The following is a 263285-nucleotide window of genomic DNA, read 5'->3' on the forward strand; positions in this document are numbered from 1 at the left end:
ACAAGGGTGGCTCCAAGGCTCAAGCCTCCAACAAATCCTGCTGGTCAGAGGTGGCTCCCGCAGGCTCCATACCCCGGAAACGACTCCTGGTGAAGCTCTGTTGGAGACAGTCCTGGCCCGCCTGCGTCAATAATTCTCCTGTGAGATGTTTCGAATGGTAATATCAGGGCCGGCGAGGCACCGGCAGCCCTCGCAGCAAGCAGGCTCTGCTAGGAGTGACAGACCGCAACGTCCAGTCGTCCTGCTTGCTGCCCAAAGCCCCTTTGGTCAAATTCGGCCAGTCGACCATCTCGATGCGGCGTTGGATGGCATAATGATTGCCTGATGAGCAGTGCATTGCTCGCAGAGAAAGGTTTTCCCAGGCGCTAACGGACGTGATTTGCTTGCATTCGAATCCCTGCGCGTGGTGCTGACCGCTGCGTGCGCGGTCTGCGATGCACCGAGGGCATAGGCGATCGCAGATGCACTGCATCGTGCGATCACGCTTTGCGAGGGCAATCGACGATAATAAGCACCTCGGACTCAAGCGCAACGCGAGCGCCCCACCCGCCGCCCACTTTCAATCCGTCGCGCGCTGAGTTGACCGACCGACGGACCTACAAGGCACGCTCCGGAGGCGGGTTGGACCCCCGTTGTCCTGCACTGCTCCGTCTCTTTGTTGTTGCGGCGCTTGATCCCCTGTCTGGCTGGACCCCTTGACGGGGCGGTGGCTGGGGCTGTACGGATACGCACGGAGTTGAGTCAACCCTTTGTCATTTTGGGCCGAAGCTGTGAGCTGTTTGGCAGATTTCCAGCGCCCCGTCCGGACCCTTCGAACGTCGACGGCACCCACAGCGACGTCATCCCCCAGGGCAGCAGCACGACAAAGTTGAGGATCACTGAGTATTTTCTACTACGTACGGGTACGGAGTACTAGATAAGTTAAAAGCCCTGGCGCTGAATCGTGATGGAAGCATCTAGGGAGCTCAACGTTGACCAGCGGTGTGATGTGCGTTCGCTCATCACCAGGGGACGGACGGCCCAAGTTTTCTTGATCTCAAGCCGTTCGAGACAGAACGATGGGAAAGCAACCATGACTGGGTCGGTAGAGGGTGGAAAAGACCTTTTCGTGTGTCGTGCCATGACTATCTTATGGCATTGTGATCAATTGATTGTCCATCCGCTAGAACCGCATTCCTCCCTCGAGAACCTGTGTAGATCTCGATGGATGACATGGCTGTCTCAGCCATACACCCTCGTCCTTCCACACGTCCGGACAGAACGCTTGAAATTTACCTGTCGATCTCGTCGACTTTCTACGTAGCCGAATGAGAGCCTGTGGTAACTGATCATCCCACTCTCCGCTTGTCGGCACGCACGGTTGACATTGGCTCGAATTCCATATCGTATCATGGAATTTGCTAGAGGCGGTGCAGATCGCTCCTCTATGCGTCAGCTGAAGGTTGCTGATTGCTGTGTAAACACCCATCGGTTCACATGTCCGTAGTACGTACACGTGATTGAAGACGCACTTAAACGACACTTGCAAGTGGAAAGACAAGTAATGAAAATAAAGAAAAATAGCAACCGGGTATTTGAGCCAGGATAGCATATTCGCAGCTATTGTGAACGAGGTTCATGGTGGATGAGATACATTGTAGGGTAGGCTGTTGTCGCAGGTAGCTCTGGTCATGTCTGTGTAATTGAAACCACCCAACCTGGTCAACAACGTCTCATGGCGGTATGCTCACTGAATACAATAACAGTGATTCAGATAGTAAAGTAAGGCCATTTATAAGCATCTATGCTGTAATGCGCAGTACGTTGTAGTTGTATGCCTGCACTGCCGAATCAACGCCCCTGCGCCCTGAGAGATGAATACAACACCATCCTTTGTCGCCAAACCACGGTATTAGTCCCTCGTCCATACATCTATTTCCTGGAAGGAGGCGGCCCCATCTTCGTCGCGCCAGTATCGACCTTTTTGGCCTGTGGCAGATCCGGCACCTTGAACCCCCCCGACGAAGACGACGACGAAGAACCACCACCGCCCGCCTGGGTGAACGTCCCGCCCTTGAACCACTTGTCCTCCTCTGCTTTCCGCTTCCGGCTCATCTCCGCCTGCTTCTTGGGATCGACCAGCTCGAGGCCCTGCACGGGTGTAAACGCCAGGGACGACGCCGTGCCCGCCGAACCGACGGTGCTGCCCACGCCCGACGACCGCAGACCCGAGCCGCCAAGGGCGATGCCACCGTTGTTGTGCTGGCCAAAGCCGCCAATGGACGACGCGGCGCCATTGAGGGAGCTCGCACCACCCCAGCCCTTGTGCTTCTGCCCCAGTTTGGCGCGTGTCCTCTGGTCGATCTGGAGCCCGCGGATGCGCCCGTCGTTCTGCTGCCCAATCATGCCCATACCCACCGTGCCATCACCCGTGCCGAAGCCAGCCTCCTTCTCTTCCTTGCCAAAAGCCATGCGGTTCTGCGCCGTCCTGAGGTCGGTCATGGCCACGGCCTCCTTTGCCTTGCGCGCGCGACGACCGCCTCGCTTGCGGGCGGGCTTGTCGTCGGGCACGGGCAGCGCGCGGCCGCCCTTGTTCTCCGCCGGCTCGGTAAGTTTCTCGAGTCGCTTGAGGGAGGCAGCCTTGAGCTCTTCGCCCGTCGCGCCGTCGGGACTGGAGTGGATGCGGTCGACGCGCGCCGCCAGGACCAGCTTTGCGGCGACGATGCGCATGGCTTGCTTCTTGAGGTCGCTGGGGATACCGCGGATCATATCCGAGTGGTAGAGGAAGCCTTGCGATCGCACACCAATGTTCGTGGCGAGACCAGCCTGGCGCTTCTTCGAACCCCACGAGGGGATGTTGCAGGCTGGCGTTTTGGATAGCCCGGTCAGGCCACCGGCCTGATTGAGCATCTGAGCGGCGGTGAGGGAACCGATCAGGGCCGTGAGGTTGGGCGCAAATACGGTCATGCGCGACTGGACATATTCCGTCAGAATATTTTTGGCCCTGTGAAGCGCAATGACCAGCTCGCAGCCCTGGCGCACGCGCGCGAGCTCCTCGGGCGACATCTCCTGGCCCTTGGACGTGGTGGCTTCCACTGTGACGACCATGACGGTGGGCCCGTCGAGGACGGACTTGAGCGTCACGCCCAGTGGATTGTCGGTGGAGGACTGCAGCTTCTTGATGGTCTCCGAGTCCATGGGTCCGTTGCCCAGGATCATGACCACCTTGGCGTACTCCAACGGGGTCGTCACCAGCCGCTCGAGCTCGGGGAAGCGTGTCGAGTAGTGGTCGCGGTTGAACTTGTGCACCAGAGCCACCTCGCCGTCAATATGCGTCGACAAGCTATTCGACTGTGTCAGGAGGTGATACTCTGGGTGGTCTTCGATGTTGCCCAGGTTCGTGGTCTGCGTCGCCGCTTGCGCTCGGTAGTGCTCGATTTTCTAAAATAGTGTAAAGGGCGTCTCGTCAGGGCTCTATTCCTCATAGGGTCTGATGTAAACGAATCGTCCACAAGGGATGTTCTGGGGGCGGGGGGGAGAGGCAGTCGGGGGCAGGCAATGCAATGGAGGAGAGACCAACCTGTAGAACCGGTTCCAGGGTCTGCATCAGACTCGCGACGCTCCGCACGTCCTTGACGCCGCCGAGCTCCATCTTCTCAATCTTGGCCATCTTGACCTCGTCGTCGTCCGCATCGTTCATCTCCTTGTCTTCGTCGTCCGCGCCGTTGGGGCGCGCGTGGGCGCCATCGACGTCCATGGCATCTTCGCGGTCGCCGTTTGTCTGGGGCGCGTCATCGTTCTTGAGACCACTGTAGGGCTCGTCCTCGGCCTCGTCGCCCGAGCTGGCAAAGTCGTTGAGCAGGTCCTCTGCGACCGTCGACATGATGGTACGTAGTGTGTGATGCGCAGTTGGGAAAGGTGACAGGAAAGATTGATGGCGGGATGCACCAGGCGTGGAAGGTGAGGCAAGGTCAGGTACTTTTCGGCTGGGGTGCCTTATCGATAAGGCCAGCGGACGACGAGGCTCCGGCCGGATCGCGTCGCCCAAAAATCATCCATCACCAGAGCCACCACCACAACCACCACCGACAAATACCCATCCCCCCACGCGCATCATACCGGTGCACGCACCCATCATGGAGCTCTCAAGAGGCCCTCCGCGGGTCAAGAACAAGGCCGCAGCGCCTGTCCAGATTTCCGCCGAGCAGCTTCTCCGCGAGGCTGTCGACCGCCAGGACACTGGCCTCCAGGCCCCGACAACACGCTTCGCCGATCTCGAGGAGCTGCACGAATTCCAGGGCCGCAAGCGCAAGGAGTTTGAGGACTATGTTCGACGAAATGCACTCAATCTCAACAACTGGATGCGCTACGCTGCGTGGGAGCTGGAGCAGAAGGAGTACGCCCGTGCCCGATCCGTCTTTGAGCGAGCGCTGGACTCGCATCCCAACTCGGTGCAGCTATGGATCCGGTACATTGAGGCGGAGATGAAGAGCAGGAACATTAACCACGCGCGGAACCTCCTGGACCGTGCCGTGGCCCGATTGCCGCGCGTCGACAAGCTGTGGTACAAGTACGTCTACATGGAGGAGATGCTGGGCAACATCCCGGGCACGCGCCAGGTCTTCGATCGCTGGATGCAGTGGCGACCCGACGAGGCGGCGTGGAGCGCCTATATCAAGCTGGAGAAGCGCTACGGCGAGTTTGACCGGGCGCGCGACATCTTCCGGACGTTCACCCTGGTGCATCCAGAGCCGAGGAACTGGATCAAGTGGGCCAAGTTTGAGGAGGAGAACGGCACGAGCGACCAGGTGCGCGACGTGTTTGGCGATGCCGTCGAGGCGCTGGGCGACGACTTTGTGGACGAGCGCCTGTTCATTGCGTACGCGCGTTTCGAGGCCAAGCTCAAGGAGTACGAGCGGGCGCGCGCCATCTACAAGCACGCCCTGGACCGCCTCCCCCGGTCCCGCTCCATGGCCCTGCACAAGGCGTACACGACGTTTGAGAAGCAGTTTGGCGACAGGGACGGCGTGGAGGACGTTGTCCTGTCCAAGAGGCGGCGATACTACGAGGAGCTGGTCAAGGAGAACCCCAAGAACTACGACTCGTGGTTCGACTATGCGGGCCTGGAGGAGTCGTCCCGGGACGCCGATCGCGTGCGGGACGTCTACGAGCGCGCCATTGCGCAGGTGCCCCCGACACAGGAGAAGCGCCACTGGCGGCGGTACATCTACATCTGGATCTTCTACGCGCTCTGGGAGGAGACGGAGGGGGCCGACGTGGAGCGGGCGCGGCAGATCTACCAGACCTGCCTCGGCCTCATCCCGCACAACAAGTTCACTTTTGCCAAGATCTGGCTGCTGGCGGCCCAGTTCGAGATCCGCCAGGGCGAGCTCACGGCGGCGCGGAAGCTGCTGGGGCGGGCCCTGGGCCAGTGCCCCAAGGACAAGCTGTTCCACGGGTACATTGACCTCGAGCGTCGGCTGTTTGAGTTTGTGCGCTGCCGCACGCTGTACGAGAAGCACGTCGAGTTCAACCCGGCCAACGCGACGACGTGGATCCGCTTCGCCGAGCTGGAGCGCGGCCTCGACGACCTCGAGCGCGCGCGGGCCATCTTTGAGCTCGCGACCAGCCAGCCATCGCTCGACATGCCCGAGCTCTTGTGGAAGGCCTACATTGACTTTGAGGAGGAGGAAGGCGAGTACGAGCGCGCGCGCGACCTGTATGAGCGCCTGCTCGACAAGACAGACCACGTCAAGGTCTGGATCAGCTATGCCCACTTTGAGATCAACATTCCCGAGGACGACGAGGCAGACGAAGAAGAAGAAGAAGAGGAGGAAGCACCCGTCAGCGAGGAGGCCAAGGCGCGCGCGCGCAAGGTCTTTACGCGCGCGCACAACCGCCTGCGCGATGCCGACCTCAAGGAGGAGCGTGTCACGCTGCTCAACGCCTGGCTGGCGTTTGAGCGTACGCACGGCACGGAGGAGGACGTGGAGGGCGTGCAGAAGCAGATGCCGCGCAAGGTCAAGAAGAGGCGGCGGGGCGAGGACGGGGACAGCTGGGAGGAGTACTTTGACTACGTCTTCCCGGCGGACGACCAGCAGGCCAAGGGCATGGCGAGCATCATGGCCATGGCGCAGAAGTGGAAGCAGAGCGGGGGGGAGGTGTCGTGAGGGGTGGGCTGGGCTTATCGTTAGTCTAGAGAGGATGAAGCGTGTATGTTCAACAGCTCAGCATATCCTGCGTTTATCGTCTTGCCTCCCCAGTTCTAACATGGTGTGATGATGTCTGTGATGGCGCAGTGGAGGAGGGAGTGAGTGAGTGAGCCGACAACGCGGACGGATCGCGCCGCCCACGACTGGGAACCGCGAGACCGCGATCAGGGGTCCAATACTATGAGTCCAATCGCAAGAAGCTAAGCTACTTGATTTGCTCCTAAATAACCAGCCAACACATCCATCCACACCCGGGACAAGTTGAGAACCTGGAAGCCCAGAGGAGCATGTGGCATGACATCATCCCGGCCGACTCCCTCCCACTGGACGCACACCGCATTCCACGATAAGGTACGGAGTACCTAACACAGTATCGCTAGATCTCAACATAAGAAGCCAGTCAGTCCAAGTACCAGGCCGTCATATCATCAATTCGTATCGTTACGTGTCGTGACTCTTGTCTACTTTGCCGTTGACCACAACATGGCCAAGACGCAACAGCTCCCCCCCCCTTCCCCCCGTTTATATCCCACGAGAACAAATCCAAACATGAACCACACCCCGGCACCGCCAAGCGGACGGACGAGGCACCGTCCTGCCCCTCCCTACGTTCGGAGTACATCGAATCGAGATCCCTCCTCCTCTTGATGCAGCACCCTCGGGATCGGAGAACGTCTAGCGCACCCCAAGCCACTGATGCTTGCCCGCCGCCCCCTTTCCTTGTTTCACGATGCCCATTCCTTTTTGTCGTGCCGCATATGCTGCACGATCCCGTGTCGTCGTGACACGTCCCTCCAATCGACCATAGCCCTAGGGCAGACAGGGGTTGGTTTGCTTAGTAGCGGCGATCTGTGAACAATGTAGATTCTCATTAGTTATCAGTACAGTAGCAGAGAGGGATAAGAAGAAAGGGCAAGCAGAAGAAGAAGAGGTCAATGGATGGATGCATCGCAGTCGTCGCCACAGCCAGTCACCGTCTATCTTGTTTTTTCCTTTTCTGCGCCAGATCCACGCAGTACTTAGTGCACCAGCGCAAATGACCCCCTTTTCCTCGTCCAGGGGACTCCTCCTCATGTCGTGTAATGTCGTTGCTCATCAAAGTCGTCAGGCGTCATGCGTCGGAACTAGGCGAGAACCCGTCTCACCTTGCACGGCCGCTCATGGAGGGCGCGGGCAAGGTGTTGGAACGATACGGATTCCCGTCGTAGTACCACGGCTCGTCGTCGTAGTAGTCATCGTCCGACTCATAGCCGTCGTCGTAGTGGCTTCGTCGGTCGGAGGTCGCCCAGCTGTCCGCCCGTCCGCGAGGGTAGCCGCCAACGCTCTGGTGCCTCTGGCGCCTCTGGAGGCGCTTCTCGTGCCGGCGCGCCTTCTCCTCCTGGAAATGCTTGCACTCGTGCGACATCTCCTTGGCCTGTTTGAGCTCGTCGACGGCGCCCTTGACGCCCATGGCGGCGATGCCGATGGATGCCGCATCCTGCATCATCGCCTTGGTCTTGAGTTTGCGCGCCTCGGCCGGACTCAGACGCCCCTCCCGCACGGCCTTTTGCCGCACGGCTCTCTTCTCCATGCTCTGGTACACCTCATGTGCTGCGTGGACCGTGGCGACGGCTGCGAGACCCGTTTTGAGGATTTGCTTACCTTTCATTTTCTTCGCCTGCTTCTCATCGTCCGACGAGTCTCCTAGGTCCGACTCGGACGTGTAGTCGGACCGGCCCCCTCCCCGTCTGTCCCGGCGTCCGCTGCGGTATGAACGCTCATCGTCGTAGTAGTCGCGCGCTTCACCCCCGCGGCGCGAGCGAGGGGCATCGTCGTACATGTCATCCGAGTAGCGTCGCGCGCGACGCGAGGACACCCGGTCATCAAAGTCGTCCTGCGTGCGACGGCGGTCGTCATCGGCGGCAGCGCCGGCCGCTGCGCTGCCAATGCCCAGCTTGGCCAGGCTGTTGCGAGCCTTGTCCACCACGCTGCGGCTGCGGCTCCGGTTGCGACGGCGGTCAGGCGAGCCATCTCGCGAGTAGTAGTCGTCGTCGTCGTCGCCTCCTCGGCGGCTGCGTGACCGCGACCGCGACTGGTGAGCGTCGTACGCCTTCTTGGCACCGATAGCACCGAGACCGGCGGTGGCGAGGGCGGCCAAGCCAGCGCCGCCACCGCCATCGTGAGAGCGGGAGCGGGAGCGGGCCCGCGAACGTGAGCGGCTGCGTCCTGTGGCCTTGTCTTCCTCAATTTCATCCTTGGAGCCGTTGACGAGGCGGTTGCCGACCAGGCCACCAATGACGGACTGTACCATGCCGAGCTTGCCATGGTCCGCATCCTGCGCCGCGTCGACGGTGGCTGCGCCGGCCGCAGCCGTCATGACGCGCTTGGCCTTCTCGCCCTTCCAGCTGCCAGGCTCCCTGGAGACGCGGAAGGCCTCGGTGGCGCCGGCCAACAGAGACGCCATGGCTGCCTTTTGCATCTTGTTGGCGCCGTCGCCGCGAGAGCGCGAGCGGGACCTCGAGCCCCGACGGCTGCGTGTGTCGGACCGGTCGTCCTTATCGCCGCCCCCCGTCAGAGACTTGACGGCGGCGCCGAGGCCGGTGGCCGCCAGGGCGCTCTCCAGGAAGTTCTTGTTGCCCTTCTTGTCGTCGTCGTCGTCCGAGTAGTATTCGCTCACATGGCCGTCGCGGCCACGGTGCAGGATGTAGGTCGCTTTCTGGTCCTTCTTGGCCTGCTGCTTGTTGTAGAACTCGGCGCCCTGGTAGGCGGCAAAGGCACCGACACCAGCGAGGGCCGCGGACGAGAGCATGTTGCGCTGGACGTCGCTCCTCTCCTCCTTAGCCTCGTGTCGGTCGTAGAGTTCCTTTCCACCGGCCAGCAGGGCAGCACCGGCGACGGCCGCCATGATCTTCTCCTCCTTGGACATGGCCTTGTGCTTGGACTTGCGCTCGCGGCCCCCCTCCTCGTAGTAGGAGGGCGTGCGGCTGCCCATGCCCCGGCGCGAGCGACGGTCGTAGTCGCGGTCTCGGCGGTAGTCATCGTAGTAGTCATCGTCGTAGTACGGCTCGGCCGAGCGGGCTCGCCGAATGTCGCGGCTGCCGGAGGGTGGCGGGAACTCCCTGCGGATCTCCTCGACGGAGAGGTCACTGTCCTCACGGCGAGGCTCGCGTGGGACAAGCTCGCGGTGCGATGTGCGCCATTCGCGGGTCTCGAGATAGCGAGGGTCACGCTCTTCGCGGCGCTCCTCGCGAACGTACCGGCGGGGATAGTCCCGCTCGTACTCGTAAGCTGACATCCGATGTGGCGTTCTAGTTCGTGGTGTCCAGATATGTTCTTTGTAGATGTGTACGGTATATACGTACGTACGTAGGTGCTTGCTTGGTTGAAAGGAGACGGTCGGTGTAGAAACGCAACGACGATCAAGTAAGTCTGATTGCGGGCTATGCAAGAGAGAGAAATGATGCAAGCAACCCTTTGGAATATGTCGAGCAGGATGACTGCACTGGACTGGAAAGAGGGCAGCGCCAGGCCCAGGCCCCAGCTATGGTAGTCTCGGTAGACTAGACCAGGGTAGATGCAGGTCAGGAGGAGGGCTTATTGGCGGGCTGACCCACGCAACGCAAGCAAAGTACATGTACAGGTAAGCAAGGCAATGATGCTGGAAGAAGGAGAGCAGAAAGAAGCACGTCTATGGGTGCCCAACAGAGGCCTGGCTTCCTCCATCAGGGCACTGTCCCCTCTCGCGACAGTAAACCGGGCCGAATGATGCTGGAGTCTTTGCGTGCGAACGGAGAGGCAGAAACTCCGAGGCCAGAATGATGACTTTGACGGGCGAAGCGGGGCAGCAACGACGTAATGCGAGCCACTTGGACCGATGCGAGACTGGCCATGGACCAACGACGAGGGCGAGTGACCTCTCCAGCCTCCTTCCCTGCACCTGTACCAGTACGTGCGTTTGTAGGCGCCCTTTGCTGAGACAGAAGAGTCTCGATGCTCTCTCTGTCGTGAGGTGCCCGGCATTCCCCTGCTGGCCTGCATCCACACGCCTCTCAGCATGTCAATATTGGGCACACTGTCCGTCGGGACCAAGTTCGAACGAGTCTTGTTGGGCCGTGATCACGGCCATTGGGCATGGCGCATTGGGCGCGAAGCCGGCGCGGTCGCAGCCTCGCAGGGACTGCGGCGGTATAATTCAGCCTGGACCGTGTATTACGTGCCGTTGTGCCACAGACTGACTGGCTGCAGTAGTTCTTGACATGGCATTCATCAATCGGCAGCGCGAATGTGAAGAACTTGCATCACTACCTCTGCCCAGCCAGTTCCCAGGCGTCTTAAACGGCTGCGCCACAGCTGACCCCGCCCAGCCACACTTTATGACATCACATACCAGGTGCCTGGGGCCACCTCACCTGTGAGATTGCAAGCCAGAAGCTGCCAGTGCCAAGCTTTCCGAGAGCTGCCTTTCTGGGCTGCAACTTACGTGGCGAGCATTTGACTCTGACGACTCCGTCAAGTCTGATGATCATCACCACGGACGGGGCAGATACTTGAACAGGCTGCCGCTCAAAGGATCCTCCCTCTCCTCTCCTCTCCTTCCCACATTGACATGACAGGAAGCCCAGCATAGTACATGTACGTCCCTGACTGGCACAGCCAAGTGGTCCGACTGTGCGCACGGCGTGAAAGACCCTCAACCCAGGCCCAGGCGTCCAGGCCACTGCAGCCGGTAAATACTCTCCAGCCCGCACTGCGATGTGCCGTTTCAGAGTCTTCGCTGCCGTAAAGTATACCTTGCAGCCTTCCTTTCTCAGCGAATCCCCACGGTAACCAATGCACATCCCCTCCACGCAATTCGTTCGTGAGGGCGATCGCTGGGGCGCTAGCACCGCCCGTCCAAGTCCCGGCCAGCCAACAACAGGACACACGTCCTACGCTCGGCTTCCGACGTTGCAACAACAGACAGGTCCTCGTATATATGAATAGCAGTGCTTGTCCACATAGCGTGTGCTCCCTGCTTCCCATGTTCATCTCACACGACTAACGTTTTGTGCTCTCGCTACCTTATCTGCTATTGTATCCCCATCCACCCACTTCCGTGTCGAGGACGTACACTACCCCAGATCTTGGACCCTGAATTCACGTATACAACCACCACACGCATTCAACGTCACTCATCATGCGTTCCGCTCTCTTCGCTACTGCCTCCTTGGCTCTGACAGCCTCGGCTTCCAAGATCAAGTAGGTATCCCTCGAAATGGGTACCCATCCACCTTCAACCTCTTCAAGCTGACAGTCGTTCCATCTCCCAGGCGCCAGGGCGAGTTCACCCTCCCCGTCGAGCCAAAGACATGGACCTCGGACGGCGTCGTCCACACCGGCCTCCCCCTCGGCACCTTCACAGAGACCAACACCAACACAGATGTTTACGTCCCTTCCATGCCACTCGAGACACCCACCACCATGTCAGAGGACACTCCGTAAGTCCCACACATCTATCCATCCATCCCAATCCACCAGTCCCCAATGCGCTGACATGACCAATCCAACAAGGATCGTAACCGTCACCACCCCTGCAGAGACAGTCACCTTCACGACGCCCATTGGCAGCAGCAGCGGCACCACCGTCACCGAGACGGACGCCGCTACGGAGACCGAGTCGCCCACCGAGACTGACGAGGACGGCAACCCTGTCGAGACGGACGGCGGTGATGACGAGGACCAACCCGGCGCAGCAGCCCTCGCCAGGCCCTTTGCCGGTGCTCTTGGCGCCATTGCTGCTGTCGGCATCGCCATGGCCCTGTGAGGCACTCAGCAACGTAGTAATAGGCACCAACATGGGCCAACCACTGGAATAAAATAGGAACAAGGAGGGGCACCTGGAGGAGTTCACTCATTTCCCGCTGTGTTAATTAGCATCCAAATCATATAGCTTTGAGTTACAATTGGCTTCTCATGTACGAGTTGACACAATTCACACATATCCACTCGTCGTCGTGCACATGTCTTGTTACACTATGTAATAGTCTTTATTTCTTTTATGTACCGCAAAACCAAATGGTAAATCAAAACGCGGAATCCCCTTGTGCCTGAACTGACTGGACCCCCTGTGCCTCGGTATTCGTACAATGTCTCTCGCTGAGTATGATAGACGGGGAGAGAAAAGAAAGGGGGGAGGATGCCGGCCAGAGAGAGAGAAGGAAGGGAAATCATTGTCCATCATCTATGTGCAATTGCAATGCATAGTAACCAAGCCTGAGAAAGAGAAAGAGGAACAGCCTTTCCGATCCTCTGGAAGAAATTCAACAAGCAGGAAATGCCACTTTTTTTGGGGGGTTTGTTGGAGTAGAAGCCCTGGTTGATGCATCCGAGACAGAAAGGTCCCTCCTCGCACAAGAGTTGATGCTTTCCAACAATAATCCGCCCTTTTTGTTTTTGCTGGTCTGAAAATTTTGAACTCCGGTGATGGAATAGGCCATCATGGATGTCTGCGGAAAAGAAATGGAAAGTCTAGCATGGCGGCCGTAAGCACGCACTCGGCCAATGCTGGGATGTTGACAGAAGCATCGGTGAAGCAACCAAGCAGCATTGATCAAGAGGTCAAGAACAGACGCATAATAGGCTGTAACGGCAGACAAATTCTCAAGCCAAGCGCCGTGCATGCTCTTCTCAATCGCCCGTTTTCTTCCCCTGTTCCATACGCTGTAAGCCTCGTCCACATGGAGACCATCTGTTCCCTCTCGGGAACAGACAGCTCCATGCGTCAGCTGACAGCGTCCAGTTCTGCGCTCTGACAACCAAGTCACCGTGGCAGCTCGGTCTGTGTCAAAGTTCCGGGCCCATCCTGGTCGTGCAGTGTCCATTGTGTGAGCACACGCGCTCTCAAAAGTGGCCCATATATCGTCATTTTTCCCGAATCGCTGAAATTAAAAGCAATACCAGTTGTCCAGCATGTACACGAAGCTCGTGCAGACGGACACGGCCCGCCAAACCCGTCGCGGCGCTGGTATCATGTCGTTCGTTCGTGTGGTGTGGTCTGGTCGCCATGATCACAAGTCCAAGACCGTACTTTCCGCCCATATGTCACAAAATGCCGCTGCAAGAACGAATTGAAAGTAGATGTACGGCCAAAGTTGCTTCGTGAGAGTCTGCAAAGTCACCCTCAATGTATCACACCGCAAGGCGAGACAACGCTCATGAGAGCCCGGCGGCTTGGGCGTTGTCATCGTGGGCAACACCATTGACGGCGGCAGCCGACACGTGCCCGTTCGGCAGTCCGGCAGCTTGAGCGGGTGCAAAGTCGGGGACCTCGGCAGAGAGCTGCGTGGCAGCCCCGTTTCCGTTGGGCATGCCGTTCGCCATGTTGTAGCTCTGCGCATCGGCGAAATGCTGGTGGTACTCTTGCTGCGAGCCCATGCCGTAAGGTGACTGCATCCCGTTGAACTGACCCTGCTGGGGGTACTGGTAGGCACGGCTCTTGTAGGTGACCTTGGCTGGGCCATCCGTGCGGGCCAGCTCGTCGCGCTCTTGCGTCGGAAGGACCCAGGTCTGCCACCCGTCGCGACGGCGAAGACGTTCAGTACCATCCGGCTCGATGATGTAGTCAATGACTTCTGACGTCTCGCAGACAGCGCGCACAATCGAGATGTCCGAGGCAATCTCCCGCATGCGCTTGAATGCAGTGATGAAGAGGAGCGGGACGTAGCCTTGCCCGTCCATATGCCTGCGCAAGAAAACATCCTTGCACAGGTTTTCAATTGAGAAATAGTACTCGATCTGCTTCATCAGCACGCCGGCGAGCATGGGGTCCACGTATGGCGTCTGCGGGTAGGCCACGGCGGACATGGGCATCTGGTAGTCATAAGGAGCGTAGTGCGTCTGCACAGGAGGAAGACGAGTACCACCGTTGGGAAGCGACATGCGGTGATAGTTGCTACCACCACGCGCGCCACGGCCGCCGCGCGACGCGGATGGCATGTACATCTGACCCTGGCCGTGTCCATTGCGAAGAGGAGGGCTATAAGGGCCGGATGTCCGACCAGCCACGTTCCCGTTGGAGAACGACGCACCCGCAGCGTTCGACGTGCTCTGGTGCTGTGAGTGTCCGTTCACGTTGTGGTGACCACCCCGACCACGGTATCCACCACGGCCGCGCTCACTGCGCGGTTCGCGAGCGGCAGGCTGTTGCTCCTACATCAAATTAGTATTGCAAACGAGAAATTGAGATATTGGACACTTACTGTTTGCTGGCTTGATGCGATGTCCTTAACACGGTCTCCGGCGGTGTTGTGGGCAGGCTTGCGCTGCTCGCCGCGAGCCGGAGCACCTTCAGCGGGGGCACGCTTGCTGGCGGGTGGCTGGGAGGAGTTGCGACCACCAGCGCTAGATGCCTCCCTGGTGCGATCTCTTGTCTCGGTGGACTTGGTCGGTGTAGTAGCGGTGGCCTTCTCACCAGCCTGAGCCGCAGTGGAGGACCTGCTGCTACCAGTGCCCTTGGCGCCGCCACGAGGCTTGGAGCCGCGCATCTGCGGGAGCTGCGTCTCAAACGCAACTGTTGGCACGTAATCGTACTTGACCCACTCGTTCTTCTGGCGAGGCTTTGGTGCGCTCTCGTCCTTGACTTCCTTGTCGGCAGCCTTTTCAGCTGCCTTCTTCGGCTCCTCAGAGGTGGCAGTCTCGGGCGTTGGCCAAGAGACGGCATCAGCTACCGACGGAGGGACACCGGCCTTAGGGTCACGAATCTCACGGATAGGAACCCGGTTGCCACGGCTGCCGTTGCGCTCCGACTTCTCAGCAGGGCGCGGCGCAGGCTTGACTCCGTTGGCATCGGAGAAAGTGGTCTTGGTATTGCTGCTGTTGTTTGCAGCGGGTTTGGGGTCGGCATTCTGGTCAATGGGCGCAGAGCTTGCCGTGGCTGGCGTCTCCGACTTTGGTTTGACCTGCGCAGCTTTCCTTTGCTGCCAGATGTTGACTGTGGGGATGGGTGCCTCGGAGAGTTCGACCTTGGGTGCCTCGGGCTCGTCTTTGCTCTGCTCTGAGCTGGGAGTCGCATCGCCGGCCTGCTTCTCTGATGGCTTGCCTTTCCTGCCTTTGCGCTGCCTCCTCGAATCCTGCTCATCGACTGAGCGGGTAGCCGCGCTAGACGATCGCGCACTCTTCTCTGCCTGTCTCCAAGGCTGATCTAACCGGCTGACCTCTCCATCGCGCTTTGCCTCTGGGCGCTTCTCGGGGGCGGACTCGGTCGTCTGGGTCTCGCTAACGGCGGAAACGCTCTCATTATCATGCCTCTCGGCGCTGGTTGTGGAGGTATCGGTAGACGGCGCTGAGTGTGCCGTTTGGCTGGAGGGCTCTTCCAAGGTGGAGGGTTTCTCCTCGACCGGAGCACTGGGAGCGTCGTTTGTTCCGTTCATTTCTGAGGTAGCCGACTGATTCGCGGCTTGGGTTTGCGCTGGTGTGCCCTGGCCTTTCGCGGCTTGAGCATATGAAAACGAGGATGCAGAAGCCATCTCGGAAGTGGATGAGCCAAAGCTCATTTCAAAAGGGGTATCGAAAGGTGTTGTGGTAGAAATTTTTGGTCGTGTGTGCGAATAAGAACCAATCGTCCGAACTCAAAACCAGACCGAAGACGGATCCGAAATATTCCGCGAAGAGCTCGAGTGCCCTGAAGACCCGGGTTCGAGCTCGAGGAGGAGAAGGTTCGAGTCTGCGTGTGCGGAATCGAGTTGAGTTGTTTAGATGCGCAAGGCGTGAACAAATTTCGCGATGTCGGTCTCGCTGTACGGCTTGGGAAACCTAGACTCTCGATAGACGGGCCAACTGAGTAAGTACGTAGTATGGTCCAGCTGGTGAATCACGAGTCGGGCAAAGGGATGCGAGCTCGTGGGCGAAGGGAATCGACAGACGCGGTGGTGTTGACGGCTGACTGTGGTATGTAGGTCGACCCGGATGGCACTGCCGGGTACGAATAAGGCAAGTGCCTGCGGTACGCGAGGAGGATCGACTCTGCTGAGGCAAGCGCTCACAAACAGAGGCAGGAGCAAAATGGCACAAGCAGACCGGATGTCGCTATTGTTAACAGTGGGCGCACTGGCAGCTGTGGCCGTGAGGCAAACAGCTTGGTTGGTGGTTGGTTTGGGGGGAGGGGACTGGAGACCTCGGTGAAGTTGATGCAGCAGGTTGCGTGCGTGGTCGCTTGTCCTCGCCAAGTATTCACTTGTAGGAGGGGGTCGCGAAAGGAGGCGTGGTGAGCCGGATTGCGCAACTGGGGTTATGACAAAGCTGTCAAAGGGCCAGTCGGTGATGCGTACTCGAGAAAAGTGACCTGAGCAAGGAGTCAGGCAGAAGGAAAGAGAGGGTTGATGTCGGGTAGGGTTCAGTGGGAAAAAATCCAAAGGGACCCGACTGACGAAAATGAATCCCGGAGGTTATTTAATTTTGCGCTCTCGGGCAGGGCAGAGTGCGGGCAGAGTGCGGTTGTGTGTGGGTAGCAGTACGTAGTAGTATCCGTAGTTGCGGCGGTTTGGGTGTGGATAATAATTGAGCGAGTCTTCAGCGTCCTTTTTATCTTCTCAGGTCCAGTCCTGCTGGCCAACTCACTTTTTTATTTGACTTTGGTGCACATTTATGTTTGTGTGTCGAGGGTCTTCATCACCGCTGGAACAGACCGCGGAATCGCACATTGATCTTTGGCCACGCATCACAAAAGTTGGAGGTGTAATTAATTCGCAGTGACCGGAAGCGGCCTAATCAATGTCTAATGGGGGATGGATGACCATACATGATACAGGCAGGCCGCGGGCAGCCTCGGGCAGCCTGAGGCACAGCGCTACGTACTAATAAGGTAGGCTAGAGTGCAACTACAGTGGGCATCTGCCGCCTGGCTGGCCATTCCCCTCTTGTCGAACGCAAAAATTCCTCAAATGAATCCACTCGCTTGTAAGACGCCGACAATTCTTTGCAGGCCTTGGCGGCGTTTGCGTGCGTACGAGCAGTCAAGTTGGGTGACAAGTCCCGACCTGGAGTGATTGCATTTCAGTGGCCTACGGCCGAGTACAGTGGATGGTCGTTGCCATAGTATAGCAATAGGGGACTGAACCTGTGACGGACTATGTCAACTAAGCTTAATTCGCGACTAATAATGTTATCTTGAAATCGAAAAAGCTCGTATTTACTTGTGAGTAGTTTGATGTCTGATTACTCACGTTAATACCTACCAAACATATTTGGTATTGTTAGTGCTCCGTAGTGCTGTGCTTAAGAAAAGTGTTGCTCACAAACCACAGCTCATCGTCATGTGATCTTGACGGCCTCTACGGAATACCGCTCAGTTACTTCGGACTCCCGGCATATGGATCACCGAAGCACCCTTTGGGTGATACTCGGAATTCCCCAATCCGTCGTCCCTGTGACGGGGATGTAATTCAGCATTCACAAATGGAGTAAGTAGTCGCTTACACATGCGAATGTTTCTCTCTCTGGGAATCATGCTTCCAGACGATGGTATAGGGCTACCCCAATGGTCTCAAGTACCGAAAAGGAAAGTTATACACTTAATGCTAGCTCGCGCAGTTTGTTTCCGCCCACTCGCGCTGCTGCGGTCCCATGAGCACCATCGTCACGACTTTCAGGCATCCTTGGACGTAGATAGAAGAAGATGACGCGTTGAGTTCCCCAAAAACCCCCTTAAGACCGACTGCGGATAATGTCGCGCAATAGGCCAAGTTCAGGGTCGTATTACAGCCCACCACGGGACACACAGAGCAACCCCGTCTGTCATTTTCACGCAGTCTTTGTAGTACACACGCTTATTGTACAAGAACATCTCAGAAATCAACATGCAAGGCTGCGCCTGATGTATCAACCCATCCATGACGCAGCCTGGCGGGCGCCATAGGTAGTGGCGAAGCGCAGGCCAGTCGAGCCCATGGGAAAGTAGCTGACTAAGTACCACACCAGGCACGCAAGCTGTACAATGGCCGCGAAAAGCGTCAGGATCGTGCTTTGAAGCTAGAGTTCGTTAGCCCACTGTAGTCATTGACATTCTGACGGCGCAACGATACCTTGATAGCAAAGACCAACGTCAGGCAGATGGAGCCAAAGTATCCAGCGGTGAAGGGTAGCCTGGGCGTCGACAGAAGATGATAAACATAGTTCATAGGGCCCATAACAGCAGCAAATGATGCCAAGAACATGACAGAGCCGACGGACCACCTACGCAACATTAGCTCCGGACAGGGAGGGCTTTCAGCAACGACGACTGGGGGATGAAGGCAGAAACTGGGAAGCTGGTGTCACGGCACTTGGTTGGGGGGCAGTGTGTGTGTCATGCGTGGCGATCACATGGGTATCATGGGAAAGTCAAAGGCGCTAAGGAAATCCCATGGTAGCTGATAGCACTTACAGAATGACGAACTTGCGCGGTCTCAGCGACAGAACCGGAAACAAGGTAAAACATATGACGAAACATGCTACGGCGGCGAGGTTGCATGCCGCAAAGACCATCAAACGGTCCCATCTGCTCACTGTGAGGATACCCAGTCAGCAAGCTTCGTATCGTGCATTGGCGCATCGAAGGGTATCACATGCAGCATCGGAAGCGTGGCTCTAGACGCAATGCACACACTCCCGACGCAGGGGCCTAACTGCGCTTGAATGCAAAGAGTAGACTCACGGACAAACCAGCCTTCTTCCTCCTCTCGTCTCGAAGCCGCTGGGAGGGGTGCCCCTTGATTTTCGGCGGTCGGCAAGCGAACATAGCCGGACCCTTGGAAGGGATTCATGTTCCTGATGGAAGACAGAAGCCCTGTCTGTGGTGCTGTGGTCACCGGTTCATCGCGGCGACTCCATCCTAGGGAGTTAAACGAGTCCCGGAGCGACTGTTGCGCCATGGCGACAGTTGCAATTGTGTTATTTCGGAAAGTTTAGCGACAACGTTGAGTGGTAGATCGGCGCAGTTTGGCTCGGGTCGGAGAGGAAGCTCCACTACTGAAGATGTGGTCAGTCGCAAGCACAGAAGGAAAGAAGGGACGCCTCTGGGGAAGGGTGGGGGAACCAGGGTCAAATCAGTGAGCAGCCAACTTCACAATAAGCCTCGTGTCCACGCAATAGGTAACAGTCAGGGAGATAGATGCCTACCAATGTGCAGCGAGGCAGCAGCTCGAAGTTTCGCCACCAACAGTCCAACCTGGGGCTAACACGGGCGCGAGCAGGGAAGCTAGGAAAGAGGGTACGGGACGAGACCGCGCGTACCGCAAAGAAAGGCGGGCTGAGGCCGCAGAAATGGCGGTGATGGTCGCCTCCGCGATGACTCGTGAGGTAATGCGAAGCACGGATGGTCGCGACGATGCGACCAACCTAAACCCAGGTGGAGCTTGCCGAGCGTTTGGGGGGACGACGGAGGTGTCTCGCGCAGAGGGTCTGGTCTTGGGACACGCTGAGGAGGAGGCGGAGGTGTGGTGTGGTGTGGAAGGCTGAAGGTCGAGTTGACGGTAGCTCCAACAAGTCAAGACAAGTGAGGTTGGCGAGAGTGATCCCCAGGCGGGTGCGTATCGATTAGATGCGTGCATTTTATTGGCCAGCAGCCTGGCAGGTGGCACCTTGCACCGCTGAAGACTCAAGAGTGGGCTGGCAGGAGGTTGCTCACTTGCTGCTGAACTGACTGGACGGGCCGGACGCCCCTGCGGCCCCACTGGCCTTTGAATGCATACCAGTCTATCCAAAGCGGATGCCCATTCCTGATCTCTCATCATGTCGACAATGAACGCGTACGCAAGACCAGTCGACTCTAGGTTTTCAGCTCACGTCCGGCGCACGTTGCGGCTACTGCTGTCTCAAGTCTCGACTGTGCCAACCGGGTGGCGATCGTGACGATCACCGTGAGTGCGGCATCGCGGGGTCGACGGGAATCATGCATGAACCTGCGCATTCGTCGACGCCAGAGCTGCTGCAACGCAACACTCTCTAGGCGCTGACGATTAGGACCAGTGCTTGCGTGCATCATCATGCGAGGCTAGCCTTCTGATACGACAGGGGTGGCGAGGCGTCCAAGAGGAAGCGGTGCAAGGCGCATACTGGGTGGGTGCGGATGCTTTAGCCCGAGCTTCATGTAGTCGCTGGAGCAGAGAGAGACAAGGCTTGCAACCCAACCTCCGTAGGACTGAGCCATGGACGCGCATTCGAAGCCACTGTCATTCATGTTCACGCGCCCAATCCAGTCGCTGAGCCTGCGCGGCCTCATGAGCAAGGCTGATGAGACGTGCAGCCTTGACGCGTGACCGGTATTTACGATGGAAGAAGATGGGAAAGTGGACGATTGCCTGTGAGTAGCCCGGTCTTTGTGCAGGATAAAGCAGCGTCGAAGGCCTTGGGTGTCTTAGTTGCCGAGTCACGTTGAAGCTGAAGGACGCCCCCCCTCCAAGTGTAAGTGATGGTGGAGGTGAGAGCGTGATAAGGTGGGCAGGGCGATGCGACCATAGCCTTGCAGGATTGTCTATATGGCAAGTCAGAAGACGAAGAAGGGTGGCGTCCATGGTGTATCGAGAGTAGAGGACAGATGAGGCCGGAAGTGCATATTAATAGCCATCCCAGGTCACGTATAGATCTATATATGAAGAGCATGCTCCCGTACAGTCCGTCTTCACAACGTTTCGTTGATTTCATTGTTCCGCAATCTGTGAGATAATTTTGCGACGCTAGAACACTCAACCGAACAACAAGTTTCAGTCGCAACCAACATTGTCAAGCGCTTCCACGTCGAAGAGCTGCACACCCACTCTCATCTGACGGAGACGGCGACACTCTCACCGCCTATCCGCCTCTTGATCATCCCAGTATCGTTGTGAGACTGCTGGATTCCGTTTCCGAACAATACAAGGTCATCAGCTATTATCAAAGGTTGAAGCTACTGCTTCTGAAACCATTTAGGCCGCGTCAAACGGACGTACACATTGTGCGCCGCTTACATAAGGTACTGCTTCGCCTCATCTTGCCTCGTCGCTGCCTTCGGATCACTACCTACCTATTGAAGCCGGGCACCAGTGGACACGTTAGTCTGCCTGGTTCATACCCAGCTTTCGCTCTCCTCTTTTCATCATCAACATCTTCATTTTCCATGATACCGGTGCGACATTGCAGATTTCTCTCATCAAAGAAGACGCAGCGTCAGCAGCGACCCCACAGAGCGTACTTCAACTACACCTACATTGCGCCCGCGACGATCTGCGACGCCTCTGTTCGGATACGACACAGAGACCCTCCAACCAACACCAAACTAAGCTGAGACCACGCTCAAGACCTGTGTCCAATACCGGCTTCCACTATTGAGACTTGCATGAGGGTTGTCATATCGACTTGCAATCCGTCCTAGGAGTTCCTTGGCTACACGGCTGCTCCTGGCATACCGGTGCAACCTGCTTCTGTCATTCTGTCGGTCGGCGAGGTTCGACCTGTCGCATTTGGCAGCGTTTGTATCCTCCGGATTCCAAGCTACGAGGCGAGGCAGCCAGACGTTGACGCCATCATTGAAGGTGAGTCGTTCCATTCACTCGTGTTGCCATTCCCTCCCCTCTGTGCCCTGCTGTCTGCCCACTGGGCGCTGGCCACTTTGGGCATCGTGCATCTGGTGCTGTACGCCGAGGACTGTCCAAGAAGTCGGCGAGCTCCAATAATGCCTGGCTTGCTACTCGGCCCCCCTCCCTCTTGATTGTCGTCAAGGACGGCTGAAAGCTATCACCCAGAGTCCTGCAAAATCCAGTCTTCCCCGCCCAGTCCCTTTACGCACCTCCAGTCGCGTATGCGGACTGAGCCGCGCTAGCCCGCAAAGCGCCAAGTCTGATCCATTGGCACCGACTTCACTGAAGCTGTCTCACTGCAGGCCAGATCATTATCTTTGGACAAGGTGCTAATGAACGATCCGCAGTTCCCCCGTCCGTTCATCTTGCTGGCCTATTAATTACCACATTCCACAACCGAGCGCCTCCCCGCTAGAGTCGCAACAACCGCCTACGACTCGTGCATCACCTCACCGCTACCTGATTCTTCCAAGAACTCGCGCCTTGGGAGTGTGGCCCTAGCCGACACCCGGCCTCCGCTAGCAGCGAAAGAGCTTAGTACCAGCACGACAGCTGCCCCCCTAGAGAAAGCACACCAGGCCAGTCACAGCCAGCCGAGTGGTCCATTTCCCTTCACCCACCGACATACATCTCGAAGCTGGAACCCCTCCACTCCGAGGTCGCATCTATCATTCTTCCCTATTATCGTATCAAGCTACCAGCAGCTTGACAAGTTCGCATCGCGCGCGCGACAGACTACTTCAAGTATCTCCATCGTGCATGGCCTCGTTGTAAGGTCTACAATAAGTATTGTATCAGCACGCGCAGCAGGTCAGTTTGCCACCTTTGCGCCAAACCTCAGAGCCCTTATCCTGGCCGCCGTCCAACTCCTTTCACCAAGCAACGTATGACGCACTTGTGCTACAGCATGCGGCTATTTTTTCCTACTGAAACAATGCCAAAGCCAACTTCAAGCGAACGCGACTGCATAGACCCCGCCGCTGACCAGTTGTCTAGTGATATCTCCCGAGCTATTGTGCGAAACGCTATCTGCAACTTGCCGTAGCGCCCGACGAACGGTGCGTTTATCCAGTGGTCATCGCCCACTTGCTACACGACTCCATTGCCCACCTCCGTCTACATTAAGGCTTTTGACGTTTCACGATGGCGCAGCACGGGTTCTCGCATTTTGGTACTGCCCCAAATGGGGGCGCCATCGACCCCAACAACCTGTCCATGGGAGGTTCATACAACCCAAACTTCAGCAATGACAACTTTAGCTCGCACGCCAACAACAATGGTGGCAACGGCAGCTCAAGCGCGTTTCTTGCCGATGAGGATCTTCTTGACGGATTAGGCGGCGACCAGGGAGCCGTGCAAAATAATGGCCAGGACTTTTCGGGCATGAACATGGGCTTCTCCCAGGACGCGTATCAAGCCCACCAGCGTAACTCGGGCTTGCGCCTGGACTCAAACCCGCTCAACGGCTTCTCTAGTACGCCCGATGGCGACCCGATGCCTAGCCCATATACCGCAGGCTACACTGGCAACTTCCGACACATGCAGGGGATGCACTCTCCCATGTTCGCTAATGACGTGGACGGCAACGACCAGAACTACATGAACGCCCGCACGAGGGCACGCATGTCCCAGCAGATGCAGCGCAAGCCGTCCAATACCGCCCGAAGCCCCATGACACCCAAGACAAACGCTATGCACAGCTTGTCTCTAGGGTCGAACGACTCGCCCAACTTTGGACCGCAATCGATCCGTACGCACGAGAAGTCTCCTTCAGGCCAGTGGCTGAACACACCCACCGGCAGCTATCCGGCGTCGTACAATTCAGGGTTTGCCTCACCCCTGCAAGGCACCATGGTGCCTCCCATCGAAGAGGTCATGGGCAAAGCTGGCACATCTATGCCAGCCAAGTTGGGAAACACAAACGGGTCAGGCTCCACCGCCGTCTCGTCCCAAGAGGCGAAGCGCAAACGACGGCGCGAGTCTCACAACCTCGTCGAACGACGTCGCCGTGACAACATCAACGAGCGCATCCAAGACCTCAGCAAATTGGTCCCCATGCACCGCTTGGAGGATGAGAAGATCCGGAAGCTGATTCAAAATGGTACGCCGCTCTCTCCCACGCTCACCGGCATGTCCAACCCTTCCTCGGCCACCTCGGGCCTCGCTGGGCCCGGTGCTCGCCGCGCAACCGGAAGCAACGCTGGGAATATTACGACAGGCCTGCCCATCGAGGACAAGGATAAGGGGCCTAACAAAGGCGACATTCTGAATGGAGCCGTGAGCTGGACTCGCGATCTCATGTGGATGCTGCACCTCAAGCTTCAACAGCAGGAGGAGCTCATGCAGACGTTGAACGAGCTAGGCCACCCTTACCCATTCGAGGTGACGGATGACGAGCGGCGCATGCAATCTGAGCTGATAGAGGCCATGTCCAAGAATGATGCTGGCAACTTCTCCTACACACGCACAGCTGGGTCGGGTCTACGAGTGCCAAGCATCACAGACTACCGCGGCAACGCGGCGAATGCAGATGTACCCCCTACCAGTCTTGATACGGTGGGCGTCACCCCTCCGCACCACAGCAGCTCTGCCATCATCGACGATGACACCAACCAATTCTGGCATGATCCGGACGACAACGGAACCGGACACGCCCCCATTGACTTCAAAGATGACGACGACTACGGCATGGATCTCAACTAGGACTCGACATCGCACGCATCGTCAGGTTTCCACAGTCATGGCTACAATTTCAGCCTATCGGCACCCTCTTAATGCCGCCCCAAGTAGGCTGTCGCCTCTGCATGGTGATTACAATTTTTCTACTTCGTACTACAGGTTATGGCGTTACCGGAACACAACTTGCTCGGCTCATTGGTGGGGCGACTCTGCATCTCACACGGAATCATACACATGGCCACATATATACAGCGCTTTTGACTTTTGGTTTTTGTCTTGCATGTTGTACTGGGGTCTTGCTGCCTTTATCATTTTTCATTTCCCTTGTTTTCCCAGCCCCCTCTGCGATACCTCGAGGCTCTTCAGGGGAGAGACCTCACTTTTCTTGACTTGTTTGCGTGTTTGGCTGTTTGTTTGGCTGTTTGTTTGGCTTCATTGAGATGGGGAGACTATTTGGGATACGTCGCAAGTTTGGTCTTCGGGAGCAAGGCATCAACGTCCCTGCTTGCCCGGTGGCGGTGAATGTACCGTGATACGGGGTATGCTTTCTGTTGTCTTGTTTTTCTCTTTTCAAACAACGAACGTCATGGCTCGCCGGTTCTGCTGGCATCAGACTCAGTTCTACGTTGCAAATGGGCTCTTTCGTATCACATGATTTCACTTGGTACTGGGCGCTCTCGCGCTCTGTTGACGCATGAATCTTATTCCACTCTTACTTTCACCAGTGCCTTGTGCATAACACATACTCAGTCATGTTCGTCAAAAGATTCCACACCTCCTTTCGCTTCATGTCCTCCTGTAGTGCCACTCTCTCCAAAGCGCAGCGGCCGTCAAAGTACTTGCAGAAGAGTTGCCACGCCTGCTTGCCCCGATCGTCGGTGAACCTCTTTCCAATGGCAGACAAGTACCGAGCCTCCTTGCCCGTTGCCTTCTTCGCATCTAGAATGATGTGCGGCGTCAAGCCTTTGAGATGAGGTGCGTCGTTCAGCGATGGATGAGGCGTGGGCTGAGGCGGCGTCTTGCGGGCATGGGTAATGGCTCGCTCCGTAGCACGGTGGTGCGCCTTGGTGGCGATGCGCTCGAGACGAGCTCGCTCGGCGACGTGTTCAGTTGATGACGGATTTGCGGGTGGCGATGAAGGCGGCGGCGGCGGCGGCGGCTGCTGCTGCTGTGCAGTATCAATCGTGGATGTCGGGGACAAGGGATGCTCGTATTCCTCCACAATGGTCGGGGGCTTCGCCTGCTCCAGCGACGAAGTGGACGCAGCCGCCAGATCCTCGGCCTCCATTTCGTACTCGACCTCGTAGATGATTTCCGGCCATACGACGACGTAGGCATATGTGCAGAGCTGTGTCACCCACCCACGCCGCATGAGCCAGGCAAGCATGTGCAGGTACGAGGGGCGATGCGCCTTGCTGGGGCAAAAGTGCTTGTACGGGCGTGGACTCTGGCTCAGCTCGCCGAGGAAGTTGGGCAACGGGGGCGCCACGGGGAACAGGCGCTGCCACTCGACGCTGTCCTGCGGGAGACGTCGTGGGTCGCAGTTGGGGGACACAATGTACACGTCTCTAGCGTGTAAGGGTGGGATGGTAATGGCGCGACGCCAGTAGATAAAGTGCTGGGCGAACCGGCGGACTTGGCTGAGGGAGAGGATGTTGCTCTGGGCGACCTGGTGAAAGGACATTGTCGGCTTGGACAGCCGGACGAATTCGACCATGGAGGCGGTGGACGGATCAGCGTCCGATTGGAGCTCCGCGATGATCTTCTTCTCATCGTCCATCAGGAGGAGAGCAAAATTGCGGTCGAGGAAGCCGGGCTCTTCCAGAGTGTCTTGGCTAAGGAAAGCGTTGGCGGTCGTGAGCCAAAGGCCGCTCTGGTCACGACCCGAGTCTTGAGGAATGTCGGCCACGTAGAAGGGCACGGGGATCTGGAAAGACGGGGTCAGGATGCCGAGGGGTGTATCGAGGTGCAGAGCCGCAATCTTGTTCTGGGAGACGGCCGTGTAGATTTCTTGCATGGAGGCTGCGAGCGACGAGATCTGCAGGATCTCCTTCCAGAGGCTGCTCATCTTCCTTTCTATTGAGAATTTGTCAGTCTACGCACTCGGCTAGGGTGGTACATTTTCGTACGTTCTTCACGCGCTTTGTCCTTTGCCGCCAGGATTCGCTTCGATTCCTTCCAGATAAAATCGCTCTGCTGCTGGCTGTACTTGTACGCCTTGTTGGCCTTCTTCACCACGTTGACGTAGAGCGAGTCCACTAGCTCCTTCACCTCGTGTATCTTTGGTCTCAGGATGAAGACCAGGTTGAACATGGTCATGGAGCTTCGCTTTTCGTCTTCGTCGCCATCCTTCTTCGATTCCTTATCTTTCGTGTTGTCAGACAGCTTGCCAGACGACATGTCGGCTTCGTTAGAGACCCCATGATCGTCCGTTACAGTGGATGCCTTGTCCCCATCATTGCCTTTGCCGGACTTCTTCTGCTTCTTCCACTTGCCATTCTCAGGCACGTGGATCGGATAAGAGACACAGTAGAGGGGGTCCAGAGATAGCTGGAACAAAGTCTTGTGGTAAGGCCTCGCAGGTGTCAACATGCCAGCCAGGTCCCGTGCCGGAAACCCAGCTACGTGCTCCCAGGGCACAATCTGCGCGCCCGAGTCGGTCACAATGTGCTCATCACGGTCCCACTGGCGGGGCAGCTGCTCGTTCGCGACCGAAGTGTTGTGGTTTGCGGGTTGCACCAACCGCTCGAGCAGTATGTCCTCGAGATCGGCTCCGGCGCCCGTGTCGGTAGCATTGTGCTGGACCTGCGCCGGGTAGTGGAAGACAAAGGCCGGCCCGTCGCGGGAGCGGTTGATGACGAGCGCGACAGCGAGAAAGTTGTCGCTATTGACGGAGGACATGACCACTGCGTTGCGGCATGACGCTCCAGGCTTGCGACGCGCCGAGCTCCAATGAGCGACCGAGCTGGCTCAGACTGGTTGAGGGGTGCTTCTCCAGTCGCCCTGTCGATTGTGCACGGCGACGTCGAACCGTGGGGGTTGCTGTGAGGTCATAGTTGCGCGCCCTGAGGGCCAACTACGGGAGGTTAGGTTAGGATCGGCTCGCAAGAGGAGGTGTGGCTCAGTTCGTGGGTAATTTGCCGGCTGTGGCTGGTGCACGCACCCGGAGGGCTGCATGCAGCTGCTGGCTCAGCTTGGCACGGGGGTTGCCACTTGCCAATGGGCGACGCGGCGAACTGGACGGGCGGCAGATGGACTGGGACCCCTCATCCTAACGTAGCCAGCTGATGTTCCAGCCAGTTTATTCGGGAACCTGTCGGGCGGGAACTGGCGTCTCTTGGACAAAGGTCAAGCTGCTCCAACCAGGAAAATGTCGGGTAGCAGGAGAACCTGACTGGACCTCGCAGTAGGGTCATGGGTTTAGGAGTAAAGTCTCCCAGGAGAACTAGCCTGGATAGCTGTCCCGCAGAGTCGAGCCAGCTGACTGGACTCAGGTCGCGTGCTCTCCACGCTGCACTCCAGTCGTCCTCCGTAGGAAGCTGTGTAATTGATTCACAAATTGCAATCGTTAGGCAGGACGGCAACCGAACGCCGACGTAACTCTATCAAGACACGCCATAGGTCGACTGACGTCTCTTACCCAGTATTCGTGGCTTCGCTTGTCTTTTATGGACACAGATGCAACTACCCTCTTGGGCACTGCGCTGTTCACAATAATTTGTTGAATTAATTACAGCAGCCATTGCCTCCTCACCAGGCTTGGCGTGGCTCAGGGTGGGTTGGGCGGGATAAACGACCGATAAGCCAAAGCGACAATAAAAGCACTTCACCTCATCAGGGACTTTTGCTATAGCGGAGCATGCCTTTTCTTGTTCTACAGCATGAGCCCCGCGGACGTATTTTCACATGGCAAAACCGCCTGTCGCCCGCCAGTCATGGTCCATTCAGGCGGCTGGCCCACTTCGCTCCAAGACCCTCACTCAAGTTAAGGGGACTGGAGTCAAGCCACACTCAACCCAGTCCAGTCTGTTCTCACCAGCCAACCGCACCTGCTCGCTCAGTCTGTAGCTAGCGACCGACTTTGCTCAAAAACCTCGCCTCCTTCGTCGGCCCCATACGCACTGACTTGACTTACGTAGCCTCAGACCTCATCGTTGCAACCACTAGACCTAGAAGCAGGTCGTACCCTCCATTCCTGATAGAGCCTCCTTGTTCTCCATTCAGCATCACCTTGGTCCCTGACCAGACTCACGCTACCGAGTAGCCTTTATCGATACGCTACGACAATTGGTTTTCGCGAAGCGGCACAGCGTTCATTCCTTCATTCCAGAGACACTGGCGTGCTACGGCAGACCCCTGAATTGAATGACTCGTTGCCCCTGAGTAGCCGTCGAAATTACCCTCTTGTCTCATCGCATCTCATCACAACCAACATCACCAAACCAAGCTTGTCGGCCGTTGATTGCACAAGCCATGTCGCCGTCCGCGACTTGCGAGGGGCTCGGCCGTGTCCGCTACCTGCCCCTGAGATTCGACGGCGCCAACTCACAGGCTTCTGCGCTGAAGCTCATCACAACGCTCATGCCGGAATGGTCAAGTACTGACTCCAACATTGAGTTCATTCGCTTCACCGACGGCATCACAAACACACTACTCAAGGCAGTGAACCGACGTCCAGGGCTCACAAAGGCCCAGGTGGACGAGGAAGCAGTGTTACTGCGCGCCTATGGGAGCGGGACGGACATCTTGATTGACCGTGAACGCGAGGTCTCCAACCATGAGCTGCTCATGAGGCATGGGCTGGCGCCCGAGTTGCTGGCGCGCTTCGAGAACGGAATGTTGTATCGGTTCATCCCTGGCACGCCCGCCCAGATGCAGGATCTCAAGGAACCAGCCATTCTCAAAGCCATCGCACGAAGACTGGCCGAGTGGCACGCGACGGTGCCTTGCATTTTCGGCCAACCCCCGGTCCACGGGAAACAGAACGGGATGCGGAACGGTTTCCAGAATGGGTACGGCGATAACGAAGTCGAGAGGACCATCCGGAACGCCGCGCCAGGAAAGCCTTTCCCAAACCTATGGACCACCATGCAGAAGTGGATCTTTGCCTTGCCGACAGGGACAGAGGAAGAACGTTCGCGGCAGGCGCTGCTACAGCGCGAGGTGGAAGAGTTGATCGAGAAGCTCAGCCAACGTCCAGGACTGGGCCATAACGGGGTACGGATAATACGCTCTCATCACACTCATGCACACGTGATGACGCCGATCTACGTTTGCTGAGAAGGCATTGAGACGATCAGAACATGCGCTAACGTGTTGAAACAGCTTGTCTTTGCCCATTGCGACCTCCTATGTGCCAACGTCATCATGCACCGTGAGGAGGACCAAAGTGCCACGGTGAGTTTCATCGACTACGAGTATGCCACGCCATCGCCTGCCGCCTTTGACGTGGCCAACCACTTCGCTGAGTGGGCAGGATACGACTGTGACTACGCTGCTGTCCCCACAGTCTCCCAGCGCCGAGAGTTCATCCACGAGTACATCGGCACCTACATCCAGCTCCTACCCGAGGAGGAACGATGCCAGCTCGACGCCGCGGAGGAGGAGCGCAAGTTGATGGATGAAGTCGACGCCTTCCGTGGCGTACCGGGCTTCTACTGGGGCATCTGGTCGTCGATCCAGGCGACGATTTCGGACATTGACTTTGACTACGCCACGTACTCGGAGCTCCGTTTAGGCGAATACTGGGCTTGCAAGGCTGAGCAAGATGGCAGCCGCGCGGGGCAGGGGCTGCAGATGCCGTTGAGAGAGGAAACGTGGTCGCGAGATGAGCCGTCGCGCAACGGCACGGCGGGCGCATAAGCCTGCAGAGATCCCGGATGCGGTGTCTCACAATGTGTTGAGAGAGACAGGGAGATGGCCCAGGTACGTGGTCAGCGGATGGAAGCTGTGATTAATAGGTTGGATCGAAAACCTGCGACGAACGGCGAAAAGCACCAAACGTCCTGCGTTCAGATGCAGGATGCATGGTCACATGCAAAGGCGCAATGTATACGGAGTAATACGCATAGCATCATGGGGAAGACGGACAGCAGATCTACAATCCGGCACCGAGCACGAGGCAGCACAGGATCACCTATTATTACCCCCGCACCCTGCATCCATACACCATCCACACACCGTCCACACAACAAGCCATCTTTCCCCAGCGGCATAGGCTGGCACAGGTGTGGGGTGGGGTGAAGGTGGTTGTGGCGTTGTTTCTTTCATGTAGCGTTATCGATGGGTTATGTCTGGCTTGGCCGCAGCCGGGGTTGGGTCTCTCGCGTGTCGTCGAGGCACCAAGCTGCCAGACTCAACCAGCAGACTGGGGAATCCTTCTGTGGCACCTTTCATCAAGGGCCACACGGTCGTTCAGGGAAAGTGCAATACATTAAACGGGCTAGCATTCATAGAACGGGAAATGCCACCGTCAGAGGCCAATGACGGGATATCAAGACTCGTGTGTAACCCTTTTCTCTTTCTGGTGGCCTAGTTGCCGCGCACGTGAGGCCGTGGTCTTGTTGAGGACAGGTTCCGCAAGTGGCCACTGAGACCAGATGAGGCCCCAGGGTTTGAGTCAGTGAGTCAAGCTTGCGCAACGTGATGACCACGCCCCATCAGTCGGTTGGGTTTATACGTAGGCTTCAACATGGATGTTGCTTCTACTTGGCCGGTACAGACACATATATAAAGACACAAGCACTGCATGTATAACAGCGGTCTGCGCGCGTGTGAGCGCGGATCAAAACGACATATGGCGGTACAGTCAGACATCAATATTACACGCCAACGCGCGCGCTCATCTTGGACCAACCGCGGATAGAGCACGGTCAAGCCGCGGAGCGGAAACGGTTCCGTACAGAAACTCTATCTTCGTGATGGCCCCTGACTCATTGGCAAGACCAAGTAAGCACCTTGTAGACTAGACTGTGTGGCATTCTACATAACACCTGGTTCACCAAAAGGATCGGGCAAAGACCCGTGCTTCGATCTGCAGAGTGGAGAGAGTGCTTGGCTTGTGCCCGTTTGTATCCCTTATCCGCACCAGCAATGTTCGCTTCGGAGGCACACTTGTGATGACAGGCCAGACCCTTGAAGTGGCAACAGCAGAACAGGTGATGATGTTATCACAGCAATGGCGAGGTGCAAAAGTCGGATCTCTCCTCTTTGTGGATGGATTCTCGAGCGGGGAAGTTTTGGGGCCAGTGGTTAAGAGCATGAGCATTGCGATGTCGTTGCTCGATCATCAGTTGGCGAGCTGAAGCCCTGCGGTGGGAAACGGAGGTGCATTCATTGGGCCTTGGGAGTCGACCCGTTCGGGCTGTACGGACAAGCATTCTTCGGGACCGCGACATGGAGCCTGAAACCGCCAGAGTTCGAGATTTTCGACAGGCGCTCAAGAAGTCTAGGACTCGCTGACGTTTTGGAAACGGCGGCGCTGTCTGTTCGGGATGTATTTCAAATACTTGCGGCGAGATCTGGAGCAGGGGCCTACCCGGGATGCCGCCACCACCCGCACGTACGTGTAGACTAACAGCTCGCTATCCAAATAGCAGCTGGCGAGCTGCAGTTGTCGTCAGTTTTCATGCTCTACGCCACTATGAGGGGAAAGCATCACTGAATGTGGTAGGTTGGAATGGTTGGTGTCTTTATGGTGGCACAGCACGGGACTGGAAACTCTTGTCGCCTCCTGGTCGGCAGCCATTGCTCAGGACTCCGGGATCCCAGGTCCAGTAAATTGTCCGTCATGTTGGTCGGCGTCGGATCGGTCGTCGGCGCACACAGGACCGGTCTTTGACAGGGATGTAGCAGGACTTGGATCCTAAGGAGCTGCGACCCCGGGTTGGTCCAGGACTCCAGCTGCGGGATGATGAGGAGTAGGGACACTGCACCCTGCCTGTTGATCTTTCGAACAGCGGAAAGGTGGATAATAGTGCATGCTGAGTATACTATGTATCCATATACTTGCGCCGGGGAACGGGAGACGGACGCCGGTGCGGATTCAAAGGCAACAATATCAATGATCGTAGACGGTACCCCGTAATAGCCTTGGTGCCAAGCATTGAGCCCGCGGGAGGCTTGTATGTATGCTAGCAGCGCAAGGCCGCGCAGCAGGGTCTAGGACCCTGAAATCGGCTCGGATCCGTACCGTGATCGGTGCCGGACAATGGGTGATATTTGAAAGGATCGCAAACGGAAGCGAAGAATCGGCGTTGACAGCTTGAAGTCTTTGCACGTCCCTGTTGTCTTGCGGTGCGTTCCCATCGAACCAATCGCGGTTGTATTAGTTGGTGGGAGAAGGAACGTCCGGAGCAAAGGGCTAGAGCCTAGGTGGGTATGGCAGGAGCTGAGGACGTACTGCGAACGTACTGTACCCCCGTCCTCACCTCCAAGGTCTGGTAGCTGGAACGTCCCGAATGCAACTACAAAATGTCACTTTCACTTTGTGCGACGATAGCACAATCGAGCATGTCAGTCAGCCAATCGACCACTTAGCTAAAGATGATCACGCAACTGGTTGGCTGCCTGTACAAGTCAAGCATCGTCGCCCTCGGTTGAGCTCACACTGAGTTTACCCAGGTAGCTCGACTGGCCGACTGGCTTGGGCTAGGACAGCAAATGCTGTGTGCCTTTTTGACGCCGAGGAACGCTTGCCCGTAGTTACACGATCGGGAAGATACGCTAACAACAAATACCCTTGGGGTCCCCTTCAGATCCATCCTCGCGCAGGCTCTCGCGTCAACGTCGTCGTCGTACTGTACTGCACCGAGCTAGGTCCCACCCTTACGCGGCTTAGCTACTACGTAGACATGATGGCCCGCCTACCAACGGTTCGGCTGTCGACAGGCACGAATCCCGCTCCACAGCGTCGCGCAGCACTGACATGCTACCTTTTAGGGTTGCACCCGTGTCGACCGTCCAGACGCGCAGCTGTCTACGCGCCGAAGCAAAAAGGTCGGTCGATCTGTGGCAGGGCATGCCAATCTCGCCCTGCCCTGTCCCGCCCAGCTGGCCTTGGCCCTCCCTCTCAAAGCATCGCTAGCGACCATCCCCGCGAGCCTGGGCTCTCAGCCAAGAGGTACGTGGTCGTTACATGCTCCTTCTGATTCGCGTATCTAATCTTTCCCGCTGCAGGCTGAAGCCCTCACCCCGCTGACCCACCTTTATTGAACACCACTGGACCCTGAATTGGACCCTCACACACTACACTGCCCATCAGTCAGGCAAGGGCCGCAAGGCTAGGTAGGTACTGTCGGGTCGCGAAGCCACAGCAGCTGCTCATGCAGACTCCATGAGTCCTCGTAGAGCGTGGCGCCCGCAGACACAAGCAAAGAAAAGAGACATGTCGCCGCGCCCTCTCCCGGTCGTTTGGATAGACGGGTGAGGGGGAGGCGACTTCGACTCGCAACATTGCTGGGATCTTTACAACCATCCCCAGCGCGACAAGCACTTTGCAGGCCCTGTTGAGCAAGGTCCCGTGGAAACCGCACCCACCCTAGAACAAGCAAAAGAGAGACGCCTTTTCCACAAGGGCATCGGGCATCGGACACCATTCCCTTTTCATCAGGCATGCTGTTTCTGGCCCCCGGCTGGTAAGCTCAGATGCCAATGCTACCGCCGATGGGAAGGCGAACAAAGCGACATGCACCACTCTACTGAACTGGCGAGTTATTTCATGATCATCGTCCTTTGGTCAGTCCAAGCAACAATCAAATCTGATATACCATTGCTTTCCCCCGGCCTAGGCTGTGCTCCCACCCACGGTGCTTTGCCTTTTTCTGGACTCAGTTCGCTCATGTCCCGACTCCTGCACATACACTCGCACCGTCCCTCGCAGTATCCGAAGTTTGGAAATTTCATATCTATCATAGTCTTGTCCACAAGACTCCATTTACACGCTCTCCTCGTTTTGATTCTCCTCCGTTACCGTTCCCTCGCCGGGACGGCCTGATGGATAGTGACCCGCGACTGATATCGGTATCAGTGTCGTGCTTTTCCAGAGCTTCGCCCGGCAGTGGCTGCAGTGGCAATCGTCGTTGCTGTCTGGCGATGCTTGGGCTGATTCGTGTTGTTGGTCGAAGAAATTCTCACCTATGCCACCGGCAAGCTCAGTCAAGCGCCAACAATACGACCAACGGAGCGCGCGAAACACAAAGAGGTCGTCGCAAGCGCGAGAAGAAGAGGAGGAGAGGCCGTCTTAAATGCCACCCTTCCCGGCGGGAGAGGTTCCTCGAGTGCAGGAGGATCCTGCTGCCCCCGCAAGCGCTAAGGGACCGTCCAGCGCTGGAGGAAGCGTGAGCATGCCCTCGTTGAATCCCACGTCCGGATCCCCCGCAGCCACGGCACCGCCTGAATCCTCCTCGTCGACATCAGTGACGGCATACACAGTCTCAGTTACACAGCCAGCTGAGACGTCAGCCGCATATGCTGCAGCGACGGCGACCTCACCGCCGGCGGCTCAGGTGCCAGCCTCAATTTCGGTGCCAGCCTCAACAACTCCTCTGCCTCCAGCACGCGTCTATTCACCCCCCGCACCAGGCCGACGACATGCTCACCAGGCAACGCTCAGCAATGCGACCTCAACGTCGCTTTCTGTTTCAACCGCAACATTTAACACGACCGAGGACCGGCAACAGCTGAGTGAACCCGCAGACATCGACGCGGCAGTTCGACAACTGCTCAACCAGCAGGCGGACATCCAGTCTCACCTCAACGCTCTCCTCATAACTCAGAATGGCTTCGATCCCACCCACGAGCTTCAGATGCTTATGCATAAGTCTCGAGTATTAGAGAATGTTGCCCATCATCACGGTGAGTGCCTATCCGCTTGACCTGGGATTTCGGCGCGCACGCGTGAGAGTATTGGGACAGTGCCAAACAGCACACGCGCCCGCTCTCACACCGGATACTCTCTGCGTTAGATCAGAAAATGCTAATCGTTATCCAGGCTTGAACTCTCAAGTTCCCATTCTCTCCGAGGCTGAGGGAGCGCGAGCACTGCAATACCGTTGCGAGTGTCTCGAGGCCGCATGCAGCCAGGACGGTAGGCTTGAGCTCTTGCTTTCATCCCCACAGACGCTGACCCTTGCGTCTAGCTGATATTGATATCTTGGAGGCACTCCAGTCGTCTTCGTCGCACGGACCCCGGGGATTCGACAGCTGGTTGAGGAAGCATGTTGAGCTTCACGACCCCTTCATCCGCCAGGGCACCACTCGGTCCTGTCATGACAATCCCGAGCCATCTACGATTGCTCCGCCCACCCACCAAGGTTCAGGGTCATTCTCTGTATTCAGGTGTTGGAACGAGCGCTGTGTCCACTATGTTTATGGATTCACCGACCAGACTGAGCGCGACGCACATATGCGCGCCCACTCAGGGGGGTACTTTACTAAGCGCGATTCAGGCCTGTCGCTCATCAACACGCCTCCCCTCGTGCCAAAGCAGCCAGGCATAATACCACCGAATTCTGCCGACAGTACCGGCGTCTTCTCACCAACCAAGCTGCAGCGACCGGGCGTGCAGGGACCAGTGGCACAACCTGTGCTCAGCGTGCAAACACAGCCTGCCAGCAGACGGGGCTCTGCGATTGGCTTCAACCTTCCGAGCAGCCTCCCTCCCACCAGAGCTGCATCAGTTGAGCTGGATCTTGACCCTTTGCTCCCACCTCTCAAGAGGAGCAGAGTCGGGCACTCACGGCTTCAGTCTATTGGCGAGCTCCAACTACTACGCGAACATGACCCTTGTCTTCGGTGCAAAGTGTCGCATAGAGCTTGTGATGCTGGTCGTCCTTGTAATTACTGTTCGGAGCATCCGCCATCGAGGTCTGAGGAGCACTGGAAAGCTCTGGGCTGTTATGGAGGCTCGATCGCCTCTCTGGTGGACGTGTTCATGCCTGCTCCCGTCTCGCCCAGACAGACTAGGACACCGGTAACATCACCACTGGCCCAACGACGCACCGCCAATGACTATCTTCAGAGAATGTACGCATTTTCAGATAACACCATGGATGTTGTCAAGGAAGTTCTCGACTTCAAGGACAACTTTTGGTGGTCCGGGCAACTGGACCAACGACCAAGCTCCATCCTCCATGCGAGCGACTCGAGCCGCGATACGTCTTATTCTGCACCGCCAATCCTCGTCGCACTGGCGTCCAGTTACAATTGCCAAGACACGACGTATGATTTGCTGGAACTGCTCAACATCACGGGCTTCCTGTCCGCCACCAGAACGGCCGAGGAGGCGACCTACCCCGTACTGTACAGGGCTAAGCTCCTGCTCAGGGAGGTGGTCTTTCTCGACATTGTGCAGAATAAGCCAGCAATCGAAATCGATCTGAACCATCAGCGCATGCACCCGCCTGAAGAGATCGACTCGGACGAGCAACTCCGGTTAGTTCAGGACTGCCTTGCCCGTTACCTTCAGGTATTCGAAGCAACACTGTCGGTGAAGAGCAGCCTTCGCGTCAGAGAGTGGCTCGCATTCTTCCACTCGCTGTGCATTTTCAGCGTGGTGCGGACTATCCTAGCGGACATGGCCATGCTTTCGGCGCCGCCGCTCCGTCGGTCCACGGGAACGACCACTGAGCATGGTATCCGCACTATGCACAGTGCTTACAAAGCTGTCGTGGATTATTTTGCCGCTTCTGGTCCTGCTCCTATGGACAGACTGGCCAATAATGCGAGTGAGGAGGACATGTCCATTCTTGACGCAACCAACCAGGTGACGAGGAGGGAGATGTGGCGAGCTAGGGGCATGCAGTCCAGCTTCGACTTCTTGATGAGTCTCGGTGGCACTGACCGTGACAATACCAGTTTCCTCGGTTTTATCAGGCCTCGCCACAGCCGGGTTGAGCTGCACTCGGATCAGCTCCGTTCGGCTGTAGAACCCGGCGGCGAAACGCCACGGGTCGGAAGCTTGTTTAAGCCAGGCGTCTCGTGGAATTCGCCAGTTGAAGCCAAGACCGAGCAGTCACCTCATGACCCTGGAGATGCACTCAAGTCGCCTCGCTCTCAGGTGCATGGGAGGAATCGTCGGCATACACTCGCCGAACCCCCCCTGTTTCCGCAACGAGCGCAGCACCTAATCAACACGCCCATGGCACCCTCGCGATTCAAGGCATATCAAAGAATGCCAGTACGACGTGTATTTTGCACAAAATGCAACGAGCATCCGGAAGGATTCAGAGGGGAGCACGAGTTGCGGCGGCACACTGATGCTAAACACGCCAAGCTCGTCAAGCGATATGTATGCAAGGAACCGGCAAGCCAGGTTCCCAACGCCCCCCAGCCTGTGATTGCCCTGTCAAAGTGCAAGGCCTGCTTGATGCGGAAGCAGTACGGAGCCTATTACAATGCGGCGGCCCATTTACGGCGTGCTCACTTTAACCCTCACAAGGGAGGTAAGGCAAGTGGCGACTGGCCTTCGATGACTGTCCTTCGCGAATGGATGCACGAGGTGCATCATCGCTCTGACCATCCGCAAGACGATGAGTCGTCCAGTGGTGGTGATGATGAGGACACAAAAGCCCCTACGCCGGCAAGTGACTTCTACGGCCCCGGCGGGACATCAATGTTGGATACCACACGCACGGGGTTTGGCCAGTCGTCGTCGTCGTTGTCGGCCTATCAGCTAGTCTCGCCTGCTACGGACGGTCCGTGGAGTGCCATTCAGGCCAGTCCGTCGACATGGTCGGCCGCTGGTGATCATCGTAACCGCTGCCCTTTCCCCGACTGCGGCCGCATCTTCAAAGATCTCGCAGCCCATCTCCTGACACACCAGGAAGAACGGCCGGAGAAGTGCCCTATCGAGTCGTGCGAGTATCACACAAAGGGCTTCGCGCGTAAGTACGACAAGAACCGCCACGCCCTGACGCACTACAAGGGCACCATGGCGTGTCCCTTTTGCGCGGGCGTGGGCACCGCGTACGAGAAGACGTTCAATCGAGCCGATGTGTTTAAGCGGCACCTGACGTCGGCACACAATGTAGAGCAGACACCGCCCAACACGCGCAACTTTTTCTTTGGGGAGTCGGGGGTCGTCACGGCCACGGCCCCGTCCGCACCTGTGGACGTTGCGGTTGGCGGCGCCCTGTGCTCCATCTGCCAGACGCGGTTCGCCAGCGCGCAGGACTTTTATGAGCATCTCGACGACTGTGTGCTGAGTGCCATTGTCCCCCAGTCGCAGCAGAAGATACCGACGCCTCACCAACCGCCGTACCAGCCTCCACAACCTGAACCATATTCCACGCGCCGCATGAACGAGCTACCGACACCGACGAGCAGTAACCGGCGGGCACCACCAGAGGAGGTAGATTGGCGGACTTGATTCCTTCTAAGCTTTCGCATCATCACATCAGGCACACGTGGCGGTATACGCTGCGTTACTAGTAGATACCACACTTTGTTTGGACGGACCACGGCTGGGGGCCGTAGCCCCTTTTTCTGGTCTTGACTTTTGTTTACTTTGGCTCCCCTTTTTCTCCGCTGGGGATCACCCTTGATACCACTGGGAGGAATGGCGTTGTGCGATTCACGGACCTAGTTTATGCCTTTGCGTGTACACACACCTCCATGCGGAGCTCTCTGCTCGGCATTTTCTTTTGCCTGTCGAGATCATCACACTGCCTAGACCCTCACGGGCTGCAGAAAGGCGCAATGAATATATATCATAAACATGATGGGTATCTTCTCTCTCTTTTTTTTCTTTCTTCTCGTTGCTCTATCTATGCGTTAAACTATACAAAAATCTCTACCGCAACCTTATTGACTGCTGGTCCCGCCAGACGAAGCCTTTTCATTCAGGACACCTTGGGAACCCGGACGAGGGCCCTTGGGACTAGAGCGCACAAAGTAGTCGTGGATCTCGGGGGAGAACTCGCCGTCGTCGGGCATGCCGCTGGTCGTGTGGTCTCCGTTGCCGTGCTCCTTGGGGCCCATGGCCTCGCGGACGTCCTCCCACTCCTTGCGCATGTCGTCAATTTTGGCCCGCCAGTCCTTCTCGGCGTGATAGTTCTTGCCCTGGCCGCGGAGGCGCTCCCAGAGGGACAAGTGCTGGGGGTGGACGGCGACGCCGTGGTACTCGTGGCTCTTGCCCCTGACAATGTAGCTCCAGCGGCGCTCCTGCTCCTTGAGGTCGAGGCCGGTGGTGTCGGGGAGGAAGAGGAGGGTGAGGAGCATGCCGGCGAGGCCGAACCAGGGGACGACGTAGAACTTGGTCTGATTGTCAATGTAGTTGTAGAGGACGCTGGCGAGCAGGGCGCCGGCCTTGCCGAAGCAGGCGCTGAAGCCGTGGGCGGTGGCGCGGACGGGCGTGGGGAAGACCTCGCCGGCGACGAGGAAGGTGACCGAGTTGGGGCCGAACTGGTTGAAGAAGGAGCTGAGAAAGTACATGGCCTGGAAGGCGTGGATGCCGGCCGGGGAGGTGTAGTACTCAAAGTTGAAGGCGGGGATGACGAACATGAGGAAGCACATGAAGAAGCCGACCTGCTGCATCATCTTGCGGCCGTAGAACTTGTTGTCGATGAGGAGGGCGGCGAGGTAGTAGCCAGCCAGGGAGACGGTGATGTTGACGAGGTTCCAGGTCCAGGTGGTCATGAGGGAGTCTGGATTGCTGGAGATGACCTTGATGAACTGGCCCTGGAAGAGCTTGTTGCCGTAGAAGAAGACGTCGTTGCAGAACCAGGTGCCGGCGGTGGCGAGCAGGCGGCCGCCAAAGTGCCTGAAGCAGTACTTGAGGGAGTTGACGTCGTAGCCGGTGACCTTGCGGCGCGACTTGGCCTCGGCGAGCTTCTTGCTGGCGTTGGGCATCTTCCAGGTACGGTAGTAGACGAGCCAGAGGGTGCCGACGGCGGGGAAGGCAAAGGACAGGCGGAAGGCGTACTGGGCCGCCGACTGGGAGTAGGGCGGGCCGCCGTCGCCGGAGTTGAAGATGACGAGGAGGACGAGGAGGACGACCTGGTTGACGAACTGGCCCCAGCCCTGCATGAGGAAGGCGGTGGTGACGCGGCGACCGCGGTGCAGGCGATCCTCGCGCGTGGACAGCTTGCCCGAGGCGACGGCATTCTCGAGGGACGAGGTGGCGGTGATGGGGTACTCGCCGCCGACACCCAGACCGTAGAAGAAGAGGGACCAGGCGTAGCAGATGACCCAGCCCTGGAGCGTCAGGCCCCAGCTGGCGGTGAGCATGAGGAGACCGATGAACATGATGAGAGCGTCCTGGATCAGGCCCCAGCGACGACCGACCCAGTCGCCGATGACGCCGACGGCGGCCTGGCCGACCATGATGCCGATGATCTCGAGGTAGGTGACACTGGCGACCCAGTTCTTGGAGCAGACCTCGTTGCTCTCCCAGCAGGCCGGCCACACCTTGGCAAACAGCGGCTCGAGGTTGCCAATGGAGAAGAGAACGTACCCCTCGAGACCCAGACCGGCACCGGGCAGGATGGCGTTGCGGAGGTACCAGGCAGCAGGGGACAGCGGGTCCTTCTTCACCATGCCGCCGATGGTGGAGAGCTCCTCGTGCGCGGCAGCGGCATCGACCTTGGCGACGAAGCGGGCGCGGCGTGCGAGGGGCATGTCGGCCCAGTAGGTGCCGTCAGCGTCGTAGCTGTCATCCGGGCGGGTGACATGGCTGAAGATGCGGCGCTCGTGGGCATTGGTGCCTGCGAGGACGTCGTGCGCGTCGTCCTGCTGGCTGTGCTGCTGGTCGGAAGAGCTGTCGTCGCTCTCCCCGTCAGCGACAGGTCCGTGGGGAACGGGTATTTCGCCCAGGATCACGGAGTGATGATGGTGGTGGTTGTGCGCGCCTGCATGAGTGTGGTCCCCCGCCATGGTGTATATGCTGCTATGTGTGCGACTGTATGTGTGTGTGTCAGAGTGCCTGTCGCAAGCAGCCTTGTGCCCCTGAGAAGGAGAAAGCCCTTGAAAACTGTCAAGTTCTTTCTTTCGTGCTTGAAAGGGGTTTTTCTGAAAGTGGGCGGATGGGTGGGCGAGCCGAGGTCGACAAGAAGCCTCCTGTCTGGCTAGCGAGCAGACTTGTTGGTGTTGTGGAAGGCGCACGTTGATATTGTCTTCTGTTGGAGAGGCAAGAAGACTGGACCCTTTCACTTCACGACAGGAAGGAGGGCAGGAGACGGAGGTGCTATTGGGCTCAGGCAATCCAGACAAGGACAACATTCCAGACCCAGCAGACAAGCATGTCGACTACCTATATACTATACACACATGTGGAGGACTCGTCGTCGTCTTCGTCGACGCCGAGTCGAGTCGTCGCATACCTAGCTAGCAATGGGGAAGAAAAAGCCAAACTCGCGATGCCTCGCAACGGCCAGTCACAATGCTGCATTCAACACCGTGCTCGTTCTTGTGGACGACAGGCGCGGACGGGGTCGATGGGGGGAGGGCTCTGCGAAGGTTTTACTATGGACCTCGCAGAGGGCCGCGCGGGAGGCCAACAAACAGCCTAGGCTACCTAGGTACGTTAGCAGGTGGCGCCTCACGGAACGGAACAGACGGCAGGCGGATCTGCCCACGTACCTACTCTGTACGTTCGGTATGCACTGGCACACATAGCAGACTGCGCGTGCCGGAACGTCGGATCGACTAGTCTCGTTTCGTCATCCTCGTTCCTCAGGAAGCGGCAAGACACTTGAGGAGACAACAGCACAAACTGGTAGAATATAAAATACGTGCCTAAAAAGAAGCATCTCTTCATTCACTCGGAAACGAGGGCGGGCTAGATCCGAGATGGTGGCCATGGGAGGACAATGCTCGTCGTTGGACAGAACCAAGCCCGGCTCTCTCGAATAGGAAACTGATCGCGTGAGCTGACCGAGTCGTCCCGCTCGCCAAGACCAGCCCCGGCACTTTTTGCCGAGAACTCTGCATCGAATTATGGGGATCAGTTGACAGTTCTTCTTGTACGTGTACTAGGATATGCACACAATGCGAATGCAAGTAAAACGGTATGCGTCTACGGAGTAACCAGTACCACACGCATACCTATGTACCTACGTACCTACGCACAGCCTCCTCACATTGTTGCCGATCTGAAGCAATGCGCTCTCACGATGGCATAGTCGGGTCGCCGGCCAGATCATCACAAGTGCATTTGGTTTTTCTTTTGGTTTTTTTTTTCAATTTCCATCTGGTGCCTAAACCCTCCCTCGCCCGAGCCGACTGATCAAGGCGAGCCACGGATGTCGTGCGCCCCAATCGAAAGCCTAGTTACCAGATTGCAGTACCTCTACGTGACTGTGTGAGCACAACTTCATTCACTACCGGACTAAGTAGCCGTATTCCCGGGTCACCCAGACACGTGCCGTCACCCGCGTAATCCGATACGATGACCGTCAGTGAAAGTGAAGAGAAGTCGTAATGTAAATGTCTGTATGCTGTCACAGCTATAGCTTCGCGTCTACGCGCTTATGATACAATGTCCGACCAGTGACGACGGCGGTGCTCTCCTTCGTAGGCCTCCCATCCTGCCCATGGACGCGCCAGTCCGCAATGGCAGAGGCATCCATCTTTTCGTCTGTCCCCTGGACCCTGGAAAAATAAAAAAAAGTAAAAAAAAAATAGCTTCCACTTGAGAACGCATTTTCCTCATGGAAAAGGTCCGCCCACTTTGCTGCTATGTGCTGTTGCTGAAACCCTAGAAACGCCGCGCTGTCATGTCGTGATAAATAAACAAATGAGAGTGGTATGAGTGAATAAAAGGGGGGGGAACTGCATACAGCTGGCGTGGCGGCAGTGATATTGCTCACTTGGTAGCCGCACGCGGCGTCGCGTCGTCCTCCGCGGACGCTTCTGCAGTGCTACTGGAGCGGTTTGGACCCTGCGGTCGTGGTGTCGCGTCCATGCTGTCCGCAGGCGGCCCGCTCCCCTCGAGGTCAGATTCAGACGCCGCCACCTTGCTCTGCTGTGGTGGAGGCGTCTTCTGCTCTGGCAATGGTCCTGCTCCAGGTGCGTCTGTCGATTCCAGATTCATGCTCTCCATCTCGTGGCACGGGGTCGTCATGACCTGGGTCACCGCCTCCGGCGTGCTCTCGGATTCAATGGCGCTGTCGTGGCTGTTGGCGCGCATCATCTCGACACCCAGCTTGGAGCTCGGTAGCGATGACTTGCCACCCATCTGAGGCCCGTTGCTCCGTCGAGGTTGTCGATCCCGCACCTGCACCTGTCCCAGCTCCTCGTCCTCGTCGTCCGCAGATTCCATGCTCTCGGCGACACCCCTATCCGACTCGTCCTTCTTGGGCTCCAGCTTGTCGGCCGGTCGAGTCGCTCGCTCCAGCTGAGGGGGCGCGGAGCGCTGGAGTGTGAGCTGCGGGATTCTTTGGACGCCCTCGGAGACGGCGCCCTGCTCGGTGATGCCCAGCCCACCATCGTCCCAATCTCCGGTGCCCTTCCGGCTTGGGGCCTGCAGAGGATCGTCGGTCGTCGCTGATTCGGAATCGCAGACCGTACTCGCGCTGAATGAGTCCTCGCGGCTGGTGACCACGGACGACAGCACAGATGATCCTTGGCGATGAAGCGTGGAAGAGCTTGAGCCAGACACATCATCCGTTCGTGTTGTGGTAGCCCTCCGCAGTCCTGAAGAAGCTGGCTGTTGCTGTTGCTGTTGCTGTTGCTGTTGCTGTTGCTGCTGCTGCGATGGTGGCGGTGGCATCGTGCCAGAGGACGGGGCTTGGCCAGGAGAGTCCGGTCGCCAGTGACACAGACCACGTAGTACCTCGGTCAGCTTGGACGAGCTGATGGGCTTCTCGATGAGCGAGTCAAAGTAGTGTGGCGCCTGGAGCTCCTTGAGGTACGCCGTGATGGCGACAATCGGTGTGTGCGAGTTGGCGTTCTTGGTCTCGCGGATCATGCGCGCCACGTCCGTCCCGTTGATCTGGGGCAGCTTGAACTCGAGGAAGATGACATCGAACTGGATCTCGCTCATCGAGTACCGCACAGCCTCGGACCCGTTAGGCACGGAGATGGTGCGGCAGCGCATCTTCTCCAGCAGCTTCTCCATGACCATGCGCGCCACGGGATGGTCTTCGCAGATGAGCACATTTAGAGGTCGGAAGCTGGGGCCCCCGTCAAACGCAATCTGCGAAAGCCGGCGTGAGCTTTGACGACGGCGCTGCACTCGTAGCAAGGCATTGTGCTTCTCGCCCTCGTTGTCAGACGACGAGGGTGACATGTCAAAGACTTGGCTGCGGCGGCTGCGATGGCGGTGCAGGGCATCCGCTGCCACGGGGCTCCCTTCTTGAGAGCCCACAGTCAGCGACCTCGACCGGCTGGTTGATGGCGTATGAGTGGTCTTGCTGGGCGTCGCCACCAGCTTCTGCGGCGGCAACGAAAGGGGCGGAGGCGGCGCAGCAGAGCCCTTGCCCTTGATCGGGGAGGAAGCAAGCGACGTCGCCGCCTTTTGCAGGCTCGGCGGCACCTTGGGGATCTCAATGTTTGTAGGAGGCTGTAGGTTCGAGGTGGACTGGTGCGAGAGGCTCGAGGAATTGCTCGAGGCTTTCCGGCGCCCCTCGGTGCCCTGTCCCGCGACGAAGCTGACCAGCAGCGGCGAGGACGGCTGAGACACGCGACTCGGCGAGGCGTTGGAGTGCCCGTAGCCAGATGGCGACTGCGGTCGGTTGGCTGCTTTGGCATTGGAAATGGTCCGCTGCACTGGGTTGGCTACCACGGGGCTGCCCTCGACCGACGGCGCCGGCGATTCGCCTCTGGTACCACTGTTATTCGTGGCGGAGGCGGCTGCTTTGCTTTGCGAGGCGACAGCCTCGGCCCGCAGCTTCTCGATCAGATCCTTGTTTGCCTTGCCCAGCGCGGACAGGTTCTTAAAGGCAAACGACCCAAAGTCATCCGTCTGCAACGGCTCGCTGAGCCGCCTCGACTTGGAGTTCCGGACGTGCGGTGGGATGTGCAGCGGCATCAGCTTGCGGTGGATCTGGTTCACCTGGGATCGCACTCGCGAGAGGGCATCGTGTGGTCGGTCGGCATAGTCAGAGCCACCCCCGCCGCCGCCGGCGCTGGACGACTGAGGCGACATGTGCTCCTCCAATTCCTCTGTGAATGCCTGCAGACTCGCGCCGCGAGGGTCAAAGTATTCCGTGTCCTCGGGGTTCTCAGGTTGGGGCACGAACTGCGGCTCGTCCTCGAGAAGTGTATCCCAGCTCAAGGTGCTGAACCAGGGGTGGGCTCGGATCTCCTCTCCACCAGAGGCAAACTTGTCGTCTTTGTTGGCACCGAGACGTTCCTGTGGGTCCATGCACAGGAGCTTGTTGATGAGATCCTTTGCCTCCTCAGAGACGGGCTCGTCGGGGTCCTCGGGTGGCCACATGATCTTCCGGGCAAGGATGTTTTCGAATACATGTTCCGCCTCGCCCGCGTGGAAGGGCGGTATGCCATATAGGAACTCAAAGAGGATGCAGCCGACAGACCACCAATCGCTCGTCTCGTCTTGCTTGTCGCCCTTGATGGTCTCGGGCGCCAAGTAGTCAGGCGTGCCGACGAAGCGACGGTTCGTGTCCTCGGGGTCGAAAAGTGCCATGGCCGGAGGCATCATGCTTGGTTGCTGCGGCGGTGATTTTGCATGAGCTTCTGCACCGACCTTGGACGCGGCCATGTTCAGCGAAGCCATCTCGGGAGAAGCTGAAATGATTCCTTCCTCATCGTGCGGCGGTTTCATGCTAGACATTGGCATCCCTGCCTCGTGGTCGTTCAGCGAGAAGGCAGAAAGCATGTGCGTGAGCGTCTCACTCCCACCGCTATCACTCCGATGGCTGCTCGAGACACGACGCGGCTCGTGTTGCGTATTGCCCAGGCTGAAATACGACGGCTGGCCGAGCCCGCTGACTTCAGGGGTCATGTGAGGGGTGCCCCCCGGTGACCCGCCGCTGTGGCCGTGCAGATCCAACGACGTCGATCTGGACGAGGCCATGGAGGTCGACCGCGCAAAGGGGCCTTGCTTGAGGAGGTCAGGGGTGGCCTCGGTCGTGCTGTTGAGCGCACGTTTCTGACGACCAACGAGACCCATCCGAGACAGGCCAAAGTCTGTCAGCTTCAGGTGGCCCTTTTGATCAATGAGCAGGTTGTCAGGCTTGAGGTCTCGGTGGATGATCCCCCGGCTGTGAAGATGCTCCACGCCCAAAATGACCTCGCCTAGGTACTTGCGAACCCAGTCTTCGGGAAGTCCGCCCAGGATTTTGATCAGTGCGGCGCAATCGCCGCCATTGAGATACTCCATGACCAGATAGAGATAGTCCTTGCTTGAGAAGGTCCAGTATAGCTTGGCCACAAACTCACTCTGGCCTTGCCACATCATGATGGCACGCTCGGCCTTGACATTGCCCACCTGGTTCTTGGCCACCATGTCTGCCTTCTTTAGCACCTTGATGGCAAAGTACTCGCCCGTTGATTTCTTCTTTGACAGGTAGACGCTGCCAAAAGCACCCTTGCTGATGGGTTTGATAATCTCAAAGTCCTTGATCGAGGGCTGTGTGGAGCGTCCCTGAGGTGGCGCATGGTTGGCGTGGAGCCTCGGCGAAGGCGGAGGCTTCATGACAAAGTCGGAGATGGCAGCTGACGACTGGCGTCGGTGATGTCGCACAGGATGGATCACGGGCGAGCTGAACTCGCTGCTCCCCAGCATCGGCGAGCCCTCGGGCGAAACGACGATGTCTCCAGGGATGGGCATGCCTCGAGGCTTGATCCGCAGTGGTGATGGTGGCGGGGCCGGCCGAGAGGGTGAAGGCTGGCGACCTGGCGATGATGTGCCCGGCAGGACCAGGCTGCGACGATGGTGTTGACGCGAGCTCGCCGCTCGCCGCAGATCGCCAAACTCAGATATGGGGGACTCTGTCCGGGTGGCTGCGCGCGACGCAAGTGAGGACGATCGTAAGCTGCCTTCGCTCTCGACGGTCTCCGACTCGGAGTGTACATGTTGCTGCTGCAGCTCACGAGGTATGTCGCGAGGCTGGGCGTTGCCACCCGGAGCGCCCAAATGCGAGCGAGGGGTAAGACATTCTCGTGGGCTGCTCGATCGTGTCGAGGGAACAACGGACGGGGGACGCGAGCGCCGTGGTTGTCTGCTACGATCCGCCTGGCGAAGCGCCGTAGCCAGGGCCGAGGGACTATGATGAGGCTTGCCCAACGGGGACCCCTTGTCCCGTCCACGCGGCTCGTCGCCGCTATCTGTGACGCTCGCTGGGCGATCTTCTGATGGTACGCCCTGCTCGGAATTTTCTTGAGGGGAGACTTCTTCTGCCACATTGCCCAGTGGATACTCGTTTGGCTGTCTCTCCTCGCCCTCGTCCTCACTTGTGTCGCTGAATTGGCCAGCCGCAATGCGAGCAGCCCTGCGCATGGCTTCGTCAATGCAGTCTTGCACCAGCACGGCCAGTTCAACCCGAATCCGCTCGGCATACTCAATGATCTTGCGATGACGGAAGACGGCGTCGACCTTGGCTCTTGCGACCTTCTCCGTGTCGGCGCAGAGGGCGGCGAGGCCTTGCTCCTGCTCAACGGTGTTCGTGCTCGGTGACTGCCACTGCAATACTTGAGAGATGCGTGACTCCGATTGGGGCGACTGAGTCCGTAGCTCTCCGTCTTGCTGTGTGGCCGACTCCTTCAGGGACGGTGTGCTCACTTCAAGGGCAGTGTCGCACAGATCCATGAGAAGCTCGACAATGCGTGCCTGTGGTCGGCGAACGGCAAAGGACCGAGTTCTATTGTGTCCAAAGCCGCCCGACCGGTCCCTCGACCGAGCCATCGATGTGCCGGGCGACGACTGTGTTGAAGGAGGCGGACCAATCGGCATCCCTTTGTATTCCGCTAAAGGTAGGGGGTTCGGCTGCTGCTGCTGTTGTTGTTCGTCCGAGGTCGGCCGACTTTGTCGAGACTCGAGAGCGTCGAGGACCTTGACAATAGCGTGGCGGTGCTCTTGAAGATTCTCTTGCGACATCTGCACATCCATCTCTGCTCGGTGTTCCTGCAGACACAGATCTGTGTGCTTCTCAAACCACCAGGGCTGGATTTGGCGTTCGCAAATGCGGCAGAGTACAGTCGGTGGAGGTTTGACGCGGCTGTCGACGTTCTCGCCACCGCATTCAGCGAGCTGGTTGAGAAAGCTAGCAAGGACTTCGCCGCCAGAGCCCAGTGAGTCGACAATGACATCGGGCAAGTCGATCAGGATTTCGGTTGGGGGTGTCCACGGACGGATCATCCACATGGTCTAGCTCGAGTTAGAAGTTTTGCTCGCAGTCTCAACCAGGCACACCTACATGACTTTCTCCTCCCGAGGCACCATCATACACCATGATTCCTTGTGCCTCAAGCTCGATGGTCTCAGGCGAGGCTTCAGCGCCGTCGGAAGGTGCCTCGGCCGATCTGAGCTTGGAGAGAGGGCCTAACTCCATCGTGAAACGTATACGATGGCTCCTGGAGTCATCCCTCTCCATGCCTTCCACCACGTCGGAGAATACATTTTTGTTGTCGCTCACCACCAGTTCCGACAACTGCTTGCCGTCCAGCGTCTCGAGCTTGGTGCCGACGACATCCGCCCATGACGGGCTCGCCCACCGTACCGTCCCGTCGAGGTTGAGATCGACAATGGCATTGAGGGTCTGCTCGGCAGCCTCTCGGAGTTCTTCGCGTTCGTCACGGATATCCTGGCTGATGGATCGCTCCATGGGATACGCCTGCTGGCCGCGAAGGTGGGCGACAGCTGGCGGGGCCAGCGTGGGAGCAGGCGACTCCATTGCAGGCTTGCGCCAGCGTACGCTGTGGTCGCCGCTTCTCCCTTTCCCTTGGTGGCTCGTAGGCTGAGCGGTTCGATTCGTATATTGAGGCGATCGGAGCGATTGGGGATGATCTGGCTTGAATGCCAGGACTACAGGCTCCCGGGACCACGATACATGACGGAGGGCGGACCAAAGGTGAGACAATCGGTGAAAGTCGCCTGTGATGGAACCGTTTCGAGTATCTCGGATCAAGTCGTGGTCGACCAACGTAGTCTAGGCGCCAGATGGAAGAGAAAGATGGGCTGGAACAAAAGGTGGATCGGAGACTTGGGAGTTGGGAGCGGGCGGAGTAAATTGCGATGCTCTCTGGCACGCAGCTATGCTGGCACTTGACAAAGAAATGGAGCGACGAGGCCAACAGAAAGAACTGCTCAGTCGTGTCAAGTGGCAATTGTCGAGGATGTCGTAATTGGAAGAGCAGTTGGTGGTGCGTTCGTGAATTGCAGAGAGAAACAAAATCCGGCACGTTGATGAGCGAGCAGGGACAGGTCAGTCACGTTGGACATTCACGATGTCGTGCGGAGTATCTTGCGCACTGTGCTCCTGCGGACCACCAGCACGCACCGCACAGTGCAGATGGAGACGGGACCCAAGTTTCAGAGGTGCGCTGGGGGAAGGGTCGGCGGACGGGACATTGCGACGGATAAGCGGGGAACGGACTGTGTGGCCCAATCACCTCACACCAACTGCGTTGAGGAGACATCTTACTCATGCGCACTGTGCTAGCTCTCTTCTGACCTCGAGAGCGCACGAGTTGAATGACGGTAGAGTCACATCTCCGCCGTTATCATCAGCAAACGAGCACAGCTCGATGAACAGGAGCGAGCTAGATCGTCAGCACACATACACCCAAGCCTCTTCTCGCTTTACTGCCAAGGTTACAATGTGCCTCTGGCTTCGATGGGGAGCAAGCATGCACGCACCCATACGCTGATCCATCCACCCACCAAGACGACTGACCGCCTTCGAAGCTTACATCGATTGATAATGTTCTGGGCCGTGGTCGCTTCGTGATCGCAGTAATGACTGTCCTTTGTCAGCGGCACGTTGATCAGCATAAACATGCTGCATAAGCAGGGCAGCGCGCCGCCATACAACAACATGGCGCCTGCGTGCAGAGGGGAGTCGGAGTGATGCTGAGGGGCAGCAGCTCAGTTCCCTCCCACCCCCCTCCTTGCGCGGCCATGTTATTAGGGCCCGTCACAAAGTTTGTGTTCGATCACGCTCAATGTGGTGAATGCGCTGGCAATTATCAATTGAAGCGTGGACTTGCTGTGAGCCAATCAGCGGACGTGGGGGAGAGACATGCAGGACACGCCGCATGTTGGAGAAGGGTGGCCTCTTTTCCTTGGCTCCATCTATGTTTGCTTCCAAGTATATTGCCTAGTTTGCCTCAGAGTCCTCCGTCAAGTCTGAGTGGCACGAGTGTCTGGCATCAGAAAATGTCAGGAAAATGGACTGGTCAAGCTACGTAGAAGTTTTGTGCTTCGTGTTTCCCGCGTCAAACTTGGGTAATGGATGGGAGCTTTTCATCCGGCTAACCTACAGTACGCCACGGTAATTGTTACTGGTCTGCGTCAACGCCCGCGGCAGGTACTCCGTACTCCGTAGGCAATGTTCTCATTTCCTAGAGGCTTGCTCGTGTCCAGAGATGTCTTCTTCGTCCTACATTCTTGACCTTGTACTCCGTATCTGTGGTCGTTACAAGCTCCATTCCTCGCTTGTTTCCGCGATCCGTCTTTAAGCGATGGATTCGGGGATCGCTTCTTGAGTCCACTAATATGGCACGTCTGACCAATCAAGACGATGAAGCCCTGGTTTGCTTATCAATCCAGATGTTCGTGGTTGATTCACAGTGAAGGTTCGCGATATATATTCCGAAAAGAATCACCTACTCGTATTGCATTGGCCATCTCGAAATAAAAAAGGGCATGAACATAGCAAGGAAACCTCCATTGGCAGGAAATAAACAAGCTTCCATCCATCTTCGCAGCTCTCCTCCTTACCCCGTACCCCTCTCAACCACAACATTTTACCACTCAGCACATCAACACCAGCCATGACTTCAAGACAGGGCAATGTGGGAGCCAAGGGTGCTTCTTACTTCACGCCAGATCAGTCGCCTCCCTCAGGGACTCCTCTCGACGCCAGCACGGCGCCTACCCTCTTCACCCCTCTCACCACCCGCGGGGTGACCACCCACAACCGCTTCGTGGTGTCCCCCATGTGCACGTACTCGGCCGACAATGGACATTTGTCGGACTGGCACCTCGTCCACCTCGGGCAGTACGCCCTCGGTGGCGCTGGGACCATCATGGTGGAGGCTACGGCTGTCGAGCCCAGGGGCCGCATCTCTCCTGAGGATTCGGGTCTCTGGCAGGACTCGCAGGTTGCGCCCCTGAAAAGGATCGTGGATTTTATCCACAGCCAGGGCAGTGTCGCTGCTATTCAGCTCGCCCACGCTGGTCGCAAAGCGAGCACTGTTGCCCCTTGGCTGGGCGGAACCACTGATAAGCCTCTCGCTGACGAGACCATTGGCGGTTGGCCCGACGATGTGGTCGGACCTAGCCCCATTCCTTACGCCGACAACCACGCCCCTCCCAAGGAGCTGTCCGTCGACGACATCGAGGGCCTGGTGTCAAAGTTCGCCGAGTCGGCCAGAAGGGCTGTGGAGGCTGGCTTTGACCTGATCGAGATCCATGGCGCGCACGGCTACCTGCACACCAACTTCCTCTCGCCTCTGTCCAACGTCCGCACCGATCAGTACGGCGGCTCCTTTGAGAACCGCACCCGCTTCCTCACCGAGACGATCCAGGCTGTCCGCGCGGTCATCCCAGAGACCATGCCTCTGTGGCTGCGCATCTCGGCAACAGAGTGGATGGAGCACAGCGGTCAGCCTTCCTGGGACCTCGAGTCTTCCATCCGTCTCGCCAAGCTTCTCCCCGGGCTGGGCGTCGACGTGCTCGACGTGTCCTCGGCCGGGAACACACCACACGCGCGTGTGCCCATGCACAATGAGTACCAGGTCGACTTGGCAGGGTCTATCCGTCGCGCTGTCCGCGGCGACGGCCTCGACCTTCAGATTGCGGCCGTCGGCAAGATCACCGAGGCGGAGATGGCACGCTCCATAGTCCAGGAGGGCAAGCCCGTTGCGCAGAACGGGAACGGCACGGTGGAAGTAGAGGGTGACCACGGTGTCGCGCAGGCCGAGTTCGTCTTGGCTGCCAGGCAGTTCTTGAGGGACCCTAGGTGGGTTCTGAATGTCGCCTACGAGCTCGGCGTGAGGGTCAAGTGGCCTCAGCAGTGCGAGCGAGCCGCGAGGAGGCCCAAGGTAGAGAAGCTCTAGAAAAAAAAAATAGATGGATGCGCGATAGAGATCAAATGATAGATGCACGGAGACTCACATTTTAACTTTGTCAACTGCGTGGTCAGGTCGCCGAATTTGCTGACGGGCTCCTTTGCTTACCCTAGAGGCATCGTTCTTTTGGTAGCCACAGATGGCGCACGTATCAATGTTGGCATCGCGAGCCTCAGCCACAATTCAAACCCCAGTCGCCAAAAGTTTCACCCGTAGCATGAATTCATCACAAGACTCACATTCACTTCACAATGTCGACCGTAAGTAACCATTCGTCTCAAAGCGAAGGCTGTCTAGTCCAGCCCGAATTTATGTACTTATATTACCCTGAAAATCTGAGAACTGACCCGGTCAGGTTGACCCCAACATGTTCCGCGTCCCCGCTGCCCGCGCCCTCACCGTTCTCGATAGATCACTGTTCCGCACGACGCTACCCACGGCAGCTGCTCTGGTCAGCGACAGCCGACAGCTCTCTAGATTGAGGAAAGACTTGGAGAAGACCCGAGAGATTCTGAATGTGGACAAGGTGAAGCCCGTGGTAGGCCACCCTGACCCGGAGAAGGCAAAAGGTGGCTTGAAGGCACTACTTCTCCAGCCGGATGTGAAACCAGCAGGTCAGTTATACAGACTCCTTTCTACAATATGAATGATTGCTAACGGCTATAGCCCCCGAGAGCTGGAGTGTTGTGCTGAAGCAGGCCAAGGAGGCGGGAGAGGTTGATCTCATCCCCTACTCCGTCGAGCTAGACTACTACCACTTCCAGTACCGTACGCACAGTCCCCAGGAACAGCTCCCTCCAGCCTCGATCGCTCACTGACATTCGTAGTGGACATTCTCCGATCCATCATACCCGAAGAGCTCCACGACGAGATCCCAACAGGCTTCAACAGTGTCGGCCACGTTGCTCACCTCAACCTGCGCGAGCAGTACTTGCCCTACAAGCACATCATCGGCCAGGTCATCCTCGACAAGAACCCCCATCTCAAGACAGTCATCAACAAGCTGTCCAACGTGGGTACCGAGTCCGAGTTCCGCACCTTTCCGTACGAGGTCCTGGCCGGACGGGACGACCTAAACGTCGAGGTGAAGGAATCCGGCTGCATCTTCCAGTTCGACTACGGCACCGTCTACTGGAACTCCAAGCTGAGCACCGAGCACGAGCGGATCGTGGATCTCTTCCAGCAAGGGGACGTTGTGGTCGATGTCATGGCAGGCATCGGCCCGTTTGCCGTGCCCGCGGGCAAGAAGAATGTCTTTGTCTGGGCCAACGACAAGAACCCCGAGAGCTTCAAGTATCTCGAAAAGGCCATTGAAAAGAACCGCGTCGGCTCCTTTGTCCGGCCCTACAACGAAGATGGTCACGAATTTATCCAGCAGTCCGCCGATCTAGTCCTCGCCGCCTCCCGCCACGGCGAGTTCGGCACCATCCCAGGGCCCAAGCCGTCTCGCAGGTCCAACGCGCCACCGCCGGCGGCGCCTATCAAGATCCCCATTGCACCCGTGATATCACACTTTGTCATGAACCTCCCCGCCTCGGCGCTCGAGTTCCTGCACAATTTCCGCGGTCTCTACCATGGACAGGAGAGTCTCTTTGCGCCCCACACGCCGTCGCAGCTCCCCATGATCCACGCGCACTGCTTCGCGCCAAAGCCCAACGACGACGCGGCCGTGCAGACAGCGTTGGACAGAGTGGAGAAGGAACTGGGCGTGAGGCTGGTGCAGGGCAATGGCGAGGTGGAAGGCCAGGCGACCGTGTACGATGTACGAGATGTTGCCCCCCAGAAGCTCATGTTCTGCGTAAGCTTCCGCCTGCCCAAAGACGTGGCCTTTGCGCCGAGGACATAGACACTGGTTGGGTTACACAAAGGTCAGGTGCCGCAATGGACGGCGGTCACTGCGCAACACTGCGGCCTGCTGCCCGTCGCCTTATCCGCAGCTGTGGGCAGCGATTACACCCGGTTTCCTACAAGGAAACCACGCATTGTGATGTGTCAGAGCACCCGTCCGTGCGACCGGTCAAGAGGCAATGCAACGAAGGAGTACCACCTGCACCTCCTGGCCAAAGCAGTACAGGGGCATGCAGCCCAACTGTGGGAGAGGTCGCGCCACGGCCCAGCCTGCATCCCAAGTTTTGGGAAGGATCAATATCACCCATAGAGCATCGTTACCTGTCACCTATGACTTTGTGCATCTATGTGGTGCATGGTAGGCAGGGAACGCGGTCGATGTCGTGCAGGTGTCGCGCCCTGGGGCCCATGGTCCATGGACTGGAGGCACGTTTCGAGAGCGCGTGTCGACAGCGGGCGAATGGAGCTGATGGTGTGGTCAGCAAGAGAAGAGGGGCAGAAGCTGATGCCATGAGAGATCTCCTCGAGGTCTTTTGTATCTTCCCCCACTGCCTCGATGGCCATCTCGGCAATTGGAGCTTTCAATTGTCTCAGGTGCGCGGGGCAGAGCCTCATGTCTCATCGCCAATGGCGACTTGTGCTTGAAGAAACCTCATTATTGGCTTCTGGGCTTTCGGTAAAACCCCGTAGACCCAAGAATAGCCACACGCCAGGGGCATGGCAGATCACTCATAATTAACCTCTTGCCCAGATCGTTCGAGATGACCCCCACCTCTACCGGACAGTCTCGTCGATCGGATTGCGATCACGGCATCGCCAGACTCTGTTAGGATACGAACAATTGAGCAATGAATGTGCTGCTGCTGCCAATCGCTGATTTCATGCACTGCAATAAAGAGGGTCCTTTGGAAGTTGCCTGCCCCTGCTCTACACTCCCCTCCACCTTGGCCCAGGTATGCCGCCGGCACTACATCGGGCGTGGCCGTGCGACAATGGGCGCTACGACCTTGATTTCCCCGTGATCCGTCCAATAGCTGGAGGGGTGGAGGGTGCGATCGAGGTCAGGGCCAGGCGTGCTCTGGTGAAAACTCTGAAACGCTGTCACTGTGAATAATTGACATGGTCATTCATCTAAGGGCCGAAGCATGGGCCTTGCGGCAAGGTATATGATACATACTGTTGATGTTTGCGCGATAAACTCTGTACAGATTCATCATACCTGGTCACCAACCGAGCACACGCCACTGGCAAGTCCACATAGTATGTGACTTGGCGTGCTTTGCAGGAAAGCCCGGCGCACGCCGCATGCACACGCATGTAAAGACTCCGACTATGGAGATTGCCAAGTTGTGCAGATGCACGCGAGGCAAGGCAAGGCTGGGTACGGCGGGCACGGCTGGTCCGCTCGAAGTCTAAGATGGAAGCACGGGCGGATGGAATGGTCCATGTTCCAGTCAGTAATGGACGCGTCCAATGCCATACGTGGCGCCGCGACGCGATCAATGGTCAATCTTCACCACGAAGTTCTCGAGGCGCCTACGCATACGGCCGGAGGTTTGTGTTGGTTTGCACATGCACCTTCGCAGGACCCGACGCAGAGACAGTAGCATTGCAGTACCATCACAGAGGCGTGTGCAGAGATGCACGACATTTCGATAAATTGGCGTCTCGCGTGCTGGGCCAGTCGAATGATCAATCCTGGTTTTCAAGATGCTGAACGACTGAATAAATAAAAATAAGAGGATTGCTGTCTCCACTGTTGATAGTGCAAGACGCGCGAACAGCAGATTGTTTTCGATCCCTGGCCGCGCTGCGCGGTATGATGCGGGTGTGATGGAGATGGTCGTTATTCGCTGTCTTTTCTTAGATTCTACGTGTGCAAAAAGTGCCATGCGTCCAGTCGTCGTCGATTGCCCGCGCAGCAGATAAGAGCGCCGGACGTCGGCAAGATAAGATTGAGACGGTTGGTTGACGCGAGCAGCTATCTCGATAGCTGCTTTTCTCATTGCTGTTGTCATTGTGGCATTGAGTAGTACGTTGCAGCAGGAAGACATCAGAAGTGCACAGTGCCGGCACGCCCGTAGCGCGAAAGGCAACAGGGTGCTCGACGTGAATTGCTTGTCAATGATGACCTGGGCTAGGTAAAAAGTCAACAATACTGATTTTCGCGGCGTGTTGAAATCAAACCCTGGATGCGAGACGCCGCACGCCAGGACGCAGAAATCAAGCTTTGTTGCCTCCGAGCGGCTGCCAGCCTAAGCTAGTAGGCCAGACTAGGGGACCCTGCAATGGTGTTCTTGAGTTTTCCACATGCATGCGATCTTACGCAAACGTGTGCACGGCGGCGCCCAATGAATGGGTTGCTGCAAGCCATGCCTCTTCCAGGCTCGGTGTGGCTTCGATGGCAATGTTCGGGGGACGCGGGCATGATCGATGAGACTCGTCTTCACGAACGAATGGGTGATGTGTAGAATTGAAATGTAGGATAGAGTTGCGCATATCATGAAAGGGCGTTGGTGACGTGGAACACAAAACAGACTAAACACCACAAAGAGGCACCCTATGCACACGCAACGACAAGGCTCAAACATTCTGGAGTCCACCCGTCAGAGCATTCAAATAATTTTTCTTAACAGTAAGTAGCCCGAGAGGCGTTGTTGATTTCACGGTGCTGTCAAAGTCTCCGTCAGCGGTTGGTGTAGGGTAGGTGGTCTGGTATCAGAAGAACTCGTGCTGGTCGGACGTTTCCGGCGAGGGTCTATGATCATCACAAAGTCCAGTCATTCAAGGGCTCCATGATCCATCCACCAGCTTGCGAATTGCTCGTCATGTACGTCACGCAGAGAACTGTGCTTATACCATGCAGATATTGGCCTCGTTACATCTCATCAACGTGGCTCACCTAGTTGGTCACTCTCGCGGTCAGCCCAAATCAAGCTCATTACTTGGACGATTAAGTAGATGGCGGATTCGCAGCACGCACAACAACAGTGATCAACAACAAGGGGTTCGGCGCAGTGATAACACCAGATCCACGAAGTCTCCACGCACTCAAGAATGGGATCGGCGCCCGGTTGGCAAGTACGGATAGACCCTGGATTTTCAACGAGGTTCCTCCTTCCACCGCGGGGCGATCTGGTTGGCCAAAAAGGTTTGCCCAACCTGACCGAGTGCAGGACAGAGATGGGCCCATCGACATACGTAAGTAGTTGGTGTGACGGTATGGCTTGCAACGGCTCGCCCCAGTGGGAGAATGCAGCTGCGATTTCTTCATGTACCTACAGATATTTACTTGTACGCAGGCGAGGTTGATGTATTCCTGCGCCCAATTATCACCGTTGGTCCTTGCTCCTCCGAACTTCTCCGCGTTCCTCCCCCACTCTATATGTACTACGTCTGCTCATGGGCACGGGGCATATTGTGCTCTTGCTGCTTGCCGTGGAACCGGGGAAGATGAAGCGGCCGGTTCACAAGAGACGGCGGATGCTTCATTGATGTCTGGCGCGGTGCTAGACACAGGTACTGCCGTCTGTGTTCAGCGGAAGGCGCGGCGACTGGCATGATGGCTACGTAGTAGAGGCAACCCAACCCACCCACGGCCACCGGGGCAACAAGCGCTCCCGCCAGGACTCTAGTTGGAGGGCTTGCAACCGTACTGTAGCTCCGTAGTAGGTCATTCCTCGGAACTGTACGGAGCACGCAATTACAGCGCCGTGTGTAATGTGGGAGGAGGAGGAGCGAGTTGGCGCTATCAAATACCGGACCGGAAGATTTGCTCGTCTCGCTGTTTGCGCCGCGTGCGGAGTAATCATTCCAGTCCTGCTTGGATTTCTATATCTGTAATTCGTTTTCGCAAGCCGAGATAAAGAGCCTCATCAATGCATCGATGCCGGACAGGATAATTAATACGGGTTCCCAGAGTCGAGAATTGTCGGTGGCCCAGTTTTCGCGTCGCAGTCGGGTGGAGAGACGAGGCCTTCATTGCTCGCTTGCTGAGTGAGGCACGCCCAAAGCAAGCAAGCAAGAATGAAAGCAACAAGCCAGCAGGTCGGGGAACCGGGGGTTCACCCGTCCAGCCAGTCACAGAACGCGGCGCAACCTCCACGCGCCAAGCTTTCTATGGGACATAACTCAACCGAGCGGCCACGATGTGTCCATGGCTGGCTGCGGATTTGGCGTGTCCAGACCAGTTATCTGCTGGCTTTCATGTAGTAGTCCTCTGCCATCTATTCGCTGCAACCTCACCCTCCAGTCTGCACAAGTACATGTGAGCTAGTCTGGGAGATAAGAGGCGGGCAGCTCTTGCCTTCGAGTGTGCCTTCCACTGCCACCCACACTACAGGTTGCTCTAGCCTCTAGGCTCTAGCCCCAGTCCAGTCGCTGGTGGGCGGGGGCGATTTCGCCCAGGCTACCTGGCCACCGAGAACATGTACATGTAATAAGCCAGTCGTGGCCCCGCCTGGATCCAATGATGCTCACTGTAGGTGGACGCGGCTCAGGCGCCGTGCACCGCCTGCTCGGATGACCTACAGTGCTTGCAGGTGCTGCAGCGGGCACTGGACACTTCTGCCTGGAACTAGCCGAACCCTGGATGTATCCCGGTACATGCACCTTCCTCACCTTACCTTTTCGAAGCTCACGCCTCCCTTGCTGCGCTCAGTTCACCTCACCCTCATCCTGCCCATCAATACTCCTTCCTTTCCTTCCGTCCCTCCTCACCTTTTGGTGCTTGCCCATTCATTCATCTATCTGTTCTTCCTTTCTTTCCAACTGGCAAGCATACCGGGTATCCTCTCCATTGCCCCCTTCTCATTAATTCCTCCTCAATTGATGTCTGTTCCTCACCGTGGTCTCTTCTTGTCACGTCACTTGCACCTGGATCATATCGAATCGAATCATCAACAGGGCGAGCATACGAACCCCCACGGACGGCCTCGAGTCGCCGCCTCAAGGTTTCAGTCCTCATCAGGAGCACGCAAGGCCCTTCATAGCATCATTCGCCCCCGCGAGCCCTGCTGGTCTGGTCTCAGCTGGAATCTCGCACCATTCAATTGGAACAGCGATAATAATTTCCTCCATTCCGGTCGATCTCGAGGGCGGTTTCACCTGCCTTGCGGAGAAGAGCCAAGGCGCAGCTTATCGAATCCCTATAAACCTCCCCTTGTCCCTCGTGGTCCCCCATTTTAGTCTCGACCGGCTCCACCCTCAGGGTCAGGCGAAGAAAGAAAAAGTCACTGCCCTGTTATTAGCCCCCTCTCTCTTAAAACACCACGCTTTCCCATGATCCTTTAACTATCATCGGCAATCTTCCTTTTCCAGCCGGTGCTTCGGCGTCGACGAGCGTCACGCGCGCACCTCCGACACCATGGCGGTCGTCCTCAGCACAGGGGATGAAGGCAGCCACTACTTCGCCCCTAGCTCATCGGGTCTGCGACGTTCCCACTCCCAGTCGCAGTTCGGTCCCGCGCACTCCAAATACCACCACCAGTCTTCCACGTCCGGCTCGAATGACGACGACTGCGGCCCTTACGGCACGCTTCACAAGTCTTACTCACACTCCGCATTGTCCTCGGAGACATCGTCACCTCGCATCGCAAACACAGAATCAACCGACCACTCTTTCGCGTCCACGCCGGCCAGCAATTTCTCTCTCCTTTCGGAATTCGACGACGACGACGACGACGAAGAGGCCCTCACGTACGAGGATGCCCCCCAGCACATATTCGGGTCGGATTACAAGAGCAACCATTTCCAATTACCGGGGAATCCCGGCGACAACCTGGAGCCCCCGCCAAGTCCCAAGACCGGCAACTCTTACACACCTTCGCCCGACTATGGCAGCGCCACTGATACGCCGCAACCAGACACAGCAGAGATACCAGAGCACGCGGAAGACGACACGGCTATATCGGTGCGCCCTTCGCGGCAGGTAGACTACCTATCGCACGAGTGGCGACGCGAAGAGGATATCTGGTCATCGTGGAGATACATTATTCATCGACGGGGCGAGGTGCCGAACAGCGCGCGTCTGGAGAATGCCTCTTGGAGGACATGGATGCAGTCGAAGAACAATCTGAAGACAACCTCGCCCGAGGTCCTCAATTGGTGGGTTATCTCGAGTTGCTCTACACATCGAGTGCTAACCTCCACAGGTACAAAGATCAAGATGTCACATGGCTCTACGGCCCTCTGCAGCAGGGCCCCAACTCGCGCGAGTCCAAGGAGGCTCTTAGCACCGGACTGTCAAAGTCGGGATCACTTGTCAACTTGAACAAGAAGCCAATCCTGAAGAAGAGGAGCATGTCAGAGGTCATGCTGCAAAGATCGATATCAGCAGCATCCCTGCTCAAGCAGGCGACTGCTGCCGTACAAGCGCAGGAAAGTAGGGGTATACTGCGACCGAGCATGGGCAGAGCGAACACCGACTACACCACATACACCTTTTCGTCACGTCGATTCAGTAATGGCTACACCACAAGCAGTGTCGCGGACTCTACGACGGATTCTTCAGGAGTCACCTCGCCAGGCACGGAGCGCAAACACATTCACTTCAACGAGTCCGTGGAGCAGTGCATTGCGGTGGACATTAAAGGCGATGACGAGGATGATGTCGGTGCCGAGAACGCCATGGACGAAGACAGCGACTCGGACGACGGCTTCATGATGATGCGCACGCGCGCTCGGAAGAGGAGTACCGCTTTGATGAACAGGAAGCGGAAACAGAAGCCGCAAGCGGTCCAGGAGGCGAGCAAAACTATTGCTATGCTACCTTCCACAACTCTGAAATATCGAGCCGACACCCCCGAGCCGCAAGAGACTGCCATGAAGCACAGCACCGGCCGTCGCAGTCCGTCCATGTCACCGTCATCTTCTCAGGAGACACTGCGGCCTTCAGCTAAGAGCCGGTTCTTCATTGGCGACGATGACACGGATGAGGTGGCGGATGGCTTCTGTGATCCCAACACCAGTTGGCGCTCCCCGGGGGAGTTGGACGGCACCGACAGTCCTCCAGGATCGCCAGACAGAGACTCTGCGCGCATGAGGCGCACAGCCTCAGGCATGCTTATGCCTTATGAAGAGGGTGACCTCGCCACGGGGGACGGTCTCTTTGGTCGAGTTATCGAGACGGTCAACACGGCCCGCGACATTGCCCACGTCATTTGGAATGTTGGTTGGAGGAAATAAGCAAATCGTCCCAAGATGATCTGCTGTGTTGTCTAACATGACAGCAGGCTCGTCAGTTGACTTAATATTGCGAATGACGACAATGGCGTGGGCGCTTGTGTCACTTGCCATGTCGAGCAAGTGACTGACTCAGGTCGCCATCAGCTCTCATTGATCCACAAGGATCCAAGGTTCTGCATGGCTATTGCGCGCAGCCTCGGCGAATTCAGGCTCAAATAATACGGACTATCGGGGGGTTTGCAAAGGACAAGGGTTTCCAGCATGGCGTTTTCTGATTTCATTCTGGTGATATCCTCAATTTTTCTTTTATCCTTTACTGGCACGGTATACGGAACACACGGACGGTAACATGGGCAATACGCGCGGCTTTGGTTTGGACGGTCGTCACCACCGCATTCTTCAGGCGGGTGGGGGGGGGGGGGGGGGGGCGCATCTGGCGTTATACAGAATCAGCAGGCACAAGCATCGTCGAGAGGGCAAAAGCAATATTCATCATGACTATCCTTCTGGTCTCTTTTTGCCACTGCATGTCGTTGATGATGCTGTCTGTTCAGCACTGGGCGTGTGAGATCATAGGTCGTCCATGTGCCCTGTCATTGTTGGGGATGTGGAGATCCTGTGCAATGACGGTATCCTCTGCAAGAACGACTGGAGTCACTAGATTTTCTGCATCTGACGATACCCAGAAAATTTGTTGGGACGTCGCGGAGATCCCCTGGGAGCCCGTAGGGGTCCTGGCCTCGTGACGTGTGCCGCGCGGGGTCCCCACACAGCAGCACTGTCTGGATAAGGAGGAAGTACACGAGACATTGCGGGGACGGAAGAGAGAGAGAGAGCCCATGCCGAGGTCGTCGTGGCTTGATTGGGCCTGAGCGGGACGGCTGGCGCAGGGCGGCCAAGTCAGCGACGATGGCTCGTTGGACAGTCGGTGAAGCGAAAGGGAACCAATGAGCAGAGTAGCACTGGGAGAGGGGGAAGGTGGCAGCGTGTCTTTAGGTCGTCATTACATTCGTCTGTCTGTTGGTACAAGTTCGTACAACCACTATATACTGAAACAAAAGGAGTGGGCGCCACGGAACGAAATGCCCCAGTCTAGGAAGCGACTGGTTCGCCGACCAGCGTGGGCTTCGCCCTCTCCCGGGGGATGTAGTCTAGCGCGGTCACCTCCACCGTGCCCTGGTAGGGATCCACGTTGAGCAGCTCGACGTCGAACTGATCACCGACGTGCACCTTCATCAACAGTGCCTTGTTGTTCATGTCCTGCACCCGCATGGTGGCCCTTAGCTTGAACAGGTCCAGGGTACCAATCACGCCTGACTTCCACCGGGACGTGACTGTGAAGCGTAGTTTACCGGGTGCCGTGCCGTCGAAGCGATGCGCCCGGGCCAATGCCATGAGAATCCAGTCCTTCTCGCCCCGCGACACGACGCGGGCCATCTTCTCACGCATGTGCAGGAGGGCGAGGGTGTTCTTGAGATCCGCCTCGGGGAAGGGCAGAATGGCGTTCAGGTCGTCCTGCGCGGGGTCGAGGGGTCTCTGGAGCCTGTGCTCCTTTGCCAGCGCCGCGTGAATCTGCCAGTGTGCGATCAGGTCGGAGAAGCGCCGGAGGGGCGAGGTGGTCTTTGTGTACATGTCGATGCCCATCATGAAGTGCGGCCCTGGGTCGGTGGACAGCTGCACACCCCCCGTCATGACGAGGACTCTGGCGATTTTGTCAAAGTCGGGCGCAATGCCCTTCTCCACGTCCGGGTACACCTGCTCGCTGACAAACTTGCGCACCTCGTCGTACCGTGCCGAGCTAACGTCCCTGCGGTACGGCACGGGAAGCTTGCGCTCGTGGGCCCATCGTGCGGCGACCTCGCCCGCCAGGACCATGAGATTGCCGACGACGGAGCAGTTGTGATCGTCTGCGGTATGCGCCCGGATATAAGGATCGCCAGGCCGTTGGATCAGACCCGAGGGCAGTTTCGAATTGGTCTTGACTGGAGGGAAGACGACGTCGACAGAGGTACCCGGCGGGAAATAAGGCGTTGCCCCCTTCTCGACCCTCTTCCGTTTCAGAGCCTCCGCAAGGCGATAGAGCGTCAACAGGCTTTCCTTGTCGGGCTGCGCGAGGTCGGCCGCCTTGGACATCTTTCGGCTGGAGGCGAGTGCGCCCGATGGGAGTGTGTCTGTGGCAGGCTTCTTCCCAACGACCAGCTCTTGCTTCTGCATAGGCGGAGGACGAGGCTCCAGGCAGAACGCAGCGACATCCTCCGGATCGAGGTATGTGACATCCGACAAGACAGTCGGCTCGATCTTGTGCGCCAGAACGTCACCGGCCATGTTCACCTTGGCACTGAAGGTCAGAGCTGGACTGCCCGTTGACAAGGAGTACTTTTGAACCAGGTCCTGGATTGCCTTGTCCGGCCCGCCACCGTCTTGCCCAGAGAGCATGGCTTGGAAGTGGCCGTGGAGGTAGATGTTTTCAGGTATGAGCTCCATGTACTTGGAAAGCGGCGAGTCTGGCCGTATGACAGACGCCGGGTCGGCGGCGTGGATGCTGATCCAAAACTCGTCGCTCTTGTCGGTCGGCTTAAGGGACACACCGTCATCGATGAGGATTGCTTCAGGACTGTCAATGCAGAACACGCGCTGCTGATCCCGCCCGTGGCGGTACTCGGCCGCAATGTCCTCGCGTAGAGACTCCTTGACTTTGGGCTCATCATTGCGGGATATGCCTCCACCCACCACAATGTCCGTGCCCGGAAAGCGTACGCGGTAGCGCGAGGGCACCTCCCATAGCGGTATGATGCCCAATTCCTGCAGGAATGTCCACGCTGTCGACTGGTCGAGGTACCTGTCCGGGTAGAGGCCAGTGGCCCTCAAGATGGTCGACCCGTAGGTGGAATACCTTGAGCCGGGCTCGAACAGGTCATAACTCGCCCACCATTGCAAGAATTGTATGATTTGCTGATGTCCTCTGTCGCTTGTCCATTCCAGGTCACCGACGATGGACTCCTTTTCACTCGGGACAATGTACCCATTGACCGAAGCCCGTCGCTCTCTGTATTTGAGGATCAGGCGCCGGCACCTGTTGATGAAGTGATTGAGCGCGCCGCACTTACTCAGCACACCTTCCTGGGACTCGAGTGGAAATTTGTCCGTCACTACCCAGTAGTGACGAACAATGGTCGACACGGTGGCGAGCACATCGGCCATGGTCGTCGGGAAGACCTCAAACAGATGGTCCCGCCGATGACAGTCGCTGGAAGGGCTCAGGGGGCGGAAGATGATTTCGTCGCTGAACAGGGTCGTGTGAACGGCGAACAATGCTGTCGCAGGAAATTTGCCATCCTTCTTCAAAGAAGCAGGGAGCAGCATGTCGGCAATCTCAAAGAGACTGAGGTACTTGGTGTGCGTCTCTGCTGCCACGAGCTGCCTGATGCGGTCCAGCTTGTCGAGATTCTGGAGGCGCACCGTGTTGGCTTCTGTCATGAAGTTGTGCATCTTCTCAATGAGAGCCATTCCAACCGCTCGCGGGGGTCCGCGGTCGTTGATGCGGGCTTCGTCAAATTCCTCCGTCGAGTTGACCCTTGGTAGGGAGTCCAGAATAGGCTGGATCTCGGCCTGGCTGGCGAAATTGGACACGGTGAAGAGGGAAGTGAAGCCGGTGCTCATAATCCAACGCCCCTGCTGGCCGTAGAAGTGATGCCGTGAAGCTATGAAGCCAAGGTAGACCGCGAATACGGGCGTCCTGGAGCTGGAGCTTCTCATCTCTACCAGGTCACCCGGCTTCTTGGACTCGAGCCCGACCTCAAAGTCATCCCTGTTGAAGACCCGTCCATCGCTCAAGTTGGCCATGCCCGCCTGCTCGGGGTTGATCACCTCGTTATTGATGGATTGACTTGTTTGAGTTCGGACGATGGAGTTGATGGACCTGTGCGTCAACGCTTGGTCGCCGAGGTCATGGGAGTCCTCCACAACCCTCTTGTCCGGCCGATTCGCATTGATCCAGAGGCGAAGGTAGTCTCGCATAGGAGGGCGCGCGCCATCTTTCCCCAGCAACGAGTCGGGTACGGCCGTCAGAGGGGAAACGTTGGAGCCTTCGGCGAGGTCTGGTACGGGGAGAGGATCGTTTGGCGGTGGGTTTCGGGCTTCGGTACTGTACTGCGCAGTATTCTTCACGTGCGCATACGATCTCGCTGAAGATGCACCGCCGGGGGTTGTAGAGGTGACCAAGGTGGCGGAGGCATGGTGAGGTCGTCTGCTAGCAAGTCTGCGTGATGAGCATTGGCGGCAGACTGTAGCCTGAACTGAGGACCGTAGCATGGCCTCGACCAGCCGACGGAGCAAACGACTGTCTGGAAGTAGCAGACCTGCGTTGCTGGCGTGGTCTGTCTCAGTCGTCGTCGATGGGGTGGGTTGTGTTGATGCAGTGGTGGTGATTCAACTTGCGACCGGAAATTTTCTGGGCTGTACGCACGGGGAGAGCGCAGCGCGTCAACGACCCTCATCAGCGGGACGGCGGTGGCACTTTCCGCGTATATTAGTAGTTGCCGATGAGCGCGCAGTCACATGACCATTGATAGTTCCTGCATTCCTCAGCACAGGGTAAATAAGGCAGGAAGGAACAGATGAATGTCTGATTCAGCTGGCTGAGCATTGGATGCTGTTCCTTTTCTTTCCTTCTCTTCTTCCACACTCCAGTCGACATTGTGTATACAACGCTGCGCCATCTTCTGCACCATCACGGACCGGGTTTCTCTCATTGTTGACAACGTGCAACACCACCGCATTACAGGTGCATGAATCCATGGATAGGTTCAGTTGCACATCGGATCACTCAGTGTGTACGACACAAATCACAATGGACCTCCAAATCCCCAGCGAACCCGACCTCTGGTCGGACCCGACTGGACGCTGGGATTGGGTTGCCTGCTTACCCTGCAACAGCAGCAGAGAACAAGCTCCGACCACTCGCCAGCAGCGAAGGGAGAGAGACCTGGGCAACTGATCAGCCAATACTACGGATACTTATCATCAGAAATGTCTACGGCGCCTGGGGTTCACCAACGCACAAGCTTTTGGGCGTACCAGTCGGTCGTGATCTCCCGCAAGACACATGGCCGAGTTGCACATCTTAACCGTGCTTGGTCGAGCCAGCAGGCCCCACCATACAGTGGTTGGTGAAGAGAAACGGCAGTGGTATCACAAGGATTAACGACTGGACGCACAGCGACACCTGCACGCTGCATCGGGGACACTGAACTTGAACAGTCGACTGGGCCTGCGATGTCCTTGTTCATCACGGCGGGTTGCGCACCTTGTGACCTTCTCGAATATCACCCCGTAGTATCCGTACGTGCCGTCTTACGATCTTGCCGTCGTACGCAGCCTTCCACTTCATGCCGGCAGAGGTGCCTGCAACTTAAAGTTAGCCTCTGGGCGGCGACAGCGCTTGGGCTGGCCCCACGACGACGGAGATTATGCGACAGCAGGCTGATTTCACGACACGAGGAGGCCCAATGTCCATGCGATGATGCGAGCCTTGCGAGGAGCGGCATGCTTGCTTGCCGACATACTATTTACGGAGCGATGCCGGGTTGAACTTGAAATGCCCCAGCTTCCGTGTTTGGAGATGAAGAAAGCAGGTGAAAGCTCCATTGCCTGCTGCGACTCAAACCTGCGAGGCCAATAACCGTGGACCGTGGACCGTTGACTATGGAGGGGGGCGAGCGTTCCTGAATCGGGGCTGCTAGTCTCCAGACGCAGGAACAAATTGGCGGCCCCACACGTGGAACCTCCAAACAAGGGAACGATCAGCACTTGCCTCGACCTTACAAGTCCCAATCAAACGACAGAGTCAGTCAGGTTCACAACTGAATCAACGGCACATGACCAAGGGCGGCAGAACAACCCTCAATCGCCGTCAAGCGCCCTTGCTCCTTGCTCCTGATAGTCTGATGGCGGGATCGGTATGCTTCCGTGGGAGCAAGGACTGGCTGGCAGGCTGGGTCATTTCGGTCTACTATGCTCATGTCGCCTACGACAGCACAGGCGCAGAGACCATGGCGCTTGCGAACGCTCATTCGCCACGTCCCCTGAAGCATCCTGGCATCGTGATTGCAAGGCTTGCCCCCCTTCAAGGTGGCATTTGAGCCTTGAAGCCAATGGAAATTGCACTGCGACGGAGGATGCTCCACATAGCCCCTATTCGCGGACAGCGGTGACCACGGTCAACAACGGCCCTAGCTAGCTGGTCAGCCTGGGCTTGCCTTGGACGCCGGTACCTCGGGGTTGGCGCATTGGCAGTGGCTGTCCATGTACAGGCCGGCCTCTTGGCTTCATCTCACGACGATTCTTCGACCCCAGCCAGGGGTGACCTGGGCTGCCTTGCCTGCATTGGGCTAATTAGGTCGTGCAGCGCGACAATAATAACATCCCCGGCCGCGCCCATCTGCCCATCCGATTCCCTCTCCTCTCCTCCCTCTTACGATCCGTTCACGTCGATTTCGTAAAGAAAGCCTTCGCTCACGCTCGCTTTCGTCCTTTCGTTCTTCACACTCTCATTCCAACATACCGCTTCACTCTTTTAGCGGGCATTCGTTTACCAGAAAACAACAAGAAAATCCGACAGAATGAAGGGAGGTATTGCTGCCGCCGCTTTCGCGGCCATGGTCAGCAGCGCCACCGCGCTCAACCACCGCCACGCCCACGCCGGTCTTCACAAGAAGAACGTGGCCGAGACCTGCGGTTGCACCACCATCTACACCTACATCACCGGGGAGCCCACGCTTGTGCCCAACCACCCTCCCAAGACCACCGAGTCGTCCAGCTCGTCTGCCGTCGTCACACCCAGCTCGTCGTCCGTCGAGGTCCCCTTTACGACACCGGAGACTCTTCTTCCTCTGCCGACCACCTCGGAGGAGGTCAAGCACCCCGTGCCTACCCCCGAGGTCACCACCTGCCCTACGCCCGGCACCTACACCATTCCCGCCACCACCGTGACCGTTGACGAGACCACCACCGTCTGCGTCCCCACCAGCGTTCACGTCGTCCCCGGAACCCACACCGTCGGCGGCGTGACCACCGTTGTCGTCGAGGCCACCACTGTGACCTGCCCCGTGGCCACCGTCACCACCCAGCCTGACGGCGCTGTTACCAGCACCATTGTTCAGACTGAGTACGTCTGCCCCTCGGCTGGTACCTACACCATCAACCCCATCACCACCACCGTGACCGAGGAGTGCGATGTCGAGTTCCCCGTCCCCACGAGCTACAACCCTGGCACATACACTGCTCCTGAGCAGGTCATCACCGTCACCGAGACCGACTTCGTCTACGTCTGCCCTTACACCAGCTCTGGTCTGCCTGAGCCCACCAAGGTCCCCGAGGCCCCCAAGGCGGAGGTGACCAAGGCTGAGTCTCCCAAGGAGACCAAGGTCGAGACCCCCAAGGAGACCAAGGTTGAGGAACCCAAGGAGGAGGAGGAGACTGAGGTTAAGGAGCCCAAGAAGGAGACCCCCAGCAAGGGTCACTTTGATGGTAGCTTCGGTGGCAGCGGCGACCACTACGGTATCACCTACACCCCTTTCGAGGAGACCACTGGCGAGTGCAAGTCTGCTAGCCGCGTGGACAGTGATATTCAGGAGATCAAGAACGACGGTTTCCAGGTCGTCCGTGTCTACTCCACTGATTGCGACACTCTGCCTTCCGTCGGCGCTGCCTGCAAGAAGCACGGCCTCCAGATGCTCATCGGCCTCTTCGTCAAGGAGACTGGCTGCTCCCCCGACACCCCTGAGATCAAGGAGCAGATTGACGCCATCTCCGAGTGGGCCCAGTGGGATCTCGTCAAGCTCTTCATTGTTGGCAACGAGTCCATTATGAACGGCTTCTGCACTCCGGGTGAGCTCGCTACCCTCATCAAGACCGTCAAGTCCAAGTGCCCCGACTACACTGGCCCCTACACTATTGCCGAGACCCTTGACCAGTGGCTCGACCCCAGCGTCGCCGGAGCCATCTGCGACGAGGTTGACTTCACTGGCGCCAACATCCACCCCTTCTTCAACGAGGCCAACTTGGCCAAGCTCGCCGGCAAGTTCGTCAAGGGCCAGCTCGCCATCCTTGACAAGATCTGCAAGGGCAAGCAAGCCGTCAACCTGGAGTGCGGCTGGCCCAACAACGGCAGCCGCTGCAAGGGCCAGGCCTGCCCCGGCACGTCCCAGCAGGCCGATGCTCTCCAGTCCATCCGTGAGGAGTGCGGTGACCGCACCGTCTTCTTCTCCTTCGGCAACGATGCCTGGAAGGAGCCTGGCGAGTACGGCTGCGAGCAGTTCTGGGGTTCCAAGGACTACTTTGCCTCCCTGTAAGAGTGCACTTTTGGTTTCGACTCTTGCAGCTTTTGCCCCATGCCTCGTCTCGGTCTCCTAACGCACTGGGAGTGGCAATCAATGCTGGCATTCCGGTCCCAAAAGCCTCCCGGTCACCCATCCGCTCATGCAGGTATGAGTATATTCAGAACCACGATCATCGCCGCCTCTCTTCCGGTGCTGCTGATTCCGTCGGTCTTGCGCATCATTGGGGATAGAGTGCGGCGGCGAGGTACAATCGCAAGGGCTTGAGGGTCCATTCTTACTCTTTTCTGGGTACATTTTTTTCTGCATATCTCCAAAGCATGGTCCGCGTGATTTGGGTGGACTCGGAGGGCAGTCGTATTTCCTGGGATGCCGTGAAGCATGATTCGCACAACTGCTGTAATTTATTAGTGTTTATTATGGAACGACGTATTTACATGGATAAGTTCGTACGTATGCTTGCTGCTTGTCCATTGTTCGCTCCGTGACTTGAGCAGCTCTTGATTCACCGCTTGGACGACGTAGTTTGACCTCATATCCAATGTCCACGAGCCTTAGTCAGAATCTCACGTGTTGCCTGGCCGATGGCTATCACAGCATTCCTTGGCGTCGTGGAACAGAGCTAGATCAGGAAGACCGAGGCGCGCTGATTTGTCGGAGCACTCTGCGATCAAGCTGCCCAGCAGCGGGCTGATACTCCAAATCAGTCTAGTACGTAATGCTTGTCACCGTCATCAAGACTGAAAATTGTGTTGAACCTCGGACAGGATCCACGTAAGACATGTCATCTGAGGAAATCTCGCATTTTCCTGGGCAAGGGACGCTTGACTAACATTGGATCGCCCACACGTTGGCTGCTCCACGTAAGGGCGAGCCGAGCCCGTGTTCGCAATGTAAGAACAGCCCATGAGCTCACCGTATGACTCGTATTTCACGCGAAAGCCCACCAAACCCATACATTCGTGGCGCTGTTATGGGCCTTTCTTGTTCTGGCTAGCCAGGAACCCTCGTGCCGCATGTTGTCAACTCCCTATTCCAAAAAATGCCCAATGCCATGTCTCTGGTACGTATCGTCCCATGCATGTCCCGCTCTCTCGTAAACGTCATAATCATGGCAGCTGGTGCCTCCAGTCGTAGTCAAAACATCGCTATCAAAACAGTGGTATCGCATCCGTGAAGTCTCTCCGTGTACCGCATCGTTCCAATTGCAGAATGCCCCCCGTTTCGGAATCTGCCACAAGAACATTTAGCTCCTGGCCGCCTTCTGCAAAGTCAACGCCCCCTAGCTCACCAAAGACACTAAAGGTCTGCCGGGTGTCGGCGTGGTGCGTTTCCCTGCCAAAGGCGTGTGTGCTGTAGACATGTACAAGGTCGGCCTCTTCAGCTGCGGCGAGGACGGACTCGCCGCTTCCGAGAGGCGAGAACTTCAGACCCCTGGCCCCGGCGAGATCGGTCCGAAGATGCTGCAGCGGCGTGCTTGTGCCATTACCGTCCTTCCACTTGCGCGGATCCCAGATCTTGACTGTCTTGTCTTGGAAGCCTGTGGCCAGATAGCGGCCGTCGTCGGACCAGTCACACGCGAAGCCGAAGTCGTTGTGGCCCTTCAGCAAGACCTCCGTGTCTCCGGTCTCCGCGTTGGCAATGATGACATTTTTGGAGTCGCCCACCACGACGCGAAGACGACAGTCGGGAGATACAGCGGAACAGTTCAGGGCGAAACCGTAGCCAGATTCGGACACGAACTGTTGGGTCTCCAGGTCCAGCACTCTGAAGCCGTTGTCGTTGCTGCATATGGAAGCGACTGCGTTGGACGTACTGCGCTGTTTGTGTACCTGCAAGTGATTCGTGATACCAGACGCCGCTTCCGTAATAGTGCCCTTTGTAAAATTGTTGACGTCTGTACTGTGCAGAGACGAGATGATGTACTCTCCGGTAAAACTTCCAGCAACAAGAACATCCTGATTCGCCCCAAGAGTGGTGACGGCGCGGCCGAACACAGGAAAATCAGTCCATTGCAGGGAACGTCCGTGATTCCCCGTGACGGGGTCAACTTTGGAAATGCCCAAGAGGCTGGTGTAGTATATTTGTGAACGAAAAGGGCTGGCCAGCGAGCTGCGCAACTGAAAATGCGCAAGGCTGGTATCGTGTCGTATGTGCATCTCTCGAAACCGGAAATAGCTCCCCGAAGCGAGGCCACACGTGCCATGAAAGAATGTATCCTCACCCCTTAGCAGTGTTGGGCTAGGCCGTGGCCGTACAGAAGCACCCGAGGGATAGTCATCCGAACCAGGCCAGCTCGTATAGTTCTGAAACGTCCTCGCTCTTCTTGTCCGGGCAAGCTGGCGGGTCACACCCAGTGCGCGCCAGTTGATTCCTTGGAAATCGCAGCAGTCCCCTTTTAGATGAACGCGTCTGACTTTGTTCAGCTGTTTTGAAGTTTCGAGAAGCAAGTGGAAACGATCTGGCCGCGTAGCTTGGGGGGCGGGAACCCCTGGATTGGCCCATCGGTCCAAGAACTCTGCCAATCCCATGTTGACCGATCCTAGCATAGTCGGGACGTGCGGACTCAGCACCGTCGGCAATTGCTCCTGGCCAATAGGCTCCTCGGCTTCGGCGTGAAAGACGGCCGCATTGTGTGTCGCTGAAGCTGGGGAAACATAATTTCCGGCGCTGGTTGATGGATTAAAGGCGACTGGGAACATTTCAGTTAGCGTTGCATCAGTAACGACCGAACTTGGGGATGTCTGCGTCGTGCCTGCAGCGACCATGTTGGAAAATGGCGAAGACCAATGCGTGAACGAGTGCCCCTGCGTCCCGTTCGCTGCAAAACGCATAGTAGCCTGGGAGACAGTTTCCCCTTCTTCTTCATCGTCATCATCATTATCATCACCTTCTTCTCCACTCTCGCTCACCAGTCCGCCTGCCATTTGCGAATGATCATCCGAGCTTCCAGCGGAGTCAAAAGATTGATAGGCAAACGACAGGTCTGGGACATATGGGCCATCAGCGCTGTGTAGATAGTCAAGCCAGAGTGTACTACCAACGGGGTTTGAGTCCGTCATGGGTGTGTCGTCCGATGGATCGGCGCCATTCATAGTTTGGATCTCGACTTCCTCTGCTGTATCAAGCTGGCCATGGAGGTTCATTTGCGAATCGGCTTGATGCTGATCAAAGTGGTGGACGGTCCTCGGTTGGACTTCCTCAAGTTCGCTCTCCTCGTTGCCATAGTCATAGTCGTGCCTATTTTGCTCGAGCGGTGCATCTTCATGCTCGCTTCCTAAATTCGACACATGTCCACAGTAGCTAGAAGGCATGAGGCTCCCATTTTGCCCGTCGATTTCGAAGTTGTAAGGAGTATGCCCGCCAACGGACCGATATGATTTTGTGCGAGGTTTCTTGTGCGGCATGATCCACAGCCCAGCTATCTCGGCACGCTGGTCATGCCGCAAAAAGCTCCTGAATCGAGTTTCCGTGCATCAAAGCATGAAGCGGTGAGATAGTGCGGCGTTCTGTCTGTCATGTGCTCGAATCGCTGGTGTCAGCGCTCGCTGACCAGCTTCGGCGCCCAACGTTCTGCAGACTGCGAGCCGAGGTGCGACGACGTAGCAGATGTCGTGTCTTCTTGGGCTGTGACTGAGGGGCGCGGATCTAGAGCTCGTCGTGTCTTGGGCCTGCCAGCGGGTGAACTTGCCGAAGCGAAGTGGACTTGTGGTCAACTGATCAGCTGTCGGACGTAGGTGGTAATTGGTGAAGGTCGAACGCGACCCGAACGTCGTGGCCGGTGCTTGGCGATCAAGATACACGTATAGCATCAGCGCACGATCTCTAGATGTCGCCTTTGCAGGCGAGGTGAAGTGAAGGAGATATAGGGGCGGTGACTGAAGAACGTAGAGATATTGAAGCGGAAAGAGAGTGTGTTAGACCCCGTTGGAGGAGCTGGTGCCGCGGGATTGTAATAAGTGGAGCTCTGACCCTTCGTTGACTCGTTAAGAGCTCAAAAGCCTCAAAAGCCTCGAGGCTCAAGAAGCACTATTACAGCAGTGGCTGGCTGATGGTTGGCGGAAGGGGCGGCAAGGTCCGTTCAGTCCAACGTTCCTTCTTCTGGGAGACCGAGTTTGTACTCGATTGGGAAAGAGCCTGGATCGGCGCGGGGGTCCAACGCATTGTGCCAGCCTCAACATCTGCCTGCGGTACATACAGCACAAGGTACCGTACTCACTCGACAAAGTCGCTAGTGTTAGACTAGTGTGTCTGGCTAGGCAATAACCCTGTTAGGAGTGGTGCCAATATTGAGCAAGAACTGCAGCCTGTGAACAGTATCAAACCTAAGGGCCGCATAGGGCTGTTCAGAGATTCGTACCTTCGCATACATGGAGGCGGATAACCACAGTACTATACCATAGGTGGCCAGATTTTATTTACCAGCGCTAGCGACTTTGTCGAGTGAGTACGGTATCTGCGAAACTGACAATTCTCGCGTGCTGCGCAGACGCTGGCCTCGGTCACGTATTGGAGCCTATGACCAAGGGTCAGTCGTCTGAGTAGGCCCTAACAGTCAATAACACCGCAAAGACAACCGGGAGATTTCAGATTGGAAGACAAACAACGGTCAATCACACCCGCCAGCACAGTGCGCGTTACGGTCTCCCTTGCCCCAGCTATTTAGGTTCAATTCGTTGGCCTTCATGAATCTTCCGAGGACCTTTGCATTCTTCTGCGAACCCCCACGGCAGAACATCGTCAATTATTACTTACTAAGCTAGTCTAGTCTAGTAGCACTAACCTGAGTCACTAATCATTGATAGTACGAGACAGACAACTGGACACGACAACCCTTCCTTTCTGCTGTCTTGGCTCTTTAGGCTGTCAGCCATCCTTCTGTCGACACGAATCGACATCCGTGAACCGTGCCACACATTTGGTCACGCCTGCAGGAGTGCATGATGCATCCTCCTCGCGTCGCCCATATTGGCTCATTACCATTATGTCCGACCTGACCATCACTGAGACACGCGGCAGCGGAGACGAATTCGCGCCAATCACAAAAGTAATTTGCAGGATGGATGTCTTCGAGGACAGGCAGTTCACCGCTCACGCAGTGATGCATGGCCAAGACTGCTTGAGAGCACAGCAAGAGGCCGTAATCGACCATGAGATTGGCCGCGAGCGCGTGTTCGCCACAGTCAAGTGGTGCCTGGACAACCTCTATGCCCGAGATAAATTCGGAACGGCAATCCACTGTCCCGCTTCGCATTTTGACCGACGGCCACGTACATTGATGGGCCTGCCTTTGAGGGTGGTGAAGAAGTAATCAACCGATCACACCCACACTTGTGCCCTCCTCCCGCGCACGCTGGCCCGTTCCGTGCTGAGCTGCATGTTCGAGTCACAGAACCGAGCTCCTCTATTTCTTCAATTGTTTTTCTTCAGAGTACGTCCATACGTACATTCGTGCCCGGAACGCGGAGACCGAAATGCCAGGCAGCGTGGGGAGACGCGGTTGGTCCATCCTCCTCCACCGCCCCAAACAGGCAGTGGCCACTGAACAGCAAGGCAAGAAGAGGAAGTTGTCAGCATCTTCGATTCACGGGAAAAGGTTCACGAGTTACTCATTTGTCTCTGTAGGAGTGTCGGCCTATGCGATCTCCAGCATTTATATGTAGCCACGTGCTTCTAATCAGATGTGGTCGCTTTTGAGACGACTGCAGACTACTGCGCGCGTCCATTCTGCTACAACACGCACCACACACTCATGAGAATACCAGTTGCAAATCTTCACCGTAGCGCCTACAATCAAATGTTGCTCTTCTCACTTCTCAAATTCCCAGAGCTGGACGTTTCTAAGTGGCATGGCTCACATGCTTGTTCTTCGTCTCTACATTCAACGCCTCCCAGCATATCTCTACCTTTCTTTTCTCGCAAGTTAGTCCTTAAAATTTGTTCCCCAGACGCCTCTCTTCCTTGAGCTTGAGCATGCCATCAAGAGCATCTTGAATGGCAATCATCTCGCCCAGCTTCTGGGTGGCTTGGTCGTCACGGTTGCGAATGTTGACTGTGCGGGCGTTCTCCTCTTCTGCGCCGACAACTATTTCATTCCACGTTAGCAGCGCTTCCTTCCGACTAGGCGTGGTCACTTACCAAAGATGTAATTGTACTGTTCCAGCTGTGCTGTACGGATCTTCTTCTGCAGCGTGTTGGCGCTTGTGTCGGCGTCGATGAAGATGCCCTTGTCACTGAAGATCTTCTGGACCTCCAGCGCATAGTCGTTCATCTTTGGCATCACGGGGACGACCATGACCTGGCGGGGGCTCAGCCAGAAGGGCCACTTGCCGGCAAAGTGCTCTGTCAGGATGCCAATCATGCGCTCAAACGAACCCAGGACCGCACGGTGAATCATCACCGGACGACCGTATCCCGCGGGCAATTCCGGGTCCTTGACTGCGCTTTCGGACAGCACCTCATCCTTGGAAGCAAGGTAACGAAGCTTGAACCGGTTGGGGAGGTTGAAGTCAAGCTGGATGGTACCGCACTGGAACTCGCGCTTCAACGCATCGTACACTGTAATGTCAATCTTGGGGCCATAGAAAGCACCATCACCAGGGTTCTCCTCCCACTTGCTGCCAATCTTCTCCACGAATGAGTCCAGAGCCTGTCGCAGCTTGTCCTCGGCCATGTTCCAGACTCCAATGTCGCCAATGTACTTTTCTGGGCGAGTGGAGAGCTTCAGCTTGAACTCGAAGCCAAAGAGACCATAGACTGCGTACAGAAAGTCGAAAGCGCCCCCGATCTCTTGGCGAATCTGCTCCACTGTGCAGAAAATGTGAGCGTCGTCCTGCTGGAAACGACGCACACGGGTCAGACCCGACAGAGCTCCAGAGAACTCGTTTCGGTGCAAGACACCAAAGTCGGCCATGCGCCACGGCAGGTCCTTGTATGTGATGTCGGAGTGTGCAAAGATCCTACAGTGGCCAGGGCAGTTCATAGGCTTCAAGCCGTAGGTCTCCTTCTCGACTTCGAAAGTGAACATGTTCTCGGCATAGTGGCCCCAGTGGCCCGAGGTCTTCCAGAGATCCGACTTGTACATGTTGGGCGACATGACCTCTTGGAAGCCCCGTTTCGCGTATTGCTCTTGCATGAGCTTGAGCAGAGTGTTGTAGATACGGGTGCCGTGGGGTAGCCAGAATGTAGAGCCCGGCGACATTTCATCGAAGAAGAAGAGCTTCTGATCTTGGCCGATCTTGCGGTGATTGCGCTTCGCAGCCTCGGCGAGGAACGTCTTGTACTCCTCGAGCGCCTTCTTGTCAGGAAACGAGATACCAGAGATACGCTGCACAGATTCGTTGTCGCTATTTCCGAGCCAGTACGCAGCCGAGTTCTTGAGGACGGAGAACGCCTTGATGTTGCCAGTGGTGGGCACATGGGGACCACGGCACAGATCGATCAGGGGACCACAGCGATATACAGTGCTCTTGGTGCCGTCGGGAACACGCTGGTTGATGAAGTACTCCTTGTATTTGCTGTACTTGAACATCTCGAGGAGCTCGTCTTTGGTCATCTCGAGACGCTCGAAGGGCTGCTTATCTTTGACGATGGAGTTGGCAATGGTCTCCAGTGCCTTCTTGTCCTCGTCGGCAACAACTTTGCTGCAAAAACGTCAGCGTGAGTTCAAATACACGTCAACAAGACAGCCGTACTCTCCCATGTTCGCCATATCGTAGTAGAAGCCAGGGGGCTCAGTGGTTGGAGGGCCATTGCAGAGGTAGCACCCGAAGCGCCTCTCGCAGGCCTCACCGAGAACGTGAGCCGACGAGTGCCAGAAAACCTTCTTCGCTACGCCTGTCAGTACTATCTCCCCGGATGTCTGACGGAAAGAGCCAACTCACCCTCAGGGTGCTCAAAGTCGAGCAGCTCCAGCTTGCAGCTCTTCTCCAATGGCCTGGTCAGGTCCCAGAGTTCGCCGTCGACAGTAGAGATGACAGTGCGTTCGAACAACGATTTGGAGAGGTTCCTGGCAATACTTCCCGGGGTCGTCTCCCAAGCAGTGCCCTTTTCCTCCTTGCCATTGGGCAGTGCGATGGTGATCTCCTCGCGCGGCTTGGCTGCAATCTCGGCGTCGGCTCGCTCCTTGATACGGTTGAAGACGTCGAGGCGGTGTTGGATGTATTCGGGCAGTTCAAAAAGCTTTCAGCGTGTTAATTCAGAGCGTCCTCTTCTCGGGGTTGCGTAGGGAGGGCGAGTTGCCAACCTCGACTCCAGGCTTGCCCTTGGCCTTGGGCGCCTTCTCCTTCTTGGGCTTGTCCTGTCGGACTGGAAGGTCCTGCGCAGGTGCGCCCTCTGCCGGCTTGGGAGGATCGACTTGTTCGGACGCCATGATGAAATAGAGCGCTGTGAAAGACTAACAGATCTTGCGATCGAAAAGTTCGAAAACAGTCACACTTCAGGCTGGCCTGCCTGATGGAGGGGATGGAGGGGCACACGCCAAGTGGGGTCAACAGGACTCGAGTCTCGGGACACTTGTCTGTCGTGCAACTCACACTGCCTGGTGATGCAGTACGCTTTATTTCTACCCAGCGATTGGACTATGATATAGACATCTCCAGTTTAGGTTGCTCAAAAGCATCGGTCTCCCTAAAGATTCTGGCCTCATGCGAAACGATTGCGCCTTGCCAGCGGAAACAATGCAAGCCAAATATTCATAATGTCCTCCGCCTCGGACCGCATGCAAAACGCCAATATAAAAGGGTATCATTAACATCGAGAACGCCTGCGCCTTTCCCTTTCACAGACCATATCGTGTGACACATTCTTCCCGGTGCGTCTCCAGGCAGTCGAGCGCACAAACGCGGGTGCCGCATTTCATACACCTCACCCGACCCCAATACCCACAAACCTCACAAAATACTCGTATGGGTGGTTTCCCCGCATCGTTGCCGTTCCAGGTACCCCTGGCTTCAAGGTACGTCAAAGGCGGATGTGATAACAGAGCTCGGATTTCTTCGTCCGACGGAACGGATGGCACTCGTGACATGAGCAGCGGATCGTCGTCGCCAGGGTGAGGAGGTGGGAAAGGCGTAAGAAGAGGTTTGAGGATCGGCGAATGTGGCTTTGTAACTGTGGGTGCGTCGGTCATGGACGTGTCCATGTCGATTTGATTCTTCAGGGTCGAGCCTCGCTTGCTGCTTGCCGCTGTGGCGGCTGCCGTGGCCTCAGCCTGCTGCATGGCATGGAAATCGTCAAGGTGATTCGCAAATGTTTTTTGCGACTGCAGGATCTTCCTCGTCGCGCTAGTCTTGCCCTGTGCTGCATCGTGTCAGTCGTCCTGTCCTGGAAAACCCAGCTTCCCAGAGCACGTACATCGTTTCCCCGGTAGAGGAATTGTGTTATCTCTATTCCCATCGTTCATCAAGGCATCGACTTCTTTACGCAGCCTCGCTTCCTGCCGGGCTGTCAAGTCCCCCAGACTCGGGCCTGGAGCAGTGTTCCTCGCTCGTTTTCGGTTCGTCGGCGCAAGGGTCGGCGTCGGTCGATGCCCCGTGTCAGGCACGTAAGCCCAACCCGGGGCGTTGGTGGTCTTTGCGCTCGCGACCTCAAAGACACCAAAGTTGTTCATGCTGCTTGATGAGACGGACTGATCAGGTAATGCAGAGTCGAAGAACGCGGATGCTTACAAAAGGTGCCTGCTCGGACAAAGCTGTGGTGGAGATGACGTCGGAAACGCGACCAATCAGACTGTCTCCATCGTCATTTCACCCACGATCTCCCGACCTGCCGCAGACAGCTCGCGCTCAACTGGTGGTCGTCTTCCCACTTCATCCGGCACGTCATCCCTCTCCCTTGTACTAACATCAAGTCAAATCAGCCCACAGAAAAGATGATTGGAGCCTCGAGAACACTGCTGCGCGGCGGCGCGCGTACGTTCCACACGTCGGCGAGGAGGATGGCGGATGCTGCGCCATTGCCTGCGAGGCGACCCATGGGTGCTTTTCGCGGAGGGTAACTTGTCCCAGTGGACTGACGAGTTGGAATACCATTGCTAACAGACAAGTCTCTTCGGATTCCTCTTCGGAACTGTCCTCTCTGGCAGCGCTGTCTATTCCTACCTCGTGGGAGAGTATAAGGCCTCGAACGACCTGTTGACCGAGGACATCTACGTACGTGCACCACCGAGGCTGATGGAGACACCCATGATCCATTGTTGATGGGCATTTCTCTCGAACCTCGTTGCACTCAAGCGCATCGCTGACCTTTCCGCAGACCCTGCAAGCCTCCGTCACTCGCCTCACGAACTACGTCCAGAACCTCGAGACCCGCCTACAAGAGAAAAAGAAATAGCTGGCACTTGCGAGGGATGGCTTGAAGGAAAGCATTCAGTGACAATGGAGCAAAGTTTTGAGCAAAATCGCGAAACATACATGTATCACTAGCCGTGGGATGGACATGTTCAGGGTCAGGTGCAGTCAGATAATCTGCCAGTGATTCAGGCCATCTGTTCTTGGAGCTGCCCTTGCGGCATCAGGGTGAGGATCAGTGTCAACAAAACGTTCAGCGCATCAGACACATAGGCATATGGCATCGTGATCGTAAAGGATATCATTGTCAACTGTAAAATCCCCTTTATGGGGACATCCATGAACCAGCGCCCGTAAGTCATCAAAAGCCATGATTTAGTCCTCCGCTGCTGTATTTGTTTCAGCGCGCACAACGTACATACATTCGCAAAGGTCGCTCTACAGCTCATCCTTGGCATCCTCCTTCTCCTCGGCATTCTCCGAGGCGGCGGGAGCAGCAGCTTCGGCCGCGGGTGAGATGCCAGCCTTGTGCTTGCCGTTCTCCTCAACGAACTTGATGAGGTCTTCGACGGTACGGGAGCCCTTGTATGTGACAGGAGAGCCCTTGCCACCAGCGGGGAAGAGCTTGATTGTGGGGAAGCCAGAGATCTCATCAGGGACGTCGTTGGCGGTAGCGTCCACCTTTGCGATCACGACCTTGTCCTTGAACTCAGAGGCAGCGTACTGGGCAGCGAGATCGTCGTACTTGGGGGCGAGAGCCTTGCAGTGACCGCACCACGGAGCGTAGAACTCGACGAGAACGTCCTTGTTATCGTCGAGGACAATCTGTTCGTAGTTCTTGGCGACAACGACGGTGACACCCTCCTGGGTCTCGGGGATGGGCTCAGACTTGATGCTGGGCTCCAGCTTGCCAGAGGTGTATTCCTCGGTGAACTTCTTGATGGCATCAAAGGTGATCTCAGCCTCCTGGTCAAAGGGGAACTTGAGGTTCTTCTCGGTGTCCTGAATGGCGAAGGCGGGGAACTTGTCAGTCTTGAGGTTCAAGTTGCCGGCGTGGGCGCCGAACGACTTGGCGTCAATAGTGGCGAAGTTGATCTTGCCCTTGTAAGTCTCGGCAATGGGACGGAGAGCCTTTCCAAGAGACTCGCGCTCCTCGGGCGTTTCGGCGAAGATATAGGCCAGGGGGATACCAGCCGACATGTAGTCAGCGTAGGTCTCGGGGCCAACCTCACCAACGAGGGGAGTGGCCGAAGTCTTCGCGAAGGTCTTGATGGCCTCCTCCTCGAACTTCTCGGTGAAGGTGTTCTTGCCCTCGTCGAAGGCCTTGTAGAGAACAATGGCGGGTGCCTTGACACCCTCGGCCTCGGCGAGCGAAGCGTCAGCGACACCGCCAAAGAGGTAGGTCTCACGGAGAGACTCGGCCACCTTGGTGAAGGTCTCGTTGGAGGCCTTGTCGTCGGCGGCGACATAGGCCACAAGGACGACCTTGTCGGCAGTCTTGAAGTCCTCGAGAGTCTCCTTGGTCAAGGTAGAGACAGCAGGCAGGGACTGCTTCACCATGTAGGAGGTGATGGCGGGAGCTTTGCGCTGGCCCGTGTAGGGGGCGATGTTGTCAGGGCCGCGGAAGACCTTGAGGGTAGGGTAGCCCTCGACACCATAAGACTTGCAGAGGTCGGCCTCTTCGGTGCAGTCGACCTTGGCGAGCCTGATGTCCTTCTCCTTCAGCGACGTGGCAGCCTCCTCGTACTCGGGGGCGAGGGCCTTGCAGTGACCGCACCACGGGGCGAAGACTGAGATTATGTGAGCTGATGGAGATCCAGGCATGCAAGAGAAAACTTACACTCGGCAAGCACAAGGTCATTGGACTTGACAAAGTCGTCAAAGGTGTCCTTTGTGAGCTGGGCAACATCCGAGTCCTCGGCGCTGGCGAAGCCGGCGGCGGCAGCGGCCAGGAAGGCCCAGGCAAGACGCTTGTGCTGCATGATAGGCGATTGTCCAAGAACGAAAAACTTTACTAAAGACGACGATTGTGAAGTTGATGGACAGGAGATGATGGACAAGAGGGAAGGACGGAAGAGGAAGAATGATACTGGGTAGTGTTGGTTTTGTAATACGGCCAGCTGTCTTTGCCTTCGCCGGAGCTCAGGATGAATTAGTGGGGGTGGATGTCCTGGAGTGAACAAGTGTCCCCTTGGCCTTTGCCTCCTCCCTGCGTCCGCCAATAACGAGCGGCGCCGCCCACCGCTCCCGCCCAGCATACAGGAGAGGAGACGCCCCTCCATCCAACTTGATCCAGCCGCGTAAGGGACACGGAGACAGTACATGACTTGCCCGTTCCTGACGCTCCGATTCCGAACGTCTCGAAATAATGCGACTAGACCCAATGCTTGTCCTCGGGCACTTCCAGACATACGACTTCCTGTGCCCAGAGCCTTGCTTGCGCAGGTAATTCCCCAGCGACCGCACGGCAAGACTCCCGGGCCTTCCACGATCGACCATATCGATAATGGAGTGCCCAGGCGTTTCGGGGTCCATCGACCAGGGGTCTCCAGTGCTCCACTGTCCACTAACTCACCTTCTGTTTCGGCAGCTTCTCTTGGCAATGGCATGCTTGCCCAAACAATCCCATCCTCCAGGCTCCGAATCCCAAATCAGCAAGACGTCTCTGGTTAAAGTCGCCAGACTAGGTGGAGTGGCTATGAAGCTTGGAGTGAAGGCCACATGTCCTCAACCGTGTGTTGTAACATTCGTCTGTGCCTGTCTCACGCGCGTGTGCTCCCAGGAGTCAATGTTGTATTCCGTGGTGCACGGACGCCAGGCCGTTCCATTCCATCCATATTACTACTTTTTTGCTGATTGTAGACGCCACTGGTTGTGTACGTTACGTGAAATGCAAGGCTGAGGAACTGTGATAGTGTTGGTGGATCGTACCTAGGTGATGTCACGACTCAAAGCTGCAAAGCCTGCAAGGCTCCAGGTACGCCCGCAGCTCGCAGATGGGACATGAGACTTGTCCAGCTACAACACTGGCGCAGACAGGATGGATTCATAGCAGGCCCAAAGACATGCCTGAGAAGAGGACATTGGATGCCTTCTTTGGCACCACGCCAAAGAAGCCTCGGACAGACACCAATGGTCCAGAACCTCTTTCTAGTGATGGGCTCAAGTCTATGCACCCAGCCTATCCCCATCCAATTACTGATCTCTCGTTATCTGTGAGCAAGGAAATAGCTAGCTTACCAGCACGACCTGGCAAGGTCATCAATGACCAGCCTGATCTTGACTTGCTCTACTTTGAGCCGTACATCCCATCTTACCTCGCCAAAGATCTCTTCAAGTTCCTGAGACAGGAGCTTCCTTTTTATCGTGTCGAATACGATATCAACAGGAGCGGAAATTCAACGCACATCAAAACGCCCAGGTTTGTTCACAAAGGCGAGCGCAGAGGGGGGCATGCTGACCAACAACAGATGGACGACTGTTTTTGGCCTGGATGACACATCTATTTTCAACGAAATAGGAGTGCCCATAGACTCCAGTAGTGGTGTCAAGGTGTCGGATAAAAAGTACGATGCAATTCCACCAAGGCCTATACCAAAATGTCTCGAGGATCTCCGTCTATCCACTGAAGCAGCGACAGGCTGCAAGTTCAACTTTTGCTTGGTCAACTACTACGCCTCCGGGGCCGACAGCATCTCCTATCACAGCGATGACGAAAGATTCCTGGGACTGGATCCGGCCATCGCCTCTTTTTCCCTCGGCGCAAGGCGCGACTTCATGTTGAAGCATAAACCATATCCCCCTGGCGAGGAGGACAAAGCCGGAAAACCACTCAAACTGCCCCTCGCCAGCGGGGACATGATCCTCATGCGCGGAACAACACAGTCGAAGTGGCTGCATTCGATTCCCAAGCGAACAGGGAAGAATGCCGAGGATGGCGGGAGGATCAACATCACGTTTCGGAGAGCCATGGTGAAGGGTGGCACGGAAAATTATTACAACTACAATGTAGGCTCGGGGCCGGTATACAGGTGGGACAACACGAAGAGAGAGATGACGCTATGGAAGGGTTGATATTCTGGGTATCTCCAACTTGAAGGAAAGCGAAGAACAGGGCGCAGAAGCAGAAGCAGGGCCAATCCATCCATGTCCTGGCAACGGTCCATACTCATTTTCCGCGACGCATTTGCGCACTGGCATAGTTGCGCAGCGCCTTGAGGAACACTTGGTAGCCAAAGGTCTCGTTGTCCTTGAGGCAGAAGATCTCCGTCAGACGAATTTGCCAGGGGGGGTAGCTCGAGAGCTGTACGGTGGGGCCGAACAGAATGAGCAGGTCAGGCTCCGCCATGATACCCTCTGACAGCTCATTGTCGATGAGCTCCATGGAGATGTCCTTGGGCGACAGTTTCCCTTTTTGTGACATCTCGGCGAGCGTGCGCGTCAGATCGACGACGGATTCCCTGCCGTCCTGCTCCGAGATGAGGTGCAGCTTCAGGTGACCCAGGCTGTTGTCCAGAGAAGGCGACGAGTACGAGTCTCGGTGAGGCGACGTCACCGACAGCGACGGGTGGTCACCGCCGTAGTAGAATGCAAGTTTCTGGGTGACAGCCTCGTACACCCTGGGCATGTGCTTCTTCAGCAGACCTGTCTTCTCGTACACCGACAGCTGAGGAATCTCGGCACAGGCGCACCATGTCGCCAGCTCGGCCGTCTCGTCAACCAGGCGGTCCAAGTCCACCGCCGCCCGCCTGTTGTCCGACTTCAAGATGGCGCTCAAGTGCTTCGGCAGCTTGTTGAGCCGGGAGACATCCTTCTGGATGTATTGGGGCGTGGCGTGGTGGTAGTAGAGCACCGAGGAGAGCTGATAGCTCACGACATTGATGACCTGGCGGATGCGGATGTAGAGAGAAAACAGGCCGTGCATGCAAGCGAAGATGAGGACGTGGATCTGGTGCATCGTGAACTTGCGAATGCCCAGCCGCGACCTTCTCTCGGGCTTCGCGCTGAGCGTGGAGGTCGGTTGTCGATTCTCGGCCGGTGCTGGCAGGCTGTTCTGGGGAGCTGTTAGATGGGGTTGTTCGTTGCTGGGGGCGCAACCATACCTTTATGATATGGCGTTTTTGGCGATCTGTCAATTGGCCATGTTGGACTTTCTCATCAGCCCTATAGGCCTTGGTATCCGTGTAGTTCAAAGGCATTGAGTCGGTGTTGCGGCCGGTTCTGGCTTGTTTCGGGTAAGCGAGGGTCGATTGTTTATGCTGGCGGGATGAGTTGTTCGAGAAGAAGTTGTGGAAGAACGAGTGGACAATTATACGAACAGCTCCCCGAGTGAAAGGTCACCGGATTGAGCTGACGCTTTTGCTTCGAAAGAGTGACGACGCTTCCGTCTCCACAAGAAAGAGTTGGGCTGCACAGATCGACGCGTCGTGGCGCAGCGAGGCGCAGGAGGTCTCCGGGCCTGGAATGCCCAGCTCGCGCCCCTCGCAGCCACAGTGACGGTACAGTCTCCAACTACAGCTCGAGCACGGCCAACCCGACATTACGACGTTCTAAACGGTGCAGCCAGACGACGCTCGCGCCCATGTAGCGACGCGTATGTGACTGACAAGCCGACCATCGCCACCATGGAGCGCTCCAGCTCTGGCGCAAAGACGCTCTTCCCCAAGGGTCCCGACTTCACCCTCGACAACTTCTCGAATCAGGACTTCGTCGTCCGTGACTTTGTCGACAGTCTTGCCGACAGCGCGATTCCCGAGAGTCGCCGATCGGTCCCTGCGGCCAGTGCGGCGTTTGATCCAAAACCCCTGATCCGGACATTTGAGAATGCGCAGGCGCAGCTGGCTTCGCTGGGGGAGGAGCTGCAGACGAAGGAGACGGAGCTCTTGACCCAAGTTCGTCGCGCGGAGATTCAGCATGACCAGACGCTCGATACGCTGGGGAAGAAGCTGGACCAGAGCATGAGCTCGTTCGAAGCGTTGGATATCACGTTGCAGTCCGGAAGCGCCGACATGAACGAGCCGAACGGTCGATCCGACGGTGGGGGCAATGTCGCGGTGCAGATTGGCGAGAAGCTGGAGGATCTGGACAAGAAGAGACAGAGGGCCCTCGACGCCATATTCCTGATCCAGTGCTGGAACGAGGTCAGCGAGACGGGAAACCTGAACCTCCTGACAGATGTGCAGAGGCTGGGAGGCTCGGAGAACAAGATTCGCTGCGCCGTGATTGCTCGACAGCTGATGCGGATCAGCCAGCGCCTGGAACCCAGTTCGTGGCATCAAGGTGGACGGCAGCAGACGGGCGGGGCGGGCCAAGGCGCGAACGGTCACGGACAAGGCAACGGGAAAACACACAACACGCGCGAAGCGCTGGAGAAGTTCTGCGAGACGCTTGAGCAGGATTTGCTGCAGCAATTCAACGGCAGCTACAAGAGACAGAATTTTGAGGACATGATGGAGTGCGCGCGGGTGCTGCATGACTTCAACAATGGCGCCAGCGTCATCGCCACGTTTGTCAACCAGCACCAGTTCTTCATCGACCGGGATCAGTTGACAAACGACGAGGTCATGACGGACGGTGAGACGTGGGATCAGCTGGCGGATCCCGACGCAGAGCCCCCCGGGGTCGAGCCCTCGTTGCAGTCTCTGGTCGACGAAGTCAAGATTGTCATGCAGGAGGAGTCTTTTATCATCAAGCGAGCGTTCCCGTATTACGAAATTGTCCTCACCAAGTTCATTCAGCGCGTCTTTCAGCAGTCGGTGCAGCAGCGATTGGAGATGGTTCTCGACAAGGCCGACACCATATCCTCATTAGCCTTCCTTCGATCACTGCACGCGTCTCGCGCCTATATCAGTTCGTTGGTGGAAGATCTCAAGACCCACGGTCTCACCGAGCATCCGGAGCCATGCTCGGCGCAGATCTCCCAGACACTCGACCAGCAGATGGAGGAGCTGTTTGTGCCCTACCTCGTGGGCAACTCCTACATTGAGCGGGAGAAGAAGAGTCTGGAAGAGATGTACAGCTCCCTCCTGTTCAAGTTCACAATCTATCACTCCCGCAAAAAGAGGGGGCCGGCCGGCTTCATGGCGTCGTTGGCACAACAGGGGTCACAGCTCATGTCCTCTGCCAAGGACGCGTACATTGAGAAACTAGACTCGTCAGAACTGACGCCTACGCAAAAGGCCATCATGTTGCGCGTCGCTGGTATCAAGGATAAGGAGAACAAGAACGAGATTGAGGTGTCTGAAGAGGACGGAACACTGAGCATTGCGAATGCGAAGCGCATGCTCAAGTGGCTTGCAGAGAGTGTGCAGCGCACACTCGAGCTAGGCACGCCGACAGAAACACCCAAAGACGTCAACATCCTGCTCCAGCTCCTCCTGGCCAGCATGGGAGAGGTGTACATCCAGACGGCGCTCGACGCGGCGCACTACGCCGCCACGATGCTGGAGAATTCCAAGACGGAGCCCGACCTGTCCCATCTCCCCGCGCTGCGTCCCGCCATCACGATCACCGCCATCATGGACCGGTTCATCACGACGGTGCTGATCCGTCTCGCCGAGCCGAGCGCCACGGTGCGGCGGAATATGGAGGCGCAGAAGAAGATGGCCATTGACGCGATTGAGAAGAAGACCAACATGGTCATCCGGGTCTCGGTCGACGTCATTGCCAACTGGGTCGCCAAGTCTCTCGGCACACAAAAGAAGCAGGATTTCCGACCGCGAGACGGCGAGCTGGAGTCGCTGCAGACCCAGACGTGCCAGGGGATATGCACTTTCCTCTCCCTTGCGCACCGCCAGGCGTCCGCAGCCATTGACGGGCCAAACGCCGAAAAGTTCTTTTCCGAAATCGCACTCGCCGTGCTGAAGCTCCTGCTCGAGCATTTTAAGAAGTTCCAGGTCAACGCCACGGGTGGTCTCATGGTCACCCAGGACATTGCCAAGTACGCCGCCACGATGCGCGACTGGCCGCTGCTCAAGGACGTGGCCGCGGCCGTGGAGCTGCTCACGGAGATAGGCTCGCTGTTCATCGTCGGGCCGGAAGCGTTGAGGGAGAAGGCGAGGACGCTGGCGGGTGCGGCTGGCACGGGCGTCGCGGCCAGGGGTAAGCTGACCAAGGCCGATTTTCGGGCCTTTGTGCAACGGCGAGATGACTCGGGCACGGTTGGGATCCAGGGTGTCCTGGCGGGTTTGTAGAATATTGCCGTGCCGTACGGTCGGTCATGAAAGAAATGAATGCATGTATGTTTCACAGGTCGCGGTGAATGCCCTTTTGGCCCGTCTTCTCCTCTATTTTGGCGTCGAGAAAGTCGACGAGGTCAAACATGTTTGTGAGACGATTGAGCTGTGCGCGCTCCTTGCGATCGAGGAGAGCCGTCTTGTCCTTGCCCATGCCGGGCGAGACCATTTCGTGGACGTGATGAAGCGTAAGCTTGAAAGGGATCGGGGCCCTGGCGACTCTGTTCATGAAATACTCGACCGCCTCCCAGGGGCAGGTCGCGTGTCCGCCGAAGAGAGCTGGGTTGGACAGGAGACCGCGGGCCGACATAAAGCCTGCGATGTTGGTGTTGCTGGGCTTTGGGCCGCCAGTCTTGTCTCGGGGCAGGATGTCATTCAGCGTCAACGTGTCGTGCGTGGCGGGCGTGGATGCCTGGAATGGCAGTGCGCGGGCGTCGAAGACATCGCCCGAGAGGAGGACTGGCAAGATGGGGCTGTACTTCTCCGCCAGGATAGCCAGGGCGTCCTCTCGGATGGGCGTCGTGGAAGGGGTGCTTCGCGTGCGCGGATGGATCGTGATCCAATCCACGTTCCTGTTGTTGGGGTCCCCGATGACAGCATCGACCCAGTCCATGGTTCTCCTAGTTACTCGCGATCAGCCCTGTGAGTTTGCCCACGACGCTGCGTGCACACGCACCTAAGGTCGTCGTGAATGCGGATCTTGACGCTGACGCTCCTTCCCGTGGCGCTCTCCTTGTCCTTGTCTATGCCAACATGCCAGCCACCGTCTGCCAGCGTGCTTCGCGTCTCGAGCACCATGTCCCTGACGAGCTCCCGCTGGTTCATCAAGGCAGCACCCAGCGTCTCAGCGCACGCCCAGCTCTGGGGGCATCCACAGTTGAGGTCGACGCCATTAACCCAGGGGATGGCCAGGAGACTGGCCCTCGCGAGCTCGCGCGGGTTGTTGGCGCCGAACTGCAGGATGGTGGGCGGCTGCGGACCGGCCGTGTTGATGGTCAAGTCGCCATCGCGCGCAAAGGAGGATCTGTTGAACTCCTTTGCGAGAATCATGGGTGTCCAGGACAAGTCGGTGCCGTAATGGTGCACCGTCTGGCGGAAGGCGAGTTTGGAGTAGCGCACCATGGGTGCACATGCTGTGAGGAAGCGATCTTGGGATCTGGCAATGTCGAAGAGCTTCAATGGGCTAGAAGCATGTGAGTACGTAGTACGTATAACCTTTAAGGTTTGTCCAGTACAGTGGTCCTTACTGGGTTGACTTGCTGTCGCCAACGGCCGGCACCATGCTACTGTCCATTGTGATTGAGAAAGAGCGGCCGTGCCGTAGCGTTCCGTAGGTGTGTATAGTACAAAGACAGTGAGTGTGGGTTTGAGTCGAGGTCTGTTTGATATGAGTGTCAAAATTTCAAGGCGACGATGGATGGATGGATGGGCGGGGCACAGAGCATGCAGGGGCAACCAGAGGGTTCACAACTACCCTACAGACTATGTACCCCTTGACCCTTCCTTGACCGAAGCAACGCCCTCGACATTGATCCATCAACTTGAACTCTCTGTATCAACCTCAGCCCTTGACTATCTTCGATCAAAGTTGCACGCTATTTCTCAAATCTCCCTACGATTATCGGGAGAGAAGCTCGGAAGAAATTCGACAATTCTTTCACCAGCAGCCAACCTCATGTCGCAGAAACGCGTACTTCACAATTCACACTCAGAATTACTCATGATTGCCGAGATCAACGTGCTTTGAATGCTGCAGTAAATTCCGAGAATGCACATGGCAGGACACACTCGCAACATCTTCGTCAAAGGCCCCTCGGGACGCGGCCAGCCGCTAGCTGTCAAAGCACCCTACCGGGATGCAAAGGGCGCTCAAGCCCAAGCCCCCTTGATCAGGTCTGCAGCCTTCTCGCCGATACCGTACGCGGGCATCTGCGTATGACCACCGTGCAAGATGGGCATGATACTGCAGTCCGCGACGCGCAAGCCCTTGACGCCCCGCACAGCGAGCTTCTCGTCGACAACACTCATGGGGTCAGACGTCTTTCCCATGGCGCAAGTCCCCGAGGCGTGGTAGCCTGCGTGTGACGTTAGAGCGGGAGCCCTCGAGAAATGCGGCGGGAGGTTTGACTTACAGGTGGTCGCATGCTTCTTGACATAGGGCTTCCAGTCCTCCCTGGTCGAGTACGTGTGGTGCGTCAGGTCAGCCGGCCACGATCCCTTGACAATGTCCTTGGTCCCCTTGCCCTCCATGACGATCTCGTTGCCGAGCCGGCACGCCTCGGCTAGGATCTCGAGATCTAGACCCAGCGGGTCGGTCAGATACCCCGTGTCCACGACGGGGGGTGTCTTGGGGTCCTTGCCCGGCAGGCTCACCGATCCGCGCGAGCGCGGGCCAAAGAGCTCGGCAATCATGCTGAACGCGTGCTTGTTGTCCACGGGGAAGTCGGCGTACTGCTTCGGACCGCCGTAGCATTCGGTGGTGAAGAACTCAATGTTGGGCTGCTTGGGGGTCAGGCCCATGGGATCCCGGCCCTCCTCGCGGGGTGCCGAATTCCAAATCTCCGAGTCGGCGAGGCGGTCGTCGAGACGGGCGTAGGCGAAGACGCCAAAGGGAAAAGTGGAGAGGAAGCCCTTTTTCTCGTCCTTCCAGAGCTGGTAGCTCTTGGCGAGGGCGTCGCCGTGGTACGCGAGATGGTCGGTCGTGAGGCCTGTCTTTTCGGTCTCATAGAACATGAAGACGATCTGATTCTGGGTTACTAACCGGTGCGATGATCGCAAGTGGGGGAACTTCGGAGTTGTCAGCTTTGGTGACTTACGAGATGGTCCATGAGATTCTTTCCCACGCCAGGCACGTCAACGAGGGTGGTGATGCCGTGCTTCTCAAGCTCATTCTTGGCACCGATGCCAGATCGGTTCAGGATGTTAGGACTGCAGTAGGCGCCGCCGCTGATGATGACTTCTTTATCAGCCTTGACTTCGACGACCGTGCCGTCGGCGAGAACCGCCCTCACGCCGGTGGCGCGCAGGCTGCCATTGTCGTCCTCGATGATGGCCTTGTCGACGTGGGCATCCGTGATAATCTCAATGTTGTTTCGGGCGTTCTTCTTGGTGACAAAGTCGGCACCCGTTGTGCGGATACCATCTGTGTGAGTCCGGGGCGCATGTCCGCAGCCATGGGGGTTATTGCCGTGGGAGAACATGTCGTGATCGAGGGGCAGGCCCTTTGACACCATGGACTCGATGAGGAGGTCGGAGATGGGGGCGAGATCGAAGGGCTCGACGCCGAGGTGGCCATCGTAGCCGTGGCTGTCCTTGGCTGCTTCAAACCATGGCTTGGACTTGAAGGACTCGGCCTGGAAAGGTCAGCAATGCCCTTGTTCACCTAGGATCTTGCCCGTAACGGTCCTCGACTGGAGTCGCTCACCTTCTTCATGTAGTTGAAGAATTCCTCGCCGCTCCAGCCAGGCATGCCCCAGTCGTCATAGTCCTGCTTGGAGCCTCGAATGGCGAGGGTTCCATTGCAACCGGACGAACCTCCGAGGAACTTGCCCCTGCTCAGCTTCACCTGGCGCCCGTCAATGCCAGAGCCTTTCTCAGCGACAATGTTCCAATCAGTCTCCTTGTCGAAGTTCTGGGACCATCTGAGATGTCCAATGTAAATCACTGCTCTTTTCCATAGGGGACTCGTGGACTCGACTCACCCTCCGACCATGTGGGTGTTCTCTAAATCTCTATTGTGAGGACCAGCCTCGATTAGGAGAATGCTTGCATTTTTATCTTCAGCAAGTCTGCCAGCAACGACGCAGCCCGCAGTACCACCACTAAGACGGCTGTGTTAGCCCAGCGCCAAGATCAGCGGTCTTTTCTTGGCGTAGCCAAACGTACCCGCATATGATGAAGTCGTACGACGAGCGCAGAGTAGGAGAATAGGAGCCCATTGCGCAAGGTTTGATATGTATTTACCGGAAAGGAGTGTCAAGCAAAGAGGCACCTTCTATCAAGCAGGCGAGTCACGATCTCGAGTCGGCGAGTCAAGGTGGGAAAACCCCGCGCGAGGATGGCAATCATTGATATACATACGCTGAGAATTTAATCTGAAGCAACGTCCTTGCATTGGCTGTGGAACCAGTGGACCGCTTGAATGTGAACCCACGAGGCCGACATGGAGGTGCGTCTGGTATACGCACAACCATGGGGCTTGAAGCACCACGAACACTGCATACGGTCTCCCCGCCTGCCCCTGAGAGTGCCGACGCAGAAAGACGTGAAACTGGCTGGAAGCTGTTGGCTACCGACAGTTGCTCGATTCACATTGGTTCATGTTCGAGAAAGATAATGCAGGCGTGCATATGAGTTGCATGAGCCCCCCGGGGCCCAAACATCTTTGATGCAAGTACGGATACGTACAGCACTGACCATGGGGCAGACAGGTCTCTGAAATCAAACTGAAGCGCCACTTGGACATGGACCCTGTCCAGTAGAACAGTTGCCTGCCCGAGTTAGAGCAATGGCCAGTCAGTCTCGCGTGCTGGACCACCCAAGGCGTCTAACGGCGACCGTTGCTCATGATACGCCGGCAGACATCGCCCCTGGTAGTGAAATATGTATCAACTGAGACGATATTAAACACACGTACAGTAATAGCCCGGCAAGTCAAAATATAGTACGTAAGCTGTACGGCTTTGGAAGGTCACATGTATTGGACCACTGCCACCTGCAAGCAGTCCACCGCGCCACTGGCACCTCGTCGTCTCGTGCTCGCTATGCGAGTTGCAATGTCAGTTTCACAGCGGTTTTCGACTGTGTCATATTCATGTTCATGTTCATACCAACTTGCAACTGGCACATGTACATTTGATAGCTGGCCTAACTCGGTACGGCCCTCCAACTCCGTGAATGCGTGAGGGGAACACCACGCCAACGGAGCATTTTGCGCGCCCGTTGTTGAAACTGATACGTAATAATTGGAGCACGACACGGTCGGCGCGAGTCACCCAAATGACCGTGCAAAGCATGGCTGCATTAATGCAAGCTTTAGCTATTTACGTGGTGACAGTGACAAGCCTGACAGGCCTCAATGAATGGAGACTGGCCAGGGGCTTTGTCGAATGATGGCGGGTCCCCCGACCCCCCCCCCCCATCATAACGGCCGCACCGACATGGATATGTCACGCTCATTCTCCAGCCGTCATGTTGATCGCTGCCCAGTCGAGCTTAATCCGCACTAAGCAGCGGGAGGATGGGGATACCGGAACCGCGGGGGGTGATCATGGACAGGCATCCTGACTCGAAACCGACTGCCGTTTGACTACGTCCACAGGTGTCAAAATTAGCGTTATGCCCGATGGCGCAATAGGCCAGCCATATTCATTCTACGCTGTACATTAGCTTCAAGGAGGCTTTTGGGTCCGGTCGGTAACGATTCCCTGGTTGGCTCGCTGGACTCGGCCGAAGCCCCTTTCTTGAATGCTTAAATCTTTACGTACATCTATACCTAATGTATTACAAAGTTCATATTCCCCGTCACTCCCAACTCCACCGCGCGGCTCAGTTAAACCATCTGCATTCAATCTGTGCCGTTGGTTGTTGCTCATGCCGAGACCCTGCCAACTAACATCTCGACACGCGGATAAGTTCCAGTCTGCTTCGACTCATACGAACATTGAAGTTTGTTCAAATCGGCCACCATGGGGGCCACACCTTTCCAGACGGAAGCATGGACTGAGTATGGCATCGGCACCTTGATCCTCTTCCTCAGATACTTTGCGAGATGGAAAGCAGTGGGATTCAAGGGCTGGCAGGGTGATGATTACTTTGCGCTCCTAGTCCTTATCTTCTGGACGGTACGTCCGATACCCCTTCTTCCGTCCATTTGGTAGGCAAGGAACACTCACTAGGATTTGTGCCTTGTAGCTTGAACTATGCATGCTGGAACTCATTGGTAAGTGCAAAGAAGACGATTAAATCCCCTGGAAGGCTGAATTTTGACGTTGGTACTAATAAAACAGGCCAATATGGCACCAACATTGGCATCTACGATGAGATCAGTGCCACGTTGACCGACGAAGAGATCGCTCGCTTTGAGTTTGGCTCCAAATGCCTGCTCATGGGCTGGAATTTTTATGTGTCCCTCATCTGGGCGCTCAAGGGCTGCGTACTCTGCTTCTACAACCGTATCACGTACGTGCACCAGATTCTCTAGGAACTTGATCTATTCTCCGTTGATATGGGAGACAAGAACTGACTTTCCGTTAGCCTAGGCTTGAGACAGCAGAAATTCGTCAAGTGGACGGGCATCGCTTGCGTAGTTGGGTTCGCCGGCGTCTTGGGCGCCATTTGGGGCCACTGTGTTCCTGTCCATAGGAACTGGCAGGTCGTGCCGTATCCTGGTGGTAAGTCCGACGCGACTACAGTTCATGTTGGGAGACACATCTGACCAACACCAGATGCTTGCACAACCGGTTTCGCGAACTATATTACACTCGTCGTCATCAACGTGGTGTAAGTAGCTGCCACCTTTTGGCTGCTCGGCACCAGACCTCGCTAACCCCAGTGCCTCTTGTTCGCAGAACCGACGTTGCTATCCTCGTCATCCCCGTCCCGCTGCTGTGGAAAGTCCAGCTGCCGATCGGGCGCAAGCTTGCTATTGGTGTCTTGCTGTGCTCTGGCATCTTCATCATCATTGCGACTCTGCTCCGATGCATCCTGTCACTCCAAAGCATCAAGGGGATCAACGTGAGCACCATCTGGGCTATCAGAGAGACGGTATGGCACAACCAACACAATGAGCAAACCAGAACAGCAGACGCTAACAAGCTTCGCAGTTTGTGGGCATTGTTGCCACAAACGCCGCGGCCATCAAGCCTCTCTTCTCAGGGAGCAGATGGCTCTCCTCGAGCAAGGGCAACAGCGCGACCCCGTACTCCAAAGACACCAACAGCCATCCGCTCGCCACCATCGGCGGAAGCTCGAACGTGACCTCTCGACCCAACCGCCGTCGCTCGATGGATTACACGAATATCGGTAATTCGAGCGAGGAGAACATTTTCAAGCCTGACTTGAGTCATATCAGGGGCGAGACAAAGGTGTCCAGCGGGCCTCGGACGGGCAAGTCGACGCCCGGACACCCCATCACCGTCACGACCGAGGTGGATGTGGACTACAGCAAGCAAGTATAAGATAATAAATTAAAAAAATTTTTACCGAGAACCGTAGATATCAGGGCAAGGGAAGGGAAGATACCAGGACAACTGCCGGGAAGCAGTCGGCAAATGTAGGATTTGCAGACAACGCAGAGATGATCAAGAAGACAGCCCGTCATCCGACGTTATACCCCCTGTGGTGCGTGCCACAACTTTATCAGGCATGAACTACTACGTAGCCAGAATCATTATGTGAATTAGCAACCCTGTCGACGTACCTGAACAAATTGGCCCGGAAATTTGGCCGTCTCAGAGACATCAGGGGGATGGAATTCACACAGCGGTAAACAGCGCCAGAGGATCGATCGTCCTTCAGCAATCAAAAGGCAGGGATTCTGGGCCTGACTGGGGCACCGACCCCTGAGAGTGCAGACGAGGAAACGACTCCGGGCTTTGGCACCCCTGTCATTTGATGCCCGAGGTTCGATCACATGCATACAGTCGCCCTCAAGGGGCAGACCGCAGGACAAACGCCGTCAAGGGCATCATACAAAACAGCCGTTGTGCCAACTTGGTTTTTTAAGTGCGATTCTGCTTCAGATTTGTAAAGAAGGGCCAGCAAGACTGAGTGGTTGCCGCCACAGACGCTGAGGGTTACTCACAGCCGCGGCCCAGATGACATGGGTAGATGCAAGCCTGGTGGAACCACGCAACAAAATCCAATCGAGAGGGTGTCATTTATCGACAGTGTACACACGGAGTCTGTCCGATGTCTCGTGGCACGCATAACTTCGCCAGCTGGCTGACATGGGACTCAATCGTAAGTACGTCCGTAGTGCGCAAGGCTTTGCAGACCCCGAGATTGCTCTGAAATTAATTCCATCAATCCATTGGATGAGCTTTCGCCTTTCTAGAATTTTCTTGCACTCGAACCGGCGGGATATGTCCGTTCTGCCAAAGTATGTTTTGAGGTAGCAAGACTGAAAGTCAAAATCAGGGCGAGGGAAGAACTAGATACTAGCCCCCCGTGCAAACGCTCCCGAATGACTTTCTGACATCTATAACTTTGCCTGGGTTCGGAAAAACTCGACCCTATTCGTACTTGAGCAAGTGGTTAGCGTGATCTATCATTATGGGCAGCAAAACGAGCCTCACCATGTCCCAACGTTCTCCAGCCCGACTTCAACGACATCCCCGTCCATCAGCCAAATAGGTTTTGGCTTCTGGCCCATGCCTACGCCGGATGGTCTGCAGACAAATCAGCATGTTGCAGACGGCCAGAAAGGCTGGACGGCGCTCACGTTCCAGTGAAGATCAAATCTCCCGGCATCAGCGTCACACCCTGACTCAAGAGGGCAATAGCCTTTCCGACGTCGAAAATCATGTCAGCTGTAGACTCATCCTGCCTCATTTCCCCGTTGACCTTTGTCCAAATCCTGAGCTTCTGTGGGTCGGGGATCACACTTGGGCTCACGATGCCTGGACCATAGGGGGCCCAGCCATCGAAGCCTTTGCCATGCGACCATTGCCCGCCCCCAAGTTTGATCTGCCAGTCGCGGTGCGACACGTCGTTGCCAACGGCGTAGCCGAGGACATAGTTCAAAGCGTCCGATTCGGAAATGTCGCGGCCTCTCTTACCAATGACAACCACCAGCTCACACTCGTAGTCCAGCCCCTCATACTGCTGTGCCATGGCGCTCACGGGGATAGGGTCGCTGGGACCTGCGGAGGACGTGCGAGGCTTGTAGAAGAGAACTGGGTACTTTGGCTCCGGCATGTTGGATTCCTTCGCGTGCAACGAGTAGTTCAGACCCAGGCAGCGCAGAGTGCCCGTCTCTGAAAGAGCAAGGGGTGAGAGCAGCAGGCGGATATCAGTGACTTCATCAGTAACACGGTGTGTGCGGAAAATATCGCCCTGGATTATGCGAGCTTGGCGAGCCTTGGAGATATCAGTTGTGCCGGCTGGGAGGATGGCATCGCCATAGTACGTCTGGCCATCGCGGGCGACGAAACGGACGAGGCGCTGCGAGAACTGTCAGTCCAGGACTTCAGGCACAGTGGTTGAGTGACTTGTGGACAGACTGAAAATGAGGACATGATGTTCCTCGAAATTTTTCTAACTAAATATCGCTGATGGAAGCTTGCTCGCTGTAGTTGATTCTTTATCGCATGTGCACGAGAGCGACTAAATGTATGACGGCGGACGTCATAAAGCTGATGCGTTGTCGGAGCACGATCCGCTATACGGATACCGTCGGCAGTCAATGACCCGGAAAGAAACGCGCTGTTGATTGGTCAATTGAAGTCCTCGTCGCTGGCCGGGTCGGCGCCTCTGTTCATAATAAATTGCCAGCGACAGCATGCTCGACTTGAATCCACTATCCGCGATTCCTAAGCTGATTGACGCATTCGAATCTCAACCACACAAGACGGAAATACCGCCAACACAGTGACACCCTCTCGCTATGCGTCTCTCTGGCCTGCAGAAGGAGGTTCTGGCCCTCTACCGCCACTGCTTGCGTGAGAGTCGCAGAAAGCCAGAGGTATGTGACGGATCCAACCCATTGTGAGGGTGCTGACGAGTTCCAGGCGACGCGTGCTCACTTTGAGAAGTTCGCCCGAGCTGAGTTTGCGAGAAATCTGCACCTCGACAAGCGCGACTTTGGGGCAATCGAGTATCTGCTGCGCAAGGGCAAGCGACAGCTGGACGCGTACTCGTCGCCCGGTATCAAAGATGTTCGCTGAGGTCGCATGGAATCAGGTGCCAGCAGCTCGGGCTCAGGCCGTGAACGACATGGAATCGGGCATGGAGGCAGTCCGTTTCGCTTCGTTCGCTGTACTTGCTCTGGGGGCTCGCTCTTGCCGTTGCGGTCTTTAGAGCCGCACAACGTCATAGACTCCATGTCGATCTGGACTTGGAGTCACAATGCTTTGGAAGGAACAACTAATGTGGACAACACGCCTACCTGTTCAGATGGGCTTGCCTGTTCACGATGCATCTCACGCTGGGCTTCGACTGATGATAGTTCCGGTCTGGACCCTTCTTGGTTCCATTGGTGTTTGAACAACAGTACTGCCTCAAAGCCTTCCAAGATGACTTCTCTGCCAACCATTCCCGAAGCAACGTCTTCCGGTGCGTTGCATCGCGCTCTACTACCAATCACTGGCTCCGCACGCAAAGTTGTTTTCACGAAGAGTCCTCCGCGCTCGCGAATCATCGTCCTTAGGCGGCACTCAGCTGCTCGGGGGCACCATCGAAGTTTGGCCACAGCTGACAGCCCCGACCGTTCAGTGACCAAGGCGCGCCGATCGTACGAGGGCGAAAATGGAGATGATAAATCCAAAGGGACGAACCTTTCCACCTCCAATCAAGGCACACCTTCGCCAGCTAAATCACAAACCTGTTCGCTCAGCTCGTCGCCGCGATCTACTGGGGCAACAAACAGCACCTCTAGCCTATTGTCTATTTTTAGGGCGTTTCCAACGCCCCCAGATCAGAGCCAAGGCTGGCCATTGCCAAACGGAAAGAAGCTGCCTTCTCCTGAGCGTGAGGCGCGGCCAGAGCAAAGGCAGAGACGAGCAGAGCCGGTCCATCGCCTATGTGCTGCTGGCCTGGACGGCAATTGCAGCGAAAGAGCGGCGTCTGTTCCTCGCAGTGTTGGCTCAGTAGCTCATGGCAGGAGGCATGCCCTGGCAGCATCCCAAGATCACTTGTCGCGGGGAGACGATAAGCAAGGCGTAAACCTGCCATCCGCGACCACCGGAGTCGACGCTGTCCGTTCAAAGGACACTGAACGTTGGCAGCCAGTGGTGCCTTTGCGTAAGCACAGCCTCATCCGTGATGGCAAAGGAGGAAAGTCTCAACGTTTACCTGCCTCCGCGGACCGGCAAGCTCAGAGCAATTTGATGCCGTCGTCGGGTCCCGTCAAAAAAGGCGGTCGTATTGAACAAACCACTCAAGTGGACTACCACATATTACGCCAACACAATCCTGCCGAACTCCAGCGAGATCGTCAGCATGTGAAGAGCAGACGTATGGACAAGGCAGCTGAGCTTCGAGCAGGTCGAAGTGGACGACAGATGGAGGCGCCAATAGGAAAACAAGCTGCCGACCTTCCACGCGGTCCAGTTCCCTCGGCTGCGAATGAATCTGATATGCGCCGGTTCGCTGATTGGGAGCACCACGGAAAAGTCAACCCCAGAAACCAGCTTGGCAGGCCACACCAGAGAGCAATGCCCATGGGCAAGGTCAGCCTCGCGGCGCAGGAGATTGCTCGCCATGATTTAGGCCCCTATCCCACTGGCATAGCAAGACCAACCCAGCGAAAGACAACCGCATCGCCGCCACGTCCGCGTGTATACGGACGCCGCCCGCTCTCTCAACATCAACGGCGACCAACTGTCGAGATGAACACCAGAGGCATCTGCGATCGGGATGTCTTACGAGGAATGCACGTCGCCGTAGCAGCTACTTGCGATGAGAGGCTTGCTGGCCTGGTTTTTGAACAAACAGGGGTTCACGTTCGTCAGTTCTTGTCGGCATTGGCTCATTTCGATCCACTCGGGCTCAAAAAGAACACGCGGGTACTGGACAGGAAGAGACAAAGCAAAGATTACAGTCGTCGACTCTGAAGCAGCAAGTGGCTTAGTACTTGGGTCACGGCACGTGTTGCAGAAAGGAGCGAGTACATGTACCATCAAGCACTGGTGCGTTATAATGGACGCGGTCAATGATTGCTCTCTCACTGAGCAATACTGTTATAGATGCGATATAATTCTCAAAAGAGCCACAGCCAGGCCTACATTCCGTTGTCAAGTGCATTCGTGAGGCGCTGATCGCAATTTGTGTCTGACACCTGTCGTTGCTTAACGGTAATTGGTGGCATATGTTATTGGGAACTACTCCGTACCGTGGTTCGGCGTTATGCTCATTTGATGCTTTTGCGTGGTCAGATTTAGCGCTTGCTTGCCGGTCGTCCAGGAATGGGTGACAAAATCACATGTGGACTTGATGCACAAGACTGTCGTCAAAACCTGCCACATACTCTTTTGTCCAGCCCCGCCTTGGCCCGTTCATTCGCAACGCCAGGAACCGATCACAGAAGTTCACCTAATCACCCGCCTTCATATCACATTTCTGACCATTCTTGATCTGAAAGAACATGTCTGTCGATGCAATTTCTGTACTAAGAGATAACTTCACAAGCGACGAGAGTCGAAGGGACCACATCCTGCGATGCTGGTTCCATCAAAGCTGCGACAGCTGCCTCGACGTGCCCGACTGTAGCTGGTGTCCCTTTGTATGTCCTAAGTTTCCAACTGCGACTCGCAATCAACTCACGAATGAGTAGACATGGTCGTGCGTGCCCAATTCACACCACATCCCGTTCCTTGCCCCAGCGCATGAGGAGCAGATTTGTCCCGCAGCGTCCGAGCAGTGGGAGCTCAGAACACAACCACTGGGATGCAGCGTGTCGAGCTTCACGACCGTGACGGCCATCGCGTCCATGGGCGGGACACTGTTGTTTACGGTCCTTTTGATGCTCACAATTGTCGCAACCATGCGCGTGCGCAACTGCGCTGTGTCTACATGGCGAAGACAAAAATTACGACGGGATGATGAAAGACAGCCTCTACTAGTCAATCGCGAATGACAAGAGGCGGGGCAAAGACAGTCACAGCCAGCATCAAGGAGCGAGCGGGAGGATAGGGTAAAAACGAGGCACTGATCAGCCTCTTCTCACCCAGAACTCACAGGCGGGATAATGGCCACCTCATCGCCCTCCTGGAGCACCGTCTCTCCCTCTTCCCCGTGGGACGGAACATCTACATACTCCATATTGACCGTCACGAGGCTCGACTCGAGGACCTGGCCCCTGATCCGGGGGTACAGCTCTTCCAGCTTGGAGAAGAGCTGTGACAGCGGGAGAGGCGCCGGGAGAGGCTCGGCGTCCTTGCCCGTTAGGGTTGACGCCAACGCGAAGTAGAGGATCTGGAAGTGACCCGGCGGTGGTTTCGATGGCATTCTGTTCTGTGATCTTTTCGTCGCGTTAGCAACGTGTTCCATGGGGGTGTTGGCGGCAATCAAAAAGTGAACGTGTTTTGGCTTGGGTCAGAGATCTTGGTGATAAATTGAAACATCAATGGTGTTCAGGTAATACATGCTATTTGAAGCATCATTCCAATTGAGCTAAAGGGAGTGCGCAATGTGTGACTTACGTTTTGATGTGTTTCGTTGAGCTGAGAGCTCGTGAGTGTAGAAAGAAGAAAGAAAAGTCTATTGTGGGAGTGGAACATTTATTTCAAGCTGGGAGCTCGAGTCACGTGGGCCCCTCACTGAGCACCCAGGTCCGGCCGCCGGTTCAACAACGCCAGGGATCACGATAACCTTGGGAAGGGTGCAGTGAATATGCGCTCGAATTGTGAATCACAGTCGCAAATTGTCGCATGGGTATCTAAAATCCAGTCTATTTCAGCTTGTCCATCCTGTCCTCCAGCCCCTTGACCCAACCCTCCATCACCTTCATATTCCCCTGAACGGTCTCGTCACCTCCCTTCATCGCCTCTTCCATCTTCTCCAATCCGACCCTCCACTGCTTCAGCTCCGCGGCCATTTCTGCCTGGTCCTTCTCCAGCCTCTCCAGTGTCTCGCTGGCCGATGCGGCATCCGCGTGGATAGCTCGGAGGGAGCGCAGGCGGTCCAGCAGAGGCGGCAGCATCGGCGAGAGGCTCTCGATTGTTGGAAGGATTCCATAGAGAGCATTGATTTTGGCGTCGGACTCGGCGGGTCTGCCACCCTCGCCCGACGATTTGTCCTTGTCCCTCGCGTCGTTAAGTGCCTTTTGTTTCTTAGCCAGCTCCTCGACTTCGCCGGTGATGGCGCGAAGGCTGGGTCCGGACGCTTGCGACAGAGTCGCAATCTGCTTTTCCATAACATCAAGGGAGGGGAGGATCGCCCGCGGGAGACCATCCGACCCGACCTCTGGCATGATTGTGCTTGCGATTCCCAGGCCCTTTTCCAAAGTCAGAAGGCGACGGTCAAAGTCGGCTGTTTTAGCGAGCGCATGGCTCTCCTCATAGGTAGGCGCATAAGTGAGTGTGTATGTGGCTTTGGATCCCATGGCGCTCTCGTCGGCTGGGCCAGCAGGAGCTGGGGTCGCTTTTGGAAGTGGTCCAGGCTGAGCTGCAGACCTGGACAACTCTTGAAGAACCTCGCTCATGGACTCGAGTCGCATGGTTGGCCTTCCATCATCTCCCGTCATGGTAGACTCCCTTTCCCCTTCCTCGGCTCCTGCTGCTGTTGCTCTTTTGGCGAGCTCCTCTTTCGCTTCCTCCACCTCCCTCTTTAAACGGGCTATTTTTCTGTCCAAGCCCTCCTCGTCGTCACCCTCATCTGACAGGTCTCCGTATTCCACCGTCCCATTCGCCCGTACCTTTTGCCGGCGGCTCGAGACTTTGTATGACTTGCGCTTTCCATCCACGCGATCAGAGAAGTCGACGCTGTCCATGTTCACATTGGTGGTTTGGAAGCGCGAGAGGGCATCGTTCATTCGGAGTCGGGAACGAGATATGGGGTCTTCGGGGTCCTCTAGATCGTAGAATTCGTCATCCGAGTGATTGCCGCCTTTGGCATTTGTCTGAAGTGGCTGTCAGCAGCCGTCGAGGCGGTCAAATGCAATGTACGTACGGGGACTGTTGAGGTGTCGTCTGTCAGCTCGGGCACTGCTGTCTCGTATATATCTTGCCCATCATCCTGCAAGGTCAGCAGCTGTGAATACGCAAGTACGATTCTCGCGTACCATATCTGGAAGGCCGGCATATTTGCGTTCGCGCGCCATGGCTGCCCAATTGCTCTGAGAAGATGCTGAGAAATTTTTGACAGTCGGAATGAAACAGGAATGGCTAGCCGCCCAGCGGCACGTTATATATCAGTGCAAGGACGAAATGTCAAACAAAGAGGTAATGTTGGTTGAGTGTCGAGCGTCGAATGCGCAAGGGGTTTGACGCATGGACCCACTCGAGCTCCTGCCAGTCTGGTGGCACCTACCGGCGTGGGTTGCAAATGCTGCAAATGACTGGAACAAGTGCACCGTAGTTCAATGCCAGTAGCTAGGCCGCCAGTGCCCACATCGCTAGCGTCAACGTCCAGCAGAGACGCGGTCGCTCCGTTTGACGCGTGAACGTGCAGTGATCCCGACGCTGCCTACTGAAACTTCGATTGAGCGAGGAGAGCATGAACCCACTGCAGCTCCAATCTCATACCTAAAGTCTTTCGTCATTCGTTACAACTCAGCGCTGCCGACACACGGCATGATTTCCTTCTCGGACTAGTTGAGATCTATTATGAATCCATGAGTGATCACAAGTCATCCAGGCTTCCCTTCCGACACCTCACTCTGGCCAGGTGTCGAATTTCCAGTCATTAATCCGCCTGCCTCATGAGGACATCAGCTCACAAGATATGCCATCTCGCATAGTTGGCCTTTCGAAAGAGCAGAAACCCAACAGGCTTCTGCGGAAAATCAAAAGAAACCCAACAGCCGAGGACGGTGCCGAGGACCTTATGAAGGACCCTGTGGAAGACCGCGTGAGAAGTTTCCGTCGTCAGCAGCAAGCCTCGCGAAATCAAGCACCATCCTCGTCAAAATCTGAGGCAAAAGTGCTCGATGAAGGCGATTCCGATGGGGAGACTGAAGCCATCCGCTCGAGGAAGAAAAATGCCCAAAAACCTCGTCTCACACTGCTTGATCTTTTGGACGATGAAGACACTGATTCGGACCGGGGTCACATTCACAAGACGGACTTTACCAAGCCTGGTCAGAAGTCCAATGGCAAGGAACAGAGGCAGTTCAGGATAGAACCCCCTGGCCAAGATCACACCGGCGCCAAAGGAGGCAAAGACAAAGGGATTCAGAAACGTTCAAAACAAGCATCTCCGGCACCTGAGCCACGATCAAAGCGTGCAAGGCGAGACTCCCTCACAAATGACGCAAAACACCACGAGGTGTTTGGAGAAGAGGTCATGAACAAGGTCAAGGGCAGGGCGAGCGGTCAGAACACAGTAATAAAAAATACATATGGGACAGGGAAGGCGAAAGCCCCGCCCTCGAGCCAGGAGAGGAAACCGAATGCCCTGGAACAGAAATTTGGGCGGACAGGGACTCCAAAGCTCAGCAGTTCGCAACAGAGTGTGTCGCTATCGCAGGCTTCGCAAGGTAAGCTCTTGGCCTAATGGCACCAGGCTGTCTGACAAAATCCAGGCTCGGCCCGTAAAGAAAGCCCTCCTCTGGAAACCCCGAAAGGATTCCAGTCGTACGGCTTGGATCTCTCCGACTCGGAAAGTGACGCTACGCCCACAGCAAAGGGCAAGTCAAAGACACACAGAGCTCTGAGTATAGGTGGTAACTTTGATTCGTCGCCTGTACGGGGCGAGGGATTTAAAAAGGTTAATGACATTATTCCCTCGTCTCCCACCGGAGCACCCCGAGTCAGCATGTACAGCGACTTGGACGATACGCCGAAAGCAAATGGGAGATTTTCATTACCAGAACTCACGGCATCCCCCACCGGGACCAACACAGCGAGAGATAATAGCCCGATACCGATATGTCTCAGCACGAAATCGACACCAAACCCTTCGCAACAGGAGGCACGTTCAGAGAGCTCCCTGCCAGAACGACCTGCGGCCAAGCCGACGATTTGCCCGTGGTGCCAGGAGCCCGTGGACGCCCAGATGCTGGTATCCTTCTCCAAGGGGAAAGGAAAGCGACTCAACGTCAATCAGCAAACCCGCTTCTGCCACAAGCACAAGAGAAAAACAGCCCTGGAGCAGTGGTCGGCCAAGGAGTATCCCGAGATTGACTGGGACGAACTGCCAGACCGCGTCGCATCTTACAATGAGTCTCTGCACGAAGTCATTCTGGGCGATGAGCCGTCACACTACCGGCGGGTATGGGCTGAGAAGATTACAAAGGGCGCCGATCGCGTCATGAAGAAGGAGGAGAACATGAACCCGGGCTACTACGGTCCCAGAGGGTTCAATCTCTTCAGCGACCAGTTAGTCCCAATGTTTCAAAGCGTACTGAGGGAGAGGGCCCTTGTGGACAAGGTCATCTCAGGGCGAGGTGCTGTTGCGTTCATCCAGTCTGTGCTGTTGCCAGAACTGGCCGTTCGGCTGATTAGCGACGACATGCTCGTCACACTGGAGGAGGCACGAGTGATCATGGAGGACAGCAAGCAGCTAGGGGAGCTGGTGCACGAGGAGTTGTGAAAAGGACATTGGGGACACATTGGCATAGATAGCATAGCGACTGGACGAAAGCGTACATAGTTTTGCTACAGGGATGGGGGCTTCGACGAAACCCTCTTGTCTATTAGCAAATCAGTCGATAACAATCATTATCATCATCATTCTCTCTATCCCTACACCTGCACCTGCACCTACACCTACACCAGCACGGCAACGGCCGAGCACGGCGCCAAAGTGAAGTCGCCGCCCTTGACATCTTCCAGGCTGAGTCCTGATGTGCTGATGACCAGGTCCTTGACCCCTTGTCCCGCGCTCCAGTTGACCTCGCCATCTGTAAAGTTGGACACGACGAGTGCGGTCTGTCCATCAGCAGCAATTCGCTTGTAGGCAAAGACCTTTTCGTTGGGCTGGTCCACGAGGTCAAAGTCGCCGTAGACGAAGATGTCCTTGTGGGCCTTCCTCTTCTCGAGGACCTGGCGCCAGCAGTGGTACACGGACGTGGGGTCTTCCACTTGTGCGGCCGCGTTGACGGTCCTGTAGTTGTCGTGCAACCGCATCCACGGCTTGGACGAGGACGTGAAACCGGCCTGCGGCGAGTCGTCCCACTGCATGGGTGTGCGGGCGTTGTCACGGGACTTCATCTGGTAGTTGCGCAGGTACTCTTTCTTGGTGTCCTCGTCAATCTTGTCCTTGTAGAGGCTGTTTGGCATCTGTTAGCGAAAAAGAAAGGAAAAATTGCCCGCGATGCGGTGTGTATACGTACTTCCAGTGACTGAGGCAGTCGACATCTTGGTACTCCTCCATCGGCCAGTCCTTGGGCACGTTGACCATGCCAATCTCCTGTCCTTGGTAGACGAACGGTGTGCCGGCCTGGAAGCCCATAAAGGCGGCAATCATCTTGGCACTGGAGGCCCTCAGCTCGGGCGTGTCAGTGGCGAATCGGCTGACCGCGCGGGGCTGGTCGTGGTTCTCCAGGTACAGGGCGTTCCAGCCGTCATTGTCGTACATGAAGCGCTGCCACTTGGTCACCGTCTCCTTGAGCTTGGTGAGGGGCCACTTCTGGTAGGAGTACTTGCCCTCCTTGCCGTGGTCAATGTCCATGAGCTCAAAGTGGAAGATCATGCTGAGCTCGCCGCGGTCGGCGCGGACGGCCTTGATGAGCTCCGCCTCGTCGTGCACGCAGGGCATCTCGCCCACGCTGAAGGCGTCGTACTCGCGAAGAATCTTGCCAATGCCCTGCAGCCACTCGTGCAGCCGGGGCCCGCAGGCGTAGAACTCGGAGCCCCTGTGCACGGGCTTCTTGGAGTCAGGGAAAGACTGGTCCTTGGAGATGAAGTTGATGACGTCGATCCGGAACCCGTCGCAGCCCTTGTCGAGCCAGAAGCGCATAATCTCGTGGACCTTGGCCCGGACCGCGGGGTTCTCCCAGTTCAGGTCCGGCTGCTCCTTGCAGAAGAGGTGTAGGTAGTACTCCTGCGTGGCCTCATCCCACTCCCACGCGCTGCCCTGAAAGTGGGCGTCCCAGTTGGTGGGAGGCATGCGATTGCCCTGGTCGTCGTAGCGGGCGGGCCTCCAGATGTACCAGTCACGGTAGGGGTTGTCCTTGGACTTGCGCGACTCCTTGAACCACTCATGCTGGTCCGAGGTGTGGTTGACGACCAGGTCGAGAACGAGCTTCATCCCACGCTCATGCAGGGCGTCCTTGAGCGTCACAACGTCCTCGACGGTACCATAGGGTGGGTCAATGACCTCGTAGTTGCTAATGTCGTACCCCATGTCGATCTGGGGGCTCTCAAAGATGGGGGACAGCCATACTATGTCGACCCCGAGCTTGTGGAGGTAGTCGACCTTGGAGATGATGCCCTTGAGATCACCGGTGCCGGAGCCATTCGAGTCTTTGAAGGAGGCTGGGTAGATCTGGTAGACCGAGCTCTCCTTCCACCACGTCCTCAGCTGCTGATGCCCTGTGCTGCCCATTGTACGTGTGCGTTGAGTTGCGTTGTTGTCTGGTCCTTGTTTTTCCAAACAGTGCGATGAATGTCTTGACAGGATGAAAGTCGAGAGGAGCACCGGGCCTCTTCAAATACTCACAAGTGAACCTCTGTATCCGAGAAATTCTCCGTGCGCCAGCGTGGCTCGACAGCCACGAAGCAATCACGGCAACTTTATAGGACCATGGCTGCCCCACGATGACAGAGAGAACCCCGCAGGCCGTGTCATGGCAGGACTCAGAAGTGATACGCAGCATTTCCAAAAGTGGTAATGTACCGATGAATGATGCGGCTGCGTACTAGGTAGACCTGCGCTACTTTGTTCGTCTCCAATGTTCTTGGGGGTATGATGGATACTGTTTGGCTGGAGGAGGGGAGGGAGCTCATCTCGGACCGACGGATCAATGAACTCTGAATCTGGTGGATGAAAATCCAATGGAGAAATCTTTGGGGCTCAATCAGGATATGCGCAGTCCATATTGCTTCAGCTTCCCGGAAACCAGTGACATTTTCAGCATACTTGTATCTACGGATGGCATACATACTATAAGTCGATGGAACCTTGAAGGGCGGAGACTCCGCCAGCGCGGCGTGAATGCAACCAACCTACCCTGCGGCTTGGAGGTCGTGGTTGACGTGATGGCGCATTTGCTACCAGCATCCAACGACGGGGAAGGAATATCGAGGCATGTTATCATTTCATCAGCCTCGTGCTTTCAGTGCCAGAGTGAATCGGTAGGCTTTGGCCATAAATTACAATGCAGTGTGTTGAATAATCCATATTGTATGTTGATGTTATTTCTGACGTGTCAGGTGGCTTGCACTGATACACGAGAACAAACATTTGCAGGAAAAGCATCTTCTGGAATTTTCGCGAGCACGATACGTCATTTATCCTGTCGTTTCTGGTCGGGCAATCCTAGCAAACTCAAAGCGAAGCCATCATGTCCATGAGACAGGGGCGAGGTAGTCTTGTGTTTCCGTCATGCATACGGATATCGGCTCCCTCCTGCGAGACAAGGCTAGATAATGATAGTCACCAAAATAAAAAGCAATCTCCCCTAACGGCCGATCCGGGTACGGAGTACGAACCTTATCATAATGACAGGGAAGCGGCTGATGGGCTTTAGCGCCAACTGGGGGCGGCATGGGTGCTCAAGCCTCAAAGGCTCAAAGCTCAATTCAATCAGTCGCGCGGCACGTACTATGCGTCTTCATTTATTATCCCTGGGCGGACCAGGCAAGATGAATAATAACACAAAATGCCTGCAACCAACAACAAGGCAACAACGCCTTGGACTGCAAGCCACTTGACTGCAGCCGCCGCTGTTGAGCGCCAATCGCCGTGACACGTCCGCCCACACCCAAGCCTCGTAGCGCGAGCTGCGAGCCTACGAGCACACCTGGTCCATCCATCCATCCATCCGTGCTGCATTCGTTGCTGAGCGCTGGTTCTCCCGGGCTGCCTCGTCTCGGCCGAGCCGAAAGTCTCTGATGATGGAGGCCCTAGGAGACTTGGGTGCCATTAATGAATAGCTAAAGTATGCAGTCCCCAGGTCGCCCGCTCGCTGGGCTAACCGCGGGAGCTTGGTTAGACCCTGGTAGTAGCTAGTAGAGTCCAGTCTCCGTCATGTCCACTTCTCCATAGCAGCACTAACTTGAATTAATAGCAGCAGGAGCTGCCCGCGAAGCTCGGATCCTGGTCACGCCACCCCCAACCCCAGGCACTCTGTGCTCTGAGTCTGAGCTCTCTACCTTTGTCTTTGATGGCGCTTGTGGTGACAACAGGATCTGTTTCGATCACGATTGGACCTCGAGCCTCACAGATGGATGTGGTCTGAAACCCTTTTTCCTCACTAAACAGTCTTCCACCGCCCTGCCTGCCTGTCGCGCACGCGCAGCCGCTGCACCAGCTCATCCCACCGATTCAGACGCGACCGCCCCTCCATGCTTCTAGCAGTTCGAGATCTGTCCTGGCACAACACCACCGAGGAAACCTCGTCTCGTTCCGTTCCGTCTCGCCTCGCCTCGCCTCCGCCTAGCCCATGGGTGTCTTTTCTCAACGACGGTGACGATGAGCGAGAGCGACTCCCAGCATCAGCGCAGCCGCTCTCCGACAACCAACATCGCAGCCAACGCTGCCACAAGGATCCGGAGAAGTGCTGACGACACACGAACGACACGGACACCGACAGCCAGGTCGACGGCCGCAACAACGCGCAAGGGCAATGTCCCCCAGCCGCTCGACGTCAATAGCGGCGGCCCTTCACTAATGGACAGGTGAGAATGCCCATTGTCCAAAAGCAGCTGCTCTGAGCTGCAAGCCCCTCGGGTTCTCGACGTTGCGCGGCGGCTAACGGCGCACGTTTCTTTTTCCATCTAGGGCACATTCGCATGGAGAACCGCTATCGCCTACGACCACAATCCATACCACATTCCCTCCCTCCTCAGGAGCGGCAGACAACTCGACTCACTCCACTGTGACGACTTCACGAACATCTGGCGACATCTCTGGCTCCCTACGCGATCCGTCAAGATCTGAGCCGACACGCGCACCCAGGATCCAGTACAATCCCCCTACAGGCGGCATCGTCCCCGAGGTCGCGCCCTGGATGTCGAACAGTGGACCTGGCAACATCAATGGCAATGGCTTCTCGACGCCGGGTCAGACCGGACAATCGAGCTTCTACCACGATTCGAGCGATGGGCAGTCCGTTGCCTCGCAAATCTCGCCAGGACAACCATCATCGCCGTCGCACCGCAGACCGTCCGGCAGCCACAGTGAGCTACCCGATGCCCACTACAGCTATGACAGGCGTCCATCAGCGGCAAGCATCGCGACGGCGAGCAGTACGGGCTCAAAGACGAGCTTGAATAGGGGTGGCATGCGCAAGCTGCAAGGTTTCTTCGGTGAAGAGTTCCCAGGACGCGACAGCTTCGACGGGAAGAGCATGCATAAGGACCAGCAAGCTCGCTCCTTCAGCGGTAGCAAGCAATCATATCGGGGCAGGAAAGCGTCGAATGCAACATCAACGAGCCAGACGCGGGACGTATCGCCATCGTCATCGAGACCAAGGACGCCTGTTCCTGCGCCAGAGGTGGTTCCATTCTTGTACCAGGATAATTCGGTATGTATCCCCTCCCCTCCCCCCCACGTCTTCCTTATTTCCCTATCCCCTACGTACGCACCGTTCCCCTCCGGCGGCTGTGCTCTTGTTGGGGAAGACATGCGTGCGCAATCGACCGCGCTTGTGACGCGACTCAGACCACCCACCCACCGCTCAAGATTGGGAAAAAAAGAGCTGGCCGGCACAAGTCGCATTTTGCCCCGACGAAACCCAGGACTGATGACGGACTGCTGCTGCGCCCCACAAGCCCAGGCGGCGGCGGGCGGCCTTCGGCCTTCCCCATCAAGCCAGACTCCAATCCACCCGCCCGGTTGAGTTGGCCGGCGCTCACCAGATCCACCCTTCCTCTCCTCCTGCTGCACGCAAGTCGCTGCGAGCGACATCTCTTCCGAGTCCTTTCCTACCCAGGCGTATAATCCGCCGAGTTGCTGACCGCCTTCCCCTACGCGCAGGACATTGCTCGTTACGGTGAAGCGCCCGTACGAAACAGCCTCACAGGTCTCGATCGCGACCGCTACCTGAACGAGGGGCAGTCCCAGTCCCAATCCCATTCCCAATCTCAGATTCCGCCCAAGACATCTTCGTCATCCCGATCGGGCCACTCCATTGCGCACCTGCCCGGCCACAGGCACCGTCACAACCGAAGCAACGATGACCCACGAGCCCTACGACCGACGATGAGCAGAGAAGAAACCAGCATAAGCGCTAAAGCCCCGGGGGCCACCACAATGGCGCGCGACAAGGCTCGCCCGCACGCCACCTTTCCTACCCGGTCGAGGGGCCAGAGCCCGACTTCCAGTACAAGCAGCGTTGCGCCGAGCGGAGGCTCTCCAGGCACCCATGGTAAGATGGGCCTGCTGGGTCGCTTGCGACAGCACCACCATAATCGGAAGGATCAGAAGGAGGGCAATGGCGAAGAGCGACACCATCGCAATCCCGCCGCCACAGCTGCATCCAAGCTCAGGAGCCTGCCGCAGTCGACCAAGTCGCTCCAAACAAAATCGAGCACGACAGACGTGGGCCGCCGCAGGGAGCTGTCGCCATCCGCCTTACCGCCATTGGGCCCTACCATGACCGAGGAGTCACCCTTTTCTCTGGGCGCACCGGCTATAGATGGCCATGCTCCGTCGCGCGCTGGGCCTTCTCGCGGTGCCACCTTTAACAACAAATTCCACTTTCCCAAAATGACAAAGTCATCACAACGCGCACACGAAGACCTCGACGAGTCGATAGGGCCGACCGACCAGGGGCAACGTCATCCTGACCCTGGCGCCCTGTATCATCTTGACACGAATCTCAATGATATGGAAGGCATCTTGACGAGACCACCGAGGCTGGAACCGGTCGACGTGACGTTTCCCAACGATGACCGTAGAGAGTCGATTGCCTCCCCGCCACCGAAAGGGCGCTGGGATGCGCCTGATAGCTGGGCTGTGCGGCGTAATACGGACGACCAGTCGAACCACACCACAGAGATGGAAGAGTTGCAGAGCCCCCCACGACCAGAGGAGAAACGCGCGCCCTACTGCATACGCATATTCCGATCAGATGGCACCTTTTCTACCCACTCGATGCCTCTGGACTCCTCTGTGTCAGAGGTGATCTCACAGGTCATCAAAAAGACCTACGTCGTGGATGGTATCGAGAACTACCACGTCATCCTGAAACGCGGCGGGCTCATCAGAGTGTTGGGCAACAATGAGTTGCCGCTGCTCATCCAGAAGCGTCTTCTTCAGCAGGCTGGCTACGAGGACAAGGACCGCATCGAAGACGTTGGGCGTGAAGACAACAGCTATCTCTGTCGTTTCGAGTTTCTTTCGTCCAAGGAGGGGGACTTTCACTCACAAGCGACCGACAATGTTGCTGGAAACACGAAGCAGAAGCTCAGCTACGTGAACCTGACAAAACGCAACCTCGTGACGATTCCCATCTCGCTGTACCTGCGCGCCTCCGAGATCGTGTCGCTTAACCTCTCATATAACCTCTCACTCGACGTGCCCAGAGATTTTATACAGTCCTGCAAGCACCTACGTGAGATCTCTTTCACCAACAATGAGGCACGAAGGCTGCCCCTCAGCCTGGGCAGAGCGTCGAAACTCACAATGCTCGATGTCTCTAACAACCGACTAGATCAGCTTGAGCATGCAGAGCTGGAGTCATTGACCGCTCTCATCAAGTTGAATTTGGCAAACAACCGTCTAAAGGCCTTGCCACCCTACATTGGCGCTTACAAGATGCTGCGACATGTGACTGTATCATCGAACTATCTCGACAGATTTCCAGCCTTCCTGTGCGACTTGCCCAGCCTCAGAGATCTGGACCTGAGCTTCAATAACATCGACACCTTGCCAGAAGATATTGGCGAACTTGGGAACCTGGAGAAGTTTCTCATCACGAACAATCGTCTTAAAGCTGTGCCCGACTCGTTCGCAGACCTGGTGAACTTGCGAGAGCTCGACATTAAGTACAACGCCATTACCTCCATCAACACTATCTCGGAGCTCCCTAAGCTGGAGATCCTCTATGCCGACCACAACTCCATCTCCGCCTTCAGCGGCAGTTTCTACACTCTCCGCCATTTGAAGCTCAACTCCAACCCTCTGAACAAATTTGAGCTCGAACAGTCTATGCCCACGCTCAAGACGCTGAACCTATCCACAGGGCAGCTGGCAAGCATCGATTCTGCCTTTGCTCATGTACCGAATCTAGAAAATCTTATACTGGACAAGAACTACTTCGTGTCGCTGCCCGTGCAGATTGGCACACTGTCGCGATTAGAGCACTTTAGCATCGCCAATAACTCGGTTGGAGAGCTGCCTCCGCAGATCGGTTGCCTGACGGAGTTGCGGCGCTTGGATGTGCGAGGGAATAATATATCGAAGCTGCCAATGGAGATCTGGTGGGCCAAGAAACTCGAATATCTCAATGCGTCATCCAACGTCCTGGAGCAGTTTCCCAAAGCTGCGTCGAGACCGCCACGTGTGCCCGGGGAAGAGCATAGCGGGCCGCCACCTACAGTCCGGAACGGGCCCTCTCTCCCTCTGGGATCTCTATCTACGACACCCAGCTCAGAAGAACTGTCGGATGACAGGAGGCCAAGTCAGGCCTCGAGCACCCTGCTAAGTATTGGGCCCTCGCCAGCATCTGACCGTAAGAGCTCGGTGGTGTCGGTTTATGGGAAGGGAGGACGACAGACTTCGGTTGTCTCAAGGTCTGGCACGTCGTCGAACACTGCCACGGCTCCCTTGACAGGTCGAAAGGACTCGACTCTCTCGTCGCGAATGTCCAACACCTTTGCTGGCTCCCTGCGCAATCTGTCCTTGGCCGACAACCGTCTCGACGACGACGTTTTCGACCAGATTGCGTACCTAGCGGAGCTTCGTATCCTCAACTTATCCTACAATGACGAGATCACGGACATGCCCCAGCGAGCCATCAAGAGCTGGCCCCAACTAGTGGAGCTGTATCTTTCAGGAAACGGTCTTACAAGCCTGCCCGCTGACGACCTGGAAGAGACGAGCTTGTTGCAGACATTATTCATCAACGGCAACAAGTTCACGAATTTGCCAGCGGACATCTCTCGAGCTTCCAAACTGGCCGTACTGGACTGCGGCAGCAACCAGCTCAAGTACAACATCTCCAACGTGCCGTATGACTGGAACTGGAACCTGAACCCCCAACTGCGATATCTGAACTTGTCGGGCAACAAAAAGCTTGAGATCAAGCAGACAATCCCACCCACGGGCTCGACAGCTGTAGCTACGCCTGGCATGTTCGATGTTGGTTCGTTGACAGACTTTAGCAAGCTCACTAATCTGAGGATCCTTGGCCTGATGGATGTCACACTTACCCAGCCCAGTATTCCCGACCAAAGCGAGGACCGCCGAGTGCGCACATCAGGTTCGCTGGCCGGACATCTCAAGTATGGCATGGCGGACACACTTGGCAGGAATGAGCATCTGTCTGCCGTTGATCTCGTTGTGCCACGCTTCAATTCCTCAGAGACCGAGATGCTACTGGGGCTGTTCGATGGAGCGCCGTTGTCCATGGGAGGGTCCAAGATTGCCAAGTACCTGCACGAAAACTTCGGGCATATATTTGCACAGGAGCTCAAGAGTCTCAAGACGGAGGGCGCCGAGACTCCCGAAGACGCACTCCGGCGCGCTTTCCTCGCCGTGAACAAAGACCTGGCCACGATAGGTGTGCAGCGCACCGACGATCGACCTCGAACGACGCAACGACTACACCCTCACAGCCAACCTCTTGTGATCAGTAAAGAGGACTTGTCGTCTGGTGGTGTGGCGACAGTCGTCTATCTCAAAGGCACTGAACTCTATGTTGCCAATGTTGGAGATGCACAGGCGATGGTCGTCAAGTCCAACAACAGTCATGTCATGCTCACGAAGAAACACGATCCGGCCGAGCCAACCGAACGCTCCCGGATACGAGAGGCCGGCGGCTGGGTATCCAGGAACGGTCGGCTGAACGACAAGCTGGAGGTGTCGCGCGCTTTTGGATACAGCGACATGATCCCCGTCGTCCAGGCGTGCCCTTGGGTCAGTCAAATGTCGATTAGGGAGACGGATGAGATCATCATCATGGCGACCAAGGAGCTTTGGGAATACCTCTCGCCCGAGCTGATTACAGACATTGCTCGCGCCGAGCGGCAAGATCTCATGCGGGCGGCGCAAAAGCTGCGTGACCTGGCAATGGCGTATGGCGCGACCGGCAAGATCATGGTCATGATCATCAGCGTCACTGATCTCAAGAGGCGCGTGGAACGATCGAGGACAGGCAACCGCGGCCCGAGCATGTCGCTCTACCCTTCGGGTGTGCCAGACGAGTTCATTCACCGTCCCTTGAAGAAGAGCAAGACTGGCGTGCTGGATTCGTCGCTGAACCGACTCGAGGCGGAGATCCCCGCCCCTACTGGGACCATCTCCATCGTCTTCACCGATATCAAGAACTCGACCATGCTGTGGGAGATGTACCCCAATGCGATGCGCTCGGCCATCAAGCTGCACCACGAGGTTATGCGACGACAGCTGCGACAGATTGGAGGATACGAAGTCAAGACTGAAGGCGATGCGTTTATGGTATCGTTTCCCACTGCCACGTCCGCCCTACTCTGGTGTTTCGCTGTGCAGCTGAGTCTGCTTGAAGTCAATTGGCCATCGGAGGTTCTCACTGCCGCTTCTGCAGAGGTCATTCACGACAACAACGGAAGCGTCATCTTCAAAGGCCTCTCGGTTCGCATGGGTATCCACCACGGCGACTGCGTCAGCGAGACAGACCCAGTCACGCGACGTATGGATTACTTCGGGCCCATGGTCAACAAGGCGGCCCGTGTGTCAGCAGTAGCCGATGGCGGCCAAATCACAGTGTCCTCCGATTTCATCTCTGAGATTCAGAGGTGTCTCGAAAACTACCAGGACACCGACCGCCAGGGCTCATCGGGGTCGGAAGGGTACGAAGAGGAGTATGCCAATTCCATTCGCAAGGATCTGCGATCTCTTACGTCTCGAGGCTTTGAGGTCAAGGAGATGGGCGAGAAGAAGCTGAAGGGCCTCGAGAACCCCGAGGTCATCTACTCTCTCTACCCCCACGAACTTGCTGGCCGAATCGAGTACCACCAACAGATTGAGCGCCGGGACGACAATCCGGACGCTGTCAAGCCACAAACCGTCCGGACCGGCCAGGGCGCCGATCTCAAGCCTGAGGTCGTCTGGGATCTCTGGAGGGTTAGCTTGCGCCTCGAGATGCTGTGCAGCACACTCGAGGAGGTTCGCGGCTCCGGATTGCAGCCGCCCGAGACGGAGCTGATAGATCGGTTGAAGGCGCGTAGTGGCGAGATTTCAGAGCGTTTCCTGATGAACTTCATGGAACACCAAGTCAGTAGGATAGAGGTGAGTGTCTCTGCTTCGCATACCCGTCATGGCCGTCACTGACCGCAATTACAGGCTTGCGTTACAACAATAGCAGTACGATATCTGGCCCGCTGCGACGGACCATTGCACGAGCTTAATCAGCTTCGCGCACCCATGTCCGCTGTGCTGGACTTCTTTGTCCAGCAAAAGAAGGAGCTGGAGCGGTATCGCGCATTGTACGGCGACCTGCCGCCGGACCACGCAATAACAAATGACGACGGCAATGTTGACGATGACGACGACACGGAGGGCAGCTCCACGGCGCAGGAATGAGGTGGTGCGGCCTACATCCATCACCCACCACGAGCACACAGAACATACGACACGTGATCACTTAATTACTTACTTACTACACCTGCCTGCCGCCACCACCACCACTGTACACATACACACACTCGAGGATGGTTCGGGGGCACGATTGACCTGCATTTTGACATTTTTTTCACCACGATGCAAGCGCGCGCGCAAGTGATACCCTGTTTTGGATCACAGATACGTGGAAAAGGGTCACGTTTCGATTCCCTACTTCACATTGCTTCTGTCTGGCGTTAGGAGGGGTGCAGCTATTGGGATCAAGACAGGGAATGAGATGGGGAAAGGAAAGGAAGGGAATGGATGGAAGACCTCGTCCTAGGCCCTTGTTTGCTTGTGGAACATGATTTGGTAGTTGTGCATCGACATTGTCGCAGCAAAAAAACAATAAAAGTGTTGAATTTATCATGCCCTGACTTTTTGCATTTCTCTCCATCTCTTTCCTGACTAGACATTGTCGCGTCTTCGCATAATGTTGATCTTGGGTGTCATCCGCGGACCGACCCACCAGCCACCGGTCAGAGCTCTTGTCCTGTCCCTCACCTCTGCGATCGTCCGCCCCGAGCCGAGTACGTCAGAAGGTTGCTGCTTGATCTCCTGCCCAGGCTTGAGAATCTCAATGCCGTCGTAGCCACTGATGACACCTAGGATCTCCCAATCACCCATGGGCATCGCACTCCTCTCCTCGAGGGCGTAGTCCAGTCTCTCCCAGAAGCGGGGATAGCCCAGCGTGGCATCCCTCTCGGTCTTGTCGACGACGAGCAGCGCCCTCTCGTCAGGGCTCGCGGAGTCTGGATTCGCCAGTGCGAGGGGGAGACCATGGGGGTTTTGGTGGAAGAGCGTTAGGCCGGTCATGCAGGTGAGCACGTCGGCGTGGGCGTACATGGGTCCGTCGAGTGTGGATGAGGGAGGGAGGAGAGAGTGGAGGTGCGTGATGGCCTCGCCACCGGGGTAGTTGAGGGCCGAAAGGGCGAGCATGGCCGAGGACATGGCGAGTGACAAGGGGAGGGAAGCGTAGAGGGCGTACGTGACGAGTCTGTTGGCTGTGGTGCGGGATGCGCGGGTGGCGATGTAGTCTGCGCCCAGGGCGGCGACAGCCGTCAGGGGCGGCACGGCGTAGAGGATGAAGCGCGTCTCCTTGTGCGGCTGGAGAGAGTAGACGACGACAAAGGCCATGCTCGGCACGAACAAGGACAGGGCCTGTCGGCGGGTACCGGTATTATACAGCGCGAAGATGATGAGGAGGGGTATCAGGGGATTGATGAAGAGGCGTGGCAGGGCGGACGTGAAGTACCAGTGCCAGCTGGACACACCCCAGTCTGAGGAGGATCCCTTGACAGCGTTGAAGTAGAAGCCTGCCAGCTCGGGCCACAGAGGCCATTGTTGCCAGAAGTACGAGTCGATGGGCACGGAAATGGCCAGGGCGAAGAGGAAGGAGAGGGTAAAGGTGGGGATGACGTCTCGCAAGGTGAGTTGCGACGTGAGGAGGAGGTGGAGGGTGATGGTGACGAGGAGGATGGCTGTCTCGGCGCGAAATATGGTTGCCGACAGCGTGAGGAAGAATATGGCTTGTTTTCTGCGTCGCAGAAACACTGCCGGGCTCGACCTTGGAAGGATGAGTGCGAATGCCAAGGTCGCTGCGCAACTGTGTTAGTTAGGTTTTTTTTTTAAAAAAAAAAAGGGGACAAGGAACATGAACATACTGAGACCGAATGAGTACATGTTCGGTAGGGTCCTCGTGAGATAGTACAGGACGTGAAACTGCGTCACCTGGAGTAGAATCCACCAACGAGCCGCGCCTTGCCCAAACGCCGAGGCCAGACTCTGCCTCAACACGAGCAGGCAGCCAATGTTGAAGGCCCCCAGGGTGCCCCTCACGATGGTCTGCGCATGCTGGAAGCCACTCAGCCAGATCAGAGGCTGGCTCAGGCCCGAGAGGACGACAGCGCCGATAAAAGAGCGCGGCACGGCGCCTGGGAAGGTGAAGTGATCGTACACACTGGCGAGGCGGGCGGCGACATCATGTGTGGGCGTGCCGTAGACGAGTATGTCGTGGGCGGCCTGTAGGTTGAAAGACTCTTCGACTTTTGTGTGGGGCGCAAAAAGGAGGTGCAGGAGAGGTGTGATGATGAGGACGGCGGACAGTTGAAGATCTGCGAGTTGCATGTGAGCTTTCTGGCCGATGATGTTGAAGGTGAGTGAGTGGGTGAGCGTGCCCGTACCTATCGCCTCCATGACGACTGAGTGAGTGGCCTACCGCCGTATGCGAGGTCCCATTGATTGACTGGAACGGGTAGACAAGAAAATTACAACGAGCTTTAGTGCTAGAGACAAGCGACAACTCCGGTTGATAGCGCTTCGGCAATTCACATTCAATCCTTGTGGAAGCAGTGGAGTCGCAATATGGGAGCTCAGCTCCGAGCTTCCAGTCATTCAAAATCCAGGGTCGTCAGCTCCGCGAGCCAAGCGACTGCCCCTGCCCAGCCTGACGACGTACCCCACAAACGATTGGAGCCTGGACGGATCGGCACAACCTTCCCCCGCATCACAGCCGCCGCCCAGACATCCATCCCACTTTCAAGCCCAGATCAACCTCTCACTCCACATGGCAGCTAAGCTGTCCTCACGTTTCCAGATCGCATCAGCGTCGCCTCACAATCGCCCGACATGTTGTACCTCGGCACCCTTTTCTATAGTACGTCCTGCCGGCAGCTGCAATTGCGACCTGGAGATACTAACAAGCCACCAGTTGCCGTCCTCCTCATCAACGCCGTCGCAATCTTGTCCGAGGACCGCTTCCTCGCCCGCCGTACGTCCCTCTCCAACTTCCAACTACCCAGCGCCTTCCCCCCCGCCCCCGAACGACGCCCCTGCCATCAGAGCTCACACTGACGGAACGATCCAGTCAACCTATCTCCATCATCATACGACCCTGCGTTCGGCACCGGTACCGATGCAAGCGTAAAGGCAAAGGTGATCAACCTCATCGGCAGCGTACGGACACTTATGCGCGGTAAGAATTGGCCATCCTGCCATACCGGGTGACCTGTGGACTGACATGGCCAACCACAGCTCCACTGATAATCGCGAATACCTTCATCATACTATATGAGCTGGCCCTGGGGTGATTGCGCGGATTGATGAACTACGGAATGAGACACAAAGCGGGAAGCATGGAGTATGGCGTTATGACACGGGCGCTCACACATCCGTCTGGCGTTGCGACAAGTAGAGTAGCGGCTCGAACACGTTTGGTACCAAATTAGCCACACTGGCCTTCGCTGTTATACATCCTTCAAGAAAGACAGAGTCTAATTATGAAATGCCGGCAGACACGACTTCCATCACAACGCCTCACCGCAAACCGTCCACTCCCGCTTTTCCCCTGATTATCGTTCGTCTCCTCTCAGTAATATGCCCGCTTCTCGCCGTGGTATGCGTGCGTCCGTGCTGCCCGCAAATGCACGGCGCACTGTCAGACTGCTCATAGACCAGAGTACATCGGTCAAAAAAGATGTGGTAAGAATGTGAAAACGCTCCCAGAATGCTGATCTCATGAGCATGTGCATCATTGTAATTATTCAAGCACACGCGCGGAAAGCCGTCGTCATCTCGCTCTCCAGGCGATGCCCAACCCCCTCAGGAGAGCAGATTGCTACTCTTCTTTCTCCCCAACGCACTGCTTAGCCTGCTTCTTTGCTCAGGCGGCGGCGATGAGTCGCCGTTCGCTGTGTCGCTCGTTCCAGGTCGCTCGTGCTTGTCCCCGCGCGAGAACATGCGCTTGGCCATGGATTTGCTGCCTCGCTTATGCCGGTCCAGGAATCCGAACGGACTCGATTCGCCGTTTTCTCGTTTCCGCGCCGACTCCTCGTCTGCTGCCGATCTCTTGCTTGCGGCAATGACCTTTTCATATTCGGCCTGCTCGTTTTGTCGCGCCTGAATCGTCGCCATACGCTCATCGTATTGTCGCTTTTGGTTTGCCTTCTCTTGTTCCTTTTGGCCCTTCTCGGCCTGCTTCATCGCTGCCTTGGCAGCCTTCTCAGCTGCCTCGCGCTCCTTCTTCTCCCGTTTCGCGTCCTCCTTGGATTGCTTCTCCGACCTGGCAGGCTCAGGCTTCTCATGGATGGTGGGGATGACAGCGGACGGCTTTGGGGCGGTAGCCGCGCCATTCGTTTCGATAGCAGGTGACTGGGGCGTTGCAGCTGATGAGATCTCGGGCGTGGTGCTTGCCCGTGTAAGCTCAATGGCCGGCTCAGGGTCGTGAATTGGTCGGATCGGCTGTGTTGTCTGTCTGCGCAGTCCATTCGCCTCGGCCTTCTCCTTCTCCTTTCTCTCGCTTTCCTCAAGGCCTAGGTTTGCAGCCTGGGTGGCCAGCAGTACTTCTTCCAAGCCTTCCTTCTCCTGTTCTTCACGCACTTTGTCGAACGTGGTTTCCTGGTAAAAGAGCACATAGGCTGTCGCCATGCCAGGCTTGTCACCAAAGAAGTTGCGCACAAAGTGCTTGTCTACGGGTTCCACCATCTCATCATCAAACAAGAGCCAGCCGCGGTCCTTGGTCTTGATGATGGAGACGTAATGACCGTGGTAGGCATTGCCGCCAATGTGGACAATGACGGCATACAGTTCGTAAAGCCTGTCGGGGTCCTCAGCCTCCTCAGTCGTGTTGAAGAGGCGGAGGTGGTATGGATAGACTACTCGGTGGAACAGCTTCTGCAGCCGGCTGTAGTCCTCTGTGTATTTGAAGCGCTTCAAGTGCAAAGTGAGTACCTTTGGAAGACGCTTGACCTTCATGCGTTTTTCAGCCTCCTCGAGACCACCACAAGTGTCGCAGTGAAACTTGTTACGCTCACAGAGAACCTCGTCGTCTGAAAATTTGCGCAAGCATGAAGTGACTGACGAATGCTCCTCGAGATCAATGGACAGATCCAGAAATGTCTCGTCACGCTGGGAGCCAGTCCCGCAACACAGACACTGCGTCTCTGAGGTAAGCAGACCCTCGAAGATGTTGTGTACCCAGCCAGTGCCGGGAGATTGCATGCCATTCATCAACCCAGATCCTAACGCATTTTGGACGGAGTCTTTCAGGCTGCTGTCTCCAGGAGCCGCCTCCAATTGCATCTTGCGGGCATTCTCTTCGACATTTGTGATGATGTCGTTCAGGACGAGACCGTAAAATTCGTGCGCATCTTGGTGCATGGAGTTTCGGAACATCTCGTTGTCGCGCTTGAAGATCTCAAGGAAACGCTGGGGGCTGATGACACCGGTCCTTCCTGTGCTGTCCATGAGGGCCAGGAAGATGTCCTTGAGACCTGTGAATGTGTTCTCGTCCATACCATAAGCCTCCTTCCGTTCCTCCGCCAGCTCAAGGATCGGGCCTTTTAGCATGGCCTGCTTTTTCTTGTATTCCGGGGTATCGGGCTTGTCCTCCGGGCGAATTGTCTGCCCCGTGGCTAGAGCACCAGCGTTGATAGCAGCCCTCTGCTTTAGAGTCTGTGATGTACTAAGATTCTTCTTGTTCCCATTCTGCTGGTTGGCGGGTGGCGCCGCAACGGCAGGCGGTCGTATCGTGACATTGACCCGTGGTCTGGTGCCATCGGCAGTGTCTGAAGGCGAGAGAGATGGGTAGTTGACAACATGGTCCCGGAAGACTTCATTGAAGAATAGCGCCTGTACGACGGAGTTGCAATAGCTACGTGATGTCATCAGTATACTCGAGACTCGTTTAAGGGTTTCGCGCGATTTCGTACCAGGTATTACCAAACTGTTGCTAGCGTCAGTCACTGTCATACACTCGGCAATTAAGTTCGCAGCATGTGGTGACTTACGTTCTCGAAGCCATAGAACCTATCACTACCATCCGTCCGGAGAGGTCCAGCGTTCTGCAGCATCTTCTCTAGGGGAGTCACCTCAGGTGAGGGCTCCTCCTTCTTCTTCGCGACCGCATCTTTGGTAGCGGTTGGACTCGGCACCTGTTGCGAAGAAATGATTTGTTAGCAATGTTGGACTTGGCGTGAGAGGCGGACGGGGAGAATGCGACTCTCGGTCGCAATTCCCCGAACGACCCAAGGACGACCTCATGCGCCCGCAGCACAAGGGAAAATCCATACCGAGCTGCTCTTGATTTTGCTGAAGAAGCCTGCCATGCTTTGAGGCCGTGCTGCGGCGGGCGTGCAATCGATCGGGGAGAAGCGCGCGCGACTTTAGTCTTGGGGCATGCGGTTTGGGATGGAGATAATGTCGAGACGCGCAGACAAGGTCCCACAGCGATTTGCCGCGCAAGACTGTCCGCGGTGAAGTGCAGACCTTTCCAAACCGGCCAATGCAAAAGGTGTCGATACAATGAGCGATCGCTCGCCTGTCTCTAGATATGTCCGGGGAGAATGGCGTCGTCAACGGGTTGCGAAGTCTGGGGGCTGGCGGTTGGTAAGCTTGCTCGAGCCGGGGTCGGGGCGGCTAATCACGTAGAGCACGTACGGTACGATAAGTCGCCACGAACTTCCCCGCAAAGTGGAAGAGGCGAGTTCAAGTACGTAGAATATGAATATGTAAAGAGAAAGCAAAGCGTCTGGGCAAGGACATGGAGAGAAGATGAGGCAAAACAGAGAGGAAAGCGGCGAAAGGACAAGAGGCTGGACCGGGACTTGCTGCAGCCAAAGGCGGAGGTGGAAGGGATTGGGGTGAGTGAGGTGATTGACGGGATGGATCCGTCACGGGCAGAGAGCCCAGAGCCAGCGTCAGAATCAGAGGCAGGAGAAGGCCATCAACCAACCACCAGAAGGTTTGGCAGGGGTCGGACCAGGCCTTTTGGGTGGCGGCTACAGGGCCTAGCTCGCTGTGAGCCTCCAGTCCTCAGGTCCAGTCGGCAAGGGACCGCTCCTGCCTCATATTCCAGAACGGAAGATGCAGGTGCGGTGCGTTCTACGTGCTGTGTGCGTGTGGAGACTACTGGAGCGGACAGGCTGACTACTACAGTACGAACTACGAAGAGGCTGCAATACAAACGCCAAGACAGACCACCCCGGAGCCGGACAACATGGACTGTGGAGCCCAATCGTTTGGGATCTGGGTTCTGTATGGCGTGGCTTGCGACTGATGCAAGCATTTGGGGCCGAACTTCCTGGGGGCTTGAGCCGCCTGTCGGAAAGTTCACCACCAGTCCTGGCTTCGTAAAAAAAAGATACCTGGTAAGGTACGACACTTCCAAGTCGTGTTATCCTTCGCCACTTGCAAGGCGAATCGACCGTCTAGGAGGGAAGCAGCGGCTGCATGACTTTGTTTAATGCGCTTGTTCTGTTGTTCAGGTAAGGTCGGCAAATGATGAGTGCTTCAACCCACGGCGCCAAGATCTGTAGAGCGGGGCGTCAAAACCACGCCTACAGTGCGGCGTCGAAACAGGCGGAGCCAACATTTAACTCAGTGACATAGCCAGTCTCCCAGGGCGTTATTACGAGTTCAATGGTTCCGATCAGTTGCACGACTTTATTATGCCGTTATCACTCACTCGACATTGAAAGAAGCCAAATGCAGAGTAACGCAAGGACGCTCCTTTCAGCGTGGGCGGACTCGTACATGTATATTGCAAGGGCCTCCAGTCCCTACTCCGCACTCGTCGGAATACATCCCGACGAACCAGTGCTGGATAACTCTTGAACACGCAAACAAGTACCCAAGTACTCCGTACACAGCACCAGGCGCGGTCCCATCGAACAAGCGTGCTTGAATCGCCGTCGCCGCATAAGTCAGCCGCTAGCCAAAGCGAAATGCAGTGCCTACGCGCTGCTTCCGCGCTATGCCAGCCAGATGTTATCTTCTTCAGTGTGAGCCTGATCGGCTTTGGGTGCCGAAACTCGAGCACTGTGGCTTGTCCTGCAGGTAGAGCATGCACATACACGAACAATAATGGGATGTGGGGGAATTCTGGATTGTTAAGCGTTGTAAGTACGTAGGCTTCACCAACAGCACCACTGTTCGTGAACACGCTGCTATGAGCGCCATAGCAGTGGCTATCTTAGACAGCCCCTCTCAACAAGGCTAAAATAGCCAAAAGGCCGTTTTGGCTTCAACTGGCCGTATCTGCGATTACAAATGTCTCTGCATCGAAGGCGAGAGGTTCGGTTCCCCGCGATGCCAGTGCGTACTACTGTGGGGTTCGTTCTAAATTATGCAACCCGTACCAATCAGGCACATCCTAACCCACGATTCTGGGATCATGCTCTGCGTGACTGCGTCTAGTCGGGCCTTTGTGGCCCTCCTCGATAGACGGATCCTGCCAACGAGACTTTGCGAGTTCATCCACCTGGGCTGCCATGTCACGCACAGCATCTGATCTTACCCAGAAGTTATGGATGTGTGCGTAAAGCAGACCAAGCATGGCTGTGAGCAACGTCATAAGTCTCACAATTCCCCGCAGTGGCTGCAAAGCCCTCTTCCGCTGTGGGCGACTGTTGACGACTTTCGCAGGGCTCGCCAAGCACAGCCCAACAAGTGGATGCTTCAAGTTGAGCCGTGATTACTGTCCGCGGGGAGATACCGGCACTGTGGAAGTTGGGCGTCCCAAGTGCCTCAGATCCACGGGTTATTAGTCCATACGTCAACTTGATACAGATACTGTATGTACATCTGAGCACGTGCGGAATTCTGGTGCGAACGAAGGCGATATGCCAACTTTAGGCGACCATCTTCCCAGTCTCTAAGATAGCGCCGGGTAAGTTGAACCCCTCGAAATCAGGGCTGCACAAGTGTCAGATCAGGCCCCACCCATTTAACATTGCGAGTCATAGAATTCCCTGATGTCAACCGAGCCAACGCTGCCGCATCATCATCCGCCTTAACCCGTGATAGCACACATTATTTATACTGAATCGCAATGGCATCGATAGCAACACAATCTGGCAGCGACGCTGCGGTCACCAGCAGATTCCCCAACTCCAAGTGGTCATTACGGTACCGCGGGGTATGTTTCATGGCCTTCTCATCTACGGCAACCAAGACCACTCGGGCAACTCGAGGCTGACATATCACCAGGCCACTGTAGAAGATCTCGACCCGCCGGCCGCTCTATCGCTCAATCCCTCCGATGCCATCTCTCTGGCCCTTTTGTCCGCATTCGAGCGCGACTACACCCACCTCACAATCGTCGATTCGGAAACGCGCGCTTTACTGGGCTACATCTCGATCCCTCACCTCCAGTCCCTCCTCGACTCTGGCAAGGTGAAGCCCGAAGACCCCCTGAGCGCTGCCATGACCCGATTCCAGCGCAAAGGGCGCAAGTATAGCGTCATCACAATGGACACGGCTCTGGAAGAGTTGGAGGCCTTTTTCAGGGGCAACAAGACCGAGGGCTGGAGTGAGGAATTCGCGGTGGTCACGGATGAGGCAAGACGATTCGTTCTAGGCGTGGCTACTGTGGGCGACTTGGAGCGTTTCGTGGAGAGACGGCCGGCATGACATACCCAGACTGTAGACACTGGTTCTTGCTCAAGTTGTTTGGCGAACATGTAGACTACAAAACGGCTACCGCAGAACTATACCATATGTGTATATCTGTTTGCAATCGTATGTAAATATGCGTGAATGTACGTGTCTAATCCAGGTAATCATAGACCAACCGCACGGCAGCCCTGTCCGAGCCCTTGAGCACGACGATGTTGCGGCAGTATCGTCTCTTGCCGTCTACCACCTGAAAGCCCCAGATCTGCTCGGCCGTCCAGCCGTTGGTCTTGCTCTCGACATAGCTCTGGAGGTACTGGCCGTCACCGCCCTCCTCCCAGCCCTTCTTCAGGTGCTCGTCGGTGACCTCGTCGGCGGTGACCCACCTGGTCTTACCCTGCACCTCGCCAAAGAGCCAGTCCTTGTGTTCACGGAAGGTGTTGTCGAGGCATCGCTTCTCGTGCGTCGAGCTGAGGCCGGAGGCGGATTGCTCAATGTCAATGTGGGTGACAATATCGGTGGATGTCGCGGGCGGGTTGGGCGGTGCCTCGTACTGGTTGACGTCGAGGCTGATGGAAGCGACGCCAATGGCCTTGCGGATGAAAAAGCCAATGCCCTGGAGGACGAGGACGGGCTCAATCGAGTCGGAGAGTTCCTTGTTCTACGCGAGGTGAGTTGGAGTTTTGCCATGCTGTTCCTTGTCCACGCACCAGCTGGTACTTGCCCGTGAGGTTCTTGAGGGTCTTCTCAGGAGGGGCAGCCATGGTGACGGTTGCAAGTATGAATTGGATTTCGGTCGTCTGGCACAAATTATCGATTTGGGGTGTTGCAAAAGATCTAGCCAGGGACTCGTGGTTTTCAAGTACTCCAAAGATCCAGTTGCTTGGAGGTTGGAGAAAGCAAGGCACCTTTAAATCAACAAGCTTCCCACAAGCGCCGCCACTTTACGTGTCAATGCGGGCGCCTCAATGCGACGTGCGCATTCTCATTCAAGGGAAGGCACCTACCGCCGAGGCACGACCTCCTTCCCCCTCAGGTGCCAGTGACCAGCACATATGACGTTCCCTGCCCCGCACCACGAGGCGAACTAGCGTTATAGCTGGCTGTGCTAGAACGTCAACCATGCTTTCTTGGATCGATATAGCTTGACATTGCGCAATACGGTCTGATTGACATGAAGGCAAACATTGTCGCCTGTTGGAGCAAAACGATGCGCTTTGGCAGGTGAAGCCGCGGTATGCCTGTCTCGCGCGTCGGCTTGCTTGGCTATGCATGTGAGACCGATTGGACCTCCACCAGCAGGCGGGAGGAGGGGTTTAGGGGTTGTATTTCCCCAAAGGGCTGGAAGCTCCATGCCCTGTTCTAGTGTTGGTCTCCGGGTTCCACCACCAATTCAGGCTCTGGCGTCGCGAGCCTATTTCCCATTTCAACCGTTCAGCCAGGGGGGGGCCGACTACAGTTTACAGCCAGATCATGGACTCCTGACCGGCCGACAGGGGGTTTCTCCATGTAGCCAGATTGATGTCAGTTGCCTCGGCATTGACAAAGCACGAACAACCTAAGTACAAGGCTACAAGACGATCGCGAGCCGACCAGAGGCCACCCGCGCTCTAAGAGATGTTTTTGAGAGATATTCGCGGTTACGTATTAGGGGCAACGTGACAGTTTCGAACATGTTCGATCCCAATATCCGATGAATTTGATCAGCCTACGCACATGGTCTAACGTCAGTCACTTCCAGGTCCTCTATGGAAATGGGACATGAACTCGAGCGCTTTCAAGAAGAGGTTCTCACGAGCCACAAAAAAGCATGATACACACAAACACTAAGCAACAAGAAATAAGTAAAAGACAAGAGTTTATTATCGATTCAATCTGGGTAAGTCAAGCCTGGATTCGCTCTCCCTGAAACCACTTACCAAAAATGCACCCAACCACCAATCGCGCAACCCTTCCCGTCCGTCAAGTTCGATTGATACGCAATCACGAACACATTAATCCGTGCGTCCTCTAGGGCTGCCAGAGTCTACGCGGATAGCGTTCCTTCGGCGAATACCTTGCGCGGCTAGAGTCTCCCTTCGATCAAGAGATGGTCTGCCAGGTGGACGGTTGCTGGTGGAAGCAGGCACCGTCTGCTGTCGACGGACAGCGCCGCCAGGAACTCGCTCCACCTCATTGCGAGAGTTTGACACACCTGGACGGCCAACTGTGGTTCGCGCCTGAGGAGACGTTCTACAATGGGCACGCTGAGGAATGGTCAGCTTACGCGCAAACAAATGCTGAACGACTGGCTCACTGGGGAAGTATGAGGCGACAAACTCTTCATCGGTCCGGTTGGTCATGCCAGCCTCCTCCAACATGTCCAGCTCTTCCCTCGTTGCATAGATGATATGTACTTTGTGGGGCTCGCGCTGGATGTAGGGATTTGGGTACTGGTACAACCGCTTGTCCGGACCTATGTGCCAGTCACCGGCCAGCACACGATCATGGCCCTGACGCTGGGCATGCATCCTGCGCCGAGCATCGATTTGCGATTTGACAGACTCCCAACGGTCTCCCTTCTTCAGGCGCTTGACCGCCTCTGCAGCAATATCCATTTCATGAGAATCCAGTGGAGTCTCGACTTGGACTGGCTCCTCTTCAGCGGACTTGGTACGCTGGAGCCAGGTTTTAACTTTTCCTGTGAGAGACGGCATGACTGTTGCTGTAGGTTGTCTGGGGATAAATATCGGTGAGTCTAGAGTTCGCAACTGATCTTTGCTTGGCTTTCAAGGAGAGATCAATTGCGCTGTACTTAGAGCGAATTGTGATGTTGAGGGAGAGAGAAATTTTCCCTGATGCGAGAAGATGCTTGTTATTTTATGCGCACGCCAAAAGCTACATGTTTTGGTTTCGCATCACTCAAGTCCGTGTTGGCGGAGTTCTCGAAGGTTTGGCTGTGTTCTTTGTTGATTTCAGGGGAACAATGAGTGCAGCCGGCGGATGATAGTCGTGTCCAGGGAATCAAGTGTTTGGATCGATGAACAGACTGCGTCGCTCACACCAATAATGAAACGTACAGATTCGACGAAACATGAACTGTACATTGACTTCAGAACTCCCGAAACACGTTGGCAGATGCTCGAGAAGCAAGGCGAGAGGTGTTCTGTTCGAAGAACCACCCTGAAGTCCGAATGAGTTGTCGAACTATAGTCCTTGTTCCGCATTGGATAGCGCATTCTTCGCTAAAACTCGATACTAGTACGGCGACCAAGCTGACTGGTTTCAGGAACAGTGGCTTGCCTCGACGGACAGTTCCCTCTGTGCTCGTGCCATGGGCCTTCACTGGTTATATAACATACCCCTCAGCTCTCGGATCTCTGGATTCATTTCCTCTCTCTTTTTCATTGCATAAACTCATAACCTCACAAATCGACACAGACTTCGAAGCTCTTGCAGTGCAACTTACTGCTTTTGCTTTAGAGTTGCCTACGCGGGACAGCACTGCACCACACGAAACCGGCCCATACAACTGCCAACATGTGTCGCACTCGTTACATTTACGAGTGTGGGCACGGACGGGAAGAGAAGAACGATTCTTGTGGACTTGACACCATATGGCGCAAGACCCTTCTTTCACAAAAGCGCCACAAGATCACAAAGGTCCGAAAGGACCGCCTTTGCCGGGCCTGTCGGTCCAACACGGATGATAAAACAGCAAATAAGGCTAGCAAGACGGCAAAGAAACATCGCGAAGACCATCACAAGCGGCGTGACACCGGAGAAGAAAGGAACCGGGAGGGTAAGAAGAAGAACCCCAATATTCGCCCCCCCGTCGAGGAGCGCCATCGGACGCCTCCCGTCACACCCGTGCCTGTTGACGATGGCTATCGCAGCAGGCACATTTCAGGCCAGTCTGGACGCTCGCAAAAGTCTCGTCGCCGCATGAAAGAGGATGCCTCGGAGCGACAGTATGAACATACCCACGACGAAGACCCGTGGGACATCCCTCGTCCCTCAGCCCCTGGCCCCTACACCGAGCGCGTGGAGGAGTGGGTGTACAGCACTGAGGTCCCCTCTACTGTTGGCTTCGTCGGTTCTACCGCAGCCAACGTTCTGGATGAATCGACTGGCAAGATATATGGCGAGGAAAAGGAGCAGGAGCCCTTTCTCCCGGGCCGCGCATACTGGCCCAAACCTCAACGACAATCCAGCCCTCTGTGTCCCACTGAGGGGCCCGTCAACGTTTGTCCCCGCCCTGCAAGCTCTGTCTACTCTGCGCACCCCGGCTTCCGAAGGAGTGCCGAAGACAGTCTCATCAATGACCCAGGCAGATACGACGATGGCCAAAGTGCCATGGGCACGATCTGGGAGACAGAGTATGGCGTTGACACCGATGGCGAGGCACCTCCCATGCCCTCCATGCCACCTGAGCTTGTTGACCCTTGCGACTCGAGCAACCCGAGCCAGAATGATCCTTTCTACTTTGACTTGAAATCACTCGTGGGATCGGAGACTGCTGATCGCGTCCTAGACGACGAGATGGAGGATGATCAATGGCCCACGGCCGACAACCCATGGCCTGAGCCGCTTGTCATTCCTGCTGACCGCCGTTCCATGACCACCAGCACCGAGATCGGATACTTGCGCGACCTCCGCATCGAGCACAACCGCAAGATGAAGAACTACATTCCGCCAGAGGAACGCGCCCGCATGGAGCGCGAGAACTCTCGCAAAATGGAGCAGATCAAGGAGGAGTGGCGTGCAAACGCAAGGCGGGTTTCGAACGAGACAGAGATCACAGCCCCAACCGATGGTAAATCATCATCTCGCTCCATGACAGACGGAACTGCGCCGACCTCATATAACACAACGCCTGTGAAGAGGAATAGAGCTACAGCCACGCAGGCAAACCCAAACTACCCTCGTAAGTTCAACTTGGCAGGCGCTCTGAATGACCCTCACTACCACGGGCGCATGAATCCTGGTATTAACCCCACGCCTTCGAGCTGTGGCTCCCAGGTCTACTTGCATCCCCGAAGCCCGCCCGCCGTCCCTCAAGCACCCATTCCAGAGGCGCAGAAGCAGAAGCAGGAATGCAGAACGACAGTGGAGACAACTTGGTCGCAGATTCTCCCGCGCGATCCCAAGTATGATCTTGGGGCAGCGCGAGGGCCGCTCCCCATGGTGCGTCCGAAGGATATTCGACGATATGAGCGCGAGGAGACGGCGAAGAAGAAGGCCGTGAAGGCCGAGGCCAAGAAGAAGGGCAAAAATGACAAGAAGCCCGCCGTCTTTGGCCAGGGCTTCCTCACTGCTCTCGGCATGAGCCGCCATGAGCCCTCCCTCGAGTCCTTTGCTTGCGCAGAAGCCACTCGACATGACTCACTGCACAGCCAGAGCACCCAGCGCTCTCACAAGTCTGGCCGGTCCAGCAAGAAATCGCACAAGTCCTCTCACGGCAACAAGAGGCGCTGAACAGCGCTCACACAGACATGGTAAGTGGAGCCCCGATTCGACACGCACTGACTTTTGCTAACAAGTTTCCTTTTGTTTTTTGCTTTACAATTTTGCTTGACTTTTCTCGATGGAACGAATATAGAAACAGAAACAACATAAATCAGCCATATCGCTAGCGCGTAATCACACATGCTTGCCCCCAACCTCGAGCTCATCTTACATGTGACGTCCTATCTTCCAACACGACTTGCTCTCCGACGATAGGTGGCATGCGATGCCAAGCTATTCTCTTCCAATTGTCCTTTAAAATTTGATGCGGAAGCCAATGGCCCTCGTGAACGGCACCGCATGGCACGATGGTGTGGTACGCGGTGATTTGCAGCTTCCCACACATCACCAATCTGGGAGGCCCCAGTGATGCTTGCTCACTGGGCCTTGCCGTTCTTCTGCTCCGTCCTGAACTTGACAAGCTCGGCCTGGACTTGCTTCTGCACTCGGGCCTGCAGCTCAGGCCTATATCCGAAGAAGAATAGGATCTCCAGCCACACGAACATGGGCGCCAGGAACAGCGCTTGGATGAGATTGTCCACCAACGCAGGTGCTCGCTTCTCGAACGCGCCGTGGCCCACAAACTGTGCGACCCAGCAGAAGACGTGCACCGCAATGGCCGCCTTGAGCGTCACGTCGGGGCACTGCGCGCGCCAGTAATTTGAAGCGGCAGCGGCAGAAAGGCATATGGCCGCGAGTGTGAAGCCGGCCACGGGCTCCAGCAGAAGATAGAGCGCTGCATAAGCTGTGGCACCAATGGTCCCGAGGTTGAGTGGGAGGTTCGGGACGGTGAGCCAAGAGGGTGTTGGGATAATGGTTCCTGAATATGATGCCTTGGGGACTATCAGAAGTGAGGCCATAGTAGAGGAGTGTGGTGGTATCGTACCAAGGTGAAGCCTGAGAAGAGAATCATAGGCACGCAGAAGATGTGGATGGCCACATTGACCTTGTTGTGGTGATAGGAGCCGTACTGCGTCATTAGTCAACGCACGCTGGGGGGATGCCGTGGTCCCTTGAGCTTACAAAGACTAGTTGACGCTCGAGGTCGAGCGACATGATGAGAGATGAGAGATGGGTGTGCGTAGTATGAGTTCGAGCTTAGCGAGGCCTAACCTAGCCTAAGTAGCTATCCCACGCCCACCCAGACTGAACAGCTTTTATGAAGGCAGCTTGACACGTGTCGTACGCGTGACCATTCAAAAAGTAGAGGCGATGGACCAAGCTGTCGCAAACCCGTAGCTGTGCCTGATGCCGATGTGCAGAATGACCGCTGGCTGCGAGAACAGTGAAGCAACTGACAATGAAAGCAAGTGAAGAGGGACGGGGAGGAAATGGAGCTGCCACTCCGGGTTCGACGGGGAGGTGTCTATCTCATGAGGCGCAGCCAATCAGGGACCTCGGGATCGGGGGTTTCAACTTTTCCAATGGGATTGGGCTCGGCAAGCTTGCGGTCGACGTGGGGCCCAACAGTTTGACTTTGGGCAGACAGAGGAAGCTAAGCAGCCTGGAGACCGGGTTGTCATCATGTGCGATTTGGGATTGAGTGCGTCTAACAGAACGCAGTATTGACTTTGCATCAAGGTGATCTCTTTGTCAAGCCTTCGCAACACTATCAGTCGTGCCATAACACACGTCACGCGACACTATAAACCCAATGGAAAAGGCAGGAAGCTATCAGCATGCTACTTCAACTGATTTGGAAGACCATCATTGTACGGATGCAGAAGGCCAGGTATCACGAGGAGGTAATCTTGCATCTCGCACGGCACGCCGCTCATACCTTCATTCTATTAACCAGTACTTTCATTCGATATTGGCGGATCATCAAGCGTCGGAACTAGCCGTGCATGCGTGAGTTTGTTCTCGTTGGACAGTGGTAAAAGGTACGTACCATACATTTCACACTTGACCCAGGCCTGCGCACGGACCCCCACACTCACAACGAGGTGCTCCGTGGATTTCTGCCCACCGCGCGCGCGCTCGCGCCAACCATTTTCAACTTGTTCACCGGTGCTTCGACCACGCAGGCCACCCGTCCCCTTGTTCACTGGTCTGTCTAGCTCATTGTCGCCTTTGTATTCTTTCGCAGAGTTCAAGGCTGAAGGAGCTCTTGGCCGACAGCTTCTTCTGTTGGGGGGAGAGCTGAGGCGCCGCGTCCCCGAGAGAGAACGTCCACTCCAGCGCAATCACCATCACTCTCGCCGTGCGACCATTGTTGCAAACCACTGACCGAAAGACCGGCTCTCGACAACCTGCGCGCCCGGTTTACGCTCTTGACGACCTTTGCGCGGCCGGCTGCGCCATCCTCATCAAGCGAACCCCTCCGAACGTTACGCTGAGCTTCACCGACAGCCACCGCCCATCATGTTCTTCCTACGCAACATGGAGCGGCGCGTGACCCTCCACCCATCCTTCTTCTGCAAGGACGCCCACGATCTTGTTATTGACAATCTCCTCCGCGATGTGGAGGGATCTTGCTCTGGTAACTACTACATCATCTCCATTATGGACACGTTCGACATCTCAGAAGGGCGCATCCTCCCCGGAACTGGCATGGCCGAGTTCACTGTCGGGTATCGCGCTGTGGTCTGGCGGCCATTCAAGGGCGAGACGGTCGACGGCATTGTCGTCTCGGTGAACCCCCAGGGCTTCTTTGCCCAGGTTGGCCCTTTGAAGCTGTTTGTCTCGAGTCACTTGATCCCCGACGACATCAGGTGGGACCCGAACGCCACGCCGGCGCAGTTCACCAACAACGAGGATATCAACATCACCCCTGGGTCGTCGGTACGGGTCAAAATTCTGGGCACGCGAAGCGAGGTGGGCGAGATGTGGGCTATTGGCAGCATCAAGGAGGACTACCTGGGGTATGAGGCCCCGGTGGCTGAACGTATTGTGACCAAGCTAACTCGATTTCTAGTGCTCTGCAAGACGCGAGCGAAACGTTTGGAGGAGCCGCGTTGGATGAGGACTGAGCGGTATGCTGAGGCTGATTTGCGGCTCCCTAAAAGAGAATTGTGGCGCGCCCCATGCTGGAAGAATGCTAAGGTACGGAGCCGCGAGACCTTGGGGGCTGAGCGCTGGCCTAGATGTTGGGTCGGGACGAGACTACAGCTGCGGTTTCATTGCCTGTTCTGCTGCTCTCTACTGAATGACCCACGGGGTGGGTGGCATCGGAATTCTGACCGTCACATAGACTGCTAGACTTTGCACGCAAGCTGATGCACGAGAATTGGATAATACACCATCTCAAGTGCAAGATTCTGCATTGCGGCTGCTGGTCATCGCGCTGTGCATACCCATAGCCTGTCCCAATCTGCGAGGTTACGGTCAAATGCATGGATATACCAGCTTGACGAATGGTAGTGTACCAATGCGCACACACTGGTGTCCAACGAGATCCTCCAATACCTTATGACAATTGGGCAAATGCAAGCAGCGTCGGATTGTCCAATACGCGCCTGAGACCAGCTGCAGCCTACCATACCTTAGGGACCGTGGCGTTTCCCTCTGGCGTACCGCAAGCGCCCTAATGCTTCGGATGCTTCGTTGACCTGACATTAATAGCCTCGCGCCGTACGTTGTTCCGTCCAAATATCTTCATGAATCTCGCCTCATTGCTGCGCTTGACTTCCTACAATAACCGGCCCGGCATTGGCGCGACCCCCGATCTCGCTGCGCCCTCCCCCGCAACTAACCTTATTACCCACATACGCTCCGTCGAGTCCACTGACACGGCCACTTGCTCACTCGAGCTTCATAAGGGGAATGATACGTTCTCCCATGCGCTCGCCTTTGCTTTCCTCCTTATTCAAGTCCATCGCGCATACTTATACCTTTCCCAGACCCTTGTCCTCCTCTGCCGTCAATATGCAGGCTGCTAGTAGGATCCGGACAGCCCTGAATGAGGGCCGTCCCTCGTTCGGCATGTGGCAAATGATTCCTGGTGCGAACGTGTCACGGCTACTGGCAAGAACAGGCGTGGACTGGGTGTGCGTGGACTGCGAACATGGAAACATTGATGGTCTGTTTAGGCCTCTCCCCAAATGCCCTTTCCGGCGCGGTGAACTCAATGGCTGACGTGAACAGACGGGGCCATGCATGACGCTGTCCCTGCCATTGCTGCCACGGGCGCTTCGCCCATTGTACGCATCCCTGATATGCAGGGCTGGATGGTGAAGCGCGCCCTTGATTGCGGCGCACATGGCGTACGTAGTTGCAAGCCCACCCTGCCGCACATTGTGCTCACAAGTTCCCAGGTTATTGTGCCCATGCTGCGATCCGCAGAGCAGGCCCGTCAGCTCGTCAAAGACGCCAAATTCCCACCCTTGGGTGTCCGGGGCTTCGGATCTCCCCTGTCCATGGAGCGGTTCAGCCCGGCGCCCACGTTCACCGAGTACCTCCAGCAAGCCAATTCCACCCTTGTGACGATTGTCCAGATTGAGACGCAAGAGGCCATCGACTCTATCGAAGAGATTGCCGCCGTCGATGGCATCGACGTTCTCTTCATCGGACCCTTTGACCTTGGCAACAGCATTGGCCATCCCATCCTGGACGGGGTCGTGAAGCAGGAGCTCAAGGACGCCATGGCCAAGATCCTCAAGGCCAGCCATGACAATGGGAAAAAGTGTGGCGTATTCTCCGTGACCGGGGAACAGGCCAAGGCGTTTGCGGAGCAGGGTTTTGACATGATCGCTGCGGCGACCGACTACACTGTGCTGGACTTCAGTTTGAGGAGCCAATTGAGCGTCGCGCAGTCGGCCGCTCCGCCGCAGCCAGGGAAAAGCTACTAATAGATCAAATTTTCTGTTCGGCTACGTCCATCTTGGCCTCCACCTCGGCGGGCGTGAAGCGATGCATGAGCTTGATGGCCTTGGAGGCTGTAGATACGTCTTCAGGGGGTGCCTCTGATCTGCTGATGTGAATCTGTGCATGCCCATGTTAGAAACGATCATCCACGTGCTCCCAGTGTTCGAGTTTCGCTCACCACAGGCACGTCAAAATCATAAAGATCCCTCCATTTTGACCCTTGCGCATCGACGTTCTCTTCCGCATATGCAAAGGGGCGTCTGTCCCACACCTGCGAGAGGTTTGCCTTTCCTTGATCGCAGAGACCGCAGCCGGGACGCGTGAACAGCGTTACGCGGGTTGCAAACGGTTGGAAAAGACGGCGCGTGGCGAACATGGTTGCTGAAATGTAGACAGAGTGTTCGTCCACTGCTTCCTGATTCCCAAAGAGACAGGAACACCGATCTGGACGCGTTTTCAAAACGGTAAGCGGTGAGCTCGGACTGGCTGGGCGCCCCATCCTTTTCTGTCGTCATGCCCTTTCTTGCCCGTTCGAGCATTTGGAGATTCTAGAAGATCCCACCCCACTATCACAGTCTCTTGAATTGATTCTGCGAAGCAAAACAATCTTCTGGGTATCTTTTTTTTACATTCTGTGTGATCACTAGGACCAATTTAAATCGCGCAATGGCAGCAAAGTGTGTTCATCAGGGCTGCGGCAAGCTCTTTACCGACCCCAGCGAGCCATGTGTCTATCACCCTGGCCCTCCAGAGTTCCACGAGGGGCAGAAGGGTATGCTATCAAGGTCATAATGCCACAGAGTGGAAACTAACACCGAACAGGCTGGAAGTGTTGCAAGACTCGCGTCCTTACCTTTGACGAATTCCTCGCGATTCCACCCTGCACAACCGGCACGCATTCGGCCACAGATAAGCCCCCTCAGCTCGAGGAATCGAAGCCCACGGCCGAAGAGAGCGAGGCCCTTGACCGCAAGATTGCCGCCGCGAACGCGTCCAAGGAGAAAGAGCCCGGTCGAGCTCCAATCGCTCAGCCCACGCAAGACACGGCCGCCCCGCCACCGCCGCCAGAAGAGTCCGAGAGCGACGACCCATCGTTGGAGATCCCAGATGGGAAAGAGTGTAGGCGAAAAGCCTGCCATGCCAAGTACAAGAAGGGCGGCGCGCGCGAGGGCGAGAAATGCGTGCACCACCCTGGCATACCAATCTTTCACGAGGGCAGCAAGGGCTACTCGTGCTGCAAGCGACGAGTTCTCGAGTTTGATCAGTTCCTCAAGATCGAGGGCTGCACCACCAAGAACAAGCATCTTTTCGTTGGCAGTGGCAAGAAGGACAAGGGTGACGCTTCTGGGGAGGAGATATTGACAACCGTCAGGTACGTTGGCTCCGTCTGGCCCTCAAACGCTGCTAGAGACGTTATGCTCACGAAGGACATAGGCACGATTACTACCAGACCGCCTCGACGGTTATTGCTTCGATCTTCTTAAAGAAAGTTGTCAAGGATACAGCAAAGATTGACTTCAAGGAACGCTCGATAGATCTCGACCTCGTCACAAGCGACAGCCCACCGAAGCGATTGAAGCAGGAATTCCCGCTCTTTGGGCCGATTGATACCGAGAAATCAACGGCCAAGGTCATGGGCACAAAGGTCGAGCTGACATTGCACAAGGCCGACGGTGCGCCATGGCCTGTGTTGAGAAGCGATGAGGCGTTAACAGGCGAGATCCTGCAAATCGGCAAGGCGGGCCGTGCTTGATACAGCCTTGCCATGTTCACGAAAGTTACGACGTAATTAGACAGAGATGCTGACGACATGGAGTTGGGTGGGTGTAGCATGTAGAGGGACGCAAAATGCAGCGAGGTGTGTGTTCCAGGGATCCAGCATGACGAACTGTGTGATAAGCTTAATTTCAGCGTGTTATTAGTACAGAACTCGTGCTTGTCGAATCAGCTTGACCTTGTTCTTGGATGACACTGCGTACCTCTTATCAGCCTGCTAGGCTACGGTAAAGCAGCAGCGGGGGTCAGCCCCAAGAGTCAGGACGGGAGCAAGATTGCTAGCCAGTGCTCACGACCTACTTGGTACTATTTTTTCTAAGGGGCAGCTATCAAGTACTGACTAACATTACTGAGCGGTGCCGGAGACCTGCCGCTTTACCACAGACGAAAGCGTATCAGCTGCAGCTGCGATAGACAACGTCGTCGATCGTACAAATATCCACATGGGGAACGACAGTTTGGCATTGGCAAATACGGCTACGTAAACGCGCCTCGTCCTCACTGGCTGCGCGCGACACGGAGTGACGTGCGCTACCCACGCCCAGACATGGCGCTAAGATAAGCCTGCCTAGCGGCTGTTAGTCTTATCAATGAGATAAAGTCGCGGGATGATGCGATATAAGTCTAATTACATCGCCCATCATACGTTTGCGTTGTATACCGTCCATACCAAATCTCCATCTCCCTAGTCTACAGAAAGAACGCGGCGATCATGACTGCAGAAGTTTCGCACGGCCGCGGTGGCGCCGGCAACATCAACTACGACGACACCAAGTACGTCGATGGCTCCATTGTTCGTGCCGGACAGGAAGGAAGCCACGGCGATGGCGCGTACAGCGCTGGACGTGGTGGTGAGTGTCTACTCCTGCGCGCTGCGAAGTCTCTCTCGAAACAAGTGATCATACCATCAGTCAAGAGCCTTGGCTAACGGATCAGGTGCCGGCAACATTGGCGACGTTGGTACCCCGACAACTGGACACCGCACCGACACCGACCTTGTCCCGGAACAGGCTCAGCTCCCCCCCTCCAAAATCGGCGACCACCACACTGGCCGTGGAGGCGCAGGAAACGAGGAACGCGTTGGCACGCCTCCTGTCGAGGAGAAGAAGGACTCGCCCGTGGGCCTGGCCGACAAGTTGAAGCAGAAGCTCTTTAAGAAGAAATGAGTCCAGGGAAGGTTGCTCGTGGTTGAGGTGGGGGTTCCGTTCTGCTCATAAATCATGATATCCTCAGAGTTTCTACTGTATTTCATCTAATTACAGAATATACCGCATGAGAAACCTTTGTCACTTGGGTACATTCCCCTCAGTTGGCGATCTATCGCATCATGTGAAAGAGCGACATAAAGCAATCTAGATTACACGGCGCTCTTAATCAGTGTCGACGGCGCGATAACGGTTTCGCTCAAACACCGAGGCTTGCCCCTGCTGCTATTAATCTACCGCATCCGAACCTTCGAAAATGCCACTATGCAGTGCTTGTGGTCTGCCGATTGACCCCCCCCCCCCCTTCTGTTGATCACAGCATTGTCCATCATCCAATGTTGGGCTGAGTCCTGACCCACCCCCATACTGCCCCTCCCGCCGCCGTTATGGAGTATGGAGATCCCCATCCAGATTCTGTGCGTATCCGTAGGTAGGCTCGCCTACCGTACATACACAGTTGAAGCGTAGTACACATGCAGTTTTGTGCCATTGTGCCGTGACGAACACGTGGACAGCTACGCTTCACTAGCCCCCAGGCTCAAAGCACCCTGACGTTAACACTGGTGTGAGCATGCATGCAGCCTCCACTTGCGTGGCAACATGCGGATAATACTGCAGCTATTGCATCGTGACATGCCCGCTGAACAACGAATGGCAGCGGCTCTCCTGGCGTGTGAGAAACTTCGAGATGGCCTACCTGCAGGTGCGCCATTGGACTGCCGGGAGGAGCCGCAAAGCACACGAGGATATATAGTCTGGAGGTGCCGCCATGTCTTCGTGTTCCATCGCCGTGATGGTTCAGGATTTCTACCACTTCTCTGCGTTGGTGCCTTTCCGCTTGGCAAGCGGTAATCATACGCTCTCGTTAACCCGCAAGTTCACACGGCTCGCTCTAGCCCACGAACGCGCTAGCTTCACCGTTACGAGGTGGATTGCGTGTCTTGCCCGACGCTGAGACACTCTGGCTGTCCCATCAGTTGACACAGTGGTCCTGAAGGAAAGGGGATGCGGTCGGTGCATGTATCGAGTCAATTGATGCTCCGTTCATCACATTACACATGACCATTTTGGAGCTTGCGAGTGACTTGGAGCTGTCCACTCATTCACTCCACAGGCGCCACAGTTTAGCCAATCAGAGCTGCACCACCAGGCTCGGCCACCGCCAGCACTGTGTGCCTACTCCGTCAGAGCCATGAACCTCGCGCCACCTCGCCCTGCGCTCAGCGGGAACAGGCACTGGTCTGGCCTCTCTATCCTCTCGAAACGGTCATTTCACTCCTTTGCGACATCGTCGTTTCACGCAGACGACGAGAGATCATCCTCTGACGAAGACGACGACGACGACGACATGGAGTCGCGCAGCAGCGACGACGGCAGGGCGCCCAGAGCGTTCTACGCTGGCTACGATGGACGGCCGACAAGTCGCAAAGAGTTGATGGGATGGTATATGTATGCTTTTGCAGCGGAAACATATGTCATTTGCGGGATTGGTAGGTTGACATTCTGAGCAGCCATGGAGTCGTGAGACCTGACGATTACAGGCGCCTTCATCCCCATCCTCCTCGAGAGCCTCGCCCGAGAGAATGGCGTCTTACTGGATCACCCCGACCAACCGTGCGGCACCTCCGACAGCAAGAACAAGGATACTGACGGGCAATGCGTCGTGTACGTACTGGGCATCCCCATCAACACGGCCAGCTTCGCCATGTACACCTTCTCTGTCAGTGTGCTTGTCCAAGCGCTCCTCGTCGTCAGCATCAGCTGCGCGGCTGACCATGGCAACTACCGCAAGAAGCTGCTGCTTGCGTTTGCCTGGCTCGGGAGCTCGGCAGTCATGGCGTACATATTCATCACCAAGGAGACATACATACTCGGCGCCCTGTTGACGATTATATCGAATACGTCCTTTGGCGCTTCGTTTGTTCTGCTCAACAGCTTCTTGCCATTGTTGGTGAGGAATCATCCAGACGTCATCGAAGCCAACAAGTCCATCACGCTAGCCCCTGCGACAGGCGACTTGGAGTCGAGGCCACTGAACGATTCAACAGGCGACGACCTGAGTTCGGAATCGCCCTTGCTTGATGACGGGGAGATGCTTCGCCCATCCGAGTCAAAATTGAGTGGGAAAGCATCACCAAAGGAGATCCTGTCGAAGGAGCTGGAGCTCTCGACGGAAATGTCCTCCAAAGGCATTGGTGTAGGCTACAGTGCAGCCCTGTTTCTGTTATGCGTCTCGATCGCCATACTCCTCTTCTTGAATAACACGACCTGGGCGCAGCGGGTTGTCCTGTTCATCGTTGGTCTCTGGTGGGCTATTTTTACCATCCCGGCCGCCCTGTGGCTTCGGCCCCGTCCAGGCCCCCCGTTGACCGCGGGCAGCAAGGGGCGTCTGGCTGGTTTCTCCTATCTTGTCTACGCGTGGAAGAGTCTCTTCCGTACGGCTTTGCTCGCGAGACAGCTGAAGGACATCTTGTTCTTCTTGGCGGGTTGGTTCTTACTATCCGATGCGATTGCGACGACCTCGGGCACGGCCATCCTCTTCGCCAAGACGACCTTGCACATGAAACCTTGGGCTTTGGGCATGATTAACGTCATCACCACCTGCTGCGGCATCTTTGGTGCCCTGGGGTGGTCGTGGGTATCACGACTGCTCCGCCTGCAGCCCCATCAGACGATCCTCGTCTGCATCGCCTTGTTTGAGCTGATCCCAATCTATGGTCTCATCGGGTATCTTCCATTCGTTCAATCTTGGGGTGTTTTTGGACTCCAGCAGCCCTGGGAGATGTACCCCCTGGCAGCTGTGTATGGGCTGGTACTGGGTGGCCTGGGTGCGTACTGTCGTTCGCTCTACGGCGAACTCATCCCTCCTGGTTCGGAGGCTGCCTTCTACGCTCTCTACGCCATTACCGACAAAGGCTCGAGTATATTTGGACCGTCGATTGTCGGTGTCATCATCGACAAGACTGGGGGAATACGCCCCGCGTTCTGGTTCCTTGCCGCGTTAGTCGGACTACCAGCACCATTGATCTACATGATTGATGTTGAGAGGGGCAAAAAGGAGGGCGCCAAGCTGGCGAAGCAGATCGTTGGCGCTGATATTGAGGAGCGTGAGGATGCCAACGCGCACGAAGAGGAGGCTCATACCCTGTTGGCGAACCAAGAGATGGAGTAGTCTGGTGGCAGACAGTTTTGGAAGAGCGCTTCTCGATATCCTATCACTTTTAGCGAGGCGTTCCGGTTTAGTATAATACGTAATAGAGACCTTTGCGGTCCTCTTTCACTTCACTAATCATACCTCATTGCGTGTTGAGATGGTGTCCAAAATTGTCCTGGATCGGATCGGATTCGGAGGTGGCATGATGGACCTCCGGTGGGGGCGCTGCGGCCGCGAACTTCAAGTGGGGTCCTGCTGACCCCGCTGTATCCCCCCGTAGACTGAGGCAAGCTCCGCCATCAACAACCATCGCCAACTCTTGTTGCCCATTGACTTGTTCATTGACCTCCATAATGGCTGCCGTCGACCCCTTTGACTCGGCACTGTAAGCTTCTTCAGATCTAACCTCGATTCGCCACCCATCTGACTTTCTCACAGCGACCTGCTCCGACGTTTGACGCCGAAACACGTTGCGACCCATATCAACTCGATCATCTCCATCGCTCCCGATCTGACAGAAGACCTTCTGGCCTCCGTCGACCAGCCTCTGACTATCAAAAGATGTCGTGACTCGGGGAGGGAGTATCTCCTTTGCGACTACAACCGCGACGGCGACTCATACCGCTCGCCCTGGAGCAACAAGTTCGACCCACCCCTCGACGTGGGCGGTCTGGGCGGCGTGAACGAGGGTGCGGGCGAGGGCGCTGTCCCGAGTGAGCGCGTGCGCAAAATGGAGATCAAGGCCAACGAGGCCTTCGACATTTACCGCGAGCTGTACTATGAGGGTGGCGTCAGCAGCGTCTACTTCTGGAACTTGGATGATGGCTTCGCCGGTGTTGTGCTCCTCAAGAAGTGTAGGTCATGGCTTTTTTTTTCTCAGCGAGTATCTGCACACACAGCTAACGCAACCAGCGTCGACGCCAGGAGGCAACAGCGAAGGTGTCTGGGATTCCATCCACGTCTTCGAGGCCATTGAACGTGGCCGCACGACACACTACAAGCTCACATCGACTGTGATCCTCAATCTCTCCAGCTCCGCCGACCTCGGCGAACTCGACCTGAGCGGCAACATGACCAGGCAGCTGGAGCAGGATCTCCCTGTGGATAATGACGACAGCCACATTGCCAACGTCGGCCGGCTGGTGGAGGACATGGAGCTGAAGATGAGGAACCTGCTGCAGGAGGTGTACTTTGGCAAGGCGAGGGATGTTGTGGGCGACTTGCGCAGCATTGGGAGTCTGTCCGAGGGTACTAGGGCCAGGGATCAGCAGCGCGAGGTTATTGGGGGCCTTGGGCGGTAGGTGGTAAGCCAGTGTGATCTAGAGCGCATCCTCGGCGGAATGTCATTTTTTGTTTTTTCATATTGTGCGACCAGAACCGTGCCACAGAGATGCCAGGGGTCTCTTAGGCGGGAGATGATTCCTCGAGGGAGCATTCTAGACTGGAGCGCCGCTGGGTTTGCAATACCCTAGACTGGTAAAAGAGGTGTGCTTTTCGATGCCCAGATTCATATGGATACGCCCAATACAGGTAAGCAAAGACCGCAATATAACTATAGCACCTACGATTTGGTAGTCTCCTACCGACTGACAGAAGCTGGACCAGGAATACAGGGTACTTCCCCGGGCCACGTATTCCACCATGCGCAACCCAAGACAACGGCAGCTCGCTTTGTCCAACACGCAGACACCACCGAATGTAACGCGTCGAGTGATAGCGAAAAGCAAACCACACTCGGTTAATAACAATGACATACAGTACCTGCACTTCCGACACAGACTGGGCAAATTATTGGTTGTCAGACATGCATCTCGTGTTGATGCAAATAAGGCTGAGGGCGAAAGCTTGGGACACGGCACGAATGGTGGTGTCGGTTAACTAACATGCATGCAGCCACGTCAGGGGTTATAAAAATAAAGATTAGTGACTGTTGACAGTACGTACGTAGCCCCCGACCAGGGAAAGAATTATTGAAAAGGAACGTCTTCTTGTGGGGGAACCACTTCGAGTGACATCTGCAGGCCGGGTTGGGAGCATCTCGAATTTCAAGAACTCAGACAAGCTGCGGTGCTTTTTTTGCGTTCTTGGCTCTCTCAACCTCAGCCAGCCGCGGCGGCAGGTCTCATGCAGGTTTCCCAAGATGAACGCGCTATTATCGCATCGCTGCACCGTCTCTGATGGGAACCTGAGAAGTCTGCGAGCAGCCTTGTCTGGCCCTGGCGTCCTGAGTGTGGAGCCTCAAGCGACTATAGGCTGGCGAGTTAAATTGGACAAGTGGGAGGTGGGAAAAAGGCTTGCGGGATGCTCTTCTATTACTATGTGCAATCCAGCCTCCTGGAGGGGCATCCATGACTCGTCTTTAGATGCTGCAGGTTCGGGTGCCTGATGAATCGCACGACGGAAGCCTCTTTTCTTTGGCATCAAAGCAAGTCCGGCGCACGAAGCCTGCGCAGGTACACGTCCAGGCAGGAAGCACCTTCTTACGCATTGGCCAAGAGTACCTCAGGCGGCGACCTCAACGATATTATATCTACTGTGGCAGTTCGGTCAATGTCAAGCTGTACTACTACTCCGTATGTGGCCTGTAATTGCCATCTTGATAACAGCACGAGACCCCTGAATGATGAGGATCACGGGACCTGCAAAGAAAAAAAATGCAAGGGACAGGGGTGGTCAGCCATGGACGGTGGACCCCTCCGTCACTCCGTATGACGCTATGGGAGCTTGAGTTTCGGCATGCCCCAGCTGCGGCAAACGCACAGATGAACGCCAGGACCTGAGAGAATTATCGTTGAGCAGCTTGGCGATATCGGGCCCCGTCCTGCGATCCCTGAGCGCAGGAGAAAGGGGCTAAAGTGCAGGCCCACCGTCCCCATCTCGGGGCGGTTCGTTCCACACTGAAATGTGCGCGTGGTGTACCCGCCCTTTTCTTGTTCGTCTCCAGGAGGGTGTCAAGTCGCAACCCATTCGGACATTCAACATGCAGCTGTGCAAGGTCACACAAGCCACTGCCTGACTCGTATGGGCTCCTTTGCTCACCACGGTGCAGCAGTCTGGAGGAAATCTGACAGACCCTGTGCACCGTCGACGCCACGCAGGTTGATAAACGGGTGAATGTGTAATGTGACGGTTCCAGTCGAGGAGCGAGCGGGACGAACGAACCCGACTTGGCCTGGCCCGGCCCCTGGCAGAGCGCTACGGACGGTACGGTGCGTGTGCATTCGGCAATGCGATTCAATGGCGTCCCGGCCGGAGCCTCAGCTTTGCGCTGAGGATGCAATGCGCCTGCACTGCACGATGCAAAAGACGCAGCGAAATCTTATTCGTGCAGGAAATTATATGTACGTACCATTGTACGTCTGATTTCCTCGGACAGCAGGGGATCATGCTGGTCTTTGCGAATTTGATTTGGCTCGGCGCATCTTGCATAAGGGTCGCTGCAGCGGTGAGTTGCACATTGCTGAGGGAGATGAGGAAATAGGGATGAACAATCAAGCGGCGACGCACGCGCTACTCGGAATTATGTTGCTTACAAGTTGTTGCGTGCGGCGAGCCAGCGATTTTGACATCAAGAAAGGTCTATGATTATTCAGTCTTGTACGTGAGGATTTCGATTGCCGTCTTTCTTTGCTGTTGGTCTGCTGGTGTTACTCCTGCTGCATCAGCGACGGTCTGGTCTGAAGGGGGCAGCCGCTACTCCAAAAGTGAGATAGCTGAGGAGGGTTTACAGCGCAACGATGGAGCAGAGCAGAGCCAAGACCATCAGTTGCCGGTTGGTAATCGACAGACTATACTCGAGACATAGATCGAGAGCGACCTCATATGCCATTAATCAAAAGCACAGGTGAAAGAAATATATTACCTTCGTAGTCGGGTTCTGTCTTTCCTGGATTACATCCTGCCATGGGTCACTGGTGGGCAGCTTTCCTTCCTTCCCGAGCCCTCATGCACGCATGCACCTACCCGCCCTTCGCCAGACCCCTCCCTCTCAGCAACTCCACCCCTCCACGCCCCCGTCATTTCACACTGCCCGCTGCTTCCTCACTTGCTTCCTTTTCGCTTCTCCCTCAACTCTTAGGCCAGCAACCCCCTTCTCGCCTTCCGCAGCACCAGCGGCAACAACAACGACGACACCGAAACCATCAGCAGCTTTCTCGTCCTCCTCCTTTGCTTTCGATCATCGCCGCGCACAGCGACTCCACGGACCCTCGACCACACCGTGCTGCGACCTTCACGACCGGTCTCTTTCCATTCCAGCTATTAGCGCCCGCTCCTCTCTTTTGCCCTGGGCTTGCCTTTGCAACACGACAGCCACAAAGACCATGGCTGCGGACAAGCCCTCGGTCCTCATTATTGGGGGCCTGGGTTACATCGGCCGCTTCCTCGCGCTGCACATTCACCAGAACGACCTGGCATCAGAAGTTCGTCTGGTTGACAAGGTGCTTCCTCAGCTCGCATGGCTCGCGCCGGAATTCGCCGACGCTTGCTCGCAAGACAAATTCATTCAGGCCGACGCTAGCAGAACAGGTAGGACTTGCGTCCGAGCTCCCGATTTACGAGGGATGCTGACCCCTCGCAGAGGGCCTTGCCAGGATATTTGACCGTGCCGATGGCAAGCAGTGGGACTACGTCTTCAACTGCGGTGGCGAGACGAGATACTCACAAGAGGACGAGGTCTATAAGCTGCGATCACTCAACCTGTCCCTGACTGTTGGCAAGGAGGCTGCCAGGCGTGGCATAAAGGCTTTCGTCGAGCTTAGCACAGGCATGGTCTACAAGTCGGACTCATCGCCGAGCAAGGAGGGAGACAAGCTCAAGCCCTGGAGCAAGATCGCTGTCTTCAAGCTGCAAGCCGAGGAAGAGCTGGCCAAGATTGAGGGGTAAGTGTCGATGCCCTTTCCCCCCAGGCGTGCACGCCGCTGACCTTGCAGCCTTAACCTCATTATCGCTCGTCTGCCCCACGTCTATGGCCCGTATGCTTCCCAATGGGTCGCGACGGCTCTCTGCATGGCGCGGGTGTACCAGCACATTGAGGAGGAGATGAAGTGGCTTTGGACCAAGGATCTGCGTACTAACACTGCACACATCACCGACGTTACGCGCGCACTTTGGGACATGGCCTCATGGTACGACCGGGGCAAGGATGGTTGGGACGAGGCCAGCATGGGAAAGGTGCCCACCTTCAACGTCGTCGACGAAGGCACGACGACACAAGGCACCCTGGCAGACATTATTGCCGATATCTTCAAAATCGAGACTGGGTTCCAGGGGCAGCTGGTCAGCACATTCGCGCGCCTCAATCTCGATAGCGTTGTCGACGACGTCAACGACGAGACGCTTGGTCCCTGGGCGGAGCTGTTGGCTGAGGCTGGCATCACCCGCCCAGGGCCTTTGACGCCTTTCATGGAGAAGGAGCTTCTCAAGGATACCGATCTGAGCATGAACGGCGACCGACTGGCGTCAATAGTTGGCTTCAAGTACCAGAAGCCCGCCATGACCAAAGAGCTGATTGAGGAAGTCATTGACAGCTACAAAAAGATGAAGTGGTGGCCATGAGCCACAGTTGACCAGAAGGCATGAGAATTATGAACATGATTAGACAGGCCGCGTCGCTTCTCAGAGAAGCTACGATATACCCTGGGGAGACACTTGGCTGCTAGAGCAGCCCTGATCGACCATGACGCTATCTTATGGAAACCCGGCGCCTCCGTCAACCATATCTATGAGCCTGGGGACTTGATACGGTTGTGGTACACCGTGGACGATAATATATACTACGTACATCAATACACAACGTGACATACACTGAAGGCCCTTTCGCCTGATACTGTTGCGAATGCCTTCCGCGGAACGCTGGACCGGGCTCCTTGCGTTCAAAGAAGAACGGCATTCTCTGGATTCTTTGGCCTGCTGCTGGGCGGCCCATTTGAATCCGCACCTTTTCTGTTCACCATTTTCCCGCCATCCGAGCTGCGGCGGATCTTAGCGGCGGATCCACGCCTGCGCTCTGTCCCGTGTTTTCTTTACCCCTTTTATGGTGAAAAGTAGCTGCCCTATTTTCTAACTCGACCGTAGTACGCAAGAGTACCTTATCGAGCAATCCACGACGTCAACTATCCGAGCTGCCTTTGGGGTCTGTTATATCACGAGAGACTCAGCAAACGTTCCCTCCTGCGCGCAGAAAGTATACTCCATGGCCAGGGTGCTTGCAGACTGTCCGCCAACGACATGCACCCAAGAGACGGTCTCTATCCTCTGCCACGAGGTAATATGTGCCATGCTCCGTACCATGTCGCCCTCTTCAATCTCAATCACCCGCTCCACCACCCTGGCAGCGGAGATACTGTCCCAAAGCGCTTCCCGTATGGGCCGACGTCGCAGAATGCTCACGGCCTTGCGCCGAACCATGGGATGCCGGCATTTGACCCCGATCATGTAAAGCACTGGGACAATGCCAACCTCGGGCGTAAACGTCGGCTGTGACGAAGCCGAACACTGTTCATGCGCCGCCGCTACGTCGTCCGCCAGGGCCAGGCACTGCTGGAACTGGGGCAGAAACTCGTCATAGGCCAGTTCCCTGCCAGATCCGGCACTGCTGAGGAGGATACATGCCATGATGTGGTGCAGACGCAGTAGTGACATGAGCGGGTCCGAGCCGGCATCGGTCTCATGAAAACCATTTTGTTGTTGCATATTTCCGAAAAGGCCTAGCCATACATTCAACTGCTCGAAAATGATTTCCTTGCAGGACGACGGCGGCTTTGATACCTGACCCGTTGCGGACATTTCCTGCTCCGCGTTGCGCAGACTCATGACGCGGGCGACAAGAACCTGCAGGTGGTCGGCGGCTTGCTCAAGAGACAGAAAGGCACCATCGCAAGGTGAGAGCTGGGATATGTGTTGCTCTTGTACATCCACTGGAGTCCAGTCGACCAGGAACATGACGGCCTGCATGTCGAGACGGCGGATCTGTTTCGTGACCTGGCAGATCAGCGTGTTCGTATTCGCCTTGTCGATGTTGCGTGAGAGCTCCACACCGGCACGAAGGTGTTTGATTGCTTGGACGTAGCTGCACGCTAGATGGTCAAAGCAAGTGAAGAGATAGCAAACCACAAGGGTTACGGCTGTTGTTTGGGTGCTGTCGCCGCCTTCTCCGTGCAGGAGGATTTGTATAGCGCGATTGTAGTGGAACAAGGCGGCCTCATCGGGCAGCCAGCTTTGAAAAAATGGTGATGTCCGCCCGCGGTCGCGGTCGCGGTCGATGTGGCGCCGGTGGAGCATGGACAGGGCCATGGCGGCATGCCTCACTGATGGCACTGTTTGGGAGAAGAACAGGAGAGTCTTCTGCCATGAGTCGCAGGGTTGGTACTTGCTTAGGTGTTTGATCGCAGCATGCTCAAAGAAACACATCGCCCCAGCCTGGGCTGTATCAGTCACGGGCAATATCATCAAGGGTCCGAGATCTTTTGATATAAGCTCGCGGCCTTTTTTGTGCCTCTGTCGTGACTGAAAGTCGCCGCTCTCGGTGCTGCCGGTGTGGACAGCGAGCATTGTCTCGTCATAGCCGTCACAGGTGCGGCCTGTGGAATGGCATTTCAGGCATGATGGCCGCGCGAGATCGCATTTTACTCGTCTTATTCTGGGGAGGGTTGGCGAGGTCAGTCCAGCCTGGGTTTCCAAATACAGGTGAGCGGGATAAGGTCAAGACTCACTTGCAGGTTTTACAGCCTTTTCTTGACTTTGGCGCAAATTTGCGAGGCTTTTTCCTCCAAGCTTGGTTGGCCATTTTGGTGTTCTTGCTCGTCATGCTGTACATGTCGTTGATGCTGGCCGGGACAAGAGAGGCGGGTACGCGTCGTTGTGGGCAGAGGGCAAACGGCCCCGGGCCACGAATTCACGACAACACTGGTACGGCGCTTGTCGTGTCAAAAGCTAAATGGGCCACGATAGGAGCTCAAATGGTGCCCATACTGGTTCGTCGGTATCTTTGTTTGGAAGCCATCTTCCCACTTTCTTCTGCGTCTTCTACCTTGGTGGCGGAAGAGCAGGAAAGTGGATGGATGAAGCATTGAAGACACAGCTTGAGACGCTTGTACGCCGGATATCGTTGTGGATCCTGATACAATCTGATGGGATCATCATCAAGTTTGGTTGGCTGCTTCGTACAGGTGGGGCGCCAAGCAAGAGGATTAATACCTCCTTGAGTAATTAATGGCACTAAGTAGGCGGATCCCTTCAATATGGACCGATGTACTCCATGTCATCGCCGTCGATACACGTCTATACGTAGAAAATGATGGCCACAGCCTCAACTTCATTTGAAATACAGCAGACCGGATGCTGTACCCTGTGCATTGGATGGAACCTTTGGAGATATATACTGGCATCAATTGGCTGATTCGTACAAGTGGAGTGCCAGGCTATGCGGATGGATGGATGGAAGGAATGCGGCTGCCCGTAGACGCAATGATTCAGATACTGAAACTGACAAACTGCATGTAGACCTCTTCGGTATTCGGCTTGCATAAAAAGGTTCATGGGATCGCGACTGTGTCGGCTGCAACTATGACATCCGCCCCTTTCTTGAATCAATACAGGAGAAAACCCAGCGAGAAATCTTTCAGTCAAACATCACAATGAGCCGACTTCTGCGAACTCTCATCATTTCCACGATCTTGGGTGCCAGTGCCCACTGTCACGAGAGCCCCGGAATGGCATATGGGTTTGACACTGTGAGTTTTGGACCTTGCCCAACTGTACATACCCTCGCAAGCTTTATGACCACTAATCCAACCATCCAGATCGAACCATCCCCCAACCTCACATGGACACCATGCTTCGATGACTTTACATGCTCGAGACTGGAGGTCCCCTTGGATTATTCCAACACAAGTCTTGGCACGACGTCCATCGCCTTCATCAAACTGACTGGCAAGAATGCAACCATTGAGTCCCCAAGTATCGTGCTCATCCCCGGTAAGTACGATGTTCTTTCACAAGACCGACCAACCACGTCAAGTGACACTGGATTCCACAAAGCCAAGCTGACAGTTCTTCAGGCGGTCCCGGTGGCTCAGGTGTTGATCTCATTCTCGAAAATTGGTTTCTCGCGGCGCAAGCCTTTGGAGATCAGTACAACATCGTCTCCTTTGACCCGCGCGGCGTGAACAACAGCGGGCTGAGTTTTGATTGCTTCTCAGGCAATAAGGAAGCGAGATCAGTCTTTCTTCGGCTACATAGTACCGGCGCTACCAACGTCTCCTCCGCGTCACTTGAGGAACAGTATTACTCAAGCTCCATCTACGGAGAGTGGTGCAACAATGCTGTCGAGAACGAGTCACCGCATGGCTACTTTGTGACTACAGCAGCATCCGCCCGTGATTTGCTCACGTTCACAGAAGCCGAGGCTGAGCTGGCTGGTCGGTCACCATCAGAGGCCGAGTTATGGAGCTATGGCATCAGTTACGGTACTGTGGTAGGCGCCACCTTTGCTTCCATGTTTCCCGACCGAGTCGGAAGGATGGTACTGGATGGTGTTTTGGACGCGGAGCATTATTACAACAACGACTGGAGGGACAGTGTCGATCAGATGGACGAGGCCATGGGGAAGTTCACGAGTTTGTGTCATTCTGCAGGCCCTGAAAAGTGTTCCTTCTGGGGCCCAACGCCAGCCAACATCACAGCCAGAATGGACGCCCTCATCCTCCAACTTCAGAATCACCCAGTTCCAATCAGCGGAGTGCAAAGCCAAGAATTGCCGGCACTGGTCACCTACTCAGACCTGAAGGCTCTTTTCCTCGAGACGATCTATAACCCACCGGCTCTGTTCCCAGTCATGGCCGACATCCTGCACAAGCTGGAGCGTGGGGACGCGTCTCCTCTCGTCGGCTTGTTTGACGGGTTGAATTCGATATTCGACGCCCGGCTCGCCATCATGTGCGCCGACTCATATCCAAACAACAAGCTCACTACTATTGAGGCCTTCCAGAGCTTTGTGGAGTTCACGAGCTCCGAGAGCAAGTACATTGGCGACATTTGGCCCATTTTCCAGGCCAACATCCTGTGTAGATCGTTTCGGCCACATCTACCAGATAGCATGATGGTACAAGGTATGCAGAGCCTCCTCACTCTGTTTCAGCCATCTGTATTCTCCATACCTGAATTTGGGAAGGAGGCTAACCAGGTTCTGTCTTTTCTGCAGAATCAATAAGTGGACTCGGCAACAGGTCTTCGTCCTTCCCCATCATGTTTGCGAGCAACACCATCGACCCCCTGTCGCCTCTGAAATCGTACGTTGCCCCCAAGCCGTTCGGGATTCGATGAGTTGCTCAGACCCACTCACCTCCTCGTAGGGCACGAGAAATGTCTTCTCGATTTGCGGGATCAGTACTCCTATTGCAGGAAGCCGTTGGTGTAAGTTCTCATTGGATCTCAGTCACACAACCGTACTCGCTACAGAACAGACTAACGTCATTGCAGCATACCGTCATCAATCTTCTAGGGTCAGACTGTTACTTTGGACACGTCCAGGCATACTTTCAAGGCACAGTGCCACCGTCGAACATCACGTGCGAGCAGCAGCACATGCCATTTGCGTAGGCGGCTCCATGTCGGGGCTGCTGAACAAGGCACAGCATTCATTGGTCATCGACTCGGCGGATGGCATGCACATGTGATCAAGAGGGACAGAATGATATGTCGGCAAGTTCTGCAGCGGAGGCTCGACTGAAATAGCAACCGATTCGCACTAGCGTATGAGGAGCCACCGACCTGCTACAGGGCCAGAAATGATTCAGAGAGCAGAAATGGCCATCAAGTCGACTGAAGTTGTAACTTGATTAGCATTAGCCCTCTGACAGGGGGCAGCTCTAATGCATCCGATGTGCAGAATGCTTATCTCGGCGTGACTGTGCTGTGCTAATAAGCAACTAATGGGAACCACATCACGTTGCTCAATGTCAGGGATGGCTCGTATAAGTGACTACCGCCATAGTGATGTCCGGCAAAGCATTGAAAGAAGAGTATACAAAGGTGCTCATCCGCGCAACATCTAGAAAACCAGAAAGCCATCAACTCATATTTTCCTATACTTCCACCTTCTTCAACTCCCTTGCACGTCGTCATGGAGAGAGCCCTCCCTCTTCAAGACCGCCTCGCCCTCCGAAAAGAGTTGCTGGACTCCAAAGACAAGTTTATTCTCGACCTTCCCAAGGTCGAGCTCCATGTGCACATCGAGGGCACCTTAACTCCCGAGCTGAGATGGAAGTTTGCCCAACGAAATGGTCAGGCTCTGAAACTCGATCGCACTGGCACCGTGTACCACAGCCTGGAGCAGCTCAAGGCGTCGCACAACATCATCCAGTCTCGACCCGGCCATGGCATCGACAATGCCGAAGAAAGCTTCACCTTCTTCGAGGCCTACTATGGTGGCTTTGACGTACTGGTCACCCAACAGGACTTTAACGAGCTAGCCATGCACTACTTTGAGCGCGTCGCCGCCATGAATGTTCGGTATTGCGGGCCCTTCTTCGACCCTCAGGGCCACACACGTCGAGGTGTTACTTGGGACACCATGATGGGAGGATTCCGCGCAACCCAAGAAGCGGCAGAGAGGAACCTAGGCGTACGTGACGGCCTCTTCTGGCTGTCTCAATTCACAGCAGCACTGCTAAGCACATGCTGACACAAAGAGCAGATCAAGTCGAGCTGGATCATGTGCTTCCTGCGCGACCTGACGCCAGAGTCAGCCATGGAACACTACCAAGCCATGCTGCCGTATCGAGACATGGTCATCGGCATCGGGCTCGACTCTGATGAGAACGACCGCGCTCCCAGTCTCTTCGCAGATGTATTTGCTCTGGCTCGAGAGACCGGCTTCCGCATCACGGCTCACTGCGATGTGGGCAACAAGGACACGCACAACCACATCCACCAAGTCGTTTCAGCACTAGGTGTTTCCGAAGCGCACTGCATAGACCACGGTCTGAATGCCGCACAGAGCCCTGACCTTTTGCGCCTCATCAAGGAGAAAGGAATTTCCATGACGATTATCCCATGGGGCTATCTTCGCCATGAGCCTGTCGACGAGATCTTCCCTAGAATCCGCGCCTTATACGATGCGGGTATCTGTTTCTCCATTGCGAGCGACGATCCAACCTACATGGAGGACACGTGGATCCTGCACGACATGCTGCTGGTCAAGAAGATGTGCGCCTTGAGCACTGCAGATATGGCTACGCTCGCTAGAAATGCTGCTGAGATGTGCTGGGCACCAGAGACCGTGCGGACCGAGATCCTGCGTGAGATTGAGAGTGTGGTGGCTAGGTACGAGAATTAGAATGTCAGCCTTGCAGCGCATTAAAAGGGGGCTGTTGACAAAAGGGGGAAGCCATGACCAAGTTGTGGGATGCAGCTGTCAGTTGATTCGATGTAGCTGTTATCAGGAGATGCTGAGGATGAATCCCACAAGAATGTACTCTAGATCGTAGCGTTTTGCAAAAAGAGGCGGCACATGGCTACATGTACCCAGCGTCTCCCAGTCAAGATTGTCCATCCCACGCCGGGCGAACACGACTTCCCAACACTCTGGGTACCGTTCTACAAACTCCCAATCCAAAAGAACTACAATGTCGCCGGCAGGCACCAGTATATTGCGCGAAGCAAGGTCTTCATGCGTGAAAACAATGGGACACTCGGTGCCCAATTGTGTCGTTATCAGGTGCCAGTACACTGACTGCACTTGCAAACGCTTGGGCGGCCGTACGAGCCAATCATGGAATTCAGCAAGGTTGCCGAATGGAAACTGCCGAGCGCTTCGGGATGCTTGGAACTATGACGCCCTGCCCGTTAAGACGGCCTAGGTGGATGCCACCTAGGGCACGCATCTGTGTTTTGTAGCCGCTGAGCTCGGCCAAGATGTCGGACCGCTGGCCCGATGTAAGCACCGACCACGCCTGCTGTAGTGCCTGACCCTTGACGTGTTTCATCGCGATACAATGACAATCGCTGCTAATGACCTCGGGAACCGAAAACGTTGTGTGGGAACATGGCGTGTGAGCGCACATTAAATGAGGAAACGGAGAGAATCAATTGGGTATTCATAGAGAGGAGTTGTTAAGGCAGTGTCCCACGCTGCTGGCGTGGACGATCGCGCCAATACGGGGCTGGAGGTATTTGAGGTCATAGAAGATAGTCCCGGCAACTCGTCTCGAAGATGACATGGATAGCAAATGATTTTAGGCCCCTGTGCAATCGATTTGATAGCTGTTTTGGGGATTGCAACACAATGAATGCGTTGTGAGACTCTAATGATGCTTGAAAGTCGGTTTCTTTCTTGCAGTCAATCTCTTCAAAATGCTCTTGCTGCTTTGTCCGGGCTTGCAGTCGCGCGGCCATGCAACCCAAAGTGCTAGCCTGATACAACTCTGCAGTAGGTACCAGAATTCCCATGTTCTCTTTAGTGATACATTGCAGCTGTACAAGTAGGAGGGAACTTCCTCCGACCATAGAGAAGTCGAATTCGGGCGACAGATTCCCAAACAAATTTCCCCGGAGAACTTCAGTCCACAGCAGACTTGACTGTCCGACTTCTAATGGCATTTTCCCGTTGAGTCGTTTCCTGCTCTGATTCTCGAGCACCGGGAACTTTATGGATATTAAAAACTTGCGATGAACTTTGCCGCTTGGCATGCGTGGAAGGCACTCTCTGGGGACTACGAGGGCCGGCCGCATGTAAGCAGGTGAAGATGGATTCTGAGCCATCTCCTGCATTGAATCGGATGTTGTGCTTTTAGATGCACCCTCGCGCAATACGATATGATCAACGAGCATGCGTGCCTCATCTTCTCCATGGACAGTGACAACGGCTTCCGCCACTACATCACCAGCTGTGTGTGCCTAGGTGCTGGCGACATCTTCCAGATCAACACGCACTCCACGCAATTTGATCATGTTGTCACTGACCGTCCGGGCCATGAAAATAAGCGACCCGTCGGGTCTCAACCGTTCTCGATCCCCGGTCTTGAACATCGTGGACTATCCTCGTCTGCCGTCTTCTACCCTGACAAAAGGATCACGAATGAACTTGGCTGTTGTGACTTCCGCCAAGTTCACATAACCCATGGCAACGCCTACGTATACCTCTCCAGGACACCCAAGGGGCACAGGTTGCGAAGAGACTTCGTAGACAATGTACACGGAATAATTTGGCAAGACTGGACCTTCCCAACCGACCCATACTCGCCGTCTCTCCTATTCTAATGCTCGGATATCTTGTCAAACGTCACAGCCATCGACATCTCTGTGAGACCATAGTCATGGGGCAAGCCCAGGTCCGGGTTGCTCAGCTGTGAAAATGATTGAACAAGCTGCTGCGCAGCGACCTCGCCACCCCCTACAGGCGTGCTTCCAAGCGCGACAACTCCGTAGACTGGTCTGCCCGTATCGTAGCAGGGAGTTGTATTCAGAAGGCGTGGCATTCGTAAATGTCACGTCATGCTCCAACATGAGTTGAGAAAGCGCAATAGGGTCGCTTCGACTTTTCTTAGGCACAGTCAAATGTAGACCTCCATTGGCGAGGGCACAGAATACCTGCGCCAATGACATGTCGAACCCAAATGAGCTCTACGATAGCACAACTTCGCGCTACAGCGAGAGAAGCGATGTTTTGAGAGCGAGATGATTGAGATGTATAGCATTGTTGAGCTAAATACACTTGGGCTTGCTAGTTGATGCATTGGTGTATAGGAGAATTGCCGGGCTGTGGCGTGGAAAAGTTTTCCTCTATGTTGGTGTTGGACGTTTTGATACTTGATGAAACTAAGAATAGATTTACAAAGGGGACATGCGTTGGAATCTTTGAAGCTTTCTCGACAGCGTCTTGATGAAACAGGATCAGTGTGAGGGTGCAGTCCTCTAGGCTGGCGGCGTGTCGTTCGTTTGGAATGTTTGTGTCAAGTGGTATATACAGAAGACTAAAACGCAGCATGACTAGTATAGCAACGGCCGAGTCAGAGGAGGGCTGGCATAGTCCTGCAATAGCGGAGTTGATGCTCAGACATTCTTTTTGTATGGACGAGGCTACCAAGCAGATTGTGTCCTCCAACTCGCCATAAGTCATGCTTCCTTTGGAATCAATAATGGCTGTGTCACCTCCGTGCTCTTTGATCATGATGTCAACTCTGTTGGACAGCGTGTCAGGCTAGTCCCACACCTGGCGTGGCACCTTGCTAGCTGAGATCCCCGGCTTGCACCACCGCCGATTCGTCGGACCTGATCCGATGTTCTTCAATTGTCTGTGACATGTCCGAGGTCAACATCTCAAGACGATTATAACATTTGGTCATCAGAAACTGAGCTCCAGTTTCGTCGTACAGATATTTCTGAGCAATGGTCTGTGGGCGCTGAGAACTGTCGCCTACTCCATATACTCCAAATACAAGATCGAATGGGGCCTCGGCGTCGTGATACGAGTCGACAGACCACTGGGATTTACTGCCCGAGGTCATTTTAGCCACAGCGCTGAAAAGATAATTGAAGACGAGCTGGAAAAGTAAACTTGATGACGCTTCGCGCGGAACTTTGAGATGATCGAGTATTACATCCTCCGGGACTTGCCCGTTGCTCCGGCCCTCGAGGACGTGCCTGAATGTTCTTCGAACCAAATCTGCGAAAGGATCATGGGTATTAAGTGTGAATCGCAACGGGAGTATGTTGACAAAGAAGCCAATCGTGTTAGCATTGTCGACGCCGTAGCGGCTGGCATCAGCAACACCGATACAGATTCCCTTCGAGTCCAGCAAGTGGGAGGAAAGGGCCTGCACTGCTGCGAGATAGAAGCTCAAAGGGGACACTCGGAATAGGGTAGTTGCATCTTTGATCTTTTGGACGAGGTGTTTATCCATGGCCTTCGTCATGGTTCGACTTTCGTATCGCCGGAGGAGCTGCCAGTGGTGAGTAGGGGCAAAAGGAAGCAATGACAACATGTCAGGACGTTTTTCACGTAGCTTTGCCCAGTATCAGATGTTTGACTCTAGCTCTTTGGACTCCAAAAGTTGTCTCTGCTGAATCACCCCGCAGGGGTCAGATATCACACATCAGTTCGACACCAAGATCGTGGTTCTTCCCCCCTCAACCATGACAGGGTCTACTGGGCCCTCTGACGCCGTGATCTCAATAGGCATCATCTCCAAGAAGCTGCTCTCCTGGTCGGGCACTAGCAGCTACGCGTATGCCGAGAGGGCAGGGAGCCACCGTGTCGAAGCGATAGAATGCTATTGTTTGCCACCGCTTATTCGGCAAACTCTCATTCCCGTTCACGTTAAAAAGTAGGTGTTTTATATTACCTTCCAGCCTTGTCGCAGTTGAAAAGAATTGCGCTCAGCTGCTCACGTGAACCCTGGCTCATCTCCGCACTAAAGGGTTCTGCGCCTCGAACGATGCTCTTGTCTATCAACGGATGCGAATGCAACATTAATGGGAGAGTCAGAAAATGCACCCTAAACTTTTCTGGCTGAGTCAATCGTGCAAGCAAGAACATGCACAGGAGGGCCTGAGGGGGGCAGGGGGACACAGTGGCGGAGCTGGGTTCCTACGGTGTGTTGGCTCATGTCCTGGAGTACCTTCCACACACGCTGCGCCAAACGAAGAGGGGACACTTAGTATTTTGTGCTGAATACCGTGCGAGCACTTTAGAGGTTATGATTCAATTTGAAAACCAATATCACCGCTCCGGGGATTGCTAATGCCTACAAACAGATGCGAAGTTTCGCTCACGCTATCCTTGGAGATATTGCCAGCATGGAGATGGCTTTCAGCGGGTAAGGCTGAGCAAGGCACCAAATGTTTGAGGAGACACTGCCAAGTCCTAAATAGTTTCAAGACCTGCCTATTATGCTTCGTGTGCGCCTGGCTCAGGGGCTGAGCGGTCCCATGAGGTTGCATTCCCCAGCCGCGCGCATCGAACATGTCCATGTCCCCGTGCCCCCTCCTAAGACGGCTCAAGGGCGATTGATTTAACCCCTTGGAACCCTCACTGCCATCAAACGACAGGAAAATCTCCCAGTACAGATTTGTTTGCCCCGCCCTGTATGATAATACACGCGACCAAACGAAAGATGACCGACTTGCCTCCCGTAACTGCCGCCGAACCCTCCATCCCAGTAGCGTGGATTGCGCCTCGGGTCACCCCGCATAGCGACTCGGAAAACGAAGCTTCCACGGCCTCGGAATGTGTGGATACTCCTTCGCCTTTGGGATTGTCACCGTCGGTGTCTAGAGTCAACCGTGCGAAGAGAAGGCGGTCTGCCCCTAGGACATCATCATCAGAAACCACCAGAGAAGATAGCTTGAGATCTACGGATAAAAGAAAACGACGGGGTTCTTCAACCGAATATGCCCGGAGAGAGTTGGAGACATGTTCCTCAACGCCCGCAGAGCATGATGATGAGGCGGCAACGTCCAGGACGCTTTGGCCGTCCAGTGACTCCCGTCGCCGTTCAAAAAAGTCACTGGGGGAGGAAGCTTCTTTCACCTCATGTCGGGAACAAGGCGAGGCCTCTGACCCTGAAATGACCACGAAGCGAACCACCGGTTCATCCGACAACCCCATCATCATCGATGATGCCACTCCAAACACCACTCCAGATATTTTGCCCGTTGACGACCCAGATGCCTACTCAGACATGGACTTGAATGCCACACCAGATACCACTCCGGGCACCACTCCGGGCACCACTCCGCGCACCACTTCAGGTATCACTCCAGCTGCCACCCCGGATGCAGACCCGACGGTATCCGGTAGATTGGAGGCTTCCCCAGTAGTCGACGGCCGTGTGGCTGACTTGATACGAAAGCCACTCGACAAGACTGACCTGGACAATGACTCGAAAAAGAAGAAGAATTATCTATACCCAGTGGTCGGTACCGAAAGCCTTGTCAAGATCGGGTGGTCCCAGGATGCAAAAGAACGAGAATCACAACTAAAAAGGAAGTGCGGTCTGAGGTTCGGCGACATCCTCAACCCCGACCAGCCGCCGATCAAACTCTATGAAAGGGTCGAAAAGTTAGCTCACACCGAGTTCCAGGATCAAAGACGCAAGTATGATTGCCGTTGTGGGACCAAGGACCACAAGGAGTATTTCTACGTGCCGGCAGAGGTGGCAGTTAATGCGACGCAACGATGGACGGCCTTCTGCGAAAGAGGGCCATGGGATGAGCGGGGAAACCTGCTCCCATTTTGGGAGCAAAGGCTTGGACACTACCAAAAGACGGAGGGCAGTGTTGACTGGGATGAGTTCGTGGATGCAACATTTTGGGACCACGTTCTATTCAACGTCCCGGAGGCCAGTGTTCGCATGTGGGCACAACGATGGCCCATAGTATGCCTCATACAGACCGTCTATCTCTTCTACATGACCTATCCGTCTCAGAAGGTTGCGGTGATATGCATGGTTGTCATTTTCACGATAGTTGCTGAGCTACTTTTCGCTGAGTCTAGATTCATTCGCGGCTGCTGCAAGCCCTGTGTTGCCGCATGGCGAACAACAAAATCGAAGGCAAGCAAACACCGAGCTAGCGTTGGAGCAGAGGTCGTTGACTAGAATCGAAGGGACCATTGGATGTCCACATTTTATCTCCTACATGTATCCGCTTGCTTGCGGTAAAATATCTCTATTCCGAAACAAGTATCAACGAGGCAAAATGATGACGCCCCTCGTCTCCTCGGTGCTCTGCATGTCACAGCCCATATTCCAAGTTCTTCCGTGACGAACGCGTTGTTAAAAGATTCTTTCAGGTCTGCCGTCCTAGGCTACACGCCGTATCCATGCAGATCCGTTCCGGTCTTATGACCACGGCCTCCTTAAGGCTAAGTGCAAGTCAGTTGTAACAGCCCAGACCAGAGGAACGCACCGAAACGCCGTGACTCTGGCTGTGGGCTCGTCGCCCTTTCACTTGCATACCCCCGGCGATCATTGTTGCAAGTCCTCGTTCTGTCGTTCAGCCTGACTTGCACAGCCTTGGACTGCTGTGGCCTGGCCCGGCCCGTCGTCCACAGCCTACCGCCGTGACCGGCCAGTCAGACGACGCGGCAGCGTCACATTGACATGCACATGGGACGCAGGGGTCATGGGCCCAGACAGAGGTTAGCTTCCCCCCTGACACGGCGAGTGTCCCCGGCGGCTGCATCCGCGCCAACGTGCATGGAGGCTGACGCCTGCATGTCGGCGAGGCTGACACTGTGCGCCCCGAGTGTGCCAGTCGAGGCAGATTAGGTGTAGATTTTTTGACCGAATTATAGCGGTGAATGAGGCTTTGACGCTGGCTGCTTTGAATCGTGCGGTCACACTCAGCTAAGATTTCACCCTCTTCTCGAAATTGTCCGGCCATTTGGCACCGAGGACATCCAAACGACCTTGTCTGCCGTGTTTCCATTCTCCTCTTTTGATATGGAGGCTCTGGCTGCAACTGGCACCAAGTGTTCACCAACTGCAAGAGGGAATGGAAGCGATATCCCTCGGTACTCGCGAGGTCCAATCCCAGCAGCAGGTCATTCGCTCTTTGCACTTTGAGAGTCGACAAGTAAGATTCGATAGCATTGCCGCGTCTCACGAGGACACGCTGCGATGGGCGGTTTCCGCGGACTCTCACCAAGTGTATTCCAAAGGCCGGCTCCCTGGTTGGCTTCAGTCTGGAGTCGGAGTTTTCTGGGTTTCGGGCAGGCCCGGCTCCGGTAAGTCGACACTGATGAAACACGTGGCAGGTCATCTCCAGACGAAGGCATGGCTCCATGAATGGGCCGGCACACGAGAGCTTGTCATCGCTAGCCACTTTTTCTGGCTGAGGGGAACAGAAATGCAGAAATCGCAGCTCGGGCTCCCGCGGACCTTACTATTCGACATCTTCTGCCAGTGCCCGCAGCTGGTCGGGCGAATTGGCAAGAAACAGGTTTTGGGCCACACGGCCGAGGATGGGCTCTCCGATTCTGGATGGACTTTGCCGACATTACGAAGAGTCTTGGAAGATATTGCCGCCGAGTCAAACCTTCCGGCTAGGGTCTGTTTCTTCATCGACGGACTGGATGAGTATCAGGGGGACCACATAGACCTCTGTCGCGACCTAGTCGTACTAGGCAAGTCTCCCCATATCAAACTATGTGTGTCAAGTCGGCCTTGGAACGATTTCGAAGACTCGTTTGGCCAGGGCATCGAGACCAAGCTCTACATGCAGGATGTCAACAGAGAGGATATCACAAATTACTCTGCGGCGCGCCTAAGAGAGCACCCCTGCTGGGACTCAGTGCTGAATTGGAGCCCCGAAACCGGCTGCCTCGTCGAGGAAATCACTTTGCGCTCACGTGGCGTGTTCCTGTGGGTCTTTGAATCATGTTCACGACATCGGCCTTAAAGTTGTCTTTCTCTTTTTCAGGAAGATCCGATCCTTGAACAATACGGTTTTCGACATACCAGCGAACGTTGTTCGACTGTTCCACGGGGAAGCTAGCAAACCCATCTTTTCCGATAACCTCGCCTTCTCGGTCCCAACGTTCAGGACGGGTTTGATTACTCTGGTACGGGTACGAGAACTCGTCGAAGAAGCGCGTCTTGTTGTACTCGTACAGACGCTCGCGCAAGACCAGGGCATCCCTGTCATTGTTTCCAGTAGGCTGCCATATTTTTAGCGTATATTTGAGCAGAGAAGTCGTTTCTATACGGACTTTATAAGGCGGTCCATGTAATCCATTGAGGTTTTCGAGCATGCTAGCGACGACGCCGCTTTTGCTGATGGCCTCGGAAGTAGCGCCGGTGCCTCCCATAGTGACAATTGTGTGAAATAGTATAAGGGAGGAGTAGCAGTAAGAAGTCTCGGGATGTAGTTTGCGGAGGGGATGAGATTCAGAAGATAGCAGAAGGGCCGCGATAGTCGAATATATACCTTTTAGCACTCCGTATAATGTCTCGGACTACGACTGCTAACTGGAGCGGTGTGCCTCACTCCGTCTTGCCCGCTGCACTCTGACGTCTCGCATAGTCCTATTTACGCCACGTTGACATGAATTCGGGCATTTCTTTTCTGGGGACTCCATTCCAGAGCTTGTCCGGGAAGGAATCCGGTGTGGGTGGAAACGGCTGCGGGCGCGGGATCGCCATGTAGTGTGTCGATCACGGGTCGCGTTTTGACAGCTGCCCGCACGATCGCCTCCGTTGAAGTAACGTGTCAAATCACGGACCGGGTCTGGTTAGTGTTGAATTACTTTTTAAGTGATAAGTGATCGCTCTTGCCTCATGCTTGCTGTCAAGGTAACGAGGTTTTGACGTATTTTCAGCTGGTGAATGAACCGCCGAGAGGCCTTCAGCTGGCATCCGTTGTCCGTCTTAACCGCTTTTTGCACTCGGCCCCGTATTTTGCCTTGTACCGCCTCACACCTTGCCTTGCACTGAGTGTCACGCACAGCGCAAAGAGAGGCCAGGAGAGGCCAAGGGCCGTGGCCCGTGGGGGCCAGCGGTTACGGCTGCGTGCGGCTGTCATACATATAGTGAGTCTGGCGGGGGCCTCCGTGTGGAATAGCAGCATCGGATTTTGGGACGCCAAGACGGGCACATGTATTCGAAGGCTCGAGGGCGACGGTCCGCTGCTGGAGCGCCTTGAGTCATCACCGGACAGGACACAACTCGCCTGGAGCTCAGGCGGCGGGACCGTGAACATTTGGGATGCCGTGGGTGACAACCTCCTCATGTCACTCGCTTGGAATGGCTCCTCGAGGCTGTGCTTCTCCCCCGACAACAAGGATCTACTGTCGGCATCGAGGGACGGAGGCGCCAGGATCTGGAATCTGAACACTAGGGAGCTCCACCTACCAATACGTGGACATCCTCGCAGCCATGAGATGGGAGCATGGCATCAGACGGGCACTATGGACACTGAAATTGTAGGAACACGCCACACAGATGGCAAGGACACCTATCATTTCTTCATGTTCCGACCGGTGGCCAAGATGCATGCGCAATCTATTCTACATTTAGGGGTGACGAACTCAAGAGCGGAGCTATCTGGTATGCCTCTGCAAATGTGTGAAGACCAGATACTCAAGTAACAGGTACATGTTGACATTCAGGGGGTAGCTTATCCCCTTTCATAAGTAGACCCCTATCTCTCTGCGCTTCACTCTCTAATCTATAGACGAGCTACACTTATGACAAAAGACACTGCCGAAGCTGCGCAGCGACTTGCATATTGTCAACCGGGTCCTTGAATGCCAAAGTATCACCCTGCCGCTCGAAAACACTCATCGGGTCGGCACCACCGCTGGCAACGAGGATACGGCACATGTCCAAGTCGCCGTAGCGCGTGGCCATGCGGAGAGGCTCCTTCCAGTGGCCGTCCGGTGCGGTAATGCCGCACCGGACATCTGCGTGTGCCTCTTCGAGCAAGAATTTGACGACACTATGCTTCGACCGCTCGAAAACAAGCAACTGAATAGGCATGTCATCATCTTCACCCGCCCTCCGGCGCCGGAGGCGACACCCCTTTTCCTGTACCACTGCTGCGCGCCTAGCCTCGATTTCGACCTCTAGGGGGGCGCTGTTCCTTCCTACCGTGGCACGGCTCCTCTGTTTCGGTTCTCCTCCTCTTATGCTTCGCGCTACCGCCACGGTCCCTTAGCTGTTTCTTCGCTGAACTCGCCCTTGTAAAGTATCTCACGTTAGAAAGGGGTGTACTGTTCAAGTGTCTCCCATCCCAGTATCAGCGCCATTCTTCAAGAGCGCCTCCACAACGAGCGTGTTTCCATACTTTCCGGCCCAAGCTAACGCCGTCCGTCCACTACGGTCGCGCCTGTTGATTTGGACGCCCCCGTTAGACAGGAGTACTTCGGCAGTCTTGGGCGATTTGATCTGAACGGCCCACATCAGCGGCGTCCACCCGTCGATATCTTCAGAGTCTATCCCGTGCGGTGCTCTCAGCAGTTTCTTCAGCGTCTCATGGTGACCGCCTCCACAAGCCCAAGATATGGCGCTCCTCTCATCTTTGTCAACACTTGCCTTATCAACCGCTTTGCTGCGAAGCAGCGCCTCGACCGTGTTGGTGCATCCGTTCCCAGCGGCCCAGGAGAGGGGCGATCTCCCCTTGTTATCTTTTGCGTTGACCTCTATGCCTGGTAGTCCTAGTAGCTCTTTCAAAATGTCAACCATTCCATCACCAGCAGCCCATGATACAGCTGTGCGTCCTTTTTTATCTCGGTGATTGATGTCGACCTTGGGGTGACTCGCTAGTGTCAAAAGAATCGAGCGATGGCCTCCGCCGACAGACCAAAGAAAAGGCGTCAGCCCCTCGATATCCGTGTCGTCAGCATTGCTATCATCCTTCGTGAGGAGCTCCTTCACAATATCAATGTACCCGTTGCCGGACGCAAAGGAGAGTGCGCTTCTTGCACTCCTTCCTCGTCCAAAGACATCAGTTCGTCTGTCTGCCAGCAACGCCATGACACAAAACAGATTGCCATGCTCCGATGAAATGGTGAGGGAGTTCTGCCCTTCTATCTCATGAGAATTGGGATCTGCATCAGCTGCTAGCAAAGTTTTAACAACCCGATCATGGCCAAGGCGAGAGGCCCAATAGAGAGCACGATTCTTTTCTCCCTCGGTGGCGGCACAGCTGTCAAGTAGGTTCTCCAACAAACGGCGATGATTAAAATATGCCGCCAAAACAATGGCATGCTGACCTGTGAAGTTTTCGACTGGATCATCGAATTGGGTGCTATAAAACTGCAACCAGTTGCGGCAGTACCCATTTTCTACGTCCAACAGTGTTTTGGCCATCTCTCTGAGTCCTTCCGATGCTATATCTGCGCAAAGGGCAAAATGCTCTGCCCAATGCAACGCAGCATAGTTGTAAAGGGTATATTTGGACTTGATTGATCGGCAAGTGTCTTCATTGAGCGAGTCCTGTTCACGAAATAGCATATCGGATGTAAGATAGTCGGCCTCGTCGTCCAAGAAGCTACCTGAGAAGTCGCCTGCAGGCAATTCCGCCAGGAGATCAGAGCAGCAGCTGCTGGATTCAGCCGATGAAGTGTCCAGGGAAAACATGTCTGTGCTGAAATCTTCTAGGCAAAGATAATGCATACAGGCAGATGCGAGTTGCAGTGCGGAATCCTCCATATTGACCAGGTGTGTCGCACAGAAGCTGCCAGGTACCTTGCAAGCATCCAAGAGAAACTCTCTCAGCGACTGATGGATTAAAAATACATGATCTTCGGAGATACGCGCCAAAGGACCCAGGATTCCTTGGATAGTATAGTCCATGGAGGTTTGTCTTTCCAGGAAAACGTCCTCGCTGGTGGCGAGGGGCGCGCGGATCAAGATCGTGAAAGCAAAATTGATTTCTTTTAAGTGGAAGGGTCTTGCGCTTGCTAGAAGAAGCTTCAATAAGAGCGCAGCATGGTCTTGATGGTCAGTCGGGATGGTGGACAAATAGCGCGTGTATGTATCTGCAAGTTTGTCAGGAATACTGGCGATGAGGGTCTGGAAATCTTTCAAAGAAGTCAAAAGGCTCTCCTCCAGTGACATCGTAACCACATGGATCCAAAGAAAAGACTGGTCTGCTTTGGCACGCAAAGCTTGTAGCAGGTATTCCTTGACGTTCTCGGGATATCGCCGATGGCGAGAGAGCTCGTCAACCCTATTTTCGATAAACTTTTGCAAGTCGGCAATGTAACCGGCCTGTCGCTCGTCGATAAATATCTGGCGTTGAAGGAATTGATCGGCGCTAGCACGGCGTTGGTAAAGAAAAGGGCGACTTGTTATGAGGAATTTGACAATGGTAACGCCCTGCGCTAGGTGGCGAGAGTCTTCAAGTAATCCAGAGATCGAGTCGAGAAGCTGACGACAGGACTTGTCCTCACATTGGTCCAGCGCGTCCAAAATGACGTAAAAGGAGCCTGCACGCGGGTCCCTCACAATCTGGAGGAAAATGTTCCATAGGGAGGAGAATGACCGTGTTATACTTTGCCCTTGTATCTCAAACGCTCGACGGACGTGATGGATCATGGAACGTCGGCGACTGATTATCTGAAAGATCAGGCTGATGAGCACTATTCTAGCATCGGTCTTTTTGCCATGTGCGCTGTCACAAAAGTGAAGCAGGGCGTTGTGAGACTTGTTGTTGGCCCAAGTTTCGTCAAAATGTTTGGCTAAGGAGGAGGATAGGGTTGTTTTTCCGCAACCAGAGTGGCCAGTTATCCAAAGAAGAGCATTGTTACTGCTTTGAAGCCACGATACAAAGATAGTGTGGGTGCGGATCCATTGGCAGGTGCCTGGGATGGGGCTCGAAAGCTTGGAGATGTTCACGTCTTCTTCGTCTTCACCAGTGAAGGTGCTGGGGTGAAGCAGTCGTAAACAGGATCGTTCAACTTCACTGAGGGCTTCAGTCGGGTTAGGATTTTATTACTAATATCAATTTGTAGGCAACTCACATCTAATCGATGATTGAGTTACTGGGCTCTGCGGTTCTGTTTTCGGCACTGCGCTTGCAGTGGCCATCCTTCTCAGGGCATTGGCTACCAATTTGTAGCTCTGCGTTGCACCAGCGTAGCGGCAGATGGTCCTGTGATCCTCATTGAGAGGGATCGATTCCTCGTTCGGTATACCAAGGGTGGCAGATTTCTGGTCGACAATCTGTGTGCCGTTTTGTTAATTGAATCTCTGCATCCCTGACCAGCATGTATTGCTCGTTCACTCACAAGCGACGATAGTGGAGCTATCGGATTGACCTCGAAGAATGAAACGACGGAGACATGTTGCAGCCGGTTGCGAGCTGCCATGACCAGGGTCTGCAGCGACTTGGAGTCTGAGCCAAGGTGGTCTAGCAAGTCGGACCTGGCCGTTCTGTATCGTATTCCAGCAGATGCGGTCGCCGTGAACGTGTTGATAATTGTTGCGAACACGCTCGCAGTATCGGCAATACTGCTGCCTCCATGAGGAGTTCCCAGGAACGCCACCCCAATGACTGCATTCAGTACTTGTCCATAGCGGCGATCGTCTTCGTGGGCTAAAACTAGCGCCTATGTTTCATGAGCCGAGTGGTTCGCGGAAGCATCGAATCGTACCACGAACCTGCTTGCACACGATGCCACCCAGGCTGTGGCAGACAAAGATGATCGGACGACAGCCCTGGTTCCACATTAGTTGCTAATTGCGTATCCAGAAGTGGGCGGTGGTACAGCAGGCGTGTCTTCCTGTAAATCTCGAATGGAGGCCAGCAGTATTCTTGCGAATTCGTTTACCCCGGCCAGCGACTGCGAGAAGACGCTTGAGGGGTAGCTGTATGTGTAGACGCGGCATCCAGGCAAGGACGCTGGGAGCATATCTCGGAGCCACAAGGTCCCACTGGAAGGATCTGTCCAGGTAGAGTAGGCATCTCCAGTAAGGCCGTGAATCGCAACAATGTCCACAGGGTAGGTGGAGGTGAACGAAGCTATTTGATCTGGCCGCCACTCTCCGTCCGGGAAGAGAGGGAGCAAACCGTGCTCGAGTGCCCCACCGCTCGGCGATTGTTTGACAGGCGCTCCCGGCGCACCGTTGCGCCTTGAGAGCTTTGACTTGAGCCTCTCAAACATTGGCGAATTTGGCGTGGATCACTGGATGGCGTTCTCGGGTAGAGCCGCTCACTAACGACGGCTTGTGTAACGGGAGGAGTTCCAGAGGTTCCGAGCCAGACTGGAGCTCAGCGGGGTTAACGGTCTCTTGGCGGATTGAGGCTGAGCTATGCCGGTCGGTCACGAGTCCAGAGTGCCAAGCCAGGTACCATAAATGATAAGGTACCCACGTACAGTAAACCTGCGATATAATGAATATGATCTAGAACGAATTCGCGACAATATCGTTGTTTTGCCTACACACAGCGGTTTTCTCATATAGATAACGAAAATCCCGGTTTTAGGTGAGATTCGTTAAATCTTGCTTATTAATACACACAAGATTCCGTTAAAACGGCAAGTATACGGATACGTACATTCTGCTCCCTTATCAAGAACCCACAAATTCATCATGAAGGACCCATTGAATGCCGTTTTTGGCCTACGGTGGGCACACACGTGACTTTCATTATTACCAAATTGCGTTAAACTCGTTAATTACTGTGTACATGACCAATCGTTGTAACGAAAGTTTACGGTAGTGTCGAGCGTCACCACTGCGGACGTTGTCACGTGCAAGGCGGGTCATACATTCACGCGGAAGTAATCTATGATGATCAACAGATCAGAAGAGGAGCAGGAGATGATATTCTCTATCTGAAGAAGATGCTGATGTTATGAAAAGAGGAAGAACGCAATAGCGCGAAGATGCTGCCTTTTAGGGGCAGCTGTGGGCCGAATGTGCAGTCTGACCAATCAGGACAGTGACTGGTCTGACAGTCACTGGGCCTGACACACATCATCAGATTCAGCCCAGTGACAGCTCCAGTCCTCCTAATCGCCATCGTGTTACCTGAACCATCGCCATTATGTCAACCATTTGATCGCCATGGCTGTCAAGACACTGACCATTCTCGGGGACGTCAAGTCCGGCAAAAAGACACTCATTGGATCTCTCACCTACAAGGTTTTTGTTCTCTCCGGACACCGCCGACTTTTCGAATCATTACTCACATTTAGCAGTGCGGGCTAGAACTACCACAATTAGAGGCTCTGGAGCGGGAAGGAGTTTCGAAGCTTGATAAGATTGTTCCATTTTATGAGAAAACTGGTCGCAAAATGTCCTTCTATGCTCCGTCGGGAAGACTCGTCGTCGAACGTATGGCAATGTCGTCCCGAAGTTTGAGCAAGTCCCGGACTGACGCGTTTATGTGTAGAAAGCCAGGTACCTGATGTTGTCTTCTGGGTTGTGGATGCTAATGCACCTGCCGGCTGGGCGTCCTCGGCCCAGCAGCTGGCGTCTCATTTGTCTGATGGCACGCTGCAGCCCCAAGAGAAGCTGGTCATACTGCTGAATAAGATGTAAGCACGAATACAGTGATCATGCAGCGTCGGTCCAGGCTTACAGTAGCGGCAGGGATTTGGTTGGATGGTCTGAAGACACATTTGCAGAGGCCGTGCGCACATTCATTGCTGCCAACCCTAAAACTGATCGGTATGGATCCCTTGGTGTCTCAGCACACAGTATATTCAAATTAACGCAAGCCTACATACCTAGGGTGTACTTGGTACCAATCTCAAGTCTCAAGGGCGATAACATCCTCAAACCGCCCCAAGGTTGCTCGTGGCTGGGTGATAAGTCTGCTTCTTATTCGACAAGTGCGCTGGAAGTGTCAAAGCATTCATTGGTGGAGAACCTGAGCTGAATTCGGGGGCGGAAGGTGCCCCTCCGTCGGCAAATTAGTCAAACCTTCCAGTCTCACATACTGTTGCGTTTGTAGGCTGTAGTATCTATCCAGATCACGGTCATGGGTCCATTGGCAATCCTATGAAACGTAGAGGCAGGAAATGTGTACAAGTAATGAGCAAGAAAAAGCAAGGAACGATTCAGTTGACCGTCCGATTCCATAGAAAGGAGTCAGACTTCTCGTGGATTGTGAGATACATCCTCAGCAGAAGCACTCAACCCGATCACTGGGAAAAATGGCTTGTTGGAAGAAAGCAGTGAGGCAGTTCCGAGGCAGGGCGGGGCGTTGGAGAAATCGGTACGAGGAACGTAAGCCTAATCACGCCCCTAAATTCGTATTCTATGCTCTGCATTCTTCCAGCCTCTTTACCACGTCCCAGTAAAACATATTCTGGTTCCGCAACCGCTCTGTCTCCCAATTCGCAGCTGGTGGGGTGCTCTTTCCTTGAAGCATATCTCGGCCTTCATCTAAAATCAAACACTTCTCCACAACTTCTGTATAAATCATCCCAACCCGCTTGGGTAGAGAAGACACGGCCGACTGGAGTTTGTCCCGATTCAAGGGCACGTGCTCGCTGGTCGTCTGCTTTCGACCGTCAATCTTGGCCAAAGGCAACCAAAGTGCGACCTCCAAGAGCACGAGACCGAAGCTGTAATTGTCATCTGATGCAGTGTATCGTCTCGCACACTGGCCTTGTACCTCAGGATGGCGGTAGAGCTGGTTCGTGGATGACACGGCGGACTGCTCGAGGAACGTCTCCTCATGGTATCCGTCAGGCCGAGAAAACCCGAACCCAAGCAGATACGGTTTCTCGTACTCTGGCTCGTTATTCTTCGCCGCCTGGAATATGACAATGTTGTTGGAGCGGATGGACTTGTGAAGCCAGCCGCTGGAGTGGAGCAGGTTCAACGTCCGCGAGAGCGACAAAGCGAGTTTGAATCGTGTACCTAGCGCAGGCGTGCTGGACGATGTGATAAGCTCATGGAGAGTGAAAGGCATATGGCGCACGACGTGTTGAGGGAAGTCAAAGGCGAACCCAAAGTGCTCAGAGGACGCCTGGTCAAAGTATCCAACGCAAGTGAGGACGTTGAATCCGTCCGGGCGCTGTGTACGAGAACTCATGAGCTCTGCGAGGTGTGTGACCCGGTTCCGCAACGTTTGCCGGGCTGTATGGCTTCCAGAGAGCATGCTCGGATGGTAGGATTTCCACTCGACAATGACACGTCTATTGCCATCCAGATTGGCTAGTGTGCGCTCCTTGGTGGCGTGTCTCGTGGACAATTGGATCCTACCCTCGTCGAGCTGAAGGGAAGAGGGTAGCGCAGGCGGACGTGAGTCGTACCCTTCTTCCTCCAAAGCCAACATCTGGTAGGCCCTCTTGAATCTTGCTAGCTTAGCGACATCGACGTGGTGTAGACTCGCCGCGGCAGCGATGACACTATCGAGATCATCCTTGTCATTTTCCTGCGCAAGGGCACAAGCCACAGCCTGTGAAAGGGACAGTTCGCTTTTCTTTGGCAGAAGGTGGTGGAGAGCGTTGTTAAAGTCGGTCAAATTCTGGACAGTCGTCTCCAGAGTTGCCTTGTCCTTGAGCGCCCATGTCATTCCTCGGTACACTAGACCTCCCCCGCGTTGCACACCACCATACTTGGCCGTCAAGGAAGAGTACTCCTTTAGCAACGTAGCAATCTGCTGAAGCGTCAATTTCACCGTAACCGCCACACTTCGTCCCGCATTCTCAATGGAAGCATCTAGGGCACACTCTGCTGGAGAAGATCGATACCCCCAGTACGCTCCCCATTGCGTCAGCCTCGTCTCTTCAATTTGAAACTTTGTTCTGAGTATGCGCAGATCAGAGCTGAGACAGCTCGCCGTGGAGAAGAGCTTGTACGTTTTGATACACTCGATATAGAGGGCCAGAACCGACAGCCCTACGCCCACGGGCTCCATGGTGCTCGCTGTACTTGACAACGACTCAAGCTATTTGGCAAAATGATACGTTGGTGAGTCGAAGAATGAGTCATGAATCAACGTCGTTTAAACATTGGTAAGATCTACACAGGCTGCAGGGGTGTGACCGTGTGACCCAGCCCTACAATGGCCCAGCCCCTCCTCAGTAATTACCGAGCTGAACTGGAGATGCTCAGCTTATGCAGGCTTCCGTGATGGTGCCTAGTCTAGTTACTTACTAATAAATAGCTCAGTTTTTCCTGCGTTGGGTTCAAAATGCGACCTCCATACTCGACTGCACAGAACGTCAACCGAGCGCCATGATCTCGCACTAAGCCATGGATGACGACCATTCCTTGAATCGTTCACGACCTACGTGGGCTGGCCTCAATGATCAGAGCTCAGGAACCCATCCATTATCCAGATCCACCCTTGGTGAGCCGTGGTCCAGTGCGTTTGCGAATCACCAGGGTTTAGATGATTCTGCATCTCCAGTGGTCACGTCTGGCAGCACTAATAGAGATGAGGAACGGGTCGTCGCCGACAACATCAGTCATCCGGACTCCCGACCAGTGGACTTCCTCAAGCTTGTGAGCTTATGGGCAGCCACGAACCGGCAGAATGCGGCTGCCGAGGACTTCCGCGCTGAAGGGTTCACATCAATGAGAGCCTCCAAAACGCTGGGCCGCGGTCTGTCCTTCAGCGCTCAGCTTGTTCGCACCGACGAAGGAACGAGGCGGCGCTCGGGGCTCAGATCATGCTTTGTCGTCTACAAGAAGCTCAGAGGGCTGACAGACGCATTGGACCCCGTCGAGCGAGGCGAATTGCTTCGTGCAGTTCTTCTAGAAGTGCGTGTCCTGACACATCCGCCCCTCAAAGCCCACAGCAACATCGTGAACCTCATTTGCCTCGCTTGGGAGCCTGATCCTGATCGCCAGGATCAAGCGTGGCCTACTCTTGTGCTGGAGTACGCAGAGAACGGCACCCTGGCAGACTTTCAAATTGATTACCCCAACGTATCCTTCGCACTGCGGAGGCAGCTGTGTCGAGATGTGGGTTACGGCCTGCGTGCCCTGCATGATGCTGGCATTGTGCATGGCGATCTGAAGTCGGAGAACGTCCTTGTGTGCGACAGTACCTGTGGGCAAGGGGTCATCGCAAAGCTTGCAGACTTTGGCTGTGCCGTGATTGACCTGGGCCCTGCGGATACGGCGAGACTACCTGCGTACACTCAACCCTGGAATGCACCAGAGAGCCAGAACCGGCTGGCACGGGATGCTCTCAAGCTGACCGATGTTTACAGCTTCGGGCTGCTTGTTTGGAGAGTTGTTCTGGATGGTGTCAACCCGTTTCGGCATATCAGTTCGCTCGCTTCCCTTGATAAAGACGATTTTCAACGCCAAGCTGAGATCCTCAAGAGGGAGGACTGTCTGCTTCCCGTGGCCAAATCAACCCTCAGGAGCCCATTCTGTAGCGCCGAAGAATCTGACCTCATCGTCAAGATCTTGGATTCGACTCTGCAACTGGATGCTTCGAAGCGGCAATTGGATCGTGCTTTAGTGGTGCTGCTCGACCCAGGGTATACTCTCCCTGTTCCGGCCACCCCTTTGATGCCGATTGATTACAACGTTGTACATTACACCTTCCCATTATTTCTGCACTTACGTTCGTGTTTCTGACACTTGTCCAGATAGATATTGGGGTGCTCGAGGCGGAGGTCACTCCCCTGTGCCTTCAACTTTCCATCATCCGAGAACTAGAGGCCTTGGCAACCAAATCAGATAGCATGAGCGTTCATGCCTGCTCCATGCTGTTTGAGATATATGTCCACCGGTTGGAGTGGCCCGGCGCTGAAGACGAGGCGGCCAAGTGGTACGTCAAAGCAATCGAGAGAGATTCCAATGCAACTAATACGCGCCATGTCTGCGGTGTGTTCGAGTTACTCAACCGACATGCCCCTCCCGACATTGACTTCATTTCCATCCTCAAGACATCCGCTCGGAGGGGCTGTTATCGTTCGTTGATGGAACTTCAAAAGCGCTCACTTTCCGAGTACCACGCAACGGCGCAGGAATATCGCGAGCATGGCGGGCTTCTGCGCCATGATGAGAAGCACCACATCAGCGGTGTGTCGTCATTTGGCTGTTTTGAGGAATATTTCGACATCATGACGGCGAAGCATGCGGGAAGTACCTCGGAGCTGTTGAAGATGACTGTCACGGGGAATGGAGACCTCATGCTCCACGTTGCTTCACGGTACGGATGCTTCAGAGCCATCGACCAGCTGGTCTCTTTGGGTGCTGCTGTCAACAGCGTCAATCATGACGGAGAATCGACCCTTCTCCAGGCTTGCAGAGCCGGCAGTCTGGCGGCAGCCGAGCTTCTGCTGAGCAAAGACGCTGACCCGTCCATAGCGGCAGAGACAGGGGAGACGCCATTACACTGGTCCTTTGCATTCGACGAACGGGAGGTCAGAAGGGCCACAGAGCTGCTCCTCCAGTGCGGCGCACACCCATGTCTCTATTCCTCGGTGTCTCCGGGACGGTCCTCAACAAATGAATACTTGAGCTTGTTTGGTACACCACTGCACTACGCTATACTAGCCCGGAACGAGGTTGCAGCTGAAGCCTTGCTTGTTGCGGGCGCTGATCCCTTCCTTGACTATTTATCAGAGCGTGCGGATGAGGTCTGCTCGTATACCCCGTTTCGACTGGCTATCAAAGGGCTCCTGTCGAGCACTGTACGGAGGATCTTGGGATCACCGGCATTGGCATCGGACATTGCCAATTATTTCAAGTCCACAAACGAAAGCATTGTGCAGTATGCAATACGTACAGCGAGTAGAGCCTCCTGCCGGATTTCATTAGGGGCAAGATACGCAAGCGCCCTGATCCAGATGATCGACATGCTCCGAAAATGGGAAGCAGATGACAAGTCCCAGGCGTCTGAAATGTCTCTTTTACATACCTGTATCGTACATGGCATGCCACCAGAGGTCGTTGAGTATCTCTTGCAGACTGGTAGCCAGAAGCAGCTGGAAACCGTCTCCGTCGTCCATGGACATACGCCATTGCAAGTCGCCATGCAACTGAATCGCAGACAGACTTTTCTTCTGCTTCTCCAATACGGCGCAGATGTCCACAGGCGCCTTCTTTTTCCTGAGGGCTTTTCCTACCTGCAACTATGCTCTCAATTGGGATCGAGCGCTATCTTTTTCGCCAATGTGCTGATCGCTCGCGGGGCGAAGCTAGCTGTTGGAGCAGGTTATGACCCCGACGTCCGGGATGACACTGAGTCACTGAGCCAATTCTCGCCCCATTTCCTTTCCGTTTTATTGGGAAGCTTTGATCTGGCGACCTTTTTGCTCCGACAAAGTGGTTCGGGCCGCATGTTACCCCCTGTGCGCGACTTTGACACCTTCATGATGATGTTCCGTGCCTTGCCTCGTCTCCCTGTCTCCCGCCTCCGCTATCTACTGGAACCACCCGAAGGCATCGAGCCAGTGCCGCTCGATGGTTACATGTCGTTCCGGCGAAACTGCTTCCACGCTCTCGCTGCCCACCCTGTTCTGGGGGACCTGGAGCCTCTCGTCAACTTTCGATACCTCGTCGAGCAGAGCAGAGTTCGGGGCCAACGTAATCTTATCAACCAACTAGATACTATTGAGCTTACACCACTTGTGTCCGCCGTCATGATGGGTCGCCTTGATTTGATCAGAGAGATGCTCGCTGCGGGGGCGGATCCAAATCTCGGAGGCACCACAAGCGTCAACTATGCACATCTCTTTCTGAAACGTTTGCAAAAGGCCCCTTCGCAAACTTTCGCGGCCATTGGCGGGCACACGCTTTCGCGTAGAGAGGCAAGATGGCTCCAAGATGACTACAAGTCCATCATCGACTTGTTGAAACAACACGGCGGGCGGGAAGAACGAGGACGTGACGGTGGGCTGAAGCTTCCCTACATGTCCTTGACCAGGGGCTACCTAGGAGCTTACAAGGAGAAACAGGCCAGTGGTTTCAAAATGGGGTACAAGCTCGGCCGAGAGTCAGCTGCGGAACATGGGTTTGGGAATACAATGCGCGAGATCTGGGGGGCTCTGAAGACAAAAAGAAGTGAGGGCACGACACCACTGCAAGACATGAAGCTTGACCCTTGGGAAGACTTGAAGAGCACCTTTTCGAATTCGCACATGAGGTATCACGATCATCGTGCGAGACAAAGTAGATTTTCTCCGTCCAACACCGAGGGATCAGGGCCGTCGGCGAGCGACAGCCTAGGCGGTCAACCAAGGGGCGCATCTCTTGTGGTAAGTGCTTGTTTTCATGTTCCGGTGAGATAGATCCCATGAAAGGGTGATAGTCTGATACGGTAGCGGCAGGGCACTATTGGCTCGCTACGAGATTTCGCAAAGTGGTACTCTTCGTCGCCGGCCTCTGAGGTACCGGATTTTATACCACAGCAACCACATACAAGCCAGCGTCATGGGACTCACTCCCAGCAACCAGCTCCTCGTTCACTCGTCCCACCATCGACAACCGCCCGGCGGTTCGCTACCGGCGCGCGCTCCAGTACACTCTCACCCTTACCACCCTCCTACCGAGAATCAAGATACTCCGTATCAAGGGCAAACCTATTACTCAGGACCCCAACCATCCAGCGTAACTACCTTAGGTACCCCAGAGTACCACCTGGACCTTCTTTCAACCCACCTCCGACCAATTCTCTCACGTACCTCTTTACATGTCAACGAAGTGCAAGCGCGTATTCAAAGGAGACTTGACTCATATTTTGCTCAGAATACAGTGTCCCGGGAAGAGATGTGTTCTCCTGGCGCCCCTTTTGGCAGTCTGTACGTTCTCGAGCTAGAAAGGGGCCTCCGGTACCTTTTGGACGGTCATTTGGAGGTTACCATCCTGAAAAGGAACGATGCATTGAGAGCTATGGTGTACCAAACTAGGGAACAGACGAGAGGTCAATTAATATCGGAGACAGCCCTTGTGGAAGAGGGTTGGCTTGGTTGGCAGATGCTGGAGGCAGAAGAGGCGGAGTTTTTGGCGCGTTCGTTTACAGACGTTCTGATATTGTGAGGGCCACTTTGCATAAAGGCACGACTGCCCGGGCAGTTCTGTGGTGGGTCGCCTACAGCTAGATGCGCACCTCGAGGTGGGAGGTGTCTCACATGATCCATGCCAGGTTGGTTACTTGTGACTGTAATATTGCAAATCCATGTCAAAAGACTTTGACTCTCCTGCATGGCGCTCCACAACAGGCACGCAGAGCCAAAGCAGGACACTGGGTGCCAAAGACGGCTCCCAAGATTCGGAAAACGGACACTGAGAAGCAGAAACGAAATTAAGCAGTTGAGCGCGAGACTTAGTTACATTTGGCGAGCACCATGGTCAAGTCCACCTGTCTAGTTCCTACCAGTTGCGCATCCAGGGTGCCCGGCTATCTGGGTTTCCCTATATAGGGCTGCGCGAGAGTTCCTCCAAGTCGAATTGATGGAAGCACGCTAGAATCTAACAATAGACTGACTCGTGGAACTGAGGCTCTTTCTATTGATATACGTAATTGACTTGGACAGAGAACTTTTGTCAATCAAGGCTCTGAAGCCTGTCAACCTTGACAGTCCTGCATAGAATAGTGCTATCTCAATCGCGCGTAGGAAGTCACCAAGTTCTACCTCACGTGTAACGTCATAATTGATATCTTTCGAGGACTGAATCCCATTTTCTGCAGTTGGACCGGCAGCAAGCGCTCACTTTGCCCTATGAATACCTAGGCCAATTGACAGGCCGACCAACTTCTTGGAAAGCAACACGAGACGAAGGCGTCAAAATTTGACAGAACTTCTTGCATTTTGCGACTATGAACAGTCCGAGAGTCTTATAGGCCACTATGGGGATGTTTGATGGGAGGCTCTCGGCCAAAACGAGGCTTGCCGCCGTGGCTTGCTAGCTAGTCAGCAGCAGCATTTGAGGATGCGGCTAAATTGTTTCAAGTCTTTCGATGTCACGTCTTTCTCGGCTTTTGGCCTATGAGGATCGGGGCATAAGGGAAAAACAATGTCGAGCGGCTAAATTGGCATCAGCGATTACCGCGAACTGGTGGAGAGTTCCAGATTGCAAGTGTGCTCTTGCTTTTTCAGTGCGTCCAGCCCTCAACTCTGGAGATATATTCTTAGTACGAGCCTTGCAGATCTCAATCCATTATAAAAGGGAGCCCAAATGTCCCACTATCCCAGTCTGGACACATCAAATTGTTCTTGCCCGATCAACTCTCTCAAGGCGTCAGCTCACCATGGGCCAGAAACACTCTCTCATCGAAGTTTGCGAGGATCGCGGGAAGAATCTGAGCGAAGAAAGCTGTCAAATCAGCTTTGACGGGTCAGGCAATGTGTCGAGCTTTGGCGGCATTGGTACAGGGGAGTTCGAAGCAGATCCTGATATCGCCGGCTTTGGTGTAAGTTGACTAACCAGCATGGAAGATGTTCACCGCTCTCTCATCAACATACGGCTTTGGCTGACAGCACTTAGATTTTCATCGCTTTCATGACTCTCAGTGCAATCGTCAGCTTTGCCGGTCTTTGTCTCATTATTCTACGCGGCGTTGTCCTCAGATTCGCGCCGGACAAACGGTACCACTCGCAATCCCCATTGGTAAATGTTTGAAAACAGTCTGATCAAGCTCATAGCGACGCCAAGAAATTTGTCCGTTGGTACGATTACTCCAAGAAAGCTCACCAACTTGTGGACAATCTGATCCTATCGTCTGCTGACGCACAGCTCTTTTTGATCCTTGCTTTCGGGGGCGCTTTCTACTGGACCTCGCAATGCACCGTTTCACTCTACCATTACCTCGTGGCCTTTCACATGATACTGGCGGGACTTGCAACATTCTTGCTTGCCTTTGTCATGATCAGTCAACCGTACAAGGAGTTCTTCTCAACTGTGGCTCGTCTCACTATATTCTTGATATGCTTAATAGCTGTCTCAAACAGCAAGGACATGCAACGAGCTTACCTCGAACGGTTACAAGACATCCAGTCTCATCTTCCAACGAGCAACCAGAGGGATAGTTTTATCATACTGCCCGCCTACTGCATTCTTGAGCAGCTTCTTGACCCGTCTGAAGATCTCGGTACCGAGGAAAGACAACATCTCGCCAACAGAGGCATTGAGCGAAGTGTGTATCCTCAGTTTGTAACAATCTGTACGTTATTCGGCTTTACAACATTCTTTACACTACTCGGTCCTCAAATTCGGTTTTTTGTGCTCCCGAGATCCATCGACGACTGCCACGGCCCGATTGATGCATTGGACGCGGATGAGAAGCGAGGTGCGTTGCTCGATGATCAAATTTACCTCGGGTTATTCTACAAGATCGTGGTCTGGATAGCATGCGTGGCAATAATCATCTGGAACTGGATCACTGTTGCCTTTCTGCGGAAGTGGATCGATGAGTCCGAATGGCTGAACAACAAGGGTGGCAACGCCGAGAACGATGTTCTCGGAATCGGGCAGCTGGCTCCACTTGCTTCTCTTGGAACCATTGGACTTGTACTCGTGGATATTGCTTGGGACTTTGCGAAACATTGGCATCCACTTCGCTGGTGGACTGGAGAGGACGATGTCTTTAAAGGACCCAATATCTGGGCATCTAGGGTCCCGGTGGAGTTGCAGCGCTATCCGAATTCAAGGATCTAGACTGGGCTAAGAAGACAAGGGCTACCTTACTTCTGTCTATTACAATTATGTACTTGTATTATCTTTCCAAACCCCCTCAAAGTAACGACGCGAGTATAGCAGCCACCGACAGTACAAACGCAGCCCCGCTTACTGCAGACAAGGGAGCAGCTCCTGGGATACCTGGCGGGGCAGGGACGGAGGTAGTCTCTACATCAGTAGACGAGACGGAGACCAAGCTGGAAACAAACGAAGTTGCGGCGGGTTGTCCGACGCCAGGCGATTGGGTCTGTGCAGTGGCAGTGTGGTCGTGAGGCAAAATGCCTGCCGAATGATCGAGTGGTTGACTCCCAGCATTAGACCCCTGAGTGTACGCCTCAGAGTGGGTTGGGGCGCCCGAACTAGCGGCCGTTTGAGTGGCAGCCCCTGAGACGGGATTCGGCTCGAGATGAGTCGTGGGGACGTATGCTGTGTCGACCTGCGTCGTGACGTCTGGTTCAGGACTGGCATCAACGCAGGCAGACGCCGAGCAGACTGATGTATGCGTGAGCGTGTGAGTAGCTGTGGCAGCGGGGCAGTAGGTTGTGGTAAATGTGAGTACCTCGGTCGTGACCTCGTCAAAAGGGCAGTCACCGACAGTGGGCGGGCACTTGGTGACAACGTATGTGGTTGTGCTGAGGTATGTCTGCGTGGTGACTTGGGGGGGTATGATCGCCGAGTGATCGTTTGCGGCGGTGGTGGCGGTGGTGATATGTGGTTCCGGTACCACTGTGGTGGAGGTTCCTCGCGAGGTGAACCCGTCTGTCTTGTTTGGCTGAGTGGTCTCTGGTGTCTGCTGCGACGTGGAGATTGTGGTCTGGCTTGTAACCTGGGTAGAAGAGGATTTCTCGTCGCTGACATTGGTGACGGCGCTGGGGCTCGTATGGGATGTCGATGCTGCGGTCGCAGTGATCGATGTTGGGGTCGACGTTGGGATGATTGGCGTCAGGTTGAAAGTGCTGACAGGGGTTGATGCTGGCGATGAGGCTGGCAAAGACACGTGTGAGGACACTGGCGAGGAGACCGGTGAAGACACGGGCGAGGAGACCGGTGAAGACACGGGCGAGGAGACCGGTGAAGACACGGGCGAGACCGGTGAAGACACTGGCGAGGAGACCGGTGGAGACACGGGCGAGGACGCGGGCGAGGACACGGGCGAGGAGACCGGTGAAGACACGGGCGAGGACACTGGGGATGAGGGGGGCGTAGTCTCTGGCGTAGTCTCTGGCGTAGTCTCTGGCGTAGTCTCTGGCGTAGTCTCTGGCGTAGTCTCTGGCGTAGGAGTCGGGGTGGGCTCAGGACTGGGCTCGAGGCTCGGTTCAGGCTCGGGCTCAGGGGCAGGGTTACAGGTCCCCGGGAGCGAGGGCACGGCGTCTGGTCCAGAGCCGATTGCAACGAGGTTAGTCTCGTAGTCGCCCTGGCAGTTCTGGCCCATGTGAATGGAGCGATTGTCCTGATCGAACACAATGTACGCAGAACTGAGAAAGTTGGTTCCCAACGCGGGCGCGTCTATGGTCCACTGTCAGCTGCTGGACCAACCCCCATCCTGCCTCTCACAAATTAAGCGCGCATCTCATCAAGACTTACTATCATCTCGGGTCGCGCCGATATAACAGGCACCGCCAGATTCGACAATGAATTCGCCAACGGGTACCTTGATGGTGATCGCGCCAAAGGTAAAGTCGAGAGTGCCACCCGATTCCCTGTCTGCGCAATCAACAGAGAACTGGTTGACGGAGGGGGTGAAAATGGCGGAGGGGAAAGCCATCCTTAGACTTTCGAAGATGAGACCGGGCAAGCGGCAGACGCTGGAGCTGCTGTCCAAAATAAAGGCTTGCTGGCCCTCGTGGAAGATAAGATCGTCGCCAGTGTCTCTGACAGCAAGTCTGTCTAGTTGCACCCAATATCTGTTGCCGAGAGGACATGAATCAGCCTCCAGCGTACAATACAGTTTTTGGAGTGCTTATCCTGTCGTCCTCTTACCTCGTGGTACCATCCGGAGATCGCGAAGATGGGATAATTGGAAGCTTCTCCAAATTTCCCATGTAGCGAGAAGTATCGAGACCTCCGAGAGTCAAGGAACCTGGTGACGGTAGACAACGGTTAGCTGCTTGTCAGAACAACAGAGAGTCCAGGCCTTGAGCGTCAAGTTGCGTACCTTCAGAGTCGCCTGAGCGCAAGTCCAGGCTGAACGCGCGGCTCTGTGTCCACCCTTGGTAATACAGAGTGTCCAACACAAACGGATAAGGGCTGTCCCAGCCACTGAGCGAGGGAGCGAGAGCAAGGACGCCAGCGGACGGGCCATCGGAAGCGTATGCGACCCCGAAGATCTGTGTCGCGATTCTGGCGGCTGCCTCAGGGAGTCAGCGCATGAAACAATCGGCCGAAGCTCGTGAAACGGAATCCTCCTTACATCCAAGTCCCATCAAGTCGTAACCATAATTCCACTCAACATAGCCACGGGACAGAGTAGTGCCGCCTGCAACGTTCAAGTCGACGAATGTGGCGCTGCTCGTGAAACGTCCTGTACTTGCGCAACCGACGGGATCGTCCGAGTTTTGACAGATGGGGTTCACCCACGTGTCCGATGAGGTTGTATCGAGCATCAATTTGACCGTTTGGCCCGGCGTCCCAAGAACAACATCAACGGTGTAAGGCGCGGATCGAATTCCCGCAGAGGCAGGGAGTTCGATCTGCCTGCCCTCTATTTTGCGGCGCTCAGGCGCTGCCGGGGGCCTGACGGCAAGCTGCAGCACACCATCGGGGACTTTGACATTGTTCGGAACAGTTTCGCGTGTGGCGACGACGGTCGAGGCCAGAAAGGAGACTGTGAGGAATGAGGACCGCATGCTGCTTGTGCAATCCGGCCGCGAGAGCCTAAAGAGGACTGTGGGAGGGGGAGGTGGTGTTGGATTGATGGGCAGGTTTGAACAGGAATCGGTGCCAGGAGCCTGACTTACATCTATGTCTCGATGCGGTAGGGCAAATTGCCATCACACATGGGAATTAGCCTATCGGTGCGGCCCTTGTCTCCCGTAAGTGACCATTCCTTTGGCCATGTAGTGCGCTCACGTTCTGGGCTAACTCGTGGCGGTTCAGATCTAACATCACACCGTACCTCGTGGCCGAGGCCCTGGGGAAGATCGTGGAGCTGGGTCCATCCGGGCGTACACTGCTGGACCATGATGCGTGGACAATCATAACTATTGGTAGGTCCGAGAGCACCTGGTTGATCAGCTGCCAATTCATCTCGCAGCTTTGGTCCGGTACTATTGGAAAAATAAAATTGTAAGCTGTGCCCACCCATACATCGCGTGTCGCGACAGTGTGCCACTTCGAGGACGGAAATCACGACATGGATGCAGGTCTCAATAGATCTAACATCCGGCCAACGCCAGAAGCAGCCGCACTCGATCGTGTACCTTGCACTAATCCATATGTGGATGCTTTGAGGCTGAGCCACATTCGCTAGCGCTTTAAGCGCTCAGGTTTTGTTATGTCGACGGGTCTAGAACTTCAGATCAATAAAGAGCCGAGCGGCCTCCTACATCTCTGTCCAACGGCAATTTGCTTGTGTGTCAATAACGGAGCAAAGGTTCCTTCAATTGACGGAATGCTCAGGAAAGAAAGCAGCTATCTCTCTGTTGCGGCCCCGTGCAGCTTTTAGCACAGCTGCTGGCCTGGTCCTCAACAAGGGTTGGCGCATGCTGTTCAACCGGTGTCCCCATGTGGCCAAGCCCATCATCTTCTCACCGGCAAGAGGCATTTTGAATAGAACGGGCTATAGCTGGTACACACACTCTTCTCGCATTTGGTAGGTTAGGAACATCCTATCCCACCGCATTGGCCGTGTAGGGGAGCCATAGGTTCAGCCACAGTGCCGGTTGGTGCCTTGACGTCGTCGTGCCAGTACTGATAGTGAAAGTCGTCGTTGAAGGTTGGCCCCCGCCATGTTTGAAGTCGCTGATCTGATTGACTTGAGCAACAATGGCAGCCATTTGAACTCCGAAGGTGACATCAATATAAGAGTCATACTACGGATCAGACCTACCGATGCAGGTCGAGCAAGGCTCATCGCCCTTCTGATCGGTGTTATTGCCATACCAGCCTACAGATTTGGAAGAACCAGAGATAGCAACTGCAACATACCAACCCAATCCCAGCATCCGTTTGGATGGGGAAGCAGCCCCTGCCATGCTTGCCGATGAGTATAGTCTAGTGTCCCCTGAGGGTCAAGTATCATAATATTGTTCGTGTCTGTAATTCAGGTTCAGCAATCAAATCGCCAGACTGTCGAGCGTTGTCAAAAAATACGTACCGGCCCATTGATTAAAGCCTGTGTTGACGGTGTGCTTCTTTCCCATGGCGGATGTAGTTTGCAGGCATCGGTGCAACGCCACATGAAGCTTGCAACCGGTGCAACCGGTCTGGCAGGCTGTATGGAGGTAGAGAGAGCCATAGGACGCCATGCCAGCGGCCCCGTACTTTCCAGACTGGTCAAAAGAAACGAGGCTGCCCCGATCTCTCGAAGAGCGAGGTTTCAATCCGCTGTACATCCAGTTTGGTACAGCTCCAGCGCCATCATTGTCATAGTTAGCAATGTATGGCGAATTACTTGAGCCACACGAGTAATTGCCTGAGACATCAACGTCTGTGGGAAACACATGCACCACCTAACCTTGGCAGGTCACGTAGGCCATGTTTGCTGGCTCAACATAACTTGCCAACTGCGCCTCGAGTGCATTCATCGGTTGGGGCCAACGATAAAGTCGGATATGCCAACTTGGAGGAAGACTTTCCGCGTCTTGAGATAGGCGGTCGCCGATTTGATTGCCATTTCATGCCTGCAAATTGCTGTTGGAAGTCTGAGAATTTGTCTTATTGTTGTTCATGCACATGGTGTACTGCAACATTTGTAAAGCCTATACGCATACCAAATGCCACGCACTGGTTGCGCTACCTGCTCGTTGCGCGCGCGCGCACTCAGAAGGACCTCCAACAAACACTCCAAAGCTTTTTTCAAGGTAGACGAGTGGGAAATGCCAAGCTGGGCTGCCATGAAGCCTCCCGAAGACAGTCCGGATCCCGAAACCGAATCTGGATCAACATTATAAGCACTGAGACTGACTGCCTCCACAGTACCCAAGAGTATCGCGGCGAAGTACGCCACAGATTTGGTTTCAAACACTTTTTTTTTTTTTTTTTTTTTTTTTTTGGACTAGAGTCGAGTTATCCGATGATCGAACAGAAAAGGTTTAGTTTCTTGGGAGAGTGTTGCTAGTGGTTGTGGAACAGCTCAACAAGTCACAGGTATATATATCATGACCCCGTGAGCGATCCGAAGGACTAACGGATCCGAACTATGTCTTACCTTTGAGTTCGCTTCACTGTGCAGTATGAAGATTGATGGGCATGGCGTCTTCAAAATAAACATCTACCTCGAACGGCAAGTCTATGGGTCTGGTCTGCGGCAAAGGGAGCATGAATGTGCCGGGTATGCTAGCCGGGATGCATCGCTGTTTGCGGGGGGTTGATAGAATTCCTCTGCTGGTCTGCTGATCATATTTAAATTCACCTTGAGGCTGGAAGGCCTGCAGAAGCTTGGCAGACATGTCGACATTCCCAGGATTTGTGGCTATCTGTTAACCCCAGATCCCCGCGCTTTTTCCACAATTATCCTCGTTTCCTCGGCAGCATCCGATTTACCTAGTCACAAAGTATGTGATTTACCAAGCCGACAACCTCCACGCGAGACGCATCCCACCCGCCACCTCTTGGAACTACTCTCTGTTGTGGCCGATCTTCCAGTCGGGGTGGCGTGATGCTCAAGCATTGGAAGAGAAGACGTGGATACGAACTCGCTTGAACACGGCCTTGCGAGCCGTCGAATGCCGACATTTCAGTAATGCACTGGAGGCGTTGGAGTCTGTCTGGAAAGACCATGGCCGTTGTGGGTCGTCCGCCATCGGCATGTTTGGACTTACCACTATGCTGGGGTAGCTGATGCATAGCTGCTGACCGCCCCCTCGTCATGAGCCAGAGAAGAGCTTGTCTGAGAAGATGAATGAGAGGTGAGTTCGAGTTCCAAGAGTGCAGAGTGCACACGTGGCAACCAAATACTATCACAAGGTGCCGCAACCTACCATTTGATCCAACTCTTTTGAGTTCTAATGGACACATCATCTGCTCAAACCTTCTTCCGGGCCAAACCCGGCGCGCTTTAAATTTGTAAATGTCTATATTTCATTGACGCAAGGTGTAATTGAACCTAACCTCCTCCACCTACTTCCTCGCCTCCTTTCGTACCGTCACGACCCTCTTCTCCACGCCGAACTCAACAACTTCCGTCACCACCAGGGCCTTAAGAGCAGTTTCATCGTCAACATCGCTAGCAGTACCAGGATGAGGCAAAATTGAAAGGATCTTTACACGCTACATTTCATAGAGTACAGCGAAGAACTGCACCGCCATGGTGCTATCTCACTGCATGTGTGCCATGGAGAACTGGCCCCAGAAATTCCTCTTCTCAGCTCTTCGCGGTTGCTGAGTCGTCGACTGGGCGACCTCACAGGTCCCATTTCTACTTCCGTATTGAAGGACCAAATTCCAGACACAAGTCGCAGTGGGGGGATCGAGGAGACAGATCTCATCGACCATGGCCTGCTTGCTTCAAGTGACTAGAGCCCTGTAACAGAGAAGAGTCACAAAGACCTTATACCGGCGTTTGAGAGGATTGCTTTACTTGATTCGTGCCTAGGTCCTTCGTGGACCGGGGCAAGCACACGCGGGAGCAGACTCGACATGCCAACGGCGATCCAGCTGTCCATAATGCAGCATGACAGCACATCGCCACTGTCGCTGCACTGGCTTCGGCAGACCTCGTCCGTCTTCATGGCCTTGTTTGACAAGGAGAATTTTGCGTCTTTCCACCTCCCATCCGAGTCATGCAGATCCCACAAGAGTTTTAAACTTTCTCGTTTGAATCGCGGGGGGCTCTATCTCCGTGGGGTCCGCCTTTTCCAGCATCTACACTGTACCTCGTGCTGCTACATCTTCCAAAGCGGCACCCTGGCGGGGGAGTGGCAGAGGTTGCTTTCGGCGCGCGCTACTGTGTGGGTTGCAAGGGGACCTACCGGTCCTACATGTTCCTGCCGGAGGAAAAAGGGGAGGCACGACCGTGAGGGAGGCCGACTGCTCCGTATAGGACGCCAAGGCGAGGGTGTTGATCTGCGGCCATAGCAATGGTCAGAATGCCAAGAATGCGCCCACAATGTGGCGGCACATGCAGGAGCTTAAAGCGAAGCGCGAATCCTCGATAGGAGCTCCCGTGGACCATGGCCGCTTCTGTCCACACCAGTCGCACATACCATACAGTCGGCACCCGCCGTAAGGGGTCACATGTTCGTGTGCACGGCAGAGCTTTATCAGATGCCGCGAGTGCGGTACAGCATACATGTGGCACCTCAGAGAGGGTATTGTGTGCCTGACCTTCCGGTACGTCTGGTACATCAAGAAGCCTATTAGTGTGGGATGAATCAGCCTTCTCGGTCAGCGGTGGCGGGACAGGATGTTTGATGAGGGGATCAAGCACGTTTTGTGGTGTGATGCAAAGGACTGCCGGACGAACACATGTCGGCCTTGGGACGCGCTGCTGAAGGATGAGGCTGCGTGGGATCAGGCTGAGCACCCCGTCAGGGAAGAGAAATGGTCGGATCTGTCATTGCTGGAGGTACTTGAGAAGCAGCACGCATTTCGAGGTTGGTAGACAGCAACTACAGCATCCCCTCAATCTCAGCCACGGACCGCTGTCGCGGTCAGTTGCTCCTCACGTCGTCTTCGTAGCGCTCTAGGGCTGGCACATAAGATATTTATTTTCAGGACGCTGCAGCGGCTCTAGGAGGCATGAGGCTGGAGGTCAGACCGAGTCTCTTCTCCTGGAGCTTGGAAGCACGCTTTCGCAGCTGGTGCATCTTGTACAAGTATAGAGCAAATGCGAGCAGCGCGGGATTCGTCAGGTTGAAGTCGAATTCGGAAGGAAAAAAAAAACAGTGGTTCCGGGCATTGTGAAAACATTGTTGTTCTTTAGTTGTTGTGGATGGGTTTGGGGATGTGGCCAGGTGAGCGGAAGGCAATTAGCTCCATGCCTATCTGCGAGTGAATTAGAGATATGCTTCATCTGATTCACAGAGACCTTATTAAGGGTCTACTTTATCGAGGTAATTGTAACAGTGCCGAGCTCAAAGTGAGGGTTAAGTGACATTGGGTTCAGCAGCGCAAGGTCTCGGCATCAGACGAGGCAGCATTATCACTTAAGGCAAGGTCATTTCGCTTAGATGATATTCTTTCTCTCCCATCTTGAAAAACAACATCTTCCGCCCTCAGGGACTTGTGAGTTATGACTCGGCCACAGGAATACGCGTCTCCCCTCTGACCGAGGCAGCAAGCAACTACCAGCTTTACCAGCACCACCACTACATGCAGGAGCAGACCAGAGATCGCAATATTGAAGATAACTGAGGCCATGTTCGTGCCCTATTTTGGGCTCAATTTCCCGACCGTAGCCTTCCTGGTCGTGGTCTGGATTCTATGGCGGCATCTCAGGGGTTGCACACCCAGGAGCGTGGTACCTACATATATATGGGTGTGCTGGCATTGCATTGAGTACTTGGATACTAACGATGATGGAACATCAGCTGAAGAGCGCTACGTTTTCGAGACAAAGCACGGACTTCGTCTCAGCCACTCCCTGCGCGACACCGCGGAGATGGACTAGTCTGGCGGTAGGGGGTAATCAGATGGACCGCCCACATCGCGTTGGGGGACATTAATCAACATACCTACACAATGAGTCTCATGCGATGCTCCCATCCTGCATGCCTGTCTCCGCGACCGACTCGATCACATCCACCAACGCCTCCGCAGCCCGTAGCACACTATCATGATCACTCTTGTCGATTGTCGTCGCCCTGACATTGAAAGAGCACTCGTACTGCCCATTCTGTCCAGTCCAGCAAGATTGAAAGTACTCCTGTCCTGCCTTTCCCGTCATGGCATCACTCTCGGCAAAGAATATTCCAACACGAAGCGCTGCTCGTCCCTCGACCCGCGTCTCCCTCTCTCGTGCGGCCACCTTTTTGACGAGCATGGCCATGTCGTCTGCCTCGGCCCAGAGCGCGTCTGGTCCCTTCTTGAGGCAAGTGAGCGCCTCGTGGTTCGCCCCCACTGTCTCCTCCGCAAACAAGCCCCGGGCGACGGCGTTCTCCAGTTCAACTTGCAAGTCCACCCCCAAGCCATAGTCCCTCTCTATGACCTTCATGTTCGCCTCCCGCGCCGAAGGTTCACCGTTCCCGGGCGAGAGGGCCCCCGCAAACTGGGCGAGCAGCCCTGAGGAGAAACCAAACATGACAGAGGCTTTGAGAGCGAAGAAGCTAGCCATCTTGTTCCAGTAGGCAAACGACGCTTCGGGCAGTTTCTGGAGAGCAAGCACCATGGGCACCTTGGAGTGGGCGACGTCGACGAAGGGGGCTGGGGCGTATATCAATTCGGCTTCATGCAGTGGAAGAGGCGTTGGTTTCTTACCAAGGAAGAAAATCATCGGTCGTGTCGGATGAAGTATCTCTCGGTGGTGCCATAGGAGGTTCAGGTTGTACATGGTGCCGGCGCTGTGCGACAACAGTGCGACGTGCTTGATGCCAAGGGCTTCCAGAAACCTGGGCATGACAGCCGTCCATGCACTGATTCGAGATGCCAATGGTACGTTCTTTGTCTCACCAAAGCCGAACCTGATATCGATCAGCTTCGGGGGATTTGTGCGCTGGGGAGAGGAGGAGGAGGAATCACCGGTCCGGCACGAGCACCCTGACCTTGTTCTTGGCCGCAATCGCATGCATGAACATGCCCACGTATCGAGACCCGAACATGCCAGGTGTGAACAAGATCGTGGGGTTGTTTGCGTCGCTCTCACAGCCGTACTCGGCGTAACTGATCAGCATCTCCTTGTGGTCATCGCGTGCGGGAAGGGTGACAGATTGGTGGAAGCGTGGATTGGCGATATACTCCGCTGCTTCATCGCGCGGCGTGCGCGGCGTGTCCATGGCGACTAATTTGATCAGGCAAATGATGGTTCAATCTGACAGCTGCAGGCAGTCCTGGTCGAGATCGAGTGTACTCGGATGGAAGAAACGTAAAGCGGACGACGTGGGCCGGATGCTGACAAGCAGAATGGGTAGTCGTCATCCAGCTGAATCCTGCAGGGGTCAGACGCCATCCCAGATCGAGTCTGACTTATACATGTAGTCGCCTTCGTTATCAAAGTATGTTTATTCCCAGCCAATGCTAGAACAATTAGCGTTTCCTCCTGGTCAAACTCAATAATTGGGAAGAGACTGATGACCGGAATTAATCGTATTAGTCTAGCTACTAGGGTCAGGGTCCAGGGAGGTCATCACGCTTTGAACAGTGCACGAGAACAAGGAAATGCGGTGCTAAACAGCAATCATAGTTGTCCAAAAGCTGCTCGTGTTTCCAGAACTGCGTCTATCTCGGTGTCGAGCTGTCCTAGACATCCAGTCTTCTCTTAGACCGCACTTTGCCCATACTCCACCGTCTGTACCCCATTCTTCTCGTCCTCGTTCATCTTGCCGTCTCTCTCCGCAGACAGAGGATCCGTATCCGGCGTGAGCTTGGCACCATACCGACCAACCTTCCACCAGGGCAAGGCGAAGAGCGCATCCGTGCTCTCCAAGGACCGCCCCGCCATCTCCGGCACAAAGAACCAAACAAAGACGATGCCGGCCACGGGGACGGCCGTGAAAAAGGCAAAGAAGCCCCAGCTCTGCATGGTGATCAGCATGGACGGCACGGCCTTGGTGTTGCCAAACTGGTTCATAAAGTGCAGGCACATGGCCGGGGATCGGCCATGTCGCCCGCTGCTTTGCCGATGGTACAACCGCTGCCAAAAGATTTGGACTGCCAAGGAGGCTTCTCCTCAACTCAATTGAAGCCGCGAGTCGATCAACCATGGCGGAGCTTCGTACAAAAAACGTCCGGCGAACTCGTCGTATTCGCTGTCAAGCCATCGCGGAAGTCGCATAGCTTGTGTCCGGCTACGGCTCGGGAGCGGACCTTCCGCTACGGCCCCACCCTCGGCGCCGTGATAGATCGAGGGTTATCGTTTTCCGGCGTCATCAATTACCCCAGACTTGCGACCATGTATAAATGCAAGCTTATCGTGGCCACAATCCGCAGACAGAACACTCCAAATCATCTTGCATAATCTCTCCGCCATGTCCAACGACGACAAGGAGAAGGCCGCGGACCAGCTCGAATCCAAATGGCAGAGCCGCCACGGGGACGAGCGCGAGATCCCCGTCGAGCAGCGCAAAGCAGAGGCTCGTCTGCTGCGCAAGGTCGACTGGCTCCTCATCCCCATCCTGGGCATCCTCTACTCCATCGTAGGCCTCGACCGCGTCAACCTGTCCAATGCGCGCGTTGCCGGCATGGACAGCAACTTGCGCTTTGATGTCGGTGACCGCTACTCCATCGCCCGGCTCATCTTCTTCGTCGCCTACTTCCTATTTGAGATGCCCACGACGCCCATCCTGCGTTGCGCCGGTCCAAAGCTGCTGCTCAACAGCCTGGTGTTCAGCTGGGGCTGCGTCATGCTCGGGATGGGCTTCGCCAACGATTGGCGCGTCATTGTCGTCTGTCGCAATGCTCATTGGCATCTTCGAAGCCGGGTTCTTGCCTTGCTGCATGTACCTGCTCAGCATTTGGTATCAGCGATACGAGGTGCAGCAGCGCATGGCGCTCTGGTACATGATCAATCTGTTCGTATCCGTTTTCGGTAATATCCTGGCGTACGCATTCATCAAGCTGGACGGTGCGCATGGGATAGTGGGTTGGCGATGGATCTTCATCATCGAGGGCGCCGTCACCATCGGCTTCGCCTTCCTGGGGTATGCATTCACGCTGCCGTTCCCAGATCAGCTCTTGGCGTCCGGCAAGAAATCGACATTTTCCCAAGACGACCTGCAGATAATACTGGAACGAGTGGAGCGGGATAGGGGCGATGCTGAGCCTGACGCCCTGACGTTCCGGAAAGTACTGCACCATGCGGCACGCTGGGAGCTCTGGGTATATGGGTTCATGTTTCTCTGCTGCAGGGCGCCGATCTACGCCTTTGCGTATTTATCCAGATTATTCTTACGACACTCGGGTACGGGACAGCCAAGGTCTTCCTTCTCTGTGCGCCGCCGTACTTGTTTAGCATCATCTGGACATTGACCGTGGCCTGGTGCGCGGATCGTTCAAGGCTCAGGATGCCGTGGATGGTTCTCAACGCGGCCATCACCTTGACCGGCCTGACGTTGATGGCCTACCACGATAACAATGCTGTGCGCTATTTTGGTGTCTTCCTTGGTGTCTCTGGATGCAACGGCAATCTTCCGACCATCATCGCCTCGCTAGGTGGTATCTACGCTTCGTGCACCTTTATGCAGACGGAGTATCCTACGTACCGAACGGGGGTTTGGTGTGCCGTTGCGACGCAGTTCCTGCTTATTGTCCTGGTCGGCCTGACGTGGTGGTGGTTCAAGCGTCAAAACAAAAAGGCCGAGACGCAGGGGGTCATCATACAGGAGGATGCCGATTACCGCTATACGTTCTAGACGGGCCCAGTTGGACTCGTTCATGGTATTCGTGGCACTTGACAAAAGATTGAGCGGTTGATTTTTGACCGATTGGATGTGATTTATCACGTACCTAGTGCTTCTGCACATGCCACTGCTGTTTGACTTGCATCCCCCTCGCCGACACGCTTGACGACGGCTGTCGCCAAGGTGGTTCTTCCCCTGCCGCGATGTAGTAGTTCAGTACCTGTGGCGCGTACTGTAATCCTTGGGGCTGACCACCAGACCGCGACCTTTCCGTGCTCCTCTGAAGACCGTCTCCAGAATATCGATGAGCTCTTGTTTGTCTTCGAGAACCCAGTTCAGCTACGATAAATGGCGTTAGTGAGTGGTGTGTCTGGATGATGTGAACAGTCGTGGTAAGCTTACCTTATTGTTGTTGCCAGTGCCGAAGTCCACCATCATGTGCTTGTTGCGGAAGAAGAACATGATCGTACAGGGGTCATAGAGCTCGTACATGACGTTGAAGTCGGGTACCTGGTCAATGTCGCAGACGTAGATGGCGGCGAAAGACTTGACCTTGTCGGCGATCTTGTAAAGAACCTCGTCTTGACGCATACAGTCCTAAGGGCTGTGTTAGTCGTCTTGATCCTTTTTCACTCGCTTGAGCTTACCGGGTCGTGGTCGCGTCCGAATCTAATCACGACAAGCCGATCTTCTTCTGCACAGTGTTAGTAGTGGTGAGGCGGACGGGCGTCCGTCGAGGGAGGAGGTTGTGTACACACCAGATAGAATGGCCTGGTCCACATGCCACCCAGAGTTCAGATGCGGAAGCACTACGGTACCCATGTTGTTGGCGTTGAGTGAAGACTGAATGAAGTGAGTGATGCGGGTGCGAGGAAGAAGTGGGTTTCGTCATCGAGGTCAAGCAATCAGAGGTCAATGAAGTGCTGGACTACTGCCTTGTCTGAGCCCCACCGTCACTGAAGCGGGGCGGGTATATGTATCGCCGGCCGAGCGTAGTCACAACTATACATATCACGTGATCTCTTAGAACTACACTGGTTTCGGGCCTCCATCAACCGCATCACCCTGTACCACAAGCAGCTCTGCCCGCGAAGCATTGCCGGGACAGGTAAGTATCTTGGTACTTTGCTCGTAGAATTCAGTCCGTATGAAAAGCTGCTAATCTTATTGAGAGCGCTCCACCCCTCCTTTGCGGCGTTGCGGAGTATTTCACCTGTCCATGAGCGGACTTCGGGGACCAGGGCTCAGGGATGGCACTTGACCATATATATATTCATTGTATCACTGCATCAATGTGACCATATTGACACTTGTCTCTCATTATCTCATGAGTCTCTTTTCCTTCGCAATACCTGACAATAGAGCGCCCCAACAACCGCGTTGCGAAGATGGTTCGTTACACTGACATCAGAGCATCTAACACACTCATCAATGACTCGACAGCTCCGCGCATCGCCGTCTTCGTCGGAGGTACAGCGGGCATCGGCCAATTGACGATCAAAGCTCTTGTCGCGACTGGTGCAAGCGTCCGGATCTATCTCATTGGACGCAAGAGTTCCAACGACCGGGCGCATGTCTTTATGAAAGAATTGCAATCTACCAACCCCAACGCGGAGGTCATCTGGATCGAAGGCGAGGTCTCCCTTCTGACAGACGCCAAGAGAGTGTGCGAAGTCATTAAGAGCAGAGAGAAACATGTCGATTTGCTCTTCCTTACCACGGGCTATGCGCCCTTTGGGCCGCGCGAGGAGACGGCCGAGGGCATCGAGATCACGCTGAGCTTGGGCTATTTCTCGCGGATGATGTTTGTCTTGCAGCTTCTCCCATTGCTCCGACAGGCTGAGGCGGCAAGGGTGGTCAGCGTGCTGGGCGGTGGTCTGATGGAGAGGCCGACCAGCATTGACCTGGACGATCTGGCTTTGGAAAAGCCTGGGAGATTTGGACCGATCAAGTCTCAGATGCTGTCCGCCACTATGAACACGGCGACGCTGGATAAATTAGCGGCGGACAGCCCTGGTGTGACTTTTATCCATTCTTACCCTGGTTGGGTGGACACGGGGAATGTTAGGAGAGGCTTCGAGCCAAATTCTTGGAAGGCCTGGGTCGCATGGCTTTTCCTAGAGCCTCTGATTTACCTCTTCTCTTTCAGTGACAAAGAGTCTGGTCAGCGGCACCTATTCCTGAGTACCAGCGCATATTACGGAGGTCGAGGGGTGCCGTGGATGGGCAAGGCTGGCGTGAACACATCCGGGAAACCAATGAATGGTCTGTTTCTCGCCAACTACAGGAACGACTGTACGCTGAATGCAGGCGTCTTATCGGTCTTGCGAGAGAAGTCCACGGAAATGATCTGGAAACACACGCAGGAGGTTCTTCAACCGTATTTGTAACACTGAAGTCAAGCAAACAGCCAAAGAACAAAGGGAAACCACTGAAACCAACTAGGCGGAAGTCGGAAGAACATTCAAATGGTACCTTGGTTAGCCCAACCAGAGTCCGCCACAAGCGCCGAAAGACTATTGAATAGAACGTGCTCGTTACCTTCTCAAAACTTCCGGCCTGGCGTTCGATGTGAGGTGGAAGATATCTTCATGTGCTGGTGGTTTGCAGGATCTTATTTGAAAGCACACGCGGTTGACGAAAATGGGACTTGAAAGCCCAATAGTGTGAGAGTTACTACAGCCCGATTCGAAATCGGTGACCGGTTTGCACACTCTTTCACTCTTTTTCAGACAAAGAACACGGCTGATGACACAGTGCTGGCCGATGTGGGGCGTGCAATCGTGATGTAGACAGCCAAGGCGGTCGTTGCACTTCCGAGTCCATGCACCTAACGATGGCTTGATGACCGTTCCCCCAGAGGCTCGCCAAGTCCGAAAACCGGCGCGAAGGACTGCTGACCCGTGGCTGCCCGTAGTGAGTCGATTCTCAATTCAGGACTACGGTAAAGACAGCCCTCGTGCCTGGTACGCAAGCTCAGGTGAAGGGCTCCGGTCGTGCTGACGTTGAAAGAAGTCCCGTGCGGGGCCGCCGATTTTGCGGCTCAACTGCCTACCCCACTATCTTATTTCCAGCACAGGCCGTCGGTCCACAGAATTAGTGGTTGATCTGGCAATCAACACACCCTATGCCGTGAATTTCCCCATCGCCTCCACCAAACGGTACCAAGGGGAAGAACATCACGGCAACGACGGACGACGCGGCATCCATATCTCTTCAATCGTTCATATCCTCATCCAACTTGCAGCCACCACCAAGTACTCTCCATCAAATGGCTGAATCGACGCCGACAAGCCAAATAGCAACCCACACTGTACCGACGCTCTCGACGCTGAACAAGATCGCATCGTCGCGCTGCACTTGCATCAATCGACACATGATGTTCGACATCATGCAGTAGGGATTGACTACCTCTGGCTGATCCAAGAACAGGTGAATCGCGGACTGACCGCCTGCCAAACCGACCTCACCCAATTACATGCACCAGCGCGCCCGACCAACGAGAGATGCAGCACGCAAGCGCTGGCGTCGCGGCCGCCAACCTTGCGAGCCACAGCCTGATCGTACGTCCACCAGGCAGAACCTACGCCCATCCGAACGACGCTTTCCTCCGTCCCCCCAAACAGTAGCAACGAGCCGCTTCTCCCGAATCCACCCATCCCCAGTTGATGACAACCACGGGCCATGGCGGACCCCCAAAAGTACACCGTCGGCTGGATCTGCGCCCTGTCTGTCGAGTTCGACGCCGCCCAGGCCTTGCTCGACGAGGAGCACGACGTCCCTGTCACCCCCACAAACGACAACAACAACTATGCGCTCGGCCGGATTGGCAATCACAACGTTGTCATTGCCGTGCTGCCGGATGGCGAGTACGGTACCAGCTCGGCGGCAGCGGTGGCGCGGGACATGCTGCGCAGCTTTCCCAACGTGCGCATCGGGCTGATGGTGGGCATCGGCGGCGGCGCGCCAAGTCCAAAACACGACGTCCGCCTCGGCGACGTCGTGGTCAGCAGCCGCGACGGAGGTAGAGGCGGCGTGTTCCAGTACGACTATGGCAAGGCGGTGCAGCACCAGGATGTTTCGTTCCAGGAGATGGACTTCCTCGACCAGCCGCCGATGGCGCTCCGGACGGCGGTGAGCGCGTTGAGGAGCAAACACAAGAGGAAGGGGCATCAGCTCGAGGCCAGCATCGAAGAAGCTCTACGGGAATGGCCGCGGCTGCGAGAGGAGTATTCGCGGCCGCCTGCTGAGACCGACAGGCTCTACAGATCCCAAGTTGTCCATCCCGACTCTCGGGAAGGATGCGGGGCAGTATGCAGCAGCCACCCGGAGCATCTGGTGGTCCGGACGAGGCGCGGCAAGCATCAGGACGACCCTGCGGTTCACTACGGATTAGTTGCCAGCGCAAACAAACTGGTCAAGGATGTGCGGATCCGCGACAAGCTGGCGGAGAAGGGGGTGCTCTGCTTCGAGATGGAGGCGGCGGGCCTGATGAACCACTTCCCGTGCCTAGTGGTTCGCGGCATCTGCGACTACGCCGACTCGCACAAGAGCAAGGACTGGCAGGGGTACGCGGCGATGGTGGCGGCGGCGTATGCGAAGGAGCTTCTGCAGCAGATCCAGCCTAGCAAGGTCGAAGCAGAGAAGCGGATCGCCGAGATTCTTGATGCCAGTCAGTGCGTTCCCCTTCAGACCTGACACAGCTACTAATCAGCAGTCGATCGTAAAGTCGACGGCGTGCAGCAGACGGTGTCGGCGACGAAAAGCGTAGCTGATTCCATCAAGAGTGGCCTCCATACCCACGACATCGAGCGCTGGCTGCGGCCGCCCGACCCGTCCACAAATGCCAACCACGCGAGGAAGCTCCGGCATGAGGGGACCGGCGCGTGGCTCTTGGCACACCCGGCCTTCCAATCATGGAAGTCGGGGTCCCGTCGGCATATGTGGCTGCACGGGCTCGCGGGGTGCGGCAAGACTGTCCTCAGCGCCACGGTGCTGGACGAGCTCGCGGCGGGCAAGGACCGGCTTCTCGTCAGCTTCTTCTTCGACTTTGGCGACACGACAAAGCAGAGCGTGGACGGCATGCTGCGGTCGATTGCCTTCCAGCTCTACCAGCTTGGGGCGGGCTCGTCGGTGCTTGACTTTTCGTTCCAGGCACACCAGGGCGGCAGTCAACAGCCCGCTTCGAAAACACTCGAGGACATTGTGATGAAGATGCTTACAGTCCAGAAGAAGGTCTCCGTCATTCTCGACGCCTTGGACGAATCAACGACGAGGAGTGAGGTTCTCTCCTGGATGGAGGCCATCACTTCTAGGCCCGAGCTTGCGCACGTCCAGCTGCTTTGTACCAGTCGACCTGAATTGGAGTTCCAGCGCAATTTTCCTGAATTAATAGGGGAAGAGAGCTGCCTGATCTTGGACAGGCATGCGGTCGACAGGGACATCCGATCCTATGTCACAGCACAGCTCGCGCATCGGCGTGATTTCCGGGAGAAGCGTCTTCCGCAGGACCTCCTCGAGCGCATTCAGAGCAAAGTCGGGGACGGAGCCGACGGCATGTAAGACTTGCGTGCTTGCATTATTATGCCCTGACACACTGACGAAGCGACAGGTTCCGATGGGCGTTCTGTCAGCTGGACAGCCTTGCGCGGTGTCGTCACGCGACGGCGATGGAAAGGGCGCTCGCATGTCTGCCGCGCAACCTCGACGAGACGTACCGGCGCATGCTTGAGAGCGTCCCGGAGGAGCTCAAACGCGACGCCCTGCGGCTCCTGCAATTCCTGGTGCACTCTACGCGGCCACTCCGGCTGGCGGAGGCGGTTGAGGTGATAGCGACACAGACCGCAGGGGAATCGGCCGGATTCGATGTCAAAAGTCGACTGTTCAGCAAGGCCGACGTCCTGGAGTATTGCCCAAGCTTGGTGGTGGTGGTTCACGCGGCCGACGACGAGCTCCATCTCTCCCACTTTTCAGTTAAAGAGTACCTCCTCGGGATTGACCAGATGCAGCTTCCGGCTGCCAGTATCTCCATTACGAAGACTTGCCTAGTGTATTTGACGGACATTGGCGGCAATCAGACAGAGATCAAGCAAAACTTCCCGATGGCACGATTCGCAGCAGAAGCGTGGGTTGGCTTTGCTGCTTCTGCCCAGGCAAGCAGGAATGTGCTGGAAGCAAGCGTGAGCTTCCTGGGAGGGGAGGCGACGTTCCAGAGGTGGTGCAGGCTGTACCAGCAGGACCGAAGCTGGGATAATGATCCTGGGCCTCCGAGGGGGTCGCGGCTGTACTATGCCTGTCTCGGGGGGCTGTATGGAGCTGCGGAGCTGCTCTTGGACAAGGGGGCAGACGTCAAGTCGCAGGGCGGCCTCTTCGGCAACAGTCTGCAGGCGGCCTCGAGTGAAGGCTATATCGAAGTCGTGAGGCTGCTCTTAGACAAGGGGGCAGACGTCAAGGCGCAGGGCGGCTTTTTCGGCAACGCTCTGCAGGCTGCCTCATGGAGAGGCAATATCGACATTGTGAGGCTGCTCTTAGAAAAGGGGGCGGACGTCAATGCGCAGGGCGGCCGCCGATTCGGCAACTCTCTACAGGCGGCCTCATGGCAAGGCCATATCGAGGTTGTGAGGCTGCTCTTGGAGAAGGGGGCGGACGTCAAGGCGCAGGGCGGCGAATACGGCAACGCTCTGCAGGTTGCCTCATGGAAAGGCAATATCGATATTGTGAGGCTGCTCTTAGAAAAGGGGGCGGACGTCAAGGCGCAGGGCGGCCGGTACGGCAACGCTCTGCAGGCGGCCTCAGGGGGAGGCCATGACGAGGTTGTGAGGCTGCTCTTAGACGAGGGGGCGGACGTCAAGGCGCAGGGCGGCGAATACGGCAACGCTCTGCAGGCGGCCTCATGTGAAGGCTATATCGAGGTTGTGAGGCTGCTCTTAGACGAGGGGGCGGACGTCAAGGCGCAGGGCGGCCAGTTCGGCAACGCTCTACAGGCGGCCTCATGGAGAGGCAATATCGATATTGTGAGGCTGCTCTTGGAAAAGGGGGCGGACGTCAAGGCGCAGGGCGGCGGATACGGCAACGCTCTGCAGGCGGCCTCATGGAGAGGTAATATCGATGTTGTGAGGCTGCTCTTGGAAAAGGGGGCGGACGTCAAGGCGCAGGGCGGCCGGTACGGCAACTCTGTGCAGGCGGCCTCACGGGGACGCCATGACGAGGTTGTCAAAATCTTGCTACAACATCAGGCACATGCCCCAATCCAAAAACGGGTCGCGTCCACGCCCCCAGCCGAACCGTCCAACAAACGATTAGCCCTGTAATTTCTAAAGCAAGATTACTTCTCTGGTTGTGCTGCCTGCATTAGATTCTAGCGCATGCCATGTGAATCCACACGCTGGACTTTCAAGGCTTACAGACCTTATTCGAGGAAGTCATGGTGTTGTCGGATCATCTTGACCGTGGCTGGAACTCTTTGATGTTACGAACGGCATGCGGCGTTATGGAGAATGGCATTTGACTAATTCCCCCTCCCCCTGTCTTATATGTACATATAGTAAATTTCCTTCATCGTTCTGAAAGCCAGCTTAGGCTACAGTACCACACTCGAGGTTGGAGGCGTACAAGGCGCCAATGTGCACGACGTGGCCGAGTCACTTGCTCTCCAACCTGCAGGTGTCGTCATCTCGGCGAAACGCATGACCTGGAGCTTTTGTCCAGTCAACGAGAGCACAACATGACCCCGGCTATGCTGGGCGGCCAGGACGGACGCCCTGGTTGATGGTGTAGCAGGCGGGCGGTCAGCAGTCCTCCACGCCGGTTTCGGACTTAGCGATGCCCTGGGGGAACGGTCATCAAGCCATCGTTAGATGCATGGACTCGGAAGTGCAAAGACCGCCCTGGTTGTCTACATCACGGCAGCGCGCCTTACATTGGCCAGCACTGTGTCATCACCTGTGTTCTTTGTCTGGAAAAGATTGAAAGAGTGTGTGAACCGGACACCGATTTCGAATCCGGCTGTACAATTCTGTCTTTACAAATAAAGATAGTGCAACTACTTGTGAGAAATAACTATGGCCGTGAAACCAACAATGGCTACCACAATCCAGTCCATCCCGGACAGCAGCCTTGCAGCAGAAACAAAGATCCCACGCGAACATGCATTACAGTGGCTTGCCGCCAATGAAATCTGACCAGCGGCGCACCTCCGAAGGGATGCCCTCCTTGCGGGGCAGCTTCTCGCTCATGCACTGAGCGAACAGGATGGCAGTCTGCCGGGCGTTAGCACGTGGTCGCTGTTGCAGGGGAAGAATGAAGTAGACATACCTGAGGTTCCATGAACAGAGGAACGCCAAAATCGACAGCGTTCCTGCGCATGACATAGTCCACGTCCAGGGTGGTGCGGCCGCGCTCCTGCGCCAGGTTGAAGCATCCTCGGATGTTGTACTTCTCAAAGACTTGGCGAAGAGCACGCTTGTCCTCCTTGGGGAACTCAATGACCTCCACGCTGATTCCCTCGGAAGAGGACTCGAGGAACTGTTTCACATCGTCGCCAGCAGCGTAGAACTTATAGCCCAATGGCTTGAGATAGTCGGCGACTTGAGTGAGCCACGACTTGGATACGTTTCCACCAAACAGGATGCCCTCGCCAGGCTCCGGCATGCGAAAGTTCATGGTGGACTGTAGCGAAGTCCAGTAAGCATCGACCAGATCCTTTCCGAAGCATGCCATCTCTCCCGTGGAAGCCATCTCGACACCCAGGAACGGGTCGGCGCCAGCCAGACGAGTCCAGGAGAATTGGGGCACCTTTGTCGCAAGGTAGTCGCGCTTGACTGCCATCAGATCGGTAGGGTTGGGCACGTCTCTGCCAACAAGAGCCTTGGTGGCCACGTCAATGAAGTTTAGACCAAGAACTTTGCTGACAAAGGGAAACGAGCGGGAGGCGCGCAGGTTGCACTCAATGACCTTGAGCTGCACCTCGCCATCCAGTCCATCGGCCTTGATGATCTGCATGTTGAAGGGACCGCTGATATTCCATGCTTTGGCGACTTTTTGTGCGATGTCCTTGCAGCGCTCCATGACGCTGGCATCCAACTTGACGGGGGGCAGCACGAGGGTGGCATCACCAGAGTGCACACCGGCTTGCTCAACATGCTCGCTTACAGCGTGGATCACCAGCTCACCCTTGGCGGCGACACCATCAACATCGATTTCCTGAGCACCCTCAATGAACTTGGTGATGACGACGGGGTGATCGGGGGACACGTTGCTGGCCGCCTCGAGCTTCTCCTTGAGGTCCTCCTGGCTGCGGATCACAGTCATGGCGGCTCCGGAAAGAACGTAGCTAGGGCGAACAAGTACAGGATAACCAACTTCATCGGCAAACTTCTCGGCTTCGGCAACAGACGTAAGCTCATTCCAAGCGGGCTGATCAACGCCGATGCTGTCAAGGATCTCGGAGAACTTTTGGCGGTCCTCGGCTTTGTCAATATCCTTGGGATCAGTGCCAAGCACATTGGCGCCTCCATTTTCTTGCAGACGCAGAGCGATGTTCTGTGGAAGCTGGCCACCGACGGACACGACGACGCCAGACGCGTTTTCGAGTTCGTAGATATCCATTACACGTTCGTAACTGAGCTCCTCAAAGTACAACTTGTCCGCGTTGTCGTAGTCAGTGCTTGCTGTTTCTGGGTTATACTTGCATAGCATTAGCGAACGCTCAGAAGACTTGGAGAGTGGGAAAAGGGGTCAGTGGAATCCAGACTTACGTTGATCATCACGGTCTTCTCGCCCATCTCGCGCAGAGCTCGGGTGGCGCTGACAGCGCACCAATCGAACTCGACGGAGCTACCGATGCGGTAGACGCCGCTGCCGAGGATGACCTTACCCCTGTCCTCAAAGGTCACGTCGTGCGAGGAGGCGTTGTATGTGGTATAGAGGTAGTTGGTGTCCGCAGGGAACTCGGCAGCCAGGGTGTCAATCTTCTTCACCCAGGGGCGGATGTTGAGCTTGGTTCGGTAGGCGCGAGCCTCGTCCTCGGTGCTCTTGGTGGCCATGGCAATCTGCTTGTCGGAGAAGCCCATCTGCTTGGCTTTGAGGACCTGCTCTCTCTTCAGCTTGTTGAGGCCACCGACGTTCTCGAGCTCGTGGGTCATGTCGACAATGTTCTGCAGCTTGCCGAGGAACCACTTGTCAATCTTGGTGAGGTCGTGCACCTTGTCGATGGAGTAGTTCTCGTGGAGCATGGCCTGGCCCACGGCCAACCATCGGCGGTCCGTGGGGTTCTGCAGCTCATAGTCGAGGTCCTCGAATTTGTCGCCCTGGAAGCCGACGAACCTGGGGTCGACCTGGCGGATGGCTTTCTGGAAGGACTCCTCGAATGTCCTGCCGATGGCCATGACCTCGCCGACCGACTTCATGGCACTGCCAATGTCGCGCTTGACGTGCTGGAACTTGGACAAATCCCATCGGGGGATCTTGGTGACCATGTAGTCCAACGAGGGCTCGAAGTTGGCCGTGGTGGTCTTGGTCACGGCGTTGGGGAGTTCGGGCAGGGTGTGGCCCAAGCCGATCTTGGCTGCGGTGTAGGCGAGCGGGTACCCGGTGGCCTTGGAAGCCAGGGCGGAGGATCGAGAGAGACGAGCGTTGACCTCAATGACCCTGTAGTCGAGGCCGTCGGGCTGGAGGGCATATTGCACGTTGCACTCACCCACGACACCAAGATGGCGAACAATCTTGATGGCGGCGGATCGCAGCATGTGATACTCCTCATCGCTGAGGGTCTGACTGGGCGCGACGACAATCGAGTCGCCAGTGTGGATGCCCAGAGGGTCAAAGTTCTCCATGTTGCAGACAGTGATGCAGTTGTTGTTGGCGTCACGGACGACCTCGTACTCGACCTCCTTCCAGCCCTTGAGCGATTTCTCGACGAGGATCTGGGGCGACAGGGTGAGCGATCGCGCAGCCATGTTGCGCAACTCCTCCTCATTGTTGGCGAATCCGGACCCGAGACCGCCCAGCGCGTAGGCCGCACGGACGATGATGGGGTAGCCGACCTTTTCGGCGGCCTCGAGAGCCTCCTCGACGGTGCCGACAGCGATCGACTTGGCGATGGGGATGTCAATCTCACCCAGCGCCTTGGCGAAGAGGTCGCGATCCTCGGACGTCTCGAGCGTCTTGACGCTGGTGCCCAGGACCTTGACGCCGTACTTCTCAAACAGACCGAGGCGCTGCATCTGGACACCCAAGTTCAGGGCCGTCTGGCCACCAAAGGACAGAAAGATGCCGTCGGGCTTCTCCTTTTCGATGACGTACGAAACATACTCGGGTGTGACGGGGAGGTAGTACACCTCATCGGCGAGGGAGTGGTTGGTCTGGATGGTCGCAATGTTGGGGTTGATGAGGACCGACGCGACGCCAGCCTCCTTGAGGGCCTTGAGGGCCTGGGAGCCTGCATGTCTGTCAGTCATGATGCGATGCCTCCTGTCGCGTCGCGTGAGACATACCTGAGTAGTCAAACTCGCCAGCTTGTCCAATGGCGAGACCTCCACTGCCAATGACAAGGACCTTTTTCACGTCGACGTTTTGCGCCGGCTTGATAACCCCACTGTCGATATACGCCTTGGGGTTGGGCGCGGAATCGGCAGCTGAGCTGTAGGGGCGCAGGACGGACACGGTGCCCAATCGCTTCTGGCCCGTCAGCTTGGACTGGAGCGATGCCCTCTTCTGCCCATTGAGGGCGGCGCTGCTAAAGGCACGGGCTGGCAGCGTCTGAGGGACCCTACGTCCGCATCGGAGCAAGGCCGGAGCGCGGCCAGCGAGGGTCGAGGTGTAGGCGGCGGGAAGCATGGCGAGAGCTGGGGCTGTACTGGCTTACTGGCTCGGAGCCGCGGGCAGCCTGAGCGTCGAGGATCCCAATTGACTGGGTAGGACGTCCAGAAGAAGCTGACTGTGCGCTTTCGGGGGGCGGAGGAAAAGGAGAACTTGTGAGATAGTCGGTGACTCTTTTTTTTCTGTCCCGCGCTGAAAGCTCAATGGGACGGGACTGTGAGGTAGGTGACCAATCAGGAGCCGGCGATATGAATCCGATAGGGATCTGCGCGCGCTGCAATCCCAACACTTCGGGCACGCGACGGAGACCAGGAGTCTTGGGATGCAGCCTTGGCGGGGTCAAGGAAGGGTATTTCGGGGCAGGTTCAGTGTAGTTTCTGCTGCTTTGGTCGTCGAGCTCCAAATATTTGTGCCTTTTTTCACGTGGCTGCCCGTCTTGTCGATACATGTGCATGAAAGCTCATCGCCGACACCGCAGCTGGACAGACGAGTGCCGGCAGCAAAGATGACGCTAAACGTGCTGGCCATGTGGCTCGTGCGCTGTGACATGCGTCACCTTGTCCGGCATCGGCAGCCCTACCTACCCTGTATAGCTATGTGTCCAAAGACGACCGACTCGTTCGACAGAGAAAACTTTTTGAATACAACGGGATATGATGGCTCGCTACCAAGAAAAGTGACTCATTGTTGCTGAGATACTTTGTAAAATGAGTCAATTGTATACTTGGACTTGCGCCGGACACCAATGTACATTGGCACCCATATAGTTCATGTCCTGTCAATGCGTATTGAGGTTGGTTCGCCGACGGGTTGCATGTGACTATTTCTCAAAAACCATACTTAGCCCATCGATCTGAGATATGCATACACATGCCGTTTCGCTCTACTCAGAATATGCAATCTATCACGGACGTGCTTAGTCGTGACCAATGACTTGGGTCTCTTCCTTGCAGTTATGGGACGGTCCGACGGACTCGGGCTCCAGGAGCCAGGAAGATGTGACACATTGATGGGCGAGAAAAGAACCTCTGTGGGGCCCCCGGGTCCCGATCTGGTGGAACTTAGCAACGGCAACTTCCTTCACTCAGATGTGTACCTGCATTTGGTGACGAAGCCCATGTCCATGTGTTTAACTCGACAGCCTCAAGAGGAGCAGTGCATCACCTGACCACACACGTGACCCTGAAACTGCATCCTTTTACCTCGTACCACGCTCGCATCAACCACAACTTCATCAGCGCTTCAAGAACATGGTAGCGACCGCTCGCACAAATCGCTTAGAAGCCCTCCAATATCCGTTCTTTTGCAATGCAATGCTTTCCACTGGTAATACCGGCATCTCGAGCTTCGTCGTAACATGTGCTATGTGCAACTTCCCACAAAGGCCTCTGTCTTGACTCTTGGCCCGCAACTACAATAAAATTGAACGACGCTCAACGGGTCTCATAGCCTCTAAGCACCGATCCGCTGCTCGTCGCCGAGGTCGCACGCAACAGACTGACCAGCATCAGGCATGCGGATACTACTTGGCACCATGGTCTGAAATCTGGACCCAGATGGTGCTCCCTTACGGGCCCCTCCTCTGACTGGGCACGACTTCGTCGTGCTCCCTTGTCTCCAATCCAAGTTCCCAAAAGACCGAAACCCCACGAAGCGCAATCACTTTAGGCAGCATGCAATTCCCTTCTACAGTCAGGAGATATGCTTACTCGCGAAGAGGAATGGCGTCGCGGTGACCCTTTCACCTCCGCGTCCAATGGCAATACGGAGACTGCCAGCATCTGAATCACCGGTCATTCCAGCTCAACGGCAGTCGTTGCCCAGTTTACTAACTTCAAGCAATGCCATTATCGGGGTCTCTTGCAAATCCAAGCACAGAAAGGTATGCGTTTCACAGATTCGCTTCTTATGGACTAGGCAGTGCGTTCTTTGCTTACATCGCAATCCTGGACATGTCCAGCCGACATTCGGGATTGGCCGAGTTCGAGACAGACTGTGTCCCAAAGGATGTCTACTGGACATGAAATTCCCCGTTCATCGAGAGTATAAGATGGTAGTCCATCAGGGGCGGGTGGCAGTCATGATTCCCATCGAACAAGAGCCGCTTCAGCTTCGACGCCTGAGCAAATTGTATCTTTCAGGCCCTTACTCTCTTTTCGACATTGTTATTGCTGTGACATATTTATGACCCAGCACACCGCTCTTTACCAAATATGAGGCCTACTGTTGTCGCCGCCGCCCTTCTGAGCGTGGCTGCTGCCGCGCCTACGCGCTCTGCGGGCCTTGGCGACGATGTCGAAAGCTCGCAGCTGATGCAGGGCGTGGGGCCCGATGCTCGACAGATTGGTGGTCTGATGTCCGACGGAAGTCCCCACACCAAGGATGACCAGAGGCGTGGCATCACCGTGGGCGGATCGGACCTCATTGACGGTATTCTGACCATGGTCATGAAAGCATTGAAGGACAAGGGTATCGATATCTCCGTGGGTGAGAAGGACTCTCTGAAGGGTCTCATCGAAGGCCTCTTGCAGGGTGGCCTCGGGCAGGATCTCAACATACTCGGTAAACGGCAAATCGGTGGATTTCTGGGTAATTCCCGCGACAAGAACAGAAAGCACGACAAAAACCGCCGTCAGCTTGACGCTCTGACTGGACTCCTTGGTGGCGGCGGAGGCAGCGGCGGCTCAGGAGCCATTGACGGTGTTCTCGCGCTCATTGTTTCGCTTCTCGGAGGAGTTGGCGGCGCCGGCGGTCTCGGAGGCACACTTTCCGGAGCCACCGGGGGTCTTGGTGGAGTTGGCGGCGCTGGAGGTCTTGGAAGCACTCTCTCTGGGGCCACGGGGAGCCTCGGAGGAGTTGGTGGCGCCGGTGGTCTCGGAGAGACACTCTCCGGAGTCACCGGGGCCCTTGGTGGAGTTGGCGGCGCTGGAGGTCTTGGAGGCACTCTCTCTGGGGCCACGGGGAGCCTCGGAGGAGTTGGCGGCGCCGGTGGTCTTGGAGAGACACTCTCCGGGGTGACGGGAGGTCTTGGAGGCGCGACTGGCAGTCTTGGTAACCTGGCTGGAAATGTTGGAGGCCTAGCTGCGGGCTTGTCTGACACCTCTTCAACCACAGGAGCCCTGGCGCCTGCCACCGGTGCGGTCTCTGGTCTGGGAGGTATCGGTGGCGCTGGTGGCGACCTGGACTTGGATGGCCTGCTGAGCCTATTCGGCGGGGCTGAAGGTCTCACCAGCCTCCTTGGTGGTGGCAGTGGCATGGATGTTCAGGGTATTCTTGATCAGTTCGGTGGCGTTCAAGGACTGGGCGGCCTTCTCGGGCAGCTTGGTAGCCTTGATGGTCTCAAAAGCCTCCTGGGATTGGTTGGAGGCGCGGATGGACTCAGCAACCTTCTTGGTCAAGTCGGTGGTGTCGAACAACTCACCGGACTCTTAGGTGGCATCGGCGGTCTTGATGGGCTTGACGGTCTCCTTGGGGGTGCTGGCGGCCTTGATGGGCTTACCGGACTCCTGGGAGCTGTTGGCGGCGCTGGCGGTCTAACTAGCCTGCTTGGCCAAGCCGGTGGCGTTGGACAACTCACCGGCCTCCTTAGCGACCTCGGTGGTCTTGATGGCCTCACTGGTCTCCTAGGGGTGGTCGGTGGTCTTGATGGACTTACCAGCCTTCTAGGTCTGCTTGGCGGCGGCGAAGGGCTCAGCAGCCTGCTTGGTCAAGTCGGTGGTATTGATGGACTAACCAGCCTCCTTGGTCAAACTGGCGGTGTTGGCGGCCTTGATACCCTCCTCGGAGAAGTTGGTGGTATTGGAGGACTCACTAGTCTTCTTGGAGGTATCGGCGGTGTTGACGGCCTTACGGGACTCCTTGGAGGTGCGGGCGGCGGTCTTGATCTTGGAACCTTGTCTGGTGGCCTGGGCGGTGCTGCTGGAGGCGCCGGCGCCGCGATACCCTTCCTCTCCCGGTTGTCCCAAGACGCCCAAGGCGACTCCGAGGGCAGCGCCTTGCCTCCTCTTCCCTCGACAACCTTCAGCACTTCGATTGCCAGCACCCCTACGGCTACACCCTCTACCCCTGGTGCGATCAATGCCGCCGAGAACGAGAAGCGTCAGTTCGGTGGCTTGCTCAACAGCATCTTCAGCAGTGGTGGCAATGCTAACGCCGGTGGTGCATTGAACGCGGGTCTCGATATCAGCGCATCCGGCAGCAGCTCGGGCAGCATTTCTCTGGATGACGTTGCCAACGCCATCAATAGTGCATCGAACAATGGTGCTCTGAGCATTGAATTGGGTGGTGTCGCCGAGCCCGGTGATCTGGTCATTGATCTCGGCACGGTCACCAGCGGCTCTGGCGGCGCCGACTTTGACCTCGAGTCGATCTTCTCCGGCGGCAACGCTGAGGCCTACTTCCCCGGCATAGATTTGAGTGACTTTACGGGAGACTTGGACTTGAACAACATTGGCGGCACCATTGAGGGTCTTGTGAACCTTGGCCTCGGTGGTTTCCTGGGTCTCTTTGGGGCCATCGAGGCAGCCAAGGGCGGTGCTCTCAACTACGGTCTTGACGCCCTCCTGGGTGGTCTTGGTGGTTTCGGTGGCCTCCAGGGCGATCTGAACCCAGCCACTGGTGGTGCCTTGGACCTTGATTTCGGCTCACTCCTGGGTGGTCTGGCTGGCGGAGGTGGCTTGAGCTTTTCCGGCGGTGCCTCTGGCGGTGCCTCTGGTGGTGCTTCGGGAAGCGTAGGCGCCGGTGGCAGCTTTGGTTTCGATGATCTGTCCGGGAACGTTGGGCTCGGTGATCTTGACAGCGTCCTCGTCGGTCTCTCTGGACTGTCCGGAGACTTTGCGTCCGGTGGCCTCAACCTCCCTGGTGCCGCTGCCCAGTTCTTTGGGTCTATCGCGGGAGGCGCCGCCAGCACTGCCGGTACTATTGCCCAGGGAGCACTTGGAGCCTTCGCTCAGGGTGCGGGAGCTCTGGCGCAAGCTGGAAGCGAAATTGCTGGTGGAGCTGCTGACCTGGCTGGCGATATCGTCGGTGGCATAGCGGACGGCTTTGGCAGTGTTTTGGGAGGTCTTGGTGGAAGTGGCAGCGGAAGTGGTAACGGCGGCCTCAACCTCGGTGGGCTCCTTGGCCTAGGTGGCTCTGGGTCTGCTTCTGGCTCTGGATCCGGTGGTGGACTCTTTGGCCTCGGTGGCTCTGGATCTGTTGGTGCCTCTGGGTCAATTGGGGGCTCCGGCTCAGTTGGTGGCTCCGGATCTGCCGGCGGCTCTACTTCTGGGAGTGTCGGTGGCTCCAGCACCATCACTTTCGATTTTGGTGGCGCCGGGTCCAACGGGCAGCTCAGCAGCAGCTCATCCAACAGCGACGCCTCCTCGTCGTCCCAGTACACCTTCACACTGCCCTTCACTTTCAACAACAAGAAGGTCGATGGCGCTCAATAAGCAGGGCGGCTGTGTCAGCCAACTGCTGGAACGCAAAGATTGAGCCATGACAAACGCTCAGTTTGTGAGGAAAGTTTCATTTGTCTTCTGCCTGTTGTATCATAATCAAATATCATGCAATGTTCTTCATTTATCACCTTGCTCAGCTGCCGGACCAGTTCCCCAGACTCCAGTAGTTCTGCGTGTTTGCCTTCGCCTTGGGCACTTTGTTACACCAAGTCCGATCCCCGCGATTTAGCCTCGTTTAGACGCGCATTTCAATGCTGGACAGTGTCACTGAACATAGTCGACGTGATTGTGCCATTTACACTGCTGACAGCACCGCTGGCTGGTGAATGGGATTTCCGTGTTGGGGAAGAGCCCGCATTCTGATTGGCAGGTGCTAGCCAACGTCCCCTCATCGCTCAAGTTCAAGGCCTCCCACCAGCAACAAGACGGATTAGCACCATTGAAGACCAATGCGCACATGCTAGCAGAGGAAAACGTGCTATTCAAATATATGGAGTGTAATGCCACCCGGGCGGCTCTTCGTTGAAAACGCCCCCTGCCACTCGATGAGCTGTTGTGTCGCTGCCTTGCGCCGAATATGCCACCAATCAATCTATCGGTTCCCCAGATGCAATGTTGTATGATATGACCATGCAAGTGCCCATTCGGAACACTGAGACCAGACAGCCCGTCCCCCGAAACTAAGCCTTTCCCCCGCCTCCGAAGAACTCCTTCTCATTCAGCCTGAACGCAGCAAATCGTTTAGTAGGCGGTTCACCTCCGTGATCGCGAGACAAAGAAGCAGCAGCGGCAGTGGAGGGATTGTGTGGGTCGCGGGGACGCTTGGGGGGTCGCTCACCGGTCGTGGATAGAATGGCTTGCATGTTCTGCCAGCCCTCGGTGGCCCGTAACTGCGCTGCTTCGCCGACGTCGTGCTGGCTGGCCACGCGGCAGAGCAAGGCAGCCTCGGCCTGTTCTTGTCAGTCATGCCCACTGTGGGAGAAGCAAAGGCAGACCTTGGAAAGAATGCCCATCTGTAAGATGAAGCACAGGAGATGAAAATTGGACACCTCCTGCCCCTGCTTATCAGGTGTCTGTCCGGCGCCGAGTTTGAGGGCTTTCCTGGCAACAATCGGCTCCTGGCTCTCGCCAATGTACTCGCGGTTCTCAATAGGGAAGCCTGTTTGCGTGAACATGGGCTTGGGCTGCGCCGGGAAGCCGTGGGTTAGTGTGACGAAGAGATATTCGACGGGGAAGGATGGCTTGGCATTCTCCTGTACGCTGGCGCCGTACTCATTCACGCGCCGGTAGAAGACTTCGGGGATATAACGTGTGCGGCTGACCGAGCCATCATCCTCTTCTTCTGGTCGCACAAGCATGACGTTGGGGTCCGCCGAAGGCTCGACTATATCGGCGCGGACCATCTCCACCGCCGAGTTGGCCATTTGGTATGAGGATATCGAGATTTGACCCTCTTCGTCGCCTGTGATGATGCACGTGACAAAGTTGCTGCCGAATCTCCCCGTGTCGCTCCACTTGGATGGTTTTGGATACTGCGCTTGCAATCGTGAGGAGAAGCAGACTTCCAGCGACGACAGAAAGTAAGAGTCCGCATGGCGCTTGCATACCACTGACCCGTCTCCTCGCCCCGCGTCCAGCAAGTCAGTCCAGATGACACCGACTGGCTCGAGGCCGCACATTTTGGCGACTTCTGTCACGTCTCGCTGGTTCTCCCACACGTTCTGTGTGATCCCGTCCATCTCGTCGATCTGCGGTGGCTCATAGATTGCCTCCACCACAGCCTTCACGCCCAAGGGCACCTCTGCGTACTCCTCGTACCTTCCGTACAACAAGCCCAGTCGTTGCGCGCCCGTCTTCCTCCATGCGTCGATGAAGTTGTCGACGATTGTAGGCGACGAGAACTCGACGTGGTCCACCATGCGGAAGGTCTGCGGCTGTAGCGTGATCGCACTCGGCTGGCATTTGGTGCAGATACCCTCGGGCCAGGGGGCATGGCCAGACGGGCAGTCGTGCTTTACCCGGAAGAACGGCTCTACCAGAGGTGGTATGTAAGAGGCCCCGAGCTCAGGCTTGTTTGTTGCTGCGTTGACTTTCCGCAGGTGCGCGTGGAACGACGTGTACTTGATCTTCTTCTCTTCCAGGTAGCTGGCGTCAAAGGGGTCGAGAGGCTGGCAGTAGTCGCACATGCCTTTTGGCCCATGGCGGCACATTCGTCCCTTTCCCCGCGGGATCTTGCCATCTTGTCGGTCTAGCCGGTTATCAAGCTCTGACTGTCGGACAACCTCCCACGGTCTCGAGATTCGCTCGGGTTTGGCGCTGATGGGGGCATCTTCGGTCGGTAGCACGGGCTTGCCGTTGAGGCGGGCCGTCGTCGTCGTTTTCGAATTGCCATCCGACGTACTCTCTGTCTCGTCGGCGTGGGTGTAGTTCACAAAGAGGCAGTCGCCGTGTTTCATGCCCACCGACCCGACCTTGAATTTGGCCACTTCTCGAATGTCCTTGAAATCCTTGGCTGGGTTGCTGGACACTTTGACAGTCGACAGATCCACAGGATTCGGGAGTTCTTGCACCATCTTCTGCACGAGTTCGCCAAAGGTAGTCGTCGGTTCTACATTGAACCGAAACATGCCGTCTGGCCCTCTGCAACGGAGGAGCATGGTGGCGGGAAAACCAGGCTGTGATTCTGTGTTTATGCAAGGAAGAGCTTTGGATGATGTTCGTACCAAGCGAAGGAGTGAGAAAGGCAAAATGCAAAAAGGAAGTTTGGCTGGCTAAGGTAGAGAGAGACGAGGAATCGCTGACCAAACGACACGCGCTGGTGAAGCTTCCAGACTGAGCAACTCTGTGTGGGGCAACACGCTGTGACAGCTCTGTCCGGTCCCTCCTGCCTCGAGCGTCATCATCATGATGCCTGCAGCACGTCGGAACAAATATGCGCCGGTCATCCCTCCTTCGTCCGCGCCCCGGATCCGAAAGCTACGACTGCCGTCGGGGGAACATGTGTATTGGACACGAATGCCACTTGAATGTGGGAAAGTCAACTCATCAAACACGTACGCTGCCGCAAACCACCACTCCTTCCACCACTCTTCACATACGATTTTCCAGTGATTGTTTGCCAGCTTGATTGTGTCTGAACATTACCTATTGGAAAACACACAACACACAGCGCAGACGCCGCCATCATGTTCGACGTTGACTGGAAGGGCCTCGCCCTCCCTTTCGCCTACTTGGCTGTCCTCGGCGGTGCACTGGCTACCTTTTCGACCATCTACCGCAAGCGAAAGGCTGGTACATTTCCCCAAGCTCTCTCTGCAGCTGTTGCCAGCCACTGACACTTTGTAGCCCGCAGCGCAAACCTCGAGCCCTGGTTTGGGCCGCACGTCTCGCGCGACATCTACCTCACCCTCCTCCACATGCTCCCCGAAGACCCCAAAGACGAGAAGGCCACAAAGATCCCCGTCACCATGGTCCGTGCCGCGCTTCTGCGTCGCGCCATCGAGGACCTCCAGCGTCTAGTGCAGATCCGGTCGGCCAAGCAGGCCTGCAGCTCGCTGCTCCAGAGAGGTAGCGTCGGCGATGACTTGTGGCAGCGGTTCCAGCGAGCCGAGTCGGAGATGCAGGCGGAACTGCAGGATGTGGTGCGCGAGGCGAACGCGCTCTCTCCTCAGTGGGGACAGATCATCTTTCAGTCGGCCAACGAGATTCTTCTAAACGATCGCATGAAGGAGCAGATTGACGAGATGCAAGACACCGTTGAGTCTGAGAAGGCGTGGTGGGCCAAGCGCAAGGAGGAGATTGGGAGCGAGTTCATCAAAGAGCTCGATGAGTCGGAGAAGAGCTCCACGACGGACGAGCCGGTGTTGGTCACCACACCCGAGAAGAAGAAGAAGGCGACCGCCAAGGCATAAGGGACCAAGGCGACCGCTACGACACCATGACATGCATAGACCGAGGCGTTGGAGGTGTTATTCTGGCACTGCTTGGAATGGGAGGACAAGACTGGATCAAGCCTGAATGCATAGGTATTGAGAAAGTCAAAAACGGAAGAGAAAAAAATGAATGCTATATATGATATCTCTCTTGATAATGCAGCCGGGATGCCCTGGACGCCAAATGCTAATGCAGACCGAAACCACGAAACGTGCCAGCAGGCCAGAAAGGGCGCTTGCCTGCCTGCTTGCCTACTCCCTTACCAGGGAGCGTTCTTTCGCCTCCACATTTCCTCATCCTCTCTCAATCGCACCATCCTCGCCTCCTCGGCAATCTCCTCCTCCGTCTTCAAGATGATTGGGCTCTCGCAGCCTCGGAGTCCAATGAAGCGCCCGATCTTCCTGCGCTTCTCCTCCAAGGGTAGGTCAGAGCGCCAATTGATGGGGCAGGGGTACTGCCGCGACAGTGTCGACGGGGTGCGCTGGTGGTAGAAGCTCGCCAGGCCCTCGAGCTGGCTGTCTGTGAGGAGCCAAAAGTGCAGGACGGATTGGGGAAAGGCAGGGTGCACCCAACCAGTATTGACCTGGACAAGAGGCGACAGGCAGAGACGCATCTGCGATAGCTTGTGCGCAAAGGCCGGGTTGGTGGCAATGCGCCGTTGCACGTACTCTGGGTGAGTCTCATAGGGTTGTGGTGGTGGTGGTGCCTGCTGCTGGGGCGCCTCGTGAGGCTGCTGGTGGGATGGCATCTCGCGGCGGAACATGGTGGGCCGGCGCGTATTGATTGATGATGAGTGTTTGGAGTGAACAATTGATGCTGTGGATCGGGGTAGCACCAGGTTGGTCTTAATGTCAGGTTGTCGGCTTCTCACTGTCAATGTAACTACGGCGGTGATGGGTGATGGGTGACAGTGACAGTGGTGATGATGACGATGATGATGTGTAAGTCAAGGCGGTGGTGTCCAAACAGAGCGAGGCAAGAGATAAATGAATCGCTGAGCCGGGCGGCAAGGACAGGTCATGCATGCACGAACGAGAACGATGATGGACTCGAGAGACACAATCCGAACTGCCGCATACGGCCTTCTTGCATGCGCGCGAACGCATGCGCCATCGACGCACCCGCCGCACGCGGCAGACTTGACTGACTGACAGGCTGGCAAGGTAGCTGGCAGCTGGCCGGGCTGACGAACTAAAGGACCGCGAACAAAAAAGAACGCTTTCAATCACCAGACCGCCTCTTTGTGGGCGCGCCCACAATGGCAGGGCGCTTCTCTTTGAGACGGTCTTGTCTCTGGTGCATGCTGTCTTTGCGCGGTCCTCACCAGTCAAAGGGCAAAGACGAACCCGGACCATGCTTTCGCTGGTGAGACAAACAAAAACAAAAGTGGACATGGGAGGCACATGAAGAAGAAGAAGAAGAAGTGGCCCACGCTGGCTGAGTGGCTGGGGGGCAGCCGCCATGAGGTCCGTCGCAGCAAATCAGATTGGATTGGATTGGAATGCCACGTCTCTGGCCTGTCCAGCCGACTGAGACAAAAAGCGTCAGGTTCCGGAACAATAGCCGGGAACGAACAAATGAGCACGCATCGTCGCCGTTTGTTCGTTCGTTTCGTTCATTGTCCTCGTGGTGCCACCGAGGGCCGCTCTCTGTTATTAACTAATCCATGCCCTGCTTGCTTGCTTGTTTGCCCGCACCCCGCGCATCCATGATACATCTGTCTGTGTGTATGTACACATGCCTTTCGCCGTCTTTGATGCCCGATGGCGATGGGGCGCTGCTGGGCAGCCGACGGGAACACACATGGCCTCGTCTCGCAATCACAGCCACTTCAGTTTGGCCACATGGTCCGCCTTCCTCTTGCTGCCTTTGACAAAGCCGAGGGCTCTCAGTTCGGCCAGAGCCCGGTAGAATAGCATGAGCACCTTGCGCTCGTCCTCCTCCTCCTTGCTCACTGCGGCGTGGAACGCAGTCCACAGATCAGCTACGTTGATGAGACTCCCCGTCTCTAGATACATTTGGTACAAGATGGACGTTGTCGGCAGAGTCGGCTGCACACCGTCGTGGCTTTCTTGGCAGCACTCGCAGGCCAGGTAGTCGCTCGGTCGAGCTAGGCTGCGCTCAAAGACGACGCGGGGACGTGGCACAAAGACGTCTCGCGATGGCGCTTTTGAATCGTAGAGCCAGCTCTCGGCAAGGAACACCTCGTTCGGTGGCACCACGTCAAGGTTGGCCGTGATCGCTGCTATCGTGTCGTCGACGATGCGCGTCATTTGTTTGTCTTCCTCGCTCAGCGCCATCGTGTCCTTGCTCAGGTGAACTCGCTGTCTGATGACTGTCGTCCGGACAGTGGTGTTGTGGCCGGTATACTTGCTGTGAAGCGATATGCCTTTTGATTCAGCCTCCTTTTGAAGAAGAGTCAGCTCGGTGGTTAATTCTGTCAGCCTCGTCAGAAGCGCGGCGTGGTCTGCCTCGCTCGAAGGCCCAAGTCTGAGCTCTTCGTCACCGTGCCTGTATATCTCAATGACCCTGCCGATGAACAAGAGCAAGGCTCTAGCATCCATTCGTCTTACACGATCTGTAAATTGTGCCATGGTGTCATCCGCCGGCGATATCCCATTCGTCATCATTTCGACGTACAATTGGGGAAAGTTGGTGCTTCCGGTGCTCACGGCTCGAAGGACCTCTAGACCCCGAACCGCGCAACTGACCCATGTCTGTCTCTGAGCCGCCGCCCTGGAGCCACAGTCCGTTGCCAAGTTTGCAACCTGCTGCACGAAGAATGCGCTCAAATCATCCACATCGCTCACGTCGCTCTCAGCAATGACTTTCTCCAGTGCAATCTGGAAGGAAGAGCTGTACTGGAGGGCTTCGACATGCTCGGCCTGGAGCGCAGGAGCGCCGTGATCTGGAGCGGCGAGTATCGGGCTGAGTGCATTCGCGTAGAAATGACACATGTATGCATACTAGGCGAGTCAGTAAACAGTCCACGTCAGAAGCTCCTGCATGGCTACTGAGACAGCGTGCACGACAATGTTCCAGCCAGTCATCATGTGAGGAGATGAACGCCCCTTTGGGGGAAAAAGTCGACACGAGGTGCCAGCCACGTGAGAGGGAAAAGCAGAGAAAGGTCCAGGGCATGGTGTCGTAACCTACCTTCAACGAGCTCACAAAGGATTGGATGCCTGCCACCTGATCCTGCTGCCGCTCCAGCATGCTGCGAAGCAGTGGCCCGGCTATTCGAACTGGCACATCTGCTGCTGCTACGGCAATCTTGAAAACAGTCTCCAGGATGCTACCCGACTGCACGGCGTCGAATTGCGCCCCATAAATCTGCTGGCAGACCGACTTGAGCAGGCGCGCCTGCAACAACTCGGTCGATGTTGCGACGCCAAAGAGCAGCGTGAACGGCACGCGCGAGCGCCATGCGCTGCGAAAGTCAGTATCTTCGGTCATTGTCTAGATGCAAGATAGCCCTACTTGAAGAGCGGGATAAGATCACAGAGGAGTCCGCTCTCGAACCCTTCGCTGTCTTCAAACGCGACGAAGATGTGTTCACAAGGATCGGTCTTGATATACGCATGCAGTGCCTCGAGATCGTAATCTAGATATTGCCGGCGGATCTGGCAGGCTCAGTCAGCGCACGCCTCGACAATGATATGATGTCCACTTACATCTTGACCATTGGTCATCTGTAAATTTTCTCCAGCGCTGTCGCTGTTCGCATCGGTGACCTCGCGGATAATCTTCTTCAGCATCGCTCTGAGGCTGACCGCCTCGGATGATCGTAACCTGACAAACTTGCTCTTGGAGGCCGCCTGTAACGATTCTGACAGCTGCTCAAAAAGAAGGTTCTGCGAAGCTAGGTTTGACCCCGTGATGATAAAGGCTGATGGAATCTTGTCGTCTCTTGATACTCGTCAGTACGTTGATGCTCAGCATTATGGGTGCCGCGCTCGACTCACGCAGCTTCCTTGGCTTCTCCCACAAAGGTAGCTACCTGGTCCAAAGTCACCGAGTTCGACTCTCGTAAAGCATCCTGTCCAGTTCAGTTTCATATTTCGCTGAGCCTGATAGTGCCAGCTCATACCTGAATCCGGTTTTCGACTTTGCCCCAGCTCTCGCGATACAACTGCGCCCTCAATTTGACGAAATCGGGCTTCTCTGCACCATTGAGCAAAGGGACGAATCCCAGAATTGAGTCCTCTGTCGTTGAAGAGGCTCCTTTAGTCTGTTTTGACACCCTCCGCTTCTTCGATGGCCGCCCTGGGGTCTCCCCATTCTCAGGATCGAAGATGTATGCTGCCTATGACAGTGTCAAAACTGGTCGTTGGATTTCGGCGAGAGCGCCTACCTGATAGTCGTGCTGAGCAAGCAGGTCGGTGTCTCCTCGTTCAGGATTCATTCTGCTCGCCGTGGTGCTCAACGATCAGTAGTCGCACGTTGAGTCGACCACGTCCATGCGGTGAGACGCGTTTTGGCAGCTGTGACGCGTGGTGTGCACGGTGTACAAACAGTAAATGCACAGTGTTTCAGATGCTACAACCACGCGCAGGAGGGAAATGGCGCACTGTTTAGTTCACTCCCTGCGACAGCTCGTTATTAGGACACTGAATGAATGACCTGGCGTTTTATCCAAGCTCGGAGAACCATAATTTGCTAGCGTAGGAGAATTCATATACAGCCAGACCCCGTAGCATATTTCAACAAACCCATGCTCATCTATCCGTTGCTGTCTGGCTGGCGGATGAATGAGATGCCTGCATCGCCCACGCCCTCCCTGAGAGGAAGCCATCACCAACACGTTGCCGTGCCCTCCATGCGCGCTTCGCTGCATGCCAGCGCTTACTTGTACACGGCCCGTTCGCTACCTATCGTTTCGGCCTTCAAAAAAAGTGAATCACCCGGAACGCCCAATTCAATCACACGGGGGAATACCGCCACATGCCCACGAATGTATCACCGCCATACTCTGTTCAGATCGGCCGGACTCTACGCCGTGGCCTCGACGGTACTCGCCTCCTAGCATAGGTTAGCAGTGAACAGCCAGCCACTCAGCAAGCCAAACTTACTGCTTTCGTCTCGCTGTCCTCCTTCTTCTCCGCCTCCGACTCGGGCTGTGCAGATAGGGTCCTCTCCGACTTGGGCTGCACGGACAGGGTCTTCTCCGACTCAGGCTGCGCGGAGTCGGCCTTCTCCGCATCATCGGCAGACTTCTCAGGCTCCTTAGGTTCCTTGCTCGCATCGGTCTTTTCGCCGTTTGTCTTCTCCTCAGTGGGGGACTCCTTTGCGCCGTTGACACCATTTGCCGAAGACTCGTCGCTGGCCAGGGTCTTATTCCAGCCGTCAAGCAGCTTCTGCGACCGGCTCTTGAACTGGTACTCCTCCTCGTGAGGGATGGTGGACAGCTTGATGATCTGCTTCATCACCTTGTAGATCCTCGTTTCCTTGATGACCACAGCCTCGAGCTTGGGCATATTCTCGAGCATCGAGATGTACTCAGCCATTGATTTCATCTCCTCCGCCTTGGGCGGCGCATCCTTGGACAGAAGTCCACGCTGAAGCTTGTAGCGGAGGTACAACACTTCCTTTTGCTTGCGAGCCAATCGCTCCTCGGGCGTGTCCTGAGGACCGTCCTTCTTGTCGCCCTTCTTTTGCTTCGTCTTCTTAGCTGAGCTATCCTTGGCTGCCGAGCCATTGTTGGCTTTGGGTGTGTTGGTCGACGTGTTCAGCTTGATCTTGGGCTTTTTGACGGAATCGCTGCGCTGCGGAGTCTCGTCTTCGGCCTTGCGCTTCTTCGTCTTGCTCTTGACGCTATCCGCCATGTCGACGTCGTCGTCGCCATTGCCCTTCTTTTTGCTCTTCTTGGGAGTAGCGGCAGCAGCAGCCTTGATGGCCGCGTCCTCCTCCATCATTTGCTTGTGAGCGTCCAGGACCTCTTTGTAGTGGTCCAGATCATGCTGCTCGACGGCCAGTTCGAAGGCGGCCCTAAGATCCTTGCGAAGCTTGGTGCCCTTGTTGATTGTCTCTTCGGCAATTTCGGCCGTCAGCGGCCCTTGAAAATCGGTGTTGACAACCCAGCCACTGGATACAAGTTAGCGATCGCATTCTCTACCAGTGGAAATGAATACTTACAACTCGTTCGTGTGCAGGTACATGACAGGGAACTTCCGATCGCCGACGCGCTTACCGCCATCGGCGTAGTTCTCGTTGTACATTCCGTCAGCTTGTTTCGCTGTCGTGGGTCGGTTCGCCTTGAGCTGATCAGGAAGCATCTCCTCATCAATCACAACGGCGGGCCAATCAGGGTAGCCCTTGAGCTTGACCAGGAAGTGGTCACCAGGCTTCGCGTCCAGGTAGAAGACCTTGGCTTTCGCGCCCTTCTTGCCACCGGATTTCTTGGCGCCAGTCGACTTCCGCCGATTGTTATTCGCCTTTGCGGGAGTCTTATTCGCGGTCGTGTCAGCCAGAGACTGGTCTGCGTCGAGCATAGAAGCTTCGCCAGCATCAGGCATCTCGCTGTCCTCCTCGGCGGCAGGCTTCTGCTCTTCTTCTTTCGACTCGCGATCGTCCTTTGCAGGTTCTTCTTTCTTATCTGTAGACGCGCTCCGATTAGCTTGGGTTCACCATGGTTTAGCGTGGCGAGTGTATGGGCGCGACGCATGATAGAGGTGTTCTGATGCAGTCACGCCAGGAGAACAACAGTGCGCGTCCGACCAATGCAACCATAGGATGCGCTTACCTCCCGTCTTGGCTTCACCGTCCTTGCCCATTTCCTGCTGGTCTGGTTTGGGTTCGGTAGCGGAAGCGTCCTGGCCTTCGGGCGCGGGTGCCGCGACGTCGGGCTTCTCAGTAACTTGGTCTGCCATGATGGTCGCGTCGAAGTTGCAAAGTCAAAGCGATCCTGTGATGATGGCGCGCTTCTGAGTGGTGATGGCGCGTGGCGCAGAGAGCTTGATTGAGCTTGGGCGGCGCGAACTCGCTTAGCACGCGCGCCTGGTCGCGTTCCTCGGGCGAAATTTCTTCGTGCTCGAAGGAATCCAACAATTGAAATCCGCGATGCGCGATAGGAGATGCTAAGGAGGTGATTATCGAGGGGTGCTTCGTCCACAGGTTTGGTGCGTTGGGCGGAAGGTGATGGCCTTGCAGTGGGTGACGAAAGAAAAACACTCGGGGAGCGGAAACGAAGGATGGCGACTGGCTCAGGTATGGTAGCCACCGACCTGCGCCATTGGAAGAGGGAGAAATCACTGCTCAACGTCACCGCAAAGTGGGTCACGTGATGGGTGTTGAACATTAGTCTTCCGACGCGACGTACATGTCGGATCGCGAGGCAGTGAATCGAACCTAGACCATGCGCGTTCGAAGTTTCATCCTTTATTCTCGCTCCCGGCCCCTTCTACATCAATCTGCCATATGTCGAAAGGCGACGCAGCCAGTTAACGCGTCCTTGGTCCTCCTCGGCACCCCCCTGAACCAAGACCTGATGCGGGGGCCTATCTGTCAGCTTCCGCCTCAACAGCATTGTCGCACCACCAGCGGTCCACATAACCGCTCATTAGACTGGGAAACTCTCCTCAACTCGTACATCTTCCGCGTACCGTTTTCATCGGGCGCAAACGCCTATTCATAGCCCTAATGTAGATGATCGCCTAAGATGACGCCGTGTCCAGCCCTCCATGTCGTACGTACACAGCCTGAGCTCCCATGAGCGCGCGGCTAAATCGCGTCTGCCCTTCTATTCATCTTCCTCATCCTCCTCCTCATCGTCCACGTCCATGCCTTCGGCGGCAGTCACGGAGAACTCTCGCTCCTGGTCGACGCCCACATAGCTGTCGCTCATCAGGTAGAGCTTTAGTTGGTGATCTCCAGCCGCAGGAAGCGTGTACTCAAGCTTGGTTTTGAGTTCCCTGCCAATCGTGACTCTCTTGATAGACAGGAGGTTCTTGGTCTTCTCATCGCCAACGACAAGCCACCAACTCTCCATCTTCTTGGAAGGGTAGAACGGTGCATGAACCGTGGTATCGACCTCGCCTTCATCCTCCTCATCGACGTTGCGCGTAATTTGCACACTGAGGTAAGCAGGATCGCCTGCGGCAATGTCTTCGGGATCGAGAACCTCGTACTCCAACTCGAGGTCAGGGTACCTGTTGTTGATGAACTCGGCAGCTTCCTGCAGATTCTTGTCAGAGAAACCTAAGCTCTTGACGAGTTTTCCGTGGTCGGGGTTCTCTTCTGGGTTCATTGCCTCCATGAAATCAAAGATGTCCTTGATGCTGCGAGACTTATTAGCGTTTGACTTTACACAAGTGGAAAAGGGCACATACTCATGGTCGTTTGCCACCTTGACAACCTCAGGTGTGAAGTGAGGAATCTGCTTGAGAGGGCTATCCCGATCCCACATCGCTTGTACCACCATCTGCGACATCTCCATGGCGTTCATGGTGTTTAGGTGCGCATCCGATGACAAGATATCAACCATGGCGCTCAGCAAGCTCAGCACACGCGACAGCAACACTTCTTGATCCTTGGACAAGTCGATGGGAAGCTGCATGCGTGAAAAGTGAGCCTGCAACAGAACGAAAGCCTTGAAGTGAGGCGAGTCGAAAGCGGGTTGCGCCATCTTGACAGGTACGCGGTCATAGATGCGCCGAAGAATGCCCTCCTCGTGATGCCTGATTTGAATTGTCTCAAATTCCGTAGCAGAAGTGACAATTTCCAGGATCCCCTTGAGCTTTGTCCTCGCGCTGAGCGACAGGAGGAAGGTTTGCATCGTAATGTACGAGATGTTGTAGTAGGCCGCAATCATGGCGGCATTCTGTGGCGATACGGAACCATCCTCTTCATCAAAGTCGATAATCTTGGACTCACCCAACTCTCTCAGCGTGGTCTCCACAAGGTCGGACATGTAGTTGCTCAAGTCATCGTGCGTGGTGCCCGTCAAGCTGTAGTAGCTTGGATTGGCAAGGAGACGGCGGTAAAAGTAGGTGAAGGTCGTCCAGTTGATCGCGTCGTCGCCAGACTCAATCATCTTGGTACTGATCTCCGTGACGAAGGCGTCATGGAGGTAGTTGTGCAAGTGCGATTCCACAGGCAATGCTTCGTTTAGGAACTTTTTGTAGTACTCGCGCTTGACCTGTGGCAGCATGAGAACGCCACGGCCACGGCCCTCAGCCGAAGGTCGCAGCGCCTTGCCAAACATTTGCAGAACCTCGCTGAGCGGATAGTCGACGTAGCGGTGCTCGCGGCCCTCGAAGTACTGCGTGCCCATGACGACGACCAGGTGTGCTGTGCTGTTCAGCTCCCAGCAGGTGTCGCGCGACGCTACCAGCACCTGAATGCCTCCATTGTCATACAAGTACTTGACAATCCTTCGATCATTGTGGCTCAGAGCCTCGTGGTAATAACCGACACCGTAGGAGAGGGACTCGGCAAGCGCCTCCTCGTGTACCCGGCTAGTGAGTTTTTGGAGAGCCTCCTTGTCCGCGTGAAGAAAGCGATCCTCGTCGTCGTCTACAAGGCACGCTGCTAGAAGGTCACGAGCTGTCTGCCGGGTCTGCTTGCGCGTCGGCACAAAAACCAGAGCGGGCTTGTCTGGCGACATTTGCGTGATGGCCAAGTATGTCGGCTTAGCCATGGCCAGCATGAGTGACGGGAAGTGAGGGTTTGTAAAGGTTTGGACGTGTAGCTCGAGAGGAACGGGTCGGACGTGAGGACTAAAATTGAAGATGTCGTGTTTCTTCGCGTCAATCCACTCGCCAATGTCACGGGCGTTGGCGAGCGACACACTCAGAGCCACAATCCTCAAAGAAATCTCAATCTGGGTTCGGATGTAGTGCATACGAGAGACGATGATCTCGTACACATAACCTTGGGCCCCACCCAGTAGGTGAACCTCGTCAGCGATAAAGAGTCCAACGGTCTGGATGTTTTTTCGGCGCTTCCATTGCCTGGATAGTACGTCCCATTGTGTAGGCGTAGCTAGAATCAAGTCACCCTTTTCCAGCAACTTGATGTCCGTCGCCGTCTCACCCGTCAGCTTGACAATGTCTTTGCCACCTCCTAGTCCACCGAGGCGCTTTTGCCAATCTTGCAGACGGAAGTCGATCAACTCCTGGAAGGGTGCAATGTACACTGCGCGTCCGGCATCAGGCTTGGTCCAGTGTCGTAACAGAGCAAACTCCGCGCAAACAGTCTTGCCGCTGCCTGTCGGTGCACCGACGAACACATTGTTATCACTCTTGTATAGCGAAGTGAAGGTCTGAGTCTGAATCCGATTGAACTCCTGCCAGTCAGGATACAGCTTGGTGTAGCTCTCAATCTTGAGGTCATCCACAGCGACGGGTTGCATCCTGAGCAGTTCGGTGTGAGGAGGGAACTTCTCGGGGAGAAGGAGCTTGTGGAAAGGCACCGCTAGCTTGGTCTCCGCATGCATCCACCTATCCGAGACAATGGTCACGAAGTAGTTGGGGGGCATAGGGTCGGTAATTGGTACAGTGAAGTCGACAATGTGTTCGTTGGCATCGGATTCGACATAGTCCTTGCGAAGTATGAACATCTCATGATGGAGGATATCCTCGCCGTCGCTGTCCTCGACAAGTATCCAGAAGCTCTCGCCCGCGCCGTGGATGCCATCATCCCACTCGAAGTTAGGGGTGATGGCCAGCTCGACCCGAATCATGGACCGCGTCATTGGCTGGACCTGTGCCTGCACTTCGAGGCGTGGGAACTTTGCGACCAAGCCGCATACAGTCCGACCGGCCCTGGGCATGCCCAGCAGCTCACCCATGCGTGGTGGATCAAGATCGAAGTAGTTCTGCCACGGGACGTCAATCCGCTCGGATTTCTGAACGATATCCCGAGGGCATGAGGGAAACTGGCGCAGTGGTGTCATAGTAGGCCACATGCGCTTCTCTGCCATCTTGCAAAGGTCTAGCGCTGTCTTAGCCACGGATGCCCATCCTTTCTTCAAGGTGATCTCGAAAATGGCGCGGAGAATACGGCCAGCGCTCTGAGTGATGTAGACCATGTCAGCCATCAATGCTAGACCGTCAAGCTGGAGACGAGAAATGTATGCCTGCAGGAGCACATTAATCTTCGCATTCGGCTCTTCGAGCGACTCCTTGACAGGTATGGGGACACGGCCAAGCAGCTTAGCTAGTTCAAGTTTCTCGTCTTGTCGCACAGGAATATACTTGAACTCGGCGCTCAATGCGAAGACACGGAACAGCTCAATGGTCGTGATAGAAGGTTGAATGTGGTTGTTGTAGGCTTCCATCGAGACAGCGGTGATGTAGTAATGCGACGCGATGCGGCCAAGCTCAGTGGACTGCAGACGCCCAGTCTTTTCATCGTACTTGACAAGATTGGTCTTCCGGAGCACCATGGCAGCAGAGTGTATAAGATCCACTCGCTTTTGCTCCAATGCTGGATCATCCTCGTACTCGGCACCGACTTGGTACAAACCTGGTGAACGCAGCATGCGCACGAAAAGATACGTGTATCCGAGCCACTCTACAGCATCATCGCGTGTCCGCACATTGCCCAGGACAATCTCAGCGTTGAGGTTGTCGACCAGTTTGCTGACAAACTGGCTTTCAATCGGGAGCTGCTGGTTGAGAAGGGAGAGATAGTACTGTATCTCGTTCTGAGTCGTGATGATGATACCTTCACCATACGTGTCGAATTGCGGTCGACCTGCACGACCCAACATTTGCAGCACGTCTTGGGGACTCAGTTCGACCCAGCTACCCTTTTCAGGGGAGTAGACTTGGGTGCCCTTGATGATGACTGTATGCGCCGGCAAGTTCACTCCCCAAGCTAACGTCGCTGTGCAAACGAGGACTTGGATGGCCCCCTGCGCAAACAGGTCCTCCACATCAGTCCTGTCAGCGCGGCTCATACCAGCGTGATGAATGCCAAAGCCGTAAGGAAGTATATCCTTGAGATCCTTATCGGAGGCCTGGTTGGATGCATCGTTCAGAATCTCTCGGCTACCGGCATCGTGGCGCAGGATCTGGTTGATTGTCTCCTCCTCAAGAGCCTTATCGCGTATATAACGGGCTGTTTTGGCGGTTTCCTTTCTCGAATGAACGAAGATGAGCATCTGGTTGCGGTGCTGACCAACATGCTCAATGACCTTGTTATATGTGACATCGTTCATCGTCTTGAGCTGCTTGATTGGCTTGCGATCCGTCACGCCAATAAACTCCTGGCGCAGAGGACAGGGTCTGTAAGTACCATCAAAATGGAACAAGCCCGTATCGACATCGACCCGGAGGAAGCTGGCGACATCCCGATAGTTGGGCAGCGTCGCCGACAGACCGACAATGCGCACGGCCTCTCCAGTAGCTTCAGTCTTGCGAATCGTTCGGCTGACGATGCTCTCCAGCACAGGACCACGGTCATCATGGAGCAAGTGAATCTCATCAATGATGATGAGTCGTACGAGGTTGGTATAGGTCAGGTCGTTGGCTTTGCGCGTGATGACATCCCACTTCTCTGGGGTTGTCACAATGATCTGTGTCTCGGCGATTTGCTGCTTGGTGAGTTGACGATCGCCAGTCAGCTCTGACACGCGCACGCCGTAAGATTCGAGTCGCTTGCCAAAGTTGCCAACCTGCTCCTGTACCAGAGCTTTGAGTGGGGCAATGTACACAATCTTGAAAGCATCAAGATCGATCTCGCCCGTCTCGGGATTCCTGTACTTGCTCAGCTCTCTCAGTATCGTCAACATGGCAACATTTGTCTTTCCACTGCCGGTGGGAGCGCAGATCAACATGTTGCCATCGTCTCCAAAGGCCGAGGGGTAGCATTTCGACTGGATCTTGTTGAGCGACTTGGCAGTGCTGAAAGGGGTCCGTGACCATTCGGGCATGTCGGTGATGGGTATTAACGTGTCAGCGCCATCCGATCGCTTCTTTGGTGGAGGCACGTGAATCTCTTCATATCCTTTGAAACTGCGCTTCGTGGAGCCTTCAGGTAGCCGCACTTTAGCATTGGTCATCAGGTGGTTTCCTTGGTCGAACACGAGGTTGTCGAGGTTGACCGTCTTTCGTGGTTGCAAGCCACCAACAAGATGCCCTTCGTCCTTTGCTTCCTTGACCGCTTCGGCATTGAAGGATGCTGGCACATCAATGTCCATTTTGATGTCCATCTTTCCCCTCTTCTCATCTGTTCCCTTGCCATGTAGCTCGTTGAGAATCCATTGCAGGCCTTCTGAAGTCATCTCGCGCTCTATCGTCGCTCGCTCTTCGTCGCCCTCTGCGCGCGCGAGCTTCGTAAGCCAAAAAACCTTCTCTCTGTTCTCGACGAGCTTTTGTACAAGTTCGTGGTGTTCAAAGTCGAATAGTTCCATCAAGTCGTTCTCGATCTCTCGCAAAGACTTGTCTTCACCTTCGGGCTCATCAGCTTCTCCAGACAGAATACGTAAAGCCTCCTTGGTTTTGTCGGTCTGCTCGTGCGCGTCTGGGTACAGCGCACCGACCTCGCGTTGCAGCCAGAAAGCATCAATGTCGCGAGCTGGCACTGCTTGCTTGTCTTTACTCTTCTTATCAGCCACTGGGGCCGAATCCAGAATCATCTCTTCATCGGCACCCATGGCGTCGTCTTTGGCGGCTTGCACTGCATCGGCAGCCTCGTCGTCCTCATCCTCATCTTCCGAGGATTCATCGCGCACCTCGTTCACCATTTCCTCCTCATCGTCCTCGTTCTCATCGAACGCTACGGCAACACCCTCGCGCTCATCAATCTCGCCATCGCCGGCGCCATCCATATTAACGTCTTCCTCATCATCTTGTGCATCGTAGTCGGTGATCTTCTTGCCTAGGTTGACAAGTTCGTTGAACTGCTTTGGATTCATCGTCGTGCCTAGGATGTCGTCGATTTCCTTCTTCTTGTCGAGATCCTTCAGGTCGTCGTCTTTGAGGTATTCGAGCGTGGCGTCTGCCGCGCTCGCGACAACCTCGTGTGGAACATCGCCAAGATTGCTCGCCACGATGGTCAAGATGAGGTCAAATGTCGCACGAGTGGCGTTCGTTCGCGGCCGGTAGGTGATTCCTTCGATGAGGGCATCATTGGTTCCAAGAATGCCCATTCCTCGCGCCTGGGGCGCTTCACCCTTCCTTTTCCTCTGTTCACGCAGGAGCACATCCTCGCCTTCCTGTGCGGACCCACGCTGGATTCCTGCCGCGCCGCTCTGCTTCTTGGTTTTGGGCGCTTGTTCTCGCGCCACGCGCGCGCCCATGTCTTTGATGCTGATGTTGTTGGCGATCGACTCGGGGTCGCCTGTGGCCTCGTCGGTTCGTCGCGAGACAAACCGGCGGTCCGCCTGGAGAACCAGGTTGGACATGGCCGAGTACTTGTACTGCGACACATCGCGTTGTTGGTCGGACATGATGGGCACGTCGTTGTGAGGTTGGAATCGAGATACGGGAGGGTTGTCTGTGTCGTCGACAGAAGCTCAGTGAGCTCAATTTCGAGCTTTAGGCCACCATATATGAGACTTGCGCGCTCGATATCGTCGCGGTCTCGATAGTCCAGTCGTTTTCCCTCCGAGTGAAGAAGCTGCAGCGTAGCAAAGTGATCGTCCCACCACCGCGAATTGTTTACAGCAGCATCATGGAGGACGGTACGTAAATTTCGACCTAGCCTTGCAGGCAGCTGAGACTAGCTTGTTGCGGGTTAGCGTGTTTACGCCACATATTGAGTTACTCACTAGCCACATATCGACATTTACAAGGTACCTGTATGAGGCAAGATCAAATCTAGCTTACTGCATTTAAAAGTAGTGGTCAGGTCTGATTGCTCGATTATAGCACGATTATTTATGAGTCAGTATTTACGAGCTGGTCCTCAATTCCCTGTTTCCTGCTGGTGTGATGATTCCGAATGTCGACTCTACCTGGTAAGCTTTGATTAGATATGGGCTTGACCCCTGCTGTTGCTTCATCACCGATCCTCAACGCGTAGCGCAGAATGTCCGGTCAACCAGCAGTACCATTCACATTATTATGCAACGACACCGCATGAAGTATGTCTGCGCCTGATAATTCGATTGAGAAAATCAAGGCCGATCTCGAGCCGTACATCAAGCCTCGGGAGCAGGTCAACTACATCCGCCGGATCATCGCGCTCCATCTCGCCGCATGTTCTCAGGATGCCCCTGCAAACCAGCCGTTGGTCCTAGCAGGAACGTCTCGCGATATCATTGCGCCGTCGCCAAGCGCCAAAGGCTTACATCGCGAGTATTTCGAGGCTCTCAAGGCCAACGTTGCTGCCAAGATTGACATGGACGACATGGTCCAGCAGAGACCTGCGACACCTGAGCGGGTGCCTCCACCTCCCTTGGATCACATCAACCCACTGGAAGAGCGTGTGGCGACGTTGAAATTGGAGGAGAAGAAACGAAAACTCTCCATTGTACGCAAGTACCTTGACCAGCTTGTCGACCAGCCGGCGGCTTCGCCAGCTTTCTTGGACACGGATGAAATCTTCCGGGGATGTCCTCGACTACCCAGTGTTCCTCAGGACTTCCTCAACGACATCGCCTCAACAGGCGACGGGGCCGGCACAGATCTCGAGGTTCAAGCACAGCGGCTTGAGAAGATTGTGTTGAGATCGAAATTGCAGTTGCGGCAGGAGGAGAGGCTACTCCAAGAAGCCAAGGAGCGGTCACGCGACAGACCCGATGTCATCAGTAACGGCGCCAGGCTGGTGGCGCTGAGTGCTACACGCAACGAGCTGATTACTTGGATTGAAACAGAACTGAGCACGGCGTCTGCCAACGAATCCAGACATGGCGAGGACGGAAGCAGTGGCCGTCGGGAGGCGGATCAAGCGACGATCAATCACGGGCTTTCCGACATCAAACAGAAATACGAAAAGTATCTCGCACAGAGAACGCGGCTACTTGAGCTCGCCCAATACCAACCGCAGATCTCTACCAAGCCAGAGCTGAAACCAAAAGAGACGCAACCGACTACCAAACCACCCACTCAGCTTGTCAATCACTTATTGATACCCTACATTGAGCGCTTGCTCGCGTTGTCGAGAGCCCAGCGGTCTTCCATTGCGCACAAATCACATCTCAAAGCCATGCTGAGCAAGCAGACGAAAGACGCTTGCCAGAGCCTGGGTCATCTCGCTGAGGAAAGCCAACTCCTGCCAGCGTATCCCATGAAGGATTCCCAACGGAGGCGCTCGGGATTTATCGATGACATTATGAACAAGAGGACCGACGCGCCGGATATCACGAAGAGGATTAAGCCGTGGATGTTTGCATCTGATTCGGCCAAGATTGTGAACTTGGAGGCCGTGGCAGAAACGATGGAAGCAGGCCAGCTAGGCTTGGAAGGCTCGATCAAGGCTATATCTGAGCTGGAAAGACTCTTGGGTTTGGCTAAGGTCAAAGAAGAGGTGGAGGCTAAGGACGGTCTTGCCGAGGGCAATGTGTCAGGGGCCGACAAGAGACAGGTCAAGCCGGAGAATGGTACAGGTGATGTTTGGTCTGTTCTGCATGGAAACCTCGGCCTCATCGGCCAGGAAGATTGTATATGAGATAACTCTGTCATTGCAATTCACTCAAGCCTTGCAGTAAAGAAGGTTCTGCCTTCGCTCAACGCCTCTATTGTCCGCAACTCCACGTCCAATAAACTTGCCCTCTTATTTCACCGAAACAATTGATGATATCCTCACCGATAGGTCCAGCATGGAAAGATGCTCGTCCGCACCATCGACCAAGCGCTTGTCGATCTCCGAGAAGACAAGGACGATCTTGTTCTTTTGAGCGTCCGGTATCGACTCGTCGCCAAGAATTGCAGCGTACAGCTATGGAGGTCAGCCTGTGTCATGGCACTGAAAGAAGCGGTCCTTGACTCACCTGGTTCACGACCTGGCCAGCGCTCCAGCCATCCGCTACCATATCCTCGACAACCTTCGCAATAGTCTCATAAGCTTGCGCAGTACTCGTAGGCCGTAGCGCGTCCACCAAAGTGTCAATAGTCGCGTCGGGGATGACGCCAGCAATGTCCTCTATGATCTTGACCGTGACGGCCTTGGTGTCCACATTCATCGCCTCATCGCCATCTCCGTCCTTCTTCGCAAGTGCACCAACCAATCGAGCTGCACTCTGTAGATATGTAATGGCTTTTCGCAAGTCACCCTCGCTGCACCTGATCAGTGCGTCAATGGTACCATCTTCGACAGTCACACCCTCCGCTTGGGCGATCAGCTCCAACCTCTTCTTCGCGTTCCCCTGGTCCAGGCTCTTGAATCGGAACTTGCTGCATCGACTCGCAAGAGGGTCGATGATGCGCGTTACGTAGTTGCAGATTAGGCAAAAGCGCGTGATCTTGCTGTAGGTCTCCATAGTCCTTCGCAGCGCGCTCTGGGCATCTTGTGTCATCGAATCGGCTTCGTCCAGAATAATGATTTTGAACGGTGGGCACGGGTACTTGCTCTGGTAGCCAGCGGGCGGGTTGGTGAGCTGCATACGGGCAAAGTCCTTGACTTTCTTGCGGACAATGGAGATGCCACGCTCGTCCGAGGCGTTGAGTTCCAGCACGCGTGATTTCACCATTTCAGGGCCGTACAATTGCTTCGCAAGGGCTAGTATGGTCGAAGTCTTGCCTGTACCCGGCGGGCCGTAGAACAGCATGTGTGGAAGCTGGAACATGTTAACTAATGCACCCTATGCACAGAGGTCGACCCGCACATTCGAGGACTGGAGCGTCCTTTGGAGAACGGTGACTGTGTGATCTTGTGCGGCAACATCATCAAGACTCTTGGGGCGGCTGTGGAGCGGTCAGCACTGTACCAGAGGTATGATCATGGAAGTACCGACTATTTCTCTACCCAAGGCTGGTTCTGCGTGTCCACCTTCTTCTCCGGCTTCAAGCTTGACGAACCACTGGCGGCGGCTGCCGCTTTCCTGGCCTTAATATCGAAGAAGTTGGACATTTTGACGTTTGATGTGGGTGATGTCCGATTGAGTACGCCGTGTACGAAATGACGAAGGTTGAATTTCATTAACGCGTCAACGCCTCGACAGCGCGTCTGGAATTGCGGGGCGTGCCGATTAAGTTGGAGCTGCGCCGCGCCGTGCCAGGCAAACCTTGTGGCGGCACTGGCGGGGCACCGCCTGTACGGTCAGCTTAACTACCCTGTAGTCAGTCAATCATCTGCAAACGTCGAACATGCTGGCAAAATTCACAGTGTTAAGTATTGCTCATAGCACTTTGAGCAAGTCAGTACATGCTGTTGAGTGAAAAAAATCACTGTAGATAGCACCAATATGTTAATTTGTATGTCGGTTGACCCTTTTGAATCCGTCAAGCAAACGTGGCAGTAGCCACTGCATGAATACCCTACATGAAATGAGCAACAGGCACAGCGCCCGGGCACGTCAAGCAGAAGGTCAGATTTGGGTGTGACATGGCGTGCCATCCATGAGCTGTTTCCATGTGTTTGACAATTTAAAGCAAAACAACGGTTGATTGCCACCTAGGCTGCTGACGCTCTCCGTTGAGCAACTTGAGCCCCGCCCCGGTTGGCGCCGCTTGGGCTTTGACTTGCCATGTCAGTTGAACTCACCAGTCGCTGACATTCACACGACACTTGAGTCTGCCAGGCAGGTGCACTAGCTTGTCCGGTCCTACCTTTGCTCGTGAGACACCGTCATTCACTCATTCATCCAAAGACATTCCTAGTTCCACATTTGAGGAACGAGCAAGGTCATCCTCTGTGACGACCACAAGCGCCTGACATATCCGTGACCAGATCTGACCTGCTGCCCAGAGCGCCGCAAGTACCGCGATGCCAGCCGATCAATCCGTTATACGGATAACAAAGGTGCGCACGAAGCTGGAGGCAGATTGATGGGAATTTTATAGCTGAGCCATTAGGAACTCTCCGAACTGCAGCGATCCCCTGAACTTTGTGAGTTCCAAACGAGCATCGTCGTCGTCGTCATGTGTCCGGTGTTGACTAGTTACAGCTATTGCGGTTGCTTGTCGCGACATCGACGTCCGCAACATACGAGCCTTAATCTTTGGCCCACATAGGACGCCGTACGAATTTGGGTTCTTCGAGGTGAAATTGCGTGGTCACTGCGCAGTGACGGCTAGCTAACATCCCCAGTTCACCATCAAGATCGGCAGCGGTACGTGTACTCGATCTAGTTCTACCTAGCAAGTCTGACCGAGTACGGGCAGAATATCCAGACAAGAGTCCTGAAGTCCTGTGCGCCACAACAAACTCCGGTCGGACACGATTCAACCCGAACATCTACTCAAGCGGCAGAGTATGCCTGTAAGATCATCCATGGACGCCCTCGTAACCCAGCAGTTCTAATGAATCGGCAGGTCAATCCTGGGGTAAGTCGCTCCATACCACTCCGAGTAATGACATCTGACCCTTGCAGTACATGGCGCGGTAACAACAACGAGCAGTGGTCGCCCGCTCAAGGACTCGAGTCGCTTCTATTGTCGATACAGAGTCTGCTGTCCAGCAATCCATACGAAAATGAGCCCGGGTTTGAAAACACCAGCTCCGAATCCGACAAGAGGGCTCAAAAACAATACACACAAAAGGTATTGTGAAATAATCGCGTTGCCATAGTCGACTGACTGATGCGTTAGATCCGACATGAGACTCTCCGCGTGACTGTCATACAGCGTCTCGAAGATTACCTGTTGCTGAAGCCAAACGGCACGAAAAAGCCAGTTGTACCAGAGTATCCAGACCCTGCCGACGCGGCAGAGGCTGTGCCTCCGTTTGAGCCTTTTAAAGATCTCTGCAAAAGACGCTTTTTATGGTACTACGAATCCTACCTGGCCGCCACGAGAGAAGGCCAGTCCGAGACCAAAGATGGCGAAGCATTTGTGACCATGCCGTTCGAGTCGACGGGCCAGAATTCTATGGATGGCAAGTTCAATTATGGTCAGCTAGAGAACCGACTACAGAACATCAAGAAAGCACTAGACGAGGAGACTGCTAGTTGGGCGGACGAGGGAGTACAGTCTGCACGCAACGAGACAACAGTATCGGTCAACCTGCGGCATCAGTATGAGCAAGTCGTGGCGCACATGCATAAGAGCAAGCTTGCCCACCACATCAACCTGGAGGGCGGCAATCCCTTTGTGTGGTTTATCACGTATTTCGGACCGGCCTTCACCAACTTTGACGGCGGGCTCCTCCGGATCAGGCTGAACCTCAGCCCGCGTTTCCCGACCGAACAGCCGCGGGTCAAGTGTGAGACGAAGCTCTTTCATCACCTGATTGCCCCCGATGGCACGGTGTGCTACACGCCGAACTCGGATAGATTGGAAGATGTGCGGTCACATATTGACGCCATTTTCTCGGTGTTTGAGGGGGGCGAGCCAATCTATGATCCGCGCAAGTTTGTCAACCCAGAAGCTGTCCAGCTCTACTGGGAAGGTGGCGAAGCAGGGAAAAAGATGTACAACCGCCGCCTGAGAAGAACAGTACAGCAGAGCATGGAGTACGTGTGCGAAGGCTCTCGCCTTGAAAGACGGCTAATAATGATCACAGAGATTTTCCGGAATAGAGCGGTGTTGGATACGTAATCATACACATGTAGATTGGCTGGTTCTTTGCGGTGTTCGGAGTTACAGGGGGAGATAATGATACTGGCAGTGCCATGAGGTCCTTTTGATGACACGATGTAAAGGAGAAATCAATGGTATTAAGTTTTGTCATTGCCTGAGCATCGCGTCGTGTCTATACATTCCATAATCGTGTCGCATTATACATCGTAACAGTCATTTCTTGGTCTTGGGCGACGCCATGGGCTGCTTTCCCTTGCCCACAAAGGGCGAGTAAGCCGCGAACGGGCCACGATGTTCTTCTGCCCTCCCGGCCGTACTCGAGTTCGCCGATGCCTGCTCGGTGTACACCCCGTCCGCATACACTGCCGGCTTGGTGTCGGGCGGCCGCTTGCTCTGCTCCTGGTGTATCTTGTCTAGCGACTCGCCCACGACCGCATATTTGCTCCATCGGACGTTGGGCATGTGCGCCACGCTCTGCATCTGAAAGGCATCCTTCCAGGGCATGTCACTCGTGTCACCCTTTGCTAGATACTCGGCCGTCCGCTGTGGATCATCACGCGCGGTCTGCGCACTCTGATCGAGGAGACGGATGTGCTCCTCTGCCCTCTTCTTCTGGATCTGGAGGATGGAGATGGCGGACTTGATGGCGATGGCATCTGTGTTGGACTCGAAATCGATGGGCTGCGGGGGTGGGACTGGTTGGGACGGAACCTGCTCAGGATGCGTCGTGTGAGAGAGGACGGCAGGCGGTTCGGCTTGGGGGTGAGGCGCGGAAGGCTGACGAGGAGTAGCAGTGGCAATAGCTGCTTGGGTTGGGGCGAGCTGTGGCGCTGAAGCTTCTTCGGATGGTGTCAAGGGAGAGGCAGGTGGAGGTTCCGGAGAGTGGGAGCGAGGAGCGACATCAGTCTGTATTGTGAGCCCTGGCATGGTCATTTGGGACGGTATCCGCGAGTCTACAAGTACAGAGGGTTGAAGAGGGAACGCGCTCCAGCAGCAGGATGACGCGAAGTTGGGGCTGGACTCTGGAGTATCCGACCCCGCCAAACGCTCTGCCTCCGGCCAATCACGTAGGGCGAGTGTCTGGAGCCGGGGGTGCCTTCGCGGCTGAGCCACCTGCATGTGAGCCACAGGGACCAAGGAAAGGTACGTACCTCTCACTACCCTACATGTTGATTGTAAAGTTCCTAGCGCAATTCTTACTTTCAGTTTCCCATGGCCACTGTCACTTCATTCTGCGACGACGCAACTTTATCATTTCCGTACTGCGAAAGACAAATGGTGATTGCATTGCTAGCCCCTCTGTCGTCATTCTATATCAGTCATATAGGTGACACCGGGGTCAATAAGTACCAACCCGGTCCCACTTCCTCCCCTTGTCCCAAAGCTCTTGGAAGTAGCGTCAACATATACACTTGAAGTAGCGCCACATTGTTCACCCCTTGACGAAACCGTCAGAGGTTATCGATCTTCTCGCTGGGTCCAACGTAGGTAGTCGCCTGAATCTGGGATGGAAAGAGAAAGGGGGTCCGGTTTAGTTTCCCACTCGTACTGCTCTTGGGCTAACACAATTCAGACTCAATATCAGAAAACTTCAACGGCGGTAGGGCATGCTCGCGGCTGGAGGACGTACCGAATGCTTGAAGACCCGCAACTGTAGTTCGCATGTTCCCCAACTATACAGTAAACCTGCACCCGACGCGGTTGTCGCAAAATTGAAACCGAATTGGACCCAAGCAAGAATCGCGGTTAATTTGAAAAGATTTTTACTCTCTTCAATGTTGTTGTTAGTGAATTCGGTAAAGGTGAAGTAGAATGGTGAGAGATGATTGTGAAAATGGCAAGCGGGTGTTTAATAACTGAGTCTATGTTGAGTCAATAGTAATTCCTTCTCTATGTAAGGTAGGTGCCACCGTAGTTGCCCTCCCATTTCTACGGTGGGTTATTAGATTAACAACTGCCACCGTGTCAACCACCTTTGCACACACGCACGCCTCAGTTTTGAAGATACCTTGGCAATTCGAGATGTCCAGACTTTCCCTACCGACGCTACTGTTGGGCTTATTCGGGTCGGGCTGGTACCACCGAGGCAGCAACAGTCCATGATTGTCACTGCACCAAAGATGAACGCAATCGCACTCTTTCGACAGAAGATACGTGTGCACATGAACCACATTAATCTTCGATCCACGCTACTCTCAGGAGAATATCAAAATGGAGCCAAAATTGACATTTTTCGCTTTATTGAGGATACGTTGGAAGATCGTGAGGATCACATTGTAAGCCACAAATGCGACTACAGCCACTTCCCAAAGGGACACCTCTACACCACCGGAGATCGTGAGAAGTACCAGGAGATTACAGAAAGGTCGAGAAGGGCACAGCCAAATTCTTCCAGGAAGTTCCAGAGAACCTATGATCTAGATACATCGCCGTTATCACGGCACTTTGGTGCAAAAATCCGGCCAGAGACTGCCAGTCACTGAATTCAGCCAGAACAATTGATTAATGCTGCATATCTGAACGCCAAGACTTTCAAAGGATGGAGTAACATGCTCTACGCTGCCGTCTTTCCTTCCTCGGCATGCACCTCTGAACTCAAAGAACTTGTTCCACTCGGCGTCCTCAATCGGATCCTTTGCGAGCTCCTTCTCGAACCCGATGCTGAGCTTATTGCCCTTGTCATCACCAGCGGGGCCATTCTTCCGGGCCTGATACACAATGGTGAAACCGGCGGTGGCGGTGTTAAAGGGGGAATGGAAGGCGCAGGGTGTAGCAAAGCCAAAGTCGGCGTCACCGGGCGCCGTATCTCGCCAACCCGTTGTAATGTTGCTCATGGGCGGCAAGCTGTCAGTTCGATGGAGGAGGGTCGTATTATCGCGGATAGGGGCAATAGCAGCGAGTCTTGCACTGACTGCGTCCTGCGTGGCGTCGTTTGTGAGCTGGCGGATGCACCTATATCGGGGGTACCCGTGATAGCTGACAGCTTTAAAAAGGGAGTAGCAGCAGAAATGTAAGCAGAGGTGAAGAGGGAGACATTACTAAGCTAGCTTCAATAGTGGTGCCTCTGAGATGACCTCTTAAGCTGTTTGCTGAGGCACGGGACTATGCGTACTAAGCACTACCCAGACAACGTTGCCTTGAATACGGGCTGGCACTCGGGGCTCATGGAAGCGCCTGCGCATATCAACCGCTTCAACCCATAGCAAATTCTGCTTGAGATCCAGCTTGGAGAGGCGGGCTCGATGCTTTGATAGCACACGCCAGATGTAGCCCATGTATGCGTCATAGCTAAAGATCCAGTTCCCGTCCTCAGAACTTGTCAGCTTCTTCAGCTATTCAGACTTGCTCTTAGGCAGATGAAACAGGAGCCACTGACCAGTCTTGTGGTCAGGGTGGCGTAAGGGCGACACAGGTCTGTCGACACGCTACTCCTCCGGAGGGTCAGCGACGGTGATCCTGGATAGATCCAGGCAGGCCGGGGCCCAAGCGGAAAGGGAGGCTCTGGAATGTCCTCGGACGATTTCCAGATAGAGGCACAATTGTTCGCCAATTGGTGCATCTCGCCGGCCCATCCCATGATATCGTTGGTGTAATGGTGGTGGTGCATGATGAAGATCAGCCCGCCAGCGACGAAGCTGGCTGTAGCGGCTGACGCCTTGGGGTTGCTTGCGGGCTGACCCTCGGGCTTCTTGCCATATAGCATGGGCTGAACGCACCATGTGTCCATGTTGCCCAACGCAGTAGTCGAGCGTGGATAACTTGGAGAACTCCTCAGAGGGTTCCGCCTCCCTCCGCGCTGGACCTAGTTCAAAGACCTCTTACTTGGACATCTTGGCTGAACGTTGCGTGTACTTATGAAGGGCGGGAGCGTTTTGCTGTATAACATGAAGTCAGCGGGACAACCGAGGTGATTTGAAAAGCATAGAGGGACTTTTCTTTGTCACTGAGCAGGCTTCGCCTTATTAAAGGTGGCACCGTGTTCATGTAATACAGTAAGTAACCTGGATGTGATGCATAGCACTATCAGGGTTCGTGCGGTCTCCCTAGGCCGTTTAGTAACGGATCTTTGCCACCAGTGCCAAGTCCTTTCGACGTAGTCGCGCTTTTGATACATATAGAGACGCTCATCAAATATACTCGGCCTTTTTAAACTTGTGTATACATCTTGCCATGCATTTCAAACCGCTGATGAGGGCACGCATGCAGTGAGGATTCTCCTGTTCCTCCCCATCCACCTCCCTAAATCTGCCACGTAATTATTCCTCCGCTTCCGAGGCAAGATTGGATCGCATCCAAGACCAGACCTGGTACTTGATTGCTGTCTTCGAGGGCGACGTAGATCTCAGCTGTTGAAATCGGTCTCCATGTTTGATTTGGTATTTTCATGGTCCAGGGGCAAGCCGGCGTGAGCCAAATCTCAGACGTCAGCCATAAACACGGGTTCACAGAGTCCGCATTCTTCCAGATAATGACTAGCCAAAGATACAGAAACCAAGACCAGGGGCAGGATAGGGGCATGTTGGTTCGGGAGGCAGTCTTCATTGTGATGTTTAGGTCTATGCTTGCTATAAGGTAGGTAGAAAAGTCGTCTGCTATATTCACAAGCCAATATTCCTCCCGTTTCAATTTTCAACCTTCACCAGTCGCCACCACCCAATCTCCAATCTCTCCTGAAGGACCATAGCCTAGGAGTTTAGGCATCATACTGGATCTAGTATTAGGTATCAATTGATTCTCTCACGCGCTCTTCGCCCTCCTCTAGTTGCTAGCCTAGTGCGCGAGCTGGAACTGGCCCACAAACCGCCTCTCCACGCCCTTTGTCCCATCCGAAGTCGTGCTGCCAGCTCCAGCTCCAGGACCAGTACCCCAGGCACCACCGCCCGGCGTGTCAATGAGGAATCAGTCCCCCTCTTGCACCTGAAAGACCTTGCGCCCTCCAAGACAGCACCAGCGACCGCCCTCGCCCCCCTGACAATGTAGTTCACCCCGCAGGCCCCGTCCTCACCACCCTACATCCCGTACGGCCGGTATGCCCTGCGCTCGCTCACGATGGAGCTGGTCATGTCACGGCCAAACTCGTACATGCGTGGGATACCATCCCCGCCGCTGCCTGGACGGATGTTGAGCTCGCGCAGGACCACGGGGTACCGCTTCTCTAGGACCTCCACGTCGGTGATATGCGTGTTAGTCATGTGGATGTGCACGCCCGAGATGCCATGCCACCTAGGCCCGGCGCCGCTGCCGCCACAGATGGTCTCCCCGAATCCGAATCCGGTGTTGGGGATCGGTGTTCCGAAGGCGTCGACGTTGCGGTCCGTGGCAAATAAGAAGACGGTACAGTCACCCTGGATGGCCGCGCACGCCCCGAAGGCCTTGATGACCACGTCCGTCACGCGCTGCGAGGTGATGGGGTTGCCGGCGCAGACAGCGGCTGTAGGCGAAGGGTTGAGGATGGAACCCTCGGGGATGGTGAGGGTCAAGGGCCGCAGGCACCCCTCGTTCAGGGGAATGTCCTGGTTGATCAGGCAGCGCAGCACGTACTACGGCGCGCTGCGCGTGATGGCCTGGGGTGCGTTGAAAGAGTGGCAGCTCTCCGCACCGGTGCCTGTTCAGTCAAAGCGGGCGCTGGCCGTGTCCGGGACTCCGGGCTTGACAAACAGTGGCGCTTGTATCCGTACTGATTCCGTAGTGGCAGGGACTAGGCTGGCAGCGTCGAGATTGGGAATGCGGGTACGCACGCGAATCGTGAGTCGTCACTCGTGAGTCCGGTCAATTTGGACAAGAGTGCGACACGCTTCGGACTCTTGTGCCCGACGATGAGGGCCGGCGGGAATGACCATTTCCGCGTCGACTCGCCGTCTTGGCTTGACCATATGGGAGGATGGCTTGTTGTGTGAAGCTCGAGCTGTCTGCCTCTAAGGCAAGTCTGGGACGGTCCCGCAAGGAAGATGAAGCGAGGTCGAGGTCGAGGTCGAGGTCGAGGTTGAGGTTGAGGTTGAGGTTGAGGTCGGAGTCCGTCCGGCGCACTATTTCGGGCAGGGGCTCCCGCCACGTGGGGAAGGCACGGAGGGTCCATGATTGCGCCGTCATCGGAGGCGGAGACGGGGATAAGGTAGATATCTCACCTTAAACATGAAATTAACAGCAATTTAACTCACGAAAGCTACGAGACTCAGTGCGTGGCGGATTGTGAACTGAAGCCAGACTACGCCAGACCACTCTCAACCTTAGCGCCCAGGCCCCAGACTCTCGTGCTCAGGCTCGCTCAACAAGTGCCCCCCTTATCAACCTCGACACGATACCACACGAGCAACCTCTGCAGTCACTCAGCCCAGCTTTCAGAAGTCTTGGGCCAAGTTCACGTTCTCGACACAGATGACCGCCAAAATGGCAACACTCATCCGCATTGCGATGCTGAATGCGGACCAACCCGTCCCGGCAGTGAGACAAATCTATCCCACATACGGCGCCGTTTTCCACAAGCTCCTCTGCGCCTCAGCGGAGCGTCTACAACTCCCCGTCAGCATCTCCTCACAAGACTTTGACGTCGTGCGGGAGGAGTACCCATCTTCGCCCGACGACTTTGACCTGCTCCTCATCACAGGTTCCGCATCGAGCTCCTACGACAATGTATCATGGGCACACAGACTAGACGCCTACATCCGAGAAGTCTACGAAAGGCACCCCGACGTCAAGATGTTTGGCAGCTGCTTCGGTCACCAGATCATGTGCCAGAGTCTACTCGGCCAGTACGGTGTCAAGGTGGAAAAGGATCCCCAGGGTTGGGAGCTCGGCGTCCACGACATCCAGCTTACCAAGGACTTTGTCAAGGCGCTGGGTTGTGGTGGTGGCAGCAGCAGCGAAAAGGCAGCCCAGGAACCCGCACTCCCTGCGACAGATCGTCTCCCCACGCCATCGGATGAGAAAGACAGCATCCCCGCCATGCCGCTCAGCCAGTCCTCGCTGAGACTCCAGTTCATCCACGCGGACCACGTCCACCTGCCGGATCCCTCTGCGCTGCCCGCGTCGTGGATACCCATGGGTCGTTCTTCGCACTGCGCGTTCCAGGGGGCGTACCAGCCCGGGCGCATCTTGACGTACCAGGGCCACTTTGAGTTTGATCGATTCATCAACACGGAGACGCTCAAGGTGTTTGGGGCCAAGTGGGACCCGGCTGTCCTGCAGAGCTCGCTGGAGCGGATGGACAAGGAAGATGATGCAGAGACGGCTGCCGACATGGTGATGAGGTTTTTGATGGAGGGCAAGGTTGGGAAAGGGGGTTTAGGAGGGTTGGTGACGCCTCCTGTTTAATGTGGCGGATTGAGTGTGCTTTCGAGAAGTCGCCGGGCAGTCATGAGCGCAGATTTGTCTTTTAATATAGAAACAATGAAGAATACTCATTTATTCTGGAGTTCACATGGCATCGATCTATAAAGAGTGTACATTCGCATGTAAGGTAGTGCCCAGCCGAAGCAGTCTCCTCACACCACGGCCTGACCTCTTTCACCAGCGAGGCCAGCCTCTCAATGGCCTCCTGGATCTCCGCCTCCGCGTGCCACGCCCAACACAGACGAAGGCCGAGACTATACCCCTTTACAGCCTTCTCCTTACTCCCCTCGTCGCCCTCCACCGTCATCATGCCCCCCGACGCAAATCTGAGGTCATGCTTTGCCAGACCCCGCGCGGCAAGCTGATCCGCTGTGATGAGCAGGTCTTCCGGCACAGTGAGGCGAATAAAGTACCCTCCCACGACAGCCCCTAGTTGTGCGTGGCCGTTGGTCGCGCTATTGCTGACGTGCCCGTACGAATAGGGCGTGCCGGTCGAGATCTGAAATCCCCAAGGGCAGGAGGTGCTCCCTGATCGCTTCAACATTGTGTTGTACCGCGCTCGGTACGTGGGCACCACCGTGTCCTTAATGTGAGACTGCAGCCGGCCCGAGGCGAGCATCTCGGCCACTAATGTCGCGGACATGTGCGAAGGACAGCCGCCCGGCTTTGTGAGCCAAGCGACGACAGGGCATGGGTAAAGGCAGGCGTCGCCTCGTTCCAGCCGGTACGCACACCGGGGCCAATGGTCTTGGAAAAGGAGCTGTTGCTGGCGACGTTGCCAAAGTCGTTCTGAAGCCCGCCGTCCAGATTCAGGTCCACGTCGACGATGCGCGGGGGGATGTTCGGCAAATGATCTGCGTCTGCGTTTGCTTGTGTGTCTTCAGGCCTCGGATTGGCAAAGGTGGGCACGGCGTAGATGATGTGCTTGTACACACGAGGGTAGCGCGTGCGGTTCGTCTTGACGGGCGGCGCATCAGAGTGGCCACCCGAACTCTCGACCTCTTGAATACTTGTCCTCAGAAATTCAATGTCCAGACCCTCCACGTCCTCAGGGACACGACACCGCGCAGACGCCCCTTGAAGTCAGCGTCCGTCACGATGGCGCAGGCGAGGAAGTAACACGGTTCCACCATCCATATCCGCCTAGTATAACTGGGCTCCGTGAACTTTTGGAGGATACTGACGAGATTGCCCGATGCGCCGCTGGAGACGCAGATCCGCTCGGGGGAGGACATAATGTTGTACGCAGAGGAGAGCCAGAGGGCGTCAGGCATTGTGCAGGCGTTCGGCTTGGCTCAGGTTGATGTTTTTGCTCTTTCGTCCGAGCTTGACAGAAAAATATTAAACCCGTCAAGAACTGGACTTGAGAGCATCTGACAGCCAAACTCGTCGGTTCGAATCAGTCAGTGGCGAGTCCCCAGTCTCGGACAGCCCTCTATCTCCAAGCCTTTGAGACACGTCTAATGTCCGAAAGATTCGCGAGCCTCCGCTCTGATCGCATGTTGCCCCGACAGAGGATCTCGAGACGATATCTGATGCCAACGATCACGCGATCAAAAGAAAACTCGGACAAGGATGCCCTTCATCACGGACCACGAGCGTAACGACTCGGAGCCGCCCCCTGTACCCCACACTCAGCTATCAGCAACCCCCTCAGTCCGCATGTCGGCGCCGGCTGTCCGTCTTGCATTAGTGCCAACGGACAAAGACTCCGTCGATATGATTTTTGGAGAAAGTGTGAAAGACCCCTGGTTGTTGCGAGGGTGTTTGACGAGAATTGGGGAAATCTGGTATCCATGGCATCCTCGAGATGAGAGCGGGAAGACGCCTTGACAGCTGGTCAGCTTTGCACATTCTTTGCCTCCCGGATATTTCAATGTTAAAGCAGCTTCCTTGACTAGGCACCGTCATTTTTCATTTCATTGTTGCTTGCTTCGGGTCGAGATTCACACGCGCCCAGTGACCACCCACACAACCCAACATGCCCCAGCTCAACATCTCGCTCGATGAGGAGCAGGCCAAGTTCGAGGCCGACGTGGCTGCCATTTAGAAGTGATGGAGCTCGCCTATACTGACAGTGGACGCAACAGGCCATACTCGGCGCGCACCGTCGCCGCCCTGCGCAACAGCATCGACGTTGCGCCCACCGCAAGCTCCCAGCAGGTCGTCAAGCTCTGGAACCAGCTCCAGGAGCACAGCAAGAACGGGACCACCGAGTTGACGTTTGGCACCAGCGAGCCGACCATTGTGTCCCAGATAGCCGAGCACCAGCAGTCCGTCTACGTGTCGGGGGCGCTCTGCGGCTTCTCCGAGGTGGACGCGCCCGGCATGGACGCCTGCGACTACCCCTGGGACACGTTGCCCAAGACGGATGGGTCTAAGAAGCTGTCGTGGTGTGGAGGATACCTGGCGGACGCGTTCTTTGAGACGAATGCTGGTGAGGAGATGGCCGTGAAGGCGTAGTGTCTGTATTCCGGGTAGGCAGAAGCCACGTGAGACTGGACGGTGATCTGCACCAAACAACACGAGGCCTAACGATACTCGACCTAGAACTCATTACCATTGTCTGGCAGCCTCAATAAAGAATCTCTCTAAATCTATCTATAGTGTTACACATTGAGTCTAATAATGTGACTGGCGGATATGCTCTGCTTGATGACTCCAACTGTGTCCGCCTTGGCCCCGCCCGTACTCTACAATTCCAGGACCAGGCAGTTGAGCCTCGTCGACCTTCACTCACCCTCACTCTCGTGGTCCACGACTTGACTCATGACGCAGACGCTGCTCGCGGGATCAACACAGCCACACACTATAATGCGCTGAAGCCTCACTCGACCGCAGCGCGCGCTGACAGCAACCTACATGTACCAGAGTCCAGACTCCAGACCCATGGACCACGGCGAGGGACCACCGCTCAAGCGGCAGCGCGTCCTGGCCTGCCGACGATGCCGCGGGCGCAAGCAAAAGTGCGAGGACAGACGGCCCTGCTCCAATTGCGCCAAGGCGGGCGAGGACTGCGTGCCCACCGAGCCGGCGCCTCGTCCCCAGGTCGAGGGGGACTACGTGCGCGCGCTCGAGGAGAGGATCGCCGAGTTGGAGTCTCGTGATCCCAATCAGAGCCGGGACCACTACGCGCGTGCGCGCACGCCGCAGGCAGCGAGAGCATTGGCCCCTCCATCACTGCAAGGCATCGTGTCAGGTACCAACACTGGACTCCCCGCGCGGCGCGCTCAACCGACCTCATCCGTCTCCCCTGCGACCAATTTGCACAATGGCCTGCTTCACCCGCGCAAGAGCCTCTCCCAGCAGCCGCCGGACCTCTCGCTGGCAGACGACTCGGACGCAGAGGGCATAGATCATCTCCTCTACGGTCTGGCCTCACCTCCAGGGCGGGACAACTTTGGGGGCGGTGCGGGCAACATCAAGTCACCTAGCATGCACACCGGCTCGGTACGGCACCACGACGACCACCATTATCCCGCGCAGAACCTCGTCGCCTCCATGACTCCCGAGGTCGAGGGGCTCCTTCTGGGCGCCTACAGGGGGCGCGCGCAGGTCCAGTATCCCTTCTTCCACTGGCCCACCCTCCTGGACTGGGTGGCCGACTGGAGGACGTGCCCCCCGGCCGAGCTCAACCCCAAGCCGTGGCAGGGCTTCTTTGTGAACCTCGTCTTCGCCACGGCGCTGCTCATGCTCGCCCTCCCGCGCGTCGGTCAGTCGGACTCGCGTGTGTTCTACAAGCATGGCGTCGCCCTGCTGCCCCATGTGCTGCGGAGGAACGACCCCATCATGCACGTCCAAGCGTATCTTCTGCTCAGCATGCACGCCCTGCACCGCAGCAACACGCCACGGATACTGTCGCTCGCCTCCACGACGATGCGCATGTGCGTGCAGCTGCAGTATCACCTCGCCGAGACGGAGCTCGAGCCCACGACACCCGCCGCCCTGTTGCAGAACCAAGTGCGCAGGCGCTGCTTCTGGTCGGCCTACTGCGTCGACCGCCTCGTCATGGCCTCGTTTGAGCTTCCGCCCTCAATCACCGACGCCATGATCACCTCCAAGCTGTACGCCAACGTCGAGGACGAGGACTTGGAGAGCGCCGTGGCCCAGTTGCCCGCGGGCGCGGACCTGGGCGACGTCCCCGTCTACACGTGTGTGTCGCCGTCCCTGCATATCCTTCAGTGCCGACGCATTCAGTCGGAGATTATCAACTACACCCTGCGTTGGGACTACAAGGAGGTCTTTGAGGGGTCGCTCGAGTGGCGCATACGCATCCTGCGCGAGCTGGAGAACTACAAGGCGCGCGCGCAGAACTTTGCCGAGCCCCAGTCCAAGGGCCACTCGAGCCAGCGGTGGCTCGCTCTCATCTACCACTACACACTGCTGCTTCTCTACCGACCGACCAAGGACAACGTGTACGGGCCCGCGGGCGACTGGGCGATCCAGGCCAGCAGCCAGGCCTGCCTCATGTTCCGGCGGAGCCAGATGGACCGTCAGATTGCCCAGGCGTGGATCGGCCTGCTGGTGCAGTTCCAGTCCGGCGTCACCCTCCTCTACTGCTGCTGGGCGACGCCCATGGAGTACCGCACCGACAACTACGACGCCCCGGACGTGTCTGACGCCCTCCGCGCCTGCTCCAACATCCTCGCCATCATGGCCGACCGCTGGCCCAAGGCCGAGAGCCTCCGCGACGTCTTTGAGCTGCTGGCCCGCGAGATCCCCCTCGTCGACAGGCCATCCCGGCCCCCGACACGGATCACGCCCGCCACCGCCGACGCCATCCGCGCCAAGCTCGTGCCGGTCCGGTCTCTAATTGTGCACCGCTCTATCATACGCATGATTGAGGAGATGATCAACGAGGACTTTCCCCGGCGGCGGCCCAACCAGTCACCCTCGCCCAGCGTGCTCGCGCGGTCCCAGAGGGCCACACCGGCGCGCGACAGGCAGATTGTGCCGCCATCCATGGCTGATCCTACCATGGCGCCCTTTGAGCTGCCTCTGTTCGCGCAGCAGCTGTATGGCACGGGCACGGGAAGTGGGAGTGGGGAGATGGAGGCCCCGATCAACACGGATGAGCTTCTTGCGTTTCCTGGGTTCTTTGACCTTGACGGGTGGCAATGAGCGTCTTGGATTACGCTCAGCTAAAGCTTCATTGGCTGGTGTCTGCTGTGGAAGATGCCCGAGTGAGACGATGTGACAGGGGGGGTTGTTAGTCCAAACGCATACAATCCCTCTATCGGACAGCGAGTCCGCTGACCTTGTCGACGTCTATCTAGGTACGATGCGGTTCTCCGCAAAGCAAAGCGGAGACTATCGGGCGCGGAGGGACAGGAAGTACGGAGGGAGAGGGGAGAGGGGACCAGACCCTTATCAGACATCATGGTGCGTCTCGACCTCGGACTGACCTGAACCGATCGCAGTCCGTTGGCGAGTCGCATCTCGTAGCAATCTGGGCTGATCAGCCTCCGCAGTAGCTGGGACGGTGATGATTGATTGCCCTTCGTCCTCATCTTATCGAAGCCCTTGGCCTTCGACGAATGAAGCATATATCAATCAGCGGCGACTCCAGCCGGCTCACATTACACACATCTGCATTGGTACACACCAGTTGTATCGTCTGACCATCATCCTCCACCATGTCTCCGACAGCGCATCCCCTCGACCCCGTCTCACCTCAGGAGCTCAGCACTGCCACCCACGTCGTCAGGACAGCGCACGCATCCATCGCCCCACTTCAGTTCCAGGCCATTTCTCTCCTCGAACCTCGCAAGGCCGAGCTCTCCGCATGGCTCGTGGACCGATCTCGAGCCCCTCGCCCAGCGCGTGTCGCTGACGTGACGGTCATTGCGGCAGAGGGGAAGGCGTACGATGGCTTCGTCGACCTGAAGAGCGGCAAGATCACAAAGTGGGAGCAGCTGGATGGTCTCCAGCCGATTGTCAGTTGACCCTCCATGACGCGAAGAGCAACCACCTAACTAGGACAATAGATCACACTCGAGGAGCTCCAGAACGTGGAGGAGATTTGTCGGCAAGACCTCAGGGTCATCGAGCGATGCAGGATCAACGACATCCCCGCGTCAGACATGCACAAGGTGTATTGCGACCTGTGGATCATTGGGCACGACGAGCGCTACGGGAACGCGACGCGTCTACAGCAGGCGCTGATGTACTATCGGCCCAACGTGGACGACTGCCAGTACCAGTACCCGCTCGACTTCAGGGAGGGACATCGTGCTCAATGACCTTCGGCTCGTGGACAAGGGTGTCGAGCGGCCCATCTTCTACCGCATGTCGTTGGCCGAGATGGTCGTGCCCTACGGCAATCCCGAGCACCCCCATCAACGCAAGCACGCGTTCGACCTGGGTGGATACGGCGCCGTGTACGTCTGTTGCTATCTGGCCTCGCCAGCTGTGCTAACCAGAAGACCAGACACCTCACCAACAGTTTTGCCCTCGGCCGCGACTGCAAAGGTACCATCCACTACCTGGACGCGGACTTTGCCCGTCACGACGGCGGCGTACGCCACATCAAGAACGACATCTGCCTCCACGAGGAGGCCGCCGGCATCCTGTTCAAGCACACCGACTTTCAGGACGACTCGACGATTGTGACGCGGGCGCGGAAGCTCGTGGTGCAGCAGATTTTCACGGCGGCCAACTACGAGTACGCGATCCAGTCGATCTTTCACCAGGACGGCACGATCCAGCCCGAGAGCAAGCTCACGGGCATCCTCAACACGTACGTAATGGCCGAGAACGAGGACACGCACGACTGGGGCACGCAGGTCTACCCGGGCGTCAACGCGCACAACCACCAGCACCTCTTCTGCCTGCGGGTGCACGCCAACATCGACGGGCCCCACAACACCGTCTTCGTCTCGGACACGGTCGCCTCGGACGCGCCCGTGGGCAGCCCGGCCAACAAGTACGGCAACGCCTTTTACGCGCGCCAGACCAAGCTCGCGACCGAGGGCGAGGCGCGGACCGACTATGACGGGGTCACGAGCCGGACGTGGGAGATTTGCAACACGAACCGCCTGCACATCCCTACAGCGACAAGCCGAGCAGCTACAGGCTCGTGAGCCGCGAGGTGCCCGGCCTGCTGCCCAAGGCGGGCTCGCTGGTGTGGGAGCGCGCAGGCTTTGCCAGGCACGCCGTGCACGTCACGAAATGTAGGTGAAGACTACATCTCTCCTACCTCCGCAGTAGCTGACAAACGCAGACCGCGACGACGAGCTCTGGCCCGCGGGCCGCCACGTGCCGCAGACAGACGGAGAGCCATCGAGCGGACTGCCGGCGTGGATCGGCGACGGCGCGACGTCCATCGACAACACGGACATTGTGCTCTGGCACACGTTTGGGGTCACGCACATTCCGTTGCCCGAGGACTTTCCCATCATGCCGGCCGAGACAATGACGCTGCTACTGCGGCCGCGCAACTTCTTTGCGAGCAGCCCGGCCATGAACGTGCGACCGTCGTACTGCAGCACGCCCGAGCCAGGTCGCCCAGGGGAGTAGGGCAGAGGTGGACGCGCGGGACGAGGCGAGTCGGCTGGCGTTTGCGGACGGCTCGTGCTGTGGGAAAGCCAAGCTGTGATGGACTAGTAGTGATGAGGACGCCATGGCAAGGAGCGACCACCAGGGCAGGGTGGACGCCTTAATAAATCGAAGGCCTGTGTGACAGTAAGACCGTGACAATACGAACGGTAAGGGAAGACAGCGGTGAGCGTGCCGAAGTACGTATACACGACAGCTATTTCAGGCCCAGTATCAAGCCTCGACCCCTGTGATACGAATCTATAGTACGGATAGACAAAGACGAAGAGGGAGGGATGAAACAAAGCGCGAGGAGGGCTGGGCTTGGCCGGTTGGCTGGCTGGCTGGCCTCAGCGTCCGTCAGACAGGAGGCCTCGAGCTCGCCAACCAGCCACATTCAGGGTCCAGTCCTCGCCGCGTGCGTCTGTCGCAGCGCGCTATTTGCGGATGGAGAGGACAATTAATGAATCTGCAATCATGTATCACATCACATTGAGCTGCAGCGGATCGTCGCACTACATGTACGTATGATATCGCATGCATTTGCGTTGGCGGCAGCAACGTCGAGGACTAAGGTAGCCAAGGCGCATGCTACATCTACCAAAGGTACGCAGTGATTACGCAGTGCAGTGCGACGAGCGGCCCGCGTGTTTGCATCTCTGGAAGGATGCAACCTGATAAGGGGAGGAGGTGTCTATCCATGTTGTTGATTAGCCTGTTCTTGTTGTTCTTGTTGCTCTTATTGTTGTTGTCGCTGCAGCTTCTTCTTGGCTGATGTGGAGGATGCTCTCGAGCAAGATCTGATCACGCGTTGCAAGTGCTTCCAAGTTCCAGTGACTGGACTCGCCGGATGTCCTCAAACGAAGCGGCTCAGTAACGTGCACTCAGCCTGACAGCGCAAGAGTTTCCTTCAGGTGCCGGCCCATCTCGTTGCTCATTTCAAAATTTCCAATGTCCCCCCCGATCTTATTATAGCAGGGCCTTTCCTTAAGCTTAAAAGGTTGTTTACAAGGCTCTCCCAACCCTGTCGGGGGTCAGTGCGTACCGGCCGAGCGTATTAGTGATGAGGGATCCACTGGGCGGGCGCTGGGCCGGTTCACTGTATCTTTTTAGTCTGTCAGTGACTGGACTCGGTGGGTTCCTGTCGGCGATGCTGCTTCATTTTTCAAATGCTTGAATTTGCAGAGTGCAGGCTGATGAAATCAACAGCCAAAGTGGCTGGCTTCTGTCTGGCTAGCAAAGACGCAAAGGAGGCCTCGCGTGAGCAGAAGGGGAAGAGGAGGAAGCTTGGAGCCTTGGCGAACGAGCCTCGTGCGCCGCAGCAGCGCCATGAGCGTCCTCCCTCTCCGTCATAATTGCAGGCTTTGGCAGCGCATTGCCCGCAAAGCAAAGTCAGAGGCAGCCCACGCTTGACTCCAACCGGTATTACCAAGAGCCCAAGACCCTCCAGCTGGCAGCAAGATCCCCCTTTGTGTGTGTGTGTAGTGGTGTGCCTCCTGTCATGCTGGATACCGTCATAGGCCACACGAGGTCGGGCAGGACAGAAGTACCCTTTTTGGAGGCGCAGTGATACGTATGCATTCATGATTCATCTAGCAGCAGATTAGCAGCCTCCAACATCCGAGGTCTGAAGCACATGCACATGCAGGTTTGCAACAGTGCAAGCGAGTCGACAAAGAAGTGTGGTGTGCGGATGCACATCTGCGCATCTGCTTTGTCTCTCATTCATCAATGCCATTTCAAGCCTCCAATGACACTACGCGCCCAGCCAGATTCCCATATTATGATCGCTGTGGCGAGGCCTCCTTTGGGGAAGACGGAGGGGATGCTCGTCGCCGTCGTCGGGCAGGTCGGCTGCGTTGAGTCGTTGACTCGTATTATTACATACAACATGGATTTAATAGGGAACAATTACAGCATGAATAGCGAGCCTCCTTCAAGTGTGACTCACAGACGTGAGCATGCTCTGGGTCGCTGGCTTTGCCTTGTCGCGCGGTCAGGAGAATCTCATCCGTGATCGTTGCTGCGTGACACACACTCGAGAGTCGAGCGACCATCATATGCCCCGAATGTGAAACTCTGTTGAAGCCGCTGACGATGCGCCTTCTCTCTCGACGTCGGCAGAGGTAGCGCGCCTCCACCCGGCAGCCTGACAATACCTGGGGCGCATGTACAGCTACAGACGACGGCTAATCGGCTCAGCGACTCGAGGCGTTTCGTCTAGGCAAAAGACGGAGTGACAACCGTGTTCAATTGGCTGCGCGTCAGTCCTTGGCTCGTGGCGCTGGCCTGGCGCTGGCGCTGGCGCTGGGAGGGACTGGAGTCAGCAAACAATGAGAAACGTCCCGTGCAGAGCAGGAAAACGTGTTTGGTAGGGGGGGACTGGCTTACACGTATACAGTGGATAACCAGATGTAATCAAATGACCCATGCCAAACCTGTCCGATCTGAACTGTCTTTTCCTATTCCAGCCTGTTGACTCGGCGGTGCGCTGGCCATCCATTCCCTTCCAGGTTCTAAAATTGAGTTGCATCCAAGGGAGAATAGTAGTACGTACTTGTTTGGCCTAACAGCCTTAAGGCCTGAGGTTCGCCGCCCGAGTCCCTGAAAGAGCCTTCACATCCTTCGAGCGCCTCACAACGCCTTTTCATTACTCACTCACCCGTCTGTTACATTAGATTCTTCTGCTTTCGCGTTGTTCTTTCTTCGGACTAGACTTTCTATTTTTTTTTGCTTAGAACGCCGCGCAAACAGCCAGCTTCATCCTGCACCCCGGCGAAGACTAGAGCTCAGCTCATACTAGCTGATACTATCGACACCCCAGCAACCACCTCCAGGCTATGGCCGTCACTCTGACCTTGGCTGACCACTCCTTCATCGAGCGCAAGACTGCTCGCTACTACATCCGCAGCCATGCTATGAAGGGGAAGGTCCTCGGCGGCAAGGTGCGCGCTCTTCGGAAACGACCTCGCGCCACCGAGACCAGGCGCGACACATACCATCTCCTTCATGAGAAGAACATGAAAACCGACGACAGCACCACCACCATCCATGTGGTCGACGACGACGCGCGGATGGACTTGAACACCCTATGGGAGCTCGATGCCCCCGCAAAGATGCCCTTCGTGGTGCACCAAGTCTCCAGTTCGGCCATCACGACGCCCAATATGGAGCAGGCCAAGATTTGCGGCAAGCTCCTCGCCCACGTCGGCAACGACCTCTCCGGCCTCGAGCCCGTCTGCGAGATGACCACCCAGTCGCGTCGCTGGGTACACGACTTTCTGCTGTACATTGGCGATGCGCTCTCCCCCAGCGTCGACTTTTGCCACGGCAAGCCAGATCCCACCCTGGGCACCTGGTTCAAGTACATGCTCGCCGATGAAGCTTGTAAGTGACGACACCTCCCCGACGCACACAACGCCGACATTTGCTAACACATCGTCCCTCACCACAGACTTCCACTGCTTCGTGGCCCTCTCCGAGGCCTGCATGGACTTTGTTCACGAGAAGGACTCGTACTCCACCGAGTACCGCCACCACATGACAAAGGCCCTTCGGCTGCTCAACAACAAGCTGTCCAGCGACAAGGCGACCGCCGACACTAGCCTGGCTGGCGTCATCTCACTCTGTCTGCTGACCTCGCTCCGTGGCCAGCTCGCGCAGACAAAAGTGCACTTTGACGGGCTCTGTCGCATGATTGAGCTGCGCGGTGGCATGGACGAGATCAAGCACAACCCTGCGCTGATTGAGAAGACTCTTCGGTACGTGCACCTGAACCAGGTTACGCTCAGAAGAATGAAAGAACGGAGACTGACAAATGCCACAGGATCGACATTGACCTGGCGCTGCAACTCGGCTGCCCAACGCGCCTGGGCCACGCCGCCAAGGACATGGAGACTATTGTGCCCATCTTCTTCAACCCAGCCTTTGAGGTGCGCTCGCCGCTCCTCAACGCCGCCCGCAACGCCGACGCCGACGTCTTCGCGGCCACCGAGACCATTATGAAGGTCTCGCGCCTCTTCAACTCGGGCGTCGCCCAGAAGAAGCTCGGGCCCCAGGCCTTTCAGGACATAATCACCACCACCTGCTACCGCCTCCTCGAGATCCGCCCCGTCGGCGCCACCCGCGGCACCGACCACCTGCACCCCGTCGCCGACGCCATCCAACTCGCCCTCCTCGCCTTTATGACCACGACTCTCATCCAGCTCGGCCGCCAGCGCCGCCTGCGTTACGAGATGCTCGCCACCAAGCTCATGCGCGCCCTCGACAACCCCCAGTTCCAGGCTGCCGTCGATCCCGCCACGCACCTCTGGCTGCTCGTCGTCGCCGGCATCTCCGTCCTCCACAGGGACGACCGCGTCTGGCTTCAGCCGCGCCTCGCCGACGCCGTCGCTCAGTTTGGCCCCACACAGTGGTCCTTTGCCAGGCGCCTGCTCGGCAAGTACCCCTGGGTCGTCGACCTGCACGACGAGCCGGCCGCCAAGCTGTGGGCCAGCTGCTTCCCCGAGTGCTGAGCGGGCTGGAACCTCTCTCCCTTGGGACCATGACCTTACGAACCACCCATACTTACAACCGCCTAATCGTGTACTTAATATTGTAATTGTAGTCAGGCGCAACTGGTATGTATACTTTCCAAACTACGCCGTTGGAGATGCCTCGCTAACACAACCAGGTTGAGCGCAATCTCTCTCCGCAAACGACATCTCTATACGACCTTACTCCGCTCTCTTTAATCTCATTCGATACCCAATTTTCGCTTCTGTTAGCATATTATGAATTCGACTTGCCTTTGTGGCTGGGACAGGGTTGTCCCTTACACTGTCTTCTCGATATCCATCATGACTTTTGAATGTTGTTGAACAAGCTGCACACTGGCTGCAGCCCACGTCTCACGAATTCCGACTTGCCTGTCAACACGTCACGAATGGATCTCAAACATGTACATCAGAGTGGAAGCATTACAGCAAGGAATTCTATAGCTGGAGCTGCCAGTCTCCCATACAGGAAGTGGATTCTCCATCCAGAGCTGCATGCGCACGGCCGCGTCCGGCCAATCTCACCTTAACACACGAGATCTCCTGCTTTGGACTCGGCAACAAAATTTGCTTCACATGTATAATCACTAGTAGAGGTCCACTCCTGAGCCGGCATGGGTGCGTCTGCAGTCGGTGCTCGGGTGCGCCTCTCGGCCCCACTGCCCATGAAAATCTAAAAGGACCTGTCCCTATCAGCTCCGAGAAGGACCAACGGTTGACGACGGAACAGGGAGCTTGTGATGTGTGCGCAAAACTTTGCTGAAGTACAGGACAGATCCTCGCAGCAAAGGCCATGCTTCCAGTCGCTCTGCTGTACCGTGCTCCCTCCCCCATATGAGAGAGCATGGGCCACAGGAGAAGACTGAAGAATACCTATGTAAGACTCAATGTCATCCCGAATTTCAGTGTTCGCACGTCGCGACTCCTGGAGCCTCAGCCGGTGCACGGGCCACCGCGACATGCACAGTCGCGTCCTCAACGGAGACTACTGCAACCAATTGTCTTGTCTCGTCTTGTCTTGTCTTGAGGCTGTGGCCTTGAGTTCTGGACCACGCGGGTGACAGCGTCACAACCCGCTCAGCAGCCTCACAGTCAAAGAGTGTCAAGGATCACAGCCTAGAAACGGCGCTCTCTTCCTACACGTATGTACGTAAAACGCTCGCCCGTCCCACCCCGGTCGAATTAGTGGGTAGGCATTTGTCCGTGGCGCCCACGCGATCCAACCTAATTCGCAGTCTGGGCGTCGTGCACGTTGCTTCTGCGGCACTGGCCCCGCGCCATCAATACCATGCCGCCTTGCAGCGTGACAGGCGTGCGCTTTGACATTGGGCTCGTGGTGGATGGAGGGGAGCATTCATTTGTGGATGACGCTGGCGCGACGGACACTGCTGCCTTTGTCGACTTGTTGTCTCGTGTGGATGCTGCCAGTCATCTGCGCGAGGAGAATGCATCACCACCTCCCAACCCGCAGTTCCCCTAACACCCTGTTCCTGCTTTCGACTGAGACATCGTCAGCAGTGTCGCCACTCAGCTCACGTTTGCTGTAACCGAGAGCTCTTGGACCTGCGGCTTGGCCGCATCGCAGCCTCGTCGCGCGCGTCCGGTGCGTCGAGTAGGTACATACGTGTATTGCCGGGGATCTCGGCCCTCTACTTGTCTCGCTTGGTCTTCTCGCGTGTCCCTTGCTTGAGCGCGATTTCTTCATCTACCAACACTCTGCCATTCTACGGTGCTCACAGTTCGTCGAGTGTATTTGCAAGGCTATCTCGAAGGACAGTGGATTTGACCCGGGGGTCAGAACCCCGAACCAACGACCTAGTCGAATCAAGCGAGTCGACCGCTCCGTCGAGGAACAGCATCAGCCAGGGGCGCTTGGTGCGCCATTGCCTCCACAAAGTCCTCGTGTCCGATTGAGCTCTTTAAGCATTGCCTGCGCGGTGTCTCTATCGAACCCGCTTCGTGTCTGGACTACAGTCATGTACGAGCGATCACCGCCATCATCGTTGTCGTCTGCCATCGAATCGGCTGGCACTGCAAGCTTCCACTCCCTCTCCGGCTCCAGCTCGACCCGTTTCCGCTCCGGCTACGAATCGTCTCACAGCGATGACCGCCCACGACGAATACCCGACGTGCGCGCAGAGCCGCCACACAAGCGCCAGGGCAAGCCCAAATGGATATCGCAAATCAAAGACTGGCTGTCGGTCAGTGAGCCATCGTCACAAGCGTTCAAACAGCAGAAACTCAAAAACGCCGCTTCCAAAGATCCACAGGCAGCAGCCAGGATCGGCATGCCCTTGGGGCAGATACCGGCAGGGGCTACCACATCTGTCGCGGGACCGACTCCAGAGACGGCTCTAAAGCGGCAACTCAGGGAGAAGAAGGCGCGGGGGCCGCCCATGAGCGCGAGGACGACGACATCAATATCAAGTCGCGAGTCGTATGGCTATGCTGGGAGCGCCAAGGAGGGTAACCCAGCTACACCCGCAGGATGGTGATGGCGGGCAGTCTGATGATAACGATTTTCACGACATATGACTTTAGGGTAGGCATTGTGGAGTTTTGGCGACGAAAAGGTCGATTCCGTCGAGAAAATCAAGAATGCCAATTGCAGAATATCCATGTTTCACGGCTCCATACTAATTACATCCCCATGCATGATCACTCATCAATGGCCGCCGCTCTTGCTGCTTGCAGAGAATGGAACGCTGTAGGCGGAGATTTTCGCCCGGAACTTGCCACACCCAGCAGAGCAGCCCAGTTCAAGATGGGATTTTGCTGCCAGTTCTCGACTCGCCCATTCCCATCGACCAGTGACCGCCCACGCCCGACAGACCACCAGATGCTGCATGATCTACGATCTGAGCCTTCAAAGGGGCACTATTGCTCTCGGCTCCCGCTCCAACGAACCTTGGAAACGGTACAATACCATGGCGCATCGGGACGTGGTGCGGAGCTTATGTGCAATTGGGGGACCCTTTTGTCACAGCAGCGGGAGTTGATTGGTGGGGCTTGTGCGAGGGATGACGTCCTTGATGCGTACTGTCAGGAGCTAGCTTGTTGCGCCTCGTGAGGCCGATGTCTATCGCGTCCATCATCATCATCATCATCATGCCCGCCTGCCTGCGCCTCAAATAGCTCGTTGATCTAGAGCTTCTACTGCTTGTGGCCGTGCAGGTTGATTAGAGTGTCTGTCCTCTGCTGCTTTTCAATAGCTGGGCGTTGAAGGAGCCAAGGTTTCTTTCCGAATACATACACGATGCCGCTCTTCTCCAACAACAAGCGTGACGACGATGAGACTTCGTCGCGCAGTCGTCGCGCGCACAGCGACAATGTGGGCGAGCCATCTGGCCCCGTGGACGAGCACACCAGGCTGCTGCCCAACCGTCTCGACTCGACTCAAGGCACGGGCATGCTGCGACCTGACGACCCTGCCGTGACGCCCTACAACCTCTGGACCATCCGCATCCTGCGCTTCGCGACGGTCGTGCTCACCCTGATCACCTTTGCCTGGTGGGTGCTGCTCCTGGTGTCTGCGTTTGCCACGCCCCCCGGGTTCAACATGCGCGGGAGCGGATTTTACGCTTTCAGTTTCGCGAGTCTGGCCATGTCCAACCTGTTGTTCAAGTTGATCTTCTTTGGCGTGCCCGCGAAGGCCGTGCGCATCCTGTGCGTCGTGATGGCGGTAAGTCTGAGACCCCTCGAGCTCTCCACCACAGTTCACTCATGACCGCAGTTTATCCTTCTTCTGGACATGGTTCTCATCCTGTCCGTGGAAAAGACGCGCTACGAGGAGGGCTGGGTCGGCACCGCCAGCGTCGTCTGGTCCGTCCTCATCAGCCTCTGGACACTCCTTGCGGATCGCACCGTCAAGTGGGGCAAGGCAGAGGAGGAGGAGCGTCTCACGGGGCGCGCCGAGACACGACGCACCCTCACCGAGTGGCTCGAGGTTCTCCTGTCCACCATCGGCTACTCCATCATGACTGCCGTGGCTGTCCTCATCACCCTGACCATCATCTTGCGCGCCCTCGACGCTGGCGTGGCGCCTCCCGGCAAGCTCCACTGGGTAGACAATGGCAAGTACCGCATCCACGTGTACTGCAGTGGTAACAGCACCAACGCCCAGGGTCACAAGGTCCCCACCGTCCTTTTCGAGGGCGGCGAGCGATCTGTCGAGCATGACGTGTGGCAGTTCGCCGACAACGCCATCAAGAACGGCTCCATCAGTCGGTACTGTTTCGCTGATCGTCCAGGCATCGCCTGGTCGGATGCCGCCCCCTCGCCCCTTTCCGCGAGCTTTGCCACCGACGTGCTGAGCGAGGCACTCGCCAAGGCAGGCGAGGATGGGCCCTGGGTCCTTGCGAGCGCGGGAATTGGCTCCATCTACCAGCGTGTCTTCTCCTCGCGCCACGGCGAGGAGGTCAAGGGTATGGTCCTGATCGACCCTCTGCACGAAGATCTGCTCCCCGAGGTCGGCTCCGCTGGACGCGGCTTCCTTCTCTGGCTCCGCGGCGTCATATCGCCCCTCGGTCTCGATCGCCTGCCCGGCGCGCTCTTCAAGGGCCGCACCAGCCGTGACCGCATCTACGGCCGCGCCGCGCAGCAGAATGGCAAGTTCATCTTTGCCAAGTTCCAAGAGAGCCTCGTGGCGGGCTCCTTCACCAAGCGCGACGTCGAGGGCAGCCGGCAGATCCAGCACCGCGACACGCCGCTCGTCGTCATCAGCAGCGGCCAGCACATCAAGGACAGCCGGCGCTGGGAGAAGAAGCAGCGCGACCTGACCAAGCTGACGGACAACCTGAAGCACTGGGACATTGTCGACAAGGCGTCCCACGAGATCTGGACGACGCTCGAGGGCCGTGACAAGATCGAGAAGAGGCTAAAGCAGCTAGTGCAGGCGTAATCAATCTTGGATTTTGGATCATGATCTACGCCTGGAGTTGGGGCGCCGGATTGCGCTGGGGTCCATTATAATGTTCTCCGGCACGGGAAATTGCTGTTCGGGTATGCGCAGTCCATTATTGTTTCATGTGGAAAGCCTGCGAATGCGTGATTTCAGTTGTACCATGTTCAACATGAAGTCAGTCCGTACGCACGGAGAACGATGAGCCTGAAGATGCCAGAGAACTCACGTGACGAGAATCAGGGGTGCTGTGTCCCGGGGTCGCTGATTGGCCCCCTAGGTCAAATGCTCCTCCATGGAATTGGGCGATGCAAGAAAGGGACAGAAAAATGCCCAACGGTAACACCAGCACAGTGGCCTAGCGAATGCAGGAACTGAATTGATTTCATCGCGAAAGGTGGCACAGCGCCTCAACTAATTAATTAACACATGCACAAATTCCTTCCTGCAAAGTTGAACTGTGCAACCTGACTCTCATACGTCCAAGTTTGCACTTGCTTTTGTCCCCCGAGTCCCGCCAGCTCGAAGGGAGGAGAGGTGAGGTAGAGGGAACGGACGCTGGAGCGGATCCCCCTGCTTTCGGCCAATGAACAGATGTATCCGGTACTTTGCCTGCGGACGGGGCGGCACCTCATTCAGGAGGCACAGCGCCTGGCAACCACCGCATCATCCCCACTGAGTCCCAGTATTCCAATTTCAGGCTTGCAACGTTCGACGCTCTCTTCAACAACGGCACCAAACTAGTAGTCACCTCTCACTCAGAGGCCGGCCCCTTTCCCACCATTCTCTTGACCTTAGCATTGGGGCGCTGCGATATTCCGTACACGTCTCCGCGGCCGGCTTCATACGCGTCTACTGCTAGGTACTACTAACATCACCACCACCGCCACCACCACCACCACATCTCGTCACTTTGGTCCTCCCGCACCGATAGCAGAAAGCTATCTTCCCCCTCGCTCGACAGCCAGCTGCCCTCGAGGAGCCCTGCGTCTAAAGCCAAACATACCTTCGTGTGGCCACGCGACCACTGTCCCCTCCTTAGTTGCGATCTTTGAAACGACATACCGCTTGTGCTGGACGCCCGTCATTATCAATTAATGGGTATCTCGCCTCTGAAGACGTCCCGGCTGATGCTTCCGACAACGACGACCCCTCCCCAACGACTGCTCGACCCGTGGCGCTAAGAAACCTGGACGTTTCCTGCCCGTCCTCGCAACCACCAGGGAGGGGCTACACAAGAATCGATACGACGTGGTACCCAGCCCCTTGACCATGGGCTCGGAATATGACAGCGACCGCTCGCGCGCCGGCGACTGGGCGAGGGAGTACAGTGGGCCGGACTCCATGACCGCCATCGACAGCTACCGCCAGCACGGTGGCCGTAGAACACCCGACAGCGGTCATCGCCTCAAACCCACGGCCTCTGGCTCGAGTGCTGGTGGGCCTCCGCCGCAATGGGACAGCGATCATTCCCGCAAGAGCAGTGAACGCAACCGGTCACGACAACGCAGCGGCAAAAGGAATGCGAGCGGCCAGCAGAGAGTCTGTAAGAAGTGTGGTGAGGTGCTGACTGGGCAGTTCGTCCGAGCTTTGGACGGCACATTTCACTTGGACTGCTTCAAGTGCCGGGTTCGTGTTATTCTGTGACCTCGTGCTTGCTCGGCGGTGTGGGCTAACATTGTCTTTCTCCAGGACTGTGGCGATATCGTAGCATCAAAATTCTTTCCCGTCGACGACGAGAACGGTGGTGGCCAGTATCCCTTGTGCGAGACAGACTACTTCCGACGACTCGACCTCTTGTGCTATCAGTGTGGGGGCGCCCTACGAGGATCGTACATCACAGCCCTGGATCGGAAATACCATGTCGACCATTTCACCTGCTCGCTTTGCGACACGGTCTTTGGCGCCGAGGACAGCTACTACGAGCACGACGGCAGCGTGTACTGCCACTACCACTACTCGACCCAATTCGCCCAGCAGTGCAGCGGTTGCCAGATTGCCATCCTGAAGCAATTTGTGGAGATTTTCCGAAATGGTCAGGATCAGCACTGGCATCCCGAATGCTACATGATTCACAAGTTCTGGAACGTACGACTAGGTTCACCTACCGACGCGCCACCTCGATCCGACACGGCAGACGCAGAGACACGCGGGCTAATTAGGGACGTGGAGGAGAGGATGGAAGAGAAGGTCTTTAGGATATGGAGTGTGCTGTCTACCTTTGAGGAATCGTCAGCCGCATGCATCTCTGACATGCTTCTCCACGTGAGCAACGGCGCATACATCGACGCGGTGCTGGTCGCAAAGCGATTCATCTGGCATGTGGAAATTCTGTTCCACTCCACGGACAGACTTGACACTACAATGTTCAGAGTCAGCGAAGCAGGTGCGTTCCGCGATTCGTAAAAAGACATATCATTGGTCCCTGTGCTAACCTGGTCTCGCAGGGATGTCGTATGGACGTGAGGCGAAGCTGCTATGTAAGAAGATTGTCGCCTTCTTCTCACTACTGTCCAAGAACCAGGATACGGGCACCCGCAAGCTCGGCGTCACGCAGGAGCTCTTGTCCCTTGTGACAAGTCTGGCGCATTATCTCAAGCTCCTGATCCGCATCTGTCTGCAAGGCGCACTCAAGCTCGAGCGCGAGTCGCAAAACTCGGAAGGCCTATACCAGTTCCTCGACGACTTGAACGATTTCGACTCGGTCAGGAGCGACGAGGGGGCCCTGCAGGTCACGTCTGGCGGCATGAAGTTGTCTGCCAGCGATTCTGACCACTGCACACTCTGCCATAGGTCCGTGGAAGACGAATGTGCTAGGCATGGCGACCTGAGGTGGCACCTGGCCTGTGCTGACTGTTGCCGTTGTAAGCGTGAGCTTGGCCAGAATCTGGGCGATGCTTTGTTCAGCCTATTTGACCGCAGACTATACTGTCAGAACTGCGGTGGCGGAGACATTAGGCGGGACGCACTGGAGCCGGTTGAGCATGTCACCAAGCTCACGCAATATGTATTCCTGCTCCGAGTGGCGCTGGCAAGGCTGCTGGACATTCTGAGGAGCAACGGCTCTATCCCTCAGTCCGAGGAGACGGCATTGAACGGGGCCAGTGGGAACAGAGCGCTTGGCGATCGCCCTACGTTGACCTCGGATTCGAGATCAAAGTCGTTCACGGGTACGGACAACAAGGACCATCGCCGCGAGTCGTCTTATGAGAACACCTTGAACGATGTCCGCCGGTTACGAAGTACCCGTCTCGACAGGCACCTCTCCACCACCGTCAGGCAGGCAAGGTCGTCTCGGGTTATGGACGTCGACGGCCACGGGCCCCGTCCTGGATCCCCCGGTGCAAACGCGCACCAAAATCAGGAGTCCACCGATCGCATGTTTGGTGGGAACGACGCCATCAACTTGGACG

At 55.8% G+C, this 263285-nt stretch overlaps 89 protein-coding genes across 89 annotated transcripts in view; 47 read left to right on the forward strand and 42 right to left on the reverse strand.

The window, feature by feature from the left end:
• Positions 1–1911: 1911 nt before the first annotated feature.
• Positions 1912–3862, reverse strand: J7T54_006198 (uncharacterized protein; the record flags this gene model as incomplete). The annotated part of the gene is made up of 2 exons (XM_051504872.1): positions 1912–3420; positions 3560–3862. 2 exons carry the CDS (start codon positions 3860–3862, stop codon positions 1912–1914), a joined length of 1812 nt encoding a protein of 603 aa, XP_051366715.1.
• Positions 3863–4115: 253 nt separating this feature from the next.
• J7T54_006199 (crooked neck) lies at positions 4116–6149 on the forward strand (the record flags this gene model as incomplete). Its single annotated transcript, XM_051504883.1, has 1 exon — positions 4116–6149. One exon carries the CDS (start codon positions 4116–4118, stop codon positions 6147–6149), a length of 2034 nt encoding a protein of 677 aa, XP_051366716.1.
• A 1183-nt stretch (positions 6150–7332) lies between these two features.
• J7T54_006200 (uncharacterized protein) lies at positions 7333–9465 on the reverse strand (the record flags this gene model as incomplete). The annotated part of the gene is made up of 1 exon (XM_051504894.1): positions 7333–9465. The coding sequence occupies one exon, from the start codon at positions 9463–9465 to the stop codon at positions 7333–7335; it is 2133 nt and encodes a 710-aa protein (XP_051366717.1).
• Positions 9466–11346: 1881 nt separating this feature from the next.
• Positions 11347–11973, forward strand: J7T54_006201 (uncharacterized protein; the record flags this gene model as incomplete). The annotated part of the gene is made up of 3 exons (XM_051504905.1): positions 11347–11408; positions 11480–11647; positions 11721–11973. 3 exons carry the CDS (start codon positions 11347–11349, stop codon positions 11971–11973), a joined length of 483 nt encoding a protein of 160 aa, XP_051366718.1.
• A 1388-nt stretch (positions 11974–13361) lies between these two features.
• Positions 13362–15700, reverse strand: J7T54_006202 (La domain-containingfamily; the record flags this gene model as incomplete). The annotated part of the gene is made up of 2 exons (XM_051504916.1): positions 13362–14357; positions 14408–15700. 2 exons carry the CDS (start codon positions 15698–15700, stop codon positions 13362–13364), a joined length of 2289 nt encoding a protein of 762 aa, XP_051366719.1.
• A 2323-nt stretch (positions 15701–18023) lies between these two features.
• On the reverse strand, positions 18024–19054 carry J7T54_006203 (Protein transport protein-like protein; the record flags this gene model as incomplete). Its single annotated transcript, XM_051504927.1, has 4 exons — positions 18024–18173; positions 18227–18377; positions 18568–18688; positions 18838–19054. The coding sequence occupies 4 exons, from the start codon at positions 19052–19054 to the stop codon at positions 18024–18026; spliced, it is 639 nt and encodes a 212-aa protein (XP_051366720.1).
• Positions 19055–22879: 3825 nt separating this feature from the next.
• Positions 22880–24439, forward strand: J7T54_006204 (uncharacterized protein; the record flags this gene model as incomplete). The annotated part of the gene is made up of 1 exon (XM_051504938.1): positions 22880–24439. The coding sequence occupies one exon, from the start codon at positions 22880–22882 to the stop codon at positions 24437–24439; it is 1560 nt and encodes a 519-aa protein (XP_051366721.1).
• A 560-nt stretch (positions 24440–24999) lies between these two features.
• Positions 25000–27316, reverse strand: J7T54_006205 (Nitrogen permease regulator-like protein; the record flags this gene model as incomplete). The annotated part of the gene is made up of 3 exons (XM_051504950.1): positions 25000–25015; positions 25162–26491; positions 26545–27316. 3 exons carry the CDS (start codon positions 27314–27316, stop codon positions 25000–25002), a joined length of 2118 nt encoding a protein of 705 aa, XP_051366722.1.
• Positions 27317–28888: 1572 nt separating this feature from the next.
• Positions 28889–30277, forward strand: J7T54_006206 (ethanolamine kinase-like protein; the record flags this gene model as incomplete). The annotated part of the gene is made up of 2 exons (XM_051504961.1): positions 28889–29632; positions 29741–30277. The coding sequence occupies 2 exons, from the start codon at positions 28889–28891 to the stop codon at positions 30275–30277; spliced, it is 1281 nt and encodes a 426-aa protein (XP_051366723.1).
• A 4382-nt stretch (positions 30278–34659) lies between these two features.
• On the forward strand, positions 34660–38783 carry J7T54_006207 (Metallothionein expression activator-like protein; the record flags this gene model as incomplete). The annotated part of the gene is made up of 4 exons (XM_051504972.1): positions 34660–35269; positions 35406–35501; positions 35554–37592; positions 37689–38783. 4 exons carry the CDS (start codon positions 34660–34662, stop codon positions 38781–38783), a joined length of 3840 nt encoding a protein of 1279 aa, XP_051366724.1.
• A 434-nt stretch (positions 38784–39217) lies between these two features.
• J7T54_006208 (Inorganic phosphate transporter-like protein) lies at positions 39218–41287 on the reverse strand (the record flags this gene model as incomplete). Its single annotated transcript, XM_051504983.1, has 1 exon — positions 39218–41287. The coding sequence occupies one exon, from the start codon at positions 41285–41287 to the stop codon at positions 39218–39220; it is 2070 nt and encodes a 689-aa protein (XP_051366725.1).
• Positions 41288–43217: 1930 nt separating this feature from the next.
• Positions 43218–49209, reverse strand: J7T54_006209 (Serine/threonine-protein kinase-like protein; the record flags this gene model as incomplete). The annotated part of the gene is made up of 2 exons (XM_051504994.1): positions 43218–48683; positions 48733–49209. The coding sequence occupies 2 exons, from the start codon at positions 49207–49209 to the stop codon at positions 43218–43220; spliced, it is 5943 nt and encodes a 1980-aa protein (XP_051366726.1).
• Positions 49210–51310: 2101 nt separating this feature from the next.
• On the forward strand, positions 51311–52597 carry J7T54_006210 (uncharacterized protein; the record flags this gene model as incomplete). The annotated part of the gene is made up of 1 exon (XM_051505005.1): positions 51311–52597. The coding sequence occupies one exon, from the start codon at positions 51311–51313 to the stop codon at positions 52595–52597; it is 1287 nt and encodes a 428-aa protein (XP_051366727.1).
• Positions 52598–52860: 263 nt separating this feature from the next.
• On the forward strand, positions 52861–54455 carry J7T54_006211 (tRNA (guanine37-N1)-methyltransferase; the record flags this gene model as incomplete). The annotated part of the gene is made up of 4 exons (XM_051505016.1): positions 52861–52869; positions 52965–53223; positions 53276–53377; positions 53437–54455. The coding sequence occupies 4 exons, from the start codon at positions 52861–52863 to the stop codon at positions 54453–54455; spliced, it is 1389 nt and encodes a 462-aa protein (XP_051366728.1).
• Positions 54456–59822: 5367 nt separating this feature from the next.
• Positions 59823–61642, forward strand: J7T54_006212 (hex2 protein; the record flags this gene model as incomplete). Its single annotated transcript, XM_051505027.1, has 2 exons — positions 59823–60562; positions 60610–61642. The coding sequence occupies 2 exons, from the start codon at positions 59823–59825 to the stop codon at positions 61640–61642; spliced, it is 1773 nt and encodes a 590-aa protein (XP_051366729.1).
• Positions 61643–62734: 1092 nt separating this feature from the next.
• Positions 62735–65877, reverse strand: J7T54_006213 (Mitochondrial protein cyt-like protein; the record flags this gene model as incomplete). Its single annotated transcript, XM_051505037.1, has 2 exons — positions 62735–65739; positions 65820–65877. 2 exons carry the CDS (start codon positions 65875–65877, stop codon positions 62735–62737), a joined length of 3063 nt encoding a protein of 1020 aa, XP_051366730.1.
• A 2385-nt stretch (positions 65878–68262) lies between these two features.
• J7T54_006214 (beta-glucosidase-like protein) lies at positions 68263–69993 on the forward strand (the record flags this gene model as incomplete). Its single annotated transcript, XM_051505048.1, has 1 exon — positions 68263–69993. One exon carries the CDS (start codon positions 68263–68265, stop codon positions 69991–69993), a length of 1731 nt encoding a protein of 576 aa, XP_051366731.1.
• Positions 69994–71129: 1136 nt separating this feature from the next.
• On the reverse strand, positions 71130–72137 carry J7T54_006215 (WD domain; the record flags this gene model as incomplete). Its single annotated transcript, XM_051505060.1, has 1 exon — positions 71130–72137. The coding sequence occupies one exon, from the start codon at positions 72135–72137 to the stop codon at positions 71130–71132; it is 1008 nt and encodes a 335-aa protein (XP_051366732.1).
• A 3771-nt stretch (positions 72138–75908) lies between these two features.
• Positions 75909–79588, reverse strand: J7T54_006216 (threonyl-tRNA synthetase; the record flags this gene model as incomplete). The annotated part of the gene is made up of 7 exons (XM_051505071.1): positions 75909–76063; positions 76117–77621; positions 77673–77808; positions 77862–78159; positions 78224–78363; positions 78874–79278; positions 79333–79588. The coding sequence occupies 7 exons, from the start codon at positions 79586–79588 to the stop codon at positions 75909–75911; spliced, it is 2895 nt and encodes a 964-aa protein (XP_051366733.1).
• Positions 79589–79849: 261 nt separating this feature from the next.
• Positions 79850–80310, forward strand: J7T54_006217 (uncharacterized protein; the record flags this gene model as incomplete). Its single annotated transcript, XM_051505081.1, has 3 exons — positions 79850–79971; positions 80024–80129; positions 80233–80310. The coding sequence occupies 3 exons, from the start codon at positions 79850–79852 to the stop codon at positions 80308–80310; spliced, it is 306 nt and encodes a 101-aa protein (XP_051366734.1).
• A 395-nt stretch (positions 80311–80705) lies between these two features.
• On the reverse strand, positions 80706–82249 carry J7T54_006218 (Protein disulfide-isomerase-like protein; the record flags this gene model as incomplete). The annotated part of the gene is made up of 2 exons (XM_051505092.1): positions 80706–82057; positions 82108–82249. 2 exons carry the CDS (start codon positions 82247–82249, stop codon positions 80706–80708), a joined length of 1494 nt encoding a protein of 497 aa, XP_051366735.1.
• Positions 82250–83332: 1083 nt separating this feature from the next.
• On the forward strand, positions 83333–84341 carry J7T54_006219 (Alpha-ketoglutarate-dependent dioxygenase alkB-like protein; the record flags this gene model as incomplete). The annotated part of the gene is made up of 2 exons (XM_051505103.1): positions 83333–83688; positions 83738–84341. 2 exons carry the CDS (start codon positions 83333–83335, stop codon positions 84339–84341), a joined length of 960 nt encoding a protein of 319 aa, XP_051366736.1.
• Positions 84342–84435: 94 nt separating this feature from the next.
• J7T54_006220 (undecaprenyl pyrophosphate synthase-like protein) lies at positions 84436–85465 on the reverse strand (the record flags this gene model as incomplete). Its single annotated transcript, XM_051505114.1, has 2 exons — positions 84436–85320; positions 85370–85465. 2 exons carry the CDS (start codon positions 85463–85465, stop codon positions 84436–84438), a joined length of 981 nt encoding a protein of 326 aa, XP_051366737.1.
• Positions 85466–85891: 426 nt separating this feature from the next.
• On the forward strand, positions 85892–88459 carry J7T54_006221 (Exocyst complex component-like protein; the record flags this gene model as incomplete). The annotated part of the gene is made up of 1 exon (XM_051505125.1): positions 85892–88459. The coding sequence occupies one exon, from the start codon at positions 85892–85894 to the stop codon at positions 88457–88459; it is 2568 nt and encodes an 855-aa protein (XP_051366738.1).
• A 52-nt stretch (positions 88460–88511) lies between these two features.
• J7T54_006222 (tRNA-dihydrouridine(20a/20b) synthase [NAD(P)+]-like protein) lies at positions 88512–89623 on the reverse strand (the record flags this gene model as incomplete). Its single annotated transcript, XM_051505136.1, has 2 exons — positions 88512–89121; positions 89178–89623. 2 exons carry the CDS (start codon positions 89621–89623, stop codon positions 88512–88514), a joined length of 1056 nt encoding a protein of 351 aa, XP_051366739.1.
• A 747-nt stretch (positions 89624–90370) lies between these two features.
• Positions 90371–92439, reverse strand: J7T54_006223 (GMC oxidoreductase; the record flags this gene model as incomplete). The annotated part of the gene is made up of 6 exons (XM_051505146.1): positions 90371–90576; positions 90634–91243; positions 91318–91854; positions 91926–92142; positions 92203–92322; positions 92387–92439. 6 exons carry the CDS (start codon positions 92437–92439, stop codon positions 90371–90373), a joined length of 1743 nt encoding a protein of 580 aa, XP_051366740.1.
• A 1749-nt stretch (positions 92440–94188) lies between these two features.
• J7T54_006224 (uncharacterized protein) lies at positions 94189–95679 on the forward strand (the record flags this gene model as incomplete). Its single annotated transcript, XM_051505157.1, has 7 exons — positions 94189–94344; positions 94415–94442; positions 94510–94681; positions 94757–94893; positions 94948–95002; positions 95071–95266; positions 95326–95679. 7 exons carry the CDS (start codon positions 94189–94191, stop codon positions 95677–95679), a joined length of 1098 nt encoding a protein of 365 aa, XP_051366741.1.
• A 1115-nt stretch (positions 95680–96794) lies between these two features.
• On the reverse strand, positions 96795–97740 carry J7T54_006225 (Fumarylacetoacetate hydrolase domain-containing protein-like protein; the record flags this gene model as incomplete). The annotated part of the gene is made up of 3 exons (XM_051505169.1): positions 96795–96891; positions 96945–97666; positions 97726–97740. The coding sequence occupies 3 exons, from the start codon at positions 97738–97740 to the stop codon at positions 96795–96797; spliced, it is 834 nt and encodes a 277-aa protein (XP_051366742.1).
• Positions 97741–98108: 368 nt separating this feature from the next.
• J7T54_006226 (uncharacterized protein) lies at positions 98109–98388 on the forward strand (the record flags this gene model as incomplete). The annotated part of the gene is made up of 2 exons (XM_051505180.1): positions 98109–98186; positions 98233–98388. The coding sequence occupies 2 exons, from the start codon at positions 98109–98111 to the stop codon at positions 98386–98388; spliced, it is 234 nt and encodes a 77-aa protein (XP_051366743.1).
• Positions 98389–101383: 2995 nt separating this feature from the next.
• On the reverse strand, positions 101384–101668 carry J7T54_006227 (uncharacterized protein; the record flags this gene model as incomplete). Its single annotated transcript, XM_051505191.1, has 1 exon — positions 101384–101668. One exon carries the CDS (start codon positions 101666–101668, stop codon positions 101384–101386), a length of 285 nt encoding a protein of 94 aa, XP_051366744.1.
• Positions 101669–102110: 442 nt separating this feature from the next.
• Positions 102111–103481, reverse strand: J7T54_006228 (dynactin subunit 2; the record flags this gene model as incomplete). Its single annotated transcript, XM_051505202.1, has 3 exons — positions 102111–103280; positions 103331–103396; positions 103443–103481. The coding sequence occupies 3 exons, from the start codon at positions 103479–103481 to the stop codon at positions 102111–102113; spliced, it is 1275 nt and encodes a 424-aa protein (XP_051366745.1).
• A 623-nt stretch (positions 103482–104104) lies between these two features.
• J7T54_006229 (uncharacterized protein) lies at positions 104105–105913 on the forward strand (the record flags this gene model as incomplete). Its single annotated transcript, XM_051505213.1, has 2 exons — positions 104105–104858; positions 104904–105913. The coding sequence occupies 2 exons, from the start codon at positions 104105–104107 to the stop codon at positions 105911–105913; spliced, it is 1764 nt and encodes a 587-aa protein (XP_051366746.1).
• A 176-nt stretch (positions 105914–106089) lies between these two features.
• Positions 106090–107869, reverse strand: J7T54_006230 (Alpha-glucosidase-like protein; the record flags this gene model as incomplete). The annotated part of the gene is made up of 2 exons (XM_051505224.1): positions 106090–106591; positions 106656–107869. 2 exons carry the CDS (start codon positions 107867–107869, stop codon positions 106090–106092), a joined length of 1716 nt encoding a protein of 571 aa, XP_051366747.1.
• Positions 107870–109957: 2088 nt separating this feature from the next.
• On the forward strand, positions 109958–117211 carry J7T54_006231 (Adenylate cyclase-like protein; the record flags this gene model as incomplete). The annotated part of the gene is made up of 4 exons (XM_051505235.1): positions 109958–110163; positions 110444–111011; positions 111464–116917; positions 116972–117211. The coding sequence occupies 4 exons, from the start codon at positions 109958–109960 to the stop codon at positions 117209–117211; spliced, it is 6468 nt and encodes a 2155-aa protein (XP_051366748.1).
• Positions 117212–117697: 486 nt separating this feature from the next.
• Positions 117698–119416, reverse strand: J7T54_006232 (Dol-P-Man:Man(7)GlcNAc(2)-PP-Dol alpha-1; the record flags this gene model as incomplete). The annotated part of the gene is made up of 2 exons (XM_051505246.1): positions 117698–118887; positions 118954–119416. 2 exons carry the CDS (start codon positions 119414–119416, stop codon positions 117698–117700), a joined length of 1653 nt encoding a protein of 550 aa, XP_051366749.1.
• A 501-nt stretch (positions 119417–119917) lies between these two features.
• On the forward strand, positions 119918–120378 carry J7T54_006233 (Yos1-like; the record flags this gene model as incomplete). Its single annotated transcript, XM_051505257.1, has 4 exons — positions 119918–119945; positions 120000–120059; positions 120156–120263; positions 120323–120378. The coding sequence occupies 4 exons, from the start codon at positions 119918–119920 to the stop codon at positions 120376–120378; spliced, it is 252 nt and encodes an 83-aa protein (XP_051366750.1).
• A 511-nt stretch (positions 120379–120889) lies between these two features.
• Positions 120890–123393, reverse strand: J7T54_006234 (ubiquitin hydrolase; the record flags this gene model as incomplete). Its single annotated transcript, XM_051505268.1, has 4 exons — positions 120890–122939; positions 122998–123011; positions 123076–123219; positions 123358–123393. 4 exons carry the CDS (start codon positions 123391–123393, stop codon positions 120890–120892), a joined length of 2244 nt encoding a protein of 747 aa, XP_051366751.1.
• A 2723-nt stretch (positions 123394–126116) lies between these two features.
• Positions 126117–126697, forward strand: J7T54_006235 (uncharacterized protein; the record flags this gene model as incomplete). The annotated part of the gene is made up of 2 exons (XM_051505280.1): positions 126117–126203; positions 126275–126697. 2 exons carry the CDS (start codon positions 126117–126119, stop codon positions 126695–126697), a joined length of 510 nt encoding a protein of 169 aa, XP_051366752.1.
• A 136-nt stretch (positions 126698–126833) lies between these two features.
• J7T54_006236 (uncharacterized protein) lies at positions 126834–127443 on the reverse strand (the record flags this gene model as incomplete). The annotated part of the gene is made up of 2 exons (XM_051505291.1): positions 126834–127340; positions 127390–127443. The coding sequence occupies 2 exons, from the start codon at positions 127441–127443 to the stop codon at positions 126834–126836; spliced, it is 561 nt and encodes a 186-aa protein (XP_051366753.1).
• Positions 127444–128744: 1301 nt separating this feature from the next.
• On the reverse strand, positions 128745–129375 carry J7T54_006237 (uncharacterized protein; the record flags this gene model as incomplete). Its single annotated transcript, XM_051505302.1, has 2 exons — positions 128745–128911; positions 128976–129375. 2 exons carry the CDS (start codon positions 129373–129375, stop codon positions 128745–128747), a joined length of 567 nt encoding a protein of 188 aa, XP_051366754.1.
• An 823-nt stretch (positions 129376–130198) lies between these two features.
• On the forward strand, positions 130199–132136 carry J7T54_006238 (uncharacterized protein; the record flags this gene model as incomplete). Its single annotated transcript, XM_051505313.1, has 1 exon — positions 130199–132136. The coding sequence occupies one exon, from the start codon at positions 130199–130201 to the stop codon at positions 132134–132136; it is 1938 nt and encodes a 645-aa protein (XP_051366755.1).
• Positions 132137–132543: 407 nt separating this feature from the next.
• J7T54_006239 (putative endoplasmic reticulum membrane protein-like protein) lies at positions 132544–133222 on the reverse strand (the record flags this gene model as incomplete). Its single annotated transcript, XM_051505324.1, has 3 exons — positions 132544–132999; positions 133053–133136; positions 133190–133222. 3 exons carry the CDS (start codon positions 133220–133222, stop codon positions 132544–132546), a joined length of 573 nt encoding a protein of 190 aa, XP_051366756.1.
• A 1308-nt stretch (positions 133223–134530) lies between these two features.
• J7T54_006240 (DNA-directed RNA polymerase II subunit-like protein) lies at positions 134531–135138 on the forward strand (the record flags this gene model as incomplete). The annotated part of the gene is made up of 2 exons (XM_051505335.1): positions 134531–135030; positions 135084–135138. The coding sequence occupies 2 exons, from the start codon at positions 134531–134533 to the stop codon at positions 135136–135138; spliced, it is 555 nt and encodes a 184-aa protein (XP_051366757.1).
• Positions 135139–136033: 895 nt separating this feature from the next.
• Positions 136034–136956, forward strand: J7T54_006241 (uncharacterized protein; the record flags this gene model as incomplete). The annotated part of the gene is made up of 3 exons (XM_051505346.1): positions 136034–136187; positions 136253–136371; positions 136423–136956. The coding sequence occupies 3 exons, from the start codon at positions 136034–136036 to the stop codon at positions 136954–136956; spliced, it is 807 nt and encodes a 268-aa protein (XP_051366758.1).
• Positions 136957–136960: 4 nt separating this feature from the next.
• Positions 136961–137348, reverse strand: J7T54_006242 (Glutaredoxin-like protein; the record flags this gene model as incomplete). The annotated part of the gene is made up of 2 exons (XM_051505357.1): positions 136961–137089; positions 137151–137348. The coding sequence occupies 2 exons, from the start codon at positions 137346–137348 to the stop codon at positions 136961–136963; spliced, it is 327 nt and encodes a 108-aa protein (XP_051366759.1).
• A 290-nt stretch (positions 137349–137638) lies between these two features.
• Positions 137639–138725, forward strand: J7T54_006243 (Cysteine and histidine-rich domain-containing protein-like protein; the record flags this gene model as incomplete). The annotated part of the gene is made up of 3 exons (XM_051505368.1): positions 137639–137744; positions 137795–138344; positions 138407–138725. 3 exons carry the CDS (start codon positions 137639–137641, stop codon positions 138723–138725), a joined length of 975 nt encoding a protein of 324 aa, XP_051366760.1.
• A 735-nt stretch (positions 138726–139460) lies between these two features.
• J7T54_006244 (uncharacterized protein) lies at positions 139461–139914 on the forward strand (the record flags this gene model as incomplete). The annotated part of the gene is made up of 2 exons (XM_051505379.1): positions 139461–139599; positions 139685–139914. The coding sequence occupies 2 exons, from the start codon at positions 139461–139463 to the stop codon at positions 139912–139914; spliced, it is 369 nt and encodes a 122-aa protein (XP_051366761.1).
• Positions 139915–141145: 1231 nt separating this feature from the next.
• Positions 141146–143125, forward strand: J7T54_006245 (Autophagy-related protein-like protein; the record flags this gene model as incomplete). Its single annotated transcript, XM_051505391.1, has 2 exons — positions 141146–141443; positions 141495–143125. The coding sequence occupies 2 exons, from the start codon at positions 141146–141148 to the stop codon at positions 143123–143125; spliced, it is 1929 nt and encodes a 642-aa protein (XP_051366762.1).
• A 335-nt stretch (positions 143126–143460) lies between these two features.
• Positions 143461–144408, forward strand: J7T54_006246 (F-actin-capping protein subunit beta-like protein; the record flags this gene model as incomplete). The annotated part of the gene is made up of 3 exons (XM_051505402.1): positions 143461–143492; positions 143546–143961; positions 144020–144408. 3 exons carry the CDS (start codon positions 143461–143463, stop codon positions 144406–144408), a joined length of 837 nt encoding a protein of 278 aa, XP_051366763.1.
• Positions 144409–147429: 3021 nt separating this feature from the next.
• J7T54_006247 (uncharacterized protein) lies at positions 147430–148663 on the forward strand (the record flags this gene model as incomplete). Its single annotated transcript, XM_051505413.1, has 3 exons — positions 147430–147634; positions 147687–147987; positions 148039–148663. The coding sequence occupies 3 exons, from the start codon at positions 147430–147432 to the stop codon at positions 148661–148663; spliced, it is 1131 nt and encodes a 376-aa protein (XP_051366764.1).
• A 582-nt stretch (positions 148664–149245) lies between these two features.
• Positions 149246–150658, reverse strand: J7T54_006248 (uncharacterized protein; the record flags this gene model as incomplete). The annotated part of the gene is made up of 1 exon (XM_051505424.1): positions 149246–150658. The coding sequence occupies one exon, from the start codon at positions 150656–150658 to the stop codon at positions 149246–149248; it is 1413 nt and encodes a 470-aa protein (XP_051366765.1).
• A 1085-nt stretch (positions 150659–151743) lies between these two features.
• On the forward strand, positions 151744–153706 carry J7T54_006249 (putative hydrolase; the record flags this gene model as incomplete). The annotated part of the gene is made up of 7 exons (XM_051505435.1): positions 151744–151839; positions 151909–152083; positions 152167–152724; positions 152791–153216; positions 153309–153396; positions 153460–153520; positions 153587–153706. The coding sequence occupies 7 exons, from the start codon at positions 151744–151746 to the stop codon at positions 153704–153706; spliced, it is 1524 nt and encodes a 507-aa protein (XP_051366766.1).
• A 523-nt stretch (positions 153707–154229) lies between these two features.
• J7T54_006250 (uncharacterized protein) lies at positions 154230–155444 on the forward strand (the record flags this gene model as incomplete). Its single annotated transcript, XM_051505446.1, has 2 exons — positions 154230–154730; positions 154803–155444. The coding sequence occupies 2 exons, from the start codon at positions 154230–154232 to the stop codon at positions 155442–155444; spliced, it is 1143 nt and encodes a 380-aa protein (XP_051366767.1).
• Positions 155445–160674: 5230 nt separating this feature from the next.
• On the forward strand, positions 160675–161706 carry J7T54_006251 (uncharacterized protein; the record flags this gene model as incomplete). The annotated part of the gene is made up of 1 exon (XM_051505457.1): positions 160675–161706. One exon carries the CDS (start codon positions 160675–160677, stop codon positions 161704–161706), a length of 1032 nt encoding a protein of 343 aa, XP_051366768.1.
• An 898-nt stretch (positions 161707–162604) lies between these two features.
• Positions 162605–165678, forward strand: J7T54_006252 (DNA damage-inducible protein 1; the record flags this gene model as incomplete). Its single annotated transcript, XM_051505468.1, has 6 exons — positions 162605–162685; positions 162771–162836; positions 162965–163490; positions 163573–163648; positions 164558–165089; positions 165307–165678. 6 exons carry the CDS (start codon positions 162605–162607, stop codon positions 165676–165678), a joined length of 1653 nt encoding a protein of 550 aa, XP_051366769.1.
• Positions 165679–168446: 2768 nt separating this feature from the next.
• Positions 168447–169284, reverse strand: J7T54_006253 (uncharacterized protein; the record flags this gene model as incomplete). The annotated part of the gene is made up of 4 exons (XM_051505479.1): positions 168447–168517; positions 168576–168777; positions 168843–169163; positions 169216–169284. 4 exons carry the CDS (start codon positions 169282–169284, stop codon positions 168447–168449), a joined length of 663 nt encoding a protein of 220 aa, XP_051366770.1.
• A 2539-nt stretch (positions 169285–171823) lies between these two features.
• J7T54_006254 (uncharacterized protein) lies at positions 171824–173089 on the reverse strand (the record flags this gene model as incomplete). Its single annotated transcript, XM_051505490.1, has 1 exon — positions 171824–173089. One exon carries the CDS (start codon positions 173087–173089, stop codon positions 171824–171826), a length of 1266 nt encoding a protein of 421 aa, XP_051366771.1.
• A 136-nt stretch (positions 173090–173225) lies between these two features.
• On the forward strand, positions 173226–178096 carry J7T54_006255 (uncharacterized protein; the record flags this gene model as incomplete). The annotated part of the gene is made up of 7 exons (XM_051505502.1): positions 173226–173272; positions 173336–173371; positions 173859–175065; positions 175125–176254; positions 176810–177628; positions 177688–177740; positions 177933–178096. The coding sequence occupies 7 exons, from the start codon at positions 173226–173228 to the stop codon at positions 178094–178096; spliced, it is 3456 nt and encodes a 1151-aa protein (XP_051366772.1).
• Positions 178097–179734: 1638 nt separating this feature from the next.
• On the forward strand, positions 179735–181140 carry J7T54_006256 (uncharacterized protein; the record flags this gene model as incomplete). The annotated part of the gene is made up of 3 exons (XM_051505513.1): positions 179735–179896; positions 179971–180071; positions 180129–181140. The coding sequence occupies 3 exons, from the start codon at positions 179735–179737 to the stop codon at positions 181138–181140; spliced, it is 1275 nt and encodes a 424-aa protein (XP_051366773.1).
• Positions 181141–181334: 194 nt separating this feature from the next.
• J7T54_006257 (uncharacterized protein) lies at positions 181335–184007 on the reverse strand (the record flags this gene model as incomplete). Its single annotated transcript, XM_051505524.1, has 8 exons — positions 181335–181408; positions 181468–182055; positions 182123–182428; positions 182506–182667; positions 182746–183065; positions 183142–183241; positions 183317–183508; positions 183572–184007. The coding sequence occupies 8 exons, from the start codon at positions 184005–184007 to the stop codon at positions 181335–181337; spliced, it is 2178 nt and encodes a 725-aa protein (XP_051366774.1).
• Positions 184008–190009: 6002 nt separating this feature from the next.
• J7T54_006258 (uncharacterized protein) lies at positions 190010–191252 on the reverse strand (the record flags this gene model as incomplete). Its single annotated transcript, XM_051505535.1, has 3 exons — positions 190010–190683; positions 190738–190940; positions 190999–191252. The coding sequence occupies 3 exons, from the start codon at positions 191250–191252 to the stop codon at positions 190010–190012; spliced, it is 1131 nt and encodes a 376-aa protein (XP_051366775.1).
• Positions 191253–191734: 482 nt separating this feature from the next.
• On the reverse strand, positions 191735–192061 carry J7T54_006259 (uncharacterized protein; the record flags this gene model as incomplete). The annotated part of the gene is made up of 1 exon (XM_051505546.1): positions 191735–192061. One exon carries the CDS (start codon positions 192059–192061, stop codon positions 191735–191737), a length of 327 nt encoding a protein of 108 aa, XP_051366776.1.
• Positions 192062–192443: 382 nt separating this feature from the next.
• J7T54_006260 (uncharacterized protein) lies at positions 192444–193826 on the forward strand (the record flags this gene model as incomplete). The annotated part of the gene is made up of 3 exons (XM_051505557.1): positions 192444–192860; positions 192940–193260; positions 193323–193826. The coding sequence occupies 3 exons, from the start codon at positions 192444–192446 to the stop codon at positions 193824–193826; spliced, it is 1242 nt and encodes a 413-aa protein (XP_051366777.1).
• Positions 193827–194027: 201 nt separating this feature from the next.
• Positions 194028–194636, reverse strand: J7T54_006261 (uncharacterized protein; the record flags this gene model as incomplete). The annotated part of the gene is made up of 4 exons (XM_051505568.1): positions 194028–194153; positions 194217–194411; positions 194462–194508; positions 194573–194636. The coding sequence occupies 4 exons, from the start codon at positions 194634–194636 to the stop codon at positions 194028–194030; spliced, it is 432 nt and encodes a 143-aa protein (XP_051366778.1).
• Positions 194637–195202: 566 nt separating this feature from the next.
• On the forward strand, positions 195203–196204 carry J7T54_006262 (uncharacterized protein; the record flags this gene model as incomplete). The annotated part of the gene is made up of 1 exon (XM_051505579.1): positions 195203–196204. One exon carries the CDS (start codon positions 195203–195205, stop codon positions 196202–196204), a length of 1002 nt encoding a protein of 333 aa, XP_051366779.1.
• A 1294-nt stretch (positions 196205–197498) lies between these two features.
• J7T54_006263 (uncharacterized protein) lies at positions 197499–201124 on the forward strand (the record flags this gene model as incomplete). Its single annotated transcript, XM_051505590.1, has 3 exons — positions 197499–198486; positions 198532–199372; positions 199426–201124. The coding sequence occupies 3 exons, from the start codon at positions 197499–197501 to the stop codon at positions 201122–201124; spliced, it is 3528 nt and encodes a 1175-aa protein (XP_051366780.1).
• Positions 201125–201964: 840 nt separating this feature from the next.
• J7T54_006264 (Carbamoyl-phosphate synthase arginine-specific large chain-like protein) lies at positions 201965–205649 on the reverse strand (the record flags this gene model as incomplete). Its single annotated transcript, XM_051505601.1, has 4 exons — positions 201965–202072; positions 202128–203498; positions 203570–205251; positions 205307–205649. The coding sequence occupies 4 exons, from the start codon at positions 205647–205649 to the stop codon at positions 201965–201967; spliced, it is 3504 nt and encodes a 1167-aa protein (XP_051366781.1).
• Positions 205650–207844: 2195 nt separating this feature from the next.
• On the forward strand, positions 207845–211063 carry J7T54_006265 (uncharacterized protein; the record flags this gene model as incomplete). Its single annotated transcript, XM_051505613.1, has 1 exon — positions 207845–211063. One exon carries the CDS (start codon positions 207845–207847, stop codon positions 211061–211063), a length of 3219 nt encoding a protein of 1072 aa, XP_051366782.1.
• Positions 211064–211752: 689 nt separating this feature from the next.
• J7T54_006266 (Nuclear protein localization protein-like protein) lies at positions 211753–213729 on the reverse strand (the record flags this gene model as incomplete). The annotated part of the gene is made up of 2 exons (XM_051505624.1): positions 211753–212022; positions 212068–213729. 2 exons carry the CDS (start codon positions 213727–213729, stop codon positions 211753–211755), a joined length of 1932 nt encoding a protein of 643 aa, XP_051366783.1.
• Positions 213730–214257: 528 nt separating this feature from the next.
• On the forward strand, positions 214258–214983 carry J7T54_006267 (Translocation protein-like protein; the record flags this gene model as incomplete). Its single annotated transcript, XM_051505635.1, has 2 exons — positions 214258–214363; positions 214418–214983. 2 exons carry the CDS (start codon positions 214258–214260, stop codon positions 214981–214983), a joined length of 672 nt encoding a protein of 223 aa, XP_051366784.1.
• A 281-nt stretch (positions 214984–215264) lies between these two features.
• Positions 215265–215768, reverse strand: J7T54_006268 (beta-xylosidase; the record flags this gene model as incomplete). Its single annotated transcript, XM_051505646.1, has 1 exon — positions 215265–215768. The coding sequence occupies one exon, from the start codon at positions 215766–215768 to the stop codon at positions 215265–215267; it is 504 nt and encodes a 167-aa protein (XP_051366785.1).
• A 1057-nt stretch (positions 215769–216825) lies between these two features.
• Positions 216826–219410, reverse strand: J7T54_006269 (Origin recognition complex subunit-like protein; the record flags this gene model as incomplete). Its single annotated transcript, XM_051505657.1, has 8 exons — positions 216826–217534; positions 217646–217971; positions 218162–218435; positions 218486–218628; positions 218680–218914; positions 218971–219044; positions 219096–219311; positions 219360–219410. The coding sequence occupies 8 exons, from the start codon at positions 219408–219410 to the stop codon at positions 216826–216828; spliced, it is 2028 nt and encodes a 675-aa protein (XP_051366786.1).
• Positions 219411–219997: 587 nt separating this feature from the next.
• J7T54_006270 (PWWP domain) lies at positions 219998–221874 on the reverse strand (the record flags this gene model as incomplete). Its single annotated transcript, XM_051505668.1, has 4 exons — positions 219998–220027; positions 220078–221089; positions 221141–221600; positions 221748–221874. The coding sequence occupies 4 exons, from the start codon at positions 221872–221874 to the stop codon at positions 219998–220000; spliced, it is 1629 nt and encodes a 542-aa protein (XP_051366787.1).
• Positions 221875–222743: 869 nt separating this feature from the next.
• On the reverse strand, positions 222744–229400 carry J7T54_006271 (Pre-mRNA-splicing factor-like protein; the record flags this gene model as incomplete). Its single annotated transcript, XM_051505679.1, has 1 exon — positions 222744–229400. The coding sequence occupies one exon, from the start codon at positions 229398–229400 to the stop codon at positions 222744–222746; it is 6657 nt and encodes a 2218-aa protein (XP_051366788.1).
• Positions 229401–230038: 638 nt separating this feature from the next.
• Positions 230039–231562, forward strand: J7T54_006272 (uncharacterized protein; the record flags this gene model as incomplete). Its single annotated transcript, XM_051505690.1, has 1 exon — positions 230039–231562. One exon carries the CDS (start codon positions 230039–230041, stop codon positions 231560–231562), a length of 1524 nt encoding a protein of 507 aa, XP_051366789.1.
• Positions 231563–231667: 105 nt separating this feature from the next.
• J7T54_006273 (replication factor C) lies at positions 231668–232963 on the reverse strand (the record flags this gene model as incomplete). The annotated part of the gene is made up of 4 exons (XM_051505701.1): positions 231668–231832; positions 231885–232670; positions 232755–232797; positions 232848–232963. The coding sequence occupies 4 exons, from the start codon at positions 232961–232963 to the stop codon at positions 231668–231670; spliced, it is 1110 nt and encodes a 369-aa protein (XP_051366790.1).
• Positions 232964–233818: 855 nt separating this feature from the next.
• Positions 233819–235571, forward strand: J7T54_006274 (uncharacterized protein; the record flags this gene model as incomplete). Its single annotated transcript, XM_051505712.1, has 7 exons — positions 233819–233854; positions 234143–234164; positions 234217–234313; positions 234367–234378; positions 234426–234594; positions 234643–235505; positions 235556–235571. The coding sequence occupies 7 exons, from the start codon at positions 233819–233821 to the stop codon at positions 235569–235571; spliced, it is 1215 nt and encodes a 404-aa protein (XP_051366791.1).
• A 214-nt stretch (positions 235572–235785) lies between these two features.
• J7T54_006275 (uncharacterized protein) lies at positions 235786–236505 on the reverse strand (the record flags this gene model as incomplete). The annotated part of the gene is made up of 1 exon (XM_051505725.1): positions 235786–236505. One exon carries the CDS (start codon positions 236503–236505, stop codon positions 235786–235788), a length of 720 nt encoding a protein of 239 aa, XP_051366792.1.
• A 1569-nt stretch (positions 236506–238074) lies between these two features.
• Positions 238075–239299, reverse strand: J7T54_006276 (uncharacterized protein; the record flags this gene model as incomplete). Its single annotated transcript, XM_051505736.1, has 4 exons — positions 238075–238088; positions 238160–238555; positions 238685–238904; positions 238949–239299. The coding sequence occupies 4 exons, from the start codon at positions 239297–239299 to the stop codon at positions 238075–238077; spliced, it is 981 nt and encodes a 326-aa protein (XP_051366793.1).
• Positions 239300–240581: 1282 nt separating this feature from the next.
• Positions 240582–241662, reverse strand: J7T54_006277 (uncharacterized protein; the record flags this gene model as incomplete). The annotated part of the gene is made up of 2 exons (XM_051505747.1): positions 240582–241112; positions 241375–241662. The coding sequence occupies 2 exons, from the start codon at positions 241660–241662 to the stop codon at positions 240582–240584; spliced, it is 819 nt and encodes a 272-aa protein (XP_051366794.1).
• Positions 241663–241959: 297 nt separating this feature from the next.
• Positions 241960–243334, forward strand: J7T54_006278 (putative glutamine amidotransferase-like protein-like protein; the record flags this gene model as incomplete). The annotated part of the gene is made up of 2 exons (XM_051505758.1): positions 241960–242838; positions 243083–243334. 2 exons carry the CDS (start codon positions 241960–241962, stop codon positions 243332–243334), a joined length of 1131 nt encoding a protein of 376 aa, XP_051366795.1.
• Positions 243335–243528: 194 nt separating this feature from the next.
• Positions 243529–244175, reverse strand: J7T54_006279 (uncharacterized protein; the record flags this gene model as incomplete). Its single annotated transcript, XM_051505769.1, has 2 exons — positions 243529–243977; positions 244055–244175. 2 exons carry the CDS (start codon positions 244173–244175, stop codon positions 243529–243531), a joined length of 570 nt encoding a protein of 189 aa, XP_051366796.1.
• A 707-nt stretch (positions 244176–244882) lies between these two features.
• J7T54_006280 (Mitochondrial 2-methylisocitrate lyase-like protein) lies at positions 244883–245364 on the forward strand (the record flags this gene model as incomplete). Its single annotated transcript, XM_051505780.1, has 2 exons — positions 244883–244923; positions 244992–245364. 2 exons carry the CDS (start codon positions 244883–244885, stop codon positions 245362–245364), a joined length of 414 nt encoding a protein of 137 aa, XP_051366797.1.
• Positions 245365–245790: 426 nt separating this feature from the next.
• On the forward strand, positions 245791–248022 carry J7T54_006281 (uncharacterized protein; the record flags this gene model as incomplete). The annotated part of the gene is made up of 1 exon (XM_051505790.1): positions 245791–248022. The coding sequence occupies one exon, from the start codon at positions 245791–245793 to the stop codon at positions 248020–248022; it is 2232 nt and encodes a 743-aa protein (XP_051366798.1).
• Positions 248023–248537: 515 nt separating this feature from the next.
• J7T54_006282 (primary-amine oxidase) lies at positions 248538–250419 on the forward strand (the record flags this gene model as incomplete). Its single annotated transcript, XM_051505801.1, has 6 exons — positions 248538–248837; positions 248889–249048; positions 249122–249281; positions 249332–249913; positions 249976–250073; positions 250124–250419. 6 exons carry the CDS (start codon positions 248538–248540, stop codon positions 250417–250419), a joined length of 1596 nt encoding a protein of 531 aa, XP_051366799.1.
• A 2858-nt stretch (positions 250420–253277) lies between these two features.
• J7T54_006283 (uncharacterized protein) lies at positions 253278–254951 on the forward strand (the record flags this gene model as incomplete). The annotated part of the gene is made up of 3 exons (XM_051505812.1): positions 253278–253824; positions 253892–254198; positions 254264–254951. The coding sequence occupies 3 exons, from the start codon at positions 253278–253280 to the stop codon at positions 254949–254951; spliced, it is 1542 nt and encodes a 513-aa protein (XP_051366800.1).
• Positions 254952–256948: 1997 nt separating this feature from the next.
• Positions 256949–257467, forward strand: J7T54_006284 (uncharacterized protein; the record flags this gene model as incomplete). Its single annotated transcript, XM_051505823.1, has 1 exon — positions 256949–257467. One exon carries the CDS (start codon positions 256949–256951, stop codon positions 257465–257467), a length of 519 nt encoding a protein of 172 aa, XP_051366801.1.
• Positions 257468–258228: 761 nt separating this feature from the next.
• Positions 258229–259872, forward strand: J7T54_006285 (uncharacterized protein; the record flags this gene model as incomplete). Its single annotated transcript, XM_051505835.1, has 2 exons — positions 258229–258654; positions 258706–259872. The coding sequence occupies 2 exons, from the start codon at positions 258229–258231 to the stop codon at positions 259870–259872; spliced, it is 1593 nt and encodes a 530-aa protein (XP_051366802.1).
• A 1272-nt stretch (positions 259873–261144) lies between these two features.
• The window catches only part of J7T54_006286 (Rho-type GTPase-activating protein-like protein), a gene marked incomplete at both ends in the record, with an annotated part of 3626 nt that continues 1485 nt past the window's right edge, over positions 261145–263285 (forward strand). The window contains 3 exons of the mRNA XM_051505846.1: positions 261145–261501; positions 261565–262258; positions 262320–263285. The exon at positions 262320–263285 is cut by the window's right edge and continues 998 nt beyond it. Of these exons, the coding sequence (XP_051366803.1) occupies positions 261145–261501; positions 261565–262258; positions 262320–263285 (2017 nt within the window). The remainder of the gene's footprint in view (positions 261502–261564; positions 262259–262319) is intronic.

Source organism: Emericellopsis cladophorae, assembly GCF_022114955.1.
Source record: "Emericellopsis cladophorae strain MUM 19.33 chromosome Unknown NODE_1_length_1489480_cov_119_871856, whole genome shotgun sequence".
Lineage (NCBI taxonomy): Eukaryota > Fungi > Ascomycota > Sordariomycetes > Hypocreales > Bionectriaceae > Emericellopsis > Emericellopsis cladophorae.